General features: G+C 48.6%; 6 protein-coding genes and 1 long non-coding RNA gene across 9 annotated transcripts; 3 read left to right on the top strand and 4 right to left on the bottom strand.

The window, feature by feature from the left end:
- The first annotated feature begins 8,357 nt into the window (after nt 1–8,357).
- Nucleotides 8,358–95,905, top strand: ABAT (4-aminobutyrate aminotransferase). The gene is made up of 16 exons (XM_081255670.1): nt 8,358–8,502; nt 57,652–57,766; nt 63,094–63,191; nt 64,928–64,957; nt 66,905–67,022; nt 69,995–70,044; nt 77,424–77,504; nt 78,117–78,209; nt 78,703–78,765; nt 81,185–81,248; nt 81,728–81,876; nt 85,705–85,842; nt 86,659–86,826; nt 88,305–88,451; nt 90,943–91,054; nt 92,378–95,905. Exons 2-16 carry the CDS (start codon nt 57,697–57,699, stop codon nt 92,497–92,499), a joined length of 1,503 nt encoding a protein of 500 aa, XP_081111796.1. The 5' UTR covers nt 8,358–8,502; nt 57,652–57,696; the 3' UTR covers nt 92,500–95,905.
- Nucleotides 57,718–59,398, bottom strand: LOC308628586. Of its 2 annotated transcripts, none has more exons than XR_014017552.1 (4): nt 59,086–59,398; nt 58,198–58,343; nt 57,910–58,051; nt 57,718–57,800 (listed from the first exon to the last, which is right to left on the bottom strand). It is a non-coding gene; the product is annotated as an uncharacterized lncRNA (long non-coding RNA). The 2 variants fall into 2 exon arrangements; XR_014017553.1 differs by having other exon boundaries at nt 57,747–57,822.
- Nucleotides 91,613–235,721, top strand: LOC308628585 (barrier-to-autointegration factor-like). Its single transcript, XM_081255675.1, has 2 exons — nt 91,613–91,620; nt 234,869–235,721. The coding sequence occupies exon 2, from the start codon at nt 234,921–234,923 to the stop codon at nt 235,188–235,190; it is 270 nt and encodes an 89-aa protein (XP_081111801.1). The 5' UTR covers nt 91,613–91,620; nt 234,869–234,920; the 3' UTR covers nt 235,191–235,721.
- On the bottom strand, nt 102,917–106,487 carry TMEM186 (transmembrane protein 186). The gene is made up of 2 exons (XM_081255672.1): nt 106,439–106,487; nt 102,917–105,403 (listed from the first exon to the last, which is right to left on the bottom strand). Exons 1-2 carry the CDS (start codon nt 106,439–106,441, stop codon nt 104,768–104,770), a joined length of 639 nt encoding a protein of 212 aa, XP_081111798.1. The 5' UTR covers nt 106,442–106,487; the 3' UTR covers nt 102,917–104,767.
- On the top strand, nt 106,626–128,207 carry PMM2 (phosphomannomutase 2). The gene is made up of 8 exons (XM_081255671.1): nt 106,626–106,773; nt 111,861–111,972; nt 113,815–113,891; nt 114,574–114,665; nt 117,283–117,382; nt 117,494–117,569; nt 118,858–118,973; nt 126,723–128,207. Exons 1-8 carry the CDS (start codon nt 106,708–106,710, stop codon nt 126,822–126,824), a joined length of 741 nt encoding a protein of 246 aa, XP_081111797.1. The 5' UTR covers nt 106,626–106,707; the 3' UTR covers nt 126,825–128,207.
- CARHSP1 (calcium regulated heat stable protein 1) lies at nt 131,988–142,519 on the bottom strand. Of its 2 annotated transcripts, XM_081255674.1 has the most exons (5): nt 142,400–142,519; nt 134,848–135,012; nt 134,038–134,160; nt 132,796–132,910; nt 131,988–132,353 (listed from the first exon to the last, which is right to left on the bottom strand). In XM_081255674.1, exons 2-5 carry the CDS (start codon nt 135,003–135,005, stop codon nt 132,318–132,320), a joined length of 432 nt encoding a protein of 143 aa, XP_081111800.1. In that variant the 5' UTR covers nt 135,006–135,012; nt 142,400–142,519; the 3' UTR covers nt 131,988–132,317. The 2 variants fall into 2 exon arrangements, with proteins under 2 accessions (XP_081111800.1, XP_081111799.1); XM_081255673.1 differs by lacking the exon at nt 132,796–132,910.
- On the bottom strand, nt 163,898–220,521 carry USP7 (ubiquitin specific peptidase 7). The gene is made up of 31 exons (XM_081255527.1): nt 220,377–220,521; nt 194,359–194,463; nt 189,108–189,306; nt 187,013–187,151; nt 186,275–186,363; nt 184,346–184,454; nt 183,367–183,497; nt 182,854–182,908; nt 181,742–181,822; nt 181,551–181,641; nt 179,206–179,288; nt 177,220–177,329; nt 175,741–175,897; nt 174,840–174,984; nt 174,424–174,554; nt 173,377–173,511; nt 172,896–172,997; nt 172,610–172,715; nt 171,736–171,828; nt 171,579–171,646; nt 171,151–171,251; nt 170,143–170,296; nt 169,233–169,300; nt 168,639–168,747; nt 168,467–168,544; nt 167,647–167,747; nt 166,771–166,870; nt 165,235–165,354; nt 165,012–165,083; nt 164,794–164,884; nt 163,898–164,481 (listed from the first exon to the last, which is right to left on the bottom strand). The coding sequence occupies exons 1-31, from the start codon at nt 220,453–220,455 to the stop codon at nt 164,375–164,377; spliced, it is 3,309 nt and encodes a 1,102-aa protein (XP_081111653.1). The 5' UTR covers nt 220,456–220,521; the 3' UTR covers nt 163,898–164,374.
- Nucleotides 235,722–245,256: the final 9,535 nt, after the last annotated feature.

The following is a 245,256-nucleotide window of genomic DNA, read 5'->3' as shown; positions in this document are numbered from 1 at the left end:
CCGCCTTGCTCAACAGTTAATGATGGTAAAACAATCTCACTTGCCTAACCACTTCCCCTAAGTGTTATTTGACTGACAGCATGGGTTATTTTGGGGAGAAAAAAAATCATACGAGCTCTTGAATGCACCATCCCTGAAAGGTTTCCATGGCAACACACACCTGGATGTTCCAGGGAGAAGGCAGCCATGTGGGGAAGAGAACTAAAATGGAGAGATGGGGAGGGGGGTCCCCCCACTCCTATTTTTCTGGCTGTGTTTGTACAGTAGGACTCTTTACATAGGTTCTCTCTTTTAAACCTCACCACAATCCTATGGGGGTAAGTACTATTATTCTTACCCCCATTTTACAGATGAAGAAACTTTGACTCAGAGAAGTTAAAACTTGCCCAAGGTCGGTCTTGTCCAACTAGAGAAGTTGTACCAGAGCAGGTTTCTCAGCTGCGGCACTGTTGACTTTTTGGGCCAAATAACTCTTTGTTGGGGCCCGGCCTGTGCACTATTAGATGTTTAGCAGCATCTCTGGCCTCCGTTCAGTTGATGCCAGCACCTCCCTCCTCCCCTGGTCATGACAACCCAAGCCGGCTCCAGACAATGGCCAGGCGTCCCAGCTGGTCGCCCCCAGGCTAGGTTAATAGTCATTCCTTACACTTTTAGGGCACTCTACATGTATAATGCTCTTTCACAGGACCTGTCTCATGGGATCACATGTAATCATGTAACTCTGAGGTCCTTAATGGCGAGGATCCTGGCATCCTGGGACCCAGGGTGTGAGCCCAGTGGCTGAACTAGGGGAGAGACCTGGGAAATCAGGGCGAAACTCAACCGTCTAACCTCCTCGCTGAGCAGACACATCTTGCAGTACCACCCCTTTTTATGGGCAGGGAAACGGAGGGTCAGAGAGGAGGGGGAGCCCCCAGGGATCCCGGGCCCTGTGAGTGGCAGTGCTGGGTGAGTGGTTTCCACTGTAGCCTCTAAGGACTCCAGATCCCAAAGGTCACATTTGTTCAATAGGCTTGCCCAGCTCAGCTTGCTGTGCTGTATGACGGACTTGAGGATGGACTGAAGCAGCCTAGAGTCACGGGCACCCCACTCAGGACCCAGCGTGGCAGACGTCAGCCCCTCGGTCACACATAGGACCGTGGCATGGGGGGAGGGCTGTCACCTGCCTGCGGTTACAGAGGAGAGTGGAGGATAGTTCAGTGAAAGTAGCCTTGGTTCGGTGGTCCTCATAAAGAGGGTGAGACCTTACGTGATGCGAACACTGATTTCCCAAGCTGTATGCACAAGCTACCACATTTAATCCTCTCAACACCCAGAGAGGAGAAATCATCATCCCCACTTAAAAAGCTGAGGCTCAGAGAGAGCCAGTGACAAGCTCAAGGTCACACAGCTGGGAAGTAACAACCGGTCTGGGACTGGAACCCTGGTGAATGCAGGTAAGGAGAGGCCCGGGAGCTGGCATGTCATCTGGTACCTTCCGGGCAAGGCTCCTCCCTCCACTGCCTGTGAATTCAGCAGGAGAATGAGCACTTGCGTGTGTACTTCATGTCTGCAAACTCCCAGGGACCCCCAAGATTCATTTTCATGAAGACCTTTTCTGTGGGAAATGTATTTGAAACATCAGTCAACCAAGTGTCCACTTCCCACAAACCCTGGATTTTTTTTTTTTTTTAATTTACTTATTTTTGGCTGCGTTGCTGCACGTCGTGGGCTTTCTCTAGTTGCGGTGAGCAGTGCGGGGGCAGGTGGTGCTACTCTTCGTTGCAGTGCGCAGGCTTCTCATTGCGGTGGCTTCTCTTGTTGTGGAGCACGAGCTCTAGGCGCGCAGGCTTCCGTAGCTGTGGCACGCGGGCTCAGTAGTAGTGGCTCGCGGGCTCTAGAGCGCAGGCTCAGTAGTTGTGGTGAACGGGCTTGGTTGCTACGTGGCATGTGGGATCTTCCTGGACCAGGGATCAAACCCGCATCGCCTGCATTGGCAGGCGGACTCTTAACCACTGCGCCACCAGGGAAGCCTGGATCTTTATGGCATGTTCAATTCAGGAAGAATAAAAAGTAAAAATGATACTGTTTGCTCTACTTTGTTTCAGTTCAATCAGACACATACTGAGCCCTGCTCTGTGCTTGGTAAGCCACGCCGGCTCCCGCGTTCCCCAGGGGAATGCCGCTCTGCTCGCCCGTAGAAACCTTTTTATCATCCACCTTTCCTTCTCTATCTCACCACCCCACCCTGTACTGGGGTCTCCTCAGATCACTTCCCAGATAAAGCACTCAAATCCTGGTTCCAGGAGAAACCCACACTGACTGTGATGATTTGATGATGTTCATAATAATGGCTAATATCGTGGATGCTTACTGTGTGCCAACCATTCCACTATGTGCTCTGCAGACATTTCTCCCACTGAACACTCAGGGGACCCCAGTCATGCAGGCATCATGATCATCATCCCCATTTCACAGATGAGGAACTGAGGCTGGGAGAACTTAAGTTGTCTATGTAAAGTCATACCCCTCTTAACTGCCACAGCCAGGATATGAACCCAGATCTCTGTTGAGATTGGCTGGGACCTGGGACCTGGGACCCTTAACCAGAGTGCTTGCACTCGCAGAAGCAACTAAAAATAACTGCATGCATGCACGGTTGGGGCAATTAGGAACAATAAGGTAAAAAAGGCCACAGGGCCTCCCTGGTGGCGCAGTGGTTGAGAGTCCGCCTGCGGATGCAGGGGATACGGGTTCGTGCCCCGGTCTGGGAGGATCCCATATGCAGCGGAGCGGCTGGGCCCGTGAGCCATGGCCGCTAGGCCTGCGCGTCCGGAGCCTGTGCTCCGCAACGGGAGAGGCCACAACAGTGAGAGGCCCGCATACCGCAAAAATAAAAAAATAAAAAAAAAATAAAAATAAAAAAGGCCACAGACCAACTGTCATTTCTGAGGTGCTGGGTGCAAAAGCAGCACACTACCCATGATCCCTGCTCACAGCACCACTAAGGAGGTGGGCAGACCACCTAAGGCCACACCCCTCTGGCCCAACCCACCGATCCACCCCTACCCTCACCTCATTTATGAAACCAGCTCCCGGGGCTTCCCGGGTGGCGCAGTGGTTGGGAGTCCTCTTGCCAGTGCAGGGGACACGGGTTCGAGCCCTGGTCCGGGAAGATCCCCATGCCGCAGAGCAACTAAGCCCGTGCGCCCCAACTACTGAGCCTGCGCGCCTAGAGCCCGTGCTCCACAACAAGAGAAACCACTGCAGTGAGAAGCCCGCGCACCGCAATCAAGACCCAACGCAGCCAAATAAATACATACACACATACATACATAAGAATTTCACACACACAAAATAAACCAGCTCCCTCCTCAGGGAGCGAGCAAGGGCACATGTTCCTTGCAGTTTTTTTGCTCCCTTGTGCTGCAGTCCCAACAAAGCCTGGCCTGAATTTCTCGCCTGACCTCTTATCAATTTCTATTGATTCAAGAGTCCAAGGACCCGAGTCAGTATCAAGGGGAGGATGAGGGGGAGAAATGACTTCGGAATTGCTGGCCCTGAGGGAAGTTTGTTCTCACTTTGGGTTTTCTCCTCCTCATTAGGAAGTTGTCAGGGCCAAGTATTAATAGAGCACCTACTGCGTGCCAGGTACTGTCCTCAAAGACCTCAGGAAAGACCTAAATGCTTAGTTATTTTCTCCAGCAGTGGAGGTTAGGGGGGAGCCACACCCCTCCATCTGACCCCCCGACATGCCCTTGTATGTATCCGCCAAGAAGAATTGGGATGAATAGGAGGACGTCTCCAGCCACAGGAGGAAGGGACCTCATACACAATAAGTTCCTTCCATATTCTGGGAACTACATAAACATCACCTAGCGCTAGGTTTCTCAGCTTCGGCACTGTTGACATTTGAGCAGGATGATTGTTCTCAGGGGCTGCCTTGTGCATTTCCTGCCTCAGGGAAGCTCTGCAGGGCATGGGGGAGTGGGGGGCACTAGGGAATGACACAGTCCCCCTGATGTTTCAGTGTGTCCGGAGCTACCAGGGTAACTGCACTGTCGTGTCTCTTTCGGGCTGGCAGCTCTGAGGGGCCCAGACATCACAAAGACAGCAGAATAAAGCATGTCTGTGACATATCAGATGTGGCAACTGCTTCTGTTGGTTGTGGCACACCTACCCACGCTGTCCCCGTTTTACCTGTCCTTCAGGTAAGTTGCAGGCAGCCCTGGGTCTTCCAGGAGCCCAGTGCAAGGAACAAAATGCATGGGAATCAAAATGCAAGGAAATCCCATCCAGGCTTGCTCTTAGCATTCAGGCGTCCACTTATGTCCCAGCCTTCCAGGCGACCTCTGGCCGTCATGGCTGATGTACCTGCTCCCACCCTGGGAACATCATCCTGTGTTTGCTTCTAAGAGTTTTATAGTTTTAAGACATATTTAGGCCTTTGATCCATTATGAGTTAATTTTTTATATGGTGTGAAGTAAAGGTCCAAATTCATTCTTTTACATGTGGATCTTGTGGTAGATACTTTAATTACCCAGTTTACAGATGAAAACACAGAGGCTGAGAAGGGGTAAATGACTTGTCCAGTGTCACATGGCCACTGGAAGGTGAAACTGGAAATCAATATCAAGCCCCAAACTGGTCCCCTTTCCCTCATACCCAAATGCCCTCTATTAGTTTGTGAGCAGGGAGTATGGAAAGCACAGACCTGAGAAATAAGACACACATTCTAATCTGTCTCTGGGCAAGCTCATCCTCATCTCTGAGCCTCAGTTTCGTTTTCTGTACAGTGAGCTGCTGATTGCTGAGGGTCTTTCCTGCTCAGAGCCCCAAGAGCCTCAGGCTCCATTGCCCTCATTTCTCCTCTCAGGAGGTGCAGTGGGAACCCTCACAGGCAGAGCTGCTTTTCTGGCAGGAGTTCCCATCCTGGGCCTCAGCCAGCCTCTGGAAGACATTCTCAGCATCCCCTGGAAGACACCTGCAGCCCCAAGCAGCCCCACAGGAAAGCCGTGGAGCTGAGGAAAATGCAAGCAAAAAAAATGCTAATGTGAGCAGGGCTTTCTCTACCTGCTGACAATTTTCTTCACAAGTGTCACAATGAAGCTATTTGAGAACCAGCTTGCAAAGCCCCTTGCTCTAAATATCCCTCTCACACCCTCCCTGAACCAGAAACAACACAGCACCTCCTTGGATGCCCAGCACCAGGGCCTAACCCACAGTGGATGCTCCATACACAGACGAATGAATGAATGAACAGATGAAGATGACTCCACACACTTTGTCTCCACTGACTGCCTTAGACCAGGGCCTGGCAAACTTTTCTAAAAACGCCAGATGGTGAATATGTTTGGCTTCGCAGGCTGTGTGGTCTCTGTCGCCACTAGTCCTCAGCTCTGCCTTGGTAGCACAAAGACAGCCACAGACATGCAGAAGTGGGTGGGAATGGCTGTGTTCCAGTCAAACTTTATGCACAACGAAATTTGAATTTTACACAATTTTCTTGAGATACAAAATATTATTCTTCTTTTGACTTTTTTCTACCATTAAAAATGTAAAACCTATTTTATATCCTAGCTTGCAGGTCATATAAACAGATGGTGGGTTGCATTTGACTTAGACTTTTGCCTGTTGTTTTTCATTTTAAATATTTTTTTCTTAGTACAGAAGCAATATATATTCATTATAGAATAATTAGAAATTAGTGACATGCAGATAAAGTAAAATTATAATCATCTACAATTTCAACATAAAGAGGGAACTACTTCTGGGCATTTATTTTTTCAGCCTATCTATCTATCCATCTATCTATCTATCTATCTATTTATCATCTATCATCTATATTGGTGCTGTCCAGTGTGATAGCCACTAGCCATGTGTGACTATTTAACTTAAAACTAAAATTAGGGAATTCCCGAGCGGTCCAGTGGTTAGGATGCACGCTTTCACTGCCGAGGGCCCAGGTTTGATCCCTGGTTGGGTAAACTAAGATCCCACAAGTCGTGCGGCATAGCCAAAATATATAAATAAATAAAATTAGATAATATTTTAAAATTCAGTTTCTCATTTGACTAGTGACATGTCAAGTGTTCCATACCTACCTATGGCTGGTGGCTACCATATTGAACAGCACAGATAAGAACATTTCCACCATCACAGAAAGTTCTATTGGATAGCACTGATTTATCTGTATCTATTTATACAGATTTACCAAAGATAGCACAACACCAAATAAACTTTTTAGGTGAATAGCTTTTACTCAATATTTTGAGTCAACCATTCAACATCCAATACTATGTTTATTCAATTCCATACCATTCAATATTCAACACCTATGCTTTATTGGAGGCATTCAGTATCATGCAACAGATGTCCCTTCCAAGTCCCTGTTGTACATTTAAGTTGTTTCCAGTTTTTTGCTACAAGAAACAAAGTGACAGTAAATCACTTTATCACTAAACTTACGCATCATTCATTGTTTTAGGATAAATTCATAGAGGTTTAACTGCTAGTTCAAAGGGTAAGCTCATTTTTAAGATTTTTTAAAATAGGAGTACTCAGTTTCTTTCCAGAAAGGCTTTGGACATTGACACTCCCAACAGCAATTTATGAAATTGTCCACTACCCTGAAACCTCCACAAATAATGGTAATTATAATAAAAATGTGGCCATTTTTGTAGATGAAATTTTCCATCTCTTTAATTTGCCTTTCTTTGACAAACTTTATTTCCTCCCATATTTACTGATCATTTTATTTCTTTGAGTGTGTCTTGGGCAATAAAAGGGATTATCTGTGTGGCTTAGGTTTTAAGGAAAAATTGCTCGATTTATACACCAGGCCTCATAAAGTTCTGCAAGGTGACAGGATTAACATACCAAAGAGATTGGCAAAGCTCAGTTTTAGTAGAACTGTGGATCAATTATATTTTGTCTATTCCTTCGTATTACTCTTATTATTTCTTTTGGTCCCTACAGTCACAGACCACACTAGGGGGCAGGTGGTTTGTTTGGCAGTTGCTTTTCTTTTAATATTTATTTATTTGGTTGCATGAGGTCTTACTTGTGGCAGGTGGGCTCCTTAGTTGAAGCATGCATGTGGGATCTAGTTCCCTGACTAGGAATCGAACCCGGGCCCCTCGCATTGGGAGCGTGGAGTCTTACCCACTACACCACCAGGGAAGTCCCTGTTTGGCGGTTTTAAAATGTATTTGTTTGCTTTATATTTATCTTAATTCCTAGGACTATAGTCCTGCTCACCTAATCAGAGATAGGGCAGCCTGGATTCATGGAAAGCAGGAAGGAAGGACCTCAGGGTTTTGCAAGATTCCAGCAGACTAAGGAAATAGTTACCTGATCATGCTGAGTGGGAAAAGCCAAGCTGTATTCTTCCTTGGCCTTTTAAGTTCTGGAATCCCCATTCATCCATTCATTATGAGCTTGGTCATCTCATGTTGTTCTGATGGATAGTTTCTTGTGTTTTGATTTTACCATGGAATGAACGCATCCTCTTTCTAAATACCTTTAGAAAGCTACCGGGCTATCAGTCAGTCACACTTTAGTATTAACTAGTTTTCATACAGCATTTTAATTTTTATAAAAGCACCTTTATCACATCTACCACTTCTCTTATGCCCATGAAGGAGGTACTATCACAGCTGTCTCCACTTACTATTGAGGACATTGAGTATCAGGGAGGCGGAGTGACCTGCCCTAGATCGTGCAGAATGAACCATGGACTCCTAGTCCATGATCTTTGCGTTGCCCCCACGATGCACTAGCTATTCGTCTTCCGGAGTTGATGGGCTAGGAGGTGTTAAGTGAATGGCATCTCTTAGGGCAGAGAATGAGAGGGCCCTGAGCACCTGCAAGGGTGGGGGGGAGTACGTGAGGGGGGTGGGGTGGGGGGTACGTGTAGGCGGGGGGAGGGCCCGATGCTCTTTCCCCTCCCTTTCATATGGAACCTTGTCTGACTCCGAATCTAGGTTTCCAGAGCCCGGAATCCGGGCCGCAGGGTGCAGAGGGGGCAGCTACACTCGCCCGCAGCCGCGAGGGTTCAGAAAAGGGTCAGAGGGTAATTAAAGTCTAGGTGAAATCAAACTATAGAGCCGCCCCGCTTTTAGAGACGGGCTCCCCACCCCCCATCAGATAGGCTCCCCTCCGGCTTGGTGGGGGCTCCTCGCGGCCGCCGCCACAGCCCGGACCCTCGCTCCCGGCCCTCGCAGTCCCTCCTCCAGGCCCCCAGTTCTTCCGCCCCCGGAGGCCGGACTGTGCCCCCGTCCCTCCTTCCCCCTCCCTCCCGGGGGCGGTGGCCCGTGGCGGACGCGCTGATTGGCGGCGGTGCGAGCGAGGGCCGGAACCGGCGGCGCTGATTGGCCAGAGCCTCTCGGCGGAGCCACGGAGCCCGGCGAGTCGCTGGGGGAAGCTGGGCAGAGACTGGGAGGAACCGGAGCCCAGGGCGCGGATCCCTCAAGTCGGTGCCTGACAGATAGGAGTCCGAACGTTGGAGCAGGGGCCTGGAGGTAAGGACCTGGCGCCGGGTCGCGTGAGACGGGCCCTTCCGCGGGAGCTGAGACGGAATTCTTCGGCCCTGCCCCAGGGAGCAAAAACAGGGCATCTTCTCACAGAGACGGAGCCCTCATCTTCCCGAGACGCGGGTCCCCCGCCCCCCCACGAAAAGAGAGGGTCTCTCACTTCCCAGAGAGCAAAATAGTTTCCTTTTCCCTTCAGAAGTGGGCCTTTCCTTCCTGTCCCCCGGTTCTAGAGATAGGATTTCTCTTCCTACTTTACCCCCTGGAATGGAATGTGCCCCCTCAAAGTGGGTTCCAGCCTCCCCAGTTATCTAGGGCCCCTTCAGCTCTTTGGAGACCCATGCCCCTTCCCCCTCCCTAAAAAACTAAGTTTGGATTCTTCTCCCCACCCTCCCTTCTCAGCTCATAGATAACGGTGTGTTTCCTCCAGGAGGGGAAATAAGCCCCTCCCTAAGAGAAGGATATCCCTCTCCAGAGATTCTGCATGTCACCCTCAAACCCAATACAGACCTCTCTGGGCCCCCCAACTCAGAAACTGGACTCTGCGATTTGCCTTTAGAGGTGGATGATTACCTACCTCCTCCCACCTCCCCATCCGTAAGAGAGAGACGACGGTTGGTTGCCTCAGACACCTCCACACTGAAGGCATTTGGGGGATTTCTCCTCTTTCTCCAGTCAAGATGTAACAGAAGGGGTTTTCATACTCAGAAACAGGGCCAGGGTCTGGTCACCAGTCTGGACCAGTCACCCACCTCAATCCACCCCTCTGTAACCCTTTTACACAAACCCCATCCCACTAACAACCCCCCCCCCCATTCACCACTCCCAGTCCCATCCTTCCCACCTAATTCCATCTCACCTTTCCTCACCCACCCTGGCCAGAGGTAAGGCCAGAGGATGAGGTTTAGTAAGACTGAAACTCTTAAAGCTGGGATCCTGAGCCTAGAGATCATTCCAGGAGCCTCCAAACTGCCAACAGAGATGGGCTCTGAGGCAGCAGAACCAGCAGGGACCCCCCCCCACCAACACACACACACACACACACACACACACACACACAGGACTGTGTTCACACTATCCTCCCCTGAGGCAGGCCAACCCCTCTTCTAGAGAAGAGGGAGTCAGTGCAGACAGAAGGGCCCCAATTTGCTCCCTGGGGCTGCCCCTCCCCCAGCTCCTGTGGGCATTGCCTGGTGGAATTCCCTAGGCCCTTGGCCAGGGGAGATGCTGCAGGAACCATCCGTTGGGCTGGCTTCAATGAAGCTGGACTAAGGGACAGGATGTTGGTGACCTGAGGGGGGCTGGGCACCGCTCTAATCTGGCAGGCCAGGATGGGGGCGGGAGGCAGGGGAGAGAAAGGCAAGGAGCTTTGCTTTGCTCTTTGGAGCTTCACCCTAGAGGTGGAGTAGGAGAAGCGTGTGTCCTGGACGCCCAAAGAGGTCAGCCCTGGAGAGAGAAAAATGGCCCAGTCGGGAGTCCTTAGACCTCCCAGGGACTCCAGATCAAAGATCTTGCTCCTTCATTTGACAGTTGAGCAAAGAGAGGCCCAAGGAGAGGAAGAGACTTGCTCAAGGTCACCTAGCCAGTGGATAGCAAAGCTGGTCACAGCCTCTCCGGGACTCCTGGGCTGCCGGGGTCCTGGACACTCCCTCTTGTCCTCATATTTAGAACCGGGACTTCTGGGCACTGTGGTCCCCACTTGTCAGAGGTGGTACAGAGGCTCTGCCAATGTCACACAGCTAGGAGGGGACAGAGCTGTAACCCAGCGCCGCCCCCCAACAAGCCACCTTGTAGATCCATTCCCAGGACCTTGCACTTCACCACTCAGCCCTTGGGATCTTTTTATTGAGCCCACTGCCAAATCTAGGCTTGCCAGAATACAAATGGACTCAGGATAGCAAATGAGATCAGTTGCAATAGTCTGGAGCCGACGCTGCTGCAGGAATGTCTGTTGCAGGTGAGGCTTGCTCCAGGCACTTTGGACAGAGCCCCCCACCCCCAGAACTGGAAGTCACGGCTCCTCCCTCCAGGGCCCCCCCACCTCGATCCCTGCCTTTTCCCTCCGACCCCGAGTTCCCTGCCACAATGTCCCACCCCAGCTCAGAGCCTGCTCCTTTTCCTGAGGCATTGGATGCCCACCAGTCCACTGGGGCAACAGCAACCAGGTCCCTACAAATGGGAGGGTCTTGAGGCAGAGACTCCCCCTGCCTCCAGCTAAGGGGTTAGCTATTGTGCTCCAATTTAGAGCAGGGATCCAAGTCCAAGGTGCCAAGGTGAAAGTTCAGAGTATGAGGGAGAACTGTAGTGCATGGGGGTTGAGAGATGGGTCTCTGAACCCCTCTTTTCAGGGTCTAGAGCCCAAATCTGCTACTTAGTATGTTTCTTGGAGGAATTATTAACTTCTCTGTGACTCAGTTCCCTCAATGTCTTTATCAGGGTAAAATGAGTTAATCTTTGTAAAGTGCATGGCTCAGGGCCAGTGGGTGGAAGCAGGGATTATGATTACAAGTCATAAAACCTCTAAACCTGGGTAGGGAGGTTGTGCTTTTAGGTAAAACTTATGACTCGCAGTGTAGATAATCTGTCAGGGGTAAAGGCAGCGAACAGTCAGCCCCTGTTTGGAGACAAGGGTGATGTCTTCCCAGAGAGACCCTACAGTATGTGGAATGCACCGCAGACCCTAAGGTCAGCTGGAGCCAGGAGTCTGCTCCCATTACTGCTGACGGCGGACCTTGGGCAGGTCATCCACCTCTCCGAGCCTCTGTTTCCTTATCTTTGAATTAGGTTTGTTGAGGGGTAGGCATCAGATAAGAGAGAAGTCTAGAGCAGGGTTTCTTATCCTCAGCAGTTTTGCCGTTTGGGGCCGGATCATTTTTTGTTGCGGGGGGCAGGGGACAGTCCTGTGCATTGTAGGATGTCTAGCAGCATCCCTACCCTCTACCCAGTAAAGCCACTTGCAACCACTTCCATTTATGACAACTAAAATCATCTCCAAGCATTGTCAGATGTCCTCTGGGAGGGGGTCAAAATCCCCGCCCCCCCAGAACTGCTGATCTAATACAGGTGCCCCACTCATCGTGGATGATTGACATAAGTGAGCATCCTTCTTGTTCAGGTTCCTCGTTCTGGTTTGTGCATCATGGAGGCGGTGTGTTCAACTGCTGAGCCTCCCGATATTGAGGGCAGTATTAACCCCTCACATTTCAACAGGAAAGTCTGGAGCACCTCCATGTATATTACTGTAGGTTTCCCGTTTTACAGGTGAGCAAACAGAGGCCCACAGAAGTTAAAGGACTCTTCTAAAGGCATTACCCCCTTCCCTGCTAGAAGTCGAAGAAATGTCCATGCAGGAAACAGTTTTAGAAATCACCTAGTTCTGGGGCCTTCTCAGATCCTTTGGCAGTCTCTTTCAGAATTTAAACTGCGTGCCCTTGGGCCCGGCCATCCCACTTCTAAGAATCTCCTGTAGAAATGCTCACACAAGCACACAGTAGAATGCAGGAATGTTCGCCTAAGGGCTTGGCAATCCAGGATGGGAAGGGGTTCCATTACATGGGAATATAAGCCGTCTTTTTAGAAGAATGGGGGAGAGCTACATTCCTGACCTGGAAAGACCTCCAAGACATGGTTTAGTGAAAACACTAAAGTTACAGCATCACTATATACAGTATTTTAGTAAGTATATGTAAATACATATAGGGAAGCAAGGAGCATGAAATGGGCCTGTGTGTCTGTGTATATACATATACATATATATATGTAAATGAATCTATCCAGGGTGAAGAAGAAGAAAAGGAATCCTCTAGGCAGCTTCCTGTGCATAACAGGTGAGCCAAGCACAGTCCCCAGAGGTTGAGACTTGCTCAGGGTCCCTCAGCCAGGAAGGATGGCAGGGGGACTGTAGCCCGAGTTCTACAGCCCAGGCTGGGGCTCTTTCAGCTGCCTGGCCCCCAGATCAGTGTGGCGGGCGGGGTCTGAGGACTGGACATTCCTGCACACCCTGGTCGCTCTCTCCTGGGAGGTGGTCAGGCCAGAAGCTGCCAGTGGTTGAAACTCAGGCCTTTGAGCTTCCTAGGAGTTCTGGGGCCAGGAGACAGGAATCTGAGGCCTCACGTCCACAGGCCAAGCCTCTGCCCTGGCCACAGCGGATTCTTTCTACCAGCATCCCAGTGGGTCTTGAGGTCACACTGATCAGAGCTTAATTGGGCTTCCACCAGCATGATGGCCTCAGGCCATGGCCATTTTACCTGTCAGTGTCACATTTCCCCATCTTGGAAAAGGCAATAGTATAAAAACAAAGAAAGAAAGAAAGAAGGAAGGGAGGGAGGGAGGGAAGAGAGAGAGAGAGAGAGAGGAAGGAAGGAAGGAAGGAGGGAGGGAGGGAGGAAGGAAGGAAGGAAGGAAGGAAGGAGGGAGGGAGGGAGGGAGGGAATGGTAGAACCTACCTCTGGATTACTGTGAGGATTAGCTGAAACCCTGTTCAAACACCTGGTACCTGGTCCCCCTTAAGTAATGTGAGCGCTGGCTCTCTCCATCTCTTGCCAGCCCCCCTTGCCAGGACGCAGGGGAAAAAAGCCTCGTGGGAGGCTGAGGGCTTCAAGAACGCCCAGGCTGAATCACCAACCCCCCTCCCTCCAATGCATCCCTGCAGAAAGTCCGGGAGGGGTTTCTAAAGGTGTCTGCACTCCTCCCTCTCCCTTGTGTCTGACTAGCCCGGTGTCTCAGGCGTTAAACTGTCTTACCCATCCCCGGAATGGCATAGCCTGATACGGCCTCTAGTCACACATTCTTTCCATAGTGGGCTCGACTCCCCAAGGGCAAATTGCCCTCCTTCTTCCAAAGCTCTCTCCCTGACCCTCCCTGGCTCCAGCCTGGAGATCGATTTTTCCTCGGAACTCCCAGCACTTACATCTGAGGCCTCCTTGGGGTCCATGACTGTTGGCTGGGTTTTCTCCCCTTCTGTATCCCTGGGGAGTAGAGATCATACAGTCAGGTCTCATTCCCTCCTGTCCCGAATGCAGAGCACCGTTCCTGGCACACAGTAGAGACTGGACGAGCATTTATTGTGCAATACATATAGCATAAAATTTGCCATTTTAATCATTTTAAAGTGTACACTTCAGTGACATTAAGTACATTCACAGTGCTGTGCATCTCTCAGCACTCTCTAGTTCCAGAACTCCTTTATCACCTCGAAAGGAAACCTTGTCACTCTCCCTTCCCCCAGCCCCTGGCAACCACTAATCTCTTTTTTGATTCAGTAGATTTGTCTATTCTGAATATTTCATATAAATGGCATCATCCAATATGTGGCCTGTTGGGTCTGGCTTCTCCACGTTGTAGCATGTATCACTACTTCGTTCCTTTTTATGGCTAAATAATATTCTATTGCATGGATGGATATACCACAGTTTGTTTATCCATCTGTCAGTTGATAGACATTTGGGTTTCCAACTTTTTTTTTTTTTTTTTTTTTTTGCGGTACGTGGGCCTCTCACTGTTGCGGCCTCTCCCGCTGAGGAGCACAGGCTCCAGACGCGCAGGCCCAGCGGCCGTGGCTCATGGACCCAGCCGCTCCGCGGCATGTGGGATCCTCCCGGACCAGGGCACGAACCCGTGTCCCCTGCATCGGCAGGCGGACTCTCAACCACTGCGCCACCAGGGAAGCCCTCCAACTTTTGATAGTTGTAAATGATGCAGCTCTGGGCATGTATGTACAACTTTTGGTTTACAGATCTGTTTTCAATTCTTTGGGAAGTGGAACTGCTGGGTCTTATGGTAATTTTTTGCTTAACCTTTTGAGGAAATGCCAGACTACACCATTTTACATTCCCACCAGCAATGTGTGAGGGTTCCAATTTTTCCACATTTTTATCAACACGTTATTTTCCGATTACCGTTATTACAATGTAGTATTGTCATTCCAGTGGATGTGAAGTGGTATCTCATTGTGGTTTTGATTTGCATTTCCCTGATGACTAGTGATGCTGAGCATTTTTTCATGTGCTGGTTGGCCATTTATATATCTTCTTTGGAGAAAGGTTCATTCAAGTCCTTTGCCCATTTTTGAATTGGGTCGTTTGTCTTTCTGTTGCTGTTGTAAGACTTCTTTATATACATAAGTATATCTTTGTGTTGCCATTTCCTCTTGCATTTAAACGTTTGCTCAGCTCCTGGGGGTCAGGCACTGTCTTGTGACCTCGGGATGTCAAGGTGACTACAATATAGTTCCTGCCCACAAGGGGCTCCCAGTTTATTTATTTATTTTTATTAATTTGTATTGGAGTATAGTTACTTTGTGTTAGTTTCTACTCGACAGCAAAGTGAATCAGCTGTACGTTTACATATATCCCCTCTTTTTGGGATTTCCTTCCCGTTTATGTCACAAGGGGCTCCCAGTTTAGAGCAAAGTTTCTTGACAGCAGTAGTGCCATTGCTGGGATGCATTTGGGGGTGCTGTCCGTGCACTATAGGTCCACTCGGTGACAGTAGCATACGTCCCCCCAAGTTGTCACAACCAAAAATGTCTCCAGACGTTGCCAGATGTCCCCTGGGGGGCCACTTGTCCCCTGGCTGAGAATCACTGGTTTAGAGACTTAGACAGTTGTGTGTATCTACAACTTCAATCATATCTCTTGTGCCTAACAGGGTACATAGTGGGCGTTCAGGACTTATTTGTTGGATGTTGGATGGGGGGGTGGATGGATGGATGGATGAAATAATGAATGCAGTTTCCAGGGTTTGGACGTGTGCCTGAAACTCTAATATGTGAAGCAAAACACTATTCTTCCAACTGGAATATTCTACCCTTTCTGCCTAGCGCAATGGTTCTCCCACTTGTGCATCAGAATCCCCTGGAGGGTGTGTTAAAACAAAGATTGATGGGCCCCACCACCAGAATTATGTTGAATCACCGGCCCCGCAGAATGCTCCCAACCCAGTTTCCATGTCCCTTGGGAACCCTGCACCAGACTTCTCCCACCTCCGCCAACCTGTCCATCCTCAGAGGTCTCATAGTCTTAACTGCCAGCATCTCCCACTTGGGTGCTAACATTTATTACTTTGGACTATCAGCAACATGCTGGTTATCTGTCCCTCAGCCACTGCATTGAGAATTCCTTCAAAGCTGGAACCCACCGTGTCCTAGCACCCCTAGAACCCTGCTACCCAAGTGTGGACCAGTGCCCAGCAGCATGACATCACTGGGGAACTGGTTAGAAATTCAGACTCTTGGGACCCCCTCAGGCCTACAAAATGCATTCTGCATTTTAACACTATTCTGGCGGGATGGGGGGTTCATGTGCACATTCAAGTAGTTTGGGAAGCCTGTCCTAGGCCATCTCTATAACCCTCACAACTCAGAGCTAATCCCTTGCAACTTCGCTGATGTGTTATATTGACAGCATCTGTTACACTGTATATGGTGTCTGGGCTGGAACATCATTAGCGCGTTACTGGCCATTCATCTCTTTGCCTGATGTATTTTATCTCTTGGAATGCCTAAACTGACCTTGCTTTACCCACTGGAAAACCAGAGGGGCAGCGTCTTGCTCAAGATCGAATGGTGACCATGAGGCAGAACAGAGAGATGGCCATCCATTCCTTAGAGGGGAGCAGTTGAAACACCATGGTGGTGACACATGAAAATATGGGGGGAGGGTAGCGTTCTGAGGCTACTAGGTTTGCTTTTCAAATGTGGAGAGCTGGGAGGTGGTTTAAAAGTAAGCCAAAAACAGGGACTGAAGTGCTATTTTGCCATTTATTCAACAAGTATTTATTGAGTACTTCGTAGATGCCAGACATCGGCATCACGTGTATGGCATTAACAAGGAATACAAGGTCTCCCTCTTAGTGGCTTCCGTCTAGGTGGACAGTCTAGCCATCTGCATTCATTCATTCCTGTGAGTGTGCCCATTTATTGCACAACTTCCATGTGTCCTGACAGAACTAGTGGGGTGTGTGTGTGTGTGTGTGTGAGTGTGTGTGTGTGCATGGTGAGGGAGAGACGAACACCCAGCTACTACACCAGAGGATCTTCTAGGCTAGCTGTCAGAGGACAGGCCTATAAACAACCATTCACAGAGATGAGTGCCAGGTGTGTGTGTGGGAGCGGATAGTGGTCAGAGGTCAGAGAAGGAAGAGGTTCCCTGTCCCTGGGGATGCTGGGAAGGAAATTTCAGGAGGAAAAGTCAGAAAAGCCAGGAAAGATATTCTCAACAGATAGAACATGAACAGGGGCTCAGAGACTTCATGGAAAACTGTTAAAAGAAAATCTTCAGGAAAAAGGTGGTGGTGGGGGGAATAAAATAATGGCTCCAAATACAGATGCAGAAACAAACACTTGTCGGTGATTTTATTAAGCTCATTCAATGAGAGAACCAAGCAGATGTTGGAACTGGTTCAAAGGAAAAGTCAAATAAAGCACAGTTGTCTACAGAGTAAAGGAATGCTGAAATGCATTACAAATGGAGACAAAATAAAATGGTTGGACAAGACAGAATTGGCTTCTCTATCAGATTCCTACAACTTACAAAGAGTTGAAAAAAATAGCTGGAAGATAATGAACAGGGCTAGAATCAGGTATCTTAAAAGTTTGTGTTGTATGTAAACAATGCATAGTTTTCCATTGAGATGCAATTTTTTTTTCTATAAAACCAATGTTCAGAGGATGGGGGAGGCATATGGCAGAGCCCACCCAGGGTGGATGGGCAAGGAGAGGGAAGCTGCAGGGGGGCCAGGTCACGGACAGCCTGGTGACCCTAGATAATGAGTTCAGACTTGACTTAGAGACCCCTGGGGAACCTGGAAGGGTTTTAAACAAGGAGGTGACCTGATTTGATTAGCACTTGAGCAATATCCTTCTGGAAGATTCGTGGAGAGTGGACTGATTATAGAAGGAGCAGACAGAGAAGCCTGTTAAAAGATGAGATGGTGGGGGCTTCACTCAGAGTAGGGCTCGGCAAATATTTTCTTTAAAGGGCAGGTAGTAAATATTTGAGGCTTTGTGGGCCACACAGTTACGATCGCAACTGCTCAAACTGTACCGTGAAATGTAAATGAATGGACGAATCTGTGTGCTAATAAAACTTTATCTACAAAAACAGGCTGGGGGGCCAGATGCCCCCTCCAACCACAGTTTGTCAACCCCTCATCTAGAGCAACGTCGGAGAGGCTAGAGCTGTCCATGGTTTTGACAGGCCTCCTGTATCCCTTCCTCTAGATGTTTAGAGTCCATTGGCAGCTATTGGTGGGAGCCCAGGGACACTGCTCCCCTCCCTTTGAGTGTGAGTTCCCTGAGGGAATCAGACAATCCCTGGGGTGGATCACTGGCCTTCTAGCAAAACCTTTCAGGACCTCAAAGCTCCTTCAGGGCAAGATTGGCCAAACAGCCTCTTAAAGCAGCCAAAAGAGCAAGCCGTCACCTCAGCAGGGCTTTCCTGTGTAGGATCAGAGTCTGCCTCCCCTCTTTGCCCAGAGCTGTAAATAGCTCTCTGCTGGCTTTGCAAGTGCCATTCTGGGGACAGGCTGGAAATGAGCACACCAAGGAGCATTTGTGCAAATTACTGCCTGCATGCGAATTTGCATGCCTGGCATCCTGCCCCAGCCCTAAGTGCACAGTCCTCCCAGGGGCTGAAAGCAAGACTCAAAGAAGAGCCACACACAGAAGAGCATGGACGTTCTGACCTGGGGACAGCGTCCAGGAGCGATCCAGGGTTGGACTGCCAGGGTAATGATAAGCTAGAGGGACAAGAGGAAACATTCAGAGGACCCTGGACGGAGTTTCAACTCAAGCTCTGCCCATCCTAATGCAATGACCCATAAACAGTGGCAGCTCATCTTTGCTGAGAATTCGGTGGGTGCTAGGGCTATTCTGAGGGTTTTATGTGTATTTTGTTCATCTCATTGCTCACAACAACCTAAGGAGGAAAGACTGATCAGGTTACAGAGGTAGGAAACGGAGGCTCAGAATGGATGACTGACTCCCGGGCTCTCATAGTAAAAGCAGCAAGTCTAGAGAGAAACCCAGGCTTACAGACCCCGACCCCTGCTGTCTAGCACTAAGCCACATGGATGCTTCTGGGTATGCCCACTGCTCTTGCTGGCCTCAGTTTACTCATCCATCAATAGGAATAATAATGTCTTATCCCTTGATGATCACAGCAGAGTTTGGGAGGACCAGCTGCCACAGCAAATGAGAAAGCATGGTTCGAAAGTCAAAAATGCTGAATAAAGCTGGTGGTGGGTGGAGAAAGTCCAAAGCACTTCCAGCAGCAGCCGCCCACCAGCAACTCGGATCATTTGTGTAAGTGATCAGATTCGACCCTGTGCAACCCCTCAATGTCCTGCTGTGGGCTTGGGGTGGGGTCTGTTTCTTAGACCCTCCTATGGGGTCAAGGAAGAAGTCCTGTATTTGGAAAGCAGCTGTGTTGCTGGCCTCCTGAGAGCCCTGGAGGTTGTGACTTCTGGGTCTCAGTTTGCTCATCTGTAAAATGGCAACAATACTGCCCTTTGAAACAGCGTATTGGTGGTTATTAGATTGGATGATAAGGGTGAGTGGTTGAATGCTTTCTACCTGCCAGGCACTGGGCTCTATTTGGATTATCTCATTTAATGCTCTCAGTAATTCAGATGGGGATGACATTTCTGTGGACATGGAAACAGAATCAGAGAGTTTTAAGTTTCTTGGCCAAGTTCACAGAGGTAGGAAGGGCCAGAAACTGGACATGTAAGACATAATTCAGTCCATAGCAAGACTACTATAAATAGTGTTGCCATGAACATCCTAGAACAAAGTGTTTTAGACTCCACCAGCGGTGTGTATGAGGGTTCCACTTCCTCCATACCCTTTCCAGCTCCAGCACCTCGACTTGCTATTATATCTTAGCCATTCCAGGGGGTGTGTAGTTGTGGGGTTTTTTGTTTGTTTGTTTGTTTTATTTTTGGCTTTATTGGGTCTTCGTTGCTGTGTGCGGGCTTTCTCTAGTTGCAGCGAGTGGGGGCTACTCTTTGTTGCAGTGCGCAGGCTTCTCATTGCAGTGGCTTCTCTTGTTGCATGCAGAGCACGGGCTCTAGGCACGCAGTCTCAGTAGCTGTGGCTCGCGGGCTCTAGAACACAGGCTCAGTAGTTGTGGTGCACGGGCTTAGTTGCTCCGCGACATGTGGGATCTTCCCGGACCAGGGCTCGAACCCGTGTCCCCTGCTAACCACTGCGCCACCAGGGAAGCCCCTGTAGTTGTTTTAAAAATTTCTCTACTAACTGAATTCTATCACCTTTTCTATATGTCTGTTGACCATTCGGAGTTCCTGTTTTATGAAGTGCCTGTTAAGATCTCTTGTCCAGGGCTTCCCTGGTGGTGCAGTGGTTGAGAGTCCGCCTGCCGATGCAGGGGACACGGGTTCGTGCCCCGGTCCGGGAAGATCCCACATGCCGCGGGGCGGCTGGGCCCGTGAGCCATGGCCGCTGAGCCTGCGCGTCCGGAGCCTGTGCTACACACCGGGAGAGGCCACAACAGTGAGAGGCCCATGTACCGCAAAAAAAAAAAAAAAAAAAAGATCTCTTGTCCATTTTTCTTTTTTTTTTTTTTTTGCGGTACGCGGGCCTCTCACTATTGTGGCCTCTCTCGTTGAGGAGCACAGGCTCCGGACGCACAGGCTCAGTGGCCATGGCTCATGGGCCCAACCGCTCCGCAGCATGTGGGATCTTCCCGGACCGGGGCACGAACCCGTGTCCCCTGCATCGGCAGGCGGACTCTCAACCACTGCGCCACCAGGGAAGCCCTCTTGTCCATTTTGCTATGGACTTGTCTATTTTTTTTTCTTATAGCTTTGTAGGAGTTATTTAATCATGCTGGATAGTGACCCCTTTGCCAGTTATGTGTTATGTATCTTCTTCTACTCTGTGGCGTGACTTTAGTTTTCAATGGTGACTTTCGGTTATTGGAATTTTTAATTTTTACGTATTTCATATTCATCTTTTTTCATGGTTGAGGCTTTTTGTGTTCTATTTAAGAAATTTAAAGTCATTCATATTGCCCCCTCTATTTTCTAGTAGCTTTCACATTTTGCGTTTCATATTTATCTCTATAGTCTGCCAGGGGTTGACTTTTAGGTATCGAATGAGGCGGGATCATGATAAATTTTTCTTTCCATATGGATAATCCCATTGACCCAATACCACTGACTCTTTATAGGAAATCAAGCATTCATATAAGTGTAAGTCTGTTTTTCTGTTCTCTATTTCATTTGTGAAGTGTGTTTCTTTGCCCTACGCCACATTGTCTTAACCACTGTAGCCTTAGAATATGATGGAACATTCCAGATTGCCTCTAAAGAGGCTGAACCAATCAACACTTTTACTAACAATTCAATAACGGTATAATTTATGGGTGTATGATCCTAAGCATAGGCACAGCTGAAAGAAGTTTACAGTTTTATAAGTGACCAGACATGAACCAAATAATTATACAACAGAGGTGTCCTGTAAATGGGGTGCGACAAAGAGGGAGGTATGTGGGGCTGAGTGTGCATGGGGTGGGCAGGGGCTTGGGGGAGGTTTGATCTGGTGGGAGAGAGATCAGGGAAGGCTTCCCAGAGGAGGTGTGTCATGAATCAAAATTGAGGGTTAGTAGGAATTAAGAAATCAGAAACAAGGGAAAAGCATTGGGGACAGTGGGAACAGCAACTGCAAAGTCTCTGGCACAGAAACCTACACAGGATGGACACTAGATCCAAGTGGCAGAACCTAGAGAGAAGGGGAAGTTGCGGTGCGTGAAGATGGGAAAGGTCAGAGGATCCAGACCTCAAGGCTTTTGAACCACATTCAAGAGCTGGTTTTTATACCAAGATCAACTACCCTAAGAAAAGAACAGGAATATTCCAGATTAAGGGCAGTTCCAAGCACCTTCTCAGTGCAGCTAGAGTTGCTTTTTTGCAGGAGAATCTGTGTGACAATCTCTGTAGTAACACATGGGTCCTATAGCCTCATCCTACAGTTCCTGGCACTGAGCGTCTGGGTTTTCCTGGAAGTGACAGTTTTTCCTTGCAGGCAGCCCGAGTTCTGCCGGCAGCAGCATCTGCCCAGCTCCATATCGGGTCTGGAACCCTTCTCTCCCCAGCCTGGAGAGTGTATCCTGCCTGCTGGGCATTTGTGGGATGCCAGGCCCTGCGCCATGGACTTGAGCCATTCCCCTTCATTCACCATCATCTCTACTCATCACCCCACAGATGAGAAAACAGCAGCTCAGAGAGCTCAAGTCACTTGCCTAAGACCACACAGCTTCCAAGGGGCAAACATGACCGTTTTCAGCTCTCTATGAATTTTATTTTCTAAACTTGAATGGTATTTTTGTTTCCTTTTCAAAATAGTGGGTGAGATTCTTCAGGAATTTCACCTGCAGAGTTCCAACACTGAGTCTGGATTTTAAAATATCCCCAGCTCTGTGCCCTGAACTGAACTGATGATTACCCAGGCCTAAGACCCCTCATTCGGCCCTTGGCACTGCTTTTTCAATTTGGTAGCCAGCATGGGGTTTTGGTTCTTTCTGCACTGAGTAGAATAATTGAGAAGGTTTTAATACGTCAAGATATATGTCTGCTGGGGTTTTACAGAACTTGGGGAGGGGGAGAGAGCTATATCTACACCAGCACTTAAAATCTCATTAAATGGGTCCGTCCCTGTTTCAGGATGGGAAATCCAGACAGGGCCGACAAGATTGATGATGTTTTCATCAATCTGGGCATCTGTTGTGTTCCTTGTGGGTTTTCAAGGCAGGAATTTGCTGGCAAGAGAATGAAGAAGCCAGGAGCTTCAGAGAGGTCTCAGAGCCTGGAGAGATGATATAGTTTTGGAACAAGGACTGGCTTTCCCCTCCACAGTGGGGTATGCTGGTGGGTGGGGGTGGGAACAGACTACGGATTTCCCTTATTCCCTCCATTTGCAAGTGGTGCTCCCCGTATCGGCTGACACTTCTGTTTACTGAGCACCTTCTCTGCACAGCAGTGTGCTGGGTGCTGCAATTACCCTCTCTTGGGACCCCATAACAACCCTGGGACGGGATTTCAGACCCATTTTACAGATGAGGAGCTATTAACAAAACTTGCACCAACTCCCAGAAACTGACTGCCGGAGTTGGGATTTGAACTGAGTCACCTGACCTGCTGCATTTGTCTGTCAGTGGTCAGGAATCCCCTTGGGGCAGACATAGTTTTGATTTGCATTTCTCTGTTAATTATCGATGTTGAGCATCTTTTCATGTGCCTGTTTAAGAGTAGGGGATTTCCAGTGGGGCAGTTGTGTCCCCACAGGGGACGTTTGGCAAGGTCTGAAAACATTTTGGGTTGTCACAGCTGGTGGAGGGGATAGTACTGGCATTTAGTAGGTAGAGGCCAGGGACGCTGTTAACATCCTGCAGTGCACAGGACAGCCCCCAACCCACATACAGCAAAAAATTGGCTGTCCCAAAAAGTCAAATAGTGCTGAGGCTGGGAGACCCTGCTTGAGAGCACGCCTTTTCCACCCCCTTTCGAAGGTTTTCTTGGGAAGTTTCTGTAAGGGGACGCCTCTCTCTCTGACACATTGTGCCTTGGGACTGGTTCTTACCGGGTCTCTGGGTGTTTCTTCTGCTAGGATGACATGGCCTAGGCTCTGCATTGGAGTCAGTAAAATGCTTTAGATAACATCCAAGAAGGAGGCGGCAGCTGAACTCGTGATGTTCAGCTCAAGATAGGTTTTTTTTTTTTGGCTGTACAGTGCGGCTTGCAGGATCTTAGTTCCCCAACCAGGGATTGAACCCGGAACTTCTCCTGCCGTGGAAGCGCCAAGTCCTAACCACTGGACCGCCAGGGAATTCCCACAATTTTAAAACGCACCATTCTGGATCCAGGGCATTTCCAGTACTGCCAGTTCACCCCTGTGTTGATAGGGGGTTGAGAGAAAAATCCCCCCATGGGGGCCTGAAACTCAGGACACTTGCCATATTATATTCTTTTCCTTCTCGTGGGAACACAGCACATGAATGCATTTGTGCTGAAGCTGCTAAACACGTGTGCCCAGGGTCACTGCACGTGTCTGGGTGAGATCCTGCGTGTATATCCTGGGGCATGAGCAGCTGTGCAAACTCTCGCCTTTTGTGTGGGGTTTTGCTACGTTGCCCAACTGAACAGTGGAAAACTTGGGCAAGTTAGTTAGCCTCTGTGCCTCTTCTGTAAAATGGGGTTAATAAGCACATCTGATGAGGCATCAGACAGATTGCTTGTCTTCTCTGAGCCTTATTTTTTCACTCTGTTAAATGGGAGGGTTGGACAAGATCTCTGAGGTCTTTATCCAGCCCTGAAAGTTTTAAATTTGAGATGCCCAGTTGCCACTGCTCTTAAAAGAAGAGCTTCCGGTGGAATAGTGGACTTGGCCGTGACAGGTGCACCCCGAAGGCTGAGCCATCCCTGGAGTAACTTTAGAAAGCTGGTCTCGGCCCATGTCCGGTCAGGCACTCACGGGCAGAGAAGGAAAAGGAAACTCGGGGAGGCCACCTCATCCTGACAGAGTTCCAACTGGGGGCTCTTGGGGGCAAGTCCCCCAGAGCTCCATGGCCCCTTCTTCACAGACACGCTGTGCATCCCCGACCTCCTTCCGGCTCCCCACGTATTTCCTCACATGAACACGAGGCCCAGTAGACTGTGTTCTGTGGGAGCCGCTGAGCCCGGGAGCCCAGGAGCCAGGGAGCCCGGGAGCCAAGCTAGTACCAGGAACATTGGCATCCAGCCTCGTCTGACCAGAGCCCATATCTCCGTGAGCTCTTTTTTCTGCATCTCTTCAGATCTGTGAAATGAAGTGTCCCAGGTTTGCTTGGGGATGTCCCTTGGAAAGAAGAATGGCATGTCGACGCCACATGGTTACTGGGGAAAGTTGCTGGGTCTACAAGACACCTCTGCACTTGAGTCGGCATTTATTAGTTATCTTCTCCTTCCTTTTACCTTTTTTAAAATGGATGCATAGCTTAATATGGAAAACAGCACTAAACTTAACATATGGCTCCACGAGTCTTCACCTATGTACACACACACGGGACCAGCACCCAAATCACAATATGGACCATTCCCAGCCCCCAGAAAGTTCCCTCATGCCCCTTCCCACTTAATAACCCCCAGAGGGTAACTGCTGTTTGACATCTATCAGCAGAGATTAGCTTTGTCTGTTTTTGAACTTCATCTGAATGGGATCTGCAGGAGGTGCCCTTTGGTGTCGGGCATCTCCCTCCTGCTTGTGAAACCCTACAATTAATGCTTTAGTTAAAAGCTGCAGTAGGGCTGTGAGCGCATGCAGTAGTGAGACAGAACCAAATCTGGGGAGAATCATATCAATACTGACAACAGAAGAGCTTGCCTTCTGTTATTTATTATGCTTGCATTGGAAAGCATAATAAATGCTTGCTAAGCATTTATTATGTGCCAAGCCCTGCATGAAATTATAATGGGGGCGGAAGTCAGAAGGCCACGGGCTCTGGGACAGTTCCCAATGGGGTAGGACTCCCACCTCTGCTCTTTATCATCAGGTGTGACTCTGGGCAGGTTATTTTAATCTCTCTGTGCCTTCGTTTCCCCTTTTGTAAAATTAGAATGACCGTTGCTGTATCATGTCACATATCTCAGTGATCAAAATAGACACGAAGCTCTGTATTTAGGGAGCTCAAATCCTTATGGGGATGTGGGGAAGATAGACAGCTTTTTTTTTAATTGAAGCATATTTGATATACAATATTGTCTTCGTTTCAGGTGTACAGCATACTGATTTAGGTTTTTTGCAGATTATGTTCCATTATAGGTTGTTACAAGCTATTGGGTATAATTTCCTGTGCTATACAGTAAATCCTTGTTGCTTATCTCTTTTATGTATAGTAGTTTGTATCTGTTAATCCCATACTCCTCCTAATTTATCTCTCCCCTGCTCCCTTTCCCCTTTGGTAACCATAAATTAGTTTTCTATGTCTGTGAGTCTGTTTCTGTTTGTATATAGACTCATATTATTTTTTAGATTCCACATATAAGTGACATCATATAGTATTTTTCTTTCTCTGTCTGACTTACTTTACTAACATAATATTCTCTAGGTCTATCCATGTTGCTGCAAATGGCATTATTTCATTCTTTTTTATGGCTGAGTAATATTCATTTGTGTGTGTGTGTGTGTGTGTGTGTGTAGACTGCAAATGCTGGCTCTGGAGAAACACGCACCTCCAGTGCTGCCTACGTGTTAGCAGGAAAGGAAACAGTGTCTGCTGCAAAGAGTGGCTCCACCAAACCAGGGTATGCGCGCTTTCTCTAAAGACTGCACTCTGGATGTGGATGCACATGGGTCACTGTTGTGTCGTTAGGAAGATAGGACCAATCCGTGGTTTCAAGGCTTGGAAAGCCTAGATCAGTGTTCAGCAAACTTTTTCCGCAAAGGGCCAGATGGTCAATATTTTCTGCAGTGTGGCCGTGTGATTTCTGTTGCAGCTACACAGCTGCCTTTGTAGTGCTTTGTAGTAGCCGCAGTGGCTGGAAATGAATAAGCAGATCTTCATTTGCAAAAATCACGCAATTGGCCACACTGTGCAGACTCCTAGCTTAGAATTTGAATCCCTGGACAGCCAAGCCTCATCCTCTTTCCTGGCCTTCCAGGAATTCCGGGCTTCCTGACTCCGAGCTTCCCTTTCCTCCAATGTCTTGGGATGAGTCGGAGAAATTTCACTTTGTGTTGACAACAGGTGCCCTGAGCTCCCTGACTGTGCTGACCTACTTTCAACTTTCAAGTATTCACATCTGGGATTGGAATCCGGTTTGACCTGGTTCAATGCCAGGAAACAAACGTCCTTTTTAGAGTCCATTTGAAAGCTCACCTCCTCCTCCCACATCTTCAGAAACCAAATCGAACACAGATCAATGTTCCAGTGTCTGTGAGGCTCTCTGTTAATGCCGTGTCCATTTATTCAATACTTGTTTTCCTGTAATTAAATGTCTAGACACATTTGGCTGCCATCAGCTGAGGCTGCCCTAGCTCTCTGTTATCATTTCTCTGTATATTATTAGAGAGAGAGGCTGCTTTCAGGTCATTAGCAATGATTCAGAAAATACCAAAAGGTGGAAGAAAGTAGACTTCCACTCCATAGCCCCATATCCAAGACAAAATGGTGTTGAACAGAAAATCCATTTCTTGCCAGCCTTCCTTTCTTGTGTATTGGTTTATGGGTTTGTTTTGGCACCTCTATGAAAGTATAGCCAGACTGCATATAAAATTTTACGGTTGGGCTTCCCTGGTGGCGCAGTGGTTGAGAGTCCGCCTGCCGATGCAGGGGACACGAGTTCGTGCCCCGGTCCGCGAAGATCCCACATGCCGCGGAGCGGCTGGGCCCGTGAATCATGGTCGCTGAGCCTGCGCGTCCGGAGCCTGTGCTCCGCAACGGGAGAGGCCACAGCAGTGAGAGGCCCGCGTACCGAAAAAAAAAAAAATTTTTTACGGTCTTTTCTCTCTCATTACATTGCTTCAAAAATCATTCCTCTGCCTTTTTACATGCTTTTTGATAAATAATAAAGTTGTTGTATCACAGCTTATTTGAGTAGCCCTCTTCTGTTTGTTGTTTACATTGTTTTCAGTGGTCCACTCTTCTAAATTACACTGCCCTGAACAACTGAGCACAGAACTATTTCTTTTTTTTAATTTAATTTAATTTTATTTTTTTTATTAGTTTCTGCTTTATAACAAAGTGAATCAGTCGTACATATACATCTGTTCCCACATCCCTTCCCTCATGCATCTCCCTCCCTCCCACCCTCCCCATCCCACCCCTCCAGGCGGTCACAAAGCACCAAGCTGATCTCCCTGTGCTCTGCGGCTGCTTCCCACTATCTATCTACCTTACGTTTGGTAGTGTATATATGTCCATGCCTCTCTTTCGCTCAGAACTATTTCTTTATTTAGGATTGATTGCTTTAGCTACGTTTCTGGGAGGTGGAATTATTTGGTTTTCAAATATTTACTATCTCTTGACTCCTTGGGGCTACATTGTTTTCCAAAACTGTTGGATCCAGATACTATCCGTCATGGTATGTTTGGAGAGAGAGCAGGGGTGATGTTCTGACCCTCAGACCTGAGATCAGAAATGCAAAGAACATAACTTGCAGATGGTTGCTTGGTTGGTTGGTCTGTTGGTTGGTTGGTTCTACCTGCTCGGTCTCATTTCACAGAGAGGAAATTGACTCCACACCTAACACACACCCTCAATTTCACAGACGCTATTTCTTTTTTTTTGAATTTTATTTATTTTTTTATACAACAAGTTCTTATTAGTCATCCATTTTATACACATCACTGTATACATGTCAATCCCAATATATGCATTAATATACGATATTTGTTTTTCTCTTTCTGACTTACTTCACTCTGTATGACAGTCTCTAGATCCATCCACGTCTCTACAAATGACCCAATTTCGTTCCTTTTTATGGCTGAGTAATATTCCATTGTATATATGTACCACATCTTCTTTATCCATTCATCTGTCGATGGGCATTTAGGTTGCTTCCATGACCTGGCTATTGTAAATAGTGCTGCAATGAACATTTGGGAGCATGTGTCTTTTTGAATTATGGTTTTCTCTGGGTATATGCCTAGTAGTGGGATTGCTGGGTCATATGGTAATTCTATTTATAGTTTTTTAAGGAACCTCCATACTGTTCTCCATAGTGGCTGTATCAATTTACGTTCCCACCAACAGTGCAAGAGGGTTCCCTTTTCTCCACACCCTCTCCAGCATTTGTTGTTTGTAGATTTTCTGATGATGCCCATTCTAACTGGTGTGAGGTGATACCTCATTGTAGTTTTGATTTGCATTTCTCTAATAATTAGTGATGTTGAGCAGCTTTTCATGTGCTTCTTGTCCATCTGTATGTCTTCCTTGGAGAAATGTCTATTTAGGTCTTCTGCCCATTTTTGGACTGGGTTGTTTGTTTTTTTGATATTGAGCTGCATGAGCTGTTTATATATTTTGGAGATTAGTCCTTTGTCCATTGATTCATTTGCAAATATTTTCTCCCATTCTGAGGGTTGTCCTTTCATTTTGTTTGTAGTTTCCTTTGCTTTGCAAAAGCTTTTAAGTTTGGTTAGGTCCCATTTGTTTATTTTTGTTTTTATTTCCATTACTCTAGGAGGTGGATCAAAAAAAATCTTGCTGTGACTTATGTCAAAGAGTGTTCTTCCTATGTTTTCCTCTTAGAGTTTTATAGCGTCCGGTCTTACATTTAGGTCTCCAGTCCATTTTGAGTTTCTTTCCGTGTATGGTATTAGGGAGTGTTCTAATTTCATTCTTTTACATCTAGCTGTCCAGTTTTCCCAGCACCACTTATTGAAGAGACTGTCTTTTCTCCATTGTATATCCTTGCCTCCTTTTTCATAGATTAGTTGACCATAGGGGCCTGGGGTTATCTCTGGGCTTTCTATCTTGTTCCATTGATCTATGTTTCAGTTTTTGTGTCAGTACCATATTGTCTTGATTCCTGTAGCTTTGTAGTATAGTCTGAAGTCAGGGAGTCTGATTCCTCCAACTCCGTTTGTTTTCCCCTCAAGACTGTTTTGGCTATTCGGGGTTTTTTGGGTCTCCATACAAATTTTAAGATTTTTCGTTCTAGTTCCATAAAAAATGCCATTGGTAATTTGATAGGGATTTCATTGAATCTGTAGATTGCTTTGGGTAGTATAGTCATTTTCACAATATTGATTCTTCCAGTCCAAGAACATGGTGTGTCTCTCCATCTGTTGGTATCATCTTTAATTTCTTTTATCAGTGTCTTATAGTTTTCTGCATATAGGTCTTTTGTCTCCCTAGGTAGGTTTATTCCTAGGTATTTTATTCTTTTTGTTGCAGTGGTAAATGGGAGTGTTTCCTTAATTTCTCTTTCAGATTTTTCATCATTAATATATAGGAATGCAAGAGATTTCTGTGCATTAATTTTGTATCCTGCAACTTTACCAAATTCATTGATTAGCTCTAGTAGTTTTCTGGTGGCATCTTTAGGATTCTCTATGTATAGTATCATGTCATTTGCAAACAGTGACAGTTTTACTTCTTCTTTTCCAATTTGTATTCCTTTTATTTCTTTTTCTTCTCTGATTGCCCTGGCTAGGACTTCCAAAACTATGTTGAATAATAATGGTGAGAGTGGACATCCTTGTCTTGTTCCTGATCTTAGAGGAAATGCTTTCAGTTTTTCACCATTGAGAATGATGTTTGCTGTGGGTTTGTCATATATGGCCTTTATTATGTTGAGGTAGGTGCCCTCTATGCCCACTTTCTGGAGAGTTTTTATCATAAATGGCTGTTGAATTTTGTCAAAAGCTTTTTCTACATCTATTGAGATGATCATATGGTTTTTACTCTTCAGTTTGTCAATATGGTTTATCACATTGATTGATTTATGTATATTGAAGAATCCTTCAATCCCTGGGATAAATCCCACTTGATCATGGTGTATGATCCTTTTAATGTGTTGTTGGATTCTGTTTGCTAGTATTTTGTTGAGGATTTTTGCATCTATATTCATCAGTGATATTGGCCTGTAATTTTCTTTTTTTTTTTGTAGTATTTTTGTCTGGTTTTGGTATCAGGGTGATGGTGGCCTCATAGAATGAGTTTGGGAATGTTCCTTCCTCCGCAATTTTTTGGAAGAGTTTGAGAAGGATGGGTGTTAGCTCTTCCCTAAATGTTTGATAGAATTCACCTGTGAAGCCGTCTGGTCCTGGGCTTTTGTTTGTTGGAAGGTTTTTAATAACAGTTTCAATTTCAGTGCTTGTGATTGGTCTGTTTATATTTTCTATTTCTTCCTGGTTCAGTCTTGGAAGGTTATACCTTTCTAAGAATTTGTCCATTTCTTCCAGGTTGTCCATTTTATTGGCGTAGAGTTGCTTGTAGTAGTCTCTTAGGATGCTTTGTATTTTTGTGGTGTCTGTTTTAACTTCTCCGTTTTCATTTCTAATTTTATTGATTTGAGTCCTTTTCCTCTTCTTCTTGATGAGTCTGGCTAATGGTTTATCAATTTTGTTTATCTTCTCAAAGAACCAGCTTTTAGTTTTATTGATCTTTGCTATTGTTTTCTTTGTTTCTATGCTCTGATCTTTATGATTTCTTTCCTTCTGCTAACTTTGGGTTTTGTTTGTTTTTCTTTCTCTAGTTCCTTTAAGTGTAAGGTTAGATGGTTTATTTGAGATTTTTCTTGTTTCTTGAGGTAGGCTTGTTTAACTATAAACTTCCCTCTTAGAACTGCTTTTGCTGCATCCCATAGGTTTTGGATCATCATGTTTTCATTGTCATTTGTCTCTAGGTATTTTTTGATTTCCTCAGTGATCTCTTGGTTATTTAGTAACATATTGCTTAGCCTCCATGTGTTTGTGTTTTTAACATTTCTTTCCCTGTAATTGATTTCTAATTTCATAGCATTGTGGTCAGAAAAGATGCTTGATATGAGTTCAATTTTCTTAAATTTACTGAGGCTTGATTTGATCTATCCAAGATGTGATCTATCCTGGAGAACATTCCATGCGCACTTGAGAAGAAAGTGTAATCTGCTGTTTTTGGATGGAATATCCTATAAATATCAATTAACTCTATCTGGTCTATTGTGCCATTTAAAGCTTCTCTTTCCTTATTTATTTTCATTTTGGATGATCTGTCCATTGGTGTAAGTGAGGTGTTAAAGTCCCCCACTATTATTGTGTTACTGTCGATTTCCTCTTTTATAGCTGTTAGCAGTTGCCTTATATATTGAGGTGCTCCTATGCTGGGTGCATATATGTTTATAATTGTTATATCTTCTTCTTGGATTGATCCCTTGATCATTATGTAGTGTCCTTCCTTGTCTCTTAAAACATTCTTTTTTTTTTTTTTTTTTTTTTTTTGTGGTACGCGGGCCCCTCACTGCTGTGGCCTCTCCTGCCGTGGAGCACAGGCTCCAGATGCGCAGGCCCAGCGGCCATGGCTCATGGGCCCAGCCACTCCGCAGCATGTGGGATCCTCCTGGACTGGGGCACGAACCCGTGTCCCCTGCATCGGCAGGCGGACTCCCAACCACTGCACCACCAGGGAAGCCCCATAACATTCTTTATTTTAAAGTCTATTTTGTCTGATATGAGTATTGCTTCTCCGGCTTTCTTTTGATTTCCATTTGCATGGAATATCTTTTTCCATCCCCTCACTTTCAGTCTGTATGTGTCCCTAGGTCTGAAGTGGGTCTCTTGTAGACAGCATATAGATGGATCTTGTTTTTGTATCCATTCAGCAAGCCTGTGTCTTGTGGTTTAACTTAATTCATTCACATTTAATTTCATTTAATTTAATTCATTCACGTTTAAGGTAATTATCGATATGTATGTTCCTATGACCATTTTCTTAATTGTTTTGGGTTTGTTTTTGTAGGTCCTTTTCTTCTCTGTGTTTCCCAGTTAGAGAAGTTCCTTTAGCATTTGTTGTAGAGCTGGTTTGGTGGTGCTGAATTCTCTTAGCTTTTGCTTGTCTGAAAAGCTTTTGATTTCTCCATCAAGTCTGAATGAGATCCTTGCCAGGTAGAGTAATCTTGGTTGTAGTTTCTTCCCTTTCATCACTTTAAGTATATCATGCCACTCCCTTCTGGCTTGTAGAGTTTCTGCTGAGAAATCAGCTGTTAACCTTATGGGAGTTCCCTTGTATGTTATTTGTCATTTTTCCCTTGCTGCTTTCAATAATTTTTCTTTGTCTTAAATTTTGTCAGTTTGATTACTATGTGTCTCTTTGGGTTTATCGTGTATGGGACTCTCTGTGCTTCCTAGACTTGGGTGGCTATTTCTTTTCCCATGTTAGGGAAGTTTTCGACTATAATCTCTTCAAATATTTTCTCAGGTCCTTTCTCTCTCTCTTCTCCTTCTGGGACCCCTATAATGCGAATGTTGTTGTGTTTAGTGTTGTCCCAGAGGTCTCTTAGGCTGTCTTCACTTCTTTTCATTCTTTCTTCTTTCTTCTGTTCTGCAGCAGTGAATTCCACCATTCTGTCTTCCAGGTCACTTATCCGTTCTTCTGCCTCAGTTGTTCTGCTATTGATTCCTTCTAGTGTAGTTTTCATTTCAGTTATTGTATTGTTCATCTCTGTTTGTTTGTTCTTTAATTCTTCTAGGTCTTTGTTAAACATTTCTTGCATTTTCTCGATCTTTGCCTCCATTCTTTTTCTGAGGTCCTGGATCATCTTCACTATCATTATTCTGAATTCTTTTTCTGGAAGGTTGCCTATCTCTTCATTTAGTTGTTTTTCTGGGGTTTTATCTTGTTCCTTCATCTGGTACATAGCGCTATGCCTTTTCATCTTGTCTATCTTTCTGTGAATATGGTTTTTGTTCCACAGGCTGCAGGATTGTAGTTCTTCTTGCTTCTGCTGTCTGCCCTCTGGTGGATGAGGCTATCTAAGAGGCTTGTGTAGGTTTCCTGATGGGAGGCACTGGTGGTGGGTAGTGCTGACTGTTGCTCTCGTGGGCAGAGCTCAGTAAAACTTTAATCCGCTTGACTGCTGATGGGTGGGGCCGGGTTCCCTCCCTGTTGGTTGTTTGGCCTGAGGCAACCCAACACTGGAGCCTACCTGGGCTCTTTGACAGACTCTGGGAGGGCTCACACCAAGGAGTGCTTCCCAGAACTTCTGCTGCCAGTGTCTTTGTCCCCACTGTGAGCCACAGCCACCCCACCCCACCCCCGCCTCCTCAGGAGACCCTCCAACACTAGCAGGTAGGTCTGCTTCAGTCTCCCCTGGGGTCAGTGCTCCTTCCCCCTGAGTCCCAATGCTCACACTACTTTGTGTGTGCCCTCCAAGAGGGGAGTCTCTGTTTCCCCCAGTCCTGTCGAAGTCCTGCAATCAAATCCCACTAGCTGGGCATCCCTGGTGGCGCAGTGGTTGAGAGTCCGCCTGCCGATGCAGGGGACTCGGGTTCGTGCCCCAGTCCAGGAAGGTCCCACATGCTGCGGAGCGGCTAGGCCCATGAGCCATGTCCGCTGGGCCTGCACGTCCAGAGCCTGTGCTCCGCAGCGGGAGAGGCCACAACAGTGAGGGGCCCGCATACCGCAAAAAAAAAAAAAGTCCCACTAGCCTTCAAAGTCTGATTATCTAGAAATTCCTCCTCCTGTTGCCGGACCCACAGGTTGGGAACCTGACGTGGGGCTCAGAACCTTCACTCCAGTGGGTGTACTTATGGGGTATAAGTGTTCTCCAGTTTGTGAGTTACCCACCCAGCAGTTATGGGATTTGATTTTACTGTGATTGTGTCCCTCCTACCATCTCATTGTGGCTTCTCCTTTGTCTTTGGATGTGGGGTGTCTTTTTTGGTGAGTTCCAGTGTCTTCCTGTCGATGATTGTCCAGCAGCTAGTTGAGATTCTGGTGTTCTCACAAGAGGGAGTGAGAGCACGTCCTTCTACTCCGCCATCTTGGTTCCTAGTCACAGATGCTATTTCTTGAGTATAACTGTGTGCTAGCGAATTGGCCACATTTCTTGGCAGAACGTCTAGACCCTTTGGATTAGAACTTTGCATACAAGAGGACGTCAATAATTTTTTTTCTTCTCCATTATAGTTGATTACAAGGTATTGAATGTAGCTCCCTGTGCTATATAGTAGGACCTTGTTGTTTATCTATTTTATTTATTTATTTATTTATTTTATTTATTTTTGGCTGCATCGGGTCTTAGTTGTGGCATGCAGCATCTTTGTTAAGGCAGGCAGGATCTTTCGTTGCAGTGTGCGGGCTTCTCTCTAGTTGTAGCATGTGGGTTTTTCTCTCTAGTTGTGTTGCGCAGGCTCCAGGGTGCGTGAGCTCTGTAGTTTGCGGGACACAGTCTCTCTAGTTGAGGCACACGAGCTCAGTAGTTGTGGCACGTGGGCTTAGTTGCCCCGTGGTATGTGGGATCTTAGTTCCCTGACCAGGGATCGAACCTGCCTCCCCTGCATTGTAAGGTGGATTCTTTACCACTGGACCACCAGGGAAGTCCCCATCTATTTTATATATAGTAGTTTGTATCTGCTAATCCCAAATTCCTAATTTACCCCTCCCCCCTCCCTTTTCCCTTTGGTAACCATAAGTTTGTCTTCTATGTCTGTGAGTGTGTTTCTGTTTTGTAAAGAAGTTCATTTGTATCATTTCTTTTAGATTCCACATATAAGTGATATCATATGATGGCTATCAACAATTTTTTAATATAGTTGTGTCATTTAGAGAAGTTTCTTTTCTTCCAAGCCCTCAGTGCTCTCATCTATAAAATGGGAATAGCAAGAATTCATTCAACAAATAGTGAATGTGTGCCTTGTGTGTGCCAGGCACTGTGCCGGGCACTCACCCCATCTCTGGAGAATGGGGAATATCCTGGAAGGCATGGAGTAAGAAGATACACAAATAAATGTATAAGTGCAAGCTGTGATAAGTGGAAAGGAACAGTAACACAGGAAGCTGTAAGAAATTACAGCAGGGCAAGCATATTTCCATGAGGTTAAAAAAAAGCTTCTCTGAGGAGATAACACGCAATGATTGAGACCTGAAGGATGCACAGAAGCTGGCCGAGGAGGCCTGAGGGAAGCAGTGCAGGCAGCAAGAATGGCCAATGCAAAGGCCCTGAGGCCACAGAGCTCTGTGCTTTCCAGGATTCAGAGGCCAGAATGGTCGGAGAGAGTGAACAAAAGGCAGTGGCAGGACATGAATTAGGAGAGATAGGCGGCTTCGTGAAAGACTGGGAACCAAATTGTCCTTAGCTGCAGAGTGACAAGCTGAGAGCGTGGAATTAGGAAGATGACTCTGTCCCTGCAGTAGACCTGCCGAGAGATGCCCAGGCTGGAGCAACTAATGGAAATGGAGAGAAGCAGATGAGTTAGAGGCAGATTAGAGTTGCCTTTCTTCCTCCCTTCTCTGGTTTCATCCTCAAGCTGATGACCAGGTAATTCTGGTCACATTCAAAGGATCAGCACCAAGGTGTGGTTGACTTTTACGCCAGTTGACAGCCTGCATTTCTGAGGCAGCAGCCACACCATGGAGCCAAAGAGCTGGCGGGACTGAACTCCGGTGCATCCTCGCCAGGCGTTAGGGATGTTGGCAGCCCAGGTCAGGTATCACCTGTGCTTCAAACTGGTCCAGGATCATCCAGGACCAGTCATAAATTCACCACCACCACCACCACCCCCATCCCCAGTAGAGTACAGCCAATCTTTGCATGTCATAAGTAAAACCAGGGGGAGGAGCAAGCTCTTATGATCTCACAAAAGAATGAAGTCACCATTGTGTCCGACAGGAAGCTGCTTTGAGGGGGTAGAAACTTGAACTTGGTCATTCCCTCTAATTCACATCCCATCGAAACAAAAGGAGGCATGCTGGTGGGGAGTTCACAGTCTGGTTTGTTATCCATTCTTAAGGTCCCACGTTGGTTCGGAGTTCAGAGTGCGTTGCATACTTTTTTAATGTTTATTTGATCGTATATATTGATTAATCAGATTGTTTAAAATTAAGTGCCGCAAGTCAAGTCCTTTTTCTCGGGAGTTTAATTTTTACAGACTGATATGTTGTAAGAGGAGATCGGACATTAGCGGGTGGCCGTGAGGGGCCAGGTTTCCCTGGATAATTAGCTCCATGGTCTTGGGCTTGTCACCTAAACTACCTGAGCTTCATTTTTCTCCTCTGTAACTTGTAGGAGTGCCCGCTTTCCAGGGTGGAGAGAATAGTGGAGTTAATATATATTAATAGTGGAGTTAATATATCTTAGAAGAGGGCCAGGCATCTAGCAGGTGCTCAGTAAATGGTGACCAAAAGCATTATTGAAGGTTTAGAGTCATTCTAGGTATGTAAATGCACCACCTAAGCTGCCACACATGACTGCTGAGCACCAGAAACGTGGCTCATCTGAACCGAGATGTGCTGTAAGGGATTCTAATGATGCAGTAGACCCAAAAAATTAAAATGCCGTTAAATTGTTAAAAAGAAAAAAAATGCCATTAATTAGTTTTTACATCGCTTATGTGTTGAAATGATATTTTGGATGTATCAGGTTAAATAGAACATACAACTAACATTAAAATTTCATCTCTTCCCCTTTTTTGATAACGTGTTCAGTAGAAAAAAATTTTAATGGGAATATTCAGTAATTTGGGTATGGCTCTGGTCTTTTTTTGTTTTTATTATTGGAGAATAGTTGATTTACAATGTTGTGTTAGTTTCAGGTGTACAGCAAAGTGAATCAGTTATACATATACATATATCAGTTCTGGCCTTTATCCTGTCCTATTTTAGATGTTAGGTGATCCATGAATTTACCAATGGCTATATCCACTTTATTTTTTTTTAATTTTATTGAAGTACAGTTGATTTAATAGAAAATTTTAAATTGCATACCTGACTCGCATTTAGAGTTGACCCTTGACCTACACGGATTGAACTGCACAGATTGTTTTCAATAAATGTAGTACCTATAGAGACTTCCCTTGTGGTGCAGTGGTTAAGAATCCACCTTCCAATGCAGGGGACGAGGGTTCAACCCCTGGTCAGGGAACTAGATCCCGCATGCATGCCGCAACTAAGAGTTCACATGCCACAACTAAGGAGCCCGCAAGCCACAACTAAGGAGCCCGTGGGCCGTAACTAAGACCTGGTGCAATCAAAAATAAATAAATTTAATTAAAATTTTAAAAAACTGAGTCTATAAAAATATATATATGTGCGTATACACACACACACACACACACACACATATAGTACCTATATTTCCACTTTCCAGATCTTTGGATTAACTAAGTGTGACAGAGAGTTTGTGTTGGATTTAGAGATCACAGTATGTGGAATACAAAAAACTAGGGTTTGAGTCCTGATTCTATTCACGCAGTTTCAGCTTCCTGCCCTTGGGTGAGTCATTTATCAATTCCTTTGTTTTTGAGGCAGAGAGAGCAGTACTCGGATTTTGGACTGTGGAGGGTTGGCACCCCTAACCACCATGTTGTTCAAGGGTCAAGTGTATATTTTCAACAACACTGGTCCAGAGGTCTGATTTAAGAAGGTGCAATGATTAAGAAGTGGAGGAGCATGAACTTTGCAGTCAGAAAGATTTGGGGGTATCTGGGTAGCATCCCTCTGTATTTTATCAGGGAAACTACTTAACCTCTCTGTGCCTCTTTCTCATCTGTAAAATGGGAGCAAAAATCCCTACTACAGAAGAGTTGTTTTGAGGCTTAAACGAGATCATACAGGTAAAGTGCTTACCTCAGTCCTAGGCAAAAAATAGGTGCTCAAATAGAAGCAACAGGTATAGCTTTTGTTCCAGGCACTTAAGGGGTGTTTAGTATTCAGAAGTGGGCTTGAGGGGCTTCCCTGGTGGCTCAGTGGTTAAGAATCTGCCTGCCAATGCAGGGGACACGGGTTCGAGCCTTGGTCCAGGAAGATCCCACATGCCATGGAGCAACTAAGCCCGTGTGCCACAACTACTGAGCCTGCGCTCTTGAGCCCATGAGCCACAACTACTGAAGCCCGTGTGCCACAACTACTGAAGCCTGCGTGCCTAGAGCCTGTGCTCCACAACAAGAGAAGCCACTGCAGTGAAAAGCCCTCACACCGCAATGAAGAGTAGCCCCCGCTCGCTGCAACTAGAGAAAGCCGGCGCACAGCAACGGAAGACCCAAAGCAGCCAATAAATAAATAAAATCTAAAAGAAGTAGGCTTGAGTACACTATGGGAAACAGTATGGAGGTTCCTCAAAAAACTAAAAATAGAGTTACCATATAATCCTGCAATCCCATTCCTGGGCATATATCCAGAGAAAACACTAATTCAAAAAGATAGATGAACCCCTATGTTCATAGAAGCACTATTCACAATAGCCAAGACATGGAAGCAACCTAAATGTCCATTGACAGATGAATGGATAAAGATGTGGCACACATATAAAATGGAATATTACTCAGCCATAAAAAAGAATGAAATAATGCCATTTGCAGCAACATAGCTGGACCCAGAGATTATCATACTAAGTGAAGTAAGTCAGACAGAAAGACAAAAACCATATGATATCTCTTATATGCAGAATCTAAAATAGACACAAATGAACCTATCTGCAAAACAGAAACAGACTCACAGACATAGAGAACAGACTTGTGGTTGCCAAGGGGGTGGGGGAGGGGGAAGGGGGAGGGATGGAATGGACTGGGAGTTTGGTATTAGCATATGTAAGCTCTTATATATAGGATGGATAAACAACAAGGTCCTACTATATAGCACAGGGAACTATATTCAATATCCTGTGATAAACCATAATGGAAAAGAATATTTAAAAGAATATATATATGTATGTATAACAGAATCACTTTGCTGTACTGAAGAAATTAACACAACATTGTAAATCAACTATACTTCAATTTAAAAAGAAGTGGACTTAGTAGATCTGAAGATAAACTAATAATAATAACTCTCATCTGTGTAGCAAGATGACTTTGCCATGCTGTTTTCACCTCCATTGCCACCTTTGATCTTCAGAACCACTCTGGGAGGTATGGTCAGCCCCTCGTAGATCTGGGGAGACTGAGGCACAGGGACCCTGTGAGGTTTGAGCAGGACCTAGAGCCAGGCATCTTCCTGTCAACCCCATCACGCTCCCTTGAAACTTGCCGTGCCTCCAAAGTGTGTTCCAGTTTTTGCTTCACCCTCCGGGTAGGTATCTTCCACAGTCATCCCTGGAACAGGGGAGAAGACCGTCACCTAGTACAGCCAGCCCCTACAGGACTGACCTTACCTAAGGGTGCAGCTGGGGTGCTGTGTGTTACCTGGGGAAGCTTGAAAGGCTGGAAAGGTATTCCTGGTGAAGAGCTAGTGTTGATACTTGTGACAGAGAAGAGGCAGCTCATAAAAGCACGTTCCCTGGACACATTGATCCACTTAAATCTCAAACCAATGTGATACCCAAGTGTAGGAACTGCTGGGGACTTAGGAGACATTGCCCCATACGTGCTCCTTTGCAAATTCTTTGACTTAGATTTTGATAAATTGCTCTCCGAGGTATTTGTATAAATGTGTGCCCCCACCAGCATGGCCAGATATTTCATGAAGATAAATCAGTGTGGAGAAAGCAGAGGGAGAGTGAGATGGCAGCCGGGAGACCAGCCAGGAGGCTGGGGCAGCTGTCCACCTAAGACATGATGGGTACCAGAACTGGGACAAGAGGAGAGGCTGGAGCCCAGAGCTAGTGTGGAAGTAAAATGCCAGGGCACGGTACCGAGTGAAGGTAACGGGAGGGAGGAATCAAGGATGTGTCTCGAGTTTCTGGCTTGAATAAATGGATAGACAGTGGGTCTGCTTACTGAGATGCTGAACACAGGAAATGGAATAGGTGTGGTGAAGGGAAAAAAGAATGATATTCAGCTGAGGAGGTATTGAGCTTAATGTGCAGGACCTCCTGTTGGAACAGGGAGGAAGATTCAGGGATGGTGAATCATTCATGGAAACCGTGAGTGTGCATGAGGTCTCCCAGGGATGCATGGATGGATGGATGAGTGGGAGGCTGGGTGGGTGGATGGGTGGAAGAGAAGGTAGATGGGTGGATGGATGGATGGATGGATGGACAGCTAGATGACAGAAATCTAGATTTTATTCTACTTAGATTGAATCAGATTAAATTGTTGTTAAAAGTGATCAAGTATTTAATTTTATTCACGCTGAAGTATTTGAGGGGGAAGGGTACTGATGTCTGCAATTTACTCTGACATGCATCAACAAATCGGGAGGGTTAATGGATGGGAAGAGGGGTGGATATGTGATAAAGCGATCATGGTAAAAATGTTAACAGCAGAAGCTAGGCAGTGAGTGGACAGGTATTCAATGTCAAATTCAACTTTGGTGTACGTTGGAAATTTCCATAATAAATTCAGGGGAAATGTTGTTCAATGGTCAAATGTTGACATTTTTCATGTGGTTTCACCGAATGTTTACTCTTCGTTTGGCCAAAAGATCCTTCCAAGTTTCCTTTCTGTGGCATCAACAGATCTGCCTTGCTGAGACTCCTTTGACCTTACTGTTCCCAGAGATGGGGGCTGGGGGTCAGCGATCCCCACGCCACCCCCAGAGTTCAGGTTAAATTGCCCCAACATGCTGATTACCGCGCCAAGTTCGCCGGTATCTGGCTTGTAATAATTATAGATCTCCTCTGCGATTTGAGCCCATTGGTTGCCACGGCAACGGCGTAATAGCTCAACTGAAGCGCTGTCACGGTGATTTAGAACCAACTCGTCTCTCCTGCAGCCTCCAGTCTGGGTGCCCCCACCCCCTTGCCGTCGTCATAGCAACTGATGAGCAGCATGTGACCAAAAGCTCTGTGTCCCCCGCCCACCACTTGCCCTCCCCATCTTGTGACCATTCCCACTTCCTCTTCTGGGCCCCCTGTGGACAGGCATTGACCCCAGCTTGGTCTATAATGGGGAGGCTAGAGTAATCCCCCAGACCCCGCCCAGAGAGGGGGTCTCTGCAGAGGGACTGGAAGAGACAGGGCAGCCCGTCAGCCCCTGGAGGTCTTGGAGATGACCTGGCGCCCCTCAGAGCCCCTCAGGGCTGTGGCCCCGTCATAGGCTGGATCTGCTGCCGCCGCCACCGAGTCCTGGGGAAGCCATTTAGGAATCTGAAGCCTTGGATCTCTGCTTTGTAGCTTCAGGAATTCCTGAGCCTGTTAGAGAAAAATCTAGGGAGAGACCCCCCCGACGGGTTAAGGGGAGAAAAACAATCTATTTCAGAAAGTCCCAGAGCAGGTGTTTCGTGTGGATCTTTTCCTTTCTGCTTCTGTCTGGAAAGCTCTCTCTCTCTCTCTCTCTGAATCCATGTCTCGCTCTCTCTGCCCCTCCTCCTCATCCCTTCTCCCTCTAAGCACTTGCTGGGAACCAGCTGAGCGCATCCTTTTCCAGATCTGCTTTGCTTCCTTTTCCAAATCTGCTTTGCTTCCGAGGAGCCCTTTTCTCCCTCCAGTATCTGAGCCCATGTTCTGGGGACGGACGGCCTGGGAGTCTGGAGCATCCTCCCGAGGTGGGAGCTGGTACCCGGTGGCACCTCTTAGGATGAACCAGCCGGCCGCATCCCTGGGACTCTGCAGGATGGCATAGAGGAGGCATTTTAAGCAGGCGGGAGCTGGGCTTGCTGCAGGACCCTGACGACCAGCGCTGTGAGTGCAGACGTGTGTGTGCATGTGTGTGTGTGTGTGTGTGTGTCCATGTGTTTGCATGTATCTGCTGACATGTGGAGGTGTGTCACTGTTATCTGTGGTGTTTGGTGTACAAGTGTGCCTGTGTGTGACTTTATGTCTGAAGGACACACAAACCTACATGACAGATTTTTCAAGGATATTTTGTGGAGAGAACACAGCAGGATGAGCCCACCCCTTTTTATTTAATTTAATTTTTTATTGAAGCATAGTTGACTTTTTAAAGTATGGGCCCCTTTCAAGTGGGAACAAAATAAAGACAGATGTTAAAATGATAAGTAAGGAATTTGCATTTATCAGTAGGTTGGCAGAACCACTTCCGACATGCATCTGCCTTCTGGCCCCAGGAAATGAAGTGTGGGTCACCTTGAAAGGGCATTTTCACTCAAACCTCACAAAGAGATCCTTCCTTTCTGTCCTAAGGTTTAAAATAGCACACACACCCACACACACACACCTTTCTTTCTGAAACTCTGGGGGAATGGAAGGCTCATGGGGCCCCATCAGGCAGCATTTCACTTTCTTCCGCCACAAGACGGAAGGATTTTGCTTGACAACCTGGAGGGCTTAGTCAAGGAGACGTGAGGAAACTTGGGATGGCGGCCCCCTCACATGGTTTACTTCCGCGGTCAATTAGAAGTCCATTTTGAATTTTTTGAGCAAAGCAGCCCAAGCCCCAAGAGGCAGCAAGAGGCAGCAGGTTTAGAAAGGGAAATTTCATTTGCAGGGCAAGATGCGGGAATCCTGGTGACTCGCCACCTAAGATCGTGCAGTTGGTGCGTGAGAGCAGGAGGCCACATCACCCCTGGAAGGGAATCCTTTGTGCTTCTCCTGTCCCTGAACTTTTGGGAAGCTTGGTGGCCAGTCGCTCTGGATGAACACTGCCTGTGGGCTGGGCAGTGCCCTTGGCATCTTGGAGGAGAGGACAGATCCAGAGACAAGGACCAGCCTCAGGAAGGTTCCAGTCCACGTGGGCACAGACCCTGCTTATTCAGTGCGGTGCTCTCACCCTCAGAGGCGTTGCTGCCACTGGTAATTCCAAGATGCCACTCTCGTTCCCTACACTATGGCCTCTGTCTGCTCAAATCACCTTTAAACATCCTCTGTCATTGCTTCCGGGAAACCTCGTACTTAGACCAGGTGGAGCTGATGCTGTAGGCCCTCCGCTGCTCCGCCCCCAAACCCCCTGTACCTCTACCCTATAGGGCGCTTTCTCCATTTGCCCATGGGCTACAGTTTATTTTACAAGGACTTAAAAAAATATATATTAAGACTTTCAAAGCGACTGGCCTAGACTCTTAAAATGTCAATGGCACGAAAAGCAAAATGGCTGAGAAACGGTCCCAGGTTAAAAAGAGATGAAAGAGCCTTGCACACGAATGCAATGACGAGTGATCCCGGGATGGAGCCTGGAAAACAGAAACAGCTGCCAGAGACATTTTGGGAACAAGTGGGGGAATCTGAATACAGAATATATTAGATAATACTATTATGTCAATGATGAATTTCCTGAAGGTAAAATACCTTGTATCTCAGATAATTTGTACTGAGGTTATATAGGACAATGTCCCTGTTCTCAGACTACACAGGCTGAAGGATGAAATTCATAATGTCTGCAACTATCTCTCAAAGAATCCAGAAGAGAGATAATAAATACATAGACTGATAAATAGATGGGTTAGGTACAGATGTGGCCAAGTATTAACAATTGGTGGTTCTGGGATTATGGGTGGTTGTTGAGCTATGCTTGCATCTTTTCTGTACCGGCCACATGCTGGGCACTCTGCCTAGCTCGGTATGTGGATTGCCTCATGTAATCCTCAGAGCAGCCTCGGGATGGGGGAACTCTATCATACCCATTTTCCAGTTGAGAAAACAGAGCCAGAGCCAGATTCCAGCCCCAGCCAAAACCCACACGATGTCACTGCTCCACTGCCACCCTTCTTGTGAAATTACAAAGGATAACTCAACAGTCTTGCCCACTTCCAGTTTGAGTCTGAGTGACTTCACCTCTTTACTGTGGTGTAGAGGTTAAGAGCGCTGGATCTAGAGCCAGCCTGGGCTTGTATCCTGGCTTACCTACTTAGTGGCTGTGTGTTTCTGGGCAAGTCACTTAACCTCTCTGTGCTTCCAGTTTCCACCCCATCCCCCCCCTTTTTGCGGGGGTTGGTAAGAGAGGAGGATCACTGTAACTGCTTCAGAGGATTGTTCTAAAAATTAAAGGCACTATTATATGGAAAAGTTTAAAAGAGGGTTGGCCTGAAGTAAGTGATCACTAAATACTGTTGTTACTGTTGCTATTATTCTTGTAATCCCAGCACCCCTGCCTCAACCAGTGATGGATGAACCTGGAGGGTCTTTCCCTTCTGCACCCAGGGCTGGCTTTCTAGAGCTGGCCTCTGGGCAGGTGGCCCCTAGTGGGTACTGCAGAGATCTTGGGGTGGGGGGGTATGGTAAGAGGCCTCCCTATCCCACCTCTTCCCAACAGAACTGCCCTCCTGCCTTCGCCTGGGAACGAGTTACTCAGGTGCGCTGTAAAGACCTCCAGGGAAACACATGGTTAGTCAGAGCCCATAAGCCCACGAGCTCACCAGAGCCTCCGTAGTCCATCCCAGAGGGCTGGAAGCAGCCTCCTGTGTTTTGTCTGTTTTGTGTTGCTTTCACCCCTTGACATTATGGGGGTGACTCTTCAGGGTGATCAGGAAAGAACCCAGGTAGGGAGTGTTTATCAGTTCACTCGTGGCCTTTTGGTTTTGTGAACCAGATGTTTGCACACTTGAAAAGTCATCCTGAGAGCAGACTGTGGTGGCCAGTGGGTGCCGGGGGGAGCTGTATCTCAGTCCTGAGCAGCTGGAGTGGATCCTCAGTCATCCTGGTCCCCATCCACTTCCCCCTTCCAAGAGGGTGGAAAGGGAAGGACTGTTGCCATAGTGACCACAGAACCCAGGCTGCCTGGTGGAACCCTGTGCTCAGAGCATCCAGCTCTGGGAGCACACAGATGTTTGCTGGGCCTTCTCTGCCTGTGACATGGTGCTCAGTGCTGGAGATGATGAGACGGATGGGTCGATGGCTGTCAAGTGATGCTGATGACCCTCATCACGATGTGAAATTGTCTTCCTTGTTTACTTAGTTGTTGTCTGTCTCTTCCGCTGGAGCAGAATGCAGGGACTCTGCTGTCTGGTCCCATCATCCCACCTGGGTCCTCAGGATTTAGTGTTGTGTCTTCAGGCAATAGGCAGTCAGGACATAGCAGTGCCTGCTGGCGGACCCGTGAGTGAATGAATGAGTGAATACATGAATCTCACAGGCTAAAGGCAGAGACAGAGATGTGAACAGGTAGACAGTACAGGTGAACAGGAAAAGAATATGCGTATAAATCTGTGGCTAATCTAAACATGACAGATGTTGACAGTTGGAACAAGGTGGTAGGTAGAGTCAGATTCATCTTGTGTGTTTGAAATTTAATTATTTATTTATTGGCCATGCCACGCAGCTTGTGGGATCTTAGTTCCCCGACCAGGGATTGAACCCGGGCCCCAGCAATGAGAGCGCCAAGTCCTAACCACTGGACCGCCAGGGAATTCCCCTAAAATATTTTTTAAAAATAAATAAATAAAAGGAATGATTGCTGGAGAAATACAGGTGAGTGGCATCTAACCCTGAATTGAGAAGCAGGAAGGCTTCTTGGAGGAGGTGGCTGGAGGTGGCCACTCTAAAAAGGTACACAAGAGGTAAGGGAATATGCACAGGAGGAGGGCAGAAAGGACATTCCACCAGACAGGGTCATATGAGTGACAACCTGGAGGCAGCAAAGAGCAGAGTATGTGCAGGTCAGCGTCCAGGGGGCAGGAGATACAGGTCGGGGGCAGGGGGTACCCAGCCAAGCAGCTGGGCTTTATCCTGGGGGTAGCAAGGGACCAAGGAATATTGGGGCATTTCACATTTTTTAAACGTGAAAAAATAAGATGGTTTCGATAGAAAGCCCTCAACTCGTTCCTGAAAGCCTTATCTTTTTGCCTGGAAGATGGCTGGGGGTTTTGTACATGTCTCAAGGAGTATCATTTTAGAGATTTTCTTTTTTTAATTAGCAAGTTCGTTTTCCTAAAACTATCAAAAAGCCATAAAATGGAGGCATTTTTCTCAACAGGAGGGAAGGCAGAGAACGCTGTTGATGAGAGAAACCCGAGGAGGTTTGGACACCTGGGTGGGTTTCCCCTCCAGGGAGGATGCCAACCAGGAAATATTCCATGCCAGTTTTATTTACTCTGCGTATCTAGCTTTGTGTGGACAAAACACTGTGGAAGTGATGGATGTTTTGCACCAGATCAATGCTCCAGCCGCCCATGTTGATAATCACCAGCAGCTGTGATCAGCCTTCTTCCCCAGCTTCATGTCCCAGCTCTTTCTTTGGTGCTATATTTTGTCCTCCGGGGCCCACTCCTTTCGATAAACAAGCTAAACAAGGCATTGTGAGCTATAGGGTTAAGGGCTCCAGCCATCTGCCCTCTGTGGTCCCGTGGGAAGACTCCCTAAACGGACAGATTACGTTTGATGTCTCAGATGCTGCCAGAATTTTGGGGGGGCCAGGTAAGGCTGGCATGAGGATCTTGGAAATCAACACACAAGTGCCATCCAGAAGGGCTGACTGTTTGGCCGGGATCATATGACCGATGGCCATTGTGCCACATCAACAGCAAGGGGTGAGCCTGCTTGACTGGTTCAGAAGGCGGTGAATCGGCTGCTTTTTCATGACTCTATCCTTGGACCTCCCCTCCCCTTCGCTGTCTCTCCTGCACCAAAATGTTTAAAGCGTTGGCTAGAAGAATTAGGACACAAGAAAAGGTAGGCAAACTCTTGGGTCACATATTGATGTTTAAAACATGCAGTTAGCATCCTCTGTTACCTGGAGCTGTCCTAAGTGCCATGGAGTCATAAAGATGCTGCTTCTTCCACGCCAAGGACCTTACATGCCATAGGGTGGGATGGGGCACCTCGTGGAGTTTGGGCCTCTGCACCCTGGAAGGGACTGTGGGACAAGCTTTGGGGTTTAGGGAAAGTGCCACGTGTGGGCTGAGGTTGGAAACGAGTGTGTGGCTAAAAGATGAACGTCTTGGGACTTCCCTGGTGGTCCAGTGGTTAAGACGTCATGCTTCCAGTGTAGGGGGCGTGTGTTTGATCCCTGGTCAGGGAACTAAGATCTCACGTGCTGCAAGGTGCAGCAAAAAAAAAAGAAAGAAAGAAAAGATGATAGTCTTCAGGAAGGCTGCAAACGGTGATAACTGTTGAAGTGTTTTGTCCCTGTAAAGGAGGTGTATGTATGTTGGTCTCTGTTGATTGATGAGCTTTCTGGGTAAGGATCGCAACCACCAAACTGGTAATATACCCAGATCTTAGTCTTCAAGCACAAAGGGCCGTGGTTCTAACACAGCTCCACTATCTCCAGCTTTGTGTCCTTGCGCAAGTGGCAAAACCTCTCTGAGCCTATTCCCTCACCTGAAAAATGGGAGAGTAGTATTTGCCTTCCAAGAGTAGATGAGATAGTGTGGGTAATGCTTGGCACAGGAGAGATGCATTCATTGAATCGTAGCAGACCTTGCGTCACGCATCAGTGAAAGATCCTTTGAATTTCTGAAAAGTTAAGATATTTCCAAGGGATCGTAGGAATACTGTCGGGCACACACTGTAACTCCGATCACCAAAAAAGTGCTTCCAAGTCACCTGTGGTGCAGACCTGGAAGGAAATAAATGGCTCATTTGTTATACGCTGTGGTATTTGCATACTTAGCAGTTCCTGGAGTCCTTAAAATGATTTGGTTTCTCTAAACAGGAAGCATGTCTCCTCTCATCACGCTGACCTTATCTGTTGCTTGTTGGTCCACCTCTTGGGAACACTGGATCCTGAGGACAGAGCAGGGCATGTGCTCGCTCTGCAGGCACGTGCCGGCTCAGCGCAGGCACCCCGTAAGCATTTGTGAAGTTGAGCAGACTCGCGTACGTTGGCCTGGGTCAGCTTCTTCAGTGTTGGCACAGCATCCTTCCCAGCCCAGATTCTGCTTTCTCACTCCTGCTCCCTTGTGGGGTTGGAAATCCAAAACTAGCCCAGCCATTCCAGGACGCGTCTTTACACCTGTTTCCTGCCCCCAGAATAAAGCCTGTGTCTCTCCCATTCAGAGGACTTGGATTTGAAGGCTTGTCTGTTCTTTCCTCCCTTCACTCTGTTCTAGTGATGCCGTGTTCATGCTGCCCGCATGCATGATTTAAGTTCACCTTATTCTTCCTGATGGAGCCTGGCGGGCTGGGGCAGGCAGGTGAACTGGGAGACAGGAGCCTTAGGATGGGAGGCGCTGAGGCAGACCAGCTTCTGTCTCGTGGAAGCTGGATGTTCAGGCTCAAGCAGAGCTAGAGATTTGCATGTGCAAATTGTCCCTCCCAGCACTTGAGGCTGTAGAAGAAATACCTTCCCTACAGAGGAGGGGTCTTTGGAAACTGAGAACATGGCCTGCGAGGAGCCTTCTCTTCTACATCTTGTGTGTAGGCTTCAGTTGGCCGGAACCAAATTCTGTGCCTCGTGAGCACATGGGTAGGTTTTATTCTTCCCATTTTACAGATGAGGAAACTGAGGCCCTGGTGAGCTGAGCAATGTTTTTTTTATTTTTTATTTTTTTTATTTTTGGCTGTGTTGGGTCTTCGTTGCTGCATGTGGGCTTTCTCTAGTTGCAGTGAGCAGGGGCTACTCTTCGTTGCAGTGTGCAGGCTTCTCATTGCAGTGGCGGCTTTTGTCGCGGAACACGGGCTCCAGGTGCGCGGGCTTTAGTAGTTGCAGCACGCGGGCTCAGTAGTTGTGGCTCGTGGGCTCTAGAGCGCAGGCTCAGTAGTTGTGTTACACAGGCTTAGTTGCTCTGAGGCATGTGGGATCTTCCTGGACCAGGGCTTGAACCCGTGTCCCCTGCACTGGCAGGCAGATTCTTAACCACTGTGCCACCAGGGAAGTCCTGAGTGACTTTTTTTTTTGGCCATGCCACACGGCTTGTGGGATCTTAGTTCCCCGACCAGGAATTGAACCCCAGGCACTCACCTGGGCCCTCGGCAGTGAGAGCGCAGAGTCCTAGCCACTAGACTGCCAGGGAATTCCCTGGTTGAGCAACTTGCCCAGAGTCATCAAGCTAATAGACAGCACATTTGGGCCCAATTTCTGGCTCACGTTACTTTCTCAAATGAACCCTTAGTCTGTCTTAGGAGTCAACACTTGCCTGTTTCTAAGAACAATATTCCTCTCTCCTGATACAAGCCACTGATGATTGTATCATGCTCCACGAGGCAGGTTATTAAAGGAAATCATGAGTGCAGGGTGGGAGGGCCGGGGTCTATTTTGCAGAGAAAACCAGGCAGGGGGAGTCACGGGAGTCGGGAGTCGGGGCTGGAGGAGGGAAGCCAGGTCCGAGATAAAACCTTCTGTCCCAAGGCCACTGTCACAGGCCCATGAATGGGGCCCTGTTAGCCATCTGTAAAGGCCAGGGCTCTGGCTTTATTGGTTGCCATGGCGACCCCTGGCCTTGACAATGGAGGCCCACTTAGCTGAACGTGTCATTGTGTCCCCATTGAGTCTGCAGAAAAGCCGAAGGCTAGGGCTGCAGATGGGAAAGGAATGTCCCCAGCCTCTGCCAGCCCTTTTGTCTCTGTCCCTAGAGCAGATAGAAGAATGAGAAAGAGCATCTTCAGGGCCTCAGAGAGGTCTAGGGCTTCTATCTCTAGCTAATGACACATGCAAAGATTTGGTGTTCATAGGGCCTGGGAGGCAGCGTGGTGGAGAGATGAGTCCATCTTCGTAGGACGGGTCTGGAGTGTTTATTATTTATTCAATGATTGTTCTCAGCCGGGCACTGGGGCTGGGCATACAGCAGGGACCCGAGTCCCAGGTCTCAGTTCACCCTCTGCTAGTCCATGAGTTAGGTGCAATTGGTATTGTCCCCATTTTACAGAGGAGGAAACTGAAGCACAGAGAGGTTACTTAAGGTGCCCAAGGTCACACAGAAGGCAAAAGAGGCTGGTTTCACATCAAACACCCTGCATACCACCTCCCCAAAGGGCCACCTTGATCTTCTCTTTCTCTTCTTTTTCATCTTTGGGATGTTTAACTTTCAAAGTCGGAAACCATTTCCAAGGATTTGGGGGTCCTGCAGACCTCGGTCAAGTGCAGGGTCCACCTTTTTACCCCTTAGGAAGACGGTTCCAACCCTGCCTCGGGAGCTTCACCAATGCCCAGGTCAGATCCGTGGTGTGCCTGGGGCGGGGGGGGGGGTGGGGTGGGCGTCGTAGGTGGAGAGCTCCCCTGATTCTCACGAGCAGCATGGAGAAGAATCACTGGCTTTTGAGACCCCAAAATCACTGGCTTTTGAGCTTGGGAAGCCATTCACCTCTGAGCCTGTCACCTGAGGTGGATACGAAAAGTAATATAGAAGATACAGGGCACACAGTAGGTGAGCCATAAACAGCAAGGGAGGGGATATGGAGATATATGTATACATATAGCTGATTCACTTTGCTGTACAGCAGAAACTAACACACCATTGTAAAGCAATTACACTCCAATAAAGAAGTTAAAAAAAAAACCAGCAACCAGTACTTTTGACTTTTTATTCTCCCTCCAAAGCAAATTGGAAAGGTTTTTTTTCCCCCTTTTACCTGAATTCCTCTCCCCCTATTGATGTAAACATTGCTTTCTCCCAGCCCTGCCCACCCTTCAGTTGCACCAGGCAGATAAGAGGGAGCAGAGAGAACTAATTAGCATTTTAATTAGAGGAAAAAGGATAGGGAGCAGTGGGTGGAAACCCAAGGGTTTCAACTTGTTTTGACTGAAACGCACAGTAAGAAACAGCGTTTATTGTAGGGGCTCCCGGTGTCTGAAACAAAGATCACCCCCATCTGCCGCATACTCTGATGGTTCCTATTCTGTCTAATTGATTGATTGATTGAAATTTCTCTTTAGTTTCTGTCAAGGAGGAAAGTTCCTGTCCTCCTTTAAAACCTGTCTAAGAGCTGGTGGTCTCCATCCCAGCAAAAGGAGGGGACCTGGCCGAGGCCGGAAACCTTGGGTAGTCAACTGCATCCAGCTTTTAATTTAACAACCTGTCTTGATTTTATTACATTCTTTCCCCCATCACCTTTATTTGTCCCAGATGAAACTTTGAGGAAAAGGGTCTATGGAGTGATTAGTAGGGGTTGTAGGAAAATAGCTTTATAAAATTTAGAAAGCAAGTTGATTTTGGGGCTTCCCTGACGGTCCAGTGGTTAAGACTCCGAGCTTCCAATGCATGGGGCGCGGGTTTGATCCCTGGTCGGGGAACTAAGATCCCAGGTGACTCTCGGCACAGCCAAAAAGTTAAAAAAAAAAAAAAAAAAAAAAAAAAAAGATGTAAAGTAAGTTGATTTCAAGAAGTACGTTAAGTAAATATATGTTGTACGAGATTAAGAATGTGAGGGAGAAGTAGTGTGCTGGGAAGAGGTTTGGAAAACACAGAGGGAGATGGGATTTTAGGGACCAGGGGTGCCTGCAACCAGTTTGTTTCCATTCAGAGTCTGGGATTTCTCCAGCCCCGCCTTGGTCACAAGCCTCAGGGTGTGCCTGTGCTCAGAAAGCTCCCCCTCAGCCCCGGGATCCTTTTTCCAGTTGTGCCACAGATCGCAGAGGTCATGGTGGGAGGAACAGGGTGATGCTGGGACCCCTTCTGGGGTAAGAGTCGGGGTGGGGAGCAGTACTGCCAGGAATTCTCCGTAAACGGCTCGCCACATGCTTCTCGGGGTCAGAAGGGGCCTTAGAAACAATATGATCCAACACCTACACTTTACACACGAGGAAACCGAGGCCAGGAGAGTGATGTGTCTTCTGTGCCCAAGCCAAACGAGGGCTGTGGTGGACAGTCAGTGACACAGTGACTTTAGATTTGAGGGGAGGGGAATGTTATTGTTAAATTGTTGTTTTAACACAAATTTCAGACCTGCTTGCTAATTTTAAATATGATCTACCTTAAAAGGCGTGTGGGACTGTCTGCCTTTCACAGCTCAAATGCGGTGAGTCCGGGAGCTGTGCTGAGCTCCGGGTACCTGGTGAACAGGAAACACTCCATCCCCACTCTCTTGGGGTTTGCATTTTTCTAAGTGTGATTGGAGGGTTTTAGGCAGGAGAGTGATGTGAGATGAATTATCCTTTAAAAAGGTCAGAAACCAATTAGAAAACAGAAGGAGAGGAAGGGAGAAAGCCAGGAACCCCCTGAGGGCATCATTGCCCCGCCAGGTGAGAGGCGGGCATGACTGGCCCCCAGCAAGACCCCTGGGCACCCAGCTCTCTGCTGTCGCTGTTGCTGCTTTGGAGTCTCCACCCAGGAAAGGGAGGCCCTCCTGTGGCCAACTTGCATCTGAAGTGCCCCAGAGTCCCCTTTCATCAGTGATCCCAGAAACCTCCAGGGATATCAGACCACAGCTCTCTAGAATCAACGACTGCACTATTACAGTGTACGTGACAGACATCACTAATCTATCACAGCTCTTTTTAAGCTGGGTCTTGCTCTGCATTTCATTAGAGTGCCTATGCACGGTGCCTGGCGTATCACAGGGGCACAGGGACATCTGCTAAGTGAATGAATGAAGCAGATCGGTCAAATGACAACTTGGGATCACACAGCCTGTAGCGGCAGGAATTCAAACGCAGGCCTCTATGATCAAGATGTGTCATTCCCCTCTGTGCCCTTTTCTGGTCCTCTCTCTCCCCTCTGTGAGAGAGGAGGGATCACTCAACAATTCTCTTTTTTATTGAGGTCAAATTCACATAACAAAAGTAACTATCAACCATCTTCAGTGAACAATTCTGTGCCTTTTAATACATTCACAATGTTGTACAACCATCACCACTATCTAGTTCCAAAACTTTTTCATCACCCAAAATAGAAACCCTCGGGTCCATTCAATAGTCACTCCCACTATCCTCTCTTCCCAGCCCCTGGCAACCACTGATCTGCTTTCTATCTCTTTGGATTTACCTATTCTTGAAGTTTTATACATAAACAGAATCTTACAATATGTGTTGACCTTTTACGTCTGGATTCTCGCATTTACCATAATGTCTTTGAGGTTCATCCATGTTGTATCAGTGCTTCTTTCCTTTTCATGGCGAATAATACTCCCTGGTATAGACAGACTGCATGGTGTTCATCTGCTCATCCACTGATGGACACTGGGTTGTTTCCAACTTTTGATGATTGTGAATGGTGCTGCTGTGAACATGCGTGTTTATGTATTTATTCCTATTTTCAGTTCTTTTGGGTGTATACTTAGGAGTGGAATTGCTGGGCCATATAGTAATCCTACGTTTAACATTTTGAGGAATGCGTAATTCTTAAACCACCATCTCTAAGGCTGAGGGTTTAGGAGCTGGTCCCCGGCTGCTTCCTCGCCATCAACTCCCACCCTCGTTGGTGCCCTCCACTCAGCTCACCCCAGCAAGCCCCCCTCCCCAACTCAACGATGACCCCAGCGTCTCACTGACATGCTGAGTACTCATTCCCTCCCTGTCCTCTGGGACTTGGCTGAACAGGATCCTTCCGGATAAGACTAGAGCAGCTGGCACCCTCCCTCCTTGAGAGGGTCTCCAGAGGGTTCCATCTGGCGATCAGCTGTTTTTGCCCCTCATCTTCCCTTCCACCGCTCTGTGATTTCTTGCCTGAATCCTTGGCCATTCCATGTCCTTTCATGCCTCTGAGCATTAGCTCAGGCCTTACCTCCCCTTTCCTCTGTGACTTCTGAAATCTCGCAGCCTTTCAAGGGGCAGCAGGCCCTCAACCCAGAATTAATTTCTCTGTTCCCGTGGCACCTTGCTTATACCAGCAAAAGTCAGAGTTCCATTCTGTCTTATACAGGATTAGTCGTTGACAGTGAACTGGAAATTTTTTCACCTGCATGTCCTGCCAGGTTATTTTAAGAATTTATCAACATGATGCATTAAATTCTCCCATTTTTTTCCCCCTTCATTCCTCTGACACTAAATTAAGAACTTCAGAAAGAGAGGAGCATTTTATCCATCTTCATTTTCTCCTATGTCTAAATAATGCAGTGCCTTGTCTGAAACAAGTGCCTGATTAATTTTGCTGATTGAATTAGTGGGCCAGGGACAGTGAATGAATGACATTAATTCTTCTGATTGTTGGAAATATATTGTGCTAAGAACTAACGTCTGATAGAGATCAGGTTTCGTTATAAGGTCAGTTTCAACTGCGGGCCACTGAAATGTCACTGAGATATATTTCCCAGTGTGACATTTTGTAATTGAAAGTGTATAGATGTGACTTTCACTTTTGCGGAGCATTCAAATGTTAATATGCTAGCTCTCCGAGATTCTCGCATTTTCAAAAACACGTCTAATGGAAATTGAACTGTGTGGAGTCTTAAGTGCTCCCGTTTGAGACCAATGCTCTTAAATGAGAGACAGCAACTACTCTTTCTACCTAGTTACCAGGCTGCTAAAAATTAACAGGCTTGCATTGAGTTGGCTGTTCTGGAATAGATCAAAATAACCATTGAGTTATCAAGGAAAGAGTCTGGTTTCTCAGTTAATTTAAGGTCGCACCTTCCAAGCCCATGCTTTTCTCAATAATATTTTCTCGGGTGAAAAGCAACAAAATTTCCTCTCTGAACTAGATCATTTGTATTCATCAAGCCCCGTTGCTTCACAGTAGGTGTTTTGTTATTCACTGACTTAATCGATGTTGTAATGAAGGGTTTGGAGTCAGACAGTCCGAAGCAATCCTATGACCAAAGCCAAATACCATAACTCCTCCGAGCTTCCATCTCATCATCTCTGAAATGGAGAGATATGCTACTGCTGGTTGAGCAGATTGAGGGGAATAAAGTACCCTTCAGAATAGTCACTTCCACCCTGGAGGAATCCCGATCCCCCACTGGGGAGAGAAGGTTTGCCAGCCCAGAAGTCTTTATCCTTAGCCACCCTGCAGGGCCTTGCTCCACCTGCAGTGCTGAGTAGAAGAAGCATTATTATGGTTTTGTTTATCGTTTTCTTTTTCTCTTTTTGGCTGCACCGTGTGGCATGTGAGATCTTAGTTCCCTGACCAGGGATCGAACCTGCACCCCCTGCAGTGGAAGCACAGAGTCTAAATCAGTGGACCACCGGGGAAGTCCCAGAAGAGGCATTATTATTCCCAGTACACTCCCAAAATTTGGGGCTCTGACGCTCTAACCATGCTGTTAGCTAGGATTCTGTTTGCAAGCAACAGAAATCCATTCAAAGTAATGCAAGCAAGCCCAGAAAAGTGGGGAAGGGGGAGGCTTTCTGGACTTTCTTACCAAGGCACTATTACGATGGGAACACTTTTCCCTCACTCCTGATGTTTCCTCCCACGTGGAGGGACATCTTTGAGCCTAACACTCCTGGCTCTCCCCTGCCCCCACCCACTCACCCCCCAGGAAGATAACTCAGGTCCCCCCAACAGGTTCAGAAGTGGGTGCTGCACTCATGGCCGAGCTGAGCTGCAGGCTTGAGATGGAACCAGGGAGTCCCCCACATGCCGGACCCACTTTCTCCCTCCTATGGCTGCTTCTCTCTAGTGCACAGGCCACATTCTTCTCCATGAAAAGACCCTGTTTGGGGACTTCCCTGGTGGTCCAGTGGTTAAGACTCTGCTCCCAATGCATGGGGCCTGGGTTCGATCCCTGGTCAGGGGACTAGATCCCGCATGCGGCAACTAATGATCCCGCACACGGCAACGAAGATCCCGCATGCCGGGGCCTTCCCTGGTGGTGCAGTGGCTGAGAGTCCGCCTGCCGATGCGGGGGACATGGGTTCGTGCCCCGGTCCGGGAGGATCCCACATGCCGCGGAGCGGCTGGACCCGTGAGCTATGGCCGCTGGGCCTGCGCGTCCGGAGCCTGTGCTCCACAACGGGAGAGGCCACAACAGTGAGAGGTCCGCGTACCGCAAAAAAAAAAAAAAAAAAAAAAAAAAGATCCCGCATGCCGCAACTAAGACCCAGCGCAGCCAAATTAATTAATTTATTTATTAAACAAAAGACCCTGTTTGCACGCCAGCTCCTCTTACAAGGTACATAGTGGCTGACCCAACAGCTCCCAGGACTCTGGCCCAGCCAGGACCAGTCAGGTATGACCAGTGGGGCTGGGTCATACAGAACAGACCTGGCTGCCATGTCTACACCCCTGTAGATGGAGGGAGAAGTTTCTGAGAATGATGAATGGTGACATTTGCTGACCCTGGACTCAGACAGCTGAGTTCTGTTTTCAGATACACCATTAACATCTATGTGCCTCAGTTTCCTCACCTGTAAAAAGGGGATCACATAGCATTGTTGTGGGTGTTAATAATAATAATAAATGTTAATAATACTGCATGTAAAGTGCTTAGCACAGCGGGCAGCATGTAGAAAGGACTCGGGAAACAGAGTAATAATGAGAAGTGAATGCTTCCGTCGTTGTTCTGAGAAACAATACAGGTCTATACCCAGTATTGTAGGTACACAAGGAAAATACATGTGCCAGGTAACAAAGCATGTATTTAGTGAGAAGACCCACAAGCAAAAAGATGCACAGAGAGTATGTTTGAATGGTGGCCTGGGGAGAGGGGGATGGAGGGGGGAGAGGTGATAAAAAGAAGCAAATAAACAATGGAGGAGGGAGGCTTTGCTCCAGGCCCACAGTGCAAAAGGCAACTAACAGAGCTAGGTGCCAGGATTCGGGATCAGGGCTTAGGAGCAATCTGGAGAGAATCAACCAACACACCTGTAAAGTGGGAGCTGGGAACCCTGACTCCATGGTGCTGCGTAGAGTAGCTATCCACTGGGCTCTGGGCCTGTTCCAGTTTCAAAACTGAAAATCCCACATTCCGGGGACCGCTCTCAGTCCAAAACAAACTCGGGAGAAGTACAACCCCCAAAATGGGCCACCAGATACGCCTCTGGATCTGCAGGATTCCCAACCACCGACATTCTGTATGTGAACAGGGCAGAGGGAGCACCCTGCTTCCCACACTGAGCGGTCATCATGACATCTGCTGTGAAGTTTCGTCTGTCTGGGTCTTTCCATCGTGTAGAACACAGGCCTGCCTTGCTTATCCCAGGTGGATGATGCCCTGAGCTTGCCAACTCACCTACAGAGAGCTCTCAAGCCAACTCTGTCCCCTCTCTTTGTTTTTCCATCTAGAAAATGGGCATAATAATCCTACCTGGGTACAAGATCAAATGAAAACACATGTGAACAGGCTTTGATTTAAAGTGTATATTCTGGGGAATTCCCTGGAGGTCCAGTGGTTAGGTCTCGAAGCTTTCACTGCTGTGGCCTGGGTTCAGTCCCTGGTCCAGGAACTAAGATCCTGCAAGTCATGCGGTCAAAAAGTTTTTTTTTTTAAATTTATATTCTGGGCTTCCCTGGTGGCGCAGTGGTTGAGAATCCACTTGCCAATGCAGGGGACACAGGTTCAATCCTTGGTCCGGGAAGATCCCACAAGCCGCGGAGCAACTAAGCCCATGCGCCACAACTACTGAGCCTGCAGTCTAGAGCCTGTGAGCCACAACTACTTAGCCCGCATGACTAGAGCCCGTGCTCCTCAACAAGAGAAACCACTGCAATGAGAAGCCCGCGCACCAAAACAAAGAGTAGCCCCTGCTCACCGCAACTAGAGAAAGGCCACACGCAGCAATGACCCAACGCAGCCAAAAGTAAATAAAATAAAATAAATTTATTTTTTTTAAAAGTTTATATTCTGTATGAAAGCAAAGGATTTCATATTAGAAGAAACTTCTCCACTGTGTGGGGAAATTGTGGGGAGTGGGATACTTGGCCAGCAAGGGTGTGGTCTTTGTTGGCATGACTCTGTGCTTCTGTTTTCTTTCAGGGCAGGAGCGTGTGACAGGGGTCTCTGTTGCCGGTGGAGGTGACCATGGCCTCCATGTTGCTCACCCGGCGGCTGGCCTGCAGCTTCCAGCACAACTACCGCCTGCTGGTGCCTGGTAAGCCCTGGGGAGGTCTCGGCAAGAACTGGCCCTAATGGAAGACACAGTCCAGACTAGGGATTTGGGGTCTGAAAAAGTCCTTGGGGATAAAGGGATCCGCTGTCCCACCCACCCCCATAAAACTGTCCCCATCGCCACACCTCCCATCTCCACCATGTGTTCCTGTCCCCGGGTGGACAGCTCTGCAGTGGTCAGGGAGCTGATCCATCCTGGAGCCACTCTGCTGGCACGGAGGTGGTGGTCCCAGCAGCCAGAAGGGCCCAGCTGGCTGCATAGGGATTGCTGGAGAAAACATATAGCTGGGTTTACTGCAGAGAAACAAGAAAACTACAGAAGTCCTTGTAATTCACCTGAAAGCTTCAAGGGCACTGGATGGGAGGCCCCACCCCAGGAATGTCCACCCCACCCTCTCCCTCACCTCCACTCACCCTGCACCCAACCGGCCAACAGCACTGGCTCATTCTGCCGCCGTGATCTCTCTCAGATGCTTCTATTTCTCTCTGCCTCGCTGAGTTCAGTGTAGCCAAGTGAGCACCCTGCCCGCATGATCTCAGGAGACCTCCCTCCCTATAGTCTAATGAGGAAGGAAAGGGTGAATCCCATTTTACAGATGAGAAAACTGAGGTTCAAGAAGCAAAGTCACGCAGCCCCTTGAATGCAAGTCAGTCCGGCTCCAAACGCTGGGTTATCATTACCACTACCCCACGTGCCTCCCAGCAGCTCTGGGAGAGGGAGGCTTGCAGTAGCCTCCTTTGGACGCCAGCCCCTCCAGGCTCTCCCCAGTTTTCAGAGCCCCGTGCTTGTTGTCACAAAGTCTCCTTCTTATTGTCAGTCCTGTCTGCCTTCTGAAGACAAGCTGTTGGCCGAGGCCTTGGTTTGCATGTTGAATGTTGCAGGTGTTTATATCCCGAGTGTGATAAAAAGCAGGAATGTTCTCTCCTCTCCCACAGGTTTTATTTTTAAATAAACATTTTCTTTTGGAATATTTTAGGTATGCAGAGAAATTGCAGAGACAGTACAAAGAGATCCCATATGCTCCTCACCTAGTTTTCCCCAGTGTTAGCATCTTACATCACCAGGATGCATTTGTCACAACTGAGGAACTGACCTTGGTACGTTGCTCTGAACCAAACTGAGACTCAGAGAGGTTATGTAAGTTTCCCAGAGTCTCAGAGCTTGCCAGGACTGAGCCAGGCTTTGAGCCGAGCCAGGTTGCCCCAGGACCCACACCCTTAACTACATATTAATTATCTATTGTCATATAACAAATACCTGCAAACTTAACAGGTTAAAATAATGCATGTTTATTATCTCACAGTTTTTGTGGATTACGAATCCAAGGCTTGGCTGGATGCTCTGAGTCCAGGTCTCTCATGAGGCACAGTTGAGCTGGTACCAGGGCTGTGGTCCTGTGTGAAGGTTCACCGGTGGAGCCGGGGATCCACTCTCAAGCTCACTCACGTGGCTGTGGCTGGATTCAGTGCCACGTGGATGTCTTCATGCAGCAGCTCACAACACGGCAGCTGCTTCCTCAGGGTGAGGGGAAGAAGAGGGTGCCCAAGTGGGGAGCCAGAGGCTGCTACCGCCCACACTGTGTTCAGATGCTTCCGTGCAGTGCCTCCACCCATTGGATCACTGCAAAGCCATTAAACATGCTGATAGTTCATGGCCTGAGGTAGTGTTCCCAATGGCATCATGCAAAGCGTTTATAATCTTATATCAGCAAGTAGAGCACAGAGACCGGGAGACCAGACAGCAGAATGGTTCTCTCTGGGTGGTGAAATTAGACGTGTTTGTTTTTTTCATTGTTGCTTACTGATATTTTCCTTGTTAAGAGGAAATAAGTGGGGTGGACAGTTGAAGGGAGGGATAAGGTATGTTGTTTTGTTCTTAAACAAAATCAGAGCAAACAACTCCAGTTGAACGTGACCTTGATTTTGGCCAGGCTCACATACAGAACCCTTGCTATTTGGGAAAATGACATTCCTTTATTACTCTCAGTAGAAGACTAAGAGGACGTTAAAAACATTGGATGGCTGCTTTTACAGTTTAGAGTTAAAAAATGACTCTGTGGATTGGCATGGCCACAGAGGGCTGGGCTGGATTTACCCACTATGCCTGGTCTTGTGTGTCAGGGCACACCCCTGCCTTCTGGGCGTGCTGCTTTATTCATGAATGAAAAAGCTGGATCATTCAATATTAATTCAAACATTTTTTGGCTTCCTTGTACTTTGATAGTAATTTGCCTCTGGGGGAAGTGAGTCATTTTGCTGCAAACGTTTCATTTGAAAGACCCACACTAGATGAAATGGAAGATACATCAAGTTACATTCACAGTATCTGGGAAAGGAGAGGTCCAGCGGACAGATTTCCAGCTTAGCCACTCAACAGATGTGTGACTTTGGGCAAATTAATTGACCTTTCTGAGCTTTAGTGTCTTCTTTAACATGAGAATCATAATAACGTTTACCACCTAGGGGGTTGTGAGCATTACATGTGGTAATCCATGTAAATTGCTCAGAATAATGCCTGGTATGTTCACCATTAGTGCTCAGTAAACGGACATCTACTCATGCAACTTGGTATAAGCGATCCCAGAAAAGGCTTCCTTGACAATTTAAATCTTGTTCTTTTTTTTTTGTGGTTTATGGCATTATATATCATCAAGAGAAAAGTTGTCACATTGGTATTTGGTTATTTTCCTCTACAAAAAATCAAAATTGAGATATAGTGGGAAAAGCACAAGTATTCTGGATTTAGATTCTGGCCTTGCAACTCACTAGCTGTGTGACCTCAGGAAAGTTGCTTAACCTCTCTGATCCTCATCTGTAAAATGGGGACAACATCATCTCACAAAAAGCTTGTGGATTAATTAAAACAAGAGGTGAGCGTTTGCCTAGGTAGGGCCTGCCAAGCACAAAGTAGGGACTGAATCTGTGCTAGCTTCCCCATCTTCCTTTTTCCAATAGCACAGTTGCCCAAAAAACTCACCAGACTCTGATTTTCAGGATTTCTGCCCAGAGGTTTTGGCCCTCTTCCATCCACACCCACAAAGACTTGGCACATGGTAGGTGCAGTTCTTGCCTTGCACCTGGCCATGGCCTCCCCGCCTCATGCCCCACTGATCTCTGCTCCCAGTGGAAGGATCCTCCCCCTCTATCCACTGCCTCTCCTAGCTCCTACCCCAACCCCACCTCCCAGTCCTGTTTACTCATGGTCTGGGCAACCTCATAACCGTGACTCCACATGACCCCACACGCTCCCTGTCATCAGGATCCTTTCAGCTGTAGGTCCCACTGCTAACTCCCTCCATTCCTGGTATTCCCGCTTTCCAACCCCCAAGAAGTCTGATTCCTACAATGCAATGTCAAGACATTTTCTGGAGAAAGGAAGGGAGGACTTGTGTATCCTCATGAGAGGACAACTTACTACTTACAAATTTTTCACTTTCCCCCTTTGCTGGAGACAAAGCAAGACCAGCACTGGTTAAGAGCTCTTTTTATCCAAATAGGCATCCCTGTTGAATGCAGGTCTGGTTGGACTCAGTCTTGACCAGTAACCCTGAGCTCTGGAAGAGAGAAAGAGTTTACAATTTTCTTAAAAGTCATCAGTGTGTTCCATGACCTTTAACTCTCTGCTAATGGAATAAATGGGAATTCCCTTTTCATTGTAAGATCAAACAAAAGATAATAAAAGCTGGTACCTTCATGCCTCAAAGTAAGGGTAGTGTTGGATTTTAACTGGATTTTACGTTCAAAGGGCTACACTTTATTGCATAATTAATTCAGAAACCTTCTTTGATATTCAAAGCAATTATGAAAAATTAAGAATGAATTTAAATATGTTTTCTAATATCATGGCTTTTTGTAGTTTGGCAAGTTGTGTGTGTGTGTGTGAGACACAGAGAGAGAGAGAAAACAGAGATGTTAGCATGTTTTAGTGTTAATTTCCTTTCCTGTGTAATGCAAACAATAACAACCTACCCGTCAGGGTTGTGGAAACATAAAATAAGGTCACACATATGATGTATATGAAGCATCTAGAGATTCCCTACTTTGATGCAAGTATGGCAACCCATGTAAGAGGAACTCACATTTGCCAACCACCAAATATGTGCCAGGAAGATAAAAGATGAACAGGGACATTAAAAGGATTTCTAGGGGTTACTGATTATAAATCATTACACACTTATCTTGGATTCCGCACAGCGGTCTTTTGCTTAGGGATCAGTGAGACTTAGAATTACAACTATCCTTCATTTCAGCAAGATGCTGAGCTAAAAAGCCCTGTGAGGTTAGCCTGGGAACTCAAGTTTATTTAACCCTCTACAAGTTTATTACTATGCAAAAAATGTGAAATCAGTTTCAAGCAAATGACTTGTGCCCCAAATATTTTTTAACTAAAAAAATCTATAAGTGAGGACCACCTGAATTTCGACATTTGATTATTCTCTCCTGGATGATTTTGGATTGATGCAACTAGGGGCACAACTCCCAGATGGGTGCTACTGGCATCTAGTGGGTGGAGGCCAGGGATGCGGCTAAACATCCTACAGTGCCCAGGGCAATCTCCCACAGCAGAGAACTATACAGCCCACAATATCAATAGGCCTGAGGCTGAGAAACTCAGGTCTATATATACATATGGATATAGATTAAATTTTTTACAAAACTTGAATAATTTTTATTATGGATACATAATATTCCCAGTATTCCGCTGTCTGTGAAATGGTAGAATATGGCATATTCTATTCAGCAACTCTCCATTGTTGGACATTTAGGTTGTTTCCTCTTTGTTGTTGTTAGAAACAATACTATGACAAATATTTTTTGTGTGTTTTTGGTTTTTTTCTTTTTTCTTTTGGCTTCCCTGTGATGTATGCGGGATCTTAGTTCCTCGACCAGGGATCAAACACATGCCCCCTGCAGTGGAAGCACGGAGTATTAACCACTGGACCGCCAGGGAAGTCCCAGTATTTTTAACCTATATCTTTGTGCACTGGTCCCATTATTTTCTTGGGATGAATCCTAAAAACTGAGATTGCTCACTCGAAAGGAATAGGAAGCCGGCATCAGCTTATCTTCACACCAGCAGGACGTGAGCATGCCTGCTTGCTTGCAGCTTCACTGGCACCAGGCTTTCCCATTTCTTTAAATCCTCAGGGTTCTCGTGGTGCCCACATGGCCACACTCAGAGTTCTGGGGCAGTCTGGCGGGGATGGGGCTGAGGTACTGGCACTGCCTTTGTTAGGGACATTGGGTGTTATAAGGGCAAGTCTCACATCTGCTGTCCCCAGGGGTTCTCACCATCTTTGTTTACTGCAGGATCCAGACACATCAGTCAGGCCGCAGCCAAAGTCGACATTGAATTTGATTATGATGGGCCTTTGATGAAGACGGAAGTCCCAGGGCCTAGATCTCTGGTGAGTTGAACACAGCTGAATGGTGTGTTTTAGAAAAGAGCAAAAAGTGTCCATGGGGCAAGAACACAGCTAAGCTGAGGGCCCCGTATCCTTAGCTGCTTTCAGAGAGTTTACCATTAGAGATCCAGAACCTTAAACCAAGCCATTCCTTCGTAAGAAGTCAAAGAAGTCTTCTCAGAGGAGATGTATCAGTTGTCTATTGCCACAATAATGCTGTGTAACAAACAGTCACAAAACCTCAGCAGCACACAAGTTGCTCATGCATCCAGGGTTAACTGGCAGTTGGGTAGGCAGCTCTCTTGGGCTCATCTGCATGCCTGAGGGATGATTGGCTAGGCTTGTCTTGGGTCACTGTGGTGACTTGGCTCTGCTTTGGGTATCTCTCATGCTCCAGCCAGCCAGGCTGAGCTTGTTCTCACAGTGATCGAAGAGGAGAGCTTGCTATAGGTCTCTTGAGCTAGGCTCCACACTGGCCCACCATCATTTCCACTTCATTCTGTTGGCCAAAGCAAGTTACATGGCTTGCTTTGAGTCCAGAGTCGGGGGCTGGGGCAGAGCATTCCAACAACAGTGAAGGAACATGATGATGTGATATGGCACAGGGCACACAGGGGATATAGCACATCCCCCACTGAGCTTGACCTTAAAGGGCCACAAGGAGGAACTGGATGAAGGAGTGCATTCTGTTGTAGGCAAGGGGAATGGTATACGGAGAAGCCCTCAGGGTGACAGTACAGGGTGTATGAGAGACATTGGGTAGCTCTGAATCCCTGGAATTGATGTTAGCCTGTGAGATGGAAGAGACACAGATGAGTGAGGGGTGTTGCTGCTTCTCCTCAAAGAAGCTACAAAACCTGCATACAACACACTTTGGAAGGCTGGTTAACCTTGATTCTGTGTTGTAATGTGCAATACTCTTTCTAATGTTTGCACCTAAAATATAACAGTGTAAACCTTTTTAATACAAATTTATTTTCTTTGCATATTTTGCAGATTTTATCCACAGTGTCTTTTTTTTTAAGTCAAAAGCTGTCTCTTTTGTCGTTGAAACTATTTAATAAATCCAGAAATCTTTGTACCGATGTAAATGATTATAGTTATTTTGCATAGTCTTTTGCTGACAAAAGACTTTTTTCATGCATATTTCTATTGGGGAGGGGTGGATTTTAATTTAATAATAGTAAAATACTTGGAATAAATTTCATATTCTTGTCATGAATATTATTTTGTATTTTTACGTGGAAATACATAATTTTATGACACTAATTGCTAAAGTTTACTTTATGTTGACTTGTTTTTAAAGAAGAAATCCTTGTAATAGTAAAACCACTAGTTTGTAATTCCCAGTTTCTATGTGGAATTGTACAAGTGGGGTGTTCAGATTATAATTTTAAATGGTTCTTTGATGTGCAAATTTCTATTTTCAGTTAATTTTATTTTCCTAATGGGGTGTTAAAGCCTTTTTTTAACCCCTAAATAAAAAGAGAGCCCATGCTTTTCTGGACATTAAATATCTTCAGCTTAAATATTTTTGTTAAATAGTTTATTTGACTGTTATCTTTGAAGTGTCTAAACCTCCAGCCTGTCTGTTGTACTGGTAATTTAACTGGCAGGAATTGTTTCCTGCCAACTAATTCTATTAAGCAATTTAAAAATATTTATAGTACTGGGAAAACATGAAAGATTTTAAGCTGCTCTGTCTCCTTGCTATAATGCTTTTCTCTTCTCTCCTGCAGGAGTTAATGAAACAGCTGAATGTAATTCAGGTGAGTGGGGATGAAATAACAATCCTTCCATTGCTTCTTTGTTACAATTTCGCCAAAGGACACAAACACTTAATCTGTGCTGGCTCTTTTTTTAAAACATGCAGGTGACTTTTGATCTAAACAGTTTTTTCTAATTTCCCTTGTGATTTCTTCTTTGACTCATTGATTATTTATGTGTTGTGTAATTTCCACATGTTGGTGAACTTCCCAAACTTCTTTCTTTCTTTCTAAATTTTTAAAAAATTTTTATTTATTTATTTATTTATTTATTTATGGATGCGTTGGGTCTTCATTGCTGTGCGCGGGCTTTAGTTGCAGCGAGCGGGGGCTATGCTTCTTTGCAGTGCGCAGGCTTCTCATTGCAGTGGCTTCTTTTGTTGCGGAGCACGGGCTCTAGTGATGCGGGCTTCAGTAGTTGTGGCTCGCAGGCTTCAGACTGCAGGCTCAGTAGTTGTGGTGCACAGGCTTAATTGCTCCACGGCATGTGGGATCTTCCCGGACCAGGGCTCGAACCCGTGTCCCCTGCGTTGGCAGGCAGATTCTTAACCACTGCGTCACCGGGGAAACCCCCCAAACTTCTTTCTGTTATCGATTGCTAATCTCATCTCATTCTATTGGGGTTGGAAACTTATTTTGAGTTTGAAATTTATTGAGCCTTTTTTATGGCCTAGCATATCATCTATTCTGGAAAATGTTCCACATGCACTTGAGAGGGACATGTACCCTACTGTTGTTGGGTGGGGTGTTCCATGCATGTTTGTGAGATCTATTGATCTGGAGCGTATTCACGTTAATCTTCTGCCTATTTGTTCAATCCATTGCTGAAAACCAGGTACCGAAGTCTCCAACTAGTCTTATAGAATTATTTTTCCCTTCAATTCTGTTGGGTTTTGTTTCGTGTATTTTGGGGCTGTGTTATCAGGTGCTTATATGTTTATAGTCATCTTAGTGGATGGACCCTTTTGTCATCATAAAATGCCTCTCTTTACCTCTAGGAACATTTTGTTTGTTTTACAGTCAATTTTGTCTGATATTAGTAGACATCATTGCATCTTCCTTATGATTTCTGTGAGAATCATATATGTTTTCCCATATTTTTACTTTCAACCTCATTTGTATTCTTGAATCTAAAGTATGTCTCGGGGGCTTCCCTGGTGGCGCAGTGGTTGAGAGTCCGCCTGCCGATGCAGGGAACGCGGGTTCGTACCCCAGTACGGGAGGATCCCACATGCCTCAGAGTGGCTGGGCCCATGAGCCATGGCTGCTGAGCCTGCGCATCCGGAGCCTGTGCTCCGCAACGGGAGAGGCCACAGCAGTGAGAGGTCCGTGTACCACACACACACACACAGAAGTATGTCTCATGTAGACAGCATATAACTGAATCTTTTTATCCAGTCTGATGGTTTCTGATTTTTTTTATTGAATTGTTTAATCCATGCACAGATAATGTTATTATTGGTGTAGTTGTATTTACAGCTTCCGTTTTATTTTTTGTTCTCTCTCTGTCTCATGTCTCATGTCTCTTTGTTCCTCTCTTCGTTTTCTAATTTTTTACATAAAGTGAATATCTTCTAGTGTACCGTTTTCATTTCTTTCATAATCACTATATATTTTTTAGTTTCCTTAGGCCCTAAGACTTACTATATACATTTTAACTTTTCAGAATCTTCTTCAGAGTTATATCTCAATCTTTTTTGTTGTGATATATAAAACACATACAGAAAAAAATCATAAAATACAAATCCACAGCCTAATAAACAATTATAAAGCAAATCACCCGTGTAATTACCAGCAGGGCAAAAAATCCAACACTGCCAGCACCCACAGATACCGTCCATGTGTCCATAAATGGGCAGGACATGGCTTACTTCAATTCAAGCTTAATCCTGAAAGACTGAGGATCTAAGGAATTGCAGTGAGCCTGATCCAGTCTCTCCTCTCCCCAAGAATGCAGAAGCTGTGCACTTTTTCTGCAATTACGAAGAGAGCCGAGGCAATTACCTGGTGGATGTGGATGGCAACCGGATGTTGGATCTTTATTCCCAGATCTCCTCTGTCCCCATAGGTAAGAGCTGGAAAATCAGTCCCTGGATGTAGCCTCTGTCTCTGTGTTAGTTGTGGCTCTCCAGACTTCAGCCACTCCTTCCAAGATGTGCATCCTTGTGTGCAGCCAGACGCTTCCCTCAAGGGCAGAGAAAAGGAATAGGTCATTCGTAGAGCATGTATTACTAGGAACTTTACATGTCTTTTCTCATTTATTCCTCCCCAAAACCCTACAAGTATGGATCTGGGTAAATATGCCCATTTTGTAGGTAGATGAGCAAAGCTTGGAGAGGAAGCATAGGTAGAAGGTGAACCCATGTCCAATGTCAGCAGTCTTAGGATTCCTGGAAGAAGATCCTGAGGCAGGGATTTGGTGCAAGTGGTTAACTGAGGGAGAGCTCTTGGGAGAAAGGGCAGGGAGGGAGAAAGCAGAGGGCAGGGGGAAATTAAGAAGGATGAGGTCTCAGCCAGAGACCAGCCACAGCCTGATTCCACGGGGGTGTCTGAAGTGTGCTTTGCACCCCAGAGTCGGTCCCAGACCAAGGCAAAGAGGCTGGCCTTTTGGTACCCCTGGGCCAGTCGGTCCTTGCCCATCAGCTGCCAGAGGGAAGGACTTGTGTCATCTCTTGGGCGAAGTGGCTTCCATTCACCAGGGGCAATTTTCCAGAGAAGGAGGCAGCTGGAGCCATTAGCAGCACTGCCCACCCCACCCCCACCAACACACACACACAGAGCAGCTGGGAGAGGGGTGGTTTGCCCAGGAAAGGTGACCTGGAGGGGCACCAGTAGCCTCTGCCTTATCAGGCTCACCTCCTGGCCATCCAGAGCAAGGCTGTGCTGCTGCAGGAGGGCATGGCAGACGGGACAGACAGGGCTGATTGGCACATGCATGTGGCTGCTGTTTGTAGCTTGGATGGTCGATGTTTCTTGGGTCGATGGATTACCCATGGCATCCACTGGTTTGTAGGCTGAGCGTCGGATGAAACCTGTCCCTTAGTGGATGATGGCAGACATCCTGGGCTCCGCATCAACATCTCCCCACTCCCCTCCAAGCCCCTGCACTCAGCCGCCTGGGGTCTTTCCCCTGAGACCCTCCTTTAGGTCTCCATGCCTCTTCTGCTTTCCCCCTGCCCAGTCCCTCGAACCTATTTATTTCCCATTAAGATGAGATTCTATGGGAAAAGAATCTTTAAAAAAAAAAAGGGAATGGATATATATGTATAACTGATTCACTTTGCTGGACACCTGAAACTAGCACAACATTGTAAATCAACTATACTCCCATAGGGGACTTCCCTGGCAGTCCAATGGTTAAGACTTTGCGCTTCCACTGCAGGGGCACAGGTTCGATCCCTGGTTGGGGAACTAAGATCCCACATGCTGCGCAGCGCGGCCAGAAAATAAAAAATAAAAATAAAAAGAATCATACCAAAAAAAAAAAAAGCTATACTTTTTTTTTTCCAATAAAATTTTTATTTTTCGGGCTTCCCTGGTGGCACAGTGGTTGAGAGTCCGCCTGCCGATGCAGGGGACATGGGTTCATGCCCCGGTCCGGGAGGATCCCACATGCCATGGAGCGGCTAGGCCCATGAGCCATGGCCGCTGGGCCTCCACGTCCGGAGCCTGTGCTCCTCAACGGGAGAGGCTGCAGCAGTGAGAGGCCCGCACACTACAAAAAAAAAAAAAATTAAAAAAAATTAAAAATAAAAAGTTAATTGGTTTAAAGAAAGTAGGTGTAAAGTATGCATGATAAAAAAAAATGTGATACTTGAAGACTGGGGGTTTTTCTCCAAAGTCTGCTTCCTGCTCCAAGAGTCACTGATTAGTCTTTTCTCATCTGTAACAGTTTTTGAGTTCTAGCCTGTGTCACTGTATCTTCACATTGTTCCATCATTCAACCAATATCTATGGGGCTGAACACTTGGCATCTGCCTTTGAGGGTCTTACATCTGGTCTCCTGACTTCTGTGCCTCCTACAAACTTGGCCTTCCTGCGCAAGTTGTTGCCAGGATTAGCAATAAGGAACAGAAAGCCCCCTGCACATAGTAGATGCTCAGTAAATGGCAGTAAAGGCTCTGCAGAGCCCAGGACATCTGGCTTCAGTGCTGTGTGGGCCTGTCTTACTCTTCCCTCCTCTATGATAAAAATCTCCCATTTTATCGAGCATCTACTATGTGCAAGAGACTTTGTGTTCATTATTGCTAATCCTGGCAACAACTGACCTGCTGTTGATGGACATTAGGTTGCTTTCAAGCCTGCAGATGTTGGCGAGTCACCATGAAGATAGGTGTACACAGGTTTTTTGGTTTTTGTCTTTTTTTGCCATGCCACCTGCGGCATGTGGGATCTGAGTTCCTTGGGCAGGGATCAAACCCACATCCCCTGCAGTGGAAGCACAGAGTCTTAACCACTGGACCCCCAGGGAAGTCCCTACATGGGTTTTTATTCACGTGTAGGATAAATTCGTAGAAGAGCAATTTTGTGGAATCAAAGGGCATCCTCGGCCTTGTCGCTGGGTGGCAGGCCCAGGCTGGACATGAGCAAATGTGTGCAGGCAGCACCGGTTGTGCTGGTCGCAGAGTGCAGCCAGCATCCTTCCCTCCCCCAGTCCCTGACCGAATGCCTGTTGAGATTTGACTCAAGCAGTGGACACCGGCGGGGAAGGCAAGGACCACGTTTGCAATTCATCACACAGGCCTGGGGAACCCTCCCAACCCTGGTCCCGAGTTAGCTTTAACCTTCATTCACTGTCCGTCTAGTCCAGTGTGTCTCCCACCTGAACATCAGAGTCATCCAGAGAACTAGTGGAAGATCTGGGGGCCTCACCCTGAGTGACTCTGAGTCAGGGGAATCTGGGCTGGGTCCCAGGTATGGGCCTTTGTGTGTAAAGAGAGTTGCAGGGTTGGAAGGGAAGGGAGGGGGCAGGCAATGGCGGGAGGGGCATGGGACCCCCAGATCCGATGCTGGTCTCTAACCATATCTTCCTCTCCCCAGGTTACAACCATCCTGCTCTCATGAAACTCATCCAACAGCCTCAAAATGTGGTGAGTCCCCGGGTTATGCAGCGTTCACAGAGATTCAGAGGATCACTGGGGCAGCCTTTGGAAATAGTCCAACCATTCAGTCATCCCTTAAATATTTATTGAGCACATACTATGCGCTAAGTGCTTGGTACGCCTTGGGTGAGCACAAACACAATGCCCTGCTCCCATGGAGGCAGCCAGTTAGCCACACACATAAGTAGAGAATTGCAAACATACTAAGTGCTACAGACCGAGGCAGTCAGTGCTCTGTGGGCATAAAACAGTGACAGTGGTAATAATGAACAACAGTTACGAGCATAATATGTGTAAACACTGTGGCTGGCACTTCACAGATTGAACACTGGCAAGTCTACGAGGCAGCTACTGTTGTTATCCCTGTTTTACAGAGGAGGGAACTGAGGCACGGAGAGGTTAAGTATTTGTCCAAGGTCACACAGCTAGAGGAGGTGCTGGGAATAAAACCCACGGGAGCTGGGCTTTTTGGGGATGGAGGAGCCGGGGGTCAGGGAAGAGTGGTCCCTGTAGGGAGAGGAGGGTGGGAGGGAGAGGAGCAGAGACCTTCAGGAGCAAAAGAGGACAGCGCAGCCAGAGCAGAGAGGGCCAGGAAGGATCCACGTATGACTGGAGTGGCAGGCAGGGGGCAGGTGACACACAGTTTCTCATCCTCGGCACTGTCAACATTCGGAGCCAGATTCTCCTCTGTGGTGGGCGCCGTTGATGACTGCTGACACTGGCTGTAACACAGACACACGGTGACATGCATACATGCTGAGTGTACTGCTGAATGAATTTTCCCTTGTAACCAAGTGTTTCTCAACTTTCTTTTTTCAATTATCACTCCCTTAAGGAGCCTTTTTAGACGTTAGTTTCCTGTTGCTGCCGTCACAAACTACCGCCAGCCTAGGGGTTTAAAACAACACGCATTTATGGTTTCACAGATCTTGTGGGTCCGGAGTCTGGCCGGCTCAGCTGAATGCTCTGCTTTGGGGCTCACGAAGCTGAGGTCGGCTCTTAGCTGCAAGCTCTGGGGGGAGGATCCGCTTTGGGGCTCGGGCAGGTCGTTGGCAGAGTTTGTTTCACGTGGTCCTTCCATCGTCAAGCCAGCAACGGCTGGTCCAATCCCTCTCTCTGCTGCTGCCCTTAGCAAAGGGCTTGTATGGTTGCACTAAGCTCATCCAGAAAATCCAGAACAGTCTCCTTTCTGAACTGAATAAGAAGCTTAATTACACCTGCAAAGTTCCCTCTGCCATGTGATACTGGGTTGACCAAAAAGTTCATTGTGATTTTCCCAGAAAAAAGCCGAAGGAACTTTTTGGCCAAACCAATATATTCACAGTCCCGGGGATGGAATGAGGGTTGGGACATCTTCTTGGGGCATCTTCATAACTGTGCCTACAACACACCTATGGTGTGTGGTATACATGTATACGGTGTGGTACATACGTAGATAATAAGCACCATAGAGATGTCTGTGCTTTCTATATCACAAGGGTAAGATGATTTTCACCCCCACTGAATTCAACATGCCCTGACCCAGGTCCTATTCCCCCAGACCAAATTAGGCCGACCACTCCCCTTAACTTCTTTTTTTTTTTTCGGTACGCGGGCCTCTCACTGCCGTGGCCTCTCCTGTTGCGGAGCACAGGCTCTGGACACACAGGCCCAGCGGCCATGGCTCACGGGCCCAGCTGCTCCGCAGCACGTAGGATCCTCCCAGACCGGGGCACGAACCCGTGTCCACCGCATTGTCAGGCGGACTCTCAACCACTGCGCCACCAGGGAAGCCCTCCCCTTAACTTCTAACAGCACATAAGTAGAATTGTACTGGGTGTGCTCTTTATCACGTCTGGGTTATTTCACTCAAAATCCATCTGAAGATGCATCCTTGGTAGCCGCAGAGGATCCATCCTCCTGGCTCTAATCATTCCACTGTGTGAACACACTGCAATTAACATCCTACCTACCGCTGATGAGCATCTGGGTCGCTTCCTACTGTGAACCTTCCAGTGTGTCTTTTGATGGCACATTCACACGTCCCATGATACAAGGCCAGTCCGTCTCTGGCCATGGTGAGCGCACACAGTTGGCCTCAGCAGATCTCGCCAGACAGTTTTCCAAACTGGGCGTGGGAAATCTTCTCCCTCCAGCAGTGTGAGAGCACCAGCCACTCCCCGCCCTCCCGGGCACTGCCTGTCATTGGGGCTTTCATTTTTCTCAGGTGTGACATACGTGTCCACACATGACAAAGAGTGTGATTCCTAAAAGGAAATCAAAGAAAAGCAGGGGGACTGAGAGCCCGACCGTGTCAGGAACCGACTCTCCAGGCTTAAACGTTTTCCCATGAATCTGAACAACAGAAGATAATAGGAAAGAACTCAGGTCCTCTTTACCTGTGGGTGTGCCTGCCTGGGAGGGGCCTGGACATGGTTCTCACCTCCAATTAGTTGACAAGTCTAGGGGCTGCTCCAGCAGAAGCCGTGTCCTCCGGAGGGTGTCTGGCGAGGCCCGTTGGTGGCTCCATGCGTGTTTACATTCAGAGCCCCGCTTTGTTTCGAAACGTTCTGCGGATCCCAGATGCCTCAGCAGTTGGTGCTAAAAAACTGTGTCAACAAACACACCAGACACATTTGCAGTGTCAGCTGCCTCCGGAGGCACAGTCGCCCAGCAGCACGTGACTTCCAGGCCCAGAGATTCTGATTTCGGGGGATGACCTGCCCCCACCCATCCCTGCCCGGAACCTGGACCTGGATGCCACCCCCCATCTTCCCTTCCCCCACCCAGTCCGGGGCCTGTCCCGGCTCTGCCCCCAACTTCCACTTGGGGTTTCCTCAACAGCCCCTCTTCATCACTCCCTCCCACCTCCACGTCCATTCTCACCTCCTCCAAACTACCCTCCAAGCTGCGCTGTGCCTGGAACCCTCTCCTGGTACCTACTGCCTTCAGGATGCATCCCAGCTCCTCCACTGCAAGTGTAAAGCCCTTTGTGATCTGGCTTCTGCTTCTTCAGCCTCATTTCTTGACATCTGTTTGCTTACTGATGGAAGGAGTGCCTACTATGTGCTGGGCACTGTCCTTGGTGCTGGATTTGATGGCGAGATCACAGTCTAGATTACAGTCCAGAACAGTCTAGACCACAGTCTGGATCACAGATTAGATCCATCTAGATCACTATCTAGACCGTAGTCTAGTTCATTGTCTAGATCACAGTCTGTGCTGACGTCCCGCAGAGGGCACGGTGACCGGCACAGCCTTAGAGAAGTGACAGCTGTGACCGCCACAAGCTCAGCAGAGTATATCTGGGGCGTCAGACCAGACGACCGGTGATTGACGTCTTGGGTCTTCCAAACTCAGCGGGAAATGCGCTCAGCTGGTGGTCAAGGTATTTTACCTGTCCTGGGCAGGCTCCTGCCAAGTCATTGAAGTTCTGAGAAGGGCTTATCAACCCTTTTGTACCCCAAACACATCATCCATTATTCATGTGCCGTGTCACCTGGATCCAATATCTGGGTTCCAGTTAGAACTTCTTATGTCACCAGGACCATCTCATTACATTGCCCACAGGTTATACAATAATTATTGGGCATTGCGCATGCCCAGTCAGTGCAATGTGTGATGAGTGCCGACTGACATCCGTGGCACCTTGGCTAGGCTGGCTGGAGGGCAGCTGGCCTGGTCAGCTAAGACATCAGTGTGACCTCCAGGCCTTTCCACCTGAGTGATTCTGTCCTTCAAGACTGAGCTCCTGCCTCATCTGTATGTTGTGTTTTCCCACTGGCTCCTTCTGAGGACCCAAGAAGGGATCCTCATTTTTGCAAATGAGGACTCTAAGGACCAGAGAGGTTAAGTGACTTGCCTCAGGTTGCACAGCCACTTAAACCAAAGCTCATTCTCTTCCCGCTACAGCAGGTCTGATGGCGAGGATTCTAGAAACCTGTCCTCAATTGATTCTGCTACCCAAAGTCCCAGGAATCTTCTGTTCTTCATGAATATCATGCTTTGCCAAACAGGAATACCACCTCCACATCTTCCCTGGGCCCAGATAGGCAGTCACGCTGCCAGCCCGGCCATCCCCTCTGTGAGCCGCTTCCCCCACTGCCAGTGATGGCAGTTCGCCTCCACCCTGCTCTCGTGCTATGCTTGATTTCTTTGGAGCCCCATTAATACCTCGAAGCCAAAACAAAAGGCCCCTCGGCAGCCCCCACAGGCCACCCAAGGTCTCTGGGCTGTGCCAAGTAAATTCGTGTCCAGCACTGACATTTTCGGGTGGAGGCTGCTTGCGGCGTCTGGCAGAGGGTGGGATGTGAGGTCAGCAAACCTGGGCTTGAGTCGTGGTGCTGCCCCTTCCTGTGTGACTTGGGGCAGGTTGCTTGACCTCTCTGGGCCTCCGTTTCCCCAGCTCTACAATGAAAACGGTTCACTCCCTCCACCGCTTATCCTAGACCCACCCGGCTGGTCACAAAGAAGAAGAGGCAACAGAGGTATGAGCCTGCCACAAACTCTAGTGGGCCACGCCAAATCCCAATGCCACCAGGAGGATGAGTGCTGGGGCCTCCCTATCCTTGGGTTTCCTCCGATGGGGTGATGCCACCATTTGGATTTGCACTGAGTTTATTACACGATTGAGTCCAAGAGAGAGAGGGGTGCCTGAGAAGTTCCCAAATCCCAGGCTCAATCAAACCTTCCATACTTTTTAATTCATTGTTTTTATTTTTATTATTTATTTATTTATTTGGCTGTGCCTCTCGGCTTGCTGGATCTTAGTTCCCTGACCAGGGATTGAACCTGCACCCTTGGCAGTGAAAGCGCCGAGTCCTAACCACTGGACCGCCAGGGAATTCCAGACTCAGTGTTTTTATTTTTGACTAATTTCAGATTTACAAGTTGTAAAGATAGTTCCCATCTACCTTTTACCCAGTTTGCCCCAATGTTAACACCTCACCTCTCTACCGTACCCTTGTCAAAACTAAGAAATTAACGTTGGTGCATTACCTATTACAGACTTTATTCAGATTTCCCCAGTTTTTCCACTAGTGTCCATTATTTTGGTCCCCAGAATCCAATCCAGTATGATGCATTGCATTTAGTACAATCCCTTTCTATTACTCAAATCCACTTCCTGATGACCTCATTGCTTATCCATTGAGCAGATCCCTCCCAGACTCTTCCCAAGCCTTCCAGGGGGCACTGGCTAGACCTGGAGGGACTGGACCACTCTATTCTTATCCCCATTTGCATTTCCATTTGTGTCTTTTCCATAATGGTGGACACGTGTCATCATTATACATTTATCAAAACCCATAGAAGGTACAACACTCAGTGAACCCTAAAGTAAAATTGTAACATTCTTTTTACATGCCATTTTTCTGGCAATACAACATCACCTTCAGTTAATGTGCCTTCGTTTACTTAACCTAATGTTGGGATTTAGAGTGGTTCTCTTTTTTGTTGTAAATAACACTCCCTCCTTTCCTGGGTATCAGAAGTGAGTGTCTGTTTAGCATCAGGTTTGCACTGTTGATTTCCTTACAGAGGTAAATCCTCTGGACGCACATCTATCAAAATGGTGCGGTGGGAGGGTGGCGGGGGGGGGTCTAAAACTGCTTTTTCATATGCAGCTCATTCATTTATTAACCAGCTCCCTCATCAGATTGCTCTCCTAAGGCTTATTCTATTTAGAAATTGCAGAGCTACTGAAGCCTCTTCTTTTACCCCATTTTTTTTTTAATTAAAGTGTAATTCACATGCGGTCAAATCCATCCTTTGCAGGTACAGTTCTGTGGGTTTCAACAAATGCATAATCTGGGAATTCCCTGGTGGTCCAGTGGTTAGGACTCCACGCTTCCACTGCAGGGGGCACAGGTTTGATCCCTGCTCGGGGAACTAAGATCCCACAAGTCACGTGGTGCAGCCAAAAAATAAATAAATAAAAAAATTTTTAATTTAAAAAATGCATAATTGTACAGCCACTGTCAAAACCCGGACATTTGCACACCCATGTTCATACTGTTCACAGTAGCCCAAAGGTGGAAGCAACCTAAGTGTCCATCAGCAGATGAGCAGATACAGGAAATGTGGCATATCCATACAGTGGAGTATTATTCAGCCTTAAAAAGGAAAGGAGAAAAAATAAAAGGAAAGAAACTCTGCCGTATGCTGTAACATGGATGAACCTAGAGGACGTTATGCTAAATGAAATAAGCCAGTCGCAAAAGGACACATAATATTTGATTCCACTTATTTGAGGTGGCTAGCGTCCTCAAAATCAGAGACAGGAAGTAGAATGCTGGTGGCCAGGGGCTGGGGGGAGGAGAGAATGGGGAGTCAGTGTTTAGTGGGGGCAGAGCTCCAGTTTTGTAAGATGAAGGAGTTCTGGAGATGGATAGTGATGATGGTTGCATAACAATATGAATATTCTTAACATTACTGAGAACGATATGCTTAGAAATGACTAAGATGGTAAATTTTATGTTACTTGTTTTTTAACCAAAATCCAAAAAAATCCAGACACAAACCGTTCATCTCCCCAGACATTCCTCTGAGCCCATAGGTAGTCGATCGCACCCCAGCCCCTGACAGCCATGAGCTGTTTTCTGTCCCAATAGTTCTGCCTTTTCCAGAATGTCGTAGGAATGGAGCCCTGCAGTGGGTGACCCTTTGATTCCAGCTTCTTTCACTCGGCATCGTGACTTTGAGATTCTCCCGTGTTGTTAAGTGTGTGGGTAGATTGTTCCATTTCATTGCTGAGCAGTGTTCCATGGTGTGCATATACCACAGTCTATTTATCGTTTCCCCAGTGGAAGGACATTTGGGCTGCTTCCATTTCTTGGCAACTGAAGATAAAAGACACAACAAGCCTTCATATCCATTCACATCTTTGTCTGACATATGCTGTCATTTTTCTCTTAGGTAAATACCTCAGAGCGAACTGCTGGGTCATAGGGTGTGTGTCTGTTTAACATTATAGGAAACTGCCAACCTGTTTTCCAAAGTGGCTGCACCATGTTACATCCCCACCAGCCATGAATGAGAATTCTCACCAGTAATTGTTATTGTCCATTTTTTGTTTTTCAATCATTCTGATTTTTTTTTTAAGATTACAGATTCAGAGGGAGGTGCAAAAAATAGTACAAAGAGGTCCCGTGTCTTTTCCATCCAGTTTCCCCCAATGGTAGCATCTTACCTAGTGATAGTGCAATATCCCAACCAAGAAATTGACTCTTTATTTTAAACCCAGAGCAATCCTAGTGGATTTCTCTAAAAACGCAGGGAAGTCTATCATTCCCCACAGCGTGGAACACATCCGCTCTGAAAAGCATCGCTGGTGGGTGGGAGCTGGGTCAGGTGGAGAAGTCACTGCTGGTCTCCTGCCTTTTTTGCAGAGCACATTCGTCAACAGACCTGCCCTTGGAATCTTTCCTCCTGAGAACTTTGTGGAGAAGCTCCGGGAGTCCCTGCTCTCAGTGAGTCCGTGGGGACAGCTTGCCACCGTGAGAACCCACCTCCGCCCTTCACCGCGCTGGCCCGCAGCTCTGATCCAGGAGGCTGGAGCAGCAGGGAAGGAAAGGACTGAGATCCATAATGATTAAGGATGGGATGTTTCTAATTCAGTCTTGCTCTTCGTGCTGTTTCTTTCATGAAGAGTCTTTTTAATTCTCCTTTGCAAGAAAAGCTGGGATCCCTTGTGTGCAGGAAAAAGGGAACCCGGGGAAGTTAGTATTGATCCCACGTCAGGGCCTTTGCCTGTGCCCGTCAGTCCTCCTTTGGGTTTCAGTTGCTACAAGGATTAGAGTCCTTCAGAACCCCGAATTCCCACCTGTAAAATGTGGGTGTCTCCGGGCAGAGGTTGTGTGAGGAGGGATGTCTGGGCTTTTCTTCACCTTTTTTACTCTCTGGCCTCCAGCCTGGGGCCTTGTGGGGCCTCTCGTCCACCCTCCCAATCAGACTGCTTCTGGGACTGCATCCCTGTTTCCCTCCCAGCCTCCCACAGCCTCCAGGGCCCAGTGTGCAGCCCCTGCAGAGGCCCCACTCCAGCTGGGGAGGTGGGGAGCCCACAGCTGTTTCCCTCCCCACAGGTGGCTCCTAAAGGGATGTCCCAGCTCATCACGATGGCCTGCGGTTCCTGCTCCAACGAAAACGCCTTCAAGACCATCTTCATGTGGTACCGGGTGAGGTTTGGGGCTTGTATGCATGCAACGTGCACACACACACACACACACACACACAGGCCCCCCAGCCCCCAGCCACACACTCAGCCCTTGTCTGACTGTTCATCCCAGCTGGCTGGAGTATTGGACATCAGTGGCCATGGTCGAAATCCAGGGAGGGCCATTGCCTGGACCGAGTTTTCCAAACATCCTGGCAGTGTGTAGTGTAAAACCTCCCCAGTGTCATTATACTGTGTTACCTGAAATAACATACCATCTCACAGATCTTCATTGTTGCCAATAGAATAGTAAAGCAACTTATTCATCCATCTATTTATTTCATCACAAGGACAATGAATGGTCTCATGCTTCTGTCCGTACGTGTAACGTCGACGTATATGATCAGCTCTTGAGAAAGCATCCCCTCGTTGACTAGATGTTGGTTTGGGTGGAAAGTGGGAGCCCTTCCTGCCCCAAAGTGTCTCTGAGAGTTTGTTCTGTTCCGTTTTATCAGAGCAAGGAAAGGGGCCAATCGGGTTTCTCCAAAGAGGAGCTGGAGACGTGCATGATCAACCAGGTGAGCCCAGCATCCCCTCCGCCTCATGTGTGGGGCCCTGTCCTCCTCAAGTAGAAGGTGTCTTAGTTAGCCTGGGCTGCCATAACAAAAACCCTAGACAGGGTGGCCTAAGCACCAGATGTGTATGATGTATTTTCTCACAGTTCTGGAGGCTGGAAGTCCAAGGTCAAGGTGCTGGCCAATCCAGTTTCCCAGGGCAGGCTCTCTTCCTGGCTTGGGGATGGCCACCTTCTCACTGTGTCCTCCATCTATCTCAGGGAGAGGGAGCAGACTCTCTGTTGTCCATTCCTATAAGGGCACTAATCCCATCACAGGGCTCCAACCGCATGACCTCGTCCAACCCTAAGTACCACCCAAAGACCCCATGTTCAGATACTATTACACTGGGGGTTAGGGCTTCAATATATGAATTTGAGGGGGACTTAAACATTCAGTCCACAACAAGGGCTCCCCAAGCATTCCAACCCCCTAGTCCATTCCCTTGGTTTCAAGGCCGGCCAAGTGGAACTCTTCGGACTAGCACTCATCAGTTTCCCAGGACAGCTGCCTGTATTTGACCCGTCTAAAGTGGCATTTCATGTATTCTCTAGAATAATCCAAAATGTCAACACAAATGTATGTGCGAGAGTGTTAACCCGTTGGTGTTTAGATTGGCCACCACCTGTATATCCAGTAATGGGGAAAGATGGATTAAGTGTAGGGGTTCCAAGTGGAACCCCAGCAGTTCAGGGAGGCACCAAGGGGGCCACTGTTGGGGTACAACAGTCGGGGGTGCATGGGGAAGACCAAGTAAGGCTCCAAGCTTCCCAGCCAGCTTCAACCAGAGCAGGCCAGTCCTTCCCCTAATTCCCACTATGACTGAGGCAGAAGTATACACCGCTTAAAAAAAGGTGGGGGGGGGGGGCGGGTGTTTGCAGATCAAGAGCCACTGAACTCAGTTACCCACTGTGTCCAAACACAAAGTTCTGCAGCCAGAATAATCACAAAGGGTTTCTCTTGGCCTGGAGACGTGTGCTATAATTTAGTGAAAACAGTGGGATGTAAAGTGTATAGACACTGTGCTCTCAACCATGTAAATCAGCATAGGGGCCACCTCAGAGATATTGGGTGTTCGGTTCCAGATCACCTCGATAAAGCAAATATCACAATAAAGCGAGTCACATGACTTTTTTTAGTTTCTCAGTGCATCGAAAAGTTATGCTTATACTCTACTGTAGTCCATTAAATGTGCAATAGCCTTACGTCTTAAAAAAAATGTACACACGTTAATTCAAAAATACTTCATTGCTGAAAAATGCTAACCATCATCTGAGCCTTCAGGGAGTTGTAGTGGTAACATCACAGATCACTGATCACAGGTCACCATGACAAGCAGAATAATAACCCAAAAGTCGCAAATATCGTGAGAAATACCAAAATGTGACACAGAGACACGAAGTGAGCAAATGCTGCTGGAAAATGGCTCCAGTAGACTTGTTCCATGCGGTGTTGCCACAAACCTTCAATTTGTAAAAACGCAACATCTGTGAAGTGCAGTAAAACAAGTTACGCCCTATATATCACATTTGGAGACTAACAAAGGAAAATGACAAGAAGGCATTCTGGGATTTGTGGGAAGAGGTCTTGGAGCTTTTCCCGGGGGTCTCAGGGACCCAGTGGAGATCAGCCAGCCTGAGAAAATGCCGTACAACCTCCCAGAGACTCAGGGGCCCCCAAGGTGGCCTCTGCCATGTCCCCAGTGGCTCCTGAGTCACTGGAGGCAGGTCTGATTCCCTTGCCAGCTGGAGGGTCAGAAGGCAGTGCTGCTGTGCCATTCGCTTGGGGCTGGGAGAAGAGTGGGGTTCATGAGTCCCTCCTGAGCTCAGGGGCAGCCCCGTGGGGAGAGGGAAAGCTGGGGGTCCCACCCTCCCACTCTGGCCCAGCAGACCTCGTCCAAAGCCTGGGCATGTCCTGTGAGGGGCCCAGCTCAACCTCAGGTCACAGGAGGCAGGTACCACCACCAGCACCTGGGCCATCTGTGGGCTGTGGGAGCAGTCGGGGGGGCAGGGGGACCGAGGCAGGGGAGTTTGAAGAGCCTGCGGACGCCTGCCAGTGATGGATAGGAGAAAGGTGGGTGGTGAGGGCCCAGGGCCAGCATGCTCGCCCACCTTCAGGCTTGACCGAGAAAAATGGGCCCACGTGGTGCAGAACTTGTGAGAAGACAGAGGTTCAGATATCTATTTCATGAAATCTCTTGATAAAAAACAAACAGAAAACACCACGTGTGGGCTGGATACAGACCTCTGGAGTCCAGTTTGTAACTTCTGCCTGAGAGGGGATCCTGGTTCTCCTGAGACTTTCGTACTCCTCGAGGTTCGTGGGGGCCACCATGTAGGTCCCCAGCTCACAACCCTGACTGATGGCTGTTTCTTGGTTTCAGGCCCCCGGGTGCCCCGACTACAGCATCCTCTCCTTCATGGGTGCCTTCCATGGGAGGACCATGGGTAAGGAGGGCCGTGAGATCCCAAGGTGGCAGGTAGAGTAATAATAACAGCAACAACAATAGCGACGGCTGCCTCTGATCTGGCACTGGCGGCTTCCACGTATTGTCTCACCGATTGCATACCGTTCCCTGGAGACTGGGGATGGCTGTTGCCACTTTGCAGATGTGGAAACTGAGGCTCGGCAAGGGAAGGAACATTCCAAGGCCATGCAGTGGCAGAGCTAGGATTTGAATCCTTGTCTCTCTTCCTTCAAAGTCTGTGTTAGTCTGTGATAGATCAGAAAGCAAAGGCACACACACACACACACACACACACACATGCACAGATTAAGACACATGGGTGCCACTTCAGCTTCAGATGTTCCCAGAACTGGGGTTCTGCAGGCACCGGGCCTCCCTGGGCTGCCCCATCTCCTGCTCAGAGACGGTCCATCCTCCTTCCCTGAGCCAACCTCTGCTCTTCTGTTGTGCTGGGCTTAGGTTGCTTAGCGACCACGCACTCCAAAGCTATTCACAAGATCGACATCCCTTCCTTCGACTGGCCCATTGCACCATTCCCACGGCTGAAGTATCCTCTGGAAGAGTTTGTGAAGGAGAACCAACAAGAAGAGGCCCGTTGTCTAGAAGAGGTAACCCCCAGGTCCTCCCCTCACCTCCCCCTCAACCCCTCACCCCAAGACAGCCCCGGGGAAGAGGAACACACAAAGAGTCTATCCAGGGACCCGCGTGGCGCTCCCTGGGTGGGACGGGGGGATGGGGGCGCTTCGTGTCCCGATGTTCCATGTTAGGAAAGGTACTGAGACATTGATTTTGCCACCCAGCCTCCATCACCCCGCTTCTGGTACCAACTTCTGTATCGTGAGTTTCTTTGGGGACAAGCTTCATTGACTCTGGAGTAGGAGAAAATGAACAGATGGAAAGAATACAGGGCAGCTCATAGGAAAAACAATTCCATGGGATCCTGTAGTCCACTGTGTGTCAATCTTCTCCAGAATCCTGGGGCTTTTTTGGGAGCCCTGGAGGTTGCAGTGGGGGTGGCGAGGGACTAAGGATGGGCAACCCTGGTCCCCGTGCCTCCGCTTCAACCAGAACAGCCCCCCTTTGATCTGTCCCATATATTGGGGTTCCATGTAAGACATTGGAAGGATTCTTTTTTTTAGGGTGGGGGGTGGCGGGGAATGGCTGTCACTCTTCAGATTTGGATCTGAGCTCAAATAAGGCTGGTTTGCCTCTTAAGCTCATCATTCTTTTTAATTAATAGTTAACACCTACTAGGTGTAAATCAAGGTGCTAGGCGCTGGGTACTTAGTGGTAAATAAGAGACAAGGTGATGCAGTCCAAGCAAAATAAGGCAAGCTAAAAGTCACTACAGCTTTTCTAGTAACTACATTTTTTAAAAGTAAAAATAATTGGGTGAAATTAAATTTAATAACATTTTATTGAACCCAGTGTATCGAAAATATTGTCATGTCATTAATATTTAAAAATTATTGATGACATGTTTTTATATTCTTTTTTTCGTGTTAGATCTTTGAAACACTGTGTATTTTACACATAGAGCACATCTCAGTTTGGACCAGCTACATTCCAAGAGCTTGATAGCCACATGTCTTTCCTGCATCCTACCAGATAGTATAGGGTAGTCAGAAACACAGCACTGGACAAATAAGCAAGAAAATAGCCATATGATGACAAATTGCAAATGACACTCTGATTGCAAAGAAAAGCATCTTAGAGCTTCCTTGGGGCAACTGGTCAGACTGAGGCTAAAATTGCATCATCCAAATAGAAGGTTTTTCCTTAATTCTGAATAACAGAGAAAGATTGTACTTGTTACTCTATCCAGGTGTATGGTTTGGATTTTTCAATTATGTGTTAATTATTAAATTATTAATAAAGTATCACAATTTTTTTTATTTTTTATAAATTTATTTATTTTTATCTTTGGCTGCATTGGGTCTTCATTGCTGCACGCGGGCTTTCTTTAGTTGCGGTGAGCTGGGGTTACTCTTCGTCGCGGTGCATGGGCTTCTCATTGCGGTGGCTTCTCTTGTTGTGGAGCGCAGGCTCTAGGTGCGCAGGCTCAGTAGTTGTGGCACACGGGCTTAGTTGCTCCGCGGCATGTGGGATCTTCCCAGACCAGGCGTCGAGCCCGTGTCCCTTGCATTGGCAGGCGGATTCTTAACCACTGCACCACCAGGGAAGCCCCAAGTATCACAATTATTAGTCTTTAATTATCTGTAAGAAGATGCCCATTTTAGAGCAAGAGTTCAAGAAATATAACCTCTTGGGGAAAATAAGATGCTTTTCTCACTGTTAACAGTTAAAATTTTTTTTCTTATAATGACCTATAATAGAGGAGAATCTGAAAAAGAATATGTGTGTTTGTGTGTGTGTGTGTGTGTGTGTGTGTGTGTGTAACTGAGTCACTTTGCTGTACACCAGAAACTAACACACTGTAAATTAACTATACTTCAATTTAAAAAAATAGTTTAAAAAAAGTTAAATTTTTATTTTTAGTTTTTGGCTGCATTGGGTCTTCGTTGCTGCACGCGGGCTTTTCTCTAGTTGTGGCGAGCAGGGGCCACTCTTTTCTGTGGTGCGTGGGCTTCTCATTGCGGTGGCAAAGTGATTCAGTCATATATATATGTATGTATATATATGTGTATATATATTCTTTTTCAGATTCTTTTCTATTATGGATTATTACAAGATATTGAATATAGTTTTCTGTGCTATACAGTAGGACCTTGTTGGTTATCTGTTTTATATATAGTAGCGTGTATCTGCTAATGCCAAACTCCTAATTTATCCCTCCCTCCCCACACTTTCCCGTAAGTTTGTTTTCTATGTCTGTGAGTCTGATTCTGTTTTGTAAATAAGTTCACCTGTATTTATTTTTCTTTTTTTTTTTGGCTGCACCACGTGGCATGCGGGATCTTAGTTCCCCGACCAGGGATCAAACCCATGCCCCCTGCAGTAGAAGTGCAGAGTCTTAACCACTGGACCACCAGGGAAGTCCCTGTATGATTTTTTAGATTCCACATATAAGCGATATCATATGAAATTTGTTTTTTTCTGTCTGGCTTACTTCACTTAGTATGATAATCTCTAGGTCCATGTACGTCACTGCAAATGGCATTATTTCATTCTTTTTTATGGCTAAATAATATTCCATTGTATATTTATATCACATCTTCTTTATCCATTCATCTGTCAATGGACATTTAGGTTGCTTCCACCTCTTGGCTATTGTAAATATTGCTGCTATAAACATAGGGGTGCATGTATCTTTCAAATTAGAGTTTTCTCTGGATATATGCCCAGGAGTGGGATTGCTGGATCATATGGTAACTCTATTTTTACTTTGTTAACCTCCATACTGTTCTCCATAGTGGCTGCACTAATTTATATTCCCACCAACAGTGTAGGAGGGTTCCCTTTTCTCCACACGCTCTCCAGCATTTGTTATTTGTAGACTTTTTCTTTCTTTTTTTTTTTTTTTTTTTTTTTTTTTTGCGGTACACGGGCCTCTCACCGCTGCGGCCCCTCCCGCCGTGGAGCACAGGCTCCAGACGCGCAGGCCCAGCGGCCACAGCCCACCGGCCCAGCCACTCCGCGGCACGCGGGACCCCCCCGGACCAGGGCACGAACCCGGGTCCCCTGCATCGGCAGGCGGACTCCCAACCACTGCGCCACCAGGGAAGCCCTGTAGACTTTTTAATGATGGCCATTCTGACTGGTGTGAGGTGATACCTCATTGTAGTTTTGATTTGCATTTCCCTAATAATTAGTGATGTTGAGCATCTTTTCATGTGTCTGTTGGCCATCTGTATGTCTTCTTTGGAGAAATGTCTGTTAGGTTTTCTGCCCATTTTTTGATTGGGTTGTTTGTTTTTTTGTTATTGAGTTGTACGAGCTGTTTGTATATTTTGGAAATTAAGTCCTTATCAGTCGCATCGTCTGCAAATATTTTCTTCCAGTCTGTAGGTTGTCTTTTCCTTTTGTTTATGGTTTACTTTGCTGTGCAAAAGCTTATAAGTTTGATTAGGTCCCATTTGTTTATTTTTGCTTTTATTTCTATTGCCTTGGGAGACTGATCTAAGAAAACATTGCTACAGTTTATGTCAGAGAATGTTCTGCCTATGTTCTCTCCTAGGAGTTTTATAGTGCTGTGTCTTATATTGAATATTTAAGTCTTTAAGCCATTTTGAGTTTATTTTGTGTATGGTGTGAGGGTGTGTTCTAACTTCATTGATTTACATGCAGCTGTCCAGCTTTCCCAGCACCACTTGCTGAAGAGACTGTCTTTTCTCCATTGTGTATTCTATGTAATGATAAGACACTACGACATTTTCAACTTAAATTCCAGGGGTCCACAGCACCCCACATGCCCGTCCTCTGAGGCTGCCCAAGAGCCTCCACGAGTCCTTGTCATGTCCCCCTTTGGAATCCAGGTGGAGGACCTGATCGTGAAATACCGGAAGAAGAAGAAGACGGTGGCCGGGATCATAGTGGAGCCCATCCAGTCTGAAGGTGGAGACAACCACGCGTCAGACGACTTCTTCCGGAAGCTGAGGGACATCTCCAGGAAGGTCAGCACACAGGGCCAGGGCTGGATGGGGCCATGGGCCATTTCCAGTTGGTTTTCCAGAGCAAAGGGTTAGCCTGGGGTCCTTGTAAACTTCCATATGTTCAGAGGCTGCCTGTCGGCCTCACGGGTAGAGAAGTTGGGGGTGAGGGCATGACAGGGGATTCTCCCCTAAAATCTTATTCCAAAGTCAGTCTCCAACTTGCCGTCTTAGTCGGGGACATTCCCAATCAAGAGAACATCCTGGGGAAAGCCTCAGCCTCCTCCCTTTTCTTTCTAAGGATCCCACCTCATCTTTCAGCCCATTGTGGTCCACACTGAACAGAAGCCAAATGAACAAACTTCATGTTAATATCATGTCTATTTTAATGTGTCTTGCACATATAACTGGCCTGTCCAATCAGTCAGTTCACGGATAAAGGTGACATGACATGAGTTGATTTAAACACAAATGCTAAGTAAATAATAGTCCGGGTGATGAGCAGAGCTGGCAAACACTACACCAGAAGTTTGGGAAATGGGGCTGCCTTACAGTTGGGACACACTTCCTTCTGAGCAGGTCAACTTGCTCAGGGACCGAAGCCAATGGCTCAGGGAGCATTTGATGTTCCGGTTTCGTACCGGCTGAGCAGTTTGAGGCCACGTGCAGACGCAGGCCTGCTGGAACTGCCCTCCTGCAGCCTTAGTTTGGTTTTGCACAGCCCAAGAACACGGGCTTGGTTTGAGGTTCAGAAAGCAGTGGCTCTTGGGCTGGATTTGGGGGTCCGAGGAGGGCGAGTTGCGCTGGGTGTTTATTTCTCCTTTGTTCTATCTCGGCCAGCACGGCTGTGCCTTCTTGGTGGATGAGGTCCAGACTGGAGGAGGCTGCACCGGCAAGTTCTGGGCCCACGAGCACTGGGGCTTGGATGACCCAGCGGACGTGATGACCTTCAGCAAGAAGATGATGACCGGGGGCTTCTTCCACAAGGAGGAGTTGAGGCCCAACGCTGTGAGTGTCGACCCGCCCGCCCACCCCTCTCTCCTGTCCAGGGCAGGGGAGGGAGGCGGGGCAAGGGGCATCGACTTCTCATTACTGCTTCTTTCTCACCAGCAAGGAACTAAGTGAATACCTAATGTGTCACAGAAGTTTCCTAAAGCCTAGTTCTTATCAATTTAATTTAAAGCCAATGCTTACGATTACCCCAGCTCTCTCTGCAGGGCTGACTTCATAGCAGTCCATTGTCAGGCTTCTAATTTTTTGCTTTGTGCACAAGCAAAAATATTGTTATTAGCTGCTGCTGTGAATGGAGCATTTGCTCTGTGCCTGGCCCAGTTCTAAGTATTCCTCTTGTACTTTTAATCCTTACAACAGTCTAACCAAGTAGATGGTATTTTTCTCTCCCGTTTTGCTAATGAGGAATCAGGCACAGAGAGGTTAAGTAAGTTGTCTAAGGTTACACAGCCTGTTAAGTGACAAAGTCAAGATTTAAACCCAGAGCTCATACTCTAAACCATTTTACTGTACTGCCACTTGTACATATGGATTCTTGTACACACACACACATGCACACAGTCATCAAGGGCCCAGGATCGTTCCTTCCACCATTCCTGCATGTAGCTTCTACCCTCAAGGTCACCTCATGATCCATAATGGCTACTGGAGCACCGTCTCAATTTGATACAGTAGCAAGGAAAAAGGAAGGAAGGATAAAGTGGCCCCCTTCTCGTCTTTAAGCAGTCTTCCCAGAAATCCCACAACATTTCTGTTTCTACCACTTTTGACTAAGATCTGGTCACATGGCCACTCCTAGTTGCAAGATAGGCTGGGAAGTGTGTTTTAGTTGGCTGCATTGACACCCTGAAGGGGGAGTAAAGCGAGTGGTCTTTGAGGGTCAGAGTGCCACCAATCCACTCCTGACTCCAACACCTAAGGGCCATATTTTCACAGACAAATCACTCAACCTCTCAGCACCTCAGCTTCTTCCTTTATAAAATGAGGATTACAGTAATTAGGGGCCAGGAGTCTCGGTTTCCCCCGGACTAAGGGATTTCCCAGGACCTGGGCAAGTTGGCGTCCCTAATAGTACCTGCCTACAGGGTTGCTGTTACGGAGAGATTTTTTTTTTTTTTTTTTTTTTGCGGTACGCGGGCCCCTCACTGTTGTGGCCCCTCCCGACGCGGAGCACAGGCTCCGGTCGCGCAGGCTCAGCGGCCATGGTTCACGGGCCCAGCCGCTCCGCGGGACGCGGGACGAGGGACCCTCCCAGCCCGGGGAACGAACCCGCATCCCCTACATCGGCAGGCGGACCCCCCAACCACTGCGCCACCAGGGAAGCCCTGTTACGGAGAGATTTTAGTGAGACCATATGCGTTATCCTCCCAGCACTTAGTAGCTACTCGCTGGGTTAGTCTCTCTCCTCCTAAATGGGGAGAAGTGTGTCTGAGGCTGGGCCCGGAACACTTCTGATACCCCGTGTCTTGTTCCAGCCTTACCGGATCTTCAACACGTGGCTGGGGGACCCGTCCAAGAACCTGCTGCTGGCGGAGGTCATCAACATCATCAAGCGAGAGGACCTGCTGAATAACGCGGTGCACGCCGGGAAGGCCCTGCTCACGGGACTGCTGGACCTCCAGGTACTCCGCCCGGCCCCACCCCGGCCCTCCCGGCTCCCCATCCATGGCTCCCCACGGCCCCCGCGGGCAGCAGCTGAGCTCTTCAGTGTAGCACCACACCCGCTGCCCCAGCGATTCTGAATAGGCTGCGCCATTTCTGTAGGGGATGCCTTCCCACCACTCCGTGCCGACCCCGTTCCCAGTTCCTGAACTCCCGGTTTTCTGCTGACACTGAGTTCAGGCATCCCTCCTTTGAGAAACCTCCCCAGCATTCCCTGTCTCTCATTCCCACCCATGTGCCCACTATTCCCTCCTCTGGACCACCTTGTACATCCTGATCACTCCGTAGCAGTGCTCTCCAGGGGGATAGATTGCTAGCTATGCACATAACTTCAAAGGTCCTAGTACCCAAACTAAAAGTGAGAAAGAAGGAGCTGAAATTAATTTGAATAATATACTTTACTTAACCCATCATATCCAAAATATTATTTCAACATGCCACCAATATATAAAATAATTCAATATTTCTTATTCTTCTCATAATAAGTCTTTGAAATCCAGTATGTATTTTACACTTAGAGTGCATTCCAGTTTGGACTCACATTTCAACAGCTACATGTGGCCACCTCATTGGACAGTATAGCTCTTTATTATAATTATTTGTCTTTGTTATGTCTACTCCCTGCCCGACACGCTCTCCTAGATTTGGGGATGGGGGATGCTGCTGGGAGGAACCACAGTGTTTCCAGGACTGGCCAGCCCAGCCCAGGAGTTAGGAGGAGAGATGACCCTCCCCAGAGGGCTGGATACAAAGAGCCTTTCCTCCGGGAGCTTGAAGCACCCAGTCACCAGCGAGCTGAGCAGATCTACTGATGGTGATGGTGATGGTGATGATGAGGCGAGGAGGGGTGGTAGTGATAACAGCTTCCATTTACTAAGAGCCTGCTCCTGCCAAGTTCCGTAATAGAGATCTCATACACTCTTTTTTTTTTTTTTTTTGTGGTACGCGGGCCTCTCACTGTTGTGGCCTCTCCCGTTGCGGAGCACAGGCTCCGGACGCGCATGCTCAGTGGCCATGGCCCACGGACCCAGCCGCTCCGCGGCATGTGGGATCTTCCCGGACCAGGGCACGAACCCGTGTCCCCTGCATCGGCAGGCGGACTCTCAACCACTGCGCCACCAGGGAAGCCCTTCATACACTCTTAAGTCCAACGGTAACACCGTGGGTGTAGACACCACTATGATCCTTATTTTACAGATGAGGAAACTGAGGTGTAGTGGGTTATTAACTTGTCCAAAGTTACACAGCTTCCACTGGGGTTTGAACCTGATTCTTGTAGCCTTCAAAGCCCATGTTCTTTTTTTTTCTTTCCTTTTTTTTCTATTTTTTGACGGGATCTTAGTTCCCCAACTAGGGATCGAACCCAGGCCCCCAGCAATGAAAGTGCTGAGTCCTAACCACTGGACCACCAGGGAATTCCCAAGCCCATGTTCTTTGCCAGCGTTTACCTCTCTGACATGATCAAGGACATAACAATAATAATAATTATTATTTATTATTATTATTTCCATTAATTGAGAACTTGCTCTGTGCCAAGCATTGTGTTAAGTGCCTTATCTCATTTAATCCTCAGCATAGGATTGCTGCATTTAGGGGGGAAAAAAAGCAGGTCCCCCCTGCAGTTAAGTTTAAATTTCACAAGTCTGAAGCTCAGGAGGGAAGGGCGGACACTGGACTTGGTTCCAGTCACGGGGCAGAGGCAGGAGCTTCAGGGACCACCGTCTTCCTCTCCCAGGTAGGGATGCCAGATTTAGCAAATTACAATACAGGACACCCGGTTAAATTTAAAAGTTGGCAACTAATTTTTTTTTTTAGCATAAGTATATCCCATGCAATGTTTGGGACATATTTATACTAAAAGAATTAGAAGTTGCTTATCTGAAATTTAACTGGGTGTCCTGTTTTTCTTCTGGCACCCTTAACCCAGAACAACTTGAAGATAGGAAACTATAATTCTCCTCATTTTCTGGCTGAGAATGGGGAGCTTTAAACCCAGATCTGCCTGATTGCAGACTCTGAAGGGGCAAGTGTGGCTGCTGAGATAGCTGAGAGCCTCTAACTGTGCTGTAGCTCTAGGGGGAATTTCTTTTTCTTTTCTTGGGCTGGATTTGCATTTAGACTGAGGCTGGGCAGGGGTAGGTGCTAGGAAAAGCCTCTGGGAAGGGTGGAAGGACCGGGCCCTTCCCTCCTGCCACAATGTTCCTTCCCCTGTCACCAGCGTAGCGGGAGAAATGTCAGGCACTTACTTATGTCCCTTGGGGGTACAGCTGCACCCTGCTTGCAGTTGTTGGTGCTGGAGTATGGGACGCGCCAGGGCCGGGCTCGGCAGGGATCTTGTTGTTCTGAGGCTGTCACAAACGCAGGCCGCCCCTGTCCTGAGTGGCCGTGAGGTCCACGTGGGCTGATGGCTGCCTTCCTTGGCTTTGATGCCGGCCTGTGTCCCCGCTGCAGGCCCGGTACCCCCAGCTCATCAGCAGAGTGAGAGGACGAGGCACCTTCTGCTCCTTCGACACGCCAGATGAATCCACACGGAATAAACTCATTTCAACAGCCAGAAACAAAGGTAAGGCAGCAAGGGGTAACCACATTTCCTGGTGGGGGGCCCGGAGGGAGGAGAAGGGGAAGGTGATTCACAGGACTAAAAATAGTCTGAATTGCCTTTCTCAAAAGAAGAGAAAGTTACCAGGGAGCTTTCCGTATACATTTATTCATTCAACGATATTCGCCGAGAAGGTGAGCAGAAGGTGAGAGGTACCAACTCTGGAGAGGGTCAGGAGAGCCAGGGTCCGTCCCTTCCTTCAAGGAGCTTGTAGTCTAGCAGGAAGGGGTGACATCAAAGAGAATATTCCATAAACAATCTATTACAGTTATAAGTCCTAGAACAGAGGAAAAGGAGCCAGAGAACGAATAGCTGGGGAAAATGTCCAGGAAATCAGGGAAGGCTTCCTTGAGGAAGTGGCATTTTACCCTACATCTTGCCGGATGAATAGGAATTGGCCAGGTGAAGAAGGTGAGAAGGAGCATTCCGGGCAGGAGAAGGGATGTGTGCCTTTAGCTGGGCAGAATGGGGCATACAGAGGGAGAAAACAAATGCATGGAGTGTAATGAGGGACAGACGGGTGGCAGGGGGTGAATCAGGTTCACGTCAGCCTGGGGATGAGGTTCGAGATTGTGGACTTTCTCCTAAGAGCTATAGGAGCCATGGAAGTTTTAAGTGGGGCAGATCAGAGAGCCTACTATGCGTCAAAGCTGGTGTCTTTCACCTGGACCATCTTAGAGAATCCTGCAGCAGCCCTGAAGGGCAGGGGGTAATTCACCTCCTCCTGAGAATGAAAAAACTGAGTCTCAGAGACACTATACAACCCAGCCAAAGAGCCCCATCTAGTCAAAGGTGAAATCGCCCTTTGAAAGAAGCAGATTCCAAGAATTCCCTGGCGGTCCAGTGGTTAGAACTCCCCCGGTTGGATCCCTGGTTGGGGAACCGAGATCCTGCAAGCTGTGCGGCGCGGCCCAAAAAAACCCCCCAAACTCAGATTCCGTCCTTCATAAGCACTGCTGACCTGCCCACACTTCTGTAATTTACTTCTTATTTTCTTTCCCCGCCACACCACGAGTTTCTGGAGGGCAAGGACTTTGTGTCAGGATTTCTCAATCAGCAGGCCTAGTTCAGGGGCAGCAGAGCTGGCCTTCGAAGTTGGAGGGGAGGGAGGGGAGAGAAGGGCGGGTGAGCTGGCCGATGAGAGAGGACGGGAAGGAAGGCTGGACGGCGGCTGGACGGACAGAACGGTTCGGACGGATGCGGTAGCCACCGTGTGTGATCCCGCCCGGCTCCCCGGCCCGTGACTCCGAGCCCAAGCCCCTAACCCACCCCCGCCTCTCCTTTTAGGCCTGATGCTGGGGGGCTGCGGCGACAAATCCATCCGCTTCCGTCCCACTCTGGTCTTCAGGGACCACCACGCACACCTGTTCCTCAATATCTTCAGCGACATCTTAGCCGACTTCAAGTAAAGAAGCCATTTCCTCCACGCTCTGAGGAAGCCCTGATCTCACCCCTTGTCAAATTGATTAGTTTGCCTAATTCATGTTTTCACTTAAAGTATCAGAGGTGAATGCATAAACTGGAGGATTATTTGTGGGGGGGGGATGTTTTTCGTGGCCTGGGGGGAGGGGAGGGGCTGGTTTGCTCTCTCCCTGCAGAGCCAATGGCGCACGTTGGTTTTAAGACCAGAAATTCTGCTTGAGCCCTGGACACAGTCTTAGGTTGGGCCCCGAGGGTCCTGGCCAGGTATCTGCCACCCTCGACCCCAACGATACCTTTGGAAGCCAGTCAAGGGAATGATACCTGCTCCTGGGGCTGGGGGCTGGGACTCCTGGGTTCCGTCCCTCTCAAGTGACGCGTTCTGAACGGGGAGGACGCTGGCTCCCCCTGCCCTATGCAAACAGACATGCTTCCCCCTCGCGCCCAGGCCCCGAAGCTCTGAGCACGTCCCATGTGCAGTCCAGTGACGGGCAGGACAGAGCATATTAAGGCAGGAGAGTAGGGACACGGCATTGAGCTTGGGGGTGTGGGAAGGGGTCTTCTGGCCTCCTGAAGAGTAAGGCCACTCCCCCGATCCATCCGGGGATTCCTCTCCAAACTGTGAATTCTCGCCTTTATGGGGCTTTGTCCTGGGAGAATCTCTGGGGGGCATCGCCAACAGGTCTTACTCACCACCTTCATTCCCCAAATTCCCTCCCTCCCGTTAAACGTCAGCCCAGACCTCTGTGGAAGGAAAGCTGAGCCCGATCACCCCAGGGACACACACCCAGGAGTGTAAGCCCAGGCCTGGGGCAGCAGAGACCCCTCCTCCCGTCCCCACGGCACCTGGGGTCTGACTTTGGACCCCTCGCCCCGGGACCCTTTCTCTAGCTCTGCTCATCCACCTCTGCTCCACTTCTGAGCCGTCCCAGGACCGGCTTTGCTGCTGCATCAAAACTGGACTAGCTGTCTTCTTGCTGGAGGCATCATGAATTGAAGGCACCAGAGCTCCATGCAGGAAAAAGTAGCCTGTTGGTGCAAGGTGGCTTCCTTATCGTTACCCCTCCAAGTCAGAGATTTTCCTGCCGTGAGTGACTGTGAGATGATCAGGCAGGTGATGCTTAGAGGCTTAATTGGATGATGGCTGAGGCTAAGGAGGTCTCTGCTGGAGGCAAGACAATTTTGGAACTGATTTGATCTCAGATGCTCCTAAAAAGAGCATTTGGTTGTCCTCCAGCAGTGAGTGTTGTTTAGCGGGTAGATAAAGGAAGTCTGTCCAAAAGGAAGCCACTTGGTCTCCTGGTGCCTTGGTTGACTATTCTGGGAGCTGGGCAGATAAAGATTCTCAATTCAGCACTTTTCTGTTTTAATAACTAACCTTCCAAAGATCTCAAAGTGGTTTGGTTTTTTTCTGCTTCCGCTTTTCAGCAGATTTGGTCATCATCCTATTTTTGCCAAGAATGAAAGGCAGTCACGTGCTTAACAGACGAGGGGGAATCCCTGAATCCCGGTTCACCCTGCATTCCTGCACTCAGTGCTAATCCGTTGCTTTTAAGGAGCTCTGCCGTGTCCAAGGGCATTCACACTGCCAACTAAATGGAGCCTCCCTCTCTCTGCAAGCTTGCGCTCATTTGTATATTCAGTTATTTATCCAATCATTCATTCATGAAACTTCCATTAAATACCTGCTCTGTCCCAGGCCCAATGCTAAGCACTAGAAATCCAAAGGTGAAATAAAACCTAGTCCCTGCTCTCAAGGGACTCACATCCCACTGGGGACAACGGACTCTTAAACCAACAATTAATGCCATAACAGTCGTATGTGTAGGAACATCAGGAAATCAGAGGGAATGGCCCAATCCACCTAAGGGTCAGAGGAGGTTCCAAGGAGAAAGTGACATTTGAGCAGGATTTTGCAGGATGAACAAGAGTTCACCAAGTAGACAAGACAAGGAAGAGTGTTGCAGAAAGCGAACAGCATGTGCAAAGACACATGAGTTCACAGCCTCACACTTTTCACTGGGGATCCAGATTCCACAGGCAATATCCCAAGATTCAAGGCCTTATTTAACAAACAAGCAAAATGCAAACCAAACCATAATTCATGTATGCTTTCTCCTGAGAACTTTAGCATTGGATCCAAACATACAATGAGATTCCTGGAGTCCAAAAGGTTTTTAAGCCAGGGCACAACCAGAAACGTTGGCCCTCTTTGGTGGAGAGAGTGGCTCCAATGTTTTGTTCTCTCCCCACAGGGCACTGACAGAGAAATGAAATCTTTTCTATCTGGAAAGTCATTTCCAGACTTATTCACTCCTTAACCAAGGGAAGTTACTTATAAAACTTTTTAAGCCATTTATCAGCCAGTCCTCATTGACTCAGGGCATACTGAGTTCCTGAGACGTTCTCTTTTGGAGGTGGAGGTGTAGCTGCGAGAATTTCAAGGAAAACATTCTCAGCGGCGCTCAAGGAACTTGCCAGAAGTTAGTGAAAACACAGGGAGCCCAGAGGACAGGGTGCTGGCTCAGGCAGAGCCCACGCAGAAGAACTTCTGTGGCCGACGGTCCGGAAACGAATCCATCACACATTAGTGCCATAGAGTTTAGTAAATGTCGCTAGCAAATCTCATCACTTTTACAGAAAACAAGGTCCGGTCATGGCAAATCTTAGCACATCCTCACTTTTATTATAAATGGGTGTTTTTTAAATAATTTTTACTGACACTCAGTAACCATGCAAAATCGTGCACAACATGAATATAATCTGTGTATCTATACCTGTCTATATCTATCTGTATATCAGCTCATGGTAGAAAACCATAGCTAGGGAGCCTTGCCAACTTACGCATACAAAGTGGTTTTGTTTACAGTATTCTGTTGACAGTGCCAATAAATGATAAAGAAATTAACGCGTCACAGTGTAACTGATGACCATATGCACAATTCCATGAACTCAGTCTGTTTCCTGTGTTAATCAGTATTCTTAAATTAAAAACAAAATATTTATAATGGAAACATCAGAGTAAATGTGGCCTTTTTGCTTGGAAATGGTTTTGGTAAGGACTTATTTCACAAGTTCTTATGAAGCTCCTATGATTAAGCACCTCTTAGGGATGTCTTGGGGGAATTCTCTACCTGCGTTCAGTCTGCCTTGGGCTTAGAAGCCTGGTGAGGCCGTTCAGTTCATCCGAATTCATCCAAGACATGCCATGTAATGGGGATGGACAAGGTGTGGTCCTTACCCTCAGCTCACCTTCCAGTGGGGCAAAGGTCATAGCAACCCAGCATAAGGACCAGGATACAGGAGGATATTGTACATGAACAAAGGATAGGCCCAAGTCAGGATGGAGGTTAGGCCTCTGAGTTTCAACTTCAAGGTTGAGTGGGAACTGCTCCAGTGACTCAGAGGAGGGGTGGAAGGCATTCCAGACCAAGAGAACAGCTAGCTGAAGGCACGAAGGCAGGATGAGGCAGGCATTTCTACAGCGTTCAGCATTTCTAGATCACAAAGACCAGGAAAGCAGAGGAGCCTGGAGACCAGGCCAAAGGGACAGGCAGGGCTCGGATCTGGAGGGCCTTCTGGGCCAGTCTGGGCCCTCCATGAACTGACGGAGCCACCAAAGTTTTGGAGCAGGGGGGTAATCCAACATGCATTCTAGAAAGAATGTCCTGATTGTCCACTGTGAACAACAGAGAGACTGGGTGATCAGTCGGAATCTGTGGCCATCAAGATGACCAGGTGGCCCAACCAGGACAGCGATAATGGGCTGGATGGAGAGGGAAGGAAAAGCACAGAATCCACTGCATCCAGGACAGTGACATTCAACGCTAGAGGCACTTTGGAGTTGCCCTAAAGAACTTGGTAAATATCTTAATGCTTAGGCCCCACCCCAAACCAATTAAATCACATTCTCTCCGTCACTGGATTGAGGTGGTAAGCTGATGACTGATGGGAATCAGCCGTGAGGTAGGTGCAGCGTGGGAAGGCACGGAAGAGATGCTGAGTCAGCACCTGTGGAAATGAGCTGGCTCTTTGGTCCTCCTGGTGTCCTGACCTAGAACCACGGGCCGTGGGCTCCTGACTCACTTCTGCACCCAGCTGTCTCGGTGGCCCTCCACGGCCCTTCTTTTTCTCATCTGGAAAATGTATGGTTTGGACCACGTGATTTCCAAGGTTCCTTCCGGCTGGGACACCAAACAGGTCTATGAAATAACTGACTAGGAAAGCAATATCTACCATTAAATATGCTTTTAAGAATAATCACATATAGTGATAATATTTATCATTTGTTGAGCATCTGTTATGCACAAGCATATTCTGCTGGGGCTTTGTAATGTTCACAACACACCTATGAGCGATGTATGTGTCTGCCTATTTGTAAGATGAGGAGCCTGATGCTCAGAGAGATTGGGGAACCCACCCAGCATCACACAGCCTGGAGGCCAGGATTTAAGACACACGGGTGTGTGTGAATGAGCACATGCAGTCAGCATGGGGTTGGTTGAGGATCAACCACTCAGGACCCTTCTCACCACCAGCCTGGCCACTGGCCTGGGAAAGTGAACTTGAACTGGTCAGCATTAGTGTGAGCTCCTAAGCGTATATCCCTAAGGTAGGTGGGTGGAAGGTGCCAGGACCTTTGTTAAAAACAGTCACTGTTCCCACTTTCTGTCCTTCTTCCCCCTTCTCCACCCCCGGGGAGGCAGGACAAGGCAGTAGAATGACCTAACTCTGCTGCTTTCTAGCTGGGTGACCTGGAGTAAGTCACTTCACCTCTCTGAGCATCACCTGCAGAGAGCTGACACTTATTGAGGGCTTCCCTGGACCAAGCGCTATTTTTAAGTGCTTTTCATGTACTACGTCAGCCCCTTCAGCTACCCTCGATGGGTGCTTTTATTATCATTAATTCACAGATAAAGAAACCAAGGCACAGACAGTGATTATATTACTGGCCCACAGTCACAGCCTGGGAATGGCAGGGCTGGGGTTCAAGCAGGTAGGAAGTCTTGCTTCCAAGCCACGTGCTTCACCCTACACCTGCGACCTCTCTCTGGTTCTCCAACTCCAACAGCTGCTGGGAGGATTCAAGAAAATCACGTAATCGGGACTTCCCTGGTGGCGCAGTGGTTAAGAATCCACCTGCCAATGCAGGGGACACAGGTTTGATCTCTGGTCCGGGAAGGTCCCACATGCCGCGGAGCAACTAAGCCCATGCACCACAACTACTGAGCCTGTGCTCTAGAGCCCACGTGCCGCAACTACTGAGCCCACGCACCACAACTACTGAAGCCCAAGCACCTAGAGCCCGTGCTCCACAAGAGAAGCCACCGCAATGAGAAGCCCACGCACTGCGACGAAGAGTAGCCCCCGCTCACCGCAACTAGAGAAAGCCCACGCGCACAGCAACGAAGACCCAACACAGCCAAAAAATAAAAATAAACAAAATAAATAAAATAAAAAATCATGTAATCATCTCCTGACTCGTGGTAGGTGCTTAATACATAATGGTTCCTTTCGCCACTTGATCTCCGTGAACCTGGCTCACATATAGTTCTAAATGTTAAACCTACTTCCCAACACGGGGACAAGTCCCACCAGATCCCAGAGTAGATTACAACTGTTAATCAGTAAAACGGATGTTTTGTCACTAGAGTTGGTACAAACGTGGCCAGATGGTATCGACCCTGCCTGATTAACCCTCATCAGGCATGATTTTATAGTTGAATGAATGCTGCAGGATCAAAACAGGGCCATAAAAGTTGGACTCTGCCCAGGTTTCAAAGGGACCCAGTGGCTTTCCATCTGTGGATTCACAAGTCCTGAATTCTTAAAGCAGCCAAGGGCAAGTTCCTAGTTATTTGTCTAACTCACCCCAGGCTGGCCCCCTGCAAGCAGCTAAGCCCATCAGATCTGTTCTGGGAAGTGCATTAAACATGCTTATTTATGATGGGCTGGGGGTGGGATATCTGGGCCTATGACCAGGTAAGGCTCAGTTCTGGTAACCGGTGTAGGAAGGACAACGGCTCCCAGCCATGCACACTGTGAATGTCCCCAGTTGGAGCAGACCTCACCACGGTCTGGAGGACTACCTGTCTCAGCTCAGGCTGCTCTAACAGAATATCAGAGATGGGGCAACATAAACAGCCAACATTTATTTCTCACGGTTCTGGAGGCTGGAAGTCCAGGGTTGGGTTCTTGGTGAGGGTCTCTTCCTGCTTGTGTCCTCACATGGCACTGATTCCATCGTGGGGGCCCCACCCTCATGACCTCATCTGACTCCAATCACCTCCCAAAAGCCCCATCTCCAAACACTCTCACATGGGGGGCTATGGTTCAACATATGAATTTTAGGAGGGGATACAAACATTCAGTCCCTAGCAACTACCATGTGAAAATGGACGTGCTACAGGTTACCCCATTTCCTGCATCTAAATAATACACAGCCCAGGGCAGGTGGGGTGCCCAAAGTCCAGATGGTTCTCAGCAGATGGGAATGAAAACCAGTCTGCAAAATACAAACACGGTTGTATCACTAATGCTTTTAATGCCTGTTTCCTACTGTCCACCCAGCTTCCAAGCCCAGAATGGAGATTCATGGTTGAGAAACTTTTCTCTTTACCTCGAAAGCTGGCAGGAGGAGGAAAGGATGGCAAAAGAGATTGTGTTTATTACAGCATTTTACTTCATTTGTTAAGATGGATGACATGCTCGTTACGGAAATTTTAAACAACACTAGAAGGCCATAAAGTTCAAAGTAGACGTTTTCCCTCTGTCTCATCCACCTGAGTCTTCTCCCCAGAATTAACCACTGTGGAAAAATTGGAATGTGTTTTTTAAAATCACAAATAGGATCATATAGAACTATACTGTTCTCTGATTTGCTTTTTCCACCTAACACTACCCCATGATTATCTTGTCACATCAGCAGATATGGTTCAACCTCACTCTTTTTAAGGGCGTGTAATATTCCATAGCTTATTTAACTGTGTTGCCTACTAATGGCAACTTAGTTTACTTCCTGTTGTTGTTGTGTGTTTGTTTCACTATTGGAAACATTCAGTGAATATCCTCATATACATGCTTGAGTATTGCTATTAGATGATTATTTTGGAATTGTTTTCCAAGGGGGAAATCACCAATATAACCACACACCACCTGAATCTAAAGACCATTTCCATTTTCTGAGAAGCTGCTTGACCATCAGAGAGGCACGGCTCTTGGGAAGGCTCAATCCCACACAGTGATTCTCAAAACCTGGGGTGCCTTGGAATTACCTGGGAAGCATCAAAATACAGATGCCCAGGGGCTTCCCTGGTGGCGCAGTGGTCGAGAGTCCGCCTGCCGATGCAGGGGACACGGGTTCATGCCCCGCTCGGGGAAGATCCCACATGCCGTGGAGAGGCTGGGCCCGTGAGCCATGGCCGCTGAGCCTGTGCGTCCGGAGCCTGTGCTCCGCAACGGGAGAGGTCACAGCAGTGAGAGGCCCGCGTACCAGAAAAAAAAAAAAAAAAAAAAAATACAGATGCCCAGCTTCTGCCCAACCAGAATCTGCAGGGTTGAGCACAGGCGAGTTTTATTGTTTTTGTTGTTGCTGATCTGGAGCATGGGAACTGGGTACTACCGCCCTGCTGGTGCACTGCAGAAACCCTAAACTGGTTTCCCTTGTCACATGTAATTTTAGCTTGGAAATAAAGGGACAGAATAATGCCTTTGCTCTGTGCGCCCTCTGCTGGTACTGCACAAGCAAACCACACATCCAAGTGGAGGCTCTTTGGTGCAAGAGCCGGTGAGAACCGGGGCTGTCACCTCCCACTGAGCTGACACTTCTGGGCAGTGACTGTCAAATCAGGCTACGCATGAGAATGCCCTCTAGGGAAAATGGTCATGGGCCTGGGCAACAGTATTTTTTAAGAGGTGTCCAGGTGACTCTACACACGGAGCCCAGGCGGAGAACCTGTTCTGTAGGGGAAAAAAAAAAAAATTGGCCCAGGGACACAGAGGCATGTGCCATTCTGGTGTTGTCCACCTGATCATCTATTTCAGAAATTCCCAGCATGGTTGCATAGCAGAATTAGCCTCAAGCTTGACAAAAAGACAGATTCTGGGGATCCACCCCAGACATAATCAGAATCTCCAGGGGGTGAAGCTCACTCAGGTTAAGTGATTACAGGTAGCCCAACAGGCCTATTTAATTTTTGGTTTTAATAAGTCAGGGTCAGATCATTAGTCCCTCTTAAGACATTTTATAGGCACAGACTGTGTCTTTGGGAGAAGAGGTTCACAGGAATTGAAGTCACTGACAAGCAGGTGAGGGAAAGGAAGGGAACCAGCAGCTCTACAGATAATTATATAATCGAGTCCTTTATGTAATTGAATCCTCAGTACAACTTCTTGAGGATAAATAGTAACACCCCTGTTACACAGAGAGAGAAACTGGAGAGAGACAGATAGACACTTCTATGTAGATACCTAGGGAGAAAGGCTTTTAGGCAGAGGAACTGTCAGTGCAAAGGCCCTGAGGCTGCAGGGTCCTCGATTATTGGAGGAAGAGCAAGGGAAATATAGCTAACTGAAGTGGTCAGTGCACAGCTGTGGACGAGAGAAGAAAGCTGGGGGTAGGGGCGGGGCCGGGCCATGCTGGGCCCTGGAGGTCACAGTAAGGACTTCAGCTTCTACAGCAGTGATGTGATTCTCTTTTTTAAAAGGATCACTTTGGCAGGACTTCCCTGGTGGTCCAGTGGTTAGGACTCCGTGCTTCTACTGTAGGGGGCATGGGTTCGAACCCTGGTCAGGGAACTAAGATCCCGCAAGCCACAGGGTGCAGCAGAAAGGAAGGAAGGAAGGAGGGAAGAAAGAAAGGAAGGATCACTTTGGCTGCTGCGAGAACAGACTCTAGAAGGGCAAGGATGGAAGCAGCAGGTTGCAATAATCCAGAGGCTATGAGGGCAGCTTGGATCGAAATGGCAGGGCTGGAGCAGGTGAGAGCAGTCAGGTTCTGGTTGTACTTTTAGAGTAAAGTTGGTACAAAATTAAGTCAGTGGAACCACATGCCATTTACCCTAAGAGCCGGCACTTCTGAATGTGTCTGAGGCTCTCCGGGAACCCCCAGGCCCACAACCGGGCTCTGGGTCACACCGTCCACAGCACGCACAGCCCCCCCTATCTAGAGACCCTGCAGATATACCCCAGCTGACAATGGGAGCCCAGCATTCCCAAACATCTGAGGGACATAGTCACACAGTCCCCAGACCATGGCCTTTGACTGGCTGGAATTAACACGCGAAGGGAATTTAACAGAGGCAACGACAAATCCATAATACGTCTATGCCCTTTCATTTGCATCTTTAATTAAAAACAAATACAAATTAAAAGCTGTTTCCTCTTGTTCTTAAGAGCTCCCAAGCTTTCTTTCACTGACCTTCAAAGGCTCCCCACAGTGATTTGGATCAAATTCAGGGTCCTCCCCTTAGCAAAGGCACCAACCCCACTCCTGTCCAGGGCAGAAACGCACACTTGTGTCCCCTCAGCCTGAACAAGCAGTGCTCATGTCCATCTCCTCCTCACACCTGGGGTCCCCTTCAAAGTCCCGGCCCCAGGCCATCCGGGCCCTTCTCCCAACCTCACCCCCTTCTGCTCTTCTGCCTCAGGCCAGCCCACTCCTCTCTTTCCTTGCACTTTTCCCCATTTCTTTTTAAAAATATTTATTTATTTATTTATTCATTTATTGGCTGTGTCGGGTCTTGGTTGTGGCATGCGGGATCTTTTGTTGCGGTGCGCGGGCTTAGTTGCCCCGTGGCATGTGGGATCTTACCACCCTGTCCAGGGATCAAACCCGTGTCCCCTGCATTGGCAGGCGGATTCTTAACCACTGGACCACCAGGGAAGTCCCTCCCATTTCTAATTATACACATGCACTTAGCACCCGCCCTCCCTCCCCACCAAGATGCTATTAGTCCAAAGGCCAAAATCCTCCCCTTTTATGAACCGTGGTGCCTTCAGCACCCAGCAGAAGAGGTTTGGGATGACTGGCTGATTTGGAAGCCTGCAGGAACAAACTGTCTTGAATTACATGCTTTACTTGCTTCTGTGAAATGCAATAAATTAACTAAGAAGATCTAACAACTTCTTTCATGTTATCGTGATTATAAAGTCACTTTTCTCAAAATGCCATTTGCAGTCTACACAGAGGAAAGATATCTTTCCATATAGTTGGCATTTATCACATTATTTATAGCAATAAAAAAAATGGAGATCATTTAAAGAAGAAAGGTTATAGGACCAGCTACATCCACTCAGTGGAATATTTTGCAATTACTGATTTTTTTTTGCATAAAAAGTATTTACATGAAAAAAAATCAGATAATTGGGGCCTTTTGTTTTTATCTATTTGTAAGGTATGCTGCCCATTTTTTCCAACTTTATTGAGATATAACTGACATACAATATGGTATTAGTTTAAGGTATACAACATGATTTATATACGTATATACTGCAAAATGATTACCACAGTAAGTTAACATCCAGCATCTCACATAGTCACAAGGTTTCTTCCTTGTGATTGAATACTTTAAATGAATGTTTATAACGGACGTAGTCTTATGTTATAACATGAAGCAAAAAAAAGCCAATTTCAGATACAGGATAACATCTATGTTTTAAGTAAATACTGAAAGCACAGTGAGATACCACTTCACACCCATTAGGATGGCTATTATAAAAAAAAAAAATGATGGATAAATTGGAACTCTGATGCATTGCTGGTGGGAATATAAAATGGTGTAGCCACTATGGAAAAGTTTGGCAGGTCCTCAAAAAGTTAAACTTAGAATTACCGTATGACCCGGTAATTCCACTTCTCAGAAAATACCCAGAAGAATTGAAAGCAGAAACTCAGATGTCTGTACACCAATGTTCACAGCAGCATTACTCACAACAGCCAAAAGGTGGAAACAATCAAAATGTCCATCGAAAGATGAATGGATAAACAAAATGTGATATATACATATTATTCCGCCATAAAAAAGGAATGAAGTTCTGATACCTGCTACAACATGGGTAAACCTTGCAAAACTATGCCAAGTGAAAGAAGCCAGACATAAAAGGCCACACAGTGGATGATTCTATTTGCATGAAATATCCAGAATAGGCAAATCCATAGACACAGAAAGCAGATTAGTGGTTGCCAAGGGCTGGAGAAGGGGGGCATTGGGGAGTTACTATTTAATGGGTGCAGAGCTTCTGGTTGGAATAATGAAAAAGTTCTGAAAATGGAGAGAAGTGACGGTTGCAAAACACTAAATATACTTAATACCACTTAGTGTACACTTAAAATGGTTAAAAGGACAAATTTGTTTATATTTTACTACGATTTGAAAAAAAAGACTGGAAGGTCACAAAACAAAATTTAGTTATTGACTTCTGAGTAGTAGAATTAAAGATCATGACTTCTTTCCTCTTTGTTACAAATTATATAATAAGCATATTGCTAATTACGGGGGACATTACATATAACTGGCTTTATTTTATAAAGTGTCACACCAGCATATAGTTCATCTGACTTTATCACACTGCAAAGCCTTCTGATGTGAGAGCCCCTAGACCTCTGGGCGGTGAACTTGCTCGGATTACAACCTTGCCCCAGTGGCTGTGCAGCTACCGTGCGGGCAGGATGAACGACCCACCTCTAGGCTTCATCCTGGTCCCCTCGCCGCTGGGTCCACAAGGGGGCGCAGCATAGGGCTGGTGAAATCCCTACCCATTGCCTGGAAGCCTTTTGCGGCGCCATCACCTCTGAGCTAACAATGACGTTTATTGTTTATTCTCACACCCATCCCAGGAGACAGAGAGGATTTTTCCACTTTAAGATGTGAAAACCAAGGTTCTGAGAGACTTGACAACCTGCCCCAGGACAGGGATTTGGAAACGGACAGACCCAAGTCTTCTGGCTCCTGCCCCCCACCTCTCTGTCTTTGATTTCACAGCAGTGTAACTGTTCTAGAGAGCTTGGCATCGCTTCCTCCAAGAACTGGCTCTTAACAGAAACTTCTGGCCATTATCTGAATGTCACACACAAGTGCAGTTAAGAATCTGCACTCAGGGCCTCTTTCTAAACCCAGTTACTCACTTCTATCTCATGAATTTCCTCATCCCAAAAGACAAGTTCCCAGGGGCCCCGGCAAAGTCTTCAGCTGCCCGACCCCCTCCTTCAGCCCCGCCCACACCCTCAGGCTTCCTGCAGGAGGCCCGGCTCCAGCCCGTTCACTTGAACTTGTCCAGCATCCCAAACACCTGTGTGAAACGCTCTCGGTCCAGGATGCGTCCATAGCGCAGGGTGAGGTAGAAGGTCTGTTTCCCACTGTACTGCTGGATCCGCACGAACAGCTCCTGAGGCCGATCCTGGCTTTCCGTCATGGGGATCACGTCGGTCACAGGGCAGTATGTCTCCTGTCGCCGGCCCCAGAAGGTCAGGTGGGCCACCCGCAGCATGGTGCCCGACTCATTCACGTACAGGATGCCCACCAGCCTCCGGAAGAAATGGCTCATCCAGCACAACATGGCCAGGGCAAAGGCAGCGATCCCGCCCGCCAGGCACAGGGAGTTGAAGGTCATGAGGCCCTGGGAGTACCAGTAGAGGCCAGGCGGCAAGGCCACCACCGTCAGGGCTGTCTGTGCCACCTTCAGCCGAGACAAGTACCCGAAAGCCCTGATGGCATCAAACCGGTACACCATCTGAAATGTCTCTGTCTCTGTGCCGGGTGGTTTCTCCTTGGAGGCTGGTGGCCTGCTTCCCACCCACCTCCTAGGATCCCGCCCAATGCAGCACCACAGCCCGTGGAGAGGCCTTCCCCATGCAGCTGGCCCTGGCGACCGCGGCACAGCTCGGAGGAAGGCAGCCTGAAAGGGAGACAGGGAGACCATTTCTCTCATGGAACTCAACCATGCTAATCACACAAGGAACAGCTGCAAAGCGTCTTACACGGAGGCTCCCACCAATCCTGTGAGGCCGGCATCACTGCCAGAGATGGAAAGAAAGGTAAAGCCAGATGCTTTACCTCACGTGATCTTCACAAAAACTGTTTGCGATGGGAACCACTACTTCTACTTTACCACGGAGGAAAGCCCAGAGAAGGTAAGAAATTTACCCAAAGACACACAGCCAGTGAGTGGGGCAGAGTCTGACTTTTAAACCGGTCCTCTTTCCTCCAGACAGCTCAAGTAAGTATAGGAAAGGAGGTGCAGCCCTCATTCATTCAACAAATAACCTTGGGAGGGCCAACTCTGGGCTGGCACTGTATCCACAGCCTGTGTGCCATTTCCCCAAGCAGGAAACTCAATCAATGTCCCAGTGGGGAACAAATCCGCAAGATATTCATCATAATAAGTTCCCAATTCTCGGTCAGGTTAAAGCGTCATCTTGGGGTCAGAAGGGAAACGCTGTTTACTTGGCGTAAACTGAGGGATGGGGTAGAACAGAGGAGGAGGGAGGCGTCAACCCATAGCACAAGGGTTTTATGAGATGCACAGTTCCACACCTCGAATAGTGCAGTGAAAGATACTTTGGGCGGTGAAGTCAGATCTGGGTTCCAATCCCGACTCCTACAGTCACCAGCTGTGGATCTTTGGGCAAATTACTCCACCTCTCTGGGCCCCAGTTTCTTCATCTTTCAAAATGGGGATCCAAAATATACTGAATGTGATGATGGTTTTAAAGCCTTCAAATGCACTTGATGCTCGGCGAGTGCTCAGTGAGTTTTAGTTATCGCCGTTGCTGGCCCACGTGACCTGAGCGCAGAGGAGAGCGGGGAATAACAAATCGGAACACACGTCCCTCCCGCAGATTCTCCGAATCAGAACCCCAGGCGTCTGCAGGCCTGCCCCAGACCCACAAAGCACGTCACCTCCCTTACTTCCCACCACCCGCCTTCTTACCATGACTTCAATGCCTGCTACCGGAAGTGAATCCCTCCTACTCCCGGAACCGCTAAGAGCGCGTGTTCGGCCCTAATAGGACAGCGTAGAGGCGCATTGCATTCTGTGATCTGTAGTCCAGAGAGAACAGCTACCGCTAGTCCGAGGCATTATGGGAGTGGATTCTCCTCCTCCCGGCGTGCCCTGCGGCATGGGGGCTGGTCCCGGAAGTTCCGAGACGGGTTCCAGGTGCCAGCGAATCCTGTAAGGATCGCGTGGAAATTGGGGTCATGGCGGTGCCCGGCCCAGCGCTCTGCCTCTTCGACGTGGACGGGACCCTGACGGCCCCGCGGCAGGTAAGCGGCGTCCGGCGGGCTGGCGGCAGCCGGTGCAGAGCCCCCTGCTGCTCCCAGACGGGGCTAAGGACCGCCTACCTCCCCTGAAGGGACTGAACTCTACTCTGGGTTCCTGGAGGAATGAGACGGAAGCTCCCACCAGCTCTTCAAGACCTCAGGGTGCTCGAAGAGATGGGACAGGACGGAAAACTCTAGAGAGCAAGAAACTTGTGTTGGGTTGGAAAACGCAGTTCTGGACTCTCACCTCCAGCCCCGGGTTTGAACCCCAGCTCTGCCCCTTTACCAGCTTGTGTGCCCTCCTCAGACCTATGACGTACGGTCTCTGCCTGTATCCTGATGTAAAAGACATAGGTTTCCAGGTCAAACGGACCTGGTAGAGTCTCAGCTTTACCTCCTGACAACTGTGTGACCTTGAGCAAAGTCACTTAACCTCAGAGCCTCAGCATCTATGGCATTAAGTAGGGATATGACCTGTTGCATGTGGTGTTTGTGGGGGTGGACTGAAATCATATAAGTTCATGAAAGTATCTTGCATACGGTAGACAGGGTTCAATAATATTCAGTTAATATCAGCGAACGCCACCACTCCCTTCTCCAGCCCTGCAGTGGAGTGGGGTGATGGAGGAGACCTAGATTGCTGCAGGCTGCCTGCTGAGAGCCTCCTTGGATCCTAGAAACTTCCCATTTCCAGATTTTGTTGCCGTAGGCACGGATATGTTTCATTTAAGATTAACATTTGTGATCTTTGCTCACTGTGACCTCCCTCTTGCACAGATTAGTCACTGAACACCAGCCATTCGAACTTGAGATTTGGCCCAAGTAGCCTCACTGTCTTCAAGTTCTAGCTCTACCCTGCTTAGTTTGGGCCAGGTGGAAGCAGTGGTATGTGTGCTCCAGAATTCACAACGAATGTCTGTGACCTTAGCCGTCCGTATCATTTTACCTTTCTGAGCCACAGGTGCTATGTATCTAGTGATGATGCTCAATTGCAAGTTCTCCAAAGCCCCTTTTTTTTTTTTTGCGGTACGCGGGCCTCTCACTGTTGTGGCCTCTCCCGTTGCGGAGCACAGGCTCCGGACGCGCAGGCTCAGCGGCCATGGCTCACGGGCCCAGCCGCTCCGCGGCATGTGGGATCCTCCCAGACCGGGGCACGAACCCGTGTCCCCTGCATCGGCAGGCGGACTCTCAACCAGTGCGCCACCAGGGAAGCCCAAAGCCCCTTTTTGATTCTGAGATTCAGTGATCCATGCACACTTGTAGGTTGTTAATTAGCCCATAGTGGTCTACAGCCAATGTCAGCAATTCATTGTTTGTAAAAGGCCAGATAGCAAATACATTTGTGTTTGCCGACCATATGGTCTGTAGTAACTACTCGACTTTAATGCAAAAGCAACCATAGACCTTATGCAGGCATAGCATAGCTGTGTTCCAGTAAAACTGCTCTCTATTTGGCCCATTGGTTGTAATGGCCTCGGGTTTACATTCCAAGCCTTTTTACACAGTATCATTAGACCCACTTAACCTTTCTCCCTCTTTCATCCCTGGTAGGATAGTTGTTATTTCCATTTTAAATAAGGAAACAGACTCAGTGAAACCATGACCTTAATTTCACACAAGAGATCTGGTACAAGTCTCTGGGCCTCAGGGCATCGTTATTTGCTAAGTTTGCCATTTTCTGCTACCGCTCCAAGGTGGAGGCTGTTCTGTTACTAGGTGTGTCATTCAGGAACGTGCTTCTGATTCCCAGAAGGTACCAGGATATATAAGCACAAAGTATGAAATAGCAGCGAAACCAGACAACCCACAATGTACTCCCTTAAAACATTTGACACGTGATATTCTTTGGCGAATGTAAGTAAATTTTTACACTCAAAAAAAAATCTAATTTAAAAGAGAATTGTTTCGGGGCCTCCCTGGTGGCACAGTGGTTAAGAATCTGCCTGCCAGTGCAGGGGACACAGGTTCGAGCCCTGGTCCGGGAAGATCCCACATGCCGCGGAGCAACTAAGCCCATGTGCCACAGCTGCTGAGCCTGCATGCCGCAACTACTGAAGCCCATGCGCCTAGAGCCCGTGCTTCGCAACAAGAGAAGCCACCGCAATGAGAAGCCCGCGCACCGCAATGAAGAGTAGCCCTGCTCGCTGCAACTAGACAAAGCCCGTGTGCAGCAACAAAGACACAACACAGCCAAAAAAATAAATTAATTAAATAAATAAATTAAAAAAAATAGAATTGTTTCTATGTGCTGGGTGCTCAAGGTTAAAAAATAAAGCTATTTTAAAAATAAAAAATAAAAACTATTTTAGCAACAGATCTGTTCATTGTACAACCTTTCCCTTCCTCAATACTCGCGTTCTCAAACATTGATAAGCCCAAGACAATCCGAAAGCAATTAAATGGGTTATCTTTTCCTGCAGCTGCTGAAATAGTATATGACCTAAACAGGTAAAATCTAATTAGAGTGGAGTCCAGAGCTTTGCACATTTCAGTGTTTTAGTAGAATTTTGCTGTTCTGAGTACTTTCCTAAGAAATGCCATTGCATCTAAAAGCAGTTGAGACTTAGAACCAGGATATAAACCTGGGTGAATTGTTTTCCAACTTCCTATCATGAAAAATTTCAAACGTACAGAATCGCTGGAAAAATATAGTACCCAAAACATCCATATTCCCACCACTTAAATTCAACAGTGATTGATATTAACTTTCTCTCTTTTTTTAATCTTTTCTGTGCCACTTCCTAAGCTGTAGTCATAAGGGTACTTCACGCCTAAATGTTCGCACCTGCAGCTCTTGAGGACAAGGACATCTGTTGTAACCAAAGTATCGTCATCATACTTAAGGAAACTATCACCAATTCCCTAATATTATTTTATACCCTGGTCCAGGGGTCAGCAAACTTTTTTCTGTAAAAAGCCAGATAGTAAATGGTTGAGGCTCGCAGGCCATATGGTCTCTGTCACAGCTACTCACATCTATAGTTGTGGCCACAGACACCTCGGAAATGAATGGATATATGGCTGTGTTCCAGTCACTCTACAAAAACAAGCAGCATGCTGGGTCTGGCCCACAGGCCCTGTTTTCTGACTCTTCCTCTACACTCAGTTTTCCTTAATTGTCCCAAAAAAGTCTTTTATAATTTTTTTTTAATTTTTCAGAAGGTGAACTTTTAACATTTTTTCACCTTAATTCCAAGCTTTTGGCTCTTTCTCTGTGCTTTATTTTGTCTGGGATGATTTAGAATTCCTTGAAATTATCAGCACAAGAGTTACTTAGAAACATGATGACAATTTTGCTGTGTGGTTATTTTGCTCCAAATCTCTCCTGCGGTGCGGGGTAGTTTAGATGCTCTATTGTGGTCACGAGCAGCTAGGTCTTATTTCCTGTCGAAAAGTATTTGCTGCCATCTGGAAGTGAAAAGGTGCCTCTGACCAGTGCAAGTTGCAGAGCATGTCTGATAGCTGGACAGCAATACCATTTAGCTCATCAGTGTGCACAAGGGTCAAGAGAAAATAAATTACCCTTAGGCTTCTGTTTGAAGGTGGAAGTACTGCATTTGTGTTGCGTTTCTAATATTTTGCAGTCATGGGAATCTTCCCCACTTCTTCCCATTCTGACGTCAGCTCTGAGTAAAGCACTTGTGGGGACTCTGGGACCCATTTTCACAATCACTGACTCAGAGGCCACTAGATTTTGTCTATTAGGTCAAGATTCCACTGGAAGATGTAGAAAAGATTGCACTCTAATGTAAGCCCTTCTGTACAATTTTATTAATCATATGCATGTATTACTCTCAAAAAATTTTTTTAAGAAAAGGAGAAGATTGAATTCTGGATGTTTTTGTACTGAAGTTGAGTTAAGTGGGTTTTTTTTTTTTTTTTTTTTTTTTTCTTTTTGCGGTATGCGGGCCTCTCACCGCTGTGGCCTCTCCCGCTGCGGAGCACAGGCTCCGGATGCGCAGGCCCAGCGGCCATGGCTCACGGGCCCAGCCGCCCCGCGGCATATGGGATCCTCCCAGACCGGGGCACGAACCCGTATCCCCTGCATCGGCAGGCGGACTCTCAACCACTGCGCCACCAGGGAGGCCCTAAGTGGGTTTTTTGTTTTTAATTTCTGGTAACTTTATTTGTGTAGATATTCCATGTAAGTGTACAATTAAGATTGCTAAAAGTAATGAAATAAGAGTTTAAAAACTTCATTGTGATTTGCTTGAACACAGGGATATCGTTTCATCTCAGTTTAAAATTTCTTTTGAATGGGCACACGGTTTGGAATTTAACTAGCATAAAATTATACCACTGAGACCACTATTTATTTATTTTTTTAAATATTTATTTATTTATTTATTCCGCACTGGGTCTTAGTTGCCGCACGCGGACTCTTAGTTGCAGCATGCAGGATCCAGTTCCCCAACCAGGGATCGAACACGGGCCCCCTGCATTGGGAGCGCAAAGTCTTACCCACTGGACCACCAGGGAAGTTCTGAGACCACTATTTATAGATAGAGCTTTTCTTTCAGGAGAGACTCAAAAATCTAGTGATCTTACTCTAAGGCTTTTTGTTTGTTTATATAACTATAATCAACTCTCAACTTCCTCTTTAATCTCATTATGTTATTTTGTTTTAATCAACTTAAATCCATAAATGGAGCACAGTGTAGCATTTGAAAGGACCAGGGTAGATCTACATGTATTATGGAAAAATCACCACAACTTAGTGCTGAGAAAGCAAGTCATTGCACAAGATGTGGAACGAGTCCACTTGTGTTTCAAAAAGTAGTACCTATTTATATATGTTCATATAGACAAGTGTATATATAAATGCACAGGAAAAAGGCTAGAGCAGTACATACCAGCTGTTAATATATTTCTTGTGTGTTTTAAACTAGGTAAAAATAAGTAAAGTTTAACAAGTTTTTTTCTGATAAAAAAGTTGATGTCCCAAAAGCACAACTAAATAGTTGGTCTTATCTGTAGACCTAGAAACCAAATTGGCAGTTACAAAAATAAGGGTTGTATCACTCTTGGGATTTTAGTCTCCCCATTACTTCGTGGCTCTTGACCGTTGTGTTTTCCTTTTTGAAATGCAGAAAATTACCAAAGACATGGATTGCTTTCTACAAAAACTGAGGCAGAAGATCAAAGTTGGAGTCGTAGGCGGGTCGGACTTTGAGAAAGTACAGGAGCAACTGGGAAACAATGGTAAACTCCACATTGCTGGCTACGTTTTGGTAAAAGGTCAACTTCTCATGGGGATGTTGGGACCTGTTGCCATTTAGTATCACAGGAGCCCCGAGCCCTCATCCCCATGTGGCAGGCTTCAGGCTTCCTGCTTCCTTGTTCGGGGAAACATTTTCTCTGCCTTTATTTTTCCTCTGTTTTTAGTCCTATACATAAATTTCTGGAGTTGCTAGTGGAGCAGTTGGTACTCGGATACATGGACAGATTCACCTAGAAAGATGGGTGTCTGTTTCTCGGCCTGCAGTTCTTCCTGTTGGTCCCTATTAACTGCCCATCTGGCCTCAGTTCGGGCGCCGTCTCCTGATGTCCTTCTCACCCAGGTGTTGAGGGGTGCTCTATCACAGTGTTCCCCAGAGTTCCCTAGTCGGGAGTCACCCAGGCTTCTCCCCCACCTAGTGAACCAGAATCTCAAGCCCAGGACCCCAGGGAGGTGGAGGTTCTTATGTGCCCCTTCACTGGAGATTCTGAAGGGCATGGGTCTGTAGGGCATGGGAATCATACTTTAGCAGCTACCCTCAAAGAGAGTCTAGTGCTGTGGGTTTAGCACTCTCTGATTATTGGAAACTGTCTGGTTATGTTTGTCTTGAAGACTAGTGCTGTGGCTTATTCATCTCCATGGCCCCAGGGCCTCCAGGGTGCCTGGCCTATAAGAAATAGCAGGTAGAGAGAGATGGATGGAGCATTCTTTTTGGCACTGTTGACATCTTGGGCCAGTAACTCTCTATGTCCTGTGCACTGTAGGACGTTTAGCAGCATCCCTGGCCTCTACTCACTTGACACCGGTAGTGCTGCCACCCCCAGTGTGACAACCAAAAATGTCTCCAGACCCTGCCAAATGTCCCCTGGGGGCAAAATCACCCCCAGTTGAGAACTGCTGTTCTAGATGTAACATCTTACAGTGCAAATCTGTGTGGGGTGTATTCCTTGAACCAGTTACTGAAAGAGGGATCTGTGTAGTCCCTTTAAAACTCTCTGTTCTGGTTACACTTAATTTTCCTTGTAGGTGCTCTGTTTAGAAACGCTATAAACAACATAATGGGACACATTAAGACCCGGGGATCCTGTTACCTGGTCCTGATTGCCCTTTCTGCCTCTGCTCACGTAATTAACCACAGGCTCAGAGAGGTTTTGTCAGTGTAGCACAGCGTCTACATTTCAGAGAGTAAGAGTCGAAACTCCAGAATCAAAATAGTCACGAGCCAGAAGGAAGTGGAAGACCCACCTGTATCAGAATCACCGGAGGAGCTTGTTCACATGCAGATGTGGGAGCCCCGCCCAAAACACAGTGCCTTGGAATCTGCCTTTTGGCAAGCACCTAAAGTTTGAGACTCCATTAAGATTTATGTGGGTGGCCTTCAAATGTGAATGAATATAAGAATCACCTGAGGAGCTTAAAAAAAAAAATCGGATTCTTAACCTGGGCCTGCAGATTCTGATCAGAACCCTTGGAAGCAGAGCACGGAATTCTGCAGGTTCTCCCCACCGCCCCGGGATGCAGATTCACAGTGGGGTTTGGGAGCCATCGTCGGCTCCCACCTTCCTTTACAAATAAGCAGGCAGAGGTGCGAGGTGCCCACCAAGTCTCCAATCTGCAGCCTAATCGTCATCTGTTAAATTTAGAATGAGGAGCCTTTTTAAAAAAGTTTTTAAGGAGCTTTTTTTCCACCCTCCCAATCTGTTAAGATGAGATAGTCTTTCACAGTCATTACTGGAGTTTAGCATTTTTACTGGTGATTAGTGTTAATCAAGAAATAGAAACACAGGGTCCAATTCATTGCATTCTCAATTTTGTTTTGTTGGCAGTGGTTGAAAAATATGATTATGTGTTTCCAGAAAATGGCTTGGTAGCATACAAAGATGGGAAATTCTTGTGCAAACAGGTAGGTTTGCAAGTATCCAAACTACTCTGTACTACTAGTGAAATGTTTTCTGAAAAGGTATTTGGTATTGAATGCCTCCAGGGAGTTATATTTGGGAGAAGAGTGGTAATGAATCTTCACTCTGTATTTTTTATATTTTGGATATTGAACCATGTGACTAGTACACATTCCAAATTGTTAACTGAATTTTTATAATTGTTTTTCAAGGTTACTTAATCTAATATTTCTATTATGGTAGCAAAGACTAGGGCAAGTTGCCTTGCTGCAAGCATTTCTAAGAGGTACCATGTAGCTCTTATTACCATTAAGATCGTTCTATTCAGACGTAAGAGGAAGCCAAAGTGGAACAAATATATTTTCTATCAGTGTCTGCAGATATTTTAATTGAATAAAAGGCAGTAGCAATAAACTCTTTGGGGCTTCCAGGAAGCACTTAAGAGATAATGAATACAAAAATCTTGAGTAATGAAGCAGAGAATGCTTTTGACTGAGGCCCTTTCTGGTTTGCCTAATGTTTTCAACCAGAGAAAAAGGGAGAAAAGGAGAAAGGCAGTGGGGTGTGTCCCCACCACCGCTTGGTGACCCTCCAGCCACAGAGGTTGAAGACCTGGGTTTGCTGGAAAGCCATTTTGAAAAGGCCTCCCACTGTGTCAAGTAACTCCAGTATTTTTTTTTTATCTAGAATATTCAAAGTCACCTGGGTGAGGCCCTAATCCAGGATTTAATCAACTACTGTCTGAGCTACATCGCGAAGATTAAACTCCCGAAGAAGAGGTGGGTTTGCTTTTAGCAAAGAGGCACCACTGGAATATGGCGTGGTGTCATCCGGTGGGTTGGAGCTAACTTAACTCCAAAGCCAGGTGCTTAGTAAGGGATCACTGGAAACCTTCTGTAAAGCCAGCGGTAGACCGATGATTACATAAATGATGGTGCGTCCACGTGACGGAAGTTGAAAACGATATGCTTTCAAAGGCTATCAGTTAAGGCACATGCCTGTGAAACAGCAGTGTGGGAAAAGCAGCATCGGCCCAGGCCCCAGCTCAGGAGTCTCAAACTAGAGGCCCCCGGGCCAAATCCCATGCAAAGCCCAGTTCAGTTGGCCCCTGGTGGTCAGTAAAGTCTGCATTACGTGCTATCATTTAAAAGTCTGATTTCACACTTTAAAATACCTGGGTTTCCGGCTTCGGCAGCATCTGAAAACCCAGCAGCTCGAAGCTCCCTCCTAGGTGGCAACAGCCTGGCGGGCCGCGCTGGCCCCTCCCCATCCCCCAGTCTGTCGCGGGCCACTTGTCTCACTTTTCTGGCCTCGGTAGGCATTTGATTCGGGCACCTACCTCTTGTTCCGAATACTGTGCTCTATTCCCATTTTAAAATGATGACAACAGCAATGTGCACACATGCCCACAGTTAAAAGACTGGCAGAAAACGGACCATATGCTAACGGCGGTTGTTTCTTGGTAATGAGATTTCAGGTTTCTTTGAACTACTTTTCATCTTCTCGGTTTTCTGCACTTAATGTGTAACACCCTAATGATTAGAGGGTGAAACATTTCTTAAAGGGTGATTGAATTTCAAGACATGCTGGAGTTGCAAGAGTGCTCGAGACCTGTTTCCAGAACTTCCGAAACAGATGCCCCTGCTCGGCACCTCCTCTCGGAGGGCAGGGGCTTCCTTTTTCACATCTGTCCCAGGAAGGGGGATGGATGAGACAGGAGGGACCCGAAGTCCATCTTTCTGGCAGCTGGGAGACGGCCCGTGAGGGTTCCTTATCCTGTGCTGTTGACTTTTATGTATATTAGAAATTCTCCGTTGTAGAAACTGAACATATAACGTACCCCAGGTCAGTTCAGTCTTTACTTTGGGCTGAGCATTGAGGGAGGATAAAAAAGGGATAAGATCCACTCCTGTCCTCCAGAGAGGACGTCATCTAGTGAGAGGGCCCAGCGTGCAGCGCTGTGACTCCGAATTAGCCTGAGGTGCCCGGTGAATTCAGGAGGCAGAGCTGAGTTCCTCCTTGATCGCCGTTTACCCACGTTGCTCGTGGGGCTAATGCTATGTCCCACGCATGCCAGGCAAGTGTAGTAAGACGTCACATCGTCCAGGTCTTCAGGGGGGAAGTGAATGCTTGATCAGCCGCCTTAGTCCTGGTTTTTAGAACAGAAGCCTTTCTACCGTGCATCAGCCTCCCTCCCTGCCTTGGGCATGACCTCTTTTTCTGACAGCTTAGGACCCACAGGCCTAGGATCCCCCCTGGGAATGATCACCAGGGCCCCATACCCCAGTGTAGATGTAGAAGGTGTAGGGGACGGGCTGGTCTGTACCGAGTCCGGGACAACCGGGACGGGATGTTTGAAAAAGTGTCTTAGGTGCACATACGTTGTTGTATCGTTTGCCTCTTTTTCTGCAAGTTGAACACAGCAGGGGAGGGATCCAGTGATGGAGATACCGCTATTTTTACTTTACCTGCTTCCCAGTTTTTTAGATAAACTGGTACTTTTCATTTCAGGAGCCCCTTCAGGGGGTGCTCAGAGCAAGTGCCATTAGCCCCTTTCTGAGCTCAGAGCAGAGCGGTGCCCAGGGTTCCTGGTAAGTGGTGGCATTGGCGTGGAATCTGGTCCCAGCCCCACGCCTGGCGTGTGTCCTCGAAGTATTACTACTGAGCTCACCTGGGGATCCTCAGCAGCTTTTCCTGTGTCGCTTTTCTTGGTAAAAATCAGCATTTCACTAGGTCACTTGCGAAGGTGTCTGGGACATATTTTCAGATTCCTCAGGGAACCTGAAGAGCTAGTAATCATTTTCATAGCTCTTTGTTAACTATAACATTCTCTGCTCAAGAGCAGCACCGTCCAGCAGAAATGTAACATGAGCCACATGTGCCGTTTTTTCCGCTTTCCGTGGCCATGTTTTAAAAAAAAAAAAGCAACGGAAAGGAATAGGTGAAATTAATTTTAATATGTTTTATTTAACCGACTATATCCAAACTATAGTCATTTCAAATATAGTCAGTGTAAAGTATTGTCAATGATGGTTACACTTCTTTTTCATATGAAATCTGTGAACTCTCAGGTCAGATCAGCCAGTTTTCAGGGCTCTCTAGCCACGTGAGGCTCGTGGCCGCCACATGGCCCAGCACACCACCGCCAAAGGCTGATGACACCCGCCTCTGCCTTCGGAATTGCCCCACTTTTTTTTTTTTTTTTTTGACCACACCTCGGCATGCGGGATCTTAATGCCCCGACCAGGGATCGAACCCATGCCCCCTGCAGTGGAAGTGCGGAGACCGCCAGGGACATCCCTGGAATTGGCCCACTTTTTAGCCTGTCTATCTATCTGTTGTGTTTCTCAAATAAATGATGTATCTCTGGGACCTCCGTCCCCTTTTCCTCCCCAGGGGTACTTTCATCGAATTCCGAAATGGGATGTTGAATGTGTCCCCCGTCGGAAGAAGCTGCAGCCAAGAAGAACGCATTGAGTTCTACGAACTGGATCAAGTGAGTCTTTATGAAATAGCCGGGCTGTATGGACGTGTGGTGTGCATCTCTGTGGCCAAGAAAGTGTGCTTCTAATGCAGTGGACTATCGATATCTTTTTGTTTTCCTCAGAAAGAAAGTATAAGACAGAAATTCGTGGAGGATCTGCGGAAAGAGTTTGCGGGGAAAGGCCTCACGTTTTCCATAGGTATCATGCATTCAAGCGGGCTTCACGCTCTGGGAGCCGTTTGCCGGGAGGTGGTTGTGGGCCGGTGTGCTCTTGAACTTGGACGGTGACGAGTTTGCAGCTGGGGCGTCCATGGCGGGTAACTGTCCTCCTGCCTGATGAGCACTAGCTGAGACTCGGGTTAGGAGATGACTTCCAGGCTGCTGGGTTTGGTTCTAAATCCTCGCCCAGCAGGATTTTTCCTGCCTGCACTTCTCCTAGTCAAAAATAAGAGCAACTTGCTTAATGAAGAGTGAGAACTTATCCCCACACCTTTGGGCAGAAGACAGCTAGCTCATGGGTGACTCTATAGGAGAGAGGTGGGACAGGCCCTCTTAGATCAAGTAGACTGAATGTGTTCTGGAATCCTGTAATGTTCGAATGGCAAGGAACCTTCGAAGTCACTTGGGCTGGTTTTACAAATCAAGAAGCTGAGGCCCAGAAAGGGGAAGGCGCTTGTCTAGGTTCACGAAATTTCTGTTCATAGTGACAGGCCAGCATGCGGCCGTTTCCGGTGTCTGATGCAGAGCTCTTCCTGCAGCGCTGATGTCTCTGCCTCGCTTTTTGGTGGAATATGCCTGTCAAACGCTTTAAACAGACCGACTTCTGCTGTCAGTGCTGACAAGCCATACTTAGAGCCCTCTCCTTTCACCAGCTCAAATAACTGTACGCTTGCCAGAAAACTGGAATTGCAGAGAGCCTCTGTGTAAAAGATGAATGGGTGGCTTGTTAAGTATCCTTGAACTGTGAGATGAACATCTTCCCTGACACAGCTCTGAAAGGGTTTTTGTTGCCCAAGAAAGCTGCCTGGCAATCCCTGTCCATGGGATTTTCATTTTCCTGCACGACGAGCTGGATGCATCCCGCTCCCAGGCTCTCCGCCGTGCGCACAGTGCAGCTCCAGGGGAGCACGGCTGAAGAAAGCTGTTCGCAGCTCTTTCACCGGCCTGCTTTGGGCTTCATTTAAGCACGCTCTGCAGACCACTCTGGTGCAAAGCCATTGTGGGTCTCACTCTGAGTCAGCACTCTGTGTCTCTTTTGTAGACTTTAGATTTTTAGGTTTTAGGTGAAATCACGGAGAAAAAAAAATCATGCAAGAATTAATTTCTAGAACCTACCCGTAAAGTATTGTAATTAGCAAACTGAGGTAATAAAAATCAACCTTGGCACTGCAGTTGCCGACAAGATCAAAGGGCACATTTTCTTTCAGTGACATATCATGAGCCTCCTTTTCACCTTTAGCTTGTGTGTCTCCCTCCCCCCTCGGCAGGAGGCCAGATCAGCTTTGATGTCTTCCCTGATGGATGGGACAAGAGGTATTGCCTGGGACATGTGGAAAAGGATGGCTATAAGACCATTTATTTCTTTGGTGACAAAACCATGCCAGTAAGTATGGAAATGTTTTTGCAGTTTCATTGTTCAATTTGGGTTTGAAGAGGGAGGAAGCAGACAGATGGGCTCTTCTCCCCCCAGCCACACTTCACCTGGCAGCCCAGCTCAAACTGAGTAATGGCTTCTGTCCTATGAGAGGGGGGTGATGGACCCCCCTCTTCTCTGCGCTCAGACACCCGACACCTCTGAAGGCAAGGAGGGAGCCTTTCAGTTTGGCTTTAAGTGTCACCACCCGGAACGAGACCCAGCGCTGTCATCAGATCCTCTGTTCCAAAGCCCTTTTGCCGTCTTTGTTTCGTGTTTCCGCCGTGTTTTTTCCCCAGGGGCGTTCATTTAGGTTGGGCGCTAGGAGTCCTAAATGGTAGGAGGACCAAGAGTCTCGTGAGTCTGGAATTCAGGAGAGATGAGAGGTGGGGGGTCAGGCCTGGGCATCACACACTGAGGGGCAGGAGGCTGTCCCGGGGGGGGCTGTCGGAAATCCCAAGTCCGGGACGGAATCTAAACTGGGGACTGATGGGAATTCCCTGGCGGTCCAGTGGTTAGGACTCGGCGCTTTCACTGCCAAGGGCACAGGTTCAGTCCCTGGTCGAGGAACTAAGATACCTCAAGCTTCTCAGCACGGCCAAAAAAATAAAATAAATTGGGGACTGAGAGCAGAGCCAGGTGTTAAGAGGCCAGCAGGAGGAACTTCCCCAGAGCCGCCGAGGTAGCAGGCGAGGTTCTTAGGACAGGTGGGTCCCCAAGGGGCTGGATGGAGGGGCTTTGCCACCATCGAGGCCCAGAGGAGGCTCAGCCCCCGATAGTCACTGCCCAGCCCGGGGCTGCCTCCCTTTACCTTCCTCTCGCACCCCCGTGCCTCTCTGCTTCCCTCTCACGGGCCACCCAGTGGTGGTAGCTACCTTGCCATCAGGCTCCTGTCTCAGGCTTTGTGGCTGTATTGCAGCAGCAGAAAGGCTGCATGGATGGAGTTTTTAATCCCTCCAACCCCCGGTCCACCCAGAATGCGTGCTGTTTTGCTAAGGTCTCTCCTGTGTGGACCTGCCTTTTTCAGTAAGATCTCCACGTGCTAGTCTTCCAGCGTGAAAGGGACTTCTGGATGGTATAGTCTCATGTCCTGCTTTCCAAATTATAAAACTGGGGGAATTCCCTGGCCGTGCAGTGGTCAGGACTCCACGCTTCCGCTGCAGGGGGCCACGGGTTCAATCCCTGGTCGGGGAACTAGGATCCCACAAGCCGCCCTCGCCGGTCCCCCCTCTTCCCACCCCCCATCCTCCCAGCTTCATGCTGATTCCTGCAGTCTGAGAAGACAGCTCTTCAGACGGGCTGAGCAGATTGTTCTGTGATGATGACGTTCTTGCCGTATATAAGCCTCAGCTGGGACTTAGCAGGATGGAATGCAGTTCTTGAGATAATCAGAAAACAACATCTTTGGGGAATTCTTCATTTGGGAATTAGAGAGTTTTCTGTTTAACCACTGCATTACCACACGTCAGTTATTTTTTTTTTTTAATCTTACCTACTTTTAAAAAATGGATACTATCGAAGGGAGGTACCCCCCCATTCTTAATTAATAGGCATTCATTGTAGAAAATTAGAAAAAGCATGAAGAAGAAAGGAAAAGTCACTTGTAAATCACAGCTGACATGCCTCTCAGCCTCTTTGCAATGTATATGACCCCAAATGTGGGACACGGTGTGTTCACTGGTTTCTGCTTTTGTTCTCTTAACATATTTCGTTCCCCCCACGTCGGGGAATGTTCTTTGAAAACAAGCTTTTAATGGCCGTATAACATTCTAGCATTTAGGCACAGATGATTTACCCATTTCCCTAGCAGAGGCCCTTTGGCTTTGTGGCTGTTTGTTGTCATCGCGAGCACTGTAGTGAACACTCTTGCATTGTTCTTTGCCCTCCTCTCTGATCTTTTTTATCAGTGGTTTCCTGGAGATGGGAGTTAGCAGTCCAGCCATCTAAATCTTTTAACAGCCTGAGGCACTGAGCAGTCCAAATACAGTAAAAAGCCCTTTCCCTGCCAAGCTCAGCAGGCTTAGATGCCTGCCAGGCAGCTTGGCCGGGATCTGATGTTGCACCATGTCTCCCCCAGCCCCCGCCCCCCACCCCGAGCACCTCCAGAGAGCAGAGGGAAGAGGGAAGAGGCTGGCCCTGGCTCTTCTAAATCCTCGTTAGTCCTGGAAACTCCCTCATCCATCCCGGCAGCCACAACAGGCAGCGTCCATCGACGCCCAGCTCCGAGTTCAGCTTACAGCCCCTCGGCCCGGCCTTTGGTGGGAGTAGCGGGGGGCTCGGTTTGCTGCGGGGAGGGAGATGGCCAGCGCCTGGGAAGATGCACCCAGGCTGCTCTGCCTGGCTCTCCAGGGGGTTGCGCCTGCCAGCTCAGCCCCAGCCTTGCCGAATTCCCAGGCAACAGTGCCTCTGCTTGTTTAATGCTTCTTGTAAAAAATATCTTGACTTGAAGTCGGGGCAACGTGAAAACCCATTGGAACACTTCGTGAGCATTACCCACTGATGGGTGTGACTCAGCAGTTCGACTTCGGTTAATTTGGCCCTCAGTTCACTCCTACTTGTGTAGAAAGGGCTACAGAGAGGGGCAGGCCAGCAACAACCCCGCCCTTCGCAGGAGGAGATGGAGAAATAAACGGGGGTCCAGCCACACAGCGGAATGCCAGGTAGCGTAAGCACAGCTGGTGTGGAGCAGTGCTGGTAAGAGGCTCCATTTTTGTGTAAAGACAGAGAAATCATCTCTCTTCGTGTCTGCTTGTAAGTGCACACGGGGGGTCTGAAAGGGTACCCCAAAATTACAGAGTTACCGTGGGGGTGGGACGAGGATGGGAGAGACCGCTGTGACAAGACCCTGTTTTTAAATTTTTGAGCTGCGTGAAGGTGCTGTCTATTGAAAAATAAAACTTAAAAATGTCAAATTGAAAAGAGGAAGGGAACAAAGCTTTTCAAGTGCTTCCTCAGCGTCACCCCTGAGCAGGACACTTCCACGCCGTCTCCCGCGGTCCCCACCGCAGCCGGGGGAGGCGGGGGACGCGGGGGCCCCGCAGAGGGCCAGCCGCTCGCTGAGTGCGGTCTGGAAGCCCCTGCCCTTTTCATTCTCCCCTCTCACTTCCAAAACACTAAGACCGCTCATCCTTTACAGTCAGCATGAGGTGCTAGGCTTGGAAACCGAGAGCACCCAAGTCGGCCCCCCAAAAGCCCGGCGCGGTGACCACACGCGAGTCTGTCTAAGCCTCAGTGCCCCGGGCCATCCAGGGGGTTGTGGGTCCGCTTCCGAAGGACCGAACAAAGTGAAAGGTCTTAGAGGGAAGGCAGTTGGGGATGTGCCTCTTTCCCAGCGGCAGGCCTGGCCTGCATCCAGAGGCTCCTGCTTTTAAGGAAGTTGTGTTCAGGCTCACCTGGTACTGAGGTCGCTCTGTGAGATGGGGGCCTGCGGGACGGGTGACAGGTTGCCCTTTGTGAGTGGTACCCAGTGACCCCTGAGATTCTGTTAGGCCTTTGGCCGGGGCCTGGGCTTCCTTGTGCCTGGCATCTCCCGGCATCTCCAGGGCTCCCAGGCTCCTTAGGGCTAACAGAAGTGCAGAATGTGTCCTTGGGACAGACCTGCCTGACTGTTTGTTTCTGTGGCAGAGTCTGAGACCCAGGTCTTGTGTGGCTGGTGGCAGGCTTAGGTTAGCGTGGGGCGGGGGCCGCTCGTTCCTGGAGGAACCCGGGGCAAATCGCCGCTCCCTGTGGTCTGAGCCTCCTGGAGGAGGTGGGACCAGATTAGAGGTTCTCAACCCTGCTGAGGAGAACCCCGGGCCCCCTGCAGGAGGACAGGAAGCCGGATGCTGTGCAGGGGAACCACGGGTCTCCACTGGGGCCTGCCTTCCTTCCGGACCCCAGAATTGGTGGCCTCGTTGGTCCAGGGAACAGGACGGTGGACCAGCCCGACCCCAAGGCAGGAGCATCCCTCACCCCAACGCTCCTGCTCAGGGAGACCCAGGCTTCAGGCCCCCAGGGCTCACTGGTGTCCACAGCATCAGCATCTCCCCGATGTGCTCCCGTGCCAGGGCCCCTCACGCATCTCTGAACCCCGTTTTACGGATGAGGGGAGCTGTGCCGGAGCCATCGCCAGACCCTAAGGGGCAGTCACCCAGGGGCGTCAGCCCCACCCCTAGCCTGGTCATCACTAGATTCTGAGCCGCTGGTCCTCAGCCCTGGAGGCACATTGGAGTCACCTGATTGCTTTCAAAACCTCATGACCCTCGGGCCAGGCTGTTTTTGACCATAGCTGTTTACTTCTTTCTAGGAAAAAAATCAGCACAGTTGTCTAAGAGCATTCATTTTCAAACGTGAAAGCTGTTTGAGGTTGTTTTCATCCACAGCTAATTCTGACATATCGGGAGAGCAGCACACACCGCGGTCAGGTAGCGAGTCCTCGGGTCCCCAGCCTCCTACATAAGCCCTGGGCACCCGGCTCTCCTGTGGCCAGAGACACCCAGGCACGGGAGCTCTTAGTGCATCCTGCGCCTTTGGCCCCCATGTCTCTTGTTCTTTTCCAGTTTTATTGATGTATTTTTAAAGCTCCTGCAGTGACTATCACTTGCAGCCAGGGGAGAACCCCTGCTCTGGGACCTTTGAAGGCTGAGCCTTTGTCTTGGTGGCCTTTGTACCCATAATGGATAGAAATTGGCTAAGTGCTTATTGAACTACCCGAGGTAAACGTCCATGTGCAGCTAGAGAGCTTGTCTGTGCCGCGGGCAGGTATCCACACAGCAGAGACCCCCTGCGAGTCATGTCAGGTCCTGTGGAGCAGGGCACGCAGCCGCGGGCCAGGGACACTGATGTAAGATAGCCTGCGCTGCGACCCAGACCTTGGCCTTGTAGGGATTAAACATTAATGGGCAGCCTGCGCTGATCCAGGGCCTCTACTTTGGGCCTGCCAGGTACACCTTAATGAAACATGATCACTTACTCATCCCTTCGCTCCTTCCCTCCCTCTGTCTTCTCCCAGGAAACAGGAGCTTTGTTTTGGAGCTTGCATGATCACTTACTCATCCCTTCGCCCCTTTCCTCCCTCCCTCTTCTCCCAGGAAACGGGAGCTTTGTTTTGGAGCTTGCAGCCTGCGGGTGGATGAGCCTGCCCAGCAGGAATCCAGTAACCTTGGTGCACATGCAAATCCAGTTTTGAAGTTTTCTGTTCACTGTAGCCTTATTGTTCTGGTGCGTGGCACTCACTAGCTTGGTGTTTCCGTTCTGCTTCTCCCGACCTCACTCTGAGTCTGGTTTGCAAGGTCTGTGCAGCCCCAGGAGGGAGCCCGCCCGCTCTGAGGCCAGTTGCCCTGCGGGAGACTTGAGCAGTGCGGGCAGTGCAGCATTGCTGCCCTCCGAGAGCAGCGGGCCCCACCGGGCTGCAGGAGGTTTCTCCTTCCCGGGCGATCGGAATCTCTGGACCTGGCTTTGGTACGAGTCAGTGGCTTACAAGGCAGCTTACAAGACAGCTCCCCGCCGTCGCCACCAGCAGGCCCTCTGTCAGGTGAGGCATCTGTTGGGCACCCGGGACACCCTCTCCTGGGTGGGGCAGGCGTGGCATCTGTGAGCCTTGCTGCTCCAGAGGTCCTGCTCCCCAGAGAGTGGCTTCTGTCTGCCTTGTACCCTGGCTGGGGGCTGGAGCCTCCTGTTCTCCTCTGCTTCCGCTTTTGAGTCCTCATCCCCCATCCATTCTCCAGAAAGTTCCTCTTGTGAAGTGAACCTGATGGTGTGAAGCCTGGCTCCTGGCTTTCTGGAGGCTTCACATAAAATCCCAAGTCCTCGTCTCAACCTGCGAGGCCTCAGGGCCCGGCCCCTCCCTGGCAGGCTCTAGCCTGGCAGGCTCCAGCCGGCTGGCAGCCTTTCCCGGATGGGCGGTCACAGGGCTTGTCCCTTCTCTTCCTTCAGGCCTCTGCTCAAAGGCCTCTCCCCTGTCACCCTGGTCCCCTCCCCTTATTCTTTGCAGATGCCAGCAAAGCATCCACAGAGCCGTTTAAGTCCATCTTAAATGTAAGCTTGGAAGGCAGCCCTTAGGTGGACTTCATTTGTTTGCCACTGTATCTCCAGCTTCTGAGGCCATGCCTGGAGGGTAGTGAGCGCCTCACAAGGTTTGTTGGGTTAATCCGTGGAGAATAACCCCTCCCTCCAGGGTCGGTGAGTGACACTGGAGTGAAAGTGTCCCCAGGTGGGTGCTGGGTTTTTCTGAATAGAGCAGGAGTTCTTTCTTCCTTGGTTAGGTGCTCTGTGCTGGTTTCCCCACACCAGGCCGTTCCTAAGAGAAATCTTTTTTTTGTCGTAAGAATTGTCTTCACGTGTACTTGTTCAGGAGATGCTGGCCATGAACTGGGGGCCAGCTGAATGACCAGAGCCCCTTCACAGGACATAAATTCGTGAGGCCCGCGCAAGGCTTGGCAGGCTTCTGGGAAAGAACATTCGCCAGTGTGGCTCCAAGGTCATGGCCTCCCAACATGGCTCCACCCAGCGCGCCTTGGGCCCAGGCAGTAGTCCCTCATGAGGTCTATGAACTTCACCTCCTCCTAGGGAAGCCGTCTGCTTGGGGGTGGGTGGCTCTTACAAAGATGAGAGCAGCCGTAATTTCAGGTGTCAGTTGTTTAAAAGGATGTCATTTTCGTACAGAATCATTTTCTCCATACTGGCTTCATGCTCTGTGTTTTATGAAAAGAATCCATTTTCTCTGCAGTGTTTCTCATCACATTATAAACTAATTGTTTTTTTTTCAAGATTTTGCATTAGACTGCTTTCCAATGTTATGAGGAAAATACAGGAAATTCCATGAGAAGCGAAGCAGGGGCTTTCCTGCAGGGCTGTGGGTTGTGGAAGCAGCATTCCCCTGAGACAGGCAGGACTGGGGAAGGGGGTGCAGCACAGACTAGGCGATCCACAGTCACAGGAACCCCCCACTCCCAGCATGCCTGGGCCCTTCCAGACCTGGGCCTCAACTCCTAGGGGCTCACCAGGGGGAAGGAAACGTGAAAACGCTAGGAAGCGGCGCTAGCTGCGCGCTGGTGCTGCCCCAGGATTGCTCGTCCACCAATGGCCTCGGTGCTTTGGGCGAAGTTCCGCTACGATCCCCATTTCACAGATGGGGAGCTGCCCACATACCCCCCTCAACGGTGCTAGACCAGGATCTGAGCCCAGGCCACCAGGCTCAGACTCCAGCCACGTGGGCCTATGTAAACTTCAGTGAATCAGACTCAGTCCCTCTGTCACAGGCCTCACGTGTGGCCTCCATCTGCTCAGAGATGGACCGTGTCCATCGTCACAGAAAGTCTCGAGGACAGTGCTGCTCTGGACTGTCTGCCCTCCTACAGTCCCCCATGACCTGTTAGGAAAGTCTGGATGCGGTTAAAACAAATTGATGGCGGTGAGAATTCTGCTTTCTTGATAGAAAAATAAGCCTCAGACACATCTTCACGGGAACACCGTGATTTCTTTCACAGGCATAATTGCATGTTCCAAAGCTAAACTGCAGTTCAAGGGAAGGTGAAAAACCCTTTATCGGTACGACAGTACCCTTGTTGTTCCTCTCCTGGGGGCTAAGAAAAGGTACCTGAAGAGATGCTCTGCGCCCGGTAAAATCGCACGGTCCTCATTTCTGGTCCTATTTCTCTGGTGGCCCCAGGCCCCTGGGTAGCAGCAGCCTTGGCCCGGGAGGAGCCAGGTGGCGCCTGCATCTGTGCCGTGTCTTCACAGGGTGGGAACGACCACGAGATCTTCGCAGACCCGAGGACGGTGGGCTACACCGTGACGGCGCCCGAGGACACACGCAGGATCTGTGAGGAGCTCTTCTGCTGACCATCCCTCTCCCCGTGGGAGGGGGGTCCCGCCACGCCCACCCCCAGCCCACTGTACAGTTGTCACTCGGGTCCTCACTCAGCAGGGAAATGGCCCTCTGCCTCCAGTGCTAGCAGCAGCCAGAAGGGAGAAGAAAAGGCTTGTCAAGAATGGTTCAAAGGACTGTCTCCAACAGAGGGTTTCATCCCCACCCCGAGTCTCAGGACCCCCAGCCCTGCCCTGATACATGCGATCACAGTACACCTGGGGTTTTTTTGTTTTTAAACTTCCCCATCATTCTAGAATGATACAGGAAGAACGAGTGTGCCTGGACCCTCCCTGTTTCCTCATGGGTCTCGTGGAAAATGTAACAGATACTCACATTGGGACCCTCTGCATCAGTACCAGGATGGGGGCTTTGGTGATGAGAAAGAAAGGACAGGACGTTTACAATGATCTGACCCTGGGACAGATGGTTAAAAACACTTCCAGAAATGAAGCTCCCCCGTGAGAGCGCTGGCCGAGTGACCACTGACCCCAGGGACTTTGCACCTAGCTGGCCCAGGAAGCAGGGGTAGCTCTGTATCCACTACACTTTGAAGAGCCTGCTGGTTTCCTAGCCATTGGGACAGAGGCAGTGGAACCAACCCTGCCGAGAACTGGCACACGGCCCTCCCGGGACGCAGCTCTGAGCCCAGGCCCAGAGACTGACCGGGGCGGTCACACTTCACCCAAAGAACCTCCTCCTGCTGTCCCCAGGCCTGTTTGCCCTAGTTCCGCAGGGATCAGGGGAGAGCCTGAACTAACAGATCAGGAGCTGTACCGTTTCTCTGCCAATCTTTGAATAATAAGCCCATCCACCCAGGCCTTTGGAGCTACCGTGGTCGGGCCTGCAACCCTCGCTCCTCCCTCCCGCTTTCTGCAAGTTCCTTGTATAACTGGAAGGCAGCTCGGAGCCTCGTCCACAACACAGAACACGGAAGAGAGCTTTCCAAGAAAACGGTTGCTGTGTCACTTTTGAGCATCTCCCTCCACAGACCAGTGCCAGGGCCGGCATCAGTCCAGGCATGGCCTCTGCTGGAGGCTTGCAGACCTGAATCTGAAGTGGGGATTGCAGAGGTGCTCTGAGCAGCCCACCTCTCAGCCCCCACCAGGTACCTTCATCACAGAGGAACCTGGTTCCCCCCAACCCTCCCCCAGCCCGGCTTGTCTCAGCTCAGGATCAGCGCCAGGCTGTGAGGTCAGCCCCCTCACCTGCCCAGGGCCACACACTGGTGTGACGGTTCTCACTCGTTCACAGGGCTCTGCCGTCCTGTGGCATCCTTCCTGGCTGAATTTTACACGATACTGTAATGATCTTTCAAAATGAAGAGTAGCAAATTAAAGTGATTTTATTGTTTCCTATTTTTCATTCTGATTACTGTTTTCTCCTCAAGTTAAGTGAGTTGGTATCTTCTCAGATTCTGGGGGAAGAGCTCAGCCCTCTTGGACCTGAGGGGCCACTCGTTGCAACGCTGATGTTTCCACGATGTTGGGGGTTGCACTTTCCAACTGACACAGACCCCCCAGGCTTTTCTGCCCACTGGGTAAGGATCCAGTATTCCCTAGAAGTTTCCTTAACATATATCAAAACGAGACAACTGAGTCTTACTCAGACTTGTCCCAACTTTCATGAGGTGGAGGGTGCGCTGTTTCTCCACCCTGCACAGGGCTGCCCTGGGTAAGTACCCCGAGGCCGTCAGGCTGGGCCCCCTGCCCTGCACTGTCACAATTCCCTCAACCTGCCTCCCCACCTCCAACGACTTCAGACTTTGCACCATCCTTCCCCTGCTGCTGTGGTCTTATCCCGGTCCAAGCTCCCTGGCCATGTATCCCACCTCTTCTCTCTTTAGGCATTCCCCAGCACCCGCCCCCGTCCCCGAGGGCCTCCCCAGCCGGGCTCCATGGTGAGGACACCAGGTAATAGTAGGTGAGTAACATGCAGGCAGCAGCGGCTGATGCCTTACACGTGCTCGCAAAGCAGCCGCTTCTGTCGTTGGCAGGTTAAGAGCCGGCTGCCCGGATTCAGATGCTAGTTCAGCTGCTGCTGACTGGCTGTGTGATGGAGGATGAGTTCACCCCAGCCTCAGTTTGCTCATCTGTCGAATGGGATTATAGTCCCTACCACACATGTAACTTAACCGCGTTAACTTCAGTGAAGTGAAGCACTTAGAACGGTGCGTGCTATTGCTAACTTAATCTTCCCCAGAAACCCTGTAAGATGGGACTGTCAACCCTGCTTGACAGACGAGGATAAGTCATTCCCTCAGCCTTCTTCGGTTCCAGGACGGTAGACAACATCACAAGAAATGCAAACACGGTACCTAAATGCTGAGCAAGAGGGAAGCAAAGAGGTTGCCCCAGGTCAGCGTGGGGCTGTTAAGAAAGCTTCCTCCTCCCCTTCCCCACCCCCTCCACTGTAGAAGCTGACCAGGTATTTAGCCCCAGGCTCTAGGGCTTAAGAAGCCTCAAGGGAAAGACCACTAGCAGCTACTGGCCTCCGGGAAGGCCCATATAAAGCTGTGAGGAGCCTGAACTTGATCCCGCCGGAGGGGCCGGGGAGGCCCATCTGTGTGACAAGGGTAGGTCTGTCTAGCTCCCGGGCGGGGAGTGACTGGAGGACCAGCAAGAAACAAGTATGGCAGACATTTGGGTGAGGCGAAGGTGGCCTAGGTGGCCCTGAATCACTTCCTCTCCGAGGGCTGTTTCCCTCTCCTGCCTAGACAGGGCCAACTCGGCCAGGCCTCCAGGCTCCCTTCCACATCTGCCCACCCCCCGCCCCCCTCACCCTGGCTTCCACCAAACCCTCCCTCCCTCGAGCCGCATGGCACCACATCTGTTTGGGGTTCAATGCCTACTCCGGCCTTTCCCTAATCAGGTTCGATGGGCTGGTTATAATTTTTCCTAATGCACTCTGAAAATCTGTATATTTTTACAATAAAGATGTTCACCTCTGCACACCCAAAGCCATTATCTACCTCCCAAGGGAAATGCTGGCCAAGGAAGACCTTCACAGCCACTTGTGCCCCCTGCATCTCCCTGCTGCACTCCTGGAAACCAAGAACCCGGGCTGCCTCCCCTCCCACTTCCCAGCTTCCCTCCATCTGGACCGCCCTTGGCCAGACTGCTCGGCACACAGTACCAATTTAAATGCATCAGCAGCGCGTTTATCCACAGCTGACCACGTAAGTGGCATTTTCTACTGTCATGAAGCCACATCCCACTGCTAAGCTTGCCTACGCACGAGGATGATGATTAAGGAAGAAGGGCTGATCCCATTTTCTTATTCATCCCCCAAAAAAACAGACTGCAAAGTAGAATGACTGTCAGCCTCCTCGGGGGAGACACCCTTACCTGCTGGCTTCAAGGAAAAGCTCCCTGGCGGCCAGATTCCCATTAACACATAACGCAGAGGCTCACGCAAAACAGACTTTACTGAGAGAAAGGTGCTGGTGGGAGGAGACCTGCAGTCAGGAATCCGGATTCTGTGCCCAGCTCCATCGCTAACACAGTCCATCCTCCCAGAGCCTCTGGAGTTTCTGTAACTTGAGACTCTGTGCTTGAGTGGGGAGGGGTCCCTTCCAGCTCTGACTGAGAAAGGTGGTCACCAGGAAGGACAGAGCAAGAGCCATTTACAAAGGAGTCTGCACAGCGAGAGAGCCCAAAGTTTAGCTCAGAAGAGCAGATCCAACTCCCAGCCCGCTGGCGGGCTGGCAGGTCACACGGAGCCCCAACCGTGTGCCAATTTGAGGACAAGGCAGTGGAGACACCTGGGGGAGCACGTGGAGGGAAGGCGCAGGCTCTCAACCTCCGGGAGCCTGCATGGGTCTTGGGAAGTGGCTCTGGAAGCACGGTCTGCACCCAACAGACGGGTCTCCGAGGGCCACCTGGGGATGGACCATCCAAGGCTGGAGGGGAGAAGGCCACCGCGGGGCAGCAGAAGGCAGAGGCAGGAGGACCCTTCGAGGGGCAGGACTTCCTTTAACTATGATGTTTCACTGCATACTGGTAACCAACACACTTACCTGCCTATTTAAAACAACTCCAGTGGTCATTTTGTGATGTATGAAAATATCAAATCACTGTGTTGTGCACAGGGAACTAACATAGTGTTGTATGTCGGTTATAGTTTAAACACACACACACACACACACACACAAACAACAACTCCACCAGTCCTCAGCAAAATAGTTCTGGCCTTCCATCCCCTTGCAGAAATTCTCAGATTTAAGACACTGGATTAGGCTGTCATTGTCTTTCAAGGTCTCGTCTCCCTGCACTGACACATGGACACTTGACTACATACAGGCCACATATTTCAAGACGTATTTCCCAGCTATTGCTATTTTTAAAACACAACTAAAGCCAGACCAAACTACAGCAAAGAAAATCCTAAGGATTTGTTTACTGGAAATATCTACAAAGGTTTGCAATGTCAGCAGCAAAGTGCAAACAGAGCTGGCTCTGGTGAGAACTTCAGTTATGAAATAAAAAAAAAAAAAAAAAAAGAAAATCCTAAGCAGTTCTTCACACCAGTTTTCCAGAAAACCCCACCAAAGGTGTATTTCCCCTTCAACTTCTAACTTTACCAGGCTGTCAGGAAGCAAACCACCTGCTCTTTTCCAGATGGATCCGGAGAAAGGTCTGGTCTTAAAGAGTCTCCCCTCTCCACACTCCCCTCTCCCACCCACCACCTCAGTGACGGGGCTGCTGAGCCAGGATCACTCAACCTGAAGACGGGCAGAAAGGACCAGGCTTCGAAGAGAGTTAGGATTCACCTCTGAGCACGTCGCTGTCAGGTGGAGGACTCCGGGCTCCCAGACACCCAGCTGTGACACCTCCCGCTGCAAAGGTACCAACCTCCCCCCACTCCCCGCCCCTCCCAGCCCCCTGAACAACCAGCTGAGAACCAGAAAGAAACCAAAGCCTGCTCTGCCCAGGGCCGAGGAGAGACACAAGGGGGCCGCTTGGGCAGGAATTCCTCCCGGGAAAACACGCAGGGTCCGTGTCACTACCCAGAGGGCCAGATCTGGGGGTTTTAAGCCTTCCTGCAGGGATATGGGGCTGTGGGCTGGGGAAGACCACCCGACCCCGTCCCGGGTGGGGCTCGGACAGACCCTCCACTCAGCCACTAGCGGGCGCCTCTCCTTTTTCAATGCTTTTAATGCTTTTCAGATGGTGAGAGGCTGTGCTGGTGGCTGAGAGCACCCCACACCCCTTCCTTCAGGAGACACTTGAAAGGGACCACACTCCCCCCCTCAAGCGGTAGAATGTCCTCTCCAGTTTGGTCCTGCCTCCGGCCCCAGAGTCTCCCCCAAGCCCTGGGGAAGGGGCGCCTCTGGCCTCTCCTAGGAGCTGACGATGTGGCCGGACCAGGTCTCGTGCTTGGTGCCCGGCGCCAGGTGGGTGATGACCACCTCCACGGCCTGCAGCTTCTCATTCTTGGGCGGGATGGAGCACATCTTATAGGTGACCTCATCGCCTTCCACGGGGACGTACTCCCCCTCCACGCTGTGGGGCGGGGAGAGAACACTCAGGGCCGGCACTCAGAGAAGCCAGGACACCAGCCCTCGCAGAGGAACTGCCCCCCTGCCCTGCCACCAGGGGGCACCACCATGGCCCTCTGGTCGTGGCTGAGGAGCCCCAGACCCAATCAGCTCCTTCCCTGGGACCTCTGTTGCTGAGACAGAGATGGAGCCCCACCCCCTGGGGATGCTCACATGGCATGTTAAACTAGGGCACCGTGGGCCTGATGGAGGGAAGAGCAGGGAAAAGCAGTCTGAGCCTGACTTGGGGGATGGCCCAGGTGAGGGTTTCCTGAGCAGCACCCTGACCCCCTGCCCTGTCCAGGAGTCCCAGAAACCAGGCTACACCTCTGCTGTTCAACTCCTCAGTGAGCTCTCCAGAAAGTCCTTTTCCCTTAGTTTCTATGGGACATGAGTCACCATCTCACCCGTGATAGGGAGGTGCCCAGCTTGATGTCCCCTTGATGAGACGCCAGGAGGAAAATCCCCTTCAGATCCTGAGCACCAAGACCAGCCAGCTCCCCCGGAACTGGTTTGCCTTGACTGAAGAATAACATCACAGAATAACAGTACTGCCCTCTTTGATTTGGCCACCAGGAAGCTCAGGAATAAACGTGTAGCCCACTTCTAGCAGTGGAGCTAGGCATCACAGTATCCCCATCTTTCTTATCTGCCCCCCAACCCCATGCTTTCCTAATTTTTTTGGTGCACTGTGTGCATCCTTGTCAACAACTACAAATCCTTTCTGGAAAGAGGCAATGTGGAGATACATGTCTACATCCACGTATGATTCATACATACGTGGAAGGCATTGCTCTAGCGACATCCTCATGTCTACGCTGTACCAGGTGTTTATTGAAGACCCGGCGTGTAAGAATGTTAGGGGAGGGTCAGAAGGGATAACTCTCCCATCCCAGCAGACATGTGCAACAGGATCCTAATTTCAAAAACATGGTTTCTATGTACTGTCAGGTCTGCTGTGTGGGATAAGGACTTTGCCTGCCACAGTCAGAAAGACTGGGGGCTGCCGCTGAGGTCAAGGGTTGGGGTGTGGGTCGGGGTGCCAATCGGATCCCCACAGATCTGCAGGCTGCTTAGATCAGAAGTGAAGCACAGGCTGCTGGACACCTTCCAGCCCCAAGGCCAAGCACGTGTGGGCTCCACCCTGGGTCCCCCCCACCGCCCGCCCCAGGGTTCCCAAACACTCAGGAAGGAAGGACGTCAGTGAGCAAGGGGCAGGAGAAAGGGTCCAGCCCCAAACTTCCTTCCTGGAGCGGAGTACAGGCAGCTCCCCCGCCTCACCAGGCTGCTTCCCCCGAGGAAGCACAGGAACCCAGCCGCCAGGCGAAACACAGCTCCCCAGACTCACAGGGACGCCCCTCCCCGCCCACCAGACCCACACGGGCACTCAGACCCACCCCAAGCGGATCTCAACTCACACATGCACACACGCAGTCGCCTGCAGCCTGACACACTGCCACCACCACCACGGGCTCACGACCCTGCCGCTGCACACCGTGACACACAAATCACAAGCAGAGTCACACACACCTGGCTGCACAACCATCATCACAGCCGGCGTCCAGCAGAGTCACACGCTCTCCCTGCCTACTCGGGCCACGGCAGCACCCACGCCCGACCCAGCCCACCCAGGCCGGCCGCTGACTCACTCCGAGATGTGCAGGAAGATGTCAGGGCCGCCATCGGCCGGGGTGATGAAGCCGTGGCCCTTGGACCGACAGAAGCATTTGCAGACTCCTTTGTAGACAGGGCCCTGTGAAGCCCGCACCGTCCTGCCAGAGAGAGGGGACAGCGTGAGCGGCCCCCGCCAGCCCTCCAGAACAGCCCCCAGCTTCCCGGACACACCCAGCTCACTCCAGTGCCCACCCACGCTGTGCCCCAGGGAGTCCTGGCCGGGGCCATCACGTACAGCTGTGCAGGTTGTGCGCTGCACGACTCTGGGAGCCATTCACAGAGACCCTGGTGACAATGACTCTCTGAATGACGCTGGCAGAGTTTTCTCAGGCGTCAGTTTCCCCCCTCTGACTAAAAGCTCTCTGAGCATCCCTTCCTCCGAAGGCTGTTAGCAGCAGCAGCTAGCAGCAGCCTCCACTCGTTGGCCTGAGCTCTGCATCTCCCAGGCACCGTGTGGGTCCCCTGCAGCACCGTGGCCACCCTGCTACTGTCCCCCTTTTGCAGCTGATGAAGTCAAGGGCTCACGGAGGAAGAGGCCTGTGTGTCGTTAAAGCCTGATGATTTAAGACCCCAGTGATTTCCCACCCCTAGCCATCCCCAATCCTTGCCCCCAGCTCGTGACAGCCTCAAGTGGGCCTGGAGCAGCACCATACAGAGTTTACGAGGCGCCTGCCCACTTTCTCACCATCAGCCTTTTCCCAACCCTGAGGCTCCCATCTGACAGACAGGGACATGAGGCTCTCTGGACCCCGCAGGCGACCTGTCTCAGGAAGCCTGACACTCACGCTGAGAAGGTCCTTGTCCGGCGAGTGGGCAGTGGGCTCGGGACCACGTTGCCCCGAAGCGGGGACGGTGAGCGATCTCGGGCCTGTTGGGTATCCAGCAGCCCGGCCGAGGACTGGTGGGTGGGGCGCTGTGACGGGGGAGGAGGCTCAGATGACATGGCTGACCTGGAGAGGGACAGGGGCTCTCAGGGGCTCACGCCTTGCAAGGAGAGGCCGCCCGGATGCCTCCCCACCCCGCTGTCTGCCATCTGAGACTCATTCTTCTGGCTGTGGAATGCAGGCTTGAGGCTCACTCAACATGGAGGTCACCTGCTCCAGAAACACGCCCGGCTCACTGCAGCCGGGGCAGGTGCTTGGTCTGGGCTCCTGCAGCTGCCATGGGCCTCCCGCTATCATTGCTCTCTACAGAAATGCCAGGTCGCATCACCGACAAGGACACCATTGGCCCCCTCTATGTTCCCAGTGCCCAGCACAGACCCTGGCACACGCCGGGCCAGGTGTGGTAAATCCTTGTGAAAGGAAGGAAAGGAAGGAGGGCGGGAGCAGGGAGGCAGGCAGGCAGGGCGGGGCGGGGCGGGGTGGGGATGCTTCAATGCCAACCGCCTAGATGACTCCAGCCACTCATCAAACATTTCCTGGCCCTGGCTAAGTGCCGGATACTGTGGGGAAGGCAGAGGCAAAAAAGGGACCAACACTCAAGTGTTCCTCCAGGAAACTCCGGGACACAAACCAAAGAAGGCTCAGACCCCAAGTCAGGCCTGCATCCAGGAGAGGGAAGCCCGGCATTTAAGTGCGTGGGAACCTGTGGGGCAGGGGCATTTCAAAGGCAGCATCTCCACCAGGCCCCTTACTCAGATCCAGGCCTTAAAGTTAATTTCCACACAGCCCGAGTCTCCAATTGCTGCTAAGAAATCGAATTCCCTCAGTGACCCCTAACATGCATCAGAGGCCAGGGGCAGACCCAGCTGGAGGGGCTGGAGGGAGCGGACTCCACAGTCCCTGCCTCGCTCTGGCAACTGTGTCAAGAGCAGCACGTGGCCACTGTACCCAACACACTGGCGGCCTCGCCTCAAGGCCACGAGGAAAGAGCAAAGCCCAGGAGCCAAAGGACCTTGGCTGAGTCCTTTCCCCTCTCTGGGATCAATTTTCCCATCTGCACAGTGGGGCAGCTGGGTGGGCATCACTCAGCACCTGCTCGGGGAGGGGGTGGGGACTCAAGGTGGAACAGAGCCCGGCCCTGTGGCCCCAGGACAGGGGAGGAGGCTGACTCAGACATCACCCCCGTTCACAGGGCAGCCCTGCTGGCCTCTGTGTGGTTCACACACGGGGTTTTCAAATTTAAAATATGAGCTATCTTTTAAACATCCCAGGAGTTTGCCCCAAAATCTAGGTTTCCAACTAGTTTGAAAAAACTAGCAGCTCTGACAGCCTGGAGCCCCCAGTCCACCAGCCCTGCCCTATGCCTGCCTGGTCTATAGTAATTACGCAGCCCCAGGGCACCAGTTTTCAACCTGCGTCCTCCAGGGAAAGGGCCACCTCCTCCCCCCAAAGGAGGAAACCTCTCCCTCCATTGTCTCCACAGTCCCCCGCAGTCCCCCACACTCCCCTTTCAGGACTCCGCTCCCTCTGGCTGGGAGGGGAGAGGACCGCCTGGCTTCCCGGGGGAAGTGACATAGCTACCTCCTGACCCTTAGCTGCAGCTGCAGCCACCCCAGAAAGGCCCCGGCTCCTTGGCCGGGGGTCAGGGCTCCAGCATGACCCACCAGTACAGGTCATAGAGTCCTAGAATGTTCAATGCCTGGGGTTCTGGGAAGGGGGCCGGCCCAGAGAAGGGAAAACCCCACCCAGGACAGCAGGTGGGACCACTTCGTCCTGGTGACACCAGGGTGAGGCGGGGAAGTGCCCTCCCCTGCATCCACAATCTCCCTCTTTCCCCTGGTGTCAGGCACATCTGACTTCAAATCCCACCCTGCCGGCTGTGTGATCTCGGGCAAGTTACTTAACCTCTCTGGACCTTGGTTTCTGCATGAGGAAAATGGGAATTTTAATAGTTCTGACTTCACACCATTGTCATGAAGTTGAAATGAAATAATACATGTTAGGCACTCTGCATATCCTCCGCCCAGAACAAGTGAGCATTAAGTGTCAGCTACAATTATTGTTATAACTGTCATCATAAAGTCATTCAACAAATATATGCCCGGTGTCAGGCCCTGTTCATGGCACTAGAGACACGGCTGAATTTGGAGCCAGAGAAAAAACAGGTCAATAAATATATAAACAAAATCATTACAGGTGGTTCCCTGGTGGCCTAGTGGTTAGGATTCCAGGCTTTCATTGCCATGGCCCAGGTTCAATCCCTGGTAGGGGAACTGAGATCCCACAAGCTGCGTGGTGTGGCCAAAAAATAAATAACCATTACAGACTGCTGAAAGGGCTGATAAGAAATACATAGAGGGACATAAAAAGTAGCAGGGTTGGGGTGCCACTCTAATGAGGGTGCAGGCTGGGTCCCGGACAGTAAGAAAGAGTGGACCATTTACAAAACAGAGGGAGGCTCTTCCAGGTGTGGGGAAACAGCCTGTGCAAAGGCCCTGAGGTTGGCAAGGGCAGGTGTGGCTGAAGGCCAGCAAGGAGACTGGCGGGGGGGGCACTGGGGAAGGAGGGGTGAGAGGTGAGAGGCAGGGTGGGTCAGAGGGCATCACCATCATCCCCATGTGTCTTCATTCTTCACATCCATGTCTGTCTGACTGCCCCCATGTCCCCTGCCAGGCCTACCTCCCCCTGGGTTAATGAAGCAGGCCCAAACTGGGGCCCCCCTTCTCTCTCCACCCCAGCCCCCTTGACTCCCCTAGTATACCCAGTCCAGCAGAGATGCTGATGGAAGCCCACCATCTTGAGCGGGGAGCAACCTGAAGGCAGCATGGAGTCCCTCCACGTGCTAGGGCCCTGCACTGGGGCTGGGACAGAGCAGGGTCTTAACTAGCATTAGGACCCGAAGCCCCGGCTGGAGTTCATGTGTACTTGTGTGCTCGGTGCCTTGCACAGTCGAGCAGCAGCAGGGGGCTCCACGCATGCGCACCTGGCAGTGGGAGAAACTGAGGCATGGGGGGCACCAGAGCCTCCCGGAGTGGGGATGGGAAGGGAAGTGCCGGCCTGGGAGACACAGGAGCCTTAACCACCACCCTGCCCACCTCCCCTGGGCCATCAGAGCTGAAAGCAGCTGGGGCAGCTGGAGCAGGCCTGGACAAGAGCCAGCCCACCCCCAGGGGCCTGCGTGGGGAGGGGGAGCGGCATGGTGGAGGGGGCAGGGAGAAGGAGTGCATGGCCTCCGTGTGGGGAGGCCTGGGTTAAAGTCCAGCTGCAAGGAAAACAGCTGGGGGAGGGGGGAGCCAGTAGCCCAGGAGCCAGCTCTGGGGCCCGCTGCTGCCCCCCAACACACAGATGGGGGGTGTGTAGCAGTCACCCCCCAACCCTCATCCCCAGCCACCGGTGCTTCCAACCAGCAACTGCTCTCCCAGCAACACCAGGGGAGCCTTGGAGCTGACCCTGGAGGAGGCAGGGCCCACCCGCTGCCACTAGCCCCCCTCCCGGACCCCCTCAACTCCCTACAGCTGCAAGGCATTTGCAAACAGGCAACTGAGGCTCAGTCTGCTAGGAGGCTCTAGGCCAGACCTGGGACGGGCCTCAGGGCTGCAGCAAACTCAGACAGAATGTCATGCCCAAGGCATGCCACGGCTGCTGAGCTGTGTGCACACACCTGTGTGTGTGCATGTGCATAAATGCGTATGGCTGTGTGTGCACAGGATTGCATGGGTGTGTTTGGCTCTGCTCACATGTGTGGTGTGTGTGTGCACATGTGTGTGTCTGAAGCCAGGCGCACACGTGGATGCACACCTGTCACTGCCTGTGTGTGCATACCAGTGGACGGGGCGAGGCCACTCCACCCCCGGCACCAGCAGGGCCTTTACCCTGGGAAAGGGCAGGAAGGGGGCCTCAGCCCAAAATAGCCTGGGAATTTTCCACAGGCCCTGCACATCCTCCTGGAAGGTTCAGAGAGTTCAGCTGGGCACCAGGCTCTGGTCTTCCTGACCCCTCTTCCACCCACCCACATATCAAGGGACTGGAGACCCAATCCTGCAGAGCCCCTGCTAACCCCCTCCCCTCCTGCCCTCTTGGCCTCAAACCCCACCAATCCCACCAGTCGTATCAAGGACAAGTCTGTCTTGAGCCAAGTAGCCAGTTGCTGACTCCAGGGAGGGGATCCTTGGCAGTGCTATCAGTCATTTACACTTTAGTGAGAAGGAGTTTGCAGTTCATTCCACAAGGCTCCATTCTTGGTAGCTTTCAGACGCTTGAGGGCAGGGAGGTGGAGGGGAAAGAGCTGAGTTCAAGTTGGGAGCTTCATTCTCAGCATGGTTCTCAGCAAAGCCAGATCTCTCCAAGCCTACTCTGAAAAAGGGGGTGTCGAGCCTTCCATGGGTTTCTGGATGGGGGAGGCCAGGGCTGGGCACCATGTTCAGACACCTCCCAGCCCCGGGGCCAGGCCACTACTGGCAGGTGGGGATGACTACTAGCCCGCATGAAGGGAACAGGACAGGACACTGGAGAGAGTCGGTGCTAAAATATAGATTCTGAAGATGAGGGTGGAGTCCCAGATTCTGCATTTCTAAGGAGTTCCCCCCAGCAAGGTAGATGCTGGTCAACCGACACAGAGTAGTACACACAAAAGAGCAGTGCGGGTTACCGGGTTATCGGCCTTGCCCAACTCTCAACCAGCATAAGAGGGTGGAAGGGAATTTTTTTGGTGGGGGGACTCTAGATGAATCACAAAGTCACCTTAGTACACCCAGGTTCCTCGTCTGTAAGCTGAGGCAACAGAGACGCCTCCCTTCCCTTCTCAGCCTCCAGCCCAGCTAAGCCCCAGCCCGGCAGAACCAAGGGCACATGGGCCGAGGGGCTGGGTGAGCCAGCGGAGGCTGGACAGTGGGGTCCAGGAAGCAGGAAAGGCCCATGAGGAGCCCGAGGCGGGGTTGGGCTACATTCCCCTCCATTGTTCGGGGGAGAGTGGGGCTCAGGCGAGGGAGGCAGGGAATAGAGCAAGGATAGAGGGGAGGGGGAAAGGGGGAAAGGGAGGGGGCGGGGACTCAAGGGGAGGGGATTCAGAGAGGGCCGAGGCCAAGGGGTGGGGCGGGGAGTCAGTGGGGAGGGAGCGGAGTGGGGGGAAGTGGGGAATCGAGTGGAGGGGGCGCGAGGGCGGGGCGGCCTGGCGCAGGGAGAAATACAAATTCGGCGCGGAGGGTGCAGCCCGCGATGCCCGCGTCCGGGGAGGGGGGGCAAGCCCAGCCGGGAACGGCTCGGCCGCCCCAGAGCGCTGGGAAGAAGCCGGAAACCCGAGGGCCAGCGACCGGGAAGCCGAGGCGCCCCTCCAGCACTGCCCCCAGTTAGCGCTCCCGAACACGCCCGCCCCGCCCAGGACCCTGGGCCCGCCGGCTCCCACCCTGGGCAGCCCTCCTGGGAGGAGCCCAAGCCCTTGTTCGTAACTAGGGGCCGACTCCGCACCCCATCACCCCCACTTCCAGCCTTCCTGTATTCCATCTTCGCCTGCATTCTCCCAGGGCTTCGGTCGGACCTGAGTCTCAGGCCTAACTCTGCACTCCACTCCCTCTGTGACCCCTGGCAAGCGACCTCACCGCTCCCTGCCTCAGTTTCCCCATCTGTCAAGTGGGACAGTCCTGGTGCAGCCTCCCAGCCCGGCGGACGTCGTGCGGAGGATGTTGTGCAGGGGGTGCCAGATACAAAGGCTCGGAAACAATGGTGGAGCGGCTAACGGTAGAACTGTAAGGCCTGGGGCCATCTAGAACAATCCCTCCCATTCCTGTCCCTGCTGATGGGACACAAACCAAATGCCCTGACTTTGCCACTCGGTGAGACAAAGACCCACCCTCGTCCCCTCCCAGGACCCAGAGCCCGGCGCTGGGCCTGGCTCAGCTCATTGCGAGCATCTACTCCAGGCTGGGCTGGGCGGCGCTACAGGCCCCAGTTCCGGCTCTGCTGGGGCTCCTGCGCCAGCTGGGGGCGGGGGTGGGGGGAGGGAGTGACAAACACGCAGCTTTGAGAACCGCGGTCATCAAGTCCGCCCGGGGAAGGCGAGCACAGAGGGGGCTTGGAGGAGGCCCCTGGCCCCGAGGAGGCAACGGCTGCTTCAAGTCCTAAAGGCGGAGTGGGGAAGTTTTTCCTGGGACCTGCAGGGGCAAAGGCCCAGGGGGAGGGAGGACGGACGGCAGAAAGAGGCTGGGAGAGGGTCTCGGGGTAAGATAATAGAAAGCTCTGTTGAAAAGTTTGAGACTTGACCGACAATGGGGGCATCAGTGGACGATTTTAAGCCGGGGGTTGATCTGAACATGTTTTTACAAGTTCTCCCTGGGTTCAGGGTAGCGAACGCATTGGAGGGGCAAGACTCCTCCAATGAGGGACTGAAGAGACCAAGAAATATCCAAAAAGCCCGTAAAAAATGTTAGCAGTAGCTAACGTTCCTCCCCGCACTGGGTCAGCCATGTCCTTTTATTCTCACTCACCCCATTATGATAGGAAAAGTTACATCCCCAGTCTACGGATGGCGAGACGAAGGCTCAGAGAAGCCTCCTATTTTGCAGTGAGATACCTCCGCCTGTGGGAACGGAGATCGTGCCTGGAGGGGCTGATCTCCTGTCCCCCACCCCCAATACACACATCCACTCCAACCCCAGATAAGCTGTGGGGACCAGGGGCTTCCTTGTTAGAAATCAATACAAAACAAAAAACCGTTGCATTTCCGGCCTGCAAACTTGGGCTGCCAGTGAGGCTGTCGGGAGGGAGCCTGTGGGCGCGGAAGAAGTTTCTCGGCAAGGCCTCGGGGACCCCCCATCCAGACGCAAACACACCCGGCGAGCGCCAGGCGGCTCCTCCTCCCCAGACGCGGCCAATCGCCCGGCGCCAGGATACCCCCAGCCCACCTCCCCGCCAAGCCCGGCAGAGGTCCCACCACTGAGCCCACAGCGGGCGCGGCCAGGCCTGGCTGGGGGCTGTCTCCACCTCCCCGAACGGCGCCCCCCACCCACGCCGCGCCTCGCCCCAGCGCACCGCGAGTCACCCCATCCTGCTCCAGCCCATAGGCGAAAGCAGGGGGAGGGTGGTAAGGGGGGCGGGCGGGGGCGGGACGAGGAGGAGGGGAGGTTTTTTTCCGCCAGAAGAAAACAGGTGGCCAGGCGGGAAATGCAACCCGACGTCCGCCTCACATCCCTCCAGCTGCTGCCACACCCACCATTCTCCAGAGGGGGATGAGTAACCCGCGCTCCCCAAATAGGCCAAGGCGGCCTGGGTATTTCCTAGGAGCCTAGAGAGACTCAGCCCGCGGCCCTCTGCCGGCGAGCTGGAAGACCCTGCGGGGTGGGGTGAATGGGGGCAGCGGCGGCAGAAGAGGCCGAGGTCCCATCCCGGAGGTTCCTGGGCCTCCCTCGGGGCGGGGGTACCACACTACACCCCTCCTGGGGTCCCCGGAGAAGATCCCTACCTGGCGATCCACTCCGCTCAGCCAAGCTGCTCTGCTCGAACTGCGGGAACAGAGCTGGGGAGGGGGCGTGGTTCGCGGGGCGGGCTCGCCGCCCCCGCCCCCTGACCCCGCCCCCAGGAGCTCTCAGCCAATGGGACTGCGGTCTGGGGCAGGGGCGGGGCGGGCGGGAGCACAGCCCCGGCGGGATCTTTGTGTCCTCGCGCGCGACTGGCGGGATCGCCGGACGCATGGCCTTGGGGGACTCGGTCTTACGCCTGTGCCGTACCCCGGCCAGAAAACTCCCTGAAAAGGGAGAGAATCTGGTCTTCACGCCCGAGCAGGCCCCTCCCCTAAGCCAACGGCGTCGGGTCTGGTCCCCCACCTGACCTTAGCTCCAGAATCCGGACGGCCCAGGGGCACCTCCGTTTTAGCGCGAAGGAAGAGATCTAGGAAGGACAAGAAGGAATGAAGAGAGCGGCCGAAGGGAGGAAAAGAAAACCCAAAAAATGCAAAGAAAGAAAGAACAAAGAAACAAGGGAAATCTGTTGATTTTGTTCTTTTTGTTTGTTTTGCTCTTAATTTCCACTCCCTCCTTGAGTCCTCTGTGTCTGCAGGTAAATGACCTTACTCTCATCTTTTTTTAATTAATTTTTATTGGAGTATAGTTGCTTTACAATGTTGTGTTAGTTTCTACTGTCCAGCAATGCGAATCAGCTATACGTATACACATATCCCCTCTTTTTTGGATTTCCTTCCCATTTAGGTCACCACAGAGCACTGAGTAGAGTTCCCTGTGCTATACAGTAGGTTCTCATTAGTTATCTATTTTATACATAGTATCAATAGTGTATATATATCAATCCCAATCTCCCAATTCATCCCACCCCCCTTTTTTCTTTTTTTTTTAATTTCGTACTCTCATAAGAGAGGAAACTGAGGCACGAGAGGTGACCCACCCCCTCACACACAGCAAGTCGGGAGCAGCCTCTGAAAGGGAACCCAGCCCTGGACCCAGGCTCAGGCCGGTAGTTGAGGGGCGGGAAGGGGAGAGGGATCCTGTAACTGTCCTGGGACAACAGGGTCCAGGAGTGGGGACGGCACGGGGGTCCCTCCTGGAACCCACCAGTTCTGCCTGCTCTTGTATGCAAATAGGTTAGGGGTCCCCGGAGAAAGAACCAGGCGTGGCTTTCTTGACATAAGAGAAGCCATTTTTGGCCTAAGCCATTTTGTGATCTAAGCCCAGCCACAATGTTTGTCCTTTAACAGGGCTCAATAAGTAATGATCTTCGGGGAAGTGAGGGAATGCAGGAACAAAGGAAAAGTAGTCAAGAAACAAGAGTTCAGCGATAAAACAGAGTTGTAGTTCCTCCTCAAGGGAGTGATGACCCTCCTGACCTCAATCAACTAAAACTTGGACTCTGTCAACCTTTGCCCCAATTCTGTGCTGAATTCTCCTCTGCTCAATCCCCTTCATGAATAGGGGATTAAAACTTCCCCAATTTAGGGAATTCCCTGGTGGTCCAGTGGTTAGGACTTGGCACTCTCACTGTGGGGGCCCCAGGTTCTATCCCTGGTCAGGGAACTAAAATCCCATAAGCTGTGTGGCCAAAGAAAAACTTCCCTGATTTTGCTGTTGGGGAGACACTGCTTTGGGAAAGATCCCAGGTGTTCTTACTTGCTGCCAGTAATGTAAATCCTTCCTTCTCCTGATCTTTAGCTTGGTTGTGTCTTTTCGCTCCACACCCACCAAGAGATGAACCCAGTTTTCCAGTAACACACTCTCTCTCTCCCCATCTCCCTCTCCCTCTCCCTCCCACCTCCTTTGTTCCCTCCTCTACACCCACACAAAGAAGAGACTGTTGAAGACAGCCCTCTACAAGCCTGAAAGAGGGTTCTCCAACAGGAACTGAATTGGCCAGCACCTTGATCTTGGATTTCTCAGCCTCCAAAACTGGGAGAAATAAGTTGCTGTTGTTTAAGTCACCTGTCTGTGGTATCTGTTACGGCAACCAGAGCAAACTAAGGCAGTCCCTTTTCTTCCTTTTCTCCCCAAAGCCCTTCTCAACTAAACTGAAGCCTCTTAGAATTTCATACCTGAGATTGTGCAGGTCGGGTCTACAATTCTTCACTGGATGTGTTGCCCATGCTGGGCTCTGTGTTGGGCACTGAGCACCCAGAAATAAAAAGTGCCCGCCCTGTTTCCACCCCTGAGGAGTCACAGCCTGGGGAAGTGGTAGACGGGTAGTGCTAACCAATAACCAAGATGTCAGGTGGTGGGCTAGATAAGGCTCTGTGGCTCAGTGGGTACCCGCCCTCCGCCATAGGGTGAGACAGGTCACAGGGAGTTCTCTCTCCCAAATTGTGGTTGCTTAAGTCTCCTGCAGTCAGTGACATCAGCCCACCACCTTGGCCCCATCTGATGGCACTGGCCTAGCTGCCAGACCTGAGCTAACAGCTGATGAGGGTATGTGGTCTTAAGTTTTCTGCCCAACAAGGCCTTATTAGCCATTCAGCCAGCCATCTGACAAATATTTATTGCACCTGTAATCTGTTCCAAGCCCTGGGCTAAACAAAACTCTCATTAGCCCTGCCCCCCCGCCCCCCCCATTGGTACACTCTAATAGCGGAGGCAGATGTTAAACCAGTAATCACACAAGGTACAAAATCACTCTGTGACCCACAGCAGGGTCAGGTATGGTGCTGGAGGAGCCAGGAGAGGCTTCTCTGAAAAGTGCTGATTGACCTGAGATCTTTAATCAGGAATTAAACAAAGAAAAGGACATTCCTGAGAGAGGTGAGAGCATGTGCAAAGGCCCTGGGGTGGGAAGGAGCATGGTGGGGCTAAGACATAGAGAGAGGAAAGGGAGTATGGGGTGAGATGGCAGTTGCCAGAATGGGCTAAATTTATGGGTCTCAGTTAGGGAGCGATGGCAGCCAGGTAAGGGCTTAAAGCAGGTATGAATGGAGACTCCTCCCTTCAAAGTGTGTCTCATGTCCACCCACCTGTACCCATTTCTTCCCACCTTGACTTAGGCCTCTACCATCTCACCAAGAGCAGCAGCCTCCATCCAGTCCCTTCTGCCTCTCCCTAATAACCATGCTCATGTACCAATTTTCTGTGCAGCAGGCAAAATGAGCTTTCAAAAGCATGAATCCAACCATTGTTCAAGAAAAAATTACTCATGACACTTGTTAAAACAGTAAGGCAGACTGATCAGGACAATTACGATAGGTGTAGGGGCCACTGCAATGGGGTGTTTGCAAGGATTGGGCTCAATTCCAAATGCAACTAGGAAAACTGGAAACTTATAGCGGGGGGGGCGGGGGGAGGACAGTGGATGGAAAATTACTAAGAAGAAACGAAACATCACAGGTCAAGGGGGATCCTGGCTAAACAGAGCTAGTAGGATTCTTGCTGTAGGCAGGTCAAGGTGATCAGACATCACCTGCCCCCACACAGCCAGCAGCAGCTGCACCAGAGTGGTTCACTGGTTACAACCGACGACTGACACATCGTTATCCCCGGCATCCACAGGAGGGCCCACCTGATCCACAGGGTCAAATCCGGCTGTCCTTTCCTATGCTGCTTCTGGGGTTTTCGGCCCGCTGCTAAGGTTAGATAAATACTCTGTGGCATTTCCTGTTTCCTTCTAATTCGTTCAGCGTTTTGAGAAGCCACTTTACATCTTCGGGATATTTTGGTGAGCAGGGTGAGTGGCCCCATCCAGCTGTGCTGAGCTAGGAGTGCAGGCTGCGGGGCCAGATGGTGGGTGAACTTCACTCTGCCAATGACTGGCTCTGGGGCCACTCTCTTCCCCTGCATCTTCCCAGGCTGCCTCTTTCTGGTCATTGCTCAAAGGAGGGGACCTTCCACCCACCCTGAACTAAGTGCGTGCCGTGCCCTCCCTCAGTCTATCCCATCGCCTATGGTTACCATTTCACCCTCCTCCCCTGTGAATGTCTTTGGTGTCCGTTTCCCCCACTAACACATTGGCTCACCAGGGCAGGCACGTTGTCTTGCTTGGTTTTGTATGCCTGACACATGGTAGGTGCTCAGTAAATACATGTTGAAGAACCAGGACAGAGGCAATGTCACGGGGGGTAGCGAGGTCGGCCACGGATGAGGGGACTCGCGAGTGACTCCGTTTTCCCTTCTGTAAAATGGCACCAGAAGAGCCTACAGTTGAGAGGGAGCTGGAAACTCCACCCCAAGCCGGGTGGGAGGCCAGTGGAGGTGGGAGCTCGCCCTCTGCTCTGCTCCTCCTGGGCTCACCCCCTCCGGGTAGCCCTGAGGCTGGAACCCACTCAGGGTGAGGTCCAAGGGGGCTAAGGGGGCCAGCTGAGCCTGCTGACTGACGGAGGGAAAAGGGCGCAGGAGCCAGCTTTGTGAGCTCACCCCGAACACAGACCACCCCTCCCCCAAGGACACAGACACAGAGCCCACTGAGATGCACGGAGACCCGCGAGCACACACACTCACACCTCCACACACAAACCTGCACTGCAAACACCCCATGTAAATGAGATGAGGTATTCATGGACACACACACACACACACACACAAGCAGACAAGACACATACCACACACAACACCAATATCCACCCCCCCACACACACACACATGCCCCCCATGCAAACACACGCAGATGGAAACATGCATAACCACACACTCTCCCACTGCACAGCTCCCTGGATTCTCCCCCAAACTCCAGACCCCAGAGCTTTCTCAGTCTAGAAACAGTCCCCCTGCCTCCTCCTCCAGGCAGGCCTCAGAGTTCACTCACAGAGTTCGGAGGGCAGAGGATGGAAAGCACCCATCAGGGAAGAAGTCACCCCCAGCTGGGATGCCCACTCTTCAGAGAGAGAGCCTCCGATGGTGCCCAGGGGACAAGAATTCCCCCCTCCCAATAAGCGATGGGGCTTGGGGAGGGGGCACCTACAGCAAGCAGCCCATCCACCTCCCACGCCTTCCCCCAGCTCACCACAAGCTGGGAGGAAGAGAAAGCAGACAGATGACTGGTTAGCAGAGCTGGAAATGCAGCCCAGAGAGGTTAGGGGACGTCCCAGTATGAACCAGCAGGTCCTGCCCGGGGCTCAGGGATCCCTTTGCCAATAGAGCAGGTGGGACCCCTCTGATGGGCAGGAGGAGAGGGAAGGGAGGGCTCGGGGAAAGCGCAGCCCCTCCCCAGGCTGGAGAGCTTCTCCAGCTGCCCCTCCCCAGCCCCTTGGCAACCCAGCCCCCCTCCCCATCTCTTGCACAATAATTACAGTTACCACTCCTTCCTCCAGATTCCTTCCTCCTTATCTCCTCGCTTCCCTGCAGGAGCTGGGCCCTTCTGGGAACAGGATGAGCAGGAAGGGAAAAACAAAGTCCCATCTCCTTTTTTCCTTGAGCAGCCCTGGCTGCGGAGTCCTCCTTATTGCAGAGCCCAGAGAGGGTAAGCGAGGAGCTCAGGGTCACAAGCAGGAGAGGACCAGGGTCCTCCAGGACTCCCAGCTGCCAGAACTCCAGGCTCACTCCATTCCCAGGATGGCCTGCCCCCCTGCCTTGGCTTTTGGGGACTCTGCTAATTTAATTTATTATGGTCATTATTGATTGCAAGGTTTCTTTTTTAAAAAATAAATTTATTTATTATTTATTTATTTATTTTTGGCTGTGTTGCCTCTTTGTCGCTGCACAGGCTTTCTCTAGTTGCGGCAAGCGAGGGCTACTCTTCGTTGTGGTGCGTGGGCTTCTCATTGCGGTGGCTTCTCTTGCTGCAGAGCATGGGCTCTAGGCGCACAGTCTTCAGTAGTTGTGGCTCACGAGCTCTAGAGTGCAGGCTCAATAGCTGTGGCGTACGGGCTTAGTTGCTCCGTGCCATGTGATATCTTCCCGGACCAGGGCTTGAACCCGTGTCCCCTGCATTGGCAGGCAGATTCTTAACCACTGCGCAACCACTTGCAATTAGGGAAGTCCCTAACTGCAAGCTTTCCATGTGCTTCACACGATTTCTTTCATTCATCATTCATACAACAAATCTTTATTGAGCATCTACTATGTCCCGGACACTGTGCTGGGTACTGGGGAGACAGCTGTGAACAAAATCACTGAGGTTCCCGCCCTCACAGAGCTGAAGTTTTAGGGACAACAGACACTGACGAGTAAACTAAACAGGAACCGGACAATTCCAGGCAGAGGTAAGTGCTGGCAAAATTGGCGGTCCAGTGGTTAAGACTCTGCGCTCCCAGTGCAGGGGGCACGGGTTCGATCCCTGGTCAGAGAATTAAGATCCCGCATGCCGCACCAAAAAATAATAAATAGGGCTTCCCTGGTGGCGCAGTGGTTGAGAGTCCGCCTGCCGATGCAGGGGACACGTGTTTGTACCCCGGTCCGGGAAGATCCCACATGCCGCGGAGCGGCTGGGCCCGTGAGCCATGGCCGCCGAGCCTGTGTGTCCGGAGCCTGTGCTCCACAACGGGAGAGGCCACAACAGTGAGAGGCCCGCATACCGCAAAAGTAAAATAATTAATTAATTAATTAATTTAAAAAAACCAATGAACCAGGTGGCCTGGTAGAGGGTGGCTGGTTCCTCTTGGCCGGGGGTCCATGGCAGCCCTCCATGAGGAAGTAGCATATGAGCTGAGTTTGACGATGAGACATGGGATATCTCAGGAAAGAGCCCTCCAGGCGGCAGGAGCTGCAAGGCCGGGGGTGGGTGGGGGGAAGGGGGGCAGGATGGAAAGAACAGAAAGTAGGCATGTGTGAAGGATCAGCCAGCAAGTAAAACTGTCTTCTTGAATTTTCCTAACACCCTTAGCAGGAAGTTTTATTATTATTATTATCACTGCTATTGTTGTTGTTATACCCATTTTACAGAGGAGGACAGCTGGGAGTGACAGAGCCCATGCTTTTAACCACCTTCTTCCTCCTCCATGCCAGGCCTTATTTAGGGGATGCAAAGGTTACAAACAAACAAGTAGGGCTTCCCTGGTGGCGCAGTGGTTGGGAATCTGCCTGCCAATGCAGGGGACATGGGTTCGAGCCCTGGTCTGGGAAGATCCCATATGCCGCGGAGCAACTGGGCCCATGAGCCACAGTTACTGAGCCTGCGCGTCTGGAGCCTGTGCTCCGCAACAAGAGAGACTGCGATAGTGAGAGGCCCGCTCACCGTGATGAAGAGTGGCCCGCGCTTGCCGCAGCTAGAGGAAGCCCTCGCACAGAAACGAAGACCCAACACAGCCAAAAATAAAAACAAACAAAAAATAACAACAAAGCAGTCCTCCAGGAGCCCTGAGCCTCGCAGAGAGCTGATCCTCATGGAAGAGGCCCAGGAGGAGCCCAGCCAGGCCTCATGGCTCTCCCATGGGGTCCCGCATCTGGGTGCGGAGGGGCTGGGGTCTAACAGGGAGGCGTGCCCTTGGGCTGGCCTCAAGCCCTCTCTCTCAGGCCTCCTCACTCCTTGCAGCCTGGCCTGAGGAGGACAAGGGGGACAGGAGTCCTCAGCCCCAGGGCGGTGTGAGGGCACCAGGCCAGCCCTAAAGGGACTATGGCAGGGGCGGCCCTGCTCCCCGGTCCCCCTTGCGCTAGATGGGAACCTGTCCGTTCAGCAGAGCCTGGAGGAAGTGCGACGGACTCGCGCAGCCTGGTGCTGCCCCCTGGTGGCAATGGCCGGGATGGTCGGAGCCTGCGAGCATTGCCCATCTCCCTCCTTCATTCCCCCTCAGAGTGTCCCAGTTCAGATGCGCCAGCCGGGGTCCAAACCCTGCGTTAAGGGGACCAACGTCCTCAAAAATCCCCGGAGAAGGAGGCAGTCGCCAACCTTATCCCAAGATGTATAACCTCAAGTCTATACAAAGCCCCCTAGTCCTGGGGTGTGAAATCGGGAGGATTTTAAGCCAAATGGGGTGGGCTGTGATGGGTGAGTCACGCAGCTCATTCATTCATTCATTCATTCATTCATGCAGTCAATCTATATTAGTGGAGCACCTCCTCTATAGCGGGCTGGGGGATGCAGCAGGACAGGAAGCAGGCATCAAACCTCAGACAGCAATGCACATAGGGATGTAGACACTGTCCAAAGGAGACGGGGCACAGGGAACAGAGTGAGAAGAGGGGGTGAGGCGACACGTCATCATGTGGAGGCAAAAAGGACTAGCAGGAACGCCAAGCTGGCTGTTTCAAGACTCTCAGGTGTGGACCCCCTGGAATTGGTAAAAGAGCTGCAGAGACAGGAGGTCAGAGGGTCCGTGAAGGGGGAGGTGGTGCTGGAGCGAGGCCCTGACCTCAGAAGAGGCATCTTTTCTTTTCAGGAAGACAAGATCTCTGTGGGAATCAGGAAAGGCCTTCCTCAATATGCTTCTTTTCCATCAGCTGAAAAACGGTTGTAACAATTCACAAATCTAACACGTCTCTGATGTAAGTGGCCCTTGGATGCCATGCACACCTGCCTTCATGCCCAGATTCTCTGCCTTCGCAGGTGGCACCTCTACTTTTACCACATCTCACAGCTTGACCTGTTTCAGAACTTCAAATAACTAGGCTTATAGGAGATGTACAGTCAGGCTTCTTTGGCTCAGAATCATTTTTTGAGACGTGTTCATATGGCTGAGTACACCAATTGTCCATTCTTTTCATCGCTGTGCAGAATTCCTTGGTATAAATAATGTACACAATATGATGATCCACCCACCTGCTGACAAATATTTGGGTGGTTTCTAGATTTTGGCTATTATGACTCAAGCTACTATGAATTTTCTCATACAGGTCTTTTTCTGAACATATGCTTTTATTTCTCCTGGGTAAAAACCTGGGAGTGGAGTTGCTGGTTCCAGGTGGGTGGATGTTTGCCTTTAGGAGAAACTGCCAGTTTTCCAAAATGATGAACAATTTTACACTCACACCAGCAATGTAGAAGGTCCTAGTTGTTCTGTATGCATGTCAACACTTGTCTGTTTTTTAAAATTTAACCAGTGGAGGGACTTCCCTGGTGATTCAGTGGTTAAGACTCCATGCTTCCACTGAAGGGGGCATGGGTTTGATCCCTGGTTGGGGAAATAAGATTCTGCATGCCACATGGCCAAAAATAAATAAGTAAATAAATTAAATAAATAAATAAATAAATAAATAGACTCCACTGCCCACCAACATATTTATAAATAAAAATAGAACAGAGAAAACCATAATTCAAAAAAGCACATGCACCCCAGTGTTCATTGCAGCACTGTTTACAATACCCAGGACAGGGAAGCAACCTAAATGGACATTAGCAGAGGAATGGATAAAGAAGATGTGTACATACATACAATGGAATATTACTCAGCCATAAAAAGGAATGAAATTGGGTCATTTGTAGAGACGTGAATGGACCTAGAGTGTCATACAGAGTGAAGTAAGTCAGAAAGAAAAAAACAAATACTGTATAATAAAGCATATATGTGGAATCTAGAAAAATGGTGTATAGATGATCTTATATGAAAAGCGGAAATAGAGACACAGACGTAGAGAACAAATGTATGGATACCAAGGGGGAAATGGGTGGGGTGGGAGGAATTGGGAGACTGGTATTGACACATATAGATTATTGATACTATGTATAAAATAGACAACTGATGGGAACATACCGTATATCTCAGGGAACTCTACGTAATACACTGTGGTGACCTAAATGGGAGGGAAGTCCAAAAGGGAGGGGATACCTGTATGTGTACGGCTGATCCATTTTGTTGTGCAGTAGAGGCTAACACAACATTGTAAAGCAACCATACTCTAATAAAAAAAAAAAAAGAATCTAAAGAGATATAACCAAAAGCAATGCATGAACCTTGGTTGAATTTTAAATTGGAGGAAAATCATATGAGACATTTTTGTAAAAAATGGGGGAAATTGACGTCATATATTAGATGGCATTATGGAATTATTGTGAGATTTCTTAGGTGTGATAACAGTATTGTGGTTATATAGTAAAATGTCCATTTAGGTGATGCATATAGAAATAAAGGATAAAATATCATAACGTATATGACTTTAAAATTGTTTAGCAAAAAGAGAGAGAGAGAAAAAAAGTGTGGTCGGATCTCAGTGAGGACTGTACAGATGGTCTTCATCCTATGTCCAAGTTTCTGAACATTTGTGAGTTTTTAAAATAAAATTTGAGGGAAAAAAAAGAATAAAATTATTGGAAGCTTTCTTTAAAGTTGGCTTATTATATTTTTTGTCCTGAAACTATCTGGTAAATCTAATTTAAATGCAATTTTATTTAATGACTAGTGTTGATATTATGATTCGTCACTCATTTACTTAATTAGCACTTGACTTTATGTACCCAAAATGTCCAATTTGCACACTGATATTTTTTCAATTAAATAAAATTATGTTTCGGGAAGAAAAAAATAAAAATAAGAAATAAAATAACATTTAACCAACGGTAACTATGATTTTTAATTTGTGTTTCCTAGATGAATAGGGATGCTGAGCATCTTTTCATATGTATGTTGGCCATTTCTATATTTTCTTTTGTGAAGTGTCTGTTCAGGTCTTTTGCCCACTTTTAAGATTGTGAGGTTTTTTTAAAAAAATTATTGAATTGAAGGAGTTCTTTTATATTCTGTATACCTGTCCTTTGGACTTTAAATATCTTCTTCCAGTCTGTAGCTTGCCTTTTTATTGTATCTATAGATGGTATCTGTTAAGAAGCAGGTGCTTTGATGAAGTAGTCTTTCAAGTTTTTCTTTTATAGCTTGTGCTCTGTGCCTTGTGTTGGGTAAGAATTCTTGATACATGATCACATTTGTTAGTTTTCGGTTGCTTTCCGTTTTTTGGTGTTGCTTTTTTCTTTTTGATGTACTTCCTTTTTAGTTAGTAAAAATAATGACATGGTTCCAAAGTCAAACCTATAAACAAGGTATATTTAGAGAGGACCTGCTTCCACTCTCAACATTAACCGTTTTAGTTCCTAAATAATCCTTCTTTTATTTCTTCTTGGAAATTATTTATCTCCCTCCCTGTTTCCTGATGTTAAAAGTAGGGCTATATCGGGACTTCCCTGGCGGTCCAGTGGTTAGGACTCCTCACGCCCACTGCAGGGGCCTGGGTTCGATCCCTGGTCGGGGATCTCACAAGCCACACGGCAAGGCCAAAAAAACCCCCCAAAAACTAGTACTATATGTACATATACACACATATCTTCTTGTTTGTTATTGGACAACATATCCCAAAAGAGACTGTTCCATAGTAATATATGGAGATTTTCCTCTTTTTTCTCTTTTTCCCCTTCTTTCCTCTCTTTATTTTTGGCAGCTGCAGAGTCACTATATGGATGGACATTTGGGTTATTTCTAGTTTTTTGTTGCTGCCTTGAATAGCCTTGTGCTTACCTCACCTGATATTTTTGCTAGTCTACCTTTAGGATGGATTTCTAGAAATAGTATGGCAAGGTCCAAGGGTCCCCCATCTGTAACTCTGCTAGGTATCACCAAATCCCCCTTCTAGTGCTTGTATAGGAAAGCCAGTTCCCGCCCAGACTCGCCATAACTTTTGGTTTCTGCCAATCTGATAGGAGCAGGGCTATCTTGGACTATCTTGGATGTTCCCCAGGATGGAGGCGTAAAGAGAAGCCATGGAGTATACAGGTTAAGCGCACAGACCTCACTTCGTGCCTCTGTTCGCACAAACCCTGGCTTTGCCCTTCCTGGCTGTGACCCCAGGTGTAGCACGGAGCCAGCCCCAGCGCGGAGGCTGCCCTCTACAGTCAGGACCATCTCTTCTGGCTGTTTCAGGCCACCGATCATTTCACAATAAAAATGCTGGCTTTACTCCCTGGGCCGAACCGACTACCTGGGTTATGGCATTTGATCCCATGACAACCCTATAAGGCAGCTATCGTATCCCCATTTTACAGGTAGGGAAGCCAGGGGATGGAGGGTTAGAAAGACTTAGGGCTTTGCCCAAACTCACAGCTAAACAAGCAGGAGAGGCAGCTGGACTTGTGAGGCAACACATAAACTCGCACATGTGTGTATATGCGTGTGCATGTTCATGTGTGCATTCACACGTGCACGCCTGTGTGTTTATCCACACACCTGTGTGCAGGTACTCATATACATGTGTATGTATGTACATGTATCTCTGTGTATATACGTGTGTATACATATACAGTTAAGTCCCTACATACGAATGAGTTCCATTGTGAGAGCGTGTTTGTAAGTCCAGTTTGTTCGTAAGTCCAACGAAGTTAGCCTAGGTACCTAACTAACACAATCGGCTATATAGTACTGTACTGTAATAGGTTTATAATACTTTTCACACAAATAATATGTACATAAAAAACAAACAGAAATTAAAGAAAACATTTTTTATCTTACAGTACAGTACCTTGAAAAGTACAGTAGTACAGTACAACAGCTGGTGTACAGGGGCTGGCACGCACATTCACCTCTTTGAAAGTTCGAAACTTGAAGGTTCGTATGTAGGGGACTTACTGTATATATACACATGTGCGTGCCTGTGTACATACACCTATCTGCATTTCTAAAGAAGATGTGAATGTCCTCACAGCTACATCTCTTGTGTCCATAGGGACAACACCCCCAGGATGAATTCCTCACAACAGAATCGCTAGCTCTAACCGGATTCATATTTTTAAGGCTCCCAACCTGCCCTCTGACCCCAGCCCGGTTTCGGCTTGGCCGGCCGGAGGGGGTGATCTGATCTTCAAAGATTCCTCAAGGTGGGCCCGAGGAGACCGCGCCCCCTCCTGCAGAGAATGGGGACGAAGCCCACCCTCTGGCCACTGTAAGGACACACATCACAATGGCTGTTCCACCTGAGCCAGGGCCAGCAAGAGGCGCTGGGGGCGACCTGCACTCCTGTCACCCGTGGACAACCAGGCCACGTGATGGGAGCCTCCCGAGACCAGAGCTTGGCTGCTCAGAGCTTGGAACCCAACGCTGCCCCGACACCGTTGCTGGAACAGAGGACCTCCTGGGTCCCAAGAGGGAACCACCACCAGGGTGAGGGTCCCCTCGTTCAGGTGACAGGCTGACTGTGGGGTCCTCGGGAAGGGCCGGGAGACTACGGGTTCCCTTGATGAACTGGGGCTGACTCCCTGCCTCACCCCCCAAGTCCCGCTGCCCCCGCCAACCCGGGGACCACAAGACTGGATGGGGACAATGTGGGGCCTCCACAGCCTGTGCCCTCTCTTAAAATGTCACAAGACTAATGATGCCCCCATAGCAGGTATGACCTGCCCCTCCGCCCCCAGCCCACCCAGGGGCCAGAGACAACCTAGAATACCCTGGGAGAGGTGGGGGGTTCTGGCCATGCTGCTGTGGCCTCAGGTTAAGTCACCAAATCTCTTTTCTCATCTGGAAAATGGTTTAGAGGATAAAAAGTTATGATGGACATAGGGCCAGGCAGTTGCTAACTCAGTCTGAGCTCAGAAGGACTTCCCAGCCGGAAGTCCTGGGCCAGGTACTTGATTTCTGACCTTCAGTTTCTGCACCTGTAAAATGGGTACAAAACCCAGCCCCAGGCAGAGCTGCTGGGGACCGGATGGGTATGAAACCACCTCCTGTCCCACAGAGACTAGACTGAGTCGAGAGAAGTGGAGAGGGGCTTCCTTGTCTCTGGTCGCCCCTACTCTGGGAGGAGGCATGGGGTGGAGAAAGCCCAGGTGCCTCCCTCAAGCCACGAGGCTCCTTTCCTGGGACAGTCAAGTCCCCATCAAAGCGCCTGAGCAGTTCCCAATAAAAACACACAGGGGGGCTTCCCTGGTGGCGCAGTGGTTAAGAATCCGCCTGCCAATGCAGGGCACACGGGTTCGAGCCCTGGGCCAGGAAGATACCACATGCTGAGGAGCAACTAAGCCCGTGCACCACAACTACTGAGCCTGCACTCTAGAGCCCGTGAGCCACAACTACTGAGCCTGCACGCTACAACTACTGAAGCCCGCATGCCTAGAGCCCGTGCTCCGCAACAAGAGAAGCCAGCACAATGAAAAGCCCGCACACTGCACCAAAGAGTAGCCCCCGCCCGCTGCAACTAGAGAAAGCCCACACGCAGCAACAAAGACCCAACGCAGCCAAAAATAAATTAAAAAAAAAACAAAAACAAAAACAACCACACAGTGTCCCTATCCATCACCCACACAGTGAGCGGTTAAGATTCTGGAGCTCCCATCCTCCCCTTCCCCACACCACCCTCTGGGTATCTAGGATCCCAGAATTCCTTGTCCAAACTGCCTTACACCTAATTCCAGGGCTTGGGCGGGGATGCTTCCCAAGGCCCCAAGGGCCAGCCGAGGGCTGACTCCTGCGAGGCGAGGGGCAGAGCTGGGCATCCACACACTGTGACAGGCCCCTTGTGGGTCAGGAGGGAGACAAGGCTGGGAAGAATGGAGGCGGGCCTGGGGCCCAAACAGTTCTTCTTGGAAGGAGCAGATGGAATGCTGCCCCTTTTTGGAGCCATCCCAACGATGCAAGGGATCGGGCAAGGGGCACATCATTTAGTAGCATGTGCTCAGGAGGCAGCCATAATTAAGTTCCATTCTTGACTCTGATGCTTCTTTGCTGGGTGACCTCAGGCAAGTTACTTAACCTCTCTGAGCCTAGCCTCCACATCTGCAAAATTGGAATAATGCCACATAGGTACCTCGCTGATGTTTTTTTGTGTTTTTAAAATATTTATTTGTTTATTTGGTTGTGCCAGGTCTTAATTGCAGCATGCACGGGGGATCTAGTTCCCTGACCAGGGATTGAACCCACGCCCCCTGCATTGGGAGCACAGAGTCTTATCCACTGCGCCACCAGGGAAGTCCTGTTGTTGGTGTCTTGACAAGAGTAAATGGAGTGAGTCATGTCAAGTGTTTACCAGTGAGTTTGGCACATAATAAAGGCTTGATATTAAAAAACGGGAAAAGAAAAGACAGAGAGAGACTATGGGGTCCGATGGTATTTCTGCACCCTCAAGCCTCCAGGAAGAGCTTACAGCCCAGTACAACGAGGGTGCTGTGGAGTCAGAAATGGCTGGGTTCAGATCTGAGCTCCTCCATCTACTAGGTAAACTACCACTGGCAACTCGATGCATCCCTCCAAGCCTCAGCTTTCTCTTCTGTAAAATGGGTGCCCCCCTCACACCAGCCAGGTTTTCAGCTGAGCGCCTGGCACATAGTCACTCTTCAGATCTGAGGGTGTTTTTCCTTCTTTTCCCTCAAAGGGCCTCCTCCTCCTTACTCTTCTCCACCTCCAGGACCTGGAGCAATTACCCCGATGTATGCTTACCCAGGTGAGTGTTCCTGCCACCCGTCTCACACTCGACCCTGTCATGATCACTCGCTGAGACTCTGCCCAAACAGCACCTCCTCTGGGAAGCCCTCCTCCCTGCCCTCATAGCTGTGTGACTCCCACACTGCCCACGGCCAGGAGCCCTTCTCTCCCACATGCAGTCATTGGTAGAGGGGGCTGGTACACAGTAGGCACTCTGCAAATGTCTATGGAATGAAGCCCTGTTCTCGGGACTTCCCTGGTGGTCCAGTGGTTCAGACTCTGAGCTTCGACTGCCGGGAGGCACGGGTTCAACCCCTGGTTGGGGAAATAAGGTCCTGCATGCCGCACGGTGCGGCCAAAAAAAGCACTGCCACCTCCCTGCGTCACCTCCTCTTACCCCAGAGCCCTCCAGTCCCTCTGCACAAGCCTTGGGTCCTGTCCTTTCTGCACTACAATGACTTCTACCCCCCGCCACCCCGTTATCCCACCCCGCTCTTTCTTGAAGGAGGCAACAGCCCCCAGTGGGTCTCCCAGCCCCAGGTCTTAACCGTTCCTTCTGGTCCTCACCTGTGTCCAGTGGCTGTCACAGAGTAAGCTCAATGATCACGGGGAGGAATTAGTACCTTCAGCTGTGACACCTGCCTAATACTCATCATCCTCGGGACCAGACTTTTAACATGGGGTCCCTTTGAGGCCATTTGTGGCTCCTGCTTCCCTCCCGTTCTGTGCTCTAGCCACCCACAACCAAGAGTGGCCTGTTCACCCATTCACCCATGTGTCCAGACTCTTCCTCTGGCCTCTTCTGGAAGGCCCTGCCTGCCCCCTTCTCTCTCCACCTATTCCTTCCAGCCCCATCGCTCACTCCAGGGTCTCTGTCACTTTCCCCAGGCCCTGGTGCCCCCAGGGCCTGGCGGGGACAGGTGAGTTTATGGGAGCTGGGATGGGGGAGCAAACCTTCTCAAATCTCTGTGCCCAATTCCCAACAAGAGGTTTAATCCTTAAAATTCCTTCATGGCTACAGCACAGTAGCTTTTCTGTACAGCAAAGGCCGCTATGCAGGAATTTGGCAAATGCAGGAATTTTGGCACTAGCTGCCGGAGGGGAAGCCTCGGTTTCCACATCCAAACAGGGACTCATCTTAACAAGATTTTTAGGACTTAAAAGGATTTTTAGGATTTAAAAGGCCCCAAGTTGCAGGACAGGAATAGAGATGCAGACGTAGAGAATGGACTTGAGGACACGGCGAGGGGGAAGGGTAAGCTGGGACAAAGTGAGAGAGTGGCATGGACATATATACACTGCCAAATGTAAAAGAGATAGCTAGTGGGAAGCAGCCGCATAGCACAGGGAGATCAGCTCGATGCTTTTGTATCCCCCTAGAGGGGTGGGTTAGGGAGGGCGGGAGGGAGACACAAGAGGGAGGAGATATGGGGATATATGTATACATATAGCTGATTCACTTTGTTATACAGCAGAAACTAACACACCATTGTAAAGCAATTACACTCCAACAAAGATGTTAAAAAAAAAAAGGGCCCCATGGGGCTTCCCTGGTGGCGCAGTGGTTGAGAGTCCGCCTGCCGATGCAGGGGACACGGGTTCGTGCCCCGGTCTGGGAAGATCCCACGTGCCGTGGAGCGGCAGGGCCCGTGAGCCATGGCCACTGAGCCTGTGCGTCCGGAGCCTGTGCTCCGCAACGGGAGAGGCCACAACAGTGAGAGGCCCCCGTACCGCAAAAAAAAAAAAAAAAAAAAAAAAAAAAGGGCCCCAAGTTGGCTTATGAGCAGGATCCCTCCTGGGTACCATGTGGTCTGCCCGGGGATGAGGCTGGGCACAGGATGAGCTAAAGGGCACATGAAGGGATTTTTTTTTTTTAGTAATTTTTATCATGGGGCATTTCCCCGAGTCTTTATCTTTAAAAAAAATTTTTTTTTCCTTCAGCCGTGCCGCAGCTTATGGGATTTTACTTCCTCGACCAGGGATTGAACCTGGGCCCTCAGCAGTCAGAGCCTGGAGTCCTAACCACTGGACCGCCAAGGAATTCCCCAAAGGAATTTTTTTAACTTTGCAAAATATAACAAATATTATTCCCTCATCTTTTCAATGAAAAGGAATTTCCTAGAGAAGGGGCAGAGAAGCGGGAGAATTAAGAGGCAGAGGAGAAAGAGTATGGCACTGACCTACATTTTATTGACTTAAACGTGGCAGCTGCTTCTCTGTTTTGCCTAGCACCACCCGGGAGGGCAGTACGGAAGCCGAGGCCTGAGAGATGGCTGGTCTGCGTCCAGTAACTGGATGGGCAGCCGGAAACTAGGGTCGGCCTGCCCGGCAGCCTTCAGGTGGTCAGACCTGCTGCTGCGATGGCACTGGCAGGGCGTGTCCCACCAGCCAGGGGAAAGGACCAGTCTGGGGACAGATTTCTCCGGATCTGGATGTCAGCCCCCAGAAGATGCCAGCAGCTGCCCCTCCACCCTGCCCCCATCCCCAGAGATGCCCCAGAGAACCGAGGGGAGCACTGACCCCCGAGGGGTGGCACTAGCTGCAGTACGGGAAGCCTTGGTTTCCACATCCAAACAGGGACCCACCTTAAGATTTTTAGGGTTAGAAGATGAAGCGTCTGACATAAACTAGGCATCCTGGGAACCGACTTCTCATTTGTAATAAATCAGAATGGGGCTCCAAGTGGACCCGTGTCGACAAGGCAGGTGGCCACCCATCTAGGTCCCAAGTGTACTGATGGAAAGGGAGGCCAGGCGGGCCCACTGGCCACCACTCCCCAGAGGACAAGGTCTTGACCTGGGACTTGGCCAATCTGCAGTTTGGAGGACCACAGCCCTGCAGAGGCACCCAGGCCAGGCAGGTGACGGTCATGGGGCCTGGCTGGCCCTGCCAGAACCAGAACAGGACCCAGACACGCCTGCAGAGCTCCAGCCTGGAGTCTGATTCTGCGCCTGCCAGGCTACTTGCCGCGTTTGACCCGGATTCCCAGAGAGGTCCACAGGCAGGCACATTCAGTGCCATGGCAAACGCAGTGCTGGCTGTGTGGGTGGTGTCTTGGGCCCTCCTCTACCGGGCCTGCTTTGGTCACTGTGGCCCATGCGCCGTCCACGAGGTCTGGCCCAGCTCCCCAGCAGCCCTCCGCGAGCCCACAAAGCCACCCCAGGCCACTCTTAGACTGCCCAGTGTCAGGAGAGACACTTGCCAACGTTTAAAAAAAAATCCCGATTTTTGGCTTCTCTTGAAAACTGCAACGGTCCAGCTGCACAGGTCCCTGGCTCGGCAGATGTTGGGCTGTCCCCTTGGCCTGGCCCGTCCAGTTCCCATCATCCCAGGGCCTCCTCCTTCACTGCCTTGTACAACTTGACCTAAACCACCGTTCCCATTTCGTAGCCTTGACGTCTGAGGCCTTGGTTCTGGGTCCTGAGACCTCACTGTAGACTCAGGCTGGGGCGCGTGGGGTCGCAGCCCCATTCTCTCCCTGAGGCTTCCCCACGCTTCTGCTCTGTCTGCACCAACTTCTGGGGCTGGCCAGGAGGGCCCAGGGCTCCGGGAAGGCGGCCACCCTGTCCCCCTCTCCCACAGCTCTCATCTCAAAGTGAGGGGCCCCTCCTTCCAGCAGGGAGGCCGGCTCGGATACCTGGAAAGAGGGGGCAGTGAATGTGGGTCTCAAAGCCAGCTCTGCACTCAGCAGGGGCCCCGAGAGCCCAGCCTGACGGATTAACTCAGAATCCCTGTCCTGGTCACTCGGGGTGGACCAGACGCCTCACTGCTGGCCGCATGCGGTGTGCTCATCGGCGACAGCCACTACAGGACCACCGCCCGCCCGCCTGAGCTGAGACACAGAACAGCTCCGCCGCGCCCCCTCCCAGCACAGGAGTGGACTGCGGGGTGTGATACGGCTGCAGGCAGGGCGCTGGGGACACTTCCCGCTGTTTCCAGCCTGGAGCAAGGCTGGGCAGGGCAGCCAGAGGCGAGGAGGCGTCACAAGACCAGGAGGGCACACAGGGGCCTGGCCGGACTGTCACCCTCTACCACCTGCCCGCCCGTGACAGGGTGAAACGAACCAGCCCCCCAGCAGCAGCCCTGACCCTCTGCGGCACTGGGTCTGAATGGACGAGGGCGCCTCCTCTGTACCCGTGGGAAGGGGGCAGGATTAGGCTTCAGGGGCGCTGAGACTGGGTTCTCTCTCCCAACGTCTTATGACGAACTCAGAACATCCATCGTACTGGGCAGGATGGTGCTGTGAATGCCCATCCCTGGATCTATCCATCGACAACGGTGCCTGCCCCTCGGGTGGGTCAGTGGCCCCTTAAAGCTGCGACGAGCTGCGACCTTGTGTCTGAACTTGCAGACGCCACCCTGCTCAGCCCGCCCCCTCCAAGGCCGCCGGAGGCCCGGGTTCCAGGCCTCACAGAGTGAGCATTTTATATACCATGTATTAACTCGACAGCTCGAGGGAGCTGATCGCTGTAAAGACACACAAAGCGAGGGAAATGTGGTTGGAATGCCTGAGCCATGTGTGGCAATTTAAAATTAAATCAGTGAAAACTCACTCTCTCTGCTACTTTAGCCTCGTTTCAGGTGCTCAGCGGACACCTGGGGCTCGCCGCTCACTCGCTGGGCAGGGCCGACGGAGCACCCTCCACCCCAACGGCGGACATTCTATCGGGCAGTGAGCGGTCAGAACAAAAAGGCCAAGAGTGGCAAAAATGCCACAGCATCACCCACCCCAAAACGGGGGATCTACGGTTTCATCTTGACATTTGAGATGTATGTTTGCAAACACAGTTTGCTCTTTTACTTTCTAAAATGAGACCCTTTCTCCCAGCTTGCTGCTGCTGGTACAGTCATGACGAACTCAAGCCCCTCTTCAACGTTACCCTGTGGTCCTGGGGGCCTGAGGAGAAGACGCAGCAGTCTCAGGGTCCAGAGCGAGCCGTGTGAAAGGCAGTCCTCTTCAGGTTGCACGGCTCCCACCCACCCCCATCAGCTTTATGAACTCGGACTCAAGGCCGTAAGCGGGAGGGAATGGAAGAGTAAATCGCACGCGCTGCCTGCTGACCGTCCACGTTATGAAAAGGCCTTTGGGGAAAGCCATTTAATAACTCGACAGTAAGTTTCCGTGACATAAGACTATAATCAACCCTCAGCCAAAACCAAAACCTAAAAGAAATCAATACTTTAACGTTCGAAGTCGAGCACCTGGAGAATGACTTTCCGCAGGAGGGTGGGGCGGGTGGCACTATGGTCACCGTGGGCGCCTGGGCAGGAAGTACCCGCCAGGTGGAGAGCAGCCCAGGGACACAGTGCGCCAGGCACGGGATGCAAGGCCACCTCCCCTGGGCCACGCCTTCCACCATTTCAGTATTTCCGGTCATCTTACTGTACTTGGTTCCTACCCGGAAAAACTTTTTATTTCTGAAGCTTAGACGGGATGAATCAGAGGCAAAAACAAAAAACCCCCCGAAAACCTCGTTATAAAGGAAAAGGTTCCCCAGGCCTATTTGCAGGAAGAGCGGAAACCTCCCTCAACTTCCACGTCACTCACTGAGTTATAATTTTTATAGAAAATTTTATTCAACATACAACATTTTCCAGCAAAAAGGCAATATACAGGAAGAGTTGGTGTACACTGCTGCTACAGAAACAAACAAAAAATACTGGAAAAGGATGAAAAATAAGTGTGATCTGCTGATTCTATTTTACTGCACTCAAAACTAGACACGCAGCTGGCGTCAGCTCCAAAGGAAAAGGCCGGACTGAAAGAAAACTACACACAATGAATATCAACATCAGTGAAAGTCACTTAGATTCACCCGACAAAATGCCACCTCCTCCCAGTGGTAAATTGTACATGTTCATTCATTAAATATACAATTTCAATTTTCCTTTTTTTTTTCTTTTTTATTTAGCTTTTTTATACAAAGTCAACAGCTTCCTAACACCAGTGGGCATGCCCTCGTTGCTAAAAGGCCCTCCTTTCTTGGTTCCGCCTGTTCCGTTTTAAGGAGACAAGTCTATTTATAATTTTTTCACCTGCTCGAATGAACTCTTGAGATCGTTAGGTTTGCCGAGAGGCAGCATAGTACACCTTAATTGTATTGAACAGCGTTTTCAATTTAATAAAAAGACCCCCGAAGTGTCTGTCAGGCCTGTATTCAGTGCATCCACTCTGCAAACGGGCTGCAGGACAGCGGTGGCTGACGGAAGGGAGACGAGTTTATTAAAAAGACCCAGGCAGCTGGGGAGACCGAGGAAGGGGCGACAATACACGAGTGAAGGAAAGAGCGCTATTTATTAGGTTGTGAGTTTCTGTTTCGCCTTTACAGATGCACAAAAGGTCATTGAAAGTATAATTGAGGGAAAGACGTCAGACGAGCCTAAACAGAAGACTTACTAGCTGTGGGGCTGGCGGCCAGGCCCCGGGGCGGGGACAGCCGAGCCTGTCCAGCGCCGCACCGCGCCGCGCCCGCCGGCTGTTCCCCGACACGCTGACAGCGCCTTGCATCGTGGTTACCATAAAATAACTCTCATTGGCATCCAAGCTTTATAAAAACACCTTCATTTTGCTCAAAATGGGCAATCAATAGATACAGAGAAGCCAAACTGAACAGCCTCAACAAAATAAAATTAACACCAGCAGCAAATCCTCTTGCTGAAGACTTGGGACAGTGCTCGCGCACCAGAGTTCTTGGCTGTTGTTAAAGGGCACACCCACCGCGGTCCGCCTCGCCCGCCCGCCAGGGGAGGAAGTCAGTTATGGATTTTAATGGCCTTTTCCAGGTATGTGTAACGACTCCTCTTTGGGGCTTTGTTGAAGTGGTCGAGCCCTAGCCAAGGCCGAGGATGAGACATGTTACCTGGTGGGGAGAGAAAGCAACTGAGACCAGAGCCAGGCTTGGGCCCCCGGCGCGAGCTCACCCGCACCCCCAACCGAGGTCTCGGGGCTCCCAAGGGCGGCACTGTCTCCCCTAGGACCTTAGTTTTTTCGGCCATTGTGTGATGCCTGCCAAGTTCATCAGTTACAGGCTGCTGTTCCTCCCTGTTCTACAGATGAGGAAAACAAGGCCGAATCTCCCAGCTGGAGAAATACAAGGGCCGCCACTCGAACCCAGGGCTGCCGGCCTCCCGGCCACTTACTACTTGCTTCTTCACTGTGGGAGGGCTCTTACCAGGCTGAGGTTCAAAGTCTTTCAAGTTTACTTCATACTCATCTTCATTTATGTACTGGTGTCGGCCCATCATCACAATGGCAAATTTAAACTGAGAGACAAAAATCGAAAATGCCCTTAATGCCAAGTACTAGCAAAACTCACACCTCTGGCAAAAGAAGTCAAGACTTTAGCACCCCGCCCAACAAATTACTCTCAAGTATCCAAGAAGCGCGTACCTTTTCAAACTCCTTTTCCTGGATATCTAGCAGACTCTGAATCCGCTTCATCACCTCTCTGAAATGCTCGCCCTGCGAACGACAAAGGGCGCACGTGCTCACACAGCTCATGCCCTCCTGTGCCGCCGCCTCGGGGAAGGAGCCCAACTGAGCAACACTAACCCAGAGCGCGAGGGCCCAGGTCCCGACCCGAGACACTCCGTCTCTGAGCAGGACGCCTCACCTGGTGTATCCTCAGCAAGAACGGGATCCCGAACGTCCCAAACACCTCTTTGTGGAAATGTGCCACTGTGATCAGCATCTCATTTTCCTTATCTATGTCTACCTGGTCCAAAGGTATTTCCTGGGGACACACATTTTTAACACAAGGGGTTGAGAAATTCGGTTAATGCAAACACAGCGCCACATTTTAATTCTTAATTCTGACTCGCTCCTCCAACAAGGGAAGCTAGGTCAGATTTTTGCCAAAATGTCATGTTTAGGGCTTCTTAGAGTAATTAGAGTTTAGAGCCAGGAGAAATACCTAAGTTTAAAAGAAAACTCTGGGGATTTCCCTGGTGGCACAGTGGTTAAAGAATCCACCTGCCAATGCAGGGGACACCGGTTAGAGCCCTGGCCCGGGAAGATCCCACATGCCACAGAGCAACTAAGCCCGCGTGCCACAACTACTGAAGCCTGCGCGCCTAGAGCCCATGCTCTGCAACAAGAGAAGCCACCGCAATGAGAAGCCCGCGCACCGCAATGAAGAGTAGCCCCCACTCGCTGCAACCAGAGAAAGCCTGCACGCAACAAAGACCCAACGTAGCCAAAATAAATAAATAAATAAATTTATATATTAAAAAAAAAAAAAAGAAGCCACCTGCCCATGCAGGCAGGGGACATGGGTTCTATCCCTGGTCCAGGAAGATCCCACATGCTGTGGAGCAACCAAGCCTGTGAGCCACAACTACTGAGCCTGCACTCTAGAGCCCATGAGCCACAACTACTGAGCCTGCGCGCCCAGAGCCCGTGCTCCACAACAAGAAAAGCCACCGCGATGAGAAGCCCACACACCGCAACAAGACCCAACGCGGCCAAAAATAAATAAATAAATATTTTAAAAAAGAAAACTTTTTAAAAAATTTATTTATTTATTTGGCTACATTAGGTTTTTGTTGCATCACGTGGGATCCTTAGTTGCGGCATGTGCGATCTAGTTTCCTGACCAGGGATCGAACCCGGGCCCCCTGCATTGGGAAGGCGCACCCTTAGCCACTGGACCACCAGGGGAGTCCCAAAACTCTGGGTTTTCAGAGACCAGATAATGAGTTGTTCCAGTTACTGTGGAAATCTCAGCAGTTTCAACAGGGACCCAGTTTCCGACTAGATGTGCTTGATGATCCATACTTAAAATTAATTTCTAAGGACAAATAAGTGAGATATCTGGAGCAGTAGAGAGTAGGGTGGCTGCCGGAAGCTGGGGCGAGAGTCTCAGCGGAGCAGATGGGTGGCGTTGAGGACTGTCCAACAACATGAATGTGCTCACACTACTGAACAGGACATTTCAGGTTAGGTCTATTTTATCACAATAAAACATTCAATTTTTCAAAATCTGGCAGAATTAAATTAACCTCAGGGGCCACTTCATCTACCGGCACACAAACAAAACGATAGCCACCGCCAGGAGCTGCCGTGCTGCCTGAATAAGCTGCGGGTGGCCGCCCCACCTGCCGGAGGGCTCAGGAGACCTCCTCTCTGGTGCAGTCAGAGGGACGCTCACCTCTATTCGAAACGTTCGACTTGTTGCAGGAGATAAACATTCTAGGAGTTCGTCTTCTTGATGCACACCAATAATTTTGTAGCTTACGATTTCTAGCAGCCTGTGCAAAACAAGGAAGAACGTGAACTATATACATTCACGTAAAAAAAACTTCCTAGAAAACTATTCGTCAGTCATTTTGTTACAAAGCTATGAAGATTCGCTTGTCTTCTTAATGAAGATTTGAAATGTCAAAAGCAGGTATCCTTGGGGAGCAGATAGAACACTGGCCGGGGACCCCCTCGGAGAGTGTGTAAACCTTTCTTGCTGTGGTTCCAAACTGGGCAGGGCTTGGGAAATGTTTCTCACTCTTTAGATAACAAAGGCCTCATTCTTTTATTAATTTTGTAAAGAAAACATTCTGGGAACCAAGTAGCCCCAAAGGCTGTTCCATCCTACGAGCTGACTGTAAGACAAGGTGATAAGATTAGCACCTGACTCTCTGAAATAAAAACTGAACATCAAATCTGGGGCTTCTTTCTGCGGCTTGAACACTGGCGTAAACAGATGAGAAGTGACCAGATTTCTCAGACACAATCAAGGCCCACGTTTTCCAGCTTCAGCTGATCAGTCTGCTTGATTCACTCTTCCTCTGCTTGGCTTTTCTACCTGAATCTCCCTTTTGCACTACTGCTAATTAATATCCGGAGACACAGGGAGGGAAGACGGGCAAAAAAAAAAGGATTAAATGTGAAGTATTTATATAAAGTGTTGCAAAGTATGCGCTGAAAGATGAGCATGGCAACTACTGCGGGGGGGGGGGGCAGGGGGGCGGGGGGCACTGCGCAAGCACAGGGCTGCCCCTGCCTCCACCTTCAGGATTTGGGAAATACTCGCCTAAGTTTCCCTGATGCCTTCTCGCCGAGTTCCACAGCCTTTTTACATTCCTCTAACAGGTCCCGGACACACCCGTGCTTGTCTGGATATAGTGTTATTTCCTAAGAAACAACAAGATAAAGGCTAGACAGGAAACAGGACACACGCAGGGCCTGCTCAGGCCCCTCCCCACCGACCATCACTCAGACCACCTGCCCAAGCCTGGCAGCCGCCCCACACCACGGGGAGTCTAAGGAAATGCCATTTTGAGGCAAAAAGCTCGCCATTCACAGGACAGCTTCTCAGGAATTTCTCCCCCCGAAAGGTCACTAAGAGGCTGTCCAATTCTCAGCATGGTGAGACAGAGGACAAGGACCAGGGTGGACTGTGTCATTTCAGCCTGACAGCTGCACACGGGTGACAGCATGGATGGCACATGTCCCAGATTTCCTCTCAATACCAGTAGAGCTAGAAAGGTGAACGCCTTGGGTGTCTGAGTAGGTACAGACTTTCCAGAAGAGCCACTTAATGCGAGTCTGTGTCGTCTGCAAAGGGCCCAGCGGAGCTGCCGCCGGCTCCAAGGCCAAGCAGCAAGGTCCCAATCAGTCGGAAAGGGTCTCCCTGACACTGTCATTCTGCCTGAAGCCTCAGAGGTGGCGGCGGGGGCCGGGTGGACAGAGCTCCTCCCCCCACCGGGGTTCTCAAACTCTCGAGCCGAGCCGCTAACACACGCTACCGCTTAGGGAGCTTTCTTTGGTGGTTTTAGTTTTCAGGGTCTGGGGAGAGATACAATATACAAGATGCAATAAAAATAAACACTCATACCATAGAAAAAACTCACCTCTTCCCTAAATTGGCTGTTTAACCATATACACTTAAAACTTCGCCTGTTCTCAAAGTCTGTGATTTTCATCTTAAGCTATTAAGAAAAGAGAGACTCATTTTAGATATGCTTCCACAGAAACCCGAGCCTTCTCCTTATTACCCACGGTTACATTAATTTGGACTCATACCTGCTGATAGTAAAGTTTCTTAGGTTGTCTAGGCTTGAAGAACTGTAGAAGATCTCTTAAAGTACCTTCATAATTATGTCTAAGAGGATTACCTGGGCCATCCCTATAACTACACAAGAAAACAGCATATAAATAAAAGACTTGTTTATTTGCCTAAAACAAATATCCGTGAGTGAGCATAAAAGCAAACCTCTGGCCTGACACCTAGACTTGAAATTTGGACTCTGACTACTCCTGTCCCCAGGTCCTAAGTCCCTGCGTCTGTCACACCTGAACACTCTCTGCAAGGGTGACATGGCACACAGAAGCCAGGCCGGGCCGGGCCAGGCCCAGCCGGACACACATGGGAGGGAGGTGTGTGGATGAGGTCTCTAAAGTAAGCCTGGCTTTAGATGAGGCTGCCAATTATTTTGACATCTTGGAGTAGCGTGGTCAAGATGTGAGTGGTGACAATTCTATATCTGAAACTAAGCAAGAAATGGCATGTCAGGTGAGGTGGCCGGCTACTTATTACATTAGTTCGGAGATGTGTGGATGAACTATGGAACACATGCAGTCAAGTCCAAACACTGGGCATCTGTGAGTGTGGCTCACCCTTGAGACTTGAAGAACTGGAGCAGCATCGGGTCGGTGTTGAGCCTCTGAGCAACTGTCTTTGCCACCTGGGGAGGGAGGGCCAGAGTCAGAGAGCAAGGTTCACATCCGGTGAACAAACTGAAACTAGCTGATACACTTTATCACTGATTATTTGCTTAGTGCTCTTAAAGAAACCTGTTATAAGCAGCCTGAATTTAAATGCCCCGGAAAGTTACCATCTAACAGGAATAAACTATATTCCTCAGTATATCACCACAGGAGCAGCGTATCTGAGGAAGAAAACCTTTTAAAGTGTTTTTCACTTTCACTGGGGAAGTCTGTCTGTAGATTTACTTCCTGAAGACTGTTTTTTTTTTTTTAATGGTTCACACTTGGCATGTTATAACTGAAGCAAAGTTGCTGTTAAAACTATGATCTCGGGCTTCCCTGGTGGCACAGTGGTTGAGAGTCCGCCTGCCGATGCAGGGGACACGGGTTCGTGCCCCGGTCAGGGAGGATCCCGCATGCCACGGAGCGGCTGGGCCCGCGAGCCATGGCCGCTGAGCCTGCGTGTCTGGAGCCTGTGCCCCGCGATGGGAGAGGCCACAGCAGTGAGAGGCCCGTGTACCGGAAAAAAAAAACAAAACAAAACTATGATCTCTGAAACCAACTTATGCCAGGGGTCAAGAGGACTTCGAAGGGCAAGAAGACACGGCAGTGGGTGGGGGTAGTGGAGTGAGGGGAAAAGAGCTTCCGATCCCCTGGCAGCATCAACACCAACCCATTTGCATCAAGAACTTCCTCGGTGGACTGCAACCCCTCCTCCAGAACCAAATCCATTACACAGCCTCATCCGCAAGCTTTTTAAAAAAAGAACTTGGTCTTTCTGGTGTGGAATCTGAAGGGAAAAGGGCATTTTATCAAATACCTGAAAATAATTCATCCTATTTGATAATGTAACCACAAATCCAGGATCATTGGGGATTGTTTTATCACAGAAAATCACATCGACACGGTGGTAGAGATCTCTGAAATATTCCTTTGCAGTGGGTAATTCACTGTTATCATTTTCGGGGTCATCCCTGCGGGGAAACACACAGACAATCAAAGTCCAGACCAGGGTTCGGGCATCATCGCCCAAGTAACAGTGATGCTGAGCAGTGTGGATCTAACTCAGGCTAGCATTTCCCGATGCTGGGAGCCTGCCCGGCTACCAGGCAAAGGCGATCGTGGACAGAAGGTGTGCGCTGAGCCACGCACAGGGCTGGCTGCTTTCCGTTCCCGATCTTGCTCCTGAAACAGAATAGTGCCCTCTCGTTCCGCAGACAAGGGAAAGGACTCAGGATGCACTGCGGGGCCCACCCTGCTGGCCCTGCTGAGTCTACTCCCCGACTGGGACTTGGCAGGTTATCACTTTCCTGCGAAGGCTGCAGGACCGGGTCGTCGCTAAACCTAAAATGTTTACTGCCTGGCCCTTAAACGAGAGGTCTGCCACCCCTGCTCTTGGCCACCAGGCCCTGCAGTGTTCAGGGCTGCCCTGCCCTGGCAAGATGGCTTCAAGAGCAAGGAAAAGGCCGAGTGCATCATCAGGCTGCCTTCAGACTGCACACCTGCTGGCTTCCATGCAGACAGATTACAGTGATTACCCAAGGAGGTGCATTCTAAGAATTTCATGTTTTCAAGGAAAGAAAACAATCTTGCTCTTCCCTAAAGACCTCTGCCCTCCTGCTAAAAGCTGTCATGCTCGCTGTAGACATTTTTGGGAAATAAAAGCATTCAATGAGGAAAATGCTTGCCGCCACCCCTAATTCCAAAGCCCAGAGAAGGCCAGCTGCTGTCAACGTCAAACAAAACGTGACTCAGGGTCTAGAGAATCATTTCCTGGTTCTAGGACTTCTGATTTTAGTACAAAGAGATAACTTCAAAAAGTACGTACTTCTGAAACACTATAATGTCACCATCCATTAGCTCATCGAGGGCTTTATCAAGAGACACGTCATAGTCCTGAATTCTCTCTGTTAAATTCGGTTTAACTTCCTACAGTAAAAGAAAGGACACGGTTACAACGCAACGTCTGTCCAGTGTTTAATATGGCCACCCACTGTATGTATTTTCTCTATACCCAATTCCATCAGCCCTACAATTCTGAATAAATAGTAGGAAATACTAGTAATAAGGATATAATAATCACTGACCCTAAAGAGGGAAACATCAGAAATGTACAGAGAGGATCCTGACTCAAGATCACCCGAGGCCCCATTTAGCTGTGGTCTTGACACAACAAATGCAGGGCTAGCAAAACATGCAGAAGTCCTCCCCAAACCACTAACCACGTGCTGATTACAGAAAAATAAGGATCCAAACCTCATAGAGGATAAGACTAGTATCTCGGATAAATCCTGCTCTGTCACACATAACTGGCAGCAAGTCACCTAGGTTCAAGAAAAATGAAGAATTCGAAGCTGTGACGCACCGAGACTTCAGCAAAATCAACTCAGAAGGTGAGTGCTGCCAGACTTACGTATTTTACAGGATATTGGTGTGTAGATATGCCCACAGTAATTCAAGCTCCGTGTTTTGGGATCGTACATCTTCAAAAATAACATCACATCATCTACAAGGTTAATAAACAGGCTTTGTTAGGATCTTCTGGTCCGTGCAATGTTAACGAATAGCAACTGAAATGACAACTTAGGGCACCTAAAAGTTACTGTGTGCAATGAAGTTTGTTAAGAGGCTGATCCTAGGTCTGAGGCATCATTTCAAACCTCAAACCCATGGGAAACACTGCATTTGAAGCAGGAAAGATGAGAATGAGTGCACAGAATTTAGGAAACCTAGTTTTAAGAGCTGGTACTTGCTAGCAGAGTGTTTTACCATGGAAGTATCTGTTAAAGGTTGTGTCTGAGTCTTTGCCGGAGATGTGACCACTTGAAGTAATACAAATAAGCAATCTTGGACCCACCTGTTTTGTAAATAAAGTTGCGCTGGAAGACAGTTCTTTTACCTAATCTCTGTAGCCGCTTAGTAGCTACAATAGCAGACAGGGGCGGTATGGCCCACAAAGCATGAAATATTCACTATCTGGCCCTTGACAGCAACCCCTGCTCTACACCATCTGTCAAGTATATACAAGACCAGCGTGATGAGCAAAATGTGGAACGTGCTGGACTCCACGCGGCTGCCACCTTCTCACCTGCCAGGACGCTACAACCCACAGTCGGTCTGATTTGACTTCATCAAAAAGCCTTGAACACGGTGGATGTTTCGCGAGCATTTTGGGGATTAACAAGATTTCTTTGCAAGGGAAGAACACTTAACCCTGTGTGTTTAGAACGACACTCTGGGAATAAAACTCCACTCTCTGGAGGTGCTGGGCTGGGGGAGGCACTCACGATCTTTATCAAACTTGGGTAACGTTGCTCCACTAGCAGCCAGCTCCGGATCAACTGTTTCCAGGAATATTGTCCAAGGGTTTTCATTATCACTGAGTTCAATCATCTATTCCCAAAAGAGATGCTGGGCTTAGAAGATTTTAATGGCTAAGTGAGAGTGAAAAACTATATTCAAGTACCGAAGACAAGATCCAACTCTATGCAACTGGACCGAGGGGAAGACCGCAGGGCACGCGATGCCCGCCGTGCACACCCAGACCGGACTGGACCGGACCGCCACACTCACCGTCTTGCTGCCGTCGGCCTCGTTATCCAGCATGGCCGGCCGTTTGGTGCCATTGCTCCTCGCCTGCATGGGCCACAGTCGAATTTGATCTTGAGGAAATCCCTGGAAATAATTACAGTTGAATTAATTGAAGCAAAATTAGCTTATATTTTCATTCAACATCAAGGTAATGATTCTATGATTATAAGGGGGAAAAAATCACGATTACAGCTCTCCCTGCTGGTGTGGGCAATAGTGACCTGGCCTTCGGGATCTCTGGTGTCCCGGAACTTCAAGCCCATCTTACCAAGGGGGAGGCGGGGGGGAGGAGGGGGAGATGAGGGGAGATGCCAGAGAGCACAACCCAGAAGGGAAGGAACTCTGGTCCCAAGCTCACTCTCAGGTGGCGCCTGGACACAGTGCCTGCCTCCAAGGGCAGGATCCTCCAGGGTCCAGTTATGAAAAAGGAGAGAGAACTATCAACAGGAGGACGGGCGCTCACCATGGTCTGAGAGAGGTTCTGGACAAACTCAGCAAGCGAGGAGTTCTTCAACACTTTGAACACAGTGTATTTCACTTTTTCTTCATCGTACATATCATTTCCTTGATGGCCACAAAACTGGTCCTCTGCAACAATCTGCAAATAGGCATGAAAATGCAGAATGGAGTTTACACCACTAACACACAAAGGAGAACCAGGTCAGGCTGATCGAAACCAAGGTTCAAATGCTAAAAATAAAAACAACTAGTCTTGGGCTTCCCTGGTGGCGCAGTGGTTGAGAGTCCTCCTGCTGATGCAGGGGACACGGGTTCGTGCCCCGGTCCGGGAGGATCCCACGTGCCGCGGAGCGGCTGGGCCCGTGAGCCATGGCCGCTGAGCCTGCGCGTCCGGAGCCTGTGCTCCGCAATGGGAGAGGCCGCAACAGTGAGAGGCCCGCGTACCGCAAAAACAAACAAACAAACAAACAAAAAACACAACTAGTCTTTTGCTTTGATGAACCTTCTACAGAAGACCCAAGCAGAAAAGCACCAAAATGACCAAGAACTAAATCAGGTACGAATACTTGGAAACCTACATATTTCCATGCAGCCATTCTAAACTCATCCATAAACATCAACTAGAAATCCATCCGGATGGTGATCCCCAAATATTATAAAGCTAGGATGCACATGGACCTTTTTTTCCAGGTAGTCAATCAACTTGTTAAAACAAATGCCTGTTCCCTAAGCGCAACTAAATCATGAACCAAAACCACCTGGCAGTTCACCCCCCACCCCCCCAGCTGCCAGAGCTCTCCCTGCCAGGCCTCACCTGGGTTCTGCTTGCCCTTCCTTCTCTGGTCCCCTGCATGTTTTATAAACACTAAGATACCGCTGCTCTGGCAGCCTGAGTACCTCTCACATTTAAGCCCATACCCTGAACTGGAAAGAACATTCCCAACGGTCAGGGAACTGGCCTGCAGTTCCTCAGTCACACGCTCAGGGGGCCGCCCAGACCCGTGGCCGACGCCCTGGCCCGTGGCAGCTTCGCGCCTGCCCGCAGGCTGACCTGCACTTGCATGTAGAGGTGGGCTTCCTGCCGCTCCTTCCGCTTCTGAGCCTCGATCCTTTTCTCTTCTTGTAATCGTTCCACCAACTGCTGAGGGATATCATGGTCGGTGACAGCTTGTAAAACCTCACCTGCAGGACAAACGCATCTTCCTTCACCTCTGTGCGCTACGTCATCACAAATAAAGCGACCCTTTAAAGTAAAATTACTTGGCACCCTGGGTCCTCATCCAAACCCGCAAGTCCAATCCGGCTGCTTCTAGACGATGCTGTAAGGCAGCATAAGCAGTAAAGTGTCTGCACAGGTGGCTCTAGCTTAGGTTCACTGTACGTGGTATAAAATGCCCCAGCGGGCGAGACTCAGGGCCCAGCCGCGAGCTCGGCCCAGCCAGGGCACGACACACCCGCTCCACTCACTGAGCTTCGACTCCCGGATGTAAACCAGCATGTAGGCGTTGGTGCAGTGCCGCACGGAGAGGTCGTCGTCGTGGCCCCCGTAGTTGTGCTCGATGGCCTCCTCTTTCGTACACCTGGACACCACGTCATCGTCAAACTTACACCACTGCAACGGGGAGCAGCAGAGATATGGCGCTTTGAGGAGCACACGAAGTGAAAGGCAGCGTTCCCCGAGAACACACGGCTGCCCCAGGTGACCCTCACAAAACTCGCCAGCATTTCTGCCGCCCTCACCCCACATTCTGGAGAAATTGCTAATATCCGTCCATGGGCAATTTCTGTAATGTACTCAAACATCCTAGGCTTCAGCTTAGGCTCCATCTCTGTCCACTGTGGATGGAGTCGTTTTAGATGGCACTAACCCTACAGTTCCAGGTCCCGCCTCCAAATCCCCTCAGCATGAGCTGGGCGGGCTCCACCTTGGCTCTGTCCCTCACTGGCCCTGTGGCCCTGGACATAGACCCCGAGACCCTCATCTGCTCCTCCTGGTGAAGATCACGTGATGGGATCCACGTGAACCAGGCAAAGACCACGCATTACATCGCGTGGGTAATGGGGCACGTGCAATAACACGCAACCAATGCGGGCCCATGAGTGCGGGCCACAGATGATTATTCTAAGTGGAAACTAAGTGCCTCATGTTAGATGTAAAGGGATCCTATAAGGTCCAATGTTCAATACTAATAACGAGATGTATATATCAAGTACAATCATAATTTACTATCCACCTTTAAAAGTATCAGGAACATACAGATACAGAGGCCAAGAAGGGATCCTTCACTATCAAGGCCAAGTCTGAAGCTGAGTGTCACTGAATCCCCTACACAGCATCACGTCCACCCTACCCCCTCCCAGCACTTACTTTGCCATCCCCTTTGGGGTTTAGATAAACCACATAATGTCCACCATGATTATCTCCACTATGAACCAGGACTGCATGAAGAATATAATTTGCAGGGTCTTTAGGATCCGTTTTTTGCAAAAATTCATCAAGTGGTAGCTGTTCGGGGAACTCAAACCTATTTAAAATAAAAACATTTTAAGAGAAATCCAGGTTTAATTTACTTGTAAAATATTTCACCTTTAGGCTTTATTCCTTGCTAGACCTTCTAATTCATTGGCTCCTCTTTACTTGGAAAGGGCAGCTCCTACTCATCACAACAAATTATTCACACGTCAACAAAATCTGAAGCTTGATTTGAGAAAAATACCTATAAAGCACTGACACACCTCACGAAATTTTAAATTCCAGGATGTTACATAACTGTCAGTCTTGTGACAAAAAAACACTGACTTTTCTAGGATATGGATATTTCCACATGTTGTCATGAACGGGGGTGGGGGGGGAACCTTGAGAGGCAGGAAGAGCGGGAGGTGGGTGCACGAGGACCGTGGTGCCGAGCAGAGCACGAGCCTGGGCGCGGAGGGGCAGCCGCCACCCGGCACGGCGCTTGGGAACTCAGGCCTGGCACTGCCAAGTGTTCTGAATGCCAGATGTCAGAAATCTGGACTTTTATGTGAAATCTCACGACCTGAAAAAACGTTGGCAACTAATTCCAATAAAACCAGAAAGACAACCAAGGTGGGGACCCAACAAAGCACGCCAGCAGGTTGGGCCCAGCGTGCAGGCTGCTGGCCTGTGAGGTCTGCTGCCTCAAGAGACCCCACAGAAAAGGGCAAGAGCAGACGAGCAGGCCCGGCTGGCGGCAGGTGGTATGATCGAGGCACACTCTCCGCCGAGTTTCAGGGGTGACTGACCAACCTCTAGGAGGCTGGTTATTGTCAGGCTGTAGCCCCTGACCAAGGAGTACCAAGTTACTGCTCCAACTAATCAGGGGGCAAGTTCTGTCTCCTGAACCAGACAAAGCAGTGTGTGGTAGCAACCTTTTAACTGGTACTTTAAGGATCTAGAAAACACCTGGAATGGGGGACACACCCACCTACGCCAGCATTCCTGAGGATTCTAGCACATTCTATAGGCCTATGCCAACTGAGAGATAACAACATAGCGGAGAATCCTATGTAAACCAAGAGAGTAATAATAGCAAATGCCACTTCTGGGGAAAGCAAAGCCTGTGCAGCAGAAAGCACCCTCTCCCCCCCCACAGACTTCAGTCTGCCACAGTGTAGACAGAGGGGCTCCCTGAGGAGGAGATACGGAGGAAGCAGCCCCTGAAATTATCCCTTTAAAAGCACAGTTCTTGGGACACCTCGGCAGAGAGGAAACCTGCATAAATCAGAGATGAGACCGAAAACAGAAAAACTAAACAAAGCACTGAGACTAACCCCCTAAATCAGGATGATGGGTAAATCTTAACTCTCACATCCCACTCTAGATTACCTATCGTTGATCTTGATATTTTGGTCCGTCTGAGGGTCATACATAAATCGCATCAGTTGTAGGTGTAACACTGGTGGCAATGTTAGGAATTTCACACCTTTCTCTGCTTCCTGAACATTGAAAAAGAAGCACAGGTTTAGTTTACCTCTACTTATTTCTCGAAGCAACAAAAGCAACAGCGTTTCACAGCAAGGGTGGAACACGGTGGGAACTTCTGGTGGGGAGACGGGCACAGGGTGCCTTTAAATGTTCTGTGTGTGGGATTTCCTCTTAGTTTGCATTACACGCTATCTTGATGTCCAGCGACAGGGGAACAGTGAAGTAAATTACGGCTCAGTCACTTGTTGCCCTATAAACACAGTCATTAAACACTACGAAAATTCTGGAGAAACACGGGAAAATCAAATGGAAAAGCAGAGGATTATGATTATGTGAATGAGGTGTGCCTATGGACACCGGAACAGAATAAGACGAGCACGGTCTGGGTTGGGAGAACTGCCCGTGACCGCCGTCCTTCCCCGTGAGCACGGTTAGTGCTGACTGTTCACTCCTGCTTCTGAAGACCCCTCCGACTCGGTATAAGCAAGGCCCTCTGACCACCGCCACAGCCTCTGCCCAGGCGTCACCAGCCTCTGGACCAAAGGACGGCCCCCAGCAAGGCCTCTGGGGGAGAGGCCCAGCCTCACTCCCCCCCCAACCTCAGCCAGCTGAGACCTCACTCAGATAAGCCTTCGCCAAAGCCAGTCACTGTCAGGCCATCAGCGGCCCTCAGCACGGCTGTATTTCCTGTCTGGCCCTTCCTTCGGACCTGTAAAACTTATTTCCAACACTGGCTAGAACACACCCACCTGGAGGGACTGGTGTCCTAGGTGGCAATCTTCTCTGTTGTACATTAGCATGGTTAAGGGAACTGGATAGTTGTGGGAAGAAAAACAAAAACCCAGGAACCTACTGCCACACAAAGGAATGGCATGGTTTTAGTACAACTTGAAAGAATAATAGAAGAATCCTGTTTCTTAGCCACTGTCCATTGAGAGTCTAATTCTAAAATACATTTTGTTCACCCAGAGCCCAAAATACCCAGTGTGGATAAGGGCAATCCTGTGAGTTGACAAGTGTGTCCTAAGCAAATCCAGTGGCATGTTTGCAAGTAACTTACTGACCTACAAATCAGTGGCCTGACCAAGCAGGAGGACAGCAGGTCTGTGACCCACGGCAAAATGGGCTCACCAGCACCGTGAATTATAAATGTGTGAGCTTGGTAAACCCAGGATGGTCCGAAAAACATCATAAATTAGTTGAGCCAGTGAGTCAAGGTTATGAGGCTGCAACACAGACCTGGAGGGCTGGACCCGTGAGGATGCTGCTGACCCACCAAGCAGCCTGACCAGGCCACAGTGCAGGCCCCTCTATCTGACCATGCACTGCCGCTTGTTTACAACACTCAGTGTTCTGCCAGAATTCCTGCGGGGCCATGTGGAAAACAAGCAGGGACACCGAGTGTGGAACAAATAACAGAAAATGCACTCCTTGTTCTGGAAGTCAGGATCCTCAGAAAACTAACTGACACTCCACTGGGGCGGCGGGGGAGCAAACCACCACCACCAGCCAAAACCAGAGTCCCAGTGACTAAGCAGTTCTATCTGTGACTAGGAGAAACTGAGGGAAGCTCTGGCACAGACACCAGTGAAGTAAGGGGCAGAGTCATGGATGGAATTGGTGGGGGGGGGCACACGTGTCGGGTGATGGTTCTGCCTCTGGTAGCCAGGAGGCACACCACCTTCCCCACCCCTGCTTGTCTACACCAGCGACACGATCAGAGCTCTCTAACACAACGTCCAGACTGAGAAATAAAATCCTTTTGCGTTCTAAACACCAGTGGCACGTGAAAAGATGCAAGTGAACGTTTAGTTCACAGTTAAGCAAAAGACGTGAAAACAAAGTGGAAAGATACAGCGGGACACTAGCACACAACCTCCAAGTTACCTGCAAGCCATGCTCCCCGGCATCGTATTTATTGTCACCGTCTAGTTGTTCTACTGCCACGTAATCCACAAATGATTCAAATACTTTCAAGAGAGAAAGAGAAAAAAGTTAGCCGAAGTTATCACTAAAGCTTTGATTATAACATAGTCAATCAATCAATTCGGGCACGCCAGGGAGGAATGTAAATAACTGTAGCTGTGAGCACAGGTCTGCAATTTCACTGATCCAGCAAAAGGTGTGAACTCTTAAGGCCACTGAGGGTGTTACATGATAACATGGAGTCAACGTTTTAATAACCTTAAGTAATGTTAAAGTACAAATTTTAACCCAAACACTTATTCTAAAGTCGGTGCAGAAAGAAAGCAGGCATGTGGGAGGCTGGGGTGGGGGAAGAGGGGGAGTTTGGAAGGGGACACGGGCTTCTGCTGTGAGAGGGAGTAAGAGCGGAGGCTCCTGTGCACAGCACGGGGACACGGCTGATAACGCTGCCACGTGTAAGTCAAGTTCATTGACCAGAAGGCAGTCATCCTGTCACAACACCTGAGCGTACCAAATAACCATGATGAACACTTTAAACACCTTACGATCCTGTCACTTAAACCACAATAAAGCTGAAAAGGAAGAAGGAAGAATCCATCCAAGGATGATAGCCAATGGACCGGGAGGTAGAGTCTAGAAAGAGGTCTACACAGATGCGAAGGGCTCACTGCTGACACAGGGGCAGCAGAGCACCTTTGGTCCACTCGGACCATAAGCAGAAAGAAACTATTCTGGGTGGACTGTAAATAAACAGAAGAGAGAAAACAGTAACAGATAAGAGAATTATCTTATGACTTCAGGGCAGGTGTTCTCAGACACAAAAAGCAAAGACTGATACCCTGGATTTCACTACAGTTATAACATTCTGTAAACCAAATGGGCGCACTGCAAGAGTGAAAAGGCAAGCCCCACGCTGGCAGAGAGCCCGAAACCCAGGCGAGCAGCAGCGACCACAGCCCGTGAGTTCCGTGCTGTGGCCCTGAGGGAGTAACAGGAAGCGCACTTGTAATGGGCTCCATTACGAGGCCAACAACCGTGTTCACACACAGGACAACAGGCAGGACAGGACGTGGCCGCTGAGAGCCTCCCAAAGTCCCAGCTCACTGCCTGCACCTTCCAGGCCACAGCGCAGGGCAGAGAAACCACAACGGGCCCCAGAGTCTCCCTGAGACAGGGTGGGGATTTCAGGGGCCCGAGGCAGCGGCCACGCGCAGGACAGAGGGCCCTGGGGAGAGCCGCGCGGGAGAGCCCCGGCGATGTGCAGAGGCTCCTCTTGGTCTCGAAGGAATCAGCTATCTCCAAATACTGAAATGTACCCCGGAACAAAGGTTAAGAATATCCAATACCCAACAGGATAAAAATCACAACAGCTGGCATCCAATAAAAGATGACCAGACAGGCAAAGAAGCTGGAACTCACAGCCAGAGATGGAAAGTGAATCGATGGAAACAGATCCAGAAATCACGGAATTATAGGACCAGAACATCAAGTTATTACGAACTACATTCCATATGTTCAGGAAGACACCCAAATTGCCAATAAGCATTCGAAAAGGTGAAATCTCCCCGACTTCCAGGGCAATGCAAATTGAACTCAAGATAGCACCATTCTCCCACCAAAATGCCAGTCTGACGATTGACGGCTCTGGAGTGGATGTGGAACAACGGCTCGCAACCTACTGGTGGAGCAGGAATGGATAAACTGCTGTATCTGCTAAGCTCGACATATACACGCAGGCCCTACGAGCCAGCATTCCACTCACCGTAAATGCACCAGGGGTGGACACAAGACCGGCCAACAAGCCTCACACCTACCAGCCTCACACTGAAAACAACCCAAACACCCATCAAGGAAAGAATGGTTTCCAAACATTTGTGTTATATTCCTAAAGTGGAATACTATAAAGCAATGAAAATGACCCATTACTGCTGCTCAATATAAGGATGAAGTACATGGAGGCAACGCTGAGAAAAAGAAAAGAGAGAACTAGACACATATCCTACACGATCCCACCTATGTAAATATCACAAAACACGCAAAAGTAACCTAGGAAAGAATGTTAGCAGGCCAAACAGTGGTTTCCTGTGAGGAGGGGGAGGCAGTGACCAGGAAGGGCCACCATCTTGCTTTGCAAATGTTCTGTTTCTTGACCTGGGTGGGGTCACCAGACTGTGTTCACTCAGTACCTTCATCATTTGGGCAATTTTCTCTACACTATATTTCAATAAAAACCGCTGTGTCAATGAAGCATTATACCAAAACAAATTATGAAAAGGTGGTGGTGCCATTATGTACACAAAACTTACTATTTTTCTTTCCTTTTATACTTAGCTGGATATCATAATAATCTTCTCTTCTATCAGATCGGTAGTCTACTTCTTTACACTGGATATATGACTACAAATAAGGAAAATAAGATGAGTTAAGCATTAACCGTCAAAATATTAGCATGTTTAAAATCTTTAAAAATCACTCTTTAAAACTGGTTATCACATACCACCATCTTGCCTCTGAATAATTTAGGTATGGTGCCTTCTACACACGTGCCTTTCATCTTATTTTCCACATTATCAAGCAACTGGAAGAGAAAGTTTTGGCTTTCAGAAAAATGTTATGCTTAATTAACATACAGTAATTTGAAACGTGACTAGGAAATTTCAATGGTCAAAGAAATTCTAGACTATAAATATCATGACCTTTAGCATGCAATTATCAAAAACATACAAAAATCTTCTTCCTTGGTTGGATATTTACAAAAATATCTACATGCAACAGTTGAGATTAACCCTCTATACAGCCTTTGGAATGAATTAGTAATCTGTAGTGCCTTTAGAAGCATTTTTTATATTCATTTTACCTCTGTGGAAAAGCATGTAAATTGAGCACTAAACTTAACTCGTATTGGTCCACACCAAGAGATTAATGAGGTTGAGCCTGTCAACAGGATTGACTGGTTTGTCCATGGATATTTAATGAACTGGATTCAATCCAGCTAGTGCTGCAAAAAAGAAAACACACCTTGCCCAGCCAATCACCTTGAATAGCCATTTCATGTCGTGAGTGTGTGAGTGTGAGTGTGTGTGCGTGTGTGTGCGCGTGTGCGTGTATTTCTTTCATCACAACTGGAAAAGTGGGCGTCTGCTCGTGACTAGAGATGGTGTGGGGGAAGATCACCCACACAGAGGTCTGCCTCAACCAGAAGTTCTGTGCCAAGGCGGGGTCTGGGTCTTGTGCTACAGAGTAAGAACAGAAGTCACTATTCTAAAGTGAAGTGGGATCATCAGGACAGCTACTCAAGCCAATCTGTTGTTTCTTGGATTAGTAACTCTGGTAATTATGCCAATTTAACAAATTCAAAGTACACTACCTATACTATTCACATTTACATTTTCCCTCACACTTCCCTATCAAATAATTTTTCAGTCTTTCTGGTTTTAAACTAGATACATGTTGTCTTTTCTTTCTAGCCTAGTTCTGGTCCTGAACAAAGATGGGCATAACTGGAATGATAGTGACGGAAGTAGGTCTGAGGTTTTACTTGGTAACAACTTCTGACAGTGCTTCAAAATATGAAATGTAAGTAGTAAACAACTGCGGCTGAGAACTCACCACTCGACAGAGCTCTTGAACATCATGTTGCATGAAGCTATCTAACGTTTCCCACCTTAGAGAGATAAAATGAATTTATATTTAAACTTCCAGATTTCAAACAAGAGTAAATTAACAAGCAACTCAGACTAAAAAACCGAACCATGTAATTAGTCATTATTCTTACATTTTTAAGACGATTATAATTCAAAGACAAACTGAATTTTATCCAGACACCAAAACGTTCACAACTTTATATTGTTCTGAACATCTTACTGCAAGGGGGGGGATCGTGTTTGCAAGTAAATGTACAGAAACTTGGAGACGATATGTATCCTTTCCTTGACAGGTAAACCTAAGTGGTGAACTGCTTCTCAAGCAAAATTCTAAAAGCCTCCATTTCCAAAGAGGTCAAACAAAGGACACTGATAAAATGTCCTGACGTAATTAAGTGCCTGAGTTCTGCCCTCAACCCTTCCCCGTCCACTAACTCAGCCCTCGAGCAGCAGAATGGACAGGTCTCCCAAAACGTACCCGAACGACTTGGTCAGCTTCTTTGTTCCTACGGGCTTATCGCTGTGCTGTAATTCATAGAACACTCTTTGCAATGCTAAAGGGACGCTTTTGGATGAATCGTCGCCCTCTGTTGGCATCATGTACACAGCCTAAAAGAATTGATTCAGAAATAAAAATGGAATTTTATGTGAAAGTATCATTTCTAACACCACAATGACAAAGGCAGTTGGGGAGGGGTTTTAACTATCCCCCGCCAAAGGGTCAAAAGGTCTTTTAAAAATCAAGACAGTGAAAAAAGAATTTTTAAAATTACTTGGGGCTCACCATCCGATGAGAACCACTTTACTTCTATCTCATACTTCTCAGAGCAGAGCAACATTGTTTAACTTAACATGACTTTGAACAAAAGGGCTGATGAAACTTCAATGCTACTGCAATTAACCACACTCAACTGTCCCCAAGATATCATCCTATCTTGGTCATTAACGCTGCCTGGAAGAATGGTGCGAAAAGGACACGCCAGCAGACCAGCCAATGGTCCCCAACACCAGGAGTGTGTGCTGCCTGCGCTGCGCCCCTGCTTGCACGACATTCCTAAAGTGCAAGTAACTATCCTCCGTTAGATTTTACATTTTTTAGAAGTTTTAGCTACAGTAAGTGAAAAATTAAGATTCCTGACCAGGAGTTTTTCAACTAATCAATTTTAATATAAAACTTTTCAAATGTTGCTGCTAATGACTTTCATATTTTTTTAAAAAGCTTTATTATTTCTAGCCCAATAAAGTTAGGTTTGTCGGCTGTGGTAAACTTTTCATCACCTAAGTTAGCTTCACAAGTGTCCGAACACTGAGGAATAGAGCTATGTATAAGCGTAAAGCAGGGGCCTCCCTGGAGACGCAGCAAGAGACAAGTCTGGCGACGGGGCTTTGCTTACCCCCTAATACTTGAGAGAAAAGGGTGGGTGGAAGGTTGAGGGAGAGAAACACCATCCATTTACCTTTCGTAGTTGGTTTGTGAAAAATAAAGTCTGCAGCAGGCTGTTCATGTAACAAGTCGCTCCCTGATTCTTTAAACCGACATAGCCCGTGTGCTTCTTTGAATCCCACCTGTAAGATCAGTTTGAGGTTGAGGGAAAACTGCACAGGACACCTCCTTGCTTCTGCAACGTGTGTGGGCGAGGGGACTGGGGGCCGGCACCTCGCTGCTCTGCACCACCACCTCCTTCCCACCATCCTGACACGGGGTGACGACGTCCGAGCACCCGCCTCCAAGTGAATAACTTGTTGCCAGGCTGGCAGTTATCACACGACTCCCTCCGGCAGTCACCAGTTTTGTCTGCTCAAGCACGTGGGCCAGTGCGAACTCAGCCCGGCACCGGAGAGGCGGCCTCCGCGCTGTCTGCTGACAGCAGCAGTGCCATCATTTACCCAGAGCAGCTCTGTCAGAGAGGAGTTCAAGTCTACTTCTATCAAACTGAGTCCCAGGGTGGCTCCCTCACACACACGTCGGGTCACACGTGTAGTCAGCACAAGGCGGGACGGGATCAGCAGAAACCCCTCTTTTCTGTAGCGTCCCGTACGCGGGGAAGGACAGGCATGCACACCAGCAGGTTCAGACCTCAACTCCAAGAGCCGTCTCCCTTTACTCTGTTATACAGGTGGTTGGTTAGGAGAGAGAACAGTCTGCACCGCCTTGCCCCCAACAGTTAACAGGAAGCAGAACAGCCCTCCCCAGCACCATCCCCTCCCCCTCTGTGCACGGTGCAAATGTGTGACCAGTGCTAGACATTTACTGTGAGTTCAGGCCAGCAGGACTCTGATGCCGGGGGTAAGAGGTGTTTGTAAGACTGAACCAAGACACCTGTTTTGATCGGTAAGTCTGAAAAACCCAATCTACTTTCTTAGTCAAAAGATGTATCATAAGCATAGGGGGAATGTTTTCTAAAGGAGGGGGAAAAAACCCACAAAAAGTTTAAAGAAATACCATCTTTTTGCCCCCCACTGCTGGTATCTGAATACAATTCAAGGGTATGTTTCAAAAAGGCTACTCAAGAAAAGCCTGACTCCTCTGATATCAGCCCAATGAATATGAAAACTAATAAATCTTACCTGTTTTAAAATTTCCCAGGGCCACATGCAGGCCACCTTAGCCAGGACCTGGACTCAATGACCGCCCTTCTGGGCTGCCGGCCACCCAGCCCACCCAGGTCAGCCTACGCACTCGTGCCAGAGGAGGGCCACGTGGGAAGAGGAGAAACAGGGAGAGACAGGGGCGCCTACACCTGACTCCTTCCCACCTGGACTGCACTTTATTCCTTCGCTCCTCGGCCTTAAGAGTCCTGCCCAGTCCTGCCCGTCTATAACCTGATCCCAAGGCACCATCTCAGCCCTCTTCACACCCTCCGAGTGCCCCGCCCACCCCAAACTTCCCTGCTGGTGTCCTTACTCACGCCCTTCTCCCCACCTCCAATTCCCCTGTCATTCCTTATCAATCAAGGACATCCGACACGTTCTTTAAGGCCGACACCGTGCTCTTGCCCACAGACCGCCTGGACCCAGGGACGGAACCCTCTCCTCCCAGCGCCACCCACACCACAAAATCACAAGCACATCTGCGGCTGCAGTTACTGCCGTCAGCTCCTCCGCCCAAGTGGTCTTGGAGGTTCTTTGAGGACAGAAAACCATGGCTGCCTTGTTCAACATAATTATATTCCTAGAGCCCAGCAGAGTGTTCGGCACATAGAAACTGCTCAATAAATCCGCTACACAAAGGCATGAGCGCGCAGCTGGCACACGTCCGTTGATCTGGTCTGTGTGCCAAGGGGTGAGCACACAGAGGGTGCGTATCTGCTGTATATATGCACCTCTGCGCCTTTCACTAGAACTCAGGATGTCTCTTAATAGCATCCAATTAAAGGAAAACTTACGCAACTCCATGGGGGGCATCCGCCTGTACAAAGACTTCAAAAGCAACTTTGTCATCATCTATAAATCCTTTCTCAGGATCAGTCACTTCCTATAAAAAAAAGTAAGAATATCCAACTTGCATAAGAATCCACAAATGCTCACTTCATTCCAAACAATTACCCTGTCGATTAAAATACTACTTTTTCAAAACACCTAAATTGTGCTTCTAGTTTTGCAGTGCTTTGGCTTGTTTTAAACAATGTTCTCTGAATGAAAACAGCAAAAGCTTGGATGCCTCCCGGAGGAACGGGAGGTGTCAAGGGCTCAGCGTCCACTCAGCAGGCAGGGTCTGGGGAGGCTGCCGAGAACCCACACTAGAGAGCTGAGCAGGGCGTTCCTAAGTCCTACTGGCTTCCACCTCTGCAAAAGCAGCCCAAACGAGCTGACTTGAGAATTCACTGGTTACAGGAAACCACCCCACACTACGCCTGCCTCCGTATTATTTCTTTTAAAGGACACCTAGCCTATCAGGAAAGCTATAAACTACCTTACAATGTCTGAACAAAACACTGAGATGAAGTCCTGTTGGCTGCTAAAAACCTGACGTAGGAAACTGGAGAAAACACGTTTTCAGTTACCTATCCAACTTACAAAGCAAACATTTTGATCCTAAAATGAATAGATGGATGTGAAGAATGGAGAATTGGGGAACAAAGAACAATGCTCAGATTATGCAGTCTGAGTACATTGTTACTTACACTCCAGGCCATGAAATTGGAAAATCCCCAATCGTTCTCTTTATGGAAGAACAAATGACTGATACGCCGGCTGAACGACTTCTCATCATCTCTGTAATTTATGATCTTCAGCACCGCTTGTGCGTGACAGGACCAAGACCTGTTCAGGGAGGACAATCTAAGCCTCAGTGGACAGATTTACCTGTTGACTTTTACACAATTTTTAAAACAGCATACAAAACCTCCCATATTTTCTCCTTCTATTTTTTTTTAGATGGAATAAGGGGACACACATTATCTTTAATGGAGAAAAAAGTGAAGAGGGTCTGGGGGCGCCCTTGTGTGGTCTGGAGTGATTTAACTCAATGCTTTATGTCTTTTTTTTTAATTTTTAAAATTTTATTTATTTTTGGCTGTGTTGGGTCTTCGTTGCTGCACATGGGCTTTCTCTGGTTGCGGTGCGCGGGCTTCTCATTGTGGTGGCTTCTCTTGCTGCTGAGCACGGGCTCTAGGCGTGCGGGCTTCAGTAGTTGCAGCACACGGGCTCTAGAGCTCAGGCTCAGTAGTTGTGGCGCCCGGGCTTAGTTGCTCCACGGCATGTGGGATCTTCCCGGGCCAGGGATCGAATCTGTGTCCGCTGCATTGGCAGGTGGATTCCTATTCACTGTGCCACCAGGGAAGCCCCTATGTCTTTTTAATTTCTAATTTAATTTCTAATTTCTTTTTAATTTAATTTCTAAACCTTTAATTTAAAGGTTTCAAGTTTTTTACTGGTATCTATAAAATACAAGTGCTTGAACTTTAAATACTGTTCTTAGATTTTACAAGAGATGATAGCTTTTTGGTCAGATAATAGTTCTAGTACCTAATACGGCTATTACTTGAATAGAAGAATTATGATAAAGCTATCTTTTTAGGTGAACAGACCTAAAGCTGTAGGCTCTACTAATAAGTGTCACTCCTGCCCCCCTCAGGTGCTGTGAGGCTTCCAGGCCGGGCTGTATAGGGGGCTCTGAGCAAGGATGCCACCACCCGAGAATAACTGCAGGTGCGATTGTTTGGGGCAGACTCCAAAAGGGCCCCTGGATCGTGTAAGATGTTTAAAAACCAACTTAAAGTGGAGCTTTTATAAAGGAAGGTTTTGACTGAACTCATTCGACTGAGCTTTTTATAAAGGAATGTTTCGACTGCAGACTCATCAGAACAAGGGCAAGGGCAGTGCTGTTCCCGCGGGGATGCCGCTCGCTCGGGATGCCATCGCTGGACGTGGGCTGCTGGATGTTTCCCAAACTACTGTTCAGGCTCAAGTTGCCTGTCAGACTAATAAAACCAATCCAGCCTCAACGCTCATCAGATCAGATCATAATGTGAACTGAACACAAGAAGTAAAAATTTGGCCAAGGCCCTGACTGCCCCATAAAACTGGCTTCTTAAACACTCAAGTAAAGAGGAGAATGAAAGCTTTGGCGGAACAGCTGGAACCGGCGCCCTTTGGGGAACATCTTCATCAAAGGCGCCAAGGGCCACAATTGGGGTGGCAGGGAGACGTGGTCAAGGAAGCAGCTTTCCCGTGGGCTCATGGATGTGGAATGAGAAAGGGTGACAAAGTGATCTGGGATCCAGCCCTTCAAACAATCTCTCAACTGTGCTTCTGATAAACGTTGAACAGCGACACTTTTCTTTTTAATTTTAACTTTCTGAATAACCCATAGAAATTGGTTAGCATACAGTGAGGATGTCTGCCTGAAGAATTTTCCTTAACTACAATTTTCCCCCCTGGCAGTTATTGGTAGAATAAGAAATACACCTGGTAATCCAGCAGTCAGCTAGTCCAGATAGGCCCTGATTCCATGTTCCACGGGCAGGTAGATTCTAACACACAAAGTTCAGTTTTTTATTTGAAAGAAAAATATACATCTTTTCTAGTTTGGATATAGTACCTACCAGTGAGTTTTAAAGAGGGAATTGTATTTAATATAACTTAAAATCAAATGACTATGTAAAGGCAGAAAGGGAATTCAAAGAGAAATCCAAAATTCAAAGAGGCCAATTTGGCTTCCAATAACGTACTAGAACCATTTGCGGATTTGTAATTGCATCATTTAAACTGTCTTACGTGGAATCAGATTCAGCATTGCACTGGAGAAAGAATCCTACGCTTTTTTGGTGTGGTCTGTCTGGATAAAAGCGTGGCATCACCATAATCTTCCATGGCAGATTTCGCACAAAACACGGAGGGCTAAGGACCGACTCACTCAGTCTGCTGAAGCGCTCGACAGTGAACTGAAAGGTTGCCTCGGAGCGCCAACTCGTATCTGCAAGAAAACGCTTTGTCAATCACCAAGCCCGGCACTGTCAGAAAACACTGAAAGCAGCACAAGCCTGGGTTAACCATTCTATATTCAACTGCTAAAATCTAACCCTTTGGGGAAAGGATAGCATCATTTCCAATTCAGTAACAATCTAAACCTGTGAGATGACATTTAGTTTGTGTAAATGAAATCCCGAACGCAGAGGGCTAGCAACACACACCTGCATTCCCCACCAGACGAGCTCAGTGTGATTAAGAATGTCTATTCTACTCTGTCTTAATTCCCAAGTAATCCACAGTGAGTGGAGAGACTGGAGAATAGGAGTAAAACTTCTCATGTCACATCTGTTCAAAGACAGGACTTGAGGAGGAAAAGAAAAGGGCTTGAGACTTGGGCTGAGTGTGGAGAAGAAACATGAATTTGCAGGCAAACAAGAACTTCCGAGGAGTGGGCGACAGCCATTCCTGGGAAGCGCAGCACTGTTTAGAGATAAGAAGACTCCTAAGAAGTTAGCTAAAAATAAATGTTAACTTCATTAGTTCACAATTTTGGTGAAATATCACGCTAGATTCTCTAAGGGGAATTATTTGAAAAAAAGAACGAAGAAACTGGCATTCCTTTTGACGTGAACTGTTAAATTTACTCAGCAAGACCAAAGGCCAGTTTAAGAAATCAAGATTTCCTCCAGTAAAATGCAAAGCACTTATAAGAATTCAACTAAAAGTCACACTTGGAATTCCAGCTTTTTCTGTTGCTGACTATTCCTTTCACGTGACCCAGGCTATGGATTAGCTTTAGTGTGTCCATGCTTCTCCAGCTCTCCCCGTGAGGGGAGCAGCTGTCCCAAGGCCACCCACCAACCTGTTACCGGCCAGCACTTTTATAAAACATAATAAAACTGCCGCAGGAAGGCCAAATTGCTATACAAGTTTCTAAGGGCTTCCTCTCTCTGTGCTTATCTCGTGGCAGACTGGGGACAGTTCACAGGCCCAGGGGCCAAGGGCCACACTTGGTCTATAGAATAACAGGAAGGCCTTCTCTGGCTGAGAAGCAGGTGCTACTTTGACATCCCTGACCCCACGCACAAAGTGGGGTTCGCAGGTCTATGCCCTCAGCCCGTCTCTACACTTCACTCAGGTCACTGCGGTGCAGACTTCTCCACACATAGAACTGCCTCCGCTGTGACTGAATTTGTTCTTAAGAAAACATGTCCATCAGTCCTCATGAGAGGGTAGTATTCTTTACCAGAGAAATAAAACCCAAAAGGATGTGTAACAGCACTTTTATCTTCGTTTAAAGGCTCTCCGTCCCCACCTTTTTTTTTTTTTTATTACCCGTAACCTGGCTCAGCTGTTAGCAGAGAGGCCCTCAAAGGAAGAGCAGCTGGACGGGGGCGTTTTGCATTCGAGCCTCCTCAAGGGGCAGGTATTACCCTGATCCCTTGCACAGATGAGAGTCCACGGAAAAGACAAGAAACTTGCTCCAGAGAATGAGGTCCAGAAAGGCTGAGGAGAAGAGTGGGCCACTCCTCCACAGCCACACAAATCATATTTGAGCAGCATCTAAACCCCACAAGGTAGGCAAGGGCAGGTGTTACTTAATTCCCACTTTACAGATGAAGAAACCGAGGCTTGCTGAGGTTAAGTGGCTTATCTCATCCAAGGTGTTACGAAGTGAGCACAGGGGGGTCTTAGTACCCAAGATCTGGACACTGAGCACAGTGACCTACCTCTGGTTTGTAAACTGCCATCCTAGAGTTTAGGTGACCAAACGCAGAGCCCAATAAAACCGGCCTGCTGTACAGTGATGGCAGGACACACTCATGGGACCTAAGGACATCATGTCACAAGGCCCTCCCTCTCTCCTAACTCACCTACTTGACTGTCAGTTACCATTCAGGTCTTTGTAGGATTACAGTTTTATACAGACAAAAAAATGATACACATTATAAATGGCTTTTTGCTCTTCCTCCCGACACTTTAGTCAAATTCCTCAATTAATCTTAAATTAAATAGGACCACACGATGGTGAGCTCAGCACAGCATGCAACCAGGAGCGGGCCAGCCCTTCAAGGCCAAGGTTCTGGGTCTTGAGCCTGGCGCCACCCTGGCCCCCATGTGCAGTTCACACTTGCTGAATCACATACTAGATGTGAGATTCTGCCTCATGTTCAAGGCACAGGATTATCTTCCAAAGTATGCTAATTAGGAAGTTTAACATGAGATTTCATGTGAATAAAAACGTCACCACCCCATAGCTCCAAGCTCTTCATACTGTGTGGCTTTGGTGGTACAGAGGTGAGCACAGCTGCCTTCCAAACTCTTCATACTAACTGAATAACTGAAAAGCTGTATTAAATACCAGGTCAAGACAGGAGGGTCTACAAAAGAGAAGAAGACATGAAACTCATCTCTGGCAGATAGGGCCGGCCTTGTTACCCTCCCTTAAGGGAGCTACATGAAAAAATGGAAGGAAGGTACGCGGGACTCCATGTACTATTTGTGCAGCTTCCTCTGTATCTATAATTGCTTCAAAACAAAACTTTTTTTTTTTTTGGTAAAAGTAGTATACTTGGGATTATGAAGGATACCCTGTATCCTCCAGGATTAGTGTTTCATCCAAACAGAGACTCTAACCTGTCGGAACACCACAGAGCACTGACTTACCTACTCCAGCATCTTATCGTAAATGACAGGATGGCAAGCTCGTGCTACCTGCTGCCCTCACACATTTTGTCAGAAATCTCGATAACCCACCACTTTAGGTCTTTTAAAAAGAAAGGTGGCCCTGAGGTTTCCCCAAATGGCGCTCTTGCAGTAACTGTATCAAACATCAATTATTCATTCTAATACAAGTCTTTGCAAATCCTAGTTAATTCCCAGAAATAAGTTTTTTTTCCACGGGTACCAACAATCTAGATCTACAACAATCACTCTCTACCTCTACTAAACATTTTTCCAACCTGTGTTGTTAGCCACTCAACTACTGTGTAAGAAACTCCCCCTACTAAGAAGGCCTCTCTGTACAAATCGGATTCTAACCCAGTGTTTCCCATACTGTGTGCCCTCCAGAGATGTTAAAAGGAGATTCAGCAAAAACAGATTCTAACGTTCAGAGGCTTGGGGAATCATTAACAAAAAAAGTCTTTCGGAGAAAGATGTTAGGAGGCTGACGGCTTAGTTGTACTTTAAGAAACATGCTTAAGCCAGCACTCCTCAGACTTCCTAGATTTCTGATCACTTTTCACAACGCACATATCCTGCCATTAAGTGTTTCAAAACACCTATCACTGCTGGGAAAACGCTGCTGTAAACAAAGGCTTCTACTCCTAGAAACAGAACCACCTCCCTCCCGCCCGCCTTGCCATAGATACGATCTTTCTCTCTCCTGACCCTGGGCCTTTCGAAAGGCCAGGAACAAAGCGTTACTGAAGATCACTTCTACTCTCTCCTGTAACGTGTTTTTCCCGTCTGGTAATTCGCAGTAGGAGCATTTCTACTTTTAGGTTCTATAGCACCATTATTTACTACTAATAATTTAGTAAAATTTGCCTCAAAAGGGATTTTATGTACATTATGATCTCCTTATTGATTCTCATATGAGGCAATCTGGGGCCCCCAGGAGACTTCTAGCCATGTTTAGAGACATTTTCGGTTATCACAACTGCATGGGGGGGATGAGGGGGGTGGGGTGGGTGGGGGGGGTGATGGGTGACACTGCCATCCTACAAGGCACAGGACAGTCCCTTCCAACAAAGAAGGATCCACCAAAAAAGGCATCAGAGGCCAACAAAACCTGCCCTTTTATCCACATCTGTCTCCTCCCAAGCCCTCCCCGTAAAAACACCTGGGGAAAAATGAGAATGAAATTGCTCTGTGGAAACCAGACCGGGAGGGCTCTGATTGGATTGGACCGCTCACTGCTCCAGGAGAGACTACAATCGATTCCTGACTCACGCCTGGTACATCAGACCTGGTCATGCCTTCCCAACTGCACTCTCTGAACCTCTTTTGGCACCTCCGGGGTCTGAAATAAAACCAAGAGCCCAGCAACCAAGAGACCACACCCACACCGTTGCCCTCATCTGCGGTGGAAAGTGCACTCCACAGGTAACAAAGCAGCGGGTCAGACCACGCCTCTTTACCTTCCTCAGATATTGCCTCAGCCAGCTGCCAGGGGTAAACCGCACTGTGAGAGAACTCTCAACTACGGCTGCAGTTTCTCATGGAGGCTGAACTTTTGGCAGGAGGTCTGAACAGCAGTCCTTCTGGTGGTGCAGCCCGTGACTGACGGTTTCTTTCAACTGCCCCGTTACACCCCTGGGAAGGACACAACCCTCATGAGGATTGATGGACATGCTTTTGACAGAACATGGTTTCATATTACACTGCAAGATTCCAGGGGCTGCATAAAGTGATTCCTGGCTGCTACCTTCTCATGATTTCGACCTGGCAAATGCACAGGTCACACAGTCTGATAAATTATAGCGAAGAAATAGCCTCAAAAGAAAGGCTTTCCTAGGCACAAAATGTCCATGCATGTACAAATGCATACACTTTACACAGAGAAGATAAAGACCAAAACTCAGCCTGGGGGACAAAGCCCAAAGCTCGATTCTCGTTTCACACCTAACCGGAGTGGGGAGGGATTATTAGCTACAAACAACTGATATACTTGCTACAATAAGAATGCAATGGAAAGCCACGTTCCAGTGTCTAGAAGTATCGTGCTGCAGACGAGAAGGAAAGGACAGTAAGATATACTTGTGTTCTGAATACTAGGAGTGGCTGGAAAATTAACTGCAGGCCTGAGCAAATACCCATCTATTACAAACTCCTGTATTTCAACCTTCTCTCCTAGGCTGGGGAAAATCAACTTACCTTGAAATTTGTAGGCAACCTTGAAATTTGAAACCAAAACAGGCTCCTAAATTTTCCTCAGATACCACCTCCTGAAAACTAGCTACTCTTGAGAAACTCAGAAGTACTCAAGGAAGAAATGTCTGTTTCCGACAGTTTTTTGCCCGATGCGCGTAAACAAAGCCCAGGCACTTACCGTCCTCCATGTCTTCCTCTGTGTTGTTGTGTCCATCACTCATGGCTACATTCCCGTTGATAACAGGGTTTTGAGTAATTCTTGGTGGGTCATCTGTATCTCCAGCTTTAAAGAAAACAAAGAAATTCCATGATTTTTACCTTCATGGCTTCGATTAGATTAAAAATTTGTACTTTGACAATTTCCAGTCACTATTAAGTTCCAATTGTGCCCAAATAATTGCACTTTAACCCAAAAGGTATTTACTAATATGTTTACTAAATATAAACTTTTGTTTCTTTCAAAATGCTAAATGGGACTTGAAAACACATTACACCTCACAATGATCAGCTCCATTTGCAATGACCTTTATTTTGACATAGGTCCACGGTTTAAAAGAAGAATTTTAAAAAGCCTTTGGCGGGATTTAGGATTTAAACAGCCTCTACTGCCCATATTTAAATCCTGTCCTTCCAGCATGTCAGAATAGCTCACTGCAACTAATGCTGTTCTGTTTGCCTGTACAGTCGGATTTCCTTGGCAAATCAGACACTCCAATAGAAATTAAGTGTCTCAACTACAAACAGGAGATGCGGTTTTTTAAATAGCTGCATAGTTGTGTCCTTGGACTCCAATACTCAGAGCCTTTACACCATTAGGATCAGCAGTCAGTCTGATTCAGCACCATGGAGAGCATCCTCCCCTTTCCCCTCTAGACAAACTCCAAACTCCAATTGTCAGGTTACTTTTCTCAAGTAATTCCTGAATATAAACCATCCATTTTTCCTTCTTAAGCATCTCAAGACACACGTTAGAAATCCTTGGAAGCTAAGAAACAGGTATTACTACTCAAATTTAGACCACTGCCACTCCTGATACTTTTGTTTTATTAAATATCAATATATACACTTAACTAGCAATTGTGCTAAAAGCTGTCTATGAAAACATAAATTTTTAAACTGATCCCTCAACCATGACATCCTGACAGAAAAACTGAGGGAGGGAAGTAGGGAAAGGAGAAATTCCTTTTCCTGTTGCTTAACTAGCTTGAACTCTAAAACTTACACGCTTAAAAAGCAAAATGAAACATTGGGTGCTTTTTTTTTTTTTTTTTTTTTGCGGTATGCGGGCCTCTCACTGCTGTGGCCTCTCCCGTTGCGGAGCACAGGCTCTGGACGCGCAGGCTCAGCGGCCATGGTTCACGGGCCCAGCCCCTCCGCGGCATGTGGGATCTTCCCGGAACGGGGCACGAACCCGTGTCCCCTGCATCGGCAGGCAGACTCTCAACCACTGCGCCACCAGGGAAGCCCCTAAACATTGGGTGCTTTGACAGAATTTCCACATTTACCCTCCTAAATTAACCATTTCAGGGAATTCCCTGGCGATCCAGTGGTTAGGACTCTGCACTTTCACTGCCGAGGGCCCAAGTTCAATCCCCGGTCAGGGAACTAAGATATCCTGCAGGCCTCGCGGTGTGGCACCAAAAATAAATAAATAAATATTAATATATATGTGCACGTATATATTAACCACCTCAAACCATCATACAAAATATTTTATGAGGAAAAACCCTATGAAGGCCTTTGAAATAAACAGCACATTCCACCAATGGAATATTATGCAACAGCTTTTTTTTAAGGTTCTCAGTGTACCTATATGAAATGTTCTGAGTATAAGTTTTTAAACAAGCAATATATATCATCATATGCAACGCTTGCTATAAAAGAGAGAGACTACGTTGGAATAAGAGTGTGTACATTCTTATTTCCCTTTATACCAATAAGCAAACACTGGGAGAACACAAACTAGTAAGAGATTCTGTAGAAGCAGCAGTAGAGTGATTCTTCACTGCAGACACACACACACACATCACATGAATGCACTATAAATCTTAAAGTAATTTGCTTGACGTATGCCTGTTACTTTTAATTTAGTTCCTCAGTTCAAATCCAGCCTACGGCAAGAGCTTTAAAACAAGGTCTATAACGCACGAATGCAAAAATGACAAAGGTTTCTCTGCAGGTGGCTCCTAAAGGGCAAGGCAGGTAGGGTTCTGCAGCTGAACCAGGTGCTCCTGAGCAATGTCCCATCTTTTACACATGATGGGTACACATTCCTGCTGGGCTGACCAACTTTCCACCCTTCACAGGCCTGGAGACGGTGGTCCAGGCTGGTGGCTGTGAAAATGCAAAAAGCTCCTGGTTGGCCCAGCATGTACATGAGGAACCTGTCCAGCAACAGGCCCTCCCAACCAACTGCCACGGGACCCTTGGAGAAAAGGTTGGCGACTCAAGTCTAGCTCCTAAGGGACTGAATATCCAGTTAAAAAAAGCTTCTCATAAAAATGAGTTAGTTCAACAAGAGGATTAAAAATTTAATTAAGACACGGTAAGTCCCTGGACCAGAATTAAATGATGAAAGCGCCTGATACCACAATCTGTATTAAGCTTCCAGAAATATCCTAAATGATAAGGCTGTCTTTATCATCAAGGAAGAAGTGCAAGATTGGCACGTACATACATTTATCACTTTATATAAAGTGATCCTGTTCCTGAATTTTATATCCTGCTTAGTTGGAATTTTCCCAATGTATTAACTCTCATTTGGCCAAATATGAACTACAACACTAATTTTTTTGACACACAACAGTTGCAAATACCAATGACAATATGATATGCCTCAAACACATAGACAAAAAGGTCTCTGATATACTTAAATGTCAAGGAGGGGAGGAGAGCAATTATCATTCCGAAATATATACACGACACCCAGAAAATACAAAAGGAGATCATTTCCATTACTCATGACTGGTAAGCCTTTTGACAACAACCTTGTGATAAGTACCAGCAGCATATTTTAATATATATGTGGCACAAAATACCTTTTTTAAAAAGTGACTTTAGAAACACAAAAGGCTCCCTTGTTTAGTTACAAAACCTATATTTCCTCCTCTTTTACTGAGGATGTCTGTGCTTACATCCAGCTTTTCTCCCCACAGACTTCCGTTTGTGATGTCACAACCCAGAGCTACTGACCCCAGAGAACACTGGCCAATTGCTATGGAAATGATGTGGTGCTGATTTAGCACCTGAATCTCACTCCTGGATGAGAAAAATAGAAAATTCCAAATTGTTGGCCTTGACATTTTCTATCACTTCACAAAGATTTCTCAAACCTCTCTCCAAAAGGCTGGGTAGAGGGAACCAAACAACCCCATTAAACCCACCTCACGGTCTTCCAACTAAGAGTCTATACACTGCCACCAGGAGGTACCTGGGCAACGAAGATCCAGCCATGCCCCAGAGTCACTCTCCACTCAGCCCCCCAGATTTCTCCTCAAAAGTCCCAACTAGTGATACAACCCAGTGAGCAAAACCACGGCTCAGTTAAAAGGGCAGAACACATGGATTACCAGAGGCCATGGGCCAACACTCGGTCCCTGAATTGGTCAAGCAGAGCCTAACCAGCACATCTTACACCCCAGTCTACCAGTTTACCCTGACTTCCAAGTCAAAACCCCCAGACTTCTGCTTGGTCCTCCTCCTCTCCTCTCTCCTAGCACTGAATCCATTTTAAAGAATATTACATAAAATAGGGGTTATCAAGGTAAATTAGAACACTGATATCTTTCTGCAAGTCCAAATATACTGCAGAAGGACTGTTCAGAAATGGCATATTGGTTCTGAAAATCCATTAGTGGCGTAAGGCCCCCAATCTGAGCTCCTGAGTCACCTTCTGGTCCAAGCCCATGGTTCCCTGCCATGTCTGCATGGCTCTGCAGCAGAATCTTCTGGGGGAGGGGGAGGGTTCTCTCAGCCACATCAGAGTGACTGCACAGAATCTCCAGGAGCTCTCCCTCAGAATTCTTTTTTTTTTTTTTTTAAAGCTCCCCACAAAATTAGGGCCAGAAGCATATTCAAACAACCTCATCAATTTACACGATCACCTTCAAAACAGAGAGTATCAGTGCGGGGGAAAGAAGTCTGGAGTTACTAGTTCCCCCAGGTGTTGATGTAAGTTGCTGGTGGGGGAAACCAGGTGAGGGGTCCATGGGAACACACTCTACTAACTTTCCTGTACATCTAAAATTAACCTAAAATTTCAAGTTTATTTTTAAAAAGAGAACATAAGAAACCCTCAAGCCTAAGAGGTAAGGAATATATATAGCTGATATTAAACTTATACAGGAAAATTTTCAGCATGAAGCATCCATACAAACATGTCTGAAATTCTCACATAATTAAAGGTAGAGAGAAAGGCAGCTTAGAGCTGCGATACGAAAGAAAGTCTCCCACACAGACACTGGGTGGGTGCACAGAGCATAGCTCTTCAGGAGGGGCCGGCCTGGGAGGGAGGGCTGGTGTCTATGCTGGGGCAGGAGCAGCAGAGGAAACACTGGGCACATGAGAAGGATCTAACGTCTGCTCCAAGGATTTCACAAATAAGTAACTCCCAAGTACTGGTCCCTATTGTGTGCTGGGCGCTGTATAAACATTCTCAGGCAGTGATCATAGCCTGGGATCAGGCAGAGTGGGGTGTTTACAGATGGACCCAGGGTCCCGGCTGGACCGTGAGGGATGTTGCCCTGGGCCTGTAAGCTGTGGAGCCGCTACTCTCTTTGCTTTTCCTCCATGAGACAGGAGTGGCCCTTCCCTAAGGAGGAGTGCTCACCCTGAGATAAAGTATGTTAGATGGAGCTCCTGAATGGAGCCAGAGGCACCAGTCAGGAAAAAATAAAGAAGGAAGTCCTGAGCAAGGAGGCACAATGCTGTGAAAAGTTCTTTAGCCACAAATACTTTAAAAATGCCTACTCTCACCATTTTGCAAAATGTTAGTGCAATATCACAACTGGGAGGGCGACAGTATACTGACCCTCCTCCTATTCACTTGCATGCATTTCATGATGTGAGGTCTGTGTGTTCCCCACACTCAAGATACTGAGCAGCCCAGCACAAGGACCCTCAGGTGGTGCTTTTATGGCCACACCCACCTCCCTTCTGTGCCCGCCCCAAACCCCTGGCAATGGCCAATCTTCTCCATATCCACAATCTGCCATTTCAAGAATGGACACAGGGTGTCTAAGTAAGCTTATGGAGCATCTTCTGACACTCAGCACAATTCCCTTCAGACTCACGCCGACAGTGCATTCCTTTATCCTGCTAAAAGGGTTCTGTGGCAAGGACATGCCACTACCTGCTCACTCAGATAGCGGCAACATCCAGGTTGCTTCCAGTCTGGAGGCATTATGAATAAAGCAGCTGTAAACATTTTTGTACAGGTCCTGAGCAAAGAGACAGGTATTTTTACTTCAGGATTTTACAGAATGAATGAAATGCTCACAGAAGCAAGGCAAGGGGTGCAGCGATGAATAAAGGGAAACAGTGACCTCCCTGCCTCTGAGTCTAAGTAGAAGGAAGGCATTCCCAATGTTCATGTACATACACGTGCACAAGGTACAAGCACTTTTACTATTCACAATACGTGGATCCCAATTCAGGATCCATACAGATATGCGTACATGGATTTGATTTTGAATAGCACCATACCATTATGTCACGATCTACTCACCCATTCCCCTACAGATGACTCTTCCCAGCCACCACCACCATCTTTTGGCCATCTGAGTGACACTACAAGCAAACAACTGTACAACGACTTTGTCCTGCGGCACGCCGTGTAACTGTGTGGCCATCCGTCAGGGTCATCCTTCTCACACACTGAGCTCCACAAGCAGTGCTCTTTCCCAGTGGCAAAGATCAACGCATCCAAAGCCACTACCAAGTGGCCCTGCAGAGCCTCCTGCACCAAGTTCTCATGCTGCTCAGGAGAACTCTTCTAGAGCCATCGCTTATTTTCAAGAATTCAGATATAATCGATTTCCCAATGTTCTGATCCTAAAAAAACCTGGCTGTAAGCTCAAAGAAGCAAAGAGACATCTGATAACCTGAAGGTGAGAGACAGAAGATGTACCACTCCTACTAAGCCCAGCTGAGAAGCTGAGCTGATTAGAGGGAGGGGGGGTGGGGGACTGGGAAGGCTTCCACAAAAGCAAGCACCCACAGGTGTCAGCTATCACGCTCCCCAAGAAACCAGAACCTCCCAGGTGCTGGGAAACAGCTCTGGGCGCCCCCAGAAAACCTACAATTCTGTGGGAGAACTCAACGGCTCTGTGTCAACTCCAGTCCCCTGTGGGGGAATTCTCAGGCAAAGCCAGGCCTCGCACAGACTGGGGAACAGATCCAGATCCAGTCCTTGGGCAGAACCTGGAGGTAACCAAGGATACAAAGGTATGGAGCAAAGTCGCAGGTCTGAGCTGTCTCTGCTCTCGCCCAGGTTTACCAGTCCTGGCAGCCACTGGGTGGAAAGGAGTAGGTGCTGACCAGGCAGCAGGGTCCATTAGCCAACAAGCTCACCCCCGCCCCCCAGTCAGACAAGGACCACTGTGCCCGTGGGCCGTGAGGAAGTGCCCAAGTGCTTTCCAGCCCTCAATCCCTCTGTGAAACCTCTTAGAAGTGGAAAACTGCAACTATGCTTCAAAAACATCATTTCTAATCCACTACTGCATTACAAGGATTTCATTCCCCCACCCCCACCCCGGGCACACCCTATTTGCCTGCAATTACAGTAACGAGGGCGATGTTCTAATGACTGTTTTCCTAACACTGGTCTTCTCCACACACGAGTAACTTGGGAGGTAGAGGCTGAGGGTGGGTGCCCTCTTCTCACAGGAGTCAGTCGCCCTACTTGCCAAGTGTCTTGATGTGTCAAGAGCAGGCTGCGCCCTGGGTTTCAGGAAGGAACAGATAAGCAGCCCTCACACAAGAGGGCTAATGCGACAGAGGGGAAAACAGAGCCACAGGCCTTGGACATCCGGGCCAGGACCAGAGAGTGAAGGGAGCCGGCTGGGCAGAGATCCTGAAGAAGCACCTTCCACACAGTTCCAGAGTGACCAGGAGCAAGGCAATGGGCAAGGGAGGAGGTGGGAGATGAGGCTCAGGTAGAGGGGTGGGCAGGGCCTTGAAAATCTCCGAATGTTCGCGTCAAGCCTATGTCCCACCAAATGAAGAGGAAACGACCGGTGGCCCTGAAAGCACTGTGACACTCAAAACCAGGTGGGTCAGAACTGAGATGGTGCCGGTGCTTGGACCCTGGGTGCCAGCCCCAGGCAGCCATCTGATCAAGCCTGTCCTCATCATCACAGGCAGCAGAGCCCCATCAGAAGTGCCTCTGCTGCCCTGTGGAGGATGTGCGTGAGGTGTGGTTTTGGGCTATCTTGCCCCTGCCAAGTTGGCAGGGCTGCCTCCAGTGACTCTCTGAATTCCTTCGGTCATATTAACAATGAAACCGTCCGTGGCTCAATCAATACCACAACGGTGTTCTGGTTTTATTTTGATTTTTATATGAATTGGCTCCGTGCCTGCCCCAGGAAGGGAGCTGAAAGTCCACTTGCGGGTGGTGGTCCTGCCCTGGGGAGAGTCTGAGGATTCAAAGTAGACTCTGTATTGAAACCCAACAGTTAGCTCTATACTCTTAAATAATCCTGATTTAAATTAGTTATATGAAAATAAAGCCCCAAAGGAGGACACGTATAAGTCTGTGTTCCTTAAATAAAACTATTTGTTTGGGGTCTTCAGTTTGGCTTCACTATGTAAAAATCATCTGTTTTTAGAGGATCATATGCTAACTGCCATCACGTCTGTCCCACAAACCATGACTGATGACTGAGTGGACACTGGCCGGGCACGGAGAGGGGTGTACACCCCGCTCGACTGAGGAGCTTATAATTATGTCCGTGCTGCTCGCTTACACATCTGGTCTTATCTGCTATATTGGGTAGGGCAGTCCACTTGTGGAAAGGAAAAACAAGTCCCAGCAAGCCCAGCACAGACGGAGCTGCACAGAAGCTACAGGATGAAGGCAGAAAGTATCAGCAACCCACAGGAGCCAAAGGATCAATATGCAGAACACGCAGAGATCCTAAAATCAAGAAGAGACAATGCAACTACAACAAGGAGAAATTCTTAAGAAATACAAATAACAAATCTGCTCAACTTTCCTAATTAACACAATACCACTTTTCATCTACCAGATTAACAGTGAAAAATATCGGAAATGCCCATAGATATTGAGGGTCTCGCATCACAAAATGGGTGGTGTCAAATGGCTAAAGTCTAAATTTATAGTCAAATTATTCTCCCCAAAGGCAGTATTTATTAAAACCAAAGTCAAATATTCTTTCACTCAAAACGCCATTTCTAGATATCCATTCCAAGGAAACTAGCATACATGCCCAAAGATATATACAAGCATATTTCTTACACTGAAGCACCATTTTTTTACAGAGAAAAACTTAAAACATAAATGCCCATTAATTCTAAGGGCCATATATTGTATGGCGCCATTTATTCATATAAAGTGTCCAGAACAAGCACACACACAAAGACAAAAGGCAGATCAGTGTTTGCCTAGAGCTGGGAGGGAGAGTGGAAGGGTGATGGCTAAGGAGTGCAGGGGTCTCTTTTTGGCATGATAACTTGACTGTAGTGATGGGTGAATATATTTATTAAAAGCCATTGAATTGTATGAGTGAATTGCAGGATATATACAATCTCAATAAGGCTGTATTGGGGGCGGGGGGAAGACAAGAACTGGACAGAAACGGGCTATTTTGAGTGGAAACAAATAGTTCCACAAATCACAGCTGTTTGAGGGCCCGGCATAGTGAATGATGTGTACACTGAACAACTGAATCAGGTGTAAGTGTTCCATTTTCTGCAGTATTTCTCTAAAAATATTAAACATTTTTGGTGTTTGAAAAACCCCTTTATCTACAAAATTTATTTATGTACATAAATTCACTCTACATTCATGTAGTTTTAAGGAAAGTACAACTATATTACGGGACAATGTCCACCAGGAGACGAATCAATCAGCAGGATGTCCTTACAGAGTGAAGGAGGCTGTACACGTGGACGGGGTGAAAAACAGGACAACGCCCGCCGTACATTAAGTACCTATGTTCACCGAGGGATGGAGTCTTTCTTGCCTTCTTGCTTCCATGTTGTTTTAATGTCTCCATGAATACGTACTGCCTTTATAATAAAGGTAAAACCACCCACACACACGAAGCAAAGCAAAGCACGATGCAGAAAGGCACAACCAAAGTACTGCCTAAGGCCTGACACCACCTCAAGCAGCCCATAAAGGCTGTACCAGTGGGGACTTCCCTAGCAGTCCAGGGGTTGAGACTTCGCCTTCCAATGCAGAGGGTACAGGTTCCATCCCTGGGGAGCTGGGATCCCACATGCCGAGACCAAAAAACCAAAACAGAACAGAAGCAATATTTTAACAAATTCAATAAAGACTTAAAAAAAAAAAAAAGGTTGTATCAGAGAAAGAAAAGGGTACAGCAGCTGCCCATTTGGGGGCAGCAGGGAGTGGGAACAAAAGGATCCCAGAACAAAGGGATTACCTAGATTATTTGTGACTTTGAAGGTCCTTTTACACCTGGGCAAATGGCAGCATCCTCTCTTAAATGCCTGGATTTTCTTTAGAACTACTTAAAAAGACAAGGAAATTTGGGGGTTGAGGATTGGGGTCAGAAGTAGAGGAGAGATTTTAAACATACTGTGATTGTGCTAACTAAAACTTTTAAAAACTAGTCAAGCACAGCCCATTTCAAATGAGTTCCTTTATTTGTATAAAAGCCACAAACAGAATAGCCTAGGACAGAGGACCAAGCTGTTTCTGGTTTTTTTTCCCACGTTGGTGTCAGCAGACCACCACTCAGACCTTACCCTCCTTTTGAGGGGACCCACCCGGACTGTCAAGGAACACCTAACTTTCAAGACCTTCTAAAAAACGAGTGGCCAAAGAAAGTGTTTAAAAGTTCCTGGGAGGGGGCTTCCCTGGTGGCGCAGTGGTTGAGAGTCCGCCTGCCGATGCAGGGGACACGGGTTCGTGCCCCGGACCAGGAGGATCCACAAGCCGCGCGGAGTGGCTGGGCCCGTGAGCCATGGCCGCTGAGCCTGTGCGTCCGGAGCCTGTGCTCCGCAACGCGAGAGGCCACAACAGTGAGAGGCCCGCGTACCGCAACAAAAAAAAAAAAAAAAAAAGTTCCTGGGAGGAAGACTAGTTCCCCAGGTAAAGTCACGGGAGCAGAAGACATATGGTGTTCAAGGGCTGGAAGGCATATCGAAGGTGTCAGCTTTCCTGAAATTAATCGGTATATTTGAACACAATTCCAATCACAATCCAGCAGAGTGAAACAATTTTGAAAAGAACACAGTTTGAGGAATTACACTACCCGATTGTGAGACTCACTATAAAGCTTCAGTAATCAAGATGGTGCTGTGTTATGTAGACACAGATCAACGGGACAGGAGAGTCCGCAAATAGGCCCATGTAAACATTACTACTTGATTTGTGACAAAGGTGTAAGTAATTCAATGGAAAGGGACAGCAGTCTTTTCAACAGTTGGACATCCATAGGCAAAAATTAAAAAAGAACTCCAACCTCACACCTTATACAAATACTAACTGATAACGGACCATAGATGAACACAGATTTAAACTTTAGAAGTAATCACGTGAGACATGGCAAAGAATTCTTAGACATAACACCAAAAGCAAGATCCATAGAAAAAAATTTTGATAAGCTGGACTTCTCTGGAAAGACACTGTTAAGAGAATAAACAGACATGCTACAGACTGGGAGAAAATATTTGCAAATCACCTATCTGACAAAGGACTTATATCAAATATATACAGAGCTCTCCAAACTTGACAGAAAAAACAAAACAAAAAAACCCCCAAATAGTTGAACAGACACTTTATAGAGGGTATAGGGATGGCAAATAAATACATAAAAAGATGTGTGACTATGAGCTATTAGACACCTCCAAATTAAAACCACTACTCACCTACCGGGATGACTAAAGTGAAAAATGCTGACGCTCGAGTGCTGGTGAGGATGAAGATCAATGGGACATGGTGAGAGGGCACGGGCATGGGCACCTGGGAAGCAGGTGGCAGTTTCTCACGAAGCATACCTCACACAACAACTCTACACCTTCCTCTAAAGAAACGAAAACTCATGTTCACACAAAAACCTGAATACGGGTATTTATAATGGCTTCATTTGTAACTGCCAAAAACTGGAGACAACCCAGGTGTCCCTCCATGGAACAGAATGGAAGCAGCAATAAAAAGCACTACTGATTAGGTTACATGCTGTATGATTCCATTTTCTTGACATCTGCAAAATGACAAACCTGTACGGGATGGGTAGCATGGCCATGGTGGAGACACGACCAGCACAGCGTGAGGGGAGGTTCTGGGTTACGCAGACCCACACCTGTGCTGAAACTCAGAGCCATTCATCCCAAAGGCAAAAGAAAAACAACGAAAGAAAAACAAAGGAAAAAAACACCTGGAGGGCAGGGAGAATAAGAAATGATTTACTGACTCTTTAAATAAGCACTGCCTCGGGATATGGGTTCAGATCTTTAACCATTTGGGAAAAGAGAACTGAGAGAGCATAAAAGATATACAGGTCTGAGTCTTTTTGCCTCAGGACCTTTGTTCGGGTGGTCTTGTACACAAATGTGTGCATCACAGCTCCTGTTCTTTGAGGAGAGAGGGAGTCAAAAACGTCAAAAAGCCAGGAAAATGGGAGGTCAGACACACCCTTTGCTCCAGTAAACTCACATACATAAATAAGGTGTGCTACTTCATAAGCTACGTTTAAATTCAGACCAATTGGGCTTCCCTGGTGGCGCAGTGGTTGAGCATCCGCCTGCCAATGCAAAGGACACGGGTTCGTGCCCCGGTCTGGGAAGATCCCACATGCCGCGGAGCAGCTGGGCCTGTGAGCCATGGCCGCTGAGCCTGCGCGTCCGCAGCCTGTGCTCCGCAGCAGGAGAGGCCACAACAGTGAGAGGCCCACGTACTGCCAAAAAAAAAAAAAAATCAGACCGATTCCCAAAGAGTTCCAACTGTTCCACACAAGCTACTGGAAAATGGAGAAAATGGGGGGAAAGACGCAAACAATAAACAAGTGGAATGCTGGCCATGATGGAGGAATAGAAAGCAAAATAATCAAAATCACAATTACCTCTGGTTTAAGCACGCTCTCCTTGAATTCTCACAAAATACCTGTTACTCATCTTAACAGGACCATCTTACATACACCTTTAAGTGTGAGGGGGACCAGAGGACAATTTCCCATTGCAGGAGACCACCCAACACTGCCTGCTGCCCGTCCCCATGGCGTCAGCTGCTGCGGACAACTAGGCTGCCACTAGCTAATTATCATCCAACCATCTTCATCCTCTGCCAGACAGTAGTAAGACTCTTACATACAGGACAAAAGTCACTGCTCTCTTTGTGCCAGTGAGGTTTCTGGAGTTACAACTACAGCCCCGTACCTAGTTAGGTAGGCTGTTACACACATGAATGTGGTATTTTAAGGACTTTTTAATGTAACTGTATAATGAAATATGCCAACATTTAAAAGATCTGTATAACTCTGAATCAGTATTTTCCAAATGACCAATGAATGGTATTAGAAATGCTCCATTCAAAGTACAAGACAAACCAATAAATTTTAATGTAATAGAGCACGATAAGTTAATCATAGGGTTTCAAACTGCATGCTGTAATCAACCTTAAGAAGCTACCAAATTTTGATGTAGTATGAAAGAATTGCCACAGTTACCTGAAAAGGCTATACCTCTGTAAGACTGGGTTTGCTTTATATTTCCAGTAAAATTTACATTGCAACTGACAGCACCAGATATACGAGAATCCAGCTGTCTTCTACCAAGCCAGATAATAAAGAAATCTGCAAAATGTATGAACAATGCCATTCCTCATTAAATTTTTGTTTTAGAAAATATTTCCTATAAAAAGCATGTTAAATGTGGGAATTCCCTGGCGGTCCAGTGGTTAGGACTCAGTGTTTTCACTGCTGGGGACACAGGTTCAATCTTTGGTTGGGAAACTAAGATCCTGCAAGCTGCACAGCGTGGCCAAAAAAAAACCCAAAACAAGCAGTATGTTAAATGTGTTACTATGTACCGGTTTATTATTTTTAAATGAATAATTAAGACTTTTAATTTCTAATTTGGCAAATAATGATAGCTATAACCCACCTACCCAGAAGCTCTTTGGGGTTCTCACCAACTTTAAAACTGTCCCAGGATCCTGACAACAAGAAGTGTAATAGGGGCTTCCCTGGTCGCGCAGTGGTTAAGAATCCTCCTGCCAATGCAGGGGACGTGGGCTCGATCCCTGGTCCGGGGAGATCCCACATGCCGCGGGGCAACTAAGCCCACGTGCCATAACTACTGAGCCCACATGCCTCAAGGAAAGATCCTGTGTGCCGCAACTAAGACCTGATGCAGCCAAAAATAAACTTTTTTTTAGAAAAAATAAATAATAAATACAAATAAAATTCATGGTGACTACTAACATTTTTCCACAAAGACTTATAGGAGGGCAGGTGCAAATCTAACCCTTTATAATGGTTACCAAAGTAGGTAAAATTAAGGTTATTTGGCATTGAACATGGTGGCATGTTCCAGTCCTATTGAAACTAAAATATAAAAATGCAGTGCGTTCAATTATCTGGTAGAAACTGCTGTTCAAGGTGTAGAGAACAGAATGCTCCCTGGCCTCAAAGTCTAAAGGGGAGAAGAGCAAAGAAACACAGTACATTACAATCCATGCACATGGGCAGCAATCAGAGAGGGGCCTCTATTTTCATCTACCCAAAGGCCTTACCTCTGCCATTCTCACCTCAAATCCCCCAGAACTCAAATCCTAACCACCCCCTCCGGCCACTGCCAGGACTACTCAGGAGCCTTCCTGCTCCCCTGCCCCCAGACATAATTGCTCTCCCCCACTTCCAGAACCCTCTCTCTGCACCTCTCGTGGCATTCATCGCTTTCTATCCTGCATTAACTACATGTTCACGTGACCCATCTATATCCTGCTGACTCTCCCTCTGCAAAGACACCTATCACCTCTTCATCTCTGTAAACCACCCCCCAGCCCAGGGCCTGAAGCAGCGATCTGAGGCGAAGGGCCAAGTATGCGCTGTGCTGAGCCAGTTTGGGGAACCTTCTTCTCAGGTTTTTACAGAAGAAAATGCCTGGTTTTCTGTTATTCTAAACAATCCTCTCCAGGGCAGTCTTCTAGAAAGGCAAAGCTAAACCCAGTTCACAGGCTGGGTCTGGAGCAGCAACTTGCCGCTAGAACTTTCTGTGATGATGGAGAAGGTCTACAGCTGCGCTGCCCAATACGGAAGCCACGAGCCACAGGTGGCTATGGAGCCCCTGAAATAGCACTAGTGAGACGTAGGACTTGAGGGTTTACTTAATTTTACTTAAATCACTTCAAGCCCCCAGAGACACGGTTTCTTGGCCCGTGGAGTAGGGGGGTAGAATAGTCGCTTTCTGCTCTAAAACAAAATTATGTGACCAAGAGCTCTCTGATAACATACCCAAAATGAAACCAGTATTTTAAGAACAAAAGGCCTTAAAAAGTATAGGACTTTTAACTTCATCAAAATAGAAATTTCAAATGATAGCCTCTGATTCCCAACGAAATACTGGCTATAACAGAAAACTTTAAGATTTGTAGCACTAATTTTCCCTCTTCCCCGTAGCCCTCAAGGTAATTAATGACCATTGAGAATAATTCTGAAGACTTTTGACAGCTCCCAGGGACCATGCCTGTAACATCACAATCCCCACGACCTGGGCATCCTGCAGGAGCCCACAACCATCACAGCCACCACCAGCCGCCTGTCCTTACCGTGCATGGCAGTGTGTGAATCTGTGTGGCTGGCCGCCGCACATCTTGAAGCTGAACCAGTCATCTCTATGGATCATTTGCATTCTGGGCCGTCCGCCCTACTAGGATGCCCAAGAGTTACCTCGCTTATTTGCATCTTCTCCAGACACCCCAAATCCACTGGCTTGAGGGTCTCAATTTCGCCAACCCAGCGATGAATGCATTAGCAGTTTGTTAAAGTTGTGTGTATGAATCTATCTCATGTTTTAAAACTCACTGTCAGGGAAAGAGGCCCAGAAGGAAGATATTCTGCATGTGCCACAGAAACACCACCACGCAACTAGCTGGAAGTCAGTGAAGCAAGGAGACTGGCTGGCCTCTTAGGACCTCCTTTCTTTCAACCCCTGCCCAGCTGAGCAATCCCCGGCTCTGGCACCTCCGACCCTGTTTCCTTCCACCTTGTGAAAGCTGCTGTCTTAAGAAAGAAACAGACGATTTAGGCGACAGGGAGGAGAGGAATGCAGCTGGTCAGGACTTCAAGACATAGCAGGGGGTACAGTCAGGTTGGTGCCATCTGTGTGGCTTGGAGGACTCAGTTTGCTCATGTGCAGATGCAGGGTCATGGGGGTGAGGTGACAGGAGGACCTGAGTGGACAAGGTGCCTTGAGGTCTGACCCTGTAGCTCCACAGAACTTGGGCCTCTGAAATGCAGTACGCTTTCGCCCTGAGCCCTGGCAGACGAGGCTCGAGCCTTCTCAAGTTTAAATCTCTCCATATGCCCAGAGCCCTGAATGGTTTGCTTTAGGGATGATTCATTTCAGCTTAGGATCGCATTACTGAATACCTGATTCTCAAAGAAGGGAGGCATCTACCTTTAAAAACACATCTATTTTGCTTCTGCCACCATATTCCACTTGCTGAAGTGTAAGGTGGCCCCAGCTGATTTCGGCAGTGAGCTACTTTCTATATTCAAAGCATGTGGTGAGCCACACAAAAATCTTCAGACTGAGGAGCCCAACTGCAGCTCTGCCACTTGGGGTGGTGAGATAAGAAACGCGGGAGAAGGCAGCGGTTTAAATTAAAAAGCAGTAACAACGTCTTCAGGACAAACAGTGTCCACTGACTATGATGAGACGCAAATTTCTGTGAAGCCACATGGCTTGGGTTCAAATCCTACCGTGGCCACCAACCCTGGGTAGGTTATTTAACTTGCTCAGCGCCTTGTTTCACTCGGCTATAAAATGGGGATGATGCTGCATCTACTTCAGAGTTGTGGTAAGGAGCCAATGAGTTGATACAGACACAGCCCTCACGTCCAGGGGCCTGGCCCAGGGAGGGGTAGCTGCCAAGCTCTCCCAGCCTCTACGCAGCTCTCTAAGGTTCAAGGCTAGTTTACTGGTCACCCACCTACTGCTTCTTACCCACCTTCTTGGATCCTTATTAGTTTTGTTGGCTGCTGAACAAATTACCACAAACTTACTGGCTTAAACACCACACACTTATTCTTTTATAGTTTTGGAGGTCACAAGTCCAAAATGGGCCTCACTGGGCTAAAATCAATGTGTCAGCAGGGCTGGCTCCTTTTGGAGGTTCAAGGGGGAGAATCTGCTTCCTGGCCTTTTCCAGCTTCATCTTCAATGCCAGCAATGGCCTTCTCACGTCACGCCACTCCAACCTCCCTCTTTCACGGGTAAAGGACCCTGAGATTACACTGGGTCCACCTGAGTAACACTGCATAATCTCCCCATCTAGGGATCCTGAATTTAATCACACCTGCCAAGTCCCCTGCCAGGTAAGTAACATAGTCACGGCTTCCAGGGGATCAGGACAGACATCTCTGTGGACCATTACTCTGGGGACCACAGATCCTCTCCCTCTAGATCCCAAGCCCATGGTGCTGTTCTACACCTCCTGCCTCTGAGCACACCACCCCTCCCTCTTTTCAAACTTAGCTGTGTCCCCTCCTCTGTGAAGCCTCCGATGACCCACCCCTTCCCCACCGTAGGTCAGCACCCACCCCCCCATCACAGCCCTCCCTGACACATGTTTACCAAGAGCCTTCACTCAAGCGCTGGGGGCAGCCAGCCCTGTACCTGCCAGTCGGGAGGGTTTGCATGAATGTCTATCTCGTGAGCAGAAGCCCTGCACCAGGCTCTGCGAATGCACAGCAAGTACAGCTCTGCTGCTACAAGGGTACAGTGGAGTCAGAAGCAAGCCATGAGGCCTGGTGCTCGGGGACATCCAGACGAGAAAGCAGGGGGTGGGGGTGGCAAAGCCCAAGATGCCTGCACACAGCCTGCGAGCAGGTGCCCTCCGCGGACCTCACCGAAACAGAGCAAGCGGGGAGACTTTGCAGCAACCTGACTTCCTGCAACATCCTAGCCTGGGCCAGTGGGTGCGCTGTCAAACTGGAGTGTGGTGTCACGTGTCCCACAGGACCCCATTACAGTTTGTAAGAGTTTAGGGTTAGCTGGTTAACTGCAACCTAAGTCAATAGGACCCAGAACCCATTTCTTTCAATAAAACATAATTTAGATGTTAGTTTATAGGACAGAGTTGGAGCTGTTTATGGATACATTTTGGAAAACTGCTGGAAGATGGCTCCCAATCTCAGGCGTACACCTCCACAGCACTGGACTCACTTGCATATTAGTAAAACGAACATTGAAATGACTTGGATCAACATTCTCTATGAGGAGCAGGGATGCCATCCATCCAAGCAGGAAGTGAGATTATTTAAAAACTAGTGTGCAAATAAAGTTTAGTACGGGGAATTGCTATTTCAAACAAAACTGTTCAGTTACCATGGTGGAATGACAAAGTTACAAGTGCAATAGCACGTTCCCTCATATTAATGGCCTATACACGCTTGCAATGAACACGTACAGTTTCTGCAAATCCTCCCTGCGTGTTTGTTCTAAGCAATAACTGTTGAAATGTGACTTTAATAACAACCTGGGGCTTGCATTGTGTATGTGTATTTTATTTCATTTCTTAAACAATTTGTTTACACTGCATGTCTACAAAATACAGAAAGAAATTGTCCACAACAGACTGGAAATTAAAAAAAAAAAAAACTGGTTCTTCACCACAAATAACCGAAGAAAGCCTGCTCTGTAGCGTTTGCCCAGGAACTATTTATTCACTCATTTTAATTTAGCTTTTCCAGGACACACTGTATCTTTCCAACATCCAATGTGACACTAATGCTACCAGAAACACCCTCTAGGTAAGGATCCAACCAGACTGTTTCGGTGAACTCTGGCCACTAACACTGTCTGCCCTGTCGGACGTGTGCTGTACCTGCTTGTCCAATGTGGTGGCCACTGGCCACGGGTGGCGACTGAATACTTGAAACGTGGCTAGTCAGTTAAGGAATGTGATTGCCACCATGTGGCTGGTGGCTACCTTACTGCACACTGCAGGGTAAACCCTTATCATCCTCCTACCCCACAGGTCTTCTCTTCTGCCCCCGTAAGAAAGAGTTGGCATTCTCAAGCAATCCAGGTCTCAGTAGGAAAACAGACTCAGTTTGTCCTCATGGGTAGCAGCAGGAGACCTAGAGTGCTTTAGAGAAGAGAGGAGTCCCCTGGCTAGCACAGGCAGGATATCACACCGATCAGAAGCCGCCCCTTGGCCACCACTGGGAGCTGGGTTAGGGTTAGAGCTCAGCAACTTCACTCCACCAGCTACTTCTGTGGACTTTCTGCAGGTCAGGCATTCCAGCCCCTATCTGTTCTCCCTCTTGTCCTTACAAGCTAAAGACAGAAGAGGAAAAGGCTGAGACTCTTGGGGGAGTATTCTTCCGTGCCCATCTGTGACGGTTATAAAACAGCAATAGGGATTGAGGAATGTTTTTAACCAATTCACACACACTTTGTTTGACTGAATAATTTCTCCTCCTAGCTGACATAAACTACCAACTCTAAGAATCAAGCACTTCAAGATTACCTACCCAGGGACTTCCCTGGCGGTCCAGTGGTTAAGACTTTGCCTTCCAATGCAGGGGGTGCGGGTTCGATCCCTGGTTGGGGAGTTAAGATCCCACATGCCTCGTGGCCAAAAAAACAAAACATAAAAAAACAGAAGCAGTATTGTAACACGCTGAATAAAGAATTAAAAAAAAAAAAAAAAAGATTACCTACCCATCAACTATACTTCAATAAAAAAAAAAAATTACCTGCCCTACATTATTTACGAGGAGGAGCTGGACTCTAACCATGCAAACAGGCTAAGGAGCATTACATGTCCTTACTTGAAAACAGCAATTGCACAGGGTCAATTAAGGGCCTTGAAATGTAATTTATTCCCCAAAGTCATATTGACGAAATGCACTTGCAACTCCAGGTGAGTAAGGTTAGTTTTCTCAGCCTATACCCTAGAGAAAAGCCCCCTCAACTCTTTCTGAAGCACCATGAAGGGGTGGGGGCAGGAGGGAGCCAAGAAGTCAGATCACTACCCAGACACCGGTGGCCACACCCTGGGTGTGATCACACTCTGCATTACAGGTCACCCCAACAATCTCACACAGTCCCTTTCCAAAGCAGAGGCCAGCTCAACAACATATTGCAAGAGCTAGACCTTCCTCTGGTCAATATTCTGGGGGCTGGTACCTCGTACAGGACACTGCCCTCCCAGTATCAGGATGTCAGGGAAACCAATTAGTCACTAGCATGGAATCAGAACCCAGGGAGGGCCTGGGTTTCGAACATTCTATGCCAGGCAGGAAAATCACGTGGAACTGTTGTGGTCACAGAAGGGAACCTCCTTCTCTTTATCTTGCAGATTCTCAAATGACCCAAAAAGAAGGGAGGACCACCACCTTGAGACTCTGATACAGCACTCACATTTGTTAAGATAAACCCCAGGTCGATCAGATGACTTGGGCTCCTTGGAGGGACACCTGGGCATCTCTGAGAATATTAACAGCTGTGCCCGGGCTTCCCTGGTGGCGCAGTGGTTGAGAGTCCGCCTGCCGATGCAGGGGACATGGGTTCGTGCCCCGGTCCGGGAAGATCCCACATGCCGCGGAGCGGCTGGGCCCGTGAGCCATGGCCGCTGACCCTGAGCGTCCGGAGCCTGTGCTCCGCAACGGGAGAGGCCACAGCAGTGAGAGGCCCGCGTACCGCAAAAAAAAAAAAAAAAAAAAAAAAAAACAGCTGTGCCCGCACAACAGTGGTCCCAGCCGAGCTGGTGACAACGCAGCACGTGCTCAGCCCAGTGAGGGCCCAGCCGCACAGTCAATGAGCCCTCCAGTCTCGTCACCCCCTGGAGCGCTCTGCTCTGTCCAACACCGAAGACAGTGACACTACTCCCCAAGGCGTACACCCCCGGAGGCCCCTCCCCCTCCCTATTCCCTGGCTCTTGCTAGCTCACACTAGTGTCATCATTAAGTTCTGGAAGCATTCCCTCTAGTCCAGGTCGGTGTATTTCCCTACACAACAAACTTTCTAATTACCTCCATGTCCAACTTCCAAGTTTAAGTCACCAACGCTCAGAAGTAGGCCTGCTTCTCTTCAAGAGAATTTCAACACATCTGACTTCTCATTGGCTGAGCCATGTGTTAAGTTACTACCAAAATGGCATAACTTGACTTTCTTGCCAACGCAAGACACTTAAAAATCCTGCTTCCTCCAACTTGCCTAAGTCCAAATTAGTTCAGAACAGAAGTTTCTGAAGCAGGTGACATTTTAACATTTAACCGTCCGTCACAGTACATGTCAAGAAATACCGTTACAACTCGGTCCCCAGAGTAAAATTCCTTTGCCTTGGAAATCAAGCAGAAGTACCCAGGCTACATACTACCCATGCAAAAAACCAGAAACAATAACAAATTTTAAAATACTCAACAGAAAACTTCAGTAAGGTCCATCAATACCCTTGTCTGGAAAATGAGCTTTTCCTTGCAAAAGGATCAAAAATGCCACTTGAAGCAACTTACGTTAAAGGCAATAAAACGGAATTAGCAGCTATCAAAGCAATATTGGTTTATGGCTTTGGCATTCTCTTTCACACACCACCCTGCCAGCCAGCCATCTCCTGCACTACTGTTTTGCCTTAAAATTGCTGTTTCCTGAATGACTGTCTCCCACAAACACATTTAACAAAAAAGGAACATAAGATGGGTCTCTTCAGCACAAACAGTCCAGCGGTGAGGAGGATGAGTACACAAGGGCAGCCCCACAAGCAGCTCACGGGGCACGACACGGCTCTTATGCAAGGCAAGTGGCTGAGACCACCAGAAAAGTTGAGGGAAAAGGTGGCATCTGAATCACTTTCCTGGGGTCTCTTGTCCTGTCTGCATTCAAGGAGAAGCAGACACTACCTGTGCAAGTACAGGGCCCAAAAGCCAGAGCTGCCCCCCATGCAGTGCAAGTGTGTGTGCACTCAGAGCCTGAAGCACAAAGCAGGCTGACTGAGGATCCCGATGGCAGAGGCCGGGCTGTGCAACTACCCGTCTACCTGCATGAGGAAGGCAGCACACCTGAGTCCTTCTAATAAGCAGGGCAGTGAAAAGACAGCTGTGTGGGGTCCAGGAAGAGTGGAAGCAGAGACCAGTAAGAAGGCTATTGCAAAGTTCCAGCATGAGGTAACAGGGGCCGCCTGGTTTAGGGTGGTGGATGGAAAACCAAAAGGGCTCTTGGTAACAGGATGTGGGATTTAGAGACAAGAATTCAGGGCCGACTCCCAAAGTCTGGAGGTTCGTGTAACCTGGCTTCCCTGCTACAACCTGACTGGCAACCTCATGAAATTCATTACTAGATGCTCTAACACTAGTGCAAGAGCAAGAATACTCTCATCACGAAGGCCACTGAGCTAACCAGGCTTTGGCAGCAGTGTGACAACGCACCAAATCCACTATCAACTCCTCTATCATCCACTACATTTTTCTTTAAATATTATACCATTAACCTTATACATCTATTTAGGCACATCAAGCCTAGGATTTCATAAACAATGCTGCTTAGATTGAGGCTGGTCAGTTTTCTTCCTAATCCACATCAGGATATAACTACCGTAGAACCACGAAAGTCAACTTGCCCCACCTGTGTGCGCCATGCTTGATTAACCTGTGCCCAGGGACTTCCCTGGTGGCGCAGTGGTTGAGAGTCCGCCTGCCAATGCAGGGGACACGGGTTCGTGCCCCGGTCCGGGAAGATCCCACATGCCGCGGAGCGGCTAGGCCCGTGAGCCATGGCCGCTGAGCCTGAGCTCCGCAACAGGAGAGGCCCGCGTACCGCGAAAAAAAAAAAAAAAAAAAAAAAAAAAAAAAAACCTGTGCCCATCCCTGCCTCAGGTGCAACCCTTTTACCATCACAACACCATGAGTGAACACTGATGCTCCTATCTCTATGCCCAGCACATGCAGGATACGACAGACCTCCTTTCAAGGATGCAGAAACTGAGGCACTGAGAGCTTAAGCAACGTGCATGAGGTCACACAACCATTAAATGGCGAAGTCCACGTTCAGACCCAGGCCTGGCGCTAAGCCTGTACCCTCTCACCACACTGCCCCACTGTGAGTTAACTCAGTGGCTTCTTTCCTCCTTTCCACAAAACTGATTCCCCCCCCACCCCCCAAAAAACAAGATGAAGGTATACACTTTTTTCCAATATGTGCTGTTAACAATCTTTTATTTACAGATAGTCAAAATCAGCAGCCTGGAAGAATCAGGAGGGCGGATGCCTTTGGAAAGTAACTTCCAGTCCCATCAAAACCTGACAGGCTCACATCAGTCAGATGTTTCTAGGTTTGGCCTAATTTCTTCTATGTGTCTCTATCTTTTCTGGGTTCTCCAAGTTGATGCTCACTTTGTAGAGTTCTTTTATCAACCAAAGCTAATGTGAGAGGAAAATCAATATTCTCATATTATTTGATTTTTGTCTTGTTACGGCGCTATTTGAAAAGCAAACATGTTTTAGATATAATAAAATGCCCGAGTGTAGTTTATTTGGGCACACGTGTACAAGAGAACTCACTTTCCACTCCCAAACCTGCTTTAGCAGAAAAGTAACTTGAAACTCCATCTACCCACACAAGTTGGAAAGAAAAAGAAATCCACCACTGCTGCCCCCCAGACAAAAACCACAGAAGTCAGTGATCAATTCTTTTCAGAAACTGCAGCCGACTCATTGATTTGCTCCCAGCTTGGTGTCCTGATAGCAGTGGTCTGAGTGTTGTACAAAAGTCAACCAAAACTGTCTGTGCCCATTAGTCTCAAAGATTACACTCTGAAACAGAGACTGCTCACACGGGCGGCAGAACCACACCAGGGAGCAAACATGAAGGTATTGACATTTGTGCCAGCCCGCCTATGCAGAAGCCAGGCCTTGGGAAAACTTCCTGTTGATTCGGAGGGGGCGTAACAGACCAGATTATCACCTCTCAAGTACCCAAGAGGGCAGAGGCCACTGCAGGTCCCTCCTGCAGCCCCTCGGCCTGCACAGCCTCTGAGTTAGAGAGTGAATAAACTGTGGAGCACATTCATTCCTGGCCAGGCTGACAAAGGCCACCACCTCCATGGTGCTTTTTGCCTCCCAACCTGAAAACCTGCATGGGCCTCACAGGAAGGAAGCATGTGGTCTCAACCCCACTGAACTGCCACCATACCCCACGCCCCCCCCCATCTTTTCCCTCTCTGCCCTTCACCCTTCATAACTTTCCTAACGGCTCAAAACAAGACATTTTTAAAATAACTCATCCTGAGCACTGTTATTCTCCAGCAGATGTGCAAGGGCTGTGCAGGGATCAGTCAAAAGCAAATGTGACCCCTATAAAGCAGAGCAGGAGAGCAAACTAACACCAGACCCGTCGGTAGGAAAAAAACCGCCAACCAAACCAGTCTCCCTGGCTCCTTCAAAACTGCCCTGCCCAGGAGGGACGGGCAAATGCTCCGCATCCACAAAGCTTCCCTTCCTCAAGCTGATCAGAGGGAGCCCTGACAGCTTCCAGCTGCTGAGTCCACAGGAATCAAGGCGAACACCAAGCAGGTGCGAGTCACTCACAGAGCCTGGCAGACGAAGCCAAGCAGAGCTGAGGGTCACTAAATCCCACCCTTCTCACTTTTTAATAGGAAGGATTTTCAAACTTTCTGGTCCTAAACTACAATGTATAAACCTAACGCCACATTTTCGGAGTGGGAAGGCTAAGAAAGGCTGAAAGAGACTGCCTAAGACATGGGCACCTCTTTAAACTGCACACCTGTGGCTGCTCACAGGGTGCTGACGACCATAAGCCCTACAAAGACAAGGTACCCTCTGGATAATGAATCTGAGGCCCACTCAAAAGAAGACTGAAGTTTACGGAATCAGCAATAATAAACTACAACCTTTGCCATCCAGTTTGAGACGCCAGTAAATTTGCAGATTAATGATTTTACGGGCGACTTTTCCAACGAAAACTTGGATATGAGAACAAAACTTGAGAAAAAAAAAGTAGTCTTGAAAGCACGCATGACTTCTGAAAACTCTTCCTCCACTCAACACTCTCTAGTCTTATAGAAAAGCCCTTGAAACCTGTGGACGTGACTATTTCCCCTGACACCCGGTTCTGTACCAGAAATACACTATGCACTGGGGTCCATGCTGATCAGCTCTCACCTGTGTTCAAACCGCTTTAAAAGTGCTAAGACAACGTCAGTGGGACACGGATATGCTAGCATTAGGGGATTTTTGTCTCGACTGGGGGATAACTTGAAAAGGAAACTGAACAGCAGTCCCTTTTCACGAGGCATTAAAAGGAATATACATAATTCTCTCAGCAATGTATTCCTTCAGCTAATTGTTTAATGACACGTGACAAAAACACTACGAAGTTACTGCCTTTCTGGAGCCAAGTGAGACGGACAGCCTGGTCCTTGGCATGGACTGGGTTCTCCTGACCCCATTACTGGCCACTGAAGTACCAGCGGGAAGTGCCTTCCACAGGCATCTCCACCACTTCGCCTTTTGCCACCTGGCAGGCCATTTTTTTCAGAGCACATCCAATTGTTGGCAGTACGTTACTCACGGGAGTACCAGTCATGGTAAGACTTCCCACCAACCAGGGTGCAGCACCCCACACGTGCAGCCACCCCACAGGACAAATGCTGCTTCACCTGAGCTTCCTTAGCACCCCCATTCATTTCCACACCCCAAGATCTCTGGCTAAAAGCAAAACAAGAACAGAACATTCAATGCCCCGTTCATTCAGGGGCACTCTTTTGACTCCTGCCTGTCCGTCCCCCTCGAAATAGGTAAGGACTCTCTTTTAAGACTCCTTAGACTTTGCCCTTTTAAGTACTTGGGGCCACGAGAAATAAAAGATGCCTTCCAACCACCAAGTCCTCTTGAGGTATGCAAGCCCAAGACCCTTCCGCGTCCAGTGCCTCTGCATCAAACCTCTATTACCATGGCCTTGTATCTCAAAGCAGGATACCCTGGAAAACTCCTGGCACATGGGCAGAAAATTAAACTTACCTCTGGAGTCAGGGTGGATTTAGACATAGGTAGTCGGGCGGGGGGGGGGAGGGCGGCGGCTTTCACGTAGTTTCAAACACACACCTGGCCGGAGGCTGACTGCACCGCACACAGCCAAACTCCCCGAAATACAGCTAACTCAGAAACGAAGAGAGCCTGACTCCGAACTCTGGGCCCGTCCAAAGGCTGAGAACATCTGCGCCCCTTGCAGGTGTTTCCAAATGAGGCCCGACGCCAGCAAGTGCTGTTATGGAGCGATCTGGGGGTCCGTTCGAAGCCCCGGTGGGCTCTGCCGGGGAGCGCGCGGGAGCAGGTGCGGGCAAGCCCCGAGCCCAAGGAGGTCTCCGGTTCCCCGACGTTACCGGCCAGAGCCAGGCCCCCGAGACGCCTCAACGGGGAGACGGTCCCCGGAGCCCGGCTCCCCAACCCGGGCGCGCAGCGGCCGCCAGCAGTCCGCAAACGCCCTCATCCCTCCGCGGCCGGAGCGCTCTAATTTACAACTCCGGGCTCCGGGCGCTTTGTGCCGGCGAGGCCGCCCGGGTCCCGCGGGCCGGACAATGCGCCGGGCGGGGGGCCACCGGCCGCCCCCAGCCCGCGGGCCCGGCATGACTGTGCAGCCTCGCCCGGCCCGGGCCGGCCGAGTCGGGCCGGCCAGGCCGAGGCCCGCAGCCGCCCGGGGCCTGGTTAAAGATGGCGAGCCCCTCGCGTGGCTCCCGCGGCTCCCCCCGGCCACAATGGAAGGCGCCCCCCGGCCCCGCCGCGGCCAGCCCCCGGGCCTCACCTTCCATCTCCATGTCCTCGGGCTCGCTCAGCTGCTGCTCGCCCGCTTTCTGCTGCTGCTGCTGCTGCTGGTGGTTCATGTCGGCCGCGGCCTGGGCCTCGCCTGCGGCCGGGGGCCGGGGCTGCGGGCCCGGCGGGCGGGCGGCGGCGGCGAGCCGGGGCGGCGGCGGCGGCGGCGGCGGCGGGGCGGCCTCCTCCTCCTCCTCCCGCGCGTCGTCGGCGGCGGCGGCCCCGGGGCGGCCCGCGGCGGGCGGCGGCGGCAGGGAGACGCGCACGTACTTGCTCGCGATTCGCCCAATCTCGGCGCCGAGGCGGGCGGGCGGCCGGCGGGCCGGGCCGGACGGCCTCGTCGCTCGCTGCGGCCGCCGCCGCCGCCGCCGCCGCCGCGGGGCCCGCCTCCCGCCGCCGGGGCCGGGGCTGCGGGGCCGCGGGCCGGCCGGGGGCGGAGGGCGGCCGGGCGGGGGCCGCGGAGTCAGCCCCGCCTCGGGCCGGGCGCGGCGGGCGGGAGGCCTGACCGGCCGCGGCGGGCCTGCAGGGCCTGGGGCCGACGGGAGCGGCGGCGGCGCGGGCGGGCGACGGGCCGGCCGCGCTCCAGGCGCTGCGGCCTCCGCCTCCTCAGCGTCGTCGTCGGGGCTCCGACAGCGGACGCGGCGCCCGGCGGCTCGGCTCGGCTCGCTCTCAAAATGGCGGCGGCGTGAAATGTCACATCCGCATGGGGGGCCCGAGAGCGAGCGAGCAAGCGAGGAGAGCGGGCGGGCGGCGCAGGGAGCGGGCGGGCAGGCGCCGAGCCGGAGGGCGGGGCGGGAGCGGTAGGGCGGAGCCGGGAGGCGGAGCAGGGAGCGCCCCGCCCGCCACCGCCGCCACCACCGCCACCGCCGCCGACGCCGCCTCCGCCTCCGCCTCCTGGGTCCGCCCGCCCGCCCGCAGCGCCGCGCCCCTCGTGCCCCTCGCCTGGCCCGCCTCGGCCTCTCGCCGGGTGCCCGTCCTCGGTGCCCGCACGGAGCCTCGCGGCCGGGCCCGGGGGCGCTCCGATGTGAGCGACTGGGTGCCCCAGCCCTAGGGGGCGAGTGGCCCGGCAAATGCCCCATCCCGGGCATTTGGTCACCCAGAAAGCCCCTGCGGCCGTCTGTGGTAGGGGCAGAAACCCTGCCCGCAGACGGGTGACCTCGGGCCGGTAGCTGATATCGCCCGTGGAATCCGGAGAAGAGGGCCCGGATCGGAGCGAGCGGCCAGCGCGGATCAGCACTTGCTGGCACTGTTATTTACCCCCTTTAATAGATCAGTAATTTATTCACCCAGTACCTCGCGTACGAGAACTTCTTTTCTCACTATAGCCCAAACCAGAAACCAGGTTTTGGTCCCTCAAAACCAACCCAAATAGCTCTTCCTTTGGCATTAATTTATCCCCTTCATATCAGCCCAGTCTGGCTAAGATCCTTCACCCAGGGCCTCCCTCATTCCCGATTCTTGAGAGACCGGTGATTGGGGTCTCAACTTTTTGATGAGAACCAAGGCAATGTGGATAAAGAGAATGGAAGAAAAGGATACACATCTCTACATAGGTGCATCTCTAAGTGACCGTCTCAAGGGAGAATATAATTTTGCCCCCAAATGACCAAGAAATTGTGATTCCTGTCCCACTTTCTATCCCCCTATCTCCTGTCCCTGCATTTTTCTCCAGTTTTCTCCACTTTATTCACTGTCCGTCTCACCACTCAGAAAAGAATGTTTTGTGCACTGTGGTATCCCAAATGCCTGGGACATAGCAAGTACTCAATACATATTTGTCGAATGAATGTATGATTCAAATGTGACTATGATTCCGCTCCCTTCCGCCCCCCCCCCAGCATTTCATACACTTAAATGTTTCCCACCAGTGAATTTCTTGCTGGACCAAAGCAGTGAGCAGACAAGAGAGAAGGAGCTACTTCACCAGGAATCAATCCCAGCCCCTGGGTCACCCCCAGATTCTGAAGAGGTGTTGTTATTCACACAGATTCTCACAAATGCTAATTAACAGTTCTCAGATGCAAAGGAATCCTTCTCTCCAGCTCTCTAGAGACTTGGGGGAGGGCAGAAAGGACTGCTCTGGCAGGGGAAGGGGTGGCAGGGAGTGATAAAGGTGCCTATCGGGTTCCACACTGGCCAACCTCATCTTCATCACTGGGTTCAAAACCAACCAGGGAACTAAAAAGAATAAGAGTAAAAGAACACCTCGCACTATGGATAAATTAAATGTTGTACACCCAATGCAATAAAATACTGTTTGGCAATGAAGAATGGATGAGGCTTGAAAACACCGTGCTGAGTGAAAGAAGCCAGACAGAAAAGATCTTATAGTGTATGATTCCAATTACATGAAATGTCCAGAGCAGGAAAATCAACCTATAGAGATGTGAGATAGATTAAGGACTGGACGGTTAGGGTTTGGGAGTGACTGCTAGTAAGTACAGGATTTCTTTTGAGGGTGATGAAAATATCCTAAATCTGATTCTGGTGATGGTTGCACAACTCTGCAAATATACTAAAAACTATTGAACTGTGCACTTTAAATGGGTAAATTATGTGGTATGTGTCAGATCTCAATACAATTAATTTATTTTGTTTTGCTTTTTTATAAATTATTAATTTATTCATTTTTGGCTGCATTGGGTCTTCATTGTTGTGCGCGGGCTTTCTCTAGTTGTGGCCAGTGGGGGGGCTACTCTTCACTGCGGTGGGCAGGGTTCTCATTGCAGTGGCTTCTCTTGTTGTGGAGCACGGGCTCTAGGGGTGCAGGCTTCAGTACTTCTGGCACGCGGGCTCAGCAGTTGTGGCGTGCAGGCCCTGGAGCGCAGGTTCAGTAGCTGTGGTGCAGGGGCTTAGTTGCTCCGTGGCATGTGGGATCTTCCCGGACCAGGGCTCGAACCCGTGTGCCCTGCAATGGCAGGCGGGTTCTTAACCACTGTGCCACCAGGGAAGTCCCCAGCTAATTCTTTTTAAAAGATGAGAATGAGTGAGGAAGACCAGAGTGAAAGCTGTTCATAGTCTAGATGAGAGTTGGAGATGGACTGGGGGTGGGGTTGGGGGTGGAGATGGAGGAAACGGGTTAGTATGTAGGCAGGTCAAATTGCTGAGAGCCTGGAACTGAGTGGGAGGGAAGAGAGAAGAATCAAGCATCGCTCTCAGATTTCTGGCTTGAGCAACTGGGTGAATGATGGTGCCAGTTAGTAACATGGGGGAGAAGTCTGGGGAGGCACAGGTTTGGAAGTAAAATGAAGAGTAAGTTTCTTTTGGCTTCATTTTGGGGAGTTTGGGGGGGTTTGTTGTTTTTATTTGTATTTTTGCTTTTTTTGGACTGTATTACATTTGAGATGCCTGTTAGACATTATCCATACGGAGGTGGTAAGGAGTTCAACAGGAGTCTGGGCTAGAGGTAAAGATGTGTGGAGATGGTATGAGAGCCTGGAGGCCACCTAGGGAGGTGGGGATAGAGCAGATTTGGGCCATAGTCAGAGGCTGATACAAAGAGGGACCAGCAAACCAGACTGTCTCAAGTATAGGCCCCTCATCCATCCACCCAGTCACTCCATCCTGGAACCTGGTTTACTTTTTCACAGTACTTACCAGCATTTTCTTTCCCTTTCGTTTCTTTTCTTTCTTTCTTTCTTTCTTTCTTCTTTCTCTCTCTCTCTCTCTTTCTTTCTCTCTCTCTGTGCAGCTTGTGGGATCTCAGTTCCCAGACTAGGGATCAAACCTCGGCCCTCGGCAGTGAAAGTCCCGAGTCCTAACCACTGGACCACATTTTTTTGTTTGTTTGTTTTTGTTTTTGCAGTACGCGGGCCTCTCACTGTTGTGGCCTCTCCTGTTGTGGAGCACAGGCTCCGGATGCGCAGGCTCAGCGGCCATGGCTCACGGGCCCAGCCGCTCCGCGGCATGTGGGATCTTCCCGGACCGGGCCACGAACCCGTGTCCCCTGCATCGGCAGGCGGACTCTCTATAACTGCGCCACCAGGGAAGCCCTGAATAACTTTTAAATAACTGTTTACATAGCATAGTATGCAGAGTTCTACAAGGGACCTTCAACCTAGATGCTACTCCTAGGATTGCATCCTGTTACACTGATGAAATTAAGTTTGCTAATCAGTCGAGTTTAAGTAGAGAGACCATCTGGTTTGGCCCAACCTAATCACATTGGTCTTTTAATAGCAGAGTTTTCTCCGGTGGCAGAAGAGGAAGGCAGAGGTGTGAGAGATGAGAGGAGGTTCTCTGTTACTGAGATGTAGGGAGCCACGTGGAAGGATCTGAGAGTAGCCCCTGCAGGCTAAGGGGGCATCCCCAGCCACCAGCCTGAAAATGGTGGCCTCGAAACTAAATTCTGCCAGTCTGAATGAGGTGGCCCTTCCCCGGAGCTGTCAGAGAGCCCACCCCTTGGCTTTGGCCTGGTGAAGCCCAAGAGGAGAGCCCATTGGAGCTGGCCTGGTCTTCTGATCTACAAAACTATGAGATCATACATGGGTGCTGTTTTGCACCTCTAAGTTTGTGATAACTTATTGCACAGCAATAAAAAATGAACACCCATAACTAATGTGTCCCCTTCTACAAGCATCTTGATGAGAGAAACTGTCTTTCTCACAGTTCCGTCCTCAGCACCTAGCACAGGGCCTGGCACATAGCAGGTGCTCAATAAAGGTTGAATGAACGCTTTCACCTCAGCTGATGCTAACTGCTTGCTAGGAGCTAGGGGCTGTCTGGGATACAAAGGTAGAAAAGAGTGCCTGCATGCTTTAAAGGCTTCTCAGATAGATTTTCATAGGGATTCAATAACAGCACTTATTTTCTCTTTTCCTGCCTTGCCCATCTTTCATGGAGGAGTGGATGACAGGTGGAGAAGTTATTCCTAGGCCACCATGGCTACGAGAAAAGCAAGACCGGGAATCCCCTGGTGGTCCAGTGGTTGTGACTCTGCACTTTCACTGCCGAGGGTCCGGGGTTCAATCCCTGGTGGGGGAACTAGGATCCCTCAAGCCGGGTGGCCAGAAAAAAAGGCAAGACCAGTGTACTTTGAGGCCTACCAAGAAGGCCCAGAATTAATTATTCCAGAGGGCTAGGCTAGCCTGTTTTCTTCTTCCTCTGGTGGAATTATAAAACCCATTTGTGGGCTTCCCTGCTGGAGCAGTGGTTAAGAATCCGCCTGCCAATGCAGGGGACATGGGTTCGAGCCCTGGTCCGGGAAGATCCCACATGCCCCGGAGCAAATAAGCCCGCGCAACGCAACTACAGAGCCTGCGCTCTAGAGCCCGCGAGCCACAACTACTGAAGCCTATGCGCCTAGAGCCCATGCTTTGCAACAAGAGAAGCCACTGCAATAAGAAGCCTGCGCACCGCAACGAAGAGTAGCCCACGCTTCACGCAACTAAAAAAAGCCCGTGTGCAGCAACAAAGACCCAATGCTGCCAAAATTAATTAATTAATTAATTAATTTTTAAAAAATTTGCGCACAGAAGGGGTATTTGGGGAAGAATTCCGCAGAAGTGTATCAGCTGTATAATGCCTACTTCCTGGGAGGTTTAATGCCAAGATGCCTCAAAGGATCTGTTAGAGAACTCCAAAGGGCAAGAGGATTTAGGGCACTATTTCTTTTTTAATATAAATTTATTTATTTATTTGTTTATTTTGGGCTGCATTGGGTCTTCGTTGCTTTGCGCAGGCTTCTCATTGTGGTGGCTTCTCTTGTTGCGGAGCATGGGCTCTAGGCACGCGGGCTTCAATAGTTGTGGCTCGCAGGCCCTAGAGCACAGGCTCAGTAGTTGTGGTGCACGGGCCTAGTTGCTCCGCAGCATGTGGGATCTTCCCACACCAGGGCTCGAACCCGTGTCCCCTGCATTGGCAGGCGGACTCTCAACCACTGCGCCATCAGGGGAGCCCCTAGGGCACTATTTCTGATCACTGCTAATTTTTAGAAATTTCACAAGCCCTACACTGGTTCCAAAACCAGTGACCAGAGGAAGAGACAGAAAACTGGGGAGACAAGAACCGCTGGACCATCTGCCTTGTCATTAGGTAGAGCCAAGTAGGGAGGGGCGCCACCCTATCATTACTCTCTGAGCAAAACATATTTTGCTGCTCCCAGGGCTCATGCCATGACTCAGCATAAACAGCCGGTTCATTTTTCTTCTTGAGACCCAAAATATTTATCTACCTGGAAGCTATGTTTTGGTCAGGGTCTAAAATAACTTAATGGAAATGCGGATCAGAGGCACTTTTTTTTTTCCAGTATAACTAAGTTATAATCCATACCTGGAAAGACAACCTAATCCCCCAACCACAAGGTTAGTGAGGTTGTGGGCTTAGAGATAAGGCATTTGGCCAAGGTCATGCCACTGTAAGCAGTTTGGGAGGGTAAGGGGCTTTAGGATGCAAACCAGATGATCCAGGTTCCATAGAGGGGTCCTGCAAACTCGAACTTGGGAAATCAACTTTTAACCTCTTTGAACTCAACATTCTTATCAGAGAAATGGGGAGGGCAGTTTCTACCTAAAGTGGCTGTTAAGGAACTACTTTCCCATCCAGAAATTGTGAGATGGTTCTTGTAAGAGAGAGAATGAGATGAGACCCCAGGCCTTCCCCATTTCTGACCCACCATCCTTTCACTCAAAACGATTCCTAGGGGCTTCCCTGGTGGCGCAGTGGTTCAGAGTCCGCCTGCCGATGCAGGGGACACGGGTTTGTGCCCCGGACCAGGAAGATCCCACATGCCGCAGAGCGGCTAGGCCCGTGAGCCATGGCCGCTGAGCCTGCGCGTCCGGAGCCTGTGCCCCGCAACGGGAGAAGCCACAACAGTGAGAGGCCCGCACACCGCAAAAAAACAAACAAACAAAAACAAAACGATTCCTAGGCTGAGCACCCACTATGTGCCCGGGACAGGGACAGGGCTGCCTGAGGTTAAACAAATGGCAAAAATGACCACAGGGGTGGCTGATTAGGTCGAGTGGCCAACATTCTTCTGGGCTGTGAGCTGGCAAAACCTTAATGCCTTTAAAGCAAGGTCTTTTCTAGAATGACTGCTCATGGTTAGCCAGTGCTGTAGATACTGGGGTCCTGTTTACTTTTTTAAAAAACATCTCAGGGACTTCCCTGGTGGCACAGTGGTTAAGAATCCTCCTGCCATGCAGGGGACACGGGTTCGAGCTCTGGTCTGGGAAGATCCCACATGCCGCAGAGCAACTAAGCCTGTGCGCCACAATTACTGAGCCTGCGCTCTAGAGCCCATGTGCCACACTACTGAGCCTGCATGCCACAACTACTGAAACCTGCGCGCCTAGAGCCCGTGCTCCACAACAAAGAGAAGCCACTGCAGTGAGAAGCCCGCGCACCGCAACGAAGAGTAGCCCCTGCTCGCCGCAACTAGAGAAAGCCCACGTGCAGCAATGAAGACCCAATGCAGCCAAAAATAAATAAATACATAAATTTAAAGGGCAATGAACTCTGTGTTTGGCTAATATCAGGCTAGAAGTTTGTCACATAGTGCACATTCTTGACAAAATTTTCTTAGCATGAATTGTAAACCAAATAATAAGCACTCCTCAAAGAGCCAGGTAACATGCTTTATGTTGAGTATCTGAATCCCCACAACCAGGTAAGAGCAGTAGTCATTGCTCGTGTTTACTGAGCGCTTCCCTGTGGCAGGCACGGGGCCAAGGGCATACAGCAACTCATTTGTTTAATCCTCTCAACTGCCCTGTGATCTAAAACTGTCATGCACCCCTCTTTACAGGGGAGTATACCAAGGCGCAAAGAGGGCAGGTGCACAAAGTCTCAGAGGTAACAAAAACAAGGGAAGGGTTTCTTAATATAGGTTAAGCATAGACTTAGCAGACGAGTGACCCAGCTATGTACCCAACAGAATGGAAAACAGGTTCTCAAAAGCTTGTACGCAAATGTTCATAACAGCACAAAGCACAATAGCTGAAAGGTGGAAACAACTCAGATGTCCATGGACAGATGAATAGGTTAACCAAAGGTGGTATATCCTACAATGGAATATTACACAGCCACTAAAAAGGAAGCACTGATACCTGCTATGAAACGAATAAACCTTGAAAACATTAACACTGAGTTAAAGAAGCCAGCCACAAAAGGCCACATGTTGTATGATTCCATTTATATGAAATATGCAGAATGGTCAAACCCAGAGACAGAAAACAGATGAGTGGTTGCCAGGGGCTGGTTATGGGGGTAGAGAGAGTGGCTACTTAATGGATATGGGGTTTTGGGGAGTGGGGTAATGAAAATATTCTGGAAATAGTGGTGATGACTGCATAACATGGTGAATGGATGACATGTCATCAATGTTAAATTTTATTTTATATACTTTACTATAATAAAAAGAATAACAAGGTAAAGATTTGAGCCAGAGTATCCTCTCATCCCATAGCATATGCCTCTAACCACTATGCCATGCTTTACATTCTGTTAGAAGGTATTATTGTTCTCATTTTACAGATGGGGAAACTGAGGCATGGTGAGGAGATGGTGAAAATGGGATTCACATTTAGCTCTGCCTGTCTCAGAAGTCAAGCCTAAGAGCTGCCTCCCAAGGACAGGGAGCTCCTGGTTTTGGATGGGTTCAGCACCCCTGCCATTTAGGGCTGTCCTGTGCACTGTAGGATGTTTAGCTGCATCCCTGGTCTACCCACTGGATTCCTATAGCAACTGTGACAAACAAAAATGCCTCCAGAACTGGCACTGGGTTGCTCAATGACTCAACTTACTTTTATTTATTTATTTATTTATTTATTTGGCACGCGGGCCTCTCACTGCTGTGGCCTCTCCCGCTGCGGAGCACAGGCTCTAGACGTGCAGGCTCAGCGGCCATGGCTCACAGGCCTAGCTGCTCCATGGCATGTGGGATCCTCCCGGACCAGGGCATGAACCCGTGTCCCCTGCATCGGCAGGCGGACTCTCAACCACTGCGCCACCAGGGAAGCCCTCAACTTACTTTTCTACTAATAAGCCTGAAAATAAACTGCTGACTTGGAAAATTATTTTCAAAGACATTTGAAAATGAGGGTGGAGAATATCTATGTGTTAAAAGTAAAATTTATTTAACCTCACACTTAGTCATTCACTCTTTCAACAAATATCGGCCAAACGCCTTTCCTGGCCCCCGTACTCGAGGTCTGGATGGAGGCAGAAAAAATGAAATCTTGCTTTAGAGCAGTAATCTGGGTCCCCTGGCTGATGAGGCTGGCTCATCCTTCCAGCTGGAAATGCCCTTTCTCAGAACCCCTCTCTCCCATCTCTTAGGACACTTAGACACAGAGCACAGCTAAGCTACTGGGCTCTGCGGCCGGTCAGGAAGTAGTTCTTTCCTTCCATAGCCCTTGCTCAGGAAATAATTTTGATTGAATCAACGAATACACATGGCAATAGGCAGATTTCTTGCACCACTGTTAGGAGTGCAGTAACTGTTGCAAGCAGCAACTGGATTTCATCTGCCAGATGGGAACTCAGGGAATTTAAATTAATTAAAATAATGGCATTTGATATCAAGGTTGATAGGGAAAGAGTCTCAGGTTCTGAGGGCAACAAACCAGCTTAAGAACACCAAGGTCCCTTTCGTGTTAAAGAAAATTACACACAAAAAAGGGACAACGTTTATTAAGCATTTACTACATGCCAGGCACCCTGGTGAGTGTTCTATCTCTTTTTTTTCTTTAAATAGTCCAGAACCTCCAAAGACTTAATACAGAAAGATATCCTATATTAATAATTACCATATTTCTTTAGAAAGTAGTTTTTATTCACAAATAATCTCTGCTTCTCCCCAGCATGTCTACCAAAGTAAAGCAGAAAGGGAATTCTTTTTTTTAAAATAAATTATTTATTTATTTATTTATTTATTTATTTTTGGCTGCGTTGGGTCTTTGTTGCTGTGCATGCGCTTTCTCTAGTTGCGGTGAGTGGGGGCTACTCTTTTTTGCAGTGTAGGGCTTCTCATTGCGGTGGCTTCTCTTGTTGCAGAGCACAGCTCTAGCACGTGAGCTTCAGCAGTTGTGGCACACGGGCTCAGCAGTTGTGGCTTGCGGGCTCTAGAGAGCAGGTTCAGTAGCTGTGGCGCACGGGCTTAGTTGCTCTGTGGCATGTGAGATCTTCCCGGACCAGGGCTCGAATCGTGTCCCCTGCATTGGCAGGCGGATTCTTAACCATACGCCACCAGGGAAGCCCCTGGGAATTCTTGTCTATACTTCAAGTATCTACATTTTGAGAGAGCCTTTTGAATTTCTTTAAACATCAACAATAGTATTTTTAAGTGGCAAAGAACAATGTGTTTCAGGATTTGGTGTTACTGAGATATTTTTTCTCACAATAAGAAAAATCAAGGCCTAGAGAAAAAGTGACCTTTTACCCGAGTCCTAATTTAACCACTTTGTACTTGTTTTGTTTTGTTTTTTTGTGGTACGTGGGCCTCTTACTGTTGTGGCCTCTCGCGCAGGCTCAGCGGCCACGGCTCACGGGCCCAGCCACTCTGCAGCATGTGGGATCCTCCCGGACCGGGGTACGAACCCGTGTCCCCTGCATCGGCAGGCAGACTCTCAACCACTGCGCCACCAGGGAAGCCCTGTACTTGTTTTTTATTTATTATTATTCAGAGGTTAATTCTGCTATTGACTTGAAGGAACTCCCCAAGAAAATGAGTGCAGGAGGGCAGTGATAAAATACAACTAAGACAGAATTAAATTCTTAGATACTCTAAGAGTAGAAATTCAAAAGAAGAGGGCAGAGAAAACGAATCTTCAATTAATAAATCTACATGATTGCTATAGCCCTGCTTCAAATGTTGCATTTAATTAACTGGGCCAAATTGAAATTGAACTGCCCTGATTCTCTAGGAGAATGACTGTCATTCCGGAGTTGTGTTTTTTTTTTTTTTTTTTAATCAAACGATGCCACAAACATTTCTGGAACACCTACTAAGTTGGTCATTACCCTAAACATAGGAGCCATTTATGTTAGATCATTTCTATTGTTACTTATCGATTCTGATTTGCTTTATCAATTCAAAAACAAATATGCTTGTATCTCTGTTACATTCAAGGCATCGAAGAGGGTGGAAAGTGGTCTGGGTTTTTTTGGTTTCACTTAAACTTATGATGTTACCTAGCTTGTTTTATTTCGCCTTCATGTAACAACTTGACTTTTGTGCTTTTAGCCACAATACTGTGCACAAGAAAATTAACAGTGGTTTCCTTGGAGGAAGTGGGGGGGGGATTCTGTGTCTACTTTTTACTTTACTTTTCCACAGGAATTAGTAAACTATGGCCCGTGGACCAAATATGGAAGCACTTGTTTGTAAAAATGACTTTTATTGCAGGGGGTAAGGTAGGGGAGGGATAAATTGGGAGATTGGGATTGACATATACACAGTACTGTATATAAAATAGATAACTAGTAAGGACCTACTGTATAGCACAGGGAACTCTACTCAATACTCTGTAATGGCCTATAAGAGAAAAGAATCTAAAAAAGAGTGGATATATGTATATGTGTAACTGATTTACTTTGCTGTCACCTGAAACTAACACAACATTGTAGATCAACTGTATGCCAATAAATTTTTTTAATTTTCCATATTAAAAAAGATAAGTTTCATTGGAACACAGTCATTCATGTATGTATTGTCTATGGCTGCTTTCACCCTACAAAGGCAGGATTAGAAGCTGCAATAAAGACCAGAGGTCGTACGGCCCTCAAAGCCGAAAGTACTTACTTTCCGGCCCTTAATGGAAAGTGTGTCGATTCTTGCTGTGCTGTTTGAATTTTTTTTGAATCATGTGCATATAATACTGTAATAATAACATTTGGAGGAAATACACATCAAAACTATATAGCATTTGAGCAGAGCTACAGGGAATCTCTGAGATGAGAAGGCTGAGACCCCAGGGCTCAGGAGCGGGTCGGTGGTAGGGAGTCCAGGTGGCCCTTATCTGAGACTTCCACCCTTGTACCATTTTTCTTGGTTGTTTCATCTGGTACAATGGGTTCCCAGGTTCAGCCAGAGCTGGCGCCATGGAACACCTCCTCTGTCCCCATTCCCCCCGCAGGGTCACCAGAACTTCTCTAGCACTTTCTGATCCACATTATACAAGTCACCCCAAAGCAGTTTCTCAGCGCATGTCCCAGGACCTTCAGCATCACCATCCAGGAAAGGCTTGTTAAACATCCTGCCTGGGACTTCCCTGACAGTCCAGTGGTTAAGACTCTCCACTTCTACTGCAGGGGGCGCGGGTTCAATCCCTGGTTGGGAACGTAAGGTCCCTCATGCCTCGTAGTGCGGCCAAAAAAACATCCTGTACCAGGAAGACTCTTTCAAGTAGGTTTAGGGTGAGACTGGGGCTGGGCGTTTTTACGTGCCCCACCGGCAGTGCTGACTCACACCCCTGGCAGCCTGTTGTGCTTTGCTGGTGTCCAGCATCCCCACCCTCACCCCACAGTGGACAAAGCCCAGTCTGATAGTTACAACAGCTCTGATGTGATGGGCACTCACGTGCCAGGCTCCTGAGTGCCAGGCTCCATCCTGAGTGATTCCCATGCATTCATTTACATGTCCTGACAACCCCAGGAGCGGAGCCATGCTTGTAGTTGTCCAGTGTGTGTATCGTACAAAGCGTGGGGCAGCAGATCAGTGTCAGGAAGGGGCAGGGAGAAGGAGGAGTCAACTACGGGGCTGGGGGGATGTGGAGGAATTTTTAAGGTGTTCATTTTGATAGTGGGGGAGGGGGATACATGACGCTATGCATCTGCAAAACTGAAAGAACCTCACCAAGAGTGAACTTTATTGGGGCTTCCCTGGTGGTGCAGTGGTTAAGAATCTGCCTGCCAATGCAGGGGACACGGGTTTGAGCCCTGGTCTGGGAAGATCCCACACGCCATGGAGCAGCTAAGCCTGTGCACCACAACTACTAAGCCTGCACTCTAGAGCCCACGAGCCACAACTACTGAGCTCACGTGCTACAACTACTGAAGCCCGCGCGCCTAGGGCCCGTGCTCCACAACAAGAGAAGCCACCACAATGAGAAGCCCACGCACCTCAACAAAGAGTAGCCCCCGCTCGCTGCAACTAGAGAAAGCCCGCGCGCAGCAACAAAGACCCAAGGCAGCCAAAAATAAATAAATAAAATAAATTTATAAAAAAAGAAAAAAGAGTGAACTTTACTGTACACAAATTTTTTTAAAAATCAAGAGGGATATTGGGGGATCCTAGGATGGAATGCAGACAGTAACAAGTGAATCTATATTGCAAGTGTTTGACATAACCTCATTGAAGGGGGTGGGAGAAAACAGGAGCTGACACATGACTTTGGAAAATGGTATTTTTAATGGAAAATATAAAGCTAAAATCAAAGCACTGGGGACTTCCCTGGTGGCACAGTGGTTAAGAATCCGCCTGCCAATGCAGGGGACACGGGTTTGAGCCCTGGTCTGGGAAGATCCCAAATGCCATGAAGCAACTAAGCCCGTTCACCACAACTACTGAGCCTGTGCTCTAGAGCCCACAAGCCACAACTACTGAGCCCTCGTGCCTCAACTAACTAAGCCCACGTGCCACAACTACTGAAGCCTGCGCACCTAGAGCCCATGCTCCACAATGAAGTGTAACCCCCACTCGCCACAACTAGAGAAAGTTCCCACACAGCAACAAAGACCCAACACAGCCAAAACTAATAAATAAATAAATAAATTAATTAATTAATTAAAACACTCTACGTTAAAAAACAAAACAAAACACTGGGCTGAAATCCAGGCTAGGAACCCCTGGCCAAATTTGCTTCTGGCAACAAAGGCTCCCCTGCCCTGGGATGAGACGGGTGTCTGTCAAGAGAGGCAATTCTTAATTCGAGCAAAGGGTCTGTGTAGGCTAGTCCTGGCCCTGCCTGTGATTGGGAGCTATTACCCCATTTTACAGATGGGGAGGCCAAGACAGGAGGTTAACTGGCCCAAGAACTAGTCCAATAAAGTGTCATTTCACCTCTGGAAACAACTCAAAATGTCCATCAACTGATGAATGGATAAATAAAAGTGGCATATCCTACCATGGAATATTATTCAGCCATTAAAAGGAGTTACACACTGACACACGCTATCTTAATGAACCTTGAAAACAATATGTTGAGTGAAAGAAGCCAGACACAAAAGGCCACATATTGTCTGATTCCATTTATACGAAATGGCCAGAATAGGTCACTCCATAGAGACAGAAAACAGATTAGTGGTTGCCAGCAGCTGTGGGGACAGGGAATAGGGACTGTTAGCGGGTATGGGATTTGCGGGGAGAAATGAAAATGTTCAAAATTGGCCATGGTGGTGGCTGCACAACTCTCTACACTACAAACCCCTGAATTAATTATACACCTAGGAGAGTTGTATAGTATGTGAATTCTATCTCACTAAAGCTATTGTTACTTCAACAAAACAAGACAAAACACTAGTGGGTTGAGGGATCGGTGGGAGAAGCCGTTATGGGAACCAGAGCTACAGGATTCCCAGATTAAGCCTGATCAAGATGAGAACCTCCCAAAAGCACAGAGATTTCATGGCAGAGCCCATGCGGGAAAAGCCAGCTGGAAGCCTGGCCGGGATTGGCGAAGTCCTGGGCAAGAAGCTGGAGGAAAGGGGCTTTGACAAGGCCTATGTGGTCCTTGGTCAGTTTCTGGTGCTAAAGAAAGATGAAGATCTTTTCTGGGAATGGCTGAAGGACACATGCGGCGCCAACACCAAGCAGTCGCGGGATTGCTTCGGGCGCCTTCGAGAGTGGTGCTACGTGTTCTTGTGATGCTCTCTGGGGAGCCCCCCACCCCGAGCCTCAGCACTAAGTCTCCAGAGTTTGCAGCCAAGTGAGGACTCCTCCCCCGTCCTCTACAAAGGAAAAGACTGCTGTTGTCGTGCGCAGCTCCCATGTACTCCAGGGTCTTTTGGGAGTTCTCTCCCCTCACCATTTCAGCATTTTTGGAATTCTTACCCTTGCATGCATCTCCCTTAGCCTTTTCCTGCCAGTTTCGTGACAGCAGTTACCAGCTTTTCTGAGTGATTCCTGGCACTGTCCCCGCCTGCCCCCTGCTCCCACCTCGGGTCTGTTTTATGCCATTTGGTCCTCTTTCTGGCAGAACAGTCACTGTCCTTGTAAAGTTTTTTTAAATCAATAAAGTCAGTAGCCTTCCAAAAAAAAAAAAAAAAAAAAAAACAACCCCAAACAGATTCCCACTCTGGCAGCCTCAGCACCACTCCATAGGAGGTCTTAAGAGTCACACCAGGTTGCCCTCACCCAGGCAGGCGTGTCAATATTTCAAAACCCACATCCAAGAAATTCCTAAATTAGTACTCTGCCACTGAACTAATACAAATAGCCATTGTTTTGCCTGATCCACTCCATGCCAGCTACTTTCCTTATTTTAACTCCACTTTTTACACCAGCCGGGTAGGATGTATTCCACTCTCCCATATTTTCTGAGTGGGTTGTGCTCCTGAAGACTTGGCGACGTTTAAAGCCAATCATTCAATGGCTTCCCTGGTGGCACAGTGGTTAAGAATCCGCCTGCCAGTGCAGGGGACACAGGTCCGAGCCCTGGCCCAGGAAGAACCCACATGCCGCGGAGCAGCTAAGCACATGCGCCACAACTACTGAGCCTGCGTGCCACAACTACTGATGCCCACAAGCCTAGAGCCCGTGCAACAAGAGAAGCCACTGCAGTGAGAAGCCTGCGCACCACAACAAAGCATAGCCCCCTCTCGCCATAACTAGAGAAAGCCCTCACGCAGCAACGGGAGCCCAACACAGCAATCAATCAATCAATTTAAATTTAAAAAAATAAAGCTAATCATTCAAGACTACCCCTGATAATGGAGGGTGGGTATTTCTGTTTACCTACTCACATGGGGTTGCCCTAGTTGTCAGAGCCTAGACACATATAGGTGCCTCAGGCCTCTTGGTCCTTTGTGCCTGGAGATTATTGGAGCCTTAAATTAATGTGGGGGGGGTGTGTCTAAGGAATTTGTATTATTTCACATTCAGACAAAAACTGGGACTTGACTCCTATTTTTATGGCATTGATTCAAATTTGCACTGAAAATGAAACCCTAGATGATGATCTTTTTATGGAGAGGTTGGCAGCTTGTCCAAAGTCACACAACAAATAAGTGACAAGATTCTAAGTCTTTCTACGCTCTGAAGCTGGGGCTCTACTGCCCTCCAATTATCCTGGTTGTTTAAAAATCCCACCCTCTGAGTTTAAAGTGGATAGCACTGATGGGATCCAGTTGGGCAAGGAAAGTGTTGAAATAGCTACACTCAAAGGGACATGGTATTCCTTTTTCAAAGTATTTGGTCTAGGGTGGAATCATTAAAGCTTTAGATTCATTAAAAACTTAAGTTTCTAAAACCTATAACAGTCTGGATTTGAATAAAAGCTTTTGGCTTCCATGGAATTGTTTGCTCTTGTTGGTTTTTCCTTTGAGCATCTGTGTGTGATGGGGCAGGACCCAGCCAGACTATGTGAGCTCCATGCCCTCACCTCCCTGAACCTGCTCCTGCATGTATTGTAAGTGGAGAGTCATGCCTACCTGTCCACCTCACTGAGCTATAGTCAAGCTCAAAAGGGATAAAGCAGGGGTTGGCAAACTATAGCCCGTGGGCCACATTTGTCTGGTCTACTTCCTGTTTTTGCATAGCCCAAGAACTAAGAATGTTTTTTACATTTTTTTCAATGGTTGGGAAAAAAACTTCAGTGAATAGTATTTCATGGCATGTGAAAATTATGAAGTCTCACACTTCAGTATCCATTAATAAGGTTTATTGGAATACAGACACCCCCGTTCATTTATTGTCTGTGGCTCTTATAATGGCAGAATGAAGTAGTTGGGACAGAATATATGGTCCAAACTATTTACTATATGAACTTTTACCAAAAAAAAAGACTGCTAGCCCCAGGGGATAAAGGATGCTCTAGGTAAAATAGCACTTGCCAGGACTTCCCTGGTGGCGCAGTGGTTAAGAATCCACCCACCAATGCAGGGGACACAGGTTCAAGCCCTGGTCCAGGAAGATCCCACATGCCGCGGAGCAACTAAGCCCGTGCGCCACAACTACTGAGCCTGCACTCTAGAGCCTGAGAGCCACAACTACTGAGCCTGTGTGCTGCAACTACTGAAGCCCGCGCGCCTGGAGCCTGTGCTCCGCAGCAAGAGAAGCCACGGCAATAAGAAGCCCGCGCACCGCAAGGAAGAGTGGCCCTCGCTCTCTGCAACTAGAAAGTCCACGCGCAGCAACAAAGACCCAACGCAGCCAAGAAAATAAAAAATAACACTTGCCATATAAATATCAGCTACTATTTATTCTTCTTTATTAACCATGTTCCTAACAGACCGATCTTTTTTTTTTTTAACGTCTTTATTGGAGTATAATTGCTTTACAATGGTGTGTTAGTTTCTGCTTTATAACCAATCTTTTTTTTTTAACCTGTATTTTAAATTAGTTTTATTTGTAAGCATGCATTTTCTTCTAGAAGACATTTTTTAAAATATCCATTGTTGGGAGTCCCCTGGCAGTCCAGTGGTTAGGACTCTGCACTTTCATTGTCTAGGACGCAGGTTCAATACCTGGTTGGGGAACTCTGATCCCACAAGCTGAGCAGTGTGGTCAAATTAAAAAAAAAAAAAAAATCTATTGTTGTTAACCTAACAAAGGACAACTATGACATAGACAAAGGTTGGAGATCTTTCATGTGGAAAAGAATACTTTTTGATAAAAACAAAGTAAGCTTATAATCATTAATTTGGTCATAAAACCAGATAACAAATAGTGAACAAACAGAAGATGCTCAACCTACTTGTTAACAAAGAAATCCAAATTTAAAACAAGATACTTTTCACCCAGCAAATAGGCCATAGTTAAAAATTAAAAAGATGAATACCCAGTGATGGAGAAGATACAGGAAAATGGACTTATACTGCACATGGGATGTTGCCCTGAAATATAAATTTTAAGTGTTTTACTTTTTTCAATTTGAAATTTCTTTAAATTTAAAAAATATATAGATTTGAAACAAAAAAAAGACATAAAATATTTTCCATTATTTGTTCAACAAATATTTCCTGAGCAACTAATGAGTGCCAGGCCATGGGAAAGAATTTACATTTGATATAATTGGAACAGGCCATTGAAGTGTTTTCAACAGGGAATAGCATGATCAGAATTACACTTTTAAAAATATCTCTGGCTGCTGGATGGAGATTTGGCCCTGGAGCAGGGAGACCAGTTAACAGGCTTTGGCAGTTATCATCAACAGAGATGATGAAGGTATATAAAGTAAGATATAAAAGTTATAGAAGGGTACCCTCTGCCCAGCATTGCCCTCGCCTCCCCATCACACCCTTTAGTATAAATTCTTTCCAACCTTTCATCACAATGCTTGGGACATTCTAGGCCAGCTGTAGGATAATACGAGCCACATATGCAATTTTAAAATTTCTATGAGTCACACTTCAAAAAGTTCCAAACCAGTTCCTCAAAAAGTTAAATAGTTACTATATGACCCAACTATTCGACTAGATATACATCCAACAGAACTGGAAACGTAGGTCCACACAAAAGCTTGTACAGGGTCTTCCCTGGTGGCGCAGTGGTTAAGAATCCACCCGTCAATGCAGGGGACAGGGGTTCGAGCCCTGGTCTGGGAAGATCCCACATGCCGCGGAGCAACTAAGCCCGTGCGCCACAGCTACCGAGCCTGTGTGCCACAACTACTGAAGCCCGCGCGCCTAGAGCCCGTGCTCCGCAACTAGAGAAGCCACCGCAATGAGAAGCCCGCGCACCGCAACGAAGACCCAACAGAGCCAAAACTAAATTAAAAAAAAAAAAAAAAACGTCTGGGACTTCCCCGCCGGTCCACTAGTTAAGACTCCGCGCTTCCACTGCAGGGGGCGCGGGTTCCAATCCCTGGTCGGGGAACTAAGACCCCACACGCCCCTAGTGTGGCCAAAAAATAAATAAATAAGAAAGTCTGCCTCCTCCATCGGAATGGAATGTGTGCTCCGTAGGGTAGTAACTGCCCTTATCTCCTTCAAGTTAGAATCCACTGGAAAAGACTCAAATATCGCCTAAAGGAACAAACCTATTCGTTTGTAAGTTTTGTAGGTTTCTCGGAGCCGGGATGTCGGTGGCAGCTGGGGGAACTAGCAGAGCTTCATAGCCGCCCCACCTACTAAGGTGAAGCCCCGCACCTTTCTCCAATGTTCCAACCTCACAATCGGCACACGACCCTCTCCCTGTCTGTGGGGTTCCGAAGGTTGAATTCTCTGTGCAGGTAAAGCAAGGAAGGGCATCCAATGTGGGGAACCACAAAAAACATGCAAAAGAAAGCTGAAGACGGTGTTTAAATGTGGGCCTGAACGTCAATTACAAAGGGATGGGAGTAAGGGCTGCGAGCTTCCGATGAAACCAAGGGAGGAAAGGGATCTTACAAGTTTATGGAGATAGAACAAATGCTCAGTATTTTCGTGTTCACTTACATGACTTCAGCTCTGGACTGGTGTGATTCTGGATTTGAAGTTGTTTTTTTGTTTGTTTGTTTTGTTTTTTTGAAGGGGGGAAATGTTATGACATTTCTAAATACAGCAGTCAATTCAGCTGTACTCAATAAGGTAATCTTGTTCCTTCCTTGGAAGATAATAGGTAACAAAAGTGATTTAAGGGATTTTCAAGGGTAATTAGGACTGCACTTGGGCATCTGTGCCCATCTTGGAGCCTGGGTTCTGTGAAGGAGCCCTTTCAGCCATTATTCTGGTTAGACTGATTAAGCTCTCCACCCTAACCCTAACCTCTGTCCCCGACACCCATCCTTCCACTAGCTGTTCAAAGACCCAACTCTATTTTGGTCGATTCAGTCAACTTCCAAAGGAACAACGCCAAAAGCAAGAGAATGAGACACAGGCTCAACTGCAAAGGAAAAGGTCAAAGGCTTATTTCCAAATCACACGCTCACATACCTAAAACCCCCCAGAGAAGAAACCAACCAGCTACGGAAGGCAATTCAAGATTTCTATAAGTTGGCCCATGGCAAGATCTACCTCCCTGAAATCAACAGCTTTCTTACAAACCGACAATCAAGTTGGAAAACATGATTCAAGAAACATACCTTGTTTTTGTCTTGTGCCCCTCCAGGCATCCAGAAACCACCTGCAGCCTAAGCTGGTGCCAGGGGTGTTAGGGGGATGTTCCCTCAGGAATTGGGGAACATATGTCCCTTTGGCCCTCCAGCTATACACAGGCTTCCGTTTCCTTTTCTGAGGTGGCCTTGACTTTGACGGCATGGCGAATCCCAAGAAAGTAAGTTCTCTGGGAGCATAAGTAGCGTCTTGCGCTTGGGAGACCCAGCAGTGAAGGGAAAGAGATCTGGTCCTACCCTTCTCAGCCTCCAGCCTATTGTAGGCTCCCTCCCACCACCACCCCTTCCCCACCCCTAGCTCTTCAGAAGGCTGGGTATGGAATCCTTGCTCATTTGCATAGCTTAAAGGTTTACGCAAGGTGTGGTTCCAGGACAAAAGAAGGACTACTCTAAAGTAATTCTGAAGTCTCTACCTTGTACTGAAGTACATGCAAAACTCCCTCTTATTTGGACTTTCACTCGAATATTCACTCTGACATTTTGCCAGCTAGACAGATATAGATAGGTAGATAAGATGATAGAATCCATTTAATAATGGTCCAAATCAGTGTCTACCATTTAAACACTATGCATTTCACAAATGAACTTATCTACTAAACAGAAACAGACTCACAGACATAGAGAAGAGACCTGTGGTTGCCAAGGGGGAGGGGGGTGAGAGACGGATGGACTGGGAATATGGGATTAGCAGATGCAAATTATTATATATATTGATAGAATGGATAAACAACAAGGTCCTACTGTATAGCACAGGGAATAGCACAGGGAATTCAATATCCTGTGATAAACCATAATGGAAAAGAGTATGAAAAATAATGTATATATATATATAACTGAGTCACTTTGCTGTACGGTAGAAATTAACACAACACTGTGCATCAACTATACTTAAATAAAATAAATTTTAAAAACCCACAACACTGTTCATTTCATCTCACCCATTCTCTCCCTGGAGACTTAGCCCTTCATGGGTCCCAGAGTTAGCTTCTGCTGGGTACCTTTGGGGCTACAGAATCAAGCCCACTTTAGATAATATCCCAATAACCTTAACACATTATTTCATTGTTTAATTACATTACAGTACAGCTTCCTTCCATAGTTAAAGGAAACATAATTTTATATAACAGGGCTTCCCTGGTGGTGCAGTGGTTAAGAATCTGTCTGCCAATACAGGGGACATGGGTTTGAGCCCTGGTCCGGGAAGATACCACATGCCATGGAGCAACTAAGCCCGTGCACCACAATTACTGAGCCTGCACTCTAGAGCCCACGAGCCACAACTACTGAGCCTGTGTGCCTAGAGCCTGTGCTCCACAACAAGAGAAGCCACCATAATGAGAAGCCCGCTCACTGCAACGAAGAGTAGCCCCTGTTCGCCACAACTAGAGAAAGCCTGTGCGCAGCAACAGACCGAACACAGCCAAAAATAAATAAATTAATTAATTTTTTTAAAAAATAGAGTCTGCAACAATACTACAACTATAATTGTTGCAGGCAAAAATCATTTAAAAAGTAATAATTTTATATAACATGATTGCATGCCATACATACTGTACAATATTGACGCATACTTCACAAAGCTCCCGTTAACTAGTTCATTAATGTGAAATAATCAGGTGATTTTAAAAGCTTTATATTTTCCAGAAATCCTTACTAGGTTATCATACAGGTGTTTGGGAATGTTTTAATAATATGTTTGGGAACATATTATTTAGCTGAAAATGCATTATTCTTTTTTTTAAGTAATAGGATATACTAATAACAAGAACAACAACAAAAACCCTAGAAATAACTCAAGTATCCATCAACAGGAGAATGGTTCAATTATTTTTAGTATAATCATACCATGCAATACTCTACAGCAATAAAAAAGAACAAATTATTGAGACGTGACAGCTTGAATGACTCTCACAAACATGTATCACTTTATTTACATGAACTAAGAAGGGGCAAAGCTAATCGATGGTGCTAGAACTTGGTGTCATGGTTACCACTGGATGGGGAGTGGGGAAAGGCGATGGGAGGACATTTGGGATGCTGGAAATGTTCTATTAGTTGGTGTTGGTCTGCATGGTGGTTGCAGGATGTGTCCATATATAAAAAGTCATCAAATAAAAATGATAAAGTCATCAAGCAGTACACTTAAAATTAGGGCACTGTATATAAGTCGATTCTCACTGTTCACAATAGTTATGTTCTATAAAGAGCATCACCACAAACACTGAGTTAGTAAAACTGAACCATTGCTCCTGGGTAGAATTCAGGGCTGGGTTCCTGGGAGTCTCTGGTCACATTTTCATCAACCAATCAATACATAACCTTGTTTTATGTGTGTTTCTGGGTTTTTTTTGTTGTTGTTGTTTTGTTTTGTTCTTTTAAACTTTCAAAACGGGTGCATAGCTTTATTCATCTACCTAGATCTGACCTTTTCATGGAGCTTCGGCCAAATTGTGTGTTTCTGTTTAAAGGCACCTTATTTAACATACACTGTTGTGTCATGTACGTTGAATGAAGGGCCAGTAGCGCTACAGTTTGTGCCTGATGGAGCTTTTCTAACACATGTGTTTTCTCCTTAAAGTACATCACACCTTCTTGCACTTAGGAACACAGACAGCACCTCAGCACAACGCTTGGGGGCTGCTTTAAACAGTAAAGTCCACAAAAAGTGCAAATGTGCAAAAAACATGGCACTAAATAGACCACGAAAGGACACTGGTGCTCGGTATCAGAGCCAAAACAAAAGTCAGGGTGTTGGTCACCTTGTTTGACTTCAGCTGGGAATGTGCTTGTCGGGAGACTCAGATATTTGTCAAAGACTTCGGAAGTACCGTGAGTGTGCATTTAGGGGTTACAAACATATTTTAGTGAGTAAGTGAATTCACAAATACAGAATCCATGAATGATGAGGACAGGCTATTTTATAACTCAATGAAAAAGTCTTAAGAAAATAGAATGTAGGCTCTCGCCATCAGGAAATTTGCTACCCACTACATTTTTAAAAAATTATTTAATTATTTAGTTATTTTTGGCTGTGTTGGGTCTTCGTTACTGCGCGGGCTTTCTCTAGTTGAGGCGAGCAGGGGCTACTCTCTGTTGCAGTGCGTGGGCTTCTCATTGCGGTGGCTTCTCTTGTTGTGGAGCACGGGCTGTAGACGCACAGCCTTCAGTACCTGTGGCACGTGGGCTCAGTAGTTGTGGCTTGCAGGCCCTAGAGCACAGGCTCAGTAGTTGTGGCGCAGAGGCTTAGTTGCTCTGCGGCATGTGGAATCTTCCCGGACCAGGGCTTGAACCCATGTCCCCTGCATTGGCAGGCGGATTCTTAACCACTGTGCCACCAGGGAAGTCCCCCACTACATTTTCAGGACTACACTTAATTGGTTGCCAGCACTGTTCTTAAATCTCTCTGTGTCTCTCCTTTTCTCCCTCTGCTGAGTATACAGTCTGTCTCCATTCACACCACAGACAAATATTGAGTGCCTCCTGAATGCCAAGGCACCGCCCTACGAAACCAATGACAGAAATCTAGGAAATTAACAACAGGCTCTTGGTGCAACTTCTCTACAAAACTGTAGTAGATTCTTTTCTTAAATAGAAAGAATATGGACACATGGTAAAAAATCAAAATGCTAATAGTCTAGAAAGGCATTGAAAGAAAAGCAAAAGCTTCCCCCATGGTCCCGAGGTTCTTATACTGGTTAACCAAGCTGGCTTGATAGTAGGACTCCCTGACATGCCTCAGTTTCTTCATATGGTACCAATCATAGTATTTAATTCAGAGGCTTGATCCACGTTTGCCTGTACATGAGAAGTCTGTCTTCTTTCCCTCAATAAACAGTTATTGAGCACCTGTTATAGCCCAGGTGCTGTTGCAGGCACTGGGGCTATAGCAGAGATCAAAAAAGACATATACACACACAAATCCCCCCCCTCGAGGAGCTTACACTCTAGTGCGAGGGGGGCAAAATGAAACAAAACAAGTCCATTATTAAGTCTATTAAAACATAGCAGGTACTATGGAGAAAAAGAAAGGAAATTAGGGGACTAGGGGGTTTGTGGAGGTGGGTAGAGCATTAGAGGGTGTGGCAGCTTTAACCAGAGCAGCTAGGAATGCTAGGAGGTGACTTCACGAAGGGAATTAGCCAGGAGGCTTTGGGGAGAATAGCAAGTACATAGGCCCTGAGGCAGGTCTGGGCAAGGTTTACTGGACAAAAACAGCACGAGGAGGCACAGTGGGTGAGTGGAGAAAGCTAGGAGAAGAATACATGAGAGCCAGGAAACAGGGCGTGGGTGTGCTGGCCGCCGGGGGTCAGAACCTTGGCTATTACTCTGGGTGACACGGGGTACCAACAAAGAATTTTTGAACATGGAAGTGACATTGTCTGGGCCCCTTCAGACAGCATGAATGATTTCTGGTGAGTCCTTTCAGAGGTTTGCATGTGTAGATAAACCAACACACAGAGCTGCCTTCATGGTTGTACAGCGTGTATGGTTGCACATAGGCTGGTGCCCAGAAGGCCTCCACACTGGTTGCCAGCTTGAAACCCTTCGTAATTTTTTTTTTTTACATCTTTATTGGAGTATAATTACTTTACAATGGTGTGTTAGTTTCTGCTGTGTAACAAAGTGAATCAGTTATACATATACATATGTTCCCATATCTCTTCCCTCTTGCGTCTCCCT

The sequence above is a fragment of the Mesoplodon bidens genome (assembly GCF_964165515.1).
Source record: "Mesoplodon bidens genome assembly, chromosome: 15".
Lineage (NCBI taxonomy): Eukaryota > Metazoa > Chordata > Mammalia > Artiodactyla > Ziphiidae > Mesoplodon > Mesoplodon bidens.
Note: the sequence above shows the minus strand (reverse complement) of the source record. Positions and strands in the feature narration are given on the sequence as shown.

Excerpts from the sequence above, each read along its gene's own strand:
- ABAT (XM_081255670.1), top strand. The coding sequence starts at position 57,697 with ATGGCCTCCATGTTGCTCACCCGGCGGCTGGCCTGCAGCTTCCAGCAC. Across the intron at positions 70,045-77,423 it reads TCCAACAGCCTCAAAATGTG|AGCACATTCGTCAACAGACC; the intron begins GTGAGTCCCCGG and ends CCTTTTTTGCAG. Across the intron at positions 85,843-86,658 it reads TGAGGGACATCTCCAGGAAG|CACGGCTGTGCCTTCTTGGT; the intron begins GTCAGCACACAG and ends TATCTCGGCCAG.
- PMM2 (XM_081255671.1), top strand. The coding sequence starts at position 106,708 with ATGGCGGTGCCCGGCCCAGCGCTCTGCCTCTTCGACGTGGACGGGACC. Across the intron at positions 106,774-111,860 it reads CCCTGACGGCCCCGCGGCAG|AAAATTACCAAAGACATGGA; the intron begins GTAAGCGGCGTC and ends TTTGAAATGCAG. Across the intron at positions 111,973-113,814 it reads GGAGCAACTGGGAAACAATG|TGGTTGAAAAATATGATTAT; the intron begins GTAAACTCCACA and ends TTTTGTTGGCAG.
- LOC308628585 (XM_081255675.1), top strand. The coding sequence starts at position 234,921 with ATGAGAACCTCCCAAAAGCACAGAGATTTCATGGCAGAGCCCATGCGG.
- USP7 (XM_081255527.1), bottom strand. The coding sequence starts at position 220,455 with ATGAACCACCAGCAGCAGCAGCAGCAGCAGAAAGCGGGCGAGCAGCAG. Across the intron at positions 177,330-179,205 it reads CCGGGGAGCATGGCTTGCAG|GAAGCAGAGAAAGGTGTGAA; the intron begins GTAACTTGGAGG and ends TTCAATGTTCAG. Across the intron at positions 175,898-177,219 it reads AATATCAAGATCAACGATAG|GTTTGAGTTCCCCGAACAGC; the intron begins GTAATCTAGAGT and ends TATTTTAAATAG.
- CARHSP1 (XM_081255673.1), bottom strand. The coding sequence starts at position 135,005 with ATGTCATCTGAGCCTCCTCCCCCGTCACAGCGCCCCACCCACCAGTCC. Across the intron at positions 134,161-134,847 it reads CGGACAAGGACCTTCTCAGC|GACGGTGCGGGCTTCACAGG; the intron begins GTGAGTGTCAGG and ends TCTCTCTGGCAG. Across the intron at positions 132,354-134,037 it reads ATCTTCCTGCACATCTCGGA|CGTGGAGGGGGAGTACGTCC; the intron begins GTGAGTCAGCGG and ends CCCGCCCCACAG.